The 288,358-nt window shown below is 46.1% G+C and overlaps 1 protein-coding gene and 1 non-coding gene across 6 annotated transcripts; one reads left to right on the plus strand and one right to left on the minus strand.

Annotated features, from left to right (window-relative positions):
- Positions 1–370: 370 nt before the first annotated feature.
- On the plus strand, positions 371–200,903 carry TRIM16 (tripartite motif containing 16). Of its 5 annotated transcripts, XM_073310759.1 has the most exons (7): positions 2,450–2,543; positions 4,908–4,980; positions 184,927–185,022; positions 188,454–188,687; positions 190,077–190,248; positions 197,237–197,332; positions 197,692–200,903. In XM_073310759.1, the coding sequence occupies exons 1-7, from the start codon at positions 2,527–2,529 to the stop codon at positions 198,327–198,329; spliced, it is 1,326 nt and encodes a 441-aa protein (XP_073166860.1). In that variant the 5' UTR covers positions 2,450–2,526; the 3' UTR covers positions 198,330–200,903. The 5 variants fall into 5 exon arrangements, 4 of the variants coding, with proteins under 4 accessions (XP_073166860.1, XP_073166861.1, XP_073166858.1 ...); XM_073310760.1 differs by lacking the exons at positions 2,450–2,543; positions 4,908–4,980 and adding an exon at positions 87,315–87,398; XM_073310757.1 differs by lacking the exons at positions 2,450–2,543; positions 4,908–4,980 and adding an exon at positions 182,447–183,022.
- TRNAS-AGA (transfer RNA serine (anticodon AGA)) lies at positions 126,979–127,060 on the minus strand. Its single transcript has one exon. It is a non-coding gene; the product is annotated as a tRNA-Ser (tRNA).
- Positions 200,904–288,358: the final 87,455 nt, after the last annotated feature.

The raw sequence follows: 288,358 nt of genomic DNA on the forward strand, positions 1-288,358 counted from the left end.
AAAATAATGTGGGAGTTCCTCTCCCTGCCCACGATGTACTTCTTGAGAACAAACGTGTTCCTAGAGCTGGGAACTTTTCTTGAGGACTTTTGTCAGTGATGCAGGTTGAACAAAGTAGTAAACAAAAGGCAGCGGCTGGCTCCAGATGCTGAGGTAGAAATCAAACTAAAGCCACAATGTTTGTCAAATAGAGAATGACAAAATCAGCAGAAAAGGCACTTTTGAGCTTCTAAGAGGGGAGATGGTAACAACAGAGCGCCAAAACAAACATAGAAAAAGCTGACAGCTGTGACTGCAAGCTGGGGGTGGGGGTGGGTGAGGTAGTAAGAGGTGGTGGAAATTTTCATCTCTAGCTCACTGGTCAGAAGCCAGCACAGGTTGGCAGCAACTGGAAGTTAACTCCATTGCCAGTCCACCAGCTGAGCATCTGGCCCATTGTGTTTTTCCAGGTAAGTCCTTATCTTACCAGATACAATGTGCTGAGTAGCGGCTGAGGTCTGTACTATGATAGATGGGGTGCTGGAGCAAAGGTGGCTCTGTAAACCCTCCTTTACCCTTTCTACAAGGAAAAAGTCTTTAAATCCCAGCTTCACTGGAAGATCTCAAGGTGGAGTGCCTATGGGGGACAACAACCCCCCAATCCCAAGAATTGGCTGGATATGGAATGGTGATGAAAATGAAACAGCCTTGTGAAAAAAGTTTTGCTTTTTCGCATCCACCTGTCTGCCAGGGACCCATCTGCCTTGATCGAACACCGAGCGGCATTCAGAAACCTTTGTCAAAGGGGCTGCAGAATGGTGGAAAATTAAATGAGGCTGCTCATAAATAGCTCCTCAGGCTCCTACATAGCTTTTTTTCCCTGTGCTGCCCAACATGGTAGTGTTTTGTGTGGGTGAGGCTGAGGCCGAAACACCCAGCACCTTCTGATCTGTGTGTCAGGCAGCAAAACGTGGAGGTAGGTACAGGTTGGGCAGAGTGTTCTCCTGCATTTTACTGGCAGGGCTGTGGAATTTGTCCCCAGGCTTGCTTGTTTTGTAATGTTGACAATGCCTCAGTAATTCTATTGAGACCAATCAGTGATTTTTAAAGAGAAGGCTCTTCTCAGCCACATTGGGTGTGGAACATGGCCCCCCACCCATGCTCATGGGATGCTGATCATGGGGTAATTTTAAGAACCACACCTATTCTTCAATTGGTTAAAAGAAATCTCTCCTGTTTTTGTTTTTTTTCCAGTGGGAGAGATACATGGCCTTTATCTATGTAATAATCTGGCAAACAGTCTTGGTATATGTGGGGATTTGCAAACCTGTAGAGGAGAGCACAACCATCATGATAAGAAAAGGAGGACTTGTGGCACCTTAGAGACTAACAAATTTATTTGAGCATAAGCTTTCGTGAGCTACAGCTCACTTCATTGGATGCATCCGATGAAGTGAGCTGTAGCTCACGAAAGCTTATGCTCAAATAAATTTGTTAGTCTCTAAGGTGCCACAAGTCCTCCTTTTCTTTTTGCGAATACAGACTAACACGGCTGCTACTCTGAAAACTATCATGATGTTATAGAGAGGCAGCTCCTATGACAGGCAGGCCCCTGCCCATTGATGTGCTTGAACTTGAAGATCAGAGATATGCACTCATTGTGGATGAGGTACTGGATGGCAAGCCAGTGTAGCATACTGAGTGATATGTTCTCTTTGAATAATGTAACCAAGCAGCAGGTTTGCTATGGGTTGAATTAGTGGGAGGCTCTTTGTGGTATTCCCTTCCTTCCCCCATTAAAATATGTTGCAGCAGATATTAAAGGGGATATATCTGCTGTGTATAAGTAAGGTCACACTCAGTTAAGAACATAAGAATGGCCATACTGGGTCAGACATTATCTAGCCCACTCCCAGTATCCTGTCTTCCAATAGTGGCCAATGCCAGGTGCCCCAGAGGGAATGAACAGAACAGGTAATCAAGTGACCCATCCCCTGTCGCCCATTCCCAGCAAACAGAGGCTAGGAACACCATCCCTGTCCATCCTGGCTAATAGCCATTGATGGATCTATCCTCCATGAATTTATCTAGTTCTTTTTTGAACCCTGTTATAGTCTTGGCCTTCACAACATCCTCTGGCAAGGAGTTCCACAAGTTGACTGTGTGTGAAGAAATCCTTTTGTTTGTTTTAAACCTGCTGCCTATTAATTTCATTTGGTGACCCCTAGTTCTTGTGTTATGAGGAGTAAATAACACTTCCTTAGTTACTTTCTCCACACCAGGCATGTGGAGTCAGGGAGGAGGCTGCCTGCAAGTGCTCAAAGGGGAGAAAGCGAGGAAAAGGAACAGCAGCCTGCACTCCCGTGCCAGCTGACTAAACGTTTTTTCCTGCTGTTGCCAAGCGCTGACTCAGGCGTTCTGCCGGTTACTAGCTCCTTCTAAAGAAACAAGAAAAACCTGCAATCAGCATCAGATTCAGAGGCCACGGAGCTGCAGTGGGGATGAGGCAAGGATCCTTCCCTGGCTGGCTGGCTGGCTGCCTCCTGCATGGCTCAAGGGAGCGGGTGAGAAATAAAATGAAGGTCTCAGGGCTGCTTTTTTATGCAGATGTTACAATCTGGTTGTGGAACACACGCTGTCTGCCCGGGCGTAATTACTGGGGCAGGCCAGGTGTTACAGCAAGACAGCCTATGTAATAACCTCCCCCAGCAAATGGGTGAATCAGTGCGTTAGGTTCTCCCTCTGATTTACAATACATCTCTGACCCAACGAGAGAATTTCCAGTATAACTAGTCATGCACGTGTTATAGCAAAACTACAGGGTCGGAGGAATACCTGAGTCTGAGTCACAGAGCATGTTGTGAGATGACTGGCCTAGGAATAAACACACTCCTGGGCCTTGTCTCTTACTGGGGATGGATCCAAGCCACAACATTGAGATCCAGTTCTACATTATAAAGCTCAGGGGTGCTGATCATTGCAAAGATCTCGGATTTTGGTTCTTCCTGTTATAAAAATAGGGGCCATTTGAGATTAGGAGCTTGGTTTGGATTTAGAAACACTCCTTGCACAAAGTTTCGGGGTGTTCAGATCAAGGGGTCAGTCACTTGGTCTACCTGGCCAATCTATCTGGCCACTCTCCCTGTGGTATCTGAGCATGGGGTTTTGGTTGAGGCTTTCTGCCAGGGCTCCTCTCAGACAACATCAAACTTCCCAGGTCTCCTCACAATGCGATACTAATAGGCTGCTCTGTTTTCCGTTGCAAATACCAATCTATCTTTTATACCAATGAATCGCAGGCTTGGTGCAATCTGTAACATGAGTCTGGAAAGTGTTGGATGCCTGAGCGATGGAAGGGGCGGGGAGAGGAGGGTGAGCAGCCTCTCAGAAACCTCTCATAGCTGCTGTATCTCAAGTAAGAGAAAGTGGCTCCCAAAATGATCTGCTTCAGGAAGGAAGGGATTTCTTAGCCTGGAGCCCAGGACAATGTCAGAACCAAGCAAAAGTCCTTAGATAAATCAGTGGGGCATCCCAGGCAATATTCCCAGTTGACTGGAGAGTGTCAGACAGATGATCTTCCCTTGGAGGAGGAGATGGGAGAAGAGGAGTGGACACACCTTGTGACAGTGAACACAAGAACGGCCATGCTGGGTCAGACCAATGGTCCATCTAGCCCAGTATCCTGTCTTCTGACAATTGCCAGTGACGGGTGCTTCAAAGGGACTGAACAGAACAGGGCAATTTCAAGTGATCCATCCCCTGTTCTTCAGTCCCAGCGTCTGGCAGTTGGAGGTTTAAGGAACAGTAAGTGAAGATTTGGCAAAATGTTCAGAATCCTGCACAAACAATAATCACAAACATCCAGCATGTAGAGCTTATTGCCTCAAATATAATTGGAATCAAGCTGGCCTAGCCTGTGCTGCTCTTTTGGATTCAATGGGAAACAGGCACGGGTTTCATATTTCCACATGTGTAGCACAGTACATTTTATTTTGCTGTAGCATCCTCAATATGCGGTGGTATAAAATCGGTGGAGGCAGGAGATAGCTGACAGGCAAAATGGAAGCGTGTTCCTGAGCCATCTTACAGCACCAGATGCAGCCCATCCTCCGTGTAATGATGAACAGGGCAGGCAGTGACCAGCCTGTCTCCTGTGAGCCTCCTTTGCACAAAAGGCCAAATCCCAGTCCCTCTGATGGCAATGGCAGCTTTGCAATGAAGGGAGAGGAAGAGGAGGCTTTCTTTTACCCTTTGCCTCGTCTATTTAGATTGTAAGCTGCTTGTGGGAGGGAATGTCTATGGCTTTCTGTACAATGCCTGGCACAAAGGGTCCCTGATCTCGACTGGTCCCTAGGCACTGCCCCAATAAACATGTTGCATAATAATAAGTTAAGAGAAAGGGAAGGTTTTAGTACAAGACCGAAAGAGGGAGAGGGACTGTGCAGCTCGGAGGAAAGGGGTGACTTGGCCACTTTGCCTCAGATGAAACCTTCCTTTTCTCTTTCGCTTATTGAACAGCAGGCAGAAGATCTCCAGCCAGATGTGGCAATGACCCCACCCAAGGGGAGAGACAGGAGAGCAGGCCAGGATTGTGGAGGGGTTGGAACAAGTGTGTGACAGTGGAGGCAGATATGAGGTCAAAGAGGAAGGGTGGCGAGAGTCCCTGCTGACATTGGGGATTGCTAAAGAGTTCAGAATAGCCACGGTCCCTGTCACAATAGGACTCACGCCTCCACACTAAACACAGCCAAAGAGCAAGGCTGGGAATAAGGGGAGTGTTGTTGGGCAGGTCATGTGCCCATCATTTCCCTGCGTGGTCATCTCTGTTGAGAATGGTCTATAATCGATGTGTGTTTGTGTGTGGAGGGGGAGGAGAGGGGCATGGTGAATGGTCACAGACTCACCAACCACTTTCTCTGGTTAATTAGGGAAGCATTGAATGAAATCAAAGTCCAGCTGGTTTGTACCCAGGCTCTATTTGCATGGAAAGGAAAAGAAAAGGTAAGATCAAGTTCCTCGCCCTGGAGTAGTGATTGAGAAGTGTTTTCCATTTGGGAATGGATTTAGAGCTCACTCGAGTCAGAGTCCGGCAGCTCTGGCACTCTGCACATGGGCACTGTGTAATCACTCCTCTGCCAGTGCCCCTCAGTCCATTCCTGCCCTTCCTTTGCTCAAAAGGCCAAATCCTGGTCCCACTGATGTCATTGGGATCTTTGCCACGAACTTGCATCCCTATAGCAGCCCCCACTGACAGCCCATATTATTCTTGTCCTGTCCTTTCCTTTAGCAGATGTTAATTACTGGTATATTGTGGTTTGAAACAGATGACAAATACTCAGATTAGATGCAAACAAACTTATTTTTTAATTATGGTCTAAGCTAACGATTTTCCTAGAAACTTGTCAAAGCTTTGCACGGAGGCTATCGGACAGACAACAGAAAGCCAGTGCTGTATTCTGTGTGTGCGTTGTCTGTTCTGCAGTCCACACAGGGAGACATAATTCTGGCACAAACAAGCCATAGAACCAGCATTAGGCACCTGTGCACTTGCCCTAGCACAGGGATGAATATAGGTGTGATTTCCAAGATCACATGGAAAGTGCAAAGTCCCCTATAGCAAGGATCTTGGGGCAGCTCTGCCTAGATGAGGGAATATTTTTCCTTTTGACTATGAAGTATTATTGGTTTTCCGTGGCATTTTTTCCCTCAGGACTCATCCTGAATCAGTCGATATGCAGTTCAGTTCTAATGTTGCTGAGTCTTAAGTTAAAAAATCCCAGCAAAAGAACAAGCCATCAGCCTATCTAATGAGAATTGTCCTGTCGAAGTCCAGTCCATGCGCACCTTTCCTGAAACTGTTCCCTCACCCCCCACCCCAGGTGGATGCTTCACTCTGTGACTCCCTTTCACCATGAAGGGCATCTTGAACCATTGTTGGTACTGTGCCATGTTTTGACTCTGCAAATAGGTGTGTCTTGTAGACTCTCCTCCTGTACATGTTGGGTGATAGATGACAGATATTGGAGTATTGGGTGGGAGAGCTGGAAAGGCAGAAAAGAATAACAGTAAGGAGAACAGTGAAGGAACCTGACACCACTGAGCTATTCAAACACATAGAGAGCCAAACTCAACCCCAATGTAAGTGGATGTGTATGCGGCTGCTGTGTTTGCCTGAAATACATACTCTGTGAGAAGGTGTTGATCCTACTGGGAAAAAGTTAAGTGGGTTCTGTTGATGCACCAAGGCAGATGTCTTATTTCCCCACCTGGATATAAGGGAGGTGGGCGTTTTTCTCCCGGGAGAGGATCTAGGGTGTGGGCTGAGCAGGCCTGACAGAGGAACCCTGGGAGTATCTAAACTTTTGGAGAAAGCTTGATCTTTATTTTATTTTGTTGTTTTGTTTGTTAAATCGAAAACCTAGTGAAAGGGAGAGTTGGGACACTACAGAGCAGATTAGAAAAGGTACCTACTTAGAGAGTGCATTTCTACAGAGGTCAGCTGAGTTTTCCCCCTCCTCTCATCGGGGCTGATGTTGGCTCTAGCTGCTGAATCTTAACATAAAGACATATTATGAGCAGGGAAGGGAAGCTGATGTTAAGCAATGCTTGTGTAATTAGCCCATTTTGGGGAAGTTACTGCAGAAGTAGTAGAAGTAAACTAAGGAGAAAAGCTGCTCTTTATATTGCACTTCAAAGAACAAAACAGTCATGAGATGAGTTTTCAAAATTAAGCCTTCACTTGCCTCACCTTCCACGCAGCTACAGTCTTTTGAGAGGTGAGGGCGTTGCATTTAGCAAAGCAGGACAAGCTGAGGTATCCATCTCTTAAAATATTGCAAAATCTGCAGAATGTGTGATTTGAGGCTGACAGGGCCGACAAAGAATTCAAACTGACACAACATTATTCGCTGAGTAGAGAGATATTTCCATGGAAGCCTGGGAACAAGGAAAGTAAAACCCTTGTCAGTTTGGGCCTCATGACCGCCCTATATGGGGTTGATATATATGTACACAATAGTACATGTCTACACATGTCTAGCTTTGCACATAGAAACTGATAGCGACTGGTGCGCGATACTGCCCCAGACTAGCAGCACTCATGCACACGGCAGAAAGATCTCACCCACTCTCTACTCTCTACTCTCAGTGGTGCTTCTTTGTACATACTTCTTTTCCTTACATAAGAGACAGTTTCCCTTGAAATGTCATGGCTCAGCCATGCCTCCTGGAAACACTAGAGAAAGCTCCTGGAATCCAGAGGGAGTGTTAAAAAACAACCCCCCTGACTCATTCCCTTGTGTAACTAAGGATGTAAACGCAGCATCAAGATAAATGGACACCATTGGTGTCAGCTCACTACATCCCTGCAGGGAGAACTCAGGTTGATCAGCTGTAAAGGGGGAGGCTGCCCCTAGGTGTGAGCTGAAGGAGCAGCAGCTCCAGCAGAAATAAATGATATGTATGTACAAGCAGGACTACCATATATTACCCCATAGAGAGGTAGCAACCTTTAAATTTTCAGGCCAATCTGTAACAAAGTCATCTGCTTATTCACAAAACAGGATCTGTACAGCCCTCAGGAGCGGCCCAGCACTGCCCCTGAGCCAGAGAGATCTGTGCCTCCTGTACCCATGGAAAATCTCTCTTAGAGTAAATTGTGCATATTGCAAACACTTGCTGTTATTTAGATGGATGTGAGATAGCTCACCCTGGACCTGAGTTCAGCTACTTAACTCTGTAAACTCAGTGTACACAAATGCTGCAGAAGAGTTAATGGAAAACAGAGAGGGGGAGGAAAATAAAGAAAGACCCTTCAAGGTCTGAGCTGCACAGAGTAATATTTGGGTTTGGTGACTCCCTGTATCGTAGTGATGGGAATGCAGAAAAGCTTTTAGAGTCCAGAATATACATGGAAGCTGACAAGACCATGGGCTAATATCAACAAACCTGTTGGAAGAGCAGATCCTGTCCACTCCCACAAAGCCACAGTGTTATTTTTCTTTCAACAAACGTATTGAGACAATAATAATGCTGTGTAGCTTGGCCGTCCAGGACAACCTGATTTATTATGAATCAGAAACAATTGCAGCTGCTGAAAAATATGAGCCTTGGACACAGAAGGTTTTTTTTTTATTTTTTTGAAATCCTCAATCTTCCTGCATGAACTAAAAAAAAAAAAAAAAAAAGACTCCTTTGCCTGGTCCCTGAGGAAGCTCTCCTTCACCCAGCTCACGATTCATGGGGGGCTACCAGGCACAGCTGGGCTTTCTGTTTGATTTTTAAATACTTTAATAATTGTTGGAGGAAGAAAAGAAGCAGGGAGGGAATGGAGAGAGGAGGCTACACAAACAGCTGGTTAACATTCATAACTGGAGAGGCAGAGGGTGGGGGAGAATTCCTCTGCCACAGGTACTGAGTAGGGCTCCTGTCAGTGGCCACTCTAGGCCCGCATGACAGCCCAGAACTGGAAGGTGCAAGGTGGCTCAGAACCTTTCCACCTGGTGTGTCTTCTGTACTGTGTCTTCTGGGGGTTCCCAGGCTCGATAACAGGATGCGCTGTTTCACTGGGAAGTTTAACTGGGAAGCATACTGTTTATATCAAGTCATTATCGCTGTTCCACTCTGTAAAAACTGGAGGTTTCTTCTACAGGTAAAGGGGCAGAAGGACTCCTTGACAGCACCGGGTTTTACTGTTATTAAATCAGAACTTTATGGGAATCTTTTATGTAGGGCTGTCGATTATTCACAGTTAACTCACGCGATTAACTCAAAAAAAGTAATCATGATTACAAAAATTAATTGTGATTAATCCCAGTTTTAATTGCACTGTTAAACAATAGAATACCAATTGAAATTTGTTAAATATTTTTGGATTTTTTTTTTACATTTCAAATATAAAGATTTCTATTGCAACATAGAATACAAAGTGCACAGTGCTCACTTTATATTATTGTTTTTGATTACAAATATTTGCACTGTAAAAATGATAAACAAAAGAAATAGTATTTTTCAATTCACCACATACAAGTACTGTTGTGTGATCTCTTTATCATGAAAGTGCAACTTACAAATGTAGATTTTTTTGTTACATAATTGCACTCAAAAACAAAACAATGTAAAACTTTAGAGCCAACAACATGCTATAACATGAAAATATATGGCAGAATGCGGGTAAAACAGAGCAGGAGACATATAATTCTCCCCCAAGGAGTTCAGTCACAAATTATTTAACACATTTTTTTTTTTAACGCGTGTCATCAGCATGGAAGCATGTCCTCTGAAATGTTGGCCAAAGCATGAAGGAGCATATGAATGTTTAGCATATCTGGCATGTAAATACCTTGCAATGCTGGGTACAAAAGTGCCATGCAAGTGCCTATTCTGACTTTCAGGTGACTTTGTAAATAAGAAGCATATCTCCCGTAAATGTCAATAAACTTGTTTTTCTGATTGGCTGAACAAGAAGTAGGACTGAGTGGACTTTTAGGCTCTAAAGTTTTACATTATTTTGTTTATGAACGCAGTTATTTTTGTACATAATTCTACATTTGTAAGTTTAACTTTCATGATGAAGAGATTGCACTACAGTACTTGTATTAGGTGAACTGAAAAATACGATTTCTTTTGTTTTTACAGTGTAAATATTTGTAATCAAAAATACATATAAAGTGAGCACTGTACACTTTGTATTCTGTGTTGTAATTGAAATCAATATATTTGAAAATGTAGAAAACATCAAAAAAATTTTAAATAAATGGTACTATATTATTATTTAACAGTGTGATTAATCGAGTTTAATTTTTTTAATCACGTGATTAATTGCAATTAATCTTTTTAATCGTTTGACAGCCCTGTTTTTATGATTCATTCTCCAGATGAAACATGAGTGTGTTGTATTTGCCTGTAATGATGGAGCTTTTCTAATTCCTGCTCTTTAGGCTGGATTCTTCCTCAAATGGTGCTGGGTTTTTTCTCCCCCTGAAGAACATGATCATGTGGGGTGATGTTTTTCCCCTTGCTTTCATTACATTTCTATTCCGTTAGAATGAAAAGGCTGCAATGAATCAGGCCAAATTAGCTACATTCAATTATTGCAACAGGGGCTATGCAAGGTCTATGGAATTGCTGTATTCAGTTCCTTTCCTCCTGGGTTTCACTGACATTTCAGATAGTAAATGAACAGTTCCTTCTCTCCACAGATGTTTTCTGTTGGTCATGGTTGGGAAGAGTCCTTAGACTCGAAATCCATGTGCTTTATTTGTGGTTTCCTTGGCTTGTCAGAATCAGAATAATGTACAGAATAAGTTCAGTATTGGCTGCTTTTGCAAAATAGGCAGTGGAACAGTGGGACTCAAAAAAAGAAAGGGAACAGATCCTCTCCAGTCCAGGAGCCTCTGGTGCTTAAGGCTATCTGGTGCACTGTCTTCATATTATCTTCCTGTCCTTGAAAAGGAACAATGAAAGAAAAAGTGACTAACAATGGCCACACCTCTGCGGGTTTTTAAAAATGTCTCCTGCCTGGAAGATACCAGGTTTTTTCCTTCCTGAGCCTGTGCCAAAGCTGCTAAAATACAGACCAGTTGGAACAACACAGTAGGTTCAAGCCACAGCGAGGTCACAGGAGGAATGAGTTGGATCCTGTTGTAACTGCTCCACTTGCTTTCATCATAAACCACTTTCTGTCAGCATTGGAAAACTGCAGGCGTTGGGCCATGTAATTAAGATGAAAACGAAAACGTTCACAGGTGCAAACAGCCCTTCTCCAGCCTGCAGAGGAGACAGAGGCACCCCTGGGCTTTATTTGGAGTTAAGAACTTGAACCTGAAATGGAACAGGCTGTTTTGCCAGAGCACTGTGGGTATTTTTACTTTGATTGCAAGTGTGGAATTTGCATGTCTTCCACTGCGGCTTTGTGTGTCACGTTCCCTTCTGAAATGGTAGACTGGAATATTAGATTAGTGATTGTCCCAAGCCTTGAAAGGGTTGGGAATCTGGATCTGATTATTCTGGCTCTGGCTCATCTCTGTGTGTACACACACACACACATGCATACACATACAGACGCATGCGAGCACACTCATACAATCAACAACAAGCGTCAGTTTTAAGTAAGGTACTTTTCTTTTCCAGTTTGCATTCTTTCAGGGGTAGGCATGTGTGACTTACTGTGATGGTTCTCTGAGCTCCCAGAACTGTGAGTCACCTTGTTACCCTCTGCCTCCAACATGAGGGAGTCTTGCTTGTGGTATCTGAGGGTTAGCTCCCAAACACCAGCAGTCTTTCAGCCACTCTCCTCCAGGCGGTACCAGCCCTGTGTGCCTTGCAGGTTAACAAAAGGTTCTCCACAGTACCTGATCCACTCGAATCATTCCCCTATGATATCCAGCCCCTGGCCCTGGTAATTACAGAAATCCCAGATCCTCTGCCCCCACTGGTGCAGTGTATCCTGGTTTAGCAGGTTTACCTTAAACCACTGCTCCTGTATAACACACCACACTGAGGTCCCTTCCAACTCTGATAGTCTATGAGCCTATGAGTCTAATGACACAAAAGAAGGCTTATTTAAGAAAGAACAGAGGTTTCACTAAAAACAAGAGAGAGTGATGGAAACAGATTATTACAGTGCAAAACAAAATCATAAAACGTGAACTAGGGCCTACATTTACTGATAGTCACCTTTCCTATCCACTAAAGTAGGTTCTCCTCCCCACCCCCCAAGTTCAATGTGTTGCAGATCTGGCTGGCTTCCCAGGAAACAGGATGGATCCAATCTTTCTTGCAAAACACCCTGCTCACAAGACGTCTTCTCAGTGAATGGATGCAGAGGATCTTTCTCTGCCCTCTCATACACTGAATCAGTCTTTTGTCTATTCCCAGGCAGGGCAATCCCTGGTCTGTTACACTGTTCCTTTTTACCTCCAAGGTGTTTTGGTTGTTCCCAGTTGTCTTTGATGGTTTTCTATGAATTGTTCTGTGATGGGGCAATGATAGACAATTGAGCTGGTATTACCTTGGTACTGATTGGAGCGTTGGGTGGGGAAGCATGGCAAAGCCCTCCTGAATGAATAGACCGTCATCAAGTAGTATTACTCCCTGGTGACTCCAGGGTCATAATCTTCAATATAGTTACATTATTCTTTAAGTATCACTTGTATACATGTCACGCCAGGATTATGAACAGCGACAAGTTGCAAGCTTTAGGTAGAGACCTTACACGTTGCTCTTTATGGACAAATGTCTTGTAAGCAATGTATTTGATATAGTGAGTTTGTCAGGTCTGAGATGAGAGATGTTTGCAAAGAACAGGGGACCTTTTGCCAAGGGGCCTTTGTGTCATACTTGCTCTTCTGAGCTCATTCTGTTGCACTCTATGTGATTCTAAGGCCTTTAAAGTTAAATTACAAGGTGTCTTACGAGGGCCCCATATGCTGGATACCAGTCAGGGGAGAGAGTGCTCAGTCTCTTTGGTGGATGGATCAGGAATCAGGCATCTTAGGGTTCAATTCTAAATACCTCCAGAGCTGGTTGGAGACTGGAATTCCCATTCCACAGGAAATCGTGAAATTAAAAAAACATCATTCTGAAATAGAAAAAACCCTCCAACATTCCTGTGACATGGGAATTCACAATTTTCACACAGAAAAATTTCTGAGGCTCCCTGAGCTTCCCAGGGCCTCAGTAGCCTGCCAGGTGGGGAGCCAGGCAGCTCATGGCACTTGAGAGCTGGGCTGTCAAGGAGCCAGGGAGGCAAGCTGGCAGAAAACCTGCCTTGTTTCCACTAGAATTTTGTCAAAATTGACACAGTCCTGTGAAACATTCTGATTTTGATGAACTGGCAGTTTCTGACAGAAAAAAATTCTGCCTGAAAATTTCTGATCAGCTCTACCTGATCTACCTCTATTACAGTTTAATAAAAAAGAATGTGATCTAAGTTCAGAGTCTGGTGTTAAAGAATCGTAGTCTAACCACGAACTGGGAGGTTTTGCTTTAGGGATGGGTGGGAGAAGAAAGTTATTAGACTGGGGATGACGAAAGTAAAAAGAAAACTGACGTATCTTCATGCCTGCAGAAGCCACGCAATTGCAGTATATTACAAGTGTAGTTTTCTGTCTTATAGTAACAGAGTCCCAGCTTCGCAGTATGACTCAACTTAACAGTGCTGTGATTGGCTGAACTATCTCTATCATCTAACACATGAAGAATCCTGGCCTGTGATTGGCTGATGTGTGTGTGTGTGTGTGTGTGTGTATGATGTGCAATTTTTAGGCCTAGAACAAAGTTAACCAGAAGCAGAAGTGAACCAAGGCAGACTCTCTGATTAAGAGCCATTTGGCTTTTTGTTTACAGGCGTGACATAGCTCATGGAATTTTAACCCCTCCTCTGAGGTGTGGCTCAACCCTACACCCTGAGGCTTCTACTTGCAGTGGGTTCTGCCCTTTCTGCAGGGTTGGGGTCTGAGTTCTTTTGGGGGATGCCTGGTGCCTCCACCCAAGGTGACTCCTCACTGTGCCCAAGACATACGGGGGTGCTGTCACTTGGGAAAATGAATAATGCTACTGCTGCTGGCAAGGAGTATATAGCCCTGTACACAAGAAACAATAAAGTACATCAGTAGAAACCCCAGGCAAGAAATTACACACTCAGAAATGACAAGGGCAGTACTTATTGGGAGTAGAATAGGATTTGGGGAAGGAAAGGGTTAGCATTAACTAAGAGGTACTAGCACCATTGACAAATCAACCAATTCTCTGCTTCGCACCACTCACAACTCTTTCCAACCCCCAGCTCCCTCCCTGGCACCTTCCCAGGCAGATGGTACCCCAAGGATGAGTCCAGAGATAAGTAGTGCAGAGCTGTGAATGCTGACTTTCTTGCACAAACAAACAAACAAACAAAAAGGGTCATCTTACAGTGTCACTTCTCTGGGTGGGGCAGGGTCCTCTCCTGGCTCCCTGGCCTGGAGTCTTGTGCAGGTCTTGGCTGGCTCTCAGTAGCCAATGCTGGGTCAGATCTCTGGTCTCTGCAGGGCTGGAACTGCCTGACCCATTCACTAGATCCCACAGCAGTGCAAAGACTCCCTTTGTGGAGAGGGGGATTTAATTAGCTTCTCCTTGAGCTGTGCTCAGATCCCAAGCCAAACTCAAAGCTCAAAACTGAAACTAAAATGAGTCTCTTTGCCTCCGAGTCAGGCTGTCCCCTCCCACTGAGGGGCTGAGCAGCACCAGCTCATCGTTGGCCTAGCAAACCGGCAGTCCACTTTACACCATGCAGAATCCTCCCTACTGGCTTCAGCAGGAGTTTCTAATCCATTCTGTCCTCACGTCTGACTCCAAACCTGCTGGGAAATGTTTTCAGGGGGCTCTGGTAGCCATTATTGTTAGAGGCTCAGTTCAGAGGTTTCATGAGTTGGCAAACTCCAAGTGGCGGTTATAGGAGCATAATTCAGTTCTGTGCCATCTCAATTTCTGACAGTGGAAGCTCCTCTCCAAAAACTCAAGCTTGTTGTAAAGCATCATGAAATGTTTGTGCCTTCAGGCTTCCATGTTGATTCTTGAACTGCCATGCTCCATCTTTAGAAGACTGAGACTGTGGAATGCTCCATACAGATCGGCTCTGTAGAGATCTTTGGATCGCAAGAAAAGCCCCTAGCACCCTATGGGCACTGCCAGGAATAAATAATAAATAATTATATCAGGCGCAGAGGGGTTAGCACAGTCCTAAGCACCACTTATATCCTACTTATGTCCTCAAAATAGGGTTTAACTGGAACTTAAGTTGGAATAGGCCTTGCCATTCATCTGATTATAAACCAGACAGTCCTCTTCTTGGGTGTTTTGTCCCCCATCCGGTACTGAGACAAAACTAGATATAGGGGCACTCTTTTGAAGAGTGCACCACTCCATCCTTGCTGGGGTGCGAAGTCACACTGGCAGGGGGCAGAGTTGCTCTTCAAAATGGCATCCTCTGTATGGTGTGACATCACATGCATGATGTGTGCAAGGTCATGCTGGTGGGGGTTGGGTCACTCCGGTAGGGTGGGCCCATGCCCTTCCTGGAAGTACCAGAATGTCTGGTATTCTGGGAATGTGTCAGTGGCCACCCTATGCAGGGCCGTCCTTACCCATACGCAAAGTACGCAGCTGCATAGGGCAACAGTAAATGTTTTTTCCTGTGCCCTGCACAGCTGCGTGCTGCTCCAGCCCCTGCCCCGCCTCTTCCCGTAGGGCCCCAGAATAGCTAGGGATGGCCCTGACCCTAGGCCTTGCCTTGGCTCTCTACACTGTGGTGAATTTCACCCATTGTGAGCCTCATATGGGGGTGAGGACTGCAAAGGTATCAAGGGAGCCACAGGTCAGAAGCCGCATGGTCTGAATGGCTTCAATGTACCCAAAGCAGTTTAACAGAGGAAAGAAGGACTAGGATAGCATAGAAATCCAGAGGATCTAGAAGTGTGGTAACAACAACAATAATAATAAAGTTGTTATTTGTATTGTACTACAGTAGTTCATGGACCAGGGCCCCATTGTGGTAGGTGCTGTACAAACACAGAACAAAAAGATGGTCCCTACCCCAAAGAACTTACAATCTAAGTAAAAATACATAAATAAGTGTGACATTACCTAGGGTACAATCTGGACTGCTGAACAGCTGTGCCCCTTCAGTTCTTCTGTCTGGGATGCCTTTTACACTGCTTTGCTTTGAGAGCAACCACTCCTGGTCCTGCTCACACAGCCTCTAGCATGCAAAATCACTCCCAGCTGAATTATAGGAATACTTCTAGCAAGCCACTCCTGAATTACACTGCAGAGTGACACCAGCCAACTTCCAGTCCCAGATTTATCCCCAGAAATGTGCGCTTTATACTGCCCAGCTCTCTCCTTCTGAACAATACAAGTTCATAGAAAGTCTGTCATTTCATCAAAGAAAAATGATATGCACAAACACTGTCATCTCACGTGGTGGTTCCAAAACATTTCAATCCAAACACCTACTGGTTTAGATACAATAATAAAACAAGTTTATTAACTAGAAAATATAGATTTTAAGGGACTGCAATTAATGAGGCATAAAAGTCAGAACTGGTTACAAAGAAAATAGAAAGATAAAACACAAGATAATACCTAACTTAACAAATTAAGTGAATTTAAAAGCAAAAAGGGTTTTCTCACCATAAGCTTACATCAGTCTGTCAGGATTGCTTCAGCCAGGACCTCCAGTTAAATGATGTTTCCTTTTTCTTTCAAGCGTTGTAGCTGCTGTGAGGAGAGATTAGAGGAGAGAGGTGATTTGGGAGCCTCTTTTTCTCACTCTTATACCCTTCTCCTCTCTTTGAGGATTATCTCCAGCTGGGGTTCAGGCAAGAGCCAGTCTGTTTATACGGAAATCCCCAGTTGTTCAATTGTCCATATGTAAAATTCTCTCTCACAACCTTTCCCCAAAGAATGGCTGCTTAACTAGGTGATAGTCCCTAATAGTCCATTTGATTATGCTGGTACCTGGGGTGGGTGTCAGTATGTCTTTTGTCTCTGAAGAACTGGTTTGGACCTGCTTTTCTAACTCTGGAACATGTTACAGCAATGTTATACAGTAGAGCCTTATAACTTTACATACAATGTTGCCACACATATTTTACCAGGACAATAATGTTCAGCAGATTGTGAGTTTTAAATGATCTCTCACAAGGCATACACAATTTATCATAGTCTTGTAAAAAGGGTGAACATAATGGTGCAGACTGTCACAATAAGTAAATAAATAAAACATGGAATTCATTAACCCAGTTTTATGGACTAAGTTCACCTTTGTTCAAGACCAGTACAAAGTGAATGCAAAGTGGCGGTAAAATGCTACCATTCTGATTGGGTGAATCAGTCCCCAAGTTTCTGAATGTTCTCAACCTGGTCAGTAAGTTCAAACATATTATTATTATTATTTTTATTTGGATTCCAGTAACACACAGAGGTCCCAACCAGGATCAGGGACCCAGTGTGCTGGGTACTACATGTCTTTAAGACCCCCTCAGCTAGATCTCTGGGAGCTTAAACACAAAACCAGACCATGTAGAGATGACAAGACTTTCCAGCTACTTCAGTCCATCCAGAGGACAAGTAAGACATGGATTAGGGTTATGAACTTGTCATTCTCTGCGAGAATGTTGCTTTTACAATTAAAACCCACACAACCCCCTGGGTCTGGCTGTAGCTTGTTTCAGAGTAGCAGCCTTGTTAGTCTGTATTCGCAAAAAGAAAAGGAGTACTTGTGGCACCTTAGAGACTAACAAATTTATTTGAGCATAAGCTTTCGTGAGCTACAGCTCACTTCATGCATCTGATAAAGCTCATGAAAGCTTATGCTCAAATAAATTTGTTAGTCTCTAAGGTGCCACAAGTCCTCCTTTTCTTCTTGCTGTAGCTTGTGTTACCCCAACAAGAAATCTGACATTTGACACAGAATGGGAAGTCAAAGAATGCAAGGAATTTGGTGACTCAACATAGGATTTATTATACCAGTTCTGCCGCTTAAGCCCATGTAATGTAAGATTGTTTTACTGCATGTGGTGCAGTTCTGTGGAGCTAATTTATAAGAAAACAATAATTATTCAAATGGGAATTTTTTCTGAACCTACATAAACTTGTTATCTGCTTGGCAGCGGGAGACGCTGTGGAGAAATGCACATTTACATTTTTTTGCATTGATGAGATTTACATTTTCAGGAGCAAGCCAAAGTGCATACGTACTATGATGCTTGCCATTGAATTTGACTGGGCACCAAATGTTAAGAGAAAATGAGGCTTTTGTGAAATGATGCCAGTATATTAGGTCACACTATTGGTCTAACACTAGTTAAGAATTCACTCAAATAGATGGGGTCTTCTGCTGAAATGTAATGATGTTTATTAAAACCTGGGGTTGCAAATTGGCACATGGGCTGAAAATTATTTGTCAAGACACCATGGGGACAGGACTGTGCAAGGGAAGGATGTCAGGCAAAGTGGATTTTCTGTACAGCAATGACTGCATTAGGATGGCCTGTGAGGTGTTTGCAAAACTCTCCAGCAAATATGACAGGACAGAGAGATCCTTGCACTGAGGCAAAGTCACATACACTGCAGAAACAATCACCAGCACTCGAGCGCATGTCTGTCTTGATCCTCAGTTCAAGAAATCCAACCAACAGAACAGAGCAGATGGCAGCAACACCAGTTTTGCCGGAAGGTGCAGCTCAGGATTCATCAACATTCCTGTAACTCAGTTTAAGCCATTGGCCAAGGTTTATGTGTTTCTGAGAATGTCCATCTGCTCTCCACAGGGACGGAGATGCCTGGTGTTGTCAACATGGTGATCATGAACAGGTGTCAGAGGGTTGTGACCACACTGTGCTCCCCATATTATTAAACGGAGGAATGTCCCAGCTAGATCCTGTCTAGGAGGGAAGGGGTCCTGAGGTGGTCCTTTTATGAAAAGGGTGGGTGGGGGGGGTCATTATTATGCTGGCAGACCAGGTGCCAGCTGTTACCAAGGCTTCAGGACTCTGCCAGGCACTGACAAATTCACTGCTGGAAAACAGTTTGTTTCACCTGTGTGTCAGAATGGTTAAGCTGGGTATTGATCTTATAATAATGTGTTTGACTTTATGAAATGCTTGTAAATTGCTGCGTGTATTAATCCCACTTATAATATCTTTGTCATATGCTGTCACTAAGTCCAGCTTGCCTGGGTGGCAAGATAGACAGGAATGCACAAGGGGAGTGTCTGTGACTGCATGGCGAGACTATTGTAATACTTTAGGAGTTCACATTTGTTACTGGGTTTGTGAAATCTAATTATAGAACATATAGGCAGTTTGGGGTCTCTGCCCTGCTTCAGGACAGTGTGCCCTGAGGTTGGCACTTACAGTTGTGAGCCACTCCAGACAGCATGACAGTCATAATATGGAAATGGTTAAGAATCCCTGCTCTTGCTCTGCTTGTTCATAGATAACCTTCACTCTCTGGCTTCTTGAATTCTTCGTTGCCTGGCCTCTGCCAGGACACATTTTATATCTCATCAACTGAGTGGGGAATTCTGAAACTGACATGCAGATCTTCAATTAAAAGAGAATTTTCTTATGCTCTGCATTCTGAAGACCTTGGAGAACAAGACTTTTTTGTGGTCTTGAAATTCTTCCAGATGCCTTACATATATTTATGTAGGAATTCCATATGACAAACATTTCTGCCAGACCGCTGAAGTCAGATTCACCTCTCCATTGACTTTGGGGGTATTACAGCAGGATGAATTTGGCTCATTTTGTTCAGCAACCCTCAGAGATAATGGCTTGGTAGAATTCTTAAATTTAGGCCAGAAGGCTGAGGGATTCAAATCAAACACCAGAATTTACACTCAAGCCCAATGCTGATAGATCAGTGAAGTTCCAGTAGTGGTGATGGTGGTGAGGTAGTTCAGAATGGGATGTTAAACTGATGATGGATATCCAATAGAAGTTAAAGATCCCATGTGGTACTTTTCAAAAAATAAAGGCATAAACCCAGTGGCCTGGTCAACATTTCTTTTTTAACTATTTTTATTGAGAGCTTTTATGCAAAGCTGGGCATGTGCCATTACTGAGTGATCAAAGTCAGACTGAGGGTCCTAGAGAATTTAATCTTTTATTTATCTACAGAACAGTTAGCATCATCTGCCCTGATACTTTGATACTCAGGGCATCCCCAAGTACTGTATGAAAGCTAGATTTAAACCCATATTCTATTATTGTATTCCAGGGCTTTTTTTTACATCTAATGTCAAATTGACTCTTTTATATTTTAAAAAGCTTGTTTTCCTTTAAATGAATTGTAATCCATACTGAAGACCTCTAGGTGTGATTGCAGGGGAGCAGTGTGACCTAATGGTTAGGGCACTTGACTGGCACTCAGGAAATACGTGTTTTAATCCCATGTCTGTCACTGACTAGTTGTATGATATTGGGCAAGTCACTTAAGCTTTCTTTTCCGCAGTTTTCCCATCTGTAAAATGTGGGTAAAGAGACTTTGTGATCTGCCCGTGAACAGTGTTAAACATTGTTATTTGTGTTAGTTTACTCCTCTGAAATCCTGTGTCTATGGTTGGAAGAAGTATCTGAGCTAATCCCTTGCCTATTCTGATCCCCTCCGGCCATCTGTACCAAGAACTTCCTTGTAAATGTCATTGTAAAGACAAAAAAATAACCTTTTCTCTTCCTTTTCTCCAAAAACAGTGAGGCTGCCTGCCTTCATGTCTTTTCAGACATATCTACAGTGGGGAGATTTCCCCCCTCTCCCCCAAACGTAACTGGTGTAACAACTGGTTCGGTTAAACCAATTTTAAAAGCAGTTGGAGACTTAGTGTAGACCAGGCTTGAGCAGGCTTGAACTATTTGTACTGCAACAGTTTCAGTTACAGCTCAGCAAAAATAGTTTGGGACACCCAAGCGTGGTCTATGTTATGACTCCAATCAGTTTTCAGACCATTTTAGCTGAACCAGTTTTAAAACCAGTTAGAACTTTGGGGGTGGGGGAGGAATTCCTCACATAAAGACAGACCTCGTGCGTCTGAATTTGGCCTCTTTTGACAGTGTCTCCACTGGTTCCACCACCACCTGGGAGGGAAGTCCGGTCCCCATGTCCATTCATTTGCTGGTCTATCAAGCTGAGCCTTCCACTCAGGTGGAACTTGCCCTTCCGAAGACAGTTTTAGGTTTATACCAAATGACGCCTAGGCAGAATACCTCCAGGCAGACAAACCCAAAGTGATCAGGATATTTCCATAAAAACATAAGAGTTCCAACTGTTTTTTTATCAGTGTCCCTATACCAGATACAGGAAGTCACAGAAAACTTTACTGAGCTGCAGTCAAGCTTCTGGCCAGTTCAGTGGCCATTGAGACCACTGACCTGTCTCATTTAAGGCCCATCCTACTAGCTTAACTGAGGAATATGTTAGATACTCCATGCTGCAGCCACTGGCTTTTTGATTTGGAGCTTGGATCAAGTGATGGAGAAGGCAGTTCTGAGTCCCGCCCTGTATCTGAAGGATTTAATATATTTCACTGCCAAAAGAAACAACATAAATCATCCTTATGAGCCCAAAACTGTCTAGCTGCCTTGGAGGAAAAGTGCAGAGTCAGGGTGGTGCATGAGGACACAAGGGTGAATACTGTTTTTAATTGGTGGTGTATAAAAATCCCTCTCAAGCTGTCTTAAATGCAGTACAAACTTGGGAGGTGGATGGCTCTCTCTGGTTGTATCTGTCACAGATGTGCCAACCCATTTCTCAGAAATGCAGAAGTCTAGGGACCAGTGCTGGGGTGCAGGCTGCATGTCCTTTCAGGGAGACCTGTGTGTGTCTTTATAAAATCCATTGCACTGGGTGATGTCATGGCATGATGAGACACCAGGTCATAAATTTCAGGAGGAGAAAAGACACCACTGTGAGTCAGATGATGGCAGTAAATTCAGATAACAGCTCATTAGTGAATCTTCCCAAGGAGTTTTTGATTTTTAAATGGGAGAATAGTTGTTGAAATTCAGCTGTTTTTCATCTGTTTTCCATTTGCATGAGCCGACATATCTGATTAGATAGCAGTGCCTCACCTCTCCTAGACATGGCTGAGGATTCTCCCAACCCCTTGGCTCTTTCTCTCTGTCTCGGGTGTCAATACATTCAGGGTTTGTCTGTGCTTTGTTTCGTGAGCTGACATTATTATCTTCAGATGCTCTGAATGGATGGCACCCAGAACTCCTTCATTATTGTCTACGTAGCGCAAAGGGTCCCATCTGGCTCCCTCCTCTGAGTTCATGTGGAGGGCCCCAGACAGTGCAAAACTGATGTGGCTTCACTCTGGGGTCTGGGGGTTGGCAGGATCCGGGTTGCTGTGCACACTCTTGTACTGGTGGAGGCCGCCTCTGCAGGGTTGGGGGCAATGAGAGTGGGGGCAGAGATCCTTCAGGCCTATTCCCTGCAGAACAAGGGAGCAGGAGCCCCATGAGTTGTCATGGCCTAGGACCATGGGGCTCTGCAGCCAGGGAGGAGGATTCCTTCTGCGTTCGATTCCAGGCTCTACCAAACGCTGCCTGCGCAATCTTCTTGGGGAAGTCACTGACTTGTTTTTTACCTCAGTTCCCCCTCTGTAAAATGGGGCTAATAACATTTCCCTACCTCACATGGTGTCATGAGGATACACACATTACAGATTTTGAGGTGCTACAGTAATGGAGGGAGTACCTAAGATATGTAGCCTGCCAGATGCTTAGCAAATATGTCATTGAGAAAACTCCCACTGACATCAATGGGCTTTGGATCAAGTCCTTACAGTGCAAACCTACACTGTTCTGGCTGGATCCTTTACATAGTGATATTAATGGAGGGATTCTCACATTCAGGGCATTCAGAAGGCAGATGTCTTCTTTCAGGAAACAGGGACAAACACTGTGTTCAGGGCAAGCAGACCTCTCTGGTCCTGTCTCTCTCATTCCTTCCCATTGATATATGCGTGGGCCACCAGATTCATGTGTCTCATCCTTCTTTTTCCCTCCTGCTACCGCAGCCAATTGGTCACCAGATGCTTAGAGCAGATTTAACCCATCAGCAGTGTTGGCTGGCCAGTGAATGGACAAGGCTCATGCTGAAACTAGGCTCTCATGGTCAGCAGCTCTACCAAGTGAACTGTACAAGCCTGTCTGATCAAGCCGATAGGAACTGTACAGCTAAGCTTGTCTCAGCCAAAGAACATTTTTGGGCACATCCTCCACATCCAGGAAAAGGGTGGGGAGGGGAGTTTCCATTACAAAACAGTTTCCTCAGGGTAGGCTCATTGTAGAGGACTAGATGACTCCAGGACTTGCTAACAGATTACATCACCTTTCACCATTAGCCTTCTGGCTTGAATCCAACCCTGACTGGTAGCCACCAGAAATCACCATCTGAGCAGCTGTTCAGTGGCCTGTGTGAAATGATTTGTAGTGGACGGATATCCCCGTTGCAGTTGGCATCCTTTATTGCCATCTCAGTGAAGAAAATTAGTTCCCTTCTCACTCCTACAGTTGGTCCCTCCAAGTCAGGAGTGAGACATATGGACGTGGTTGGATGGGGGAGGTTTGCACGGTTGTTGCCCATAGTGTGCTGTTTTGGGTTAACCCTAAAGACTTCACTTCTCCATCTGGTACATTTTGCAAGCACGAAATGAATGATCAACATTAAAAACAAAAAACAAAAGCTTCCAACATTTTGGCTACTTTGGTGTCTGATTGCGGATGGTGAACAATAAATGTGTTCCCTCCTTTGATGAATGTCTTCTGAGTAGGAGGTGTGGGGCTTTTTAGGCAGTGGATTGCTATGCATTTGCCTTGTCTAGCCATGACTAGACTGTCCCCCACAATCATGCTGTACAAGGCTAGTTGCAGATCATGTGACTTTTAGTAGACAAGTGTGGATGTCATGTGACTTTCACTTATTTTCTCAGGTTAGTTTCTGGGCACCAGGGGGGATTGTTTGCTATGGGGCAAGGGGAGCAGTTGCCCCTGACTTTTCATAGGTCTATATGCTCCATTATGTCTCCAACTCCCTCCTCAATCTTCCTACCCCACAACTCTGCAGGATGTAATATAATCACATATAATATTCTACATACTGACACCACTTTGCTCTCCCCAGAATTTTTCTGAAATGATGCCCAGATCCATTAAAGAACCTGTTGTCAGGAGTCAGGGCCTGCAGCAGAGCCAGTCTCCAGGCAACCTAATGAGCGTGGTTTCAGAGTAACAGCCATGTTAGTCTGTATTCGCAAAAAGAAAAGGAGTACTTGTGGCACCTTAGAGACTAACCAATGTATTTGAGCATGAGTTTTCGTGAGCTACAGCTCACTTCATCGGATGCATACTGTGGAAACTGCAGAAGACATATACACAGAGACCAGGAAACAATACCTCCTCCCACCCCACTCTCCTGCTGGTAATAGCTTATCTAAAGTGATCATCAAGTGGGGCCATTTCCAGCACAAATCCAGGTTTTCTCACCCTCCGCCCCCCCCCCCCACAAACTCACTCTCCTGCTGGTAATAGCCCATCCAAAGTGACCACTCTCTTCACAATGTGTATGATAATCAAGGTGGGCCATTTCCAGCACAAATCCAGGTTTTCTCACCCCCCCCCACCCCCCTCCAAAAACCACACACACACTCACTCTCCTGCTGGTAATAGCTCATCCAAAGTGACCACTCTCTCTGCAATGTGCATGATAATCAAGGTGGGCCATTTCCAGCACAAATACGTGCTGGAAATGGCCCACCTTGATGATCACTTTAGATGAGCTATTACCAGCAGGAGAGTGGGGTGGGAGGAGGTATTGTTTCCTGGTCTCTGTGTATATAATGTCTTCTGCAGTTTCCACAGTATGCATCCGATGAAGTGAGCTGTAGCTCACGAAAGCTCATGCTCAAATACATTGGTTAGTCTCTAAGGTGCCACAAGTCCTCCTTTTCTTAATGAGCGTGGCTGGCCTGTAGCAGGCTGCCAGATTGGCTACACATCTGATTGGTTGGAAGAGTCAGCAGATCAGCTCTTAAACCCAGCAGCAGTTCAGGAATCAGCCCAAAGCATTTACCTTCAACCGTGACAGCTCCTGCACCTGCTTAGTCCTTGCCTTTCCCACTTTGTCCCAGCCCCGCTCCTGCCTTGCCTTACTCATAGAATCATAGAAAATTAGGGTTGGAAGAGACCTCAGGAGGTCATCTAGTCCAACCCCCTGCTCACAGCAGGACCAACCCCAACTAAATCATCCCAGCCAGGGCTTTGTCAAGTCAAGCCTTCAAAACCTCTAAGGATGGAGATTCCACCACCTCCCGAGGTAACCCATTCCAGTGCTTCACCACCCTCATAGTGAAATAGTTTTTCCTAATATCTAACCTAGACCTCCCCCACTGCAACTTGAGACCACTGCTCCTTGTTCTGTCATCTGCCACCACTGAGAACAGCTGAGCTCCATCCTCTTTGGAATCCCCCTTCAGGTAATTGAAGGCTGCTATCAAATCCCCCCTCACTTTTTCTTCTGCAGACTAAATAAACCCAGTTCCCTCAGCCTCTCCTCGTAAGTCATGTGCCCCAGGTCCCCAATCATTTTCGTTGCCCTCCGCTGGACTCTCTCCAATTTGTCCACATCCTTTCTGTAGTGGGGACCCCAAAACTAGATGCAGTACTCCAGATGTGGCCTTACCAGTGCCGAATAGAGGGGAATAATCACTTCCCTTGATCTGGTGGCAATGCTTCTACTAATGCAGCCCAATATGCTGTTAGCTTTCTTAGCAGCAAGAGCACACTGTTGACTCATATCCAGCTTCTCGTGCACTGTAATCCCCAGGTCCTTTTCTGCAGAACTGCCGCTTAGCCAGTCGGTCCCCAGCCTGTAGCAGTGCATGAGATTCTTCCGTCCTAAGTGCAGGACTCTGCACTTTTCCTTGTTGAACCTCAAATTTCTTATGGCCCAATCCTCCAATTTGTCTAGGTCATGCTGGACCCTATCCCTGCTCTCCAGTGTATCTACCTCTCCCCGCCAACTTAGCTGGTTCTGACCCTGGGCTCTGATTCCTGACTTCTGACTTCAGATGTGAGTTTTGGTTCTGGCATCTGGTGTCTGATTCCGGTCTGACCCTCGATGCTGCCTCCTGGCTTCTGACTCCAGCTCTGATCCTGGCCTCTGACTCCTGACTAGGGTTGCCAGGCGTCTGGTTTTCCGGTCGAAAAAGGACCCTGGAGGCTCCGGTAGGCACAGCTGACCGGGTCGTTAAAAGTCCAGTTGGCGCCGCAGCAGGGCTAAGGCAGGTGCCTAGAAGTGGGACATGCCGGCCACTTCCAGGAGCCATCTAAGGTGAGCGTTGCCCAGAGCCCATACCCCAAACCCCCTTCTGCACCTCAACCCCCTGCCCAAGATTGGAACCCCCTCTCATACCCTTGCTCCCTCCCAGAGCCCACACATCTCACCCCCTCCTGCACCCACCCAGCTGCCCCAGCCCTGAGTCTCCTCCTGCACCCAAACACCCTCCCAGAGCCTGCACCCCATGCCCCCTCCCACTCCCAATCCCCTGTCCCAGACCTGAGCCCCCTCCCACACCCAAACTCTCTCTCAGAGCTTGCACCCCTCCCGCACTCTGAACCCCTCAGCCCTAGCCCCACAGCAGAGCTCGCATCCCAAGCCAGAGGCCTCACCCCCCCACCACATTCCTGCCCCAGCCCAGAGTCCCCCGCACACCCTGAATCCCTCATTTCTGGCCCCAGCCCAGCGCCCGCATCCCCAAACCAGAGCCCGTATCCCCTCCCACTCCCTATCCCCCTACCCCAGCCAAGAGCCCCCTCCCACACTCCGACCCCCTAATTTCTGGCCACACCCTGGAGCTCTCACCCCCTTCTGCACCCCAACCCCCTGCCCAGCCCGGTGAAAATGAGCGAGGGTGGGGGATAGTGAGCAACAAAGGGAGGGGGGATGGAGTGAGCGGGGGCGAAGCCTCAGAGAAGGGCCGTGGCAGGGGCAGGGCCTTGGGAAGGGGTGGGGCAGGAGGCGGGGCAGGGGTGTTCAGTTTTCTGCAATCGGAAAGTTGGCAACCCTACTTTTGACCCTGGCTGTGACCATTGCTTCTGGCACTTGGCCGCTGACTCTCCCTTTGACCATGGACCTAGCCTCTGACCCCAGCTCTGACTCTGGCTCTGGCTGTGACTCTTGGCTCTGACCCTGATTCCTTGCTCCAACCACTAGGCATTTATCACCCATGTCCTGGTCTTGTGACACTTGTCACCTACGTGAATCAGAGATCACAGTACAGGACACTACTCCTTGAAGAAGAGAGAGAGCAGGATGCAACCCTCCTATACCTCAAAGGCAAACATGGAAAATAACATGGGGAAAATATGTGCACTTTTCTCAAAAACAATCTTTCTTTGGGTCAGTTCAAGTTTTTGTCAAAAGTTCAGCTTAGATTTTATCCCACCTGGTTTATCCATCCTGATTAAATGCTAAACAAAATGGGTGAAATTAACCCTTGTGCAGAAGGATTTAATAATTTTATTAAGATGATGTTAAAATAAAAGAAACGGTACAGTGTTTAAGAATAGAAGTTTCTGGTTATCAGGGAATAAGGTACAGATTATCAAGGGGTGCAAAGTTCGGTTTAGGATCGGATGGCATAAGGAATACATAATCTGCAATATCCCCAATTGGGGGTAAAAGGTTAACGGGTCAAAGTACAGAAATTGAGATATGAGGATAAGTTGTCCATATAATGGCTATGTTCAGGTGTGGAATATAATGAACGGATACGATGATGAGGATGGATTTACCCTCATTTGGTGAGATTTAATGTTCAGTGAGTTTATGGTTCCAGTTCATATGGTCCAAAGGAAAAAGTCTCTCAGTCCCTTTCTCACAGTTGATGCATAGTGTTGTTCTGGCTCACACCTCCTGGTACTGTCGGTTGCCGGTGATGTGTTCGATGTAGATGTCCCTGGACCATCGGATGGCGTCCGAGACCATGAGGCACTGCATGAGCCATGCGTAGTGTCGACCAATCCCACAGGTCCACAGCACACGTTTGTTGCAGGGGTCCCAGGCACCCAGGGCTCCGATGATCAGGGCGTCCATCTGCACCTCATAGCCCTTCGCTCTCAGGGTGTCGGCCAGGGGGGCGTATTTTTCCAGCTTACAAGCGCAGGCTTCGCGGAAGGCTGGGGTCCTGTTCTCAAAGGAGACCGTGACATCAACGAGGATGATCTTTTTCTGGGCCTCATCGGTGACTACCACGTCAGGTCGCAACTTGCTCTCAGAACCTTTGTGCAGAAGGACAGTACAATGTATATGTGCCACTTAAATCCAATTTAAGCTCTGTGGATTTCAGTGGGTCTTGTGTGATGCAGAGGCCATGAGCCGGATGTTTGTACCGGGGTGGATTTCAGCCTGCATCAATAGATAAGAATGAGGAGTGAATCACTGGCGCCTTGTGCAGCTTGTATAGACTGCAGTGTGCTGTGTCAATGCAAAATCCATTTGAATCTACAGCAACAAGTTTGGATTTGAGAACGAGGATAATTTGTCTTGTTTTACCAAAGCTTTGTAAAAAGATAGATGTTACCAGATGGGATCTGCAGCTCTCAGGTTCATGTATCAGTTGCATAATTTCCTGTGTTATTCCACCACTGTAATGTTTTTTTTTCAAGTCATCTTCTTTGCATACTAGGTAAGGCTTATATAAGCATATGTTGGGGATATATATGAAAAAAAAGTATGTATTTTCCTTGGCACCTGATTCCTGGCACATGAATCAACACTCAGAGCCATCAACTGTAGCTGTGATACAGATGTGCAGTGCCTATATAATCTTTCATTCCCGTATCAAATAATTACATCAAGCCAATTTCTTTATCTCAAGCACCTTGTTGTGGGACAGAGATCGGAATGCATGAATTGCTGACTTCCCTTACAGCTTTTACAACAGATGTTTAAAAAAAAAATCAACAGGGTTCCTAAATGAAAAACAAACATGCAGAATGCTTTAGATAAGTAAGGAGAACCACTTGCACATAGTCAAAAATCGAAAGAGATACATTGGAGGAAAGCCAATAGCATATAGTCATACTGGGACTAAACAAAACCAGGTGAGCCTCCTGCTATTGTAGAATGTAAAATGTGATTTCCTTTGAGATGCATGTGGTATTTGCTTCATGATCATCTAGAGATTTTCAGTCTTGCTTTATGTATTTTTGTTGGCTTGGCAAAAAGTGACAGAACAATGTTGTCTCTGAGTGACTAAAGGGGACACTGCAGCAACAATGACATTCACAATCGGAGAGCAATAACTCTATCAGATTTGTGGGGATGATCTCTCTCTCTCCGAGGAGAACTTTGCCCTGTGGAAAGTGAAGGTTACAGTATTGTATCAAATTAAAAACAAACACAAAATGGGAGTGTCTCACTTGAGAAAATAATTTGATGGGGCCTAATGCTACAAATAATTATTCCATACAAAATAATCTGTATTATTCCCCAAATACCATTCAGGCATAGGGCCCTGTCCTCAACATGCCCCTGAAGCACTAAGGATGGGACCCAGCTCTGGCTGCTTTATATTTCTGAAGCTGTGAAAAGTAGTGGTAAAGCTGCTTTAAAAGGGCAGGCAAGGATTCTCCCTATCTCAAGGGAATCGTTGGGTGGCACAAAGCTGGTATAGATGGCTATAATGTCACCCACCCCTTTCTTGCACCAAGTGGCATGCCAGAGGCAGGAGGGAGCATTGCAGAGCATAGGATGCTCTTGCAGACATTCAGCTGCTCCAGTTGCTGGTTTCAAATGGTATAATTTAGAGCAGTCCTGGAGCTGCTCTAAGCTGTGCCAGTGTCCATTTCATCTCCTGGCTGGGCCAAGACTGGGGCATCAGAAACTTTGTGTATCTGAGGATGGAGCCTAAACTGTCTTTGCTCCCAGTAAATTATGCTCCCAGAGAAATCAGTGAGAAGATTTCCACTGATTTCAACTGGTCTGTTTGTCGGGTAAGGGCTAAGTGAGTAAATAACTAGAGTACAGGCAATGTGGGATGAGGCCCTTTATGGAGGTTTTAAGTACACTGAGAGCCATTTTAAGCAACTACTCAAGGGACTACTCTTAGCAAGATTCAAAAAGAGGTTGGACATTTATATGGATAAAAAGAATATCAAGAGGGATGGTAGTTAATGCTAGAAAATATTTGGAAGGGATATTAAATCTCCTGCTTTAGGGCTTCAGCCGGTCTCTAACTATTAGAGAATAGGATGAGACCCAATGTAGAATGCAGACTGCTACTGCGGCATTCTTACATCTTCCTTTGGAATGTCTGTTATTGGCCAGTGTGGAAAACAAGATACTGGACTCGATGGAGCTCAGGTCTAATCCAGTCTGGCATTTCCTGTGTTTCTATGGATGGACTCAAACTGGTTGAACAGAGATGCTCTACTAGTAAAGGTGGAACATAATTGTAACTCATATGTTGAGGATACTTCGGGGAGGTCTCTTAAGCCAGGAGGTTGGTAGTAAGCATGGTCTCTAGTCCCATGTCCATTGTAATTGAGAAGCTACTTTGGAACAGGCATATGTTGATAGCTCCCTTTCCTGATGCATGAAGCATTGCTTATGTTAGAAAGAGGTAAGTCACTAAAGTCTCTTTTCAACATCCATTGACTTAAAAAAGGGGGCGCTCTTGAGAAGAATGTAAAATCCTATGGAATCCTCCCAAATTACCATCATTTGTTTTCTTGCCATGGAGCAAGCAACAGCCACTAATAAATAATCTGATAGGGGAGTGCACCTGTCGCCTATAACAGTAGTAAAATGGGTTGGTGGAAAGGAGGACTCTGCCTGGCCTATAAAGGCGTTAGCACATGCAGGTGTCTATTTGAGCCACATAGCTCTGTAGCCATCTCATTCCCCAGCCGTGTTTGTAATCACACCAATAATAATGCATCCCAGGAGGCAAGGTGACTTGGGAACACTTGCCATTCTTGGGTAGATGGGTCATTCTTGGCCATTCTTGGGTCTTTTGTCCTTTGAGCTCGTGCCTCACTACACACTAAAGGCACATGAGCTAAAACTGGCCACATTCCCCTCTGTTATTACTTACACGTCAGCTTTTATGACTTGGTCAATTTGTGCCGTAAGGCACAGCCCCGCAGCATGCGAGGTGCGGAGGTGCAGAACTTTGTGCTGCCTCTGGCACGCTTTTATAGGGTACAGCAAGTGCTCCTGGTGCGTGGGGACAATACTCACAGTGGTGCAGAAGGGGACAAGTCCATGGCTCTGCCCTTAGCATGCCCCTGAAGCACTAAGGATGAGCAGGGATGAATGTTGTCATGCCATTCTCTCTGCTGGATGCACAGATTCTCTGTCTGTTATGACCGACGTCAATGCACGTAATGATAACCCTGACACTGCTGCATGCTGGACAGTTTCTTTTGCTTTGGGCTTACTATGAAAGAAATTGCCTTCTGTGCTAAGGACCAAATTCATCCCTGGCTGCAGAACAATGGAGTCCTTGATCCAGAGGTGCCAATGTGGGCCCATTGAAGAATGGCAGGATTGGTGAATCCTGCTAAGGGTTCCTCGCCTCCTGGTGGAAGATGCAGCTCTGCTCTGCTGGGGCTCCCAGTGCCACAGCATGTTGCTGAGGGTGAGGATAGGACAGGGGCATCAGCCAGTGAGGAGCAGGGCCAATGAAGCTGCATTATGTGTGTCAAACAAGCATCCCCCCATGGAGGGAAGATCACCAGCTACTGGGGCTAGTGGAGCACTGTAGCCCATTCTTTAGCTACCTTGTCTCTGTCCATTGGCATTTGGAGTCACAGCATCAGCCATTCTGGCTGCCTACTGGTCCCAGGATTAAGAGATTTGTAAAGATCCAACGTGTAGCTGTCAGGGCCTGGCTTCCCCCCGTCTCTTTTGAAGTGATTTAATTGTTTCTGGAACGTCGAGTCTGAACTCAGGCACCTGAGAGATTCTGCTGGAGCATCTGTAACAGAGAGAAGTTATTCACGCCACAGAAATTCTCCGGGACTGATTGTCGAGGGCAGGTTCACCAGTATGCAATTGTTGGTTGTGTTTGATAAGCAACTGCCTCTTTTTCCTCTCGTTTGGTAGACCACTTTATTCGGTTTCATGGATTTTATTTACATGACTCTTCTGGCAACCTGCTTCTTGCTGGATAGAAAAGCCAAAAAACAGTCTGCTTCTTCTACTGGGTTCACCATTGCTTCATAGATGTGACCTCATTTATTGCTCAATCGCTTTGTACATTTGTTAAGCTATTCCCCAGTTTCTCATATGGCTTTGTTGTTGTTAAGACATGTTAAGACTGACCTGTTTGTATATTTTGTCCAAAAGGATCATTTAGTGTTCTGTGCCTTCTGAAATGTGGCTCTGATTTTTTGTTTTGTTTTTAAGAAAAGGAATAAAGGCAGCTGCCCCTCCATGTCTGGAATAGTTTGGTGGCTCCTCTGCCATCTTTATTCTTTAAATTTGGGGGACAAAATTCATCTCAGATGAGAAGTAGAGCTACACCATTGGTGAATATAAGCCTTTGCGCAATAGTAGTGCAAAGATCCCCCAGAACAAAACAACACCTAAACTAAACAAACCCAACGAAAGCTGAACCAAGAGACACTGCTGGCAAAAGACCGTTGTGTCCTACCTTTATTACATCCCTCCCGAACCCCACCACCTCCACTATTTGTGCCCTATTGGCAGAGAAGTGATTGATTACATGGACAGGAAGAATAGACGCCTTTCCCAGTCCTAAACATGGTCCCTCCAGGACACGGTCAAGGCTCAGTGGTGGGGCCGTATAGGATCTGTCTTGCTACTGCTGATGTGTCTGTTCCAGGGCTAAATAGAAGACTTCAGTCTCTGGAGCTGGTAACTGGCTCCTTTATGAGCACTGATTCACACACATTTTAGTTTTGGAAAAAAGCCTTTTCAGCTGGTTATTTGATGGGAGACTGAGTTATGGGATGCTTGAATCCTGATTGGCTGAACTTGCATAGCTGTGAAACTTAACCAGGTGTAGCTTGGTATGAACATCTGGCTCACCTCAAGTTGTGGACACAAGAGCATCGGCACACTTGGTCTTTGCCATTGCAATCTCCTTTAATGCATCTTTCACAGGACATTTTGGATAAAATGTAAGGGGTTTCATTAACTACGTGCAATTCAAAATGAGAATATTTGAAAACAAACTTCCTGGAGCCCTCTATTTCCCTGTGCAAGTGCCTTGTCAATGGCAATCAGGGTTACTCAAGTCATTTGGCAACAAGACGCCAAGCCACTGAAGCCCAGTGTTTTCTTTGATCTTTCATATCAGGTGTAGACATAAATTGGTGAGGGCAACTGAACAAAGGCAAATTTTGTTCCACATACAGAACAAACAAGAGAGCACAAATGATTTTAGAAAAGTAAGCAATTTGCAAGGGTGAAAGGGAGGGGCAAAAGGCGGAAGGGGAGACTTTAATGATCTGATGGTGGAATGAGGAAGGGCCATATTTTTAAAGGTATGTAACAATGCAGAGAGGCACCTACTGGGATTTTCAAAATCATGTAGATGAGCAAAGCACCTAAATCTCACTGACTTCCAATGGGAGCTAAACACCTTACTCGCTTAGATGCTTTTGAAAATTCCACCCCAGCTGCCTAATTCACTTTTCAAAATGGGATTTTACATTAAGATTCCATTGATAAACAGTTTACGAAGGGGTAATAAATTATCAACAGATGTGATAAGCATGCCATTGACATCAGTAGAATGCGTTGTTGATGGTTAAAGACACTTGGATAGAAGGTGTTAGAGATGGTTATAAGCCATGGTTATACACAAATCACTGACCTGCCGGACTCTATTACAATCGATTAACCATTTATTTAAACATATAATAATCATTTATTAATCCTTAACCATTTAGAAGTGGGATCTTAACATAAAGTGTGATTAAAGAGTCACTATGCAAAAATGACACCTTAATCAATATCCACAATCAAACTTGTGGATATTCAGCGTCAGTCCTGCTGACTTCACTGGCTAAAATAAGTTTTAGTAAGTAGCTCAGAGCCAATACATCCCTAGGAGAGGGGGCTAGATTCCACTCCAGCTTGAGCATCATCAGTAGATATTTAAATAAGCAGATCACCCCAAATCTTGATTGCTGGTGATGTGTGAGCCAGAAGGAATGCTGCTTGGTTTTCAGATTCCAGGAGGAGTTTGCGGGGCAGGAGATTAGAATCACTCTCTTTTTACTTTTAAGATGAACAGCTTTGCTCTGGAGTAAGGGAGGGACCATAAATATGGATCCTTAAGGTGCCATTTCTACAAAGTCACTTTTCAGAGCAGAACAGTATGAAGTGTGAAATGCATCTCAGTGCCGAGGTCCAGCAGAAAGGCTTATCACAGGCAAACCTCTTCACCCCTCTCTGCCTCTGTTCCTCCCACTTTGTCTTGCCTATGTAGATAGTCCTTGCTGTGAACATCTTACAGTCTCTCACCATGTGTTTGTACAGCACCCAGCACAATGACGCCACATTCTCATTTAGGGCTTCTAGAAACTCCTGTAATGCTAATAATAGATTGTCGATAATTACACTGTTCCCTTTTAGAAGCCAATCAGACCACAGCTTAGTAGACTGAGTGTGATGAGAAAGATCCTGTTGTGGTAGAGGTGCGTGGGAAATGGTTTTCTTGTCCCACAAGAATTTTGGAATTTGTTCCCAGCCCGAACTGAGTTGAAAAGTCAAAATCTTGAAAAAGTTTCACAAACCAATCATCATAATGAAAGAAAACAAACAAACAAACAAACAAAAATAAATGGATTGGGTCAATCAAAACATTTTGTCTCAATAATTTTGAAAAGTTTTGTTTTGATTTTGACATCTGTTTTTTTAATCTTTCGTATGAATTAACTAACAATTTTAAACAAAAAGTCATTGTGAACAAACCCCCAAAACTGTTCTTTCTGAAAATGTCAAAACATCCCATTTCTGCAATTTCAAAACCTAAGAAAAATAATTTTTAGAATCAGGAGGTTTGTTGAAACCAAACCATCCCAGAAACAGTATCTATTTAGATTAACCCGCATTTTCTGATTTAAAACAAACAAACAAACAACTGTTGGAATAGTCCCACCTAACTCTATTTTTCAGTTCTGCTGAGATTGGTCCTGCTGGTAGTTCATTTGTCATGAATGGCTAAATCTCAAAGAAATAATTTATTCTGCTATATCAGGAAAGCCACTGGATATGCAGTTCTCACATAAGGTGAATTGGAGCCTATTATATAACCCACAGTATACCATCTAAGCGTAGGATTTTCTGGTTGTGCACGTATGCATTCTTTGTTAATAAAAGCAAATGTCTACGAAGGATGTGGCACTTTAAACATAACTGCTATAACCTGCAAAGAGTTGAGAGTGGAAATAATCTGTTGATGTTCAAGATGTTTTATACCCCCAACTCTGGGGTAAATAGCCAACTCATCCACTGAGACTATTCCAAAAAAGTCCCTTCTGAGTCACAAGAAAAGATCAACTTTTAATTCACAGAGACCAAAGCAAGACACAGCACTCACAACACATGTTGTTCAAATACCCAGATTCTTAAAGGCTTCCTCAGTTCACCTTACAGTCCTGCTGTCTCCATACCTTGAATCTTCCAGCTCTCCAATTCCTCCACTTCTTGGATCATGCAGGCATCAAGTCCCTGTATTTAGAGCTTCTCAGTCCAAACCTTGGATGCGTTACAGTCTCTAGGCATGACTGCTTGTCATGCTATAACCTGGCACAAAGGGCCCCATGGAACTGGTGGATCCAGCTGCTGTGGAAGTCCCCTGATGAAGTGGGAGCCTTTGCTTGATATAGAACTTGTGTAACATCTCTGTAGAATGTCCCCTGAATTGCAGCGTGGCCTAGAAAATGGGGCATGGAGCTCTGCGGTGCTGTGGCTCTCCCAGCTGCCACCATGTCCCCATTGGGGCCATAGGCAGTTGTACCTAAGTCATGAGGCACAACAGGAGAGCTGCAGAGGTGGCATAAAGTAACTTTTGCTCTCTCCTGCTCCCATCTTGTGCTGGCCATGTGTGAGATTTAGGCCCTCTGTATGAAACAGAAGGGGAAGGATACCCAGTCAGGGCTTCAGACAGTACACTGAACTGCGTTTTTGTAATCCTCTTCTCTGTTCATGCCATGCTTCTTTTACCCTCCAAAGACACAGAAAATTCCAATTTAATGTAGCGAGGTATAAAACTGTAAACCAAGTGTGACGGGGTGTCTACCCCACCCAGGCGGTGGAAGGGTTAATGTAGGCACGAGGCCAGTTAACCCACCTGGTTGCACCTGGATGGTGGGCCAGGCCTAATTAGAGATGAAGCCCAGCTAGGGAGGAGCTGTGTGATGCTGTAAAGAGAGGAAGTTGGTAGCAGAAGCTGGCTGCAGGGGGAGAGGTAAGAACTTTGCAGTTACTCTCTTGGTACTAAAGAAAGGAGAGAATTGTGGGGAACAGAATGGCTCCTGCCGGGCAAGGAGGATGCCAGGGCTGCAGGGGAAGAATACCCAGAACACACAAGAGTGGAGCAAGCTCTTGTGGCTGACCCTGACACAAGGGTAGGAACTGAACCTCTCAGGAGAAGCCCTGTGTAGTGTTGCTTGTTACAAAGCACCAGGAAGGGGCTGGGGAAAAGGCCCGAAGAAAGAATAACGGTAGGAAGGAGTCCAGGTAAGCAGGGGCAAGGTTACTGATGGAGCAGATGGTGGCTGTTCATCATAGGGTACTGGACTGGAAGGGGCTTTTGTGGATCTCAGTGGAACGTATAAAAACTGGGCTTAGTACCTTTGTGGATCCATGCCTCAGATGCCATGAAGATGAGGACCATATAAGTGCCCTGATTGATAACTGGATAAATAGAATATACTTTCTCTCTGATTAGATGCCCAGTACCCCTCTATCTTTATGATCATCTCCTTGTGCTGTCCTGCATGCTGTATATGAACTGAGATTACTGGGGCAGATTCTTAAGCTGGTCTAAATCGCCATAGTTCTTTTGACTTCAATAGAGCGTTTGCTGATTTATACAGTTGAGGATCTGGCCTGTTATTTATAGGGGAAAAACACGAATAAAATTGTAAGTGGAGAAAAGTGAGAAAACTAAGCATTTCTTAGGACTTTTGTCATTAAAAGAAATCATGTTGTTCTGATGTGATTAGTAGAATGGAAAAGTGAAAAGATGATAGACATCACCAGGTTTGAACCAACAGAAAAGCGGTTATGTTTTAGGGGAATCAAAATAAGCTCATTTCTTGCAATAATAAGATAAATTATGATAAAACACTCTGTCTCTGAGCCTGTGTATTTCACAGGCTGGCCTGGTAAGCACTTATCGGCAGGGAAGCAGCCAACACACGCCAAATGGCTGGGCTGAATGTTATTTTGGTTTGGCTAAAGCAAATTGCAGTTTCCCTTCTCCATGCAATTTTTAAAACACAGGTTATCATCTTAAGGAAATAGTATATGAAGTTGATGAATGGTTGTTAAAATAACTTATTTGCCAGAAATATTTATGGACTCTGCAATTTAGTTGCAAATTACAGGAAACCAAATCTGGATCCTGGTTTTGGGATCAAAACTAACTAACCTTCCTTTGCTATTCTTGATACTATAATGGGAGTTAGTGTCTGTCTGTCTGTCAATTTTGGGTCCCAACTTGAGTCATCTCAAAGGGAGATTTTCAGAAAATGCTGAGCACTCATTCTCTGAAAATTAGGGGCCATATCCTCAACTTGTGTAAATTGTTGTACACCAGTAAGTCAGTGAAGCTATGACGATTTACATCAGCTGAGGATTTGGCACCAGGCCCTCTTCAAGGTGTTTCAAGATGGGCAAGAATGGAGTCACTCAAAATCGCTAGTCACTTTTGCAAACCTTGGCTATAATGCTGGATGATGCTGAAGTAGGCATAGCGACAGGAAAAGAATGTTCCTTGTAAAAAGATAATCATGCTTTTTTGAGAACATGGAACAGTGAAGTTTGTTAAAGCAATCAGTAAGTGTCATAATGTTTATTTAACCGAGAGCAAGGACGATGGAAAAGCATTGCAGCTGGGGAGAAGCCCAAGAGTGCTAAGGAGTGGAAGGGAGTTTAGATTTAGTAGCTGTCTCCCCTTGAAAAGAAAAACAAGACATTATAGAGCTGGGGAGGACACAAAGTAGCAGTTGACTGCTGGCTTTTATAAAGGAGCAAGGTTAGGGTTGTATTATCTGAAGTTCAGCTCCAGGTTAACAGCTTGGAAGATGTGGTTGCAACCATAAAGGGAACAAAATTTAACTCTTTTCTCAACATACACTAATTTCGTTTGAAGGCAGATAATCTTTTTTGGCTGTGTTTTTACCAGCGGTGGATGCCTTATTGGAGCAGACGAGCAAGGTCTGAATTCTTTCAACAAATGAAAGGAGAGAATTTAACACCACACAGATAGTATGGGGCCAAATTCTGTTCTAGCTGGCATCTTGGGGAGTCCCACTGAAGTGATGTTATGGGGACAACTTGACTTCTTTGTGGGAGGCCAAGACAAGGAAGGAACAGAGCATTTTGTAATGATATGAAATCAGATATATGGACCTGACTCTGAGAGTGCAATCTGATTGGCTCCCAAGGGAAGTGATTAGAATTGGTCAGAAAATGTTCTTTTTCTGCAGAAAATTTTGCTGAAAATGATTTTTATTTGTTTTTGTTAAAATTTTCAGTGGAAAATTTCAACTGTGCTGAAAGACAGAAAACCCCCAAACCTCAAATATATGGCTAAACACAGGTCATTTTTGACCAGAACCAGAAAAACTTTTGGCTGAAAACAAATGGTTTTGGTTTCTGGATGAAAAAATGGAAATTTTTGAGGCAAGCAGACACTTTCTATGAAAATATTCATTTGATTGAAAATCCAATTTTCCATCGACAAAACTTCAGGCAGAATATTTCCAACGGGCCTTAGTTGGGATATTTAAAACTAGCTAGGCACTAGAAAAATGTGGAATAAAAAACAGGTCTGCATTGGCTGCAATCAGCTGTATGAGGTAATTGGTCTTTCCCTATTTCTGATTTCTGTATTTCTGCTTTATGAATGAATCTGAGCAAACCACTTAATGTTACAGAATCAGGAAAGCAGTTACTGCCTTGTCCGTTCACTCCTTCTCTGAAAATGTACAGACCCTCTTAAATCTTACCTGCAAAGCTACAGAAATCCTACTTCAATGGCCTAAAAGGAGGCAGTAGGTTTTCTATAAGAGACCTGCCACCAGTTTCAGAGCTGCTCTACTATCTGTTTCGCTGCCTTCTCGACTGGTATCTTTGCAACAGACTCCAGGCATCCCAGTCCCTCTGCAAATATTTCAAACCCCATAAAGCCTATTTCAGAGACCTAATTGCCCATAATTTACATGCCTCTCCTCACTTTGAAACACAAGAAGATTGATGATAACATCTCGAGTGACAGATGTGGTATCTGTTGCTAATTACAAGCTGACATTATGGTCAAGCAAAGCCATGGGGACCATAAAAAGCTTATTCAAGGTCTTCTACCATTTCAAACACAGGCTGGACACAATGCCATACATTTTCTGTCTTTCCAAGGTGTGCGCCTTCTGAATTATGCCAGCAGTTCATTCTTTAAGAGGAGATGATTAAAGAAACTGAAGAAGCTGCAACAGTGTGTTTTTGTTTATGGGGAAACTGTGAAAGTGTAGTAAAGAAGTTTCTGTACCTTTCACTGAATAATAATTTGCCCTTCTATAACACCTTTCACCCAAGAATCATAGAATCATAGAATATCAGGGTTGGAAGGGACCTCAGGAGGTCATCTAGTCCAACCCCCTGCTCAAAAGCAGGACCCATACCCAATTAAATCATCCATGAACACTTTCCAAACACTTATTGACTCAGAACACTCCTGTGAGACAGGTAAGAATGATTATAGCCATTGTACAGACTGGTAAACCAAGGCACAGAGAGTTTCAAGTGGCTTGCCCAAGGTCGCACAAGATCAGGGAATGGAACCCAGGAGTCAGTTTTCTTACTCTGACCACGAGGTAGGAATAGGGCTCAAAACCTGGAGGCTCTTATTTCTTGTTCTAGCCAGGAGACACAACTCCTACTACCATGCTCAGGTTGGGGAAAACAACAGCCTTTCCTCTTGTGTTTTTCAGGTGTTACTATCTCCTGTGCGATTGCTGCTCTCCATGCGGTACCTGGCCTGTTGCTACATACAGACCTTCTGTTTCCAATCCTGTCAACTTCTATGAGCACAGACCTTTTTGTAAAAATGCATTCCCCACAAGAAGTCATTGGGAGTTAGAAATAGAAACCTCCAGGAAACGACCCCAGAAGAATACCAAATAGGGTAACTTTCCTTCTACAAAACTCCAGTGAAGAAGGTCCCAAATGCATTGATCCTTCTTTAGGGTGAAATTCACCCCTTTGCAGAGGGCCTGCATGAGGCCTATGTACTTCCTACGGCCTGGTCTATGCACAGAACCGCACCAGTTTAACTAAAGAGATGACTTTAAACTGATTTAGTTTAACTGGTGCAACTTTGTGAGTGGATTGTAATGACAGTTTAAACCCATCTTATATTGGTTTAGGCCGGGGGTGGCCAACCTGTGGCTCTGGAGCCACACGTGGCTCTTCAGAAGTTAACACGCGGCTCCTTGTCTAGGCACCGACTCCGGGGCCGGAGCTACAGGCGCCAACGTTCCAAGGTGCCGGGGGGTGCTCACTGCTCAACCCCTGGCTCTGCCCCAGGCCCTGCCCCCACTCCACCCCTTCCCGCCCCCTCCCCTGAGCCTGCCGTGTCCTTGTTTCTCCCCCTCACAGCCTCCTGCACACCACAAAACAGCTGATCGGCAGGTGCGGGGAGGGAGGGGGAGGCGCTGATCGGCGGGGCTGCCGGTGGGTGGGAGGTCCTGGGAGCTGTGGTGGGCGAGCGGATAGGGGCTGCTGACGTAGTACTGTGGCTCTTTGGCAATGTACACTTGTAAATTCTGGCTCTTTCTCAGGCTCAGGTTGGCCACCCCTGGTTTAGGCTACATCTACACTTCAGCCTATGTCAGCAAAATGTGCGTCGCTCAGGGATGTGAATATTCCACTCCTCTGAGCGACATAAGTTACATCAACATAAGCGTTTGTGTGCACGGTGCTGTCGGCGGCTGAGTTCTCCTGCCAACATAGCTTATGCTGCTCCTGTCAGCCTCGAGCATCTTCGCCAGATATGCTGCAGTGGCACAATTTCACCAGTGCTGCACCACGCCTGCTGAAACACCCAGAGAGTGATCTAGGGTGGGAGCAGACCAGGGGTGGGAAGAGGTGTGACTAGTCAGGTCCTGTTGTCCGGCAACTCCCTGCTGCTGCAAGCCTGATACCAACTGTGTCAGTAACAGCACAAGTTAGGACAACTCTCAGAATTACCCTAGCCTGTGCCAAGGGCTGATCCAGCCACTGGGAGACTCTGAATAGAGCATGTTCCAGCAGCTTGCCTGCTGCCCTGTGTTGATCCTAGTATCAACACAGGAGCAAGCTCTGCTGGTAGATGGGTGGTAAATGGGTCATCGGCCCCATGCTGGCCCTCTGCACCCAGCTGAACCCAGCCTTGGGGTTGCCAGGTCTGCCCACTTGTTTGTCTATGGCCTCCATCTATCCCCGTCAGTCCCTACTGCCGTGTTCCCTTAGATAGAAGGGGGCCATGGTCTGCTCTCGGTTACACAGATGCTACTGTGCTGAGGTCAATTGTCAGACAAACAGACTGGCCAATGTGTGGATGACGAATTACGATTGGTGGGGTCACCTGCGTAACATCAAGAGCAGAACTGGGCACATGGCCTTTTCTAAAGCCACAGTGATGCAAACTGAATGAGAGAAGGGTGTAGATCAACTTTCTTTTCCCTCCACAGTTCCCCATGCCCAAGGAATGGACAGTTGCCACCCAGGTCTCCCAGTTACCACCCATCACTCACACTGGTGAGCCTCCCAATACATCCCAATTTAAGACTCCCATTGACTACTGTGGGCTTTGGATCTGGCCATAAGTGAGCTTCTTCTTTTGTCCTTTCAGGCAACAGAAATACTGTGGTCCCAAATTGCTCAGTGGATCTTACACCTCCAGTGTAAAAGTCTATTTCATTCCACAATCTTTGGGCTCCTTGGAATTCTGCAACCTCGGCAGGAAATTTGATCCCAAGCACATTTACATGGATGAAGGTGGCGTTATGTGGAGCTTCAAAGAGGCAGGCAGGTGGGCTTAGGAGATGTGATAGCTGATGAGGAAGCCATAGGCTAAGTCTGGTTTATGTAACAAATAAAATAAAATGTTTTCAACAAAAACTCATGAATTTTACACATACAAAATGGTGGGAAATCTCTGTATCTTATGCAAAGAGCTTTAATTCCATTTCTGCACCCTGCTATGTGCAAGGTTAATCAGACTGTTATACAAGGCTGCTGGCCCAAATTTTAATGCATTCATTGTGTTTCAGAGACTTGGAATGGCTAATTATGGATAACAAGCTCCTGGATTATAATAGTCATCCTAGCCCACAAGCATGCATTTGAGTTAGCATTGGGAAGAGGATAATTCTACAGAAATAGCTCATTATCTTTCAGTGGTTTGAGCAGTTTTGGCTGCAATTAAGACTACAGTAACCTATAAAGGGCATTCAGATCTTTTGCATCGACTCTTCAGATGCATGCTATACAAGTAGTCTTGGCAGAATTCAATTTTTTAAAATAATTTTGACAGCTAATATCAATGTTTATTTTTAGCAATTTTTTCAAATTTTATAGATTTTAAATTTTCACAGTTGCAGGAAATTATGGGGGGAGGAATCAGACAATTATTTAATTACAGTAGACATGAGATTCAAAAAGTTAGAGCTTTGCAAAGCATTAAAACACAAATTGCCAACATCACATGTCAAAATATCCAGAGCAAATATCCTTAAATCAGTACATCATACCAGTCTTTACTATTTGTTCGCTAGCCCATTTGTTACAAGCCTAATTTAAAAGTAAAAATCCCTGGATTTTTATTCTTAAATTCTCAAACAGCATTTTTCTCACTTTGCCTAACTATAAATTTTGATCATTATCAATGGAAAGATTTTTTGGTGGTTGATGTGTGTATGGTGAAATCAATGTTTACTGACACTTACCAATAATCTAATCATTCCAAGCCTAAATACAGGCTTGGGAGAAAGATATTGTGCTGGGAAAGTTGAAAGAAGCCATTGCAAAGCCCTGCAAATGTCCTGCTAGGCCTTGCCACTAATTTTCAAATGTAAGGGTTTGGAAAATTTGGGGGACCTTGGTAATTGTGGAGAACAGGCTTGCAGAAGGATTAACAGGACTTGAACACAGGTCAGGAGAGCCATCAGGTAACAGACACCACCATACCACAAGCTGTAACCCAGCTGCTTCCTATGATCTGCACACCGCAGCAGATGTACACTGAAGTCCCATCTGAGAGACCTGATTGGCTGCTGCCCTGAAGGTTCCCAGTTGACCACTTGATCCCATATAAGCCAACTGGACATAGCAGGAAGTGTTCAGGCAACAATGTGGATCCCCAGCGAACTGCCATGACTGATTCCGCTCCTGAGCTCACAGCATTGACTTTGGCTTTGACTTGGATTCTTCTGACTTTTACTCCATACCCAGAACCCTGACACAAATTCAGACCTTGAGCTGTTTGAATTTTGCCATAGCACACTGACTGCTAGTCAGGGAGCTGCGTGGGGAGGGGCTAATTCCACAGGTTCAAATCAGCATCCAAACCAGACAATGAAACTGTGATTGCCTTTCATGATAGGGAAGAGCATAATGCAAGTGGCTCTATCTCACAATGGCAGAACCACTCAGGAGGCCTTCTCCAGTTCTAACACAGGCAACCTTAGAAGCATTTAGGAGGAATGCTCTACAGCTCTGAACTTTGTTTGTTTTACATAATTAATTGCCAATAACTGTTTGAATGACCAGGAAAGGACTGACAGGTACCAAATAGGAATAAGTAGCCTGAGCCTGCTGCTTTGGATTTGGCTGCCATGATAATACTAGTTCAAAATGATCTTCTAGCACTCACATATGAGAAGGTGATGACGTGGGCCAGGGTCTACACTTAGAGACTTTTGACAGTATAGTAATGTTGGTTAGGAGTGTGACTTGTGGGGGTGGGGGTTGACATTTCTATATCAGCAAAAGTGCTAGTCTAGATGCAATAAAAGTGCTTTTGCCAGGATAGCTTATTTTGCTCCGTGAACCACGATAAACTGCATCTAAACTTGGAGGTACACCTGGTTTAAGTCTATCAAAGTCACTATATAATGATAGCATCACTAGAGCTGAACAAATAATTGATTGGCCTCCTCCCTGCTCCCTTCCTCCCTGCAGGTTTGCTGGCTGAACTGAAAAAAAAAATTGTTGTTTTTTTTTTCTTCCTGAAATGAAAACCAGAAAAAAATTCTTTCAGGTTGATCTGAAATGTCGATTTGAATCAGTGTTCTCTAAATGGGTCATTTAGATTTCCCCCCCCTCAAAACAAACTGTTTTGACATTTCCAAATTTTTTATGTTCTTTTTTTCCCCTAGCCAAATCCACTAATAATTTTGGTGCCTCCCAAAATGCATTTTTTTGGGGCAAAATTACTATTTGTTGAAAAAATATCACTCATCTCCCAGTGTCACTACATAGGGTAATAGATCCCACAAATGGAGGGGATAGAGAGTCAGTGAATTCCAACTGGAGAGTGTAGAAGACGGGAAGAGTGCTGTCTCCATGGCACAGACCTTCTCTATCTTCCTTTGACACCCCCGGAGTCTTTTCTGTGAGGTTTGAAACCTGCTCAGATGAAGGGAGAAGGCTGGGATGGTATCTTGGGGTGTGGGGTGGGATGGCTGCTGTCTGCAGCCTTATACCCCTGGAAACCTTCTGGACTCGAGTAGGTAAATTAAACCTGAACCTGTCTGCAATAACTTCCCTGCTTTCTGTGTACCCTCCTCCTGAGGGGAAAGGGATATTTCAAGTGAGTAAAGGAGATCCCCTGGCAGCAGTGACTGGAGGCACTGGGATAGCAGAGGAGGCCAAGAGGCAGGGTGGAAGCCCAAAGCCTTTGGGGATCCATTGGTTTTTGGGTGCAATGTCTAATACTCAGCCACTTCCAGGAGAGGAAGAAGGGGATCAAATCCTGAGAGGAGAATTTGCAGAGAATTCTGCAAGTTGAAACTCTCGACGTTTCCCCTCCTTTGTGGGACAGCAGACCTTGCAGATGTTGCTAGGACCTGTGGGTATTAAATGTTCTTTGCAAAATAAAGAGAGGAGACTGATGGTAGTGTGAAAGGACTCATCACAATTACTTAGCTTGAGAGCGTGCCAAGGCCTGTGTGTGTGGGGGAGTCTTGGGGCTGCTTCCTTGGCGCGTATTTTATTTCCAAAGAGAGTGGTTAATATACGTTAGATCTGGCTGAAAAGATGCCAAGTCAGGCCTTGCCTCTCTGTGCCACGGGCCAAGGAACTGGAGAAGAGCCAGAGGTGGAGTCACAGTGTTGTTTGCCTTTGTGTCCAGAGTTCTATCTTTATCCCAGTCTGGTTTGGATAAAAATGAAATCCAGACGGTCTAATTGGCAGTGATGGTTTCCCTCTGAATTTTTGTTTATTGCTTTAATTTGTGGTGCATCAAATGCTGCAAAACCCTAGGAGGTTTATGAGTAGAATGGTTTCATAAAGCAAGGCGGACACGAGCAGCCCACATCAGTACAGCTCACATCAGTACCTCTGTGCTAATGGGATAACTCAAGGGCAGCAGGGTTAAGGCCCTTGGTTTGTGCTCTATTAATGACTCACAAGATACCAACATTGGACTTCTATCAAGCAATATGGCTTTTGTCAGAAAATGCCCTTGCTTTCCCTGTGCAACTCCCAGCCAGTGAATGGGAGTCTGAGAGACACAAGGTACAGACAAGAGAAAGGCTGAGGGAGCAAATCCTCCTCTGTCAAGGCTGCTAAAAGCCTCAAGTGTTGGGGTATCTGTACTCCTGGGGGAACACAGAGGTCTTCTAGGGAGACTCAACTCATCTAGACCAGTGTTTCTCAACCTGGAGGTTGTGACTTCCAGGGAGGTCATGGAATGAGTTTAGGGGGGGTCACAAGTGAAGGGCCAGCATTAGGGAGTGGCAAGCAGGACAATTACCTGGGTTCTCATGCCACAGGGAGCCCCACAAAGGTAAATTACATGCTTCAGCCCCATGCGATAGGACTCAGGCTTCAACTCTACCTTCCAGGGCTCTGGCTTCAGTCTTGGCTTACAAGTGAAAATCAGGCTCAAGTATCACACTGAAATGTAAGCACAATATTAATATTCCAATCGATTTGTTTTATGATTATATGGTCAAAATGAGAAAGTAAGCAACTTTTCCAGGAATAGTGTGGTTGTGACACTTTTGTATCTTTGTGTCTGATTTTGTAAGCAAGTAGTTTTTAAGGGAGGTGAAACTTGGGGTACGCAAGACAAATCAGACTCCTGAAAGGGGTACAGTAGTCTGGAAAGATTGAGAACTACTGCCCCAGTGCAGCAGAAATGGCCCACACAGGGCACACTTCTGTGCAAATAGGGTATAGGCAGGGGAGGTGCAGGCCAGCGGTTGAGTGTGGATCCAGTGCTCCGTAGATCTGCTGGCCATTGCCTTCTAAGGGTATGTCTACACTGGTAGAGTTACAGCGCTGCTCAGAGAGCGCTGAAGGGAAACCGCTGTTGTGTGTTCACACTGTCAGCTGCCTGCACAATAGCGTGTTCACCCTTGCGGTGCTTGCAGCGGTATTCGGAGCAGTGCACTCTAAGAAGCTATCTCACGGAACGTTTTAATTTGTGGTGGCAAAAGACCTATCTGGCTTTAAGATTGAACTCGATAAGTTTATGGAGGAGATGGTATGATGGGATAACATGATTTTGGCAATTAATTGATCTTTAAATATTCATGGCAAATAGGCCCAATGGCCTGTGATGGGATGTTAGATGGGGTGGGATATGAGTTACTACAGAGAATTCTTTCCTGGATATCTGGCTGGTGAATCTTGCCCATATGCTCAGGGTTTAGCTGATCGCCATATTTGGGGTCAGGAAGGAATTTTCCTCCAGGGCAGATTGGAAGCCAGCCTTCCTCTGTAGCATGGGGCATGGGTCACTTGCTGGAGGATTCTCTGCTCCTTGAAGTCTTTAAACCACGATTTGAGGACTTCAATAGCTCAGACATAGGTGAGAGGTTTTTCGCAGGAGTGGGTGGGTGAGATTCTGTGGCCTGCATTGTGCAGGAGGTCGGACTAGATGATCATAATGGTCCCTTCTGACCTTAATATCTATGAATCTGTGGAACATCTCTTCCTCTTTTGCCACTAAGAGTTGTGGGAAGATGGAGGGGGTCGCTGGTCATCCTGGGTCCTGTCCCAATGCCCCGTGATGCAGTGCTTCGCATCTCAGTAATCCCTGTGCTTCTGTCTGCATTTGGTGCCACCTTTCAATGGTTTGTGTACTGTGCGGTCTGCCTCTTCGGGCTGCAGGAACGGATCCCGCACTGCTGACCAGTATGCTGCTCGCTCTAACTACACGTCACAAGTGGCAGTGGAGTTATTCCTTAAACTACAAAGGCAAGAGGAGTGCGACATTAATCTCACCGCACATAGTAGCTACGACATGAGATTGCTTGCGACATTCATGGAGGTGCTGATCACAGTGGAACACCGCTTTTGGGCTCGGAAAACAAGCACTGAGTGCTGGGATCAAATTGTCATGCATGTTTGGGATGATGAGCCGTGGCTGCAGAACTTTCAGATGAGGAAAGCCACATTCATGGGACTGTGTGATGAGCTCGCCCCAGCCCTGCGGCACAAGGACACGAGAATGAGAACTGTCCTGTCATTGGAGAAGCACGTGGCGATTGCACTGTGGAAGCTGGCTACTCCAGACTGCTGCTGGTTGGTCGCTAAACACTTCAGAGTGGAAAAATCAACCTTTGGACTCTTGTTGATGGAAGTGTGCAGGGCCATTAATCATCGAATCCTGCTCCAAAAGACTGTGACTCTGGGTAACGTGCATGAGATTGTGGATTGCTTTGCACAAATGGGTTTCCCTTACTGTGGAGGGGCGATAAATGGCACGCATATTCCAATTCTGGCACCAGATAACTTAGCCACTGAGTACATTAATTGGAAGGGGTATTTCTCAGTGGTTCTCCAGGTGCTTGTGGATCACCGTGGATGTTTCACAGACATTAACGGAGGCTGGTCCGGAAAGGTGCATGACGCATGCATCTTTCAGAACACTGGCCTATTCAGGAAGCTGCAAGCAGGGACTTTCTTCCTGGACCAGAAGATCACCGTAGGGGAAATGCCCATTGTGATCCTGGGAGACCCCGCCTAACCCTTAATGCTGTGGCTTATGAAGCCATACACAGGGCACCTTGACAGCAGCAAGGACCAGTTCAACAACAGGCTGAACAAGTGCAGAGTGACTGTTGAGTGTGCTTTTGGCTGTTTAAAGGCCATCTGGCGCTGCCTCTATGGGAAGCCGGACCTGGCTGATGACAATATTCCTATGCTTATAGCTGCGTGCTGTACACTTCATAATATTTGTGAAGGGAAGGGTGAAAGCTTCACTCAGGGCTAGAGTGCTGAGGCTCAGTGCCTGGAGGCTGAATTTGAAAAGCCAGAGACCAGGGCAATTAGAGAGGCGCAGTGCGGGGCCATAAGGATCAGGGATGCCTTGAGGCAGCAATTTGAAGCTGAAAGCCACTGATATTTGTTGCTATGCTCGGGAGTGCAGTGCTTGTAATGCTAGGAGGTGATTGTGATTGGTGCAGACGATGCACTGTGAAGGTGTAAGAAAATTGCCTGTTGCTTTGCAGGGCTCTGTTTGCTTTCAGTTAATGGAATAAAGATTGTTTTCAAACCAAAACAATTCTTTCATTAGAAAAGAACAACCAGAGGAGAGAGACAAATAAAAAAACACATCAGCACTGAGTGGGATGGGGGAAGGGAGGGTCCCAGGAGGAGGTGGGGTCCCGGGATGGTTAAAGATTTGCTTATGTCCAGGTATAATATCCAACCTTCTCCTTTAGCGTACAGTGCAGCAGGTAATGTACTTCTGCAGAGCTAAACTGCAGAGGGACGGGTGTTGAGTGCAGTGGGTACTGGGAGTCCGCAGGGCTGGACTGTGATGGGGCAGGAGTGGAATGCAGCGGGTACAGACTGGAGCCAGGAAGTTGATAAGAGTGTGTTGGCGGTGACGGAGGGGCGCATGGGAAAGAGTTTTGGGACAGTGGCTGCAGGGAGGGCAGGCGTGGAGCTGCTCGGTTTGCAGTGCTAATAGCACCTCGAGCGTGTCCGCTTGGCGCTCCATAACGTTTAAGAGCCGCGCCGCATTCTCCTTTCGGTCCCTCTTCTCGCTGTCCCACCACTCCTTCAATTCTTGGTTTTCGGTCGTGGAGTGCATCATGACATCATGCAGAAAGTCCTCTTTAGTTCTTCATGGCTGCTTTCTAATTCTACACAGCTGTTCAGCCAGCGATAACAAAGAGGGAGGCTGGGTTCCCAAGGTCAGATCTGTGAAGCCAAAATGCAACGTTTTACAGAAGCAGTACTGTTTGCAACTGTCAAGGTTCCTTCCCCACTCTGAACTCTAGGGTACAGATGTGGGGACCTGCATGAAAAACCACCTAAGCTTATTTTTACCAGCTTAGGTTAAAACTTCCCCAAGGTACAAACTATTTTACCTTTTGTCCCTGGACTTTATTGCTGCCACCACCAAGCGTCTAACAAATATAACCAGGAAAGAGCCCACTTGAAAACGTCTTTCCCCCCAAAATCCCCCCAAGCCCTATACCCCCTTTCCTGGGGAAGGCTTGATAAAAATCCTCACCAATTTGCATAGGTGAACATAGACCCAAACCCTTGGATCTTAAGAACAAGGAAAAAGCAATCAGGTTCTTAAAAGAAGAATTTTAATTGAAGAAAAAGGAAAAGAATCACCTCTGTAAAATCAGGACGGTAAATACCTTACAGGGTAATCAGATTCAAAACATAGAGAATCTCTCTAGGCAAAACCTTAAGTTACAAAAAGACACAAAAACAGGAATATGCATTCCATTCAGCACAGCTTATTTTATCAGCCATTTAAACAAAACAGAATCTAACGCATATCTAACTAGATTGCTTATTAACCCTTTACAGGAGTTCTGACCCTGCATTCCTGCTCTGGTCCCGGCAAAAGCCACACACAAACAGAGAGAACCCTTTGTTTCCCCCCCCCTCCAGCTTTGAAAGTATCTTGTCTCTCATTGGTCATTTTGTTCAGGTGCCAGCGAGGTTATCTTAGCTTCTTAATCCTTTACAGGTGAAAGGGTTTTTTCTCTGGCCAGGAGGGATTTAAAGGTGGTTAGCCTTCCCTTTATATTTATGAGAGCAACACAAAGACCACTGATTCAGTGATTTAAAACACTGCCACTATTCACATACCTGTCACTAACTGGCTGACCCCAGGCAAGCACACATGAGCCACAAGACCCCCAAAATGGTGAGTAGCCGCAGGGGCAGGGGAAATCAGTGTTCCAGGACTGTACTGTACACCTGGCATGTGGCTCTTGGGGACAGCGAGCACTGTAGGGGGCATTGCATTATAATCATTACTGTCTCCACATTTTCCCCAGGCTGTGTTTATTATGGAAGATATCTCACTGCTGAGGGTGAGCAGGGAATCAATGGAGGGTCTTCTCCAAGATTGCGGTTTCCGCCCTGGCCCTTATGTGGCTCGCCTGTGTGCAGCAATGGTCCTACCCAGTGATGGCAGATGGCGCGGGAAAGTTACCTTTAATGGGGCAAGAAACAAAGCAGCTCTGCCAAAGAACCTGCAGCAGTGGATTGCCTAGTATCTTCCTGAAAATTTCCTGGCGATCCCTGAGGCAGATTCCTGTGAAGTGAGGAAGTCAATCAACACCCTGTTCTGCCGCTCACACTAGACATGTGGAGGTATGTGCATCATACAGACACAAGCCTGCTTTCTGCAACCCTTCTTCCTCCAACAACTCACTTCAGCAATTCCCAAAATCAAAGCCACTTACCAGAGGCCTCCTCTCCTGTTTGCGCTTCGCCAAGCTCCTACAGCTGTGACTGGGTAGCCTTCTCCGGGGTAGAGAAGCGCTCCTGGCTGCATGCATCTCTGACCTCTGAGTTGTCCTCTGCCTCTGGGTCCCTCACCCCCACCACATCCTCATCCAAGATTTCCTCCTCCTGGCTTGGTCCACTGTTGACTGGCATGCGAGCCACCGAAGTATCCACAATGGCCTTTGCAGTGGAGGTGGGGTCTCCACCGAGTATCGCGTCCAGCTCTTTGTAGAACCGGCAGCTCATGGGCACAGGACCAGAGCGGCGGTTTGCCTCCCACGCCTTGCGGTAGGCATTCTGCAGCTCCTTCAATTTGACCCTGTGCTGCAGTGTGTCCTGGTCATGGCCTCTTCCTGTCATGCATCGTGAAATCTGTCCGTAGGTATCATAATTCCTACAGCTGGAGCGCAGCTGGGACTGGACAGCCTCCTCTCCCCAAATGCTGATGAGGTCCAGCCGCTCGGCACTGCTCCAAACGGGGGATCGCCCGGTGCGTGGAGCAGGCCTGGCCACCTGGAAAGATGTGCAGACACCACTGCACGCATCACCGAGCAAACAGGAAGGGGACTTTCAAAATTCCCAAGGAATTTACAGGGTGGGATGACGGTTGGTCACCTGAGGGCACGGCAGTAGAGTTCAAACCGATGACCAGAGAGGCGAGAACAGGCATTGTGGGACACCTCCCGGAGGCCAATCGCAGCGCTGTAATGGACCAGGGTGTCTTACCTGGCACCACGGCACTGTACCCCCAGCGCAGAAAGCTCTACGCCTCTCGTCGGGGTGGTGTTTTCACAACGCTGCAATGGCGCAGTTTCTGCTCACTAAGTGGCGTGGCAGCGTGTGCACCTTGGGAGTTACAGCCCAGAAAGCTGCTTTACTGTGCAGAAACTTGCCAGTGTAGACAAGGCCTGAGACGGAGAGTGCAAGAGCCCCAGGGGTTCCCTAAGGCTGTAGTAGCAATTGCTCAGTAGCCTGAAGGAAGGGCAGTGAATTCCTTCCCTCCAGTCCCTGAGTTTCTCAGGCATGTCCCAGGGGACAAGGTGTAGTTCTTACCCTCTAATTTATCTGGCTCCCTTGAATTAGCTGCATAGAAACATCGGGATGCATGTTCAGAGGCTGAGAAGCCTAGCAAGGCCTCAGGCTGCTACTCCCCATTCACAACCAGCACAGAATAGCATCTGTTAATGGAGCTGCTCCCCCAGTCATATCAAATGATACTATATATGCATGACTGAGCTCTTCACATTACGTCTCTGCAGGCTAGGGCTGTAAAGCCATGGTCTTTGGAATAATGGGACTACATTGTATGGTTCAGGGATAGACAGGCACCTTCCTGGATCAGATACCGTGGGTCAAACCAGTGCCAGGTACGGAGAACACCAACGCTCAGCTGTGTGCTGATGTTCAGTTCCAACGACCCACGTTCAGCATGTTGCATAGAGTCAGTGCTGCCACAGTGCAAGAAGATTTAACATCCTTTTCAAGAAGGCAACAAGAGAGGTGTTGAACTGTGAATGCTTTACTGAGGGCTTGCAGGAAGAGCTGGTTACCAGTTTGCATACATCTGCATTTGGTCCTCTGTTCCCCGAGGTAGCCACTTCAGTCTGGTAGGGAACTGGGAGTCAGAAGACTTATTACCAGCTCTGATACTGACTTACTGGTTGACCTTGAGTAGGACTCTTAACTTACCTAGACCTCAGTTTTCTCCATTAGTAAAACAGGGAAAATTACACCAACCTATTGGTTAAAGCACTTTGAGATCTTTGGATCAAAGGCGCCATGGGAGTGTGAAGCGTATTGTTCTAATCAAACTCTGGAGTGTATTATGTAGTTCATTGGGCTAGTGCAGAGGTGGGCAAACTGCGGCCCGTGGGACTGTCCTGCCCAGCCCTTGAGCCCCTGGCTGGGGAGGCTACTGCCGGCCCCTCCCCTGCTGTTCCCTGTCCCCTGCAGCCTCAGCTCACCATGCCGCCAGCCCTGGTGTGCTAGACTGCACGGCAGTGTGGCTGGCTCCGGCCAGGTGGCATGACTGCCAGTCCTGCTGCTCTGAGCGGCATGGTAAGGGGGCGGGGAGTGGGGGCGGGGGGTTGCATGAGGGGCAGAGGGTCTTGGGGGGCAGTCAGGAGACAGGGGGGTTTGGATGGGTTGGAGGTTCTGAGGGAGGCAGTCACGGGGTGGGAAGTGGGAGGGGGCAGATGGGGGCGGGGGCCAGGCTGTTTGAGGAGGCACAGGCTTCCCTACCTGGCCCTCCATACAGTTTTGGAACCCTGATGTGGCCCTTAGGCCAAAAAGTTTGCCCACCCCTGGGCTAGAGTTGCTGTTACAGGAGTTGGTCCAGGAGAGCTGCCTTCCAGCTCAGATGATTCTACAATTAGGGTGACTTTGGGGTTTTTTTCGTGGGTGGTGATGGTGGTTTAAAACATTTCCTTAACCTTGGTTTCAGCTTTCTCTGCTTTAACCCCACACAGCTCATTAGGGTGGGGATTTAACTCCTGGTATGCTGTGACCCCGAGTACTGTGAAAGTGTATTAAGTGCTGAGATATCAGACTGACCCTTGGTGCCTCTTCTTTCTTCTCCAGGAAGGCTGCGGTGTGTCTCATGGTAAAGGCAACAGAACGCAAATTCCTGCTGCAGTTAAAAAAAGACTATTGGACCGAATAACAAATGTATAGCAGCCTGTGCACACTTTCGTGCGGTGTTCAGCTGTAAATATGACCCAAGTTTATAACAACATTCTGCTCAAAAGCATGAAAGACCATCTACCTCCATTTACTTTTTTTTTTTAGCTGCTTAAGAAATATATACACACATGTCTAATATGTTTACATTAGCAGGAAGCAGGCAAATAGTTTTAGAGATAATGTTTCAGCCCATTGTGAGTTACATGCTCTGCAAAGATTGTTTCTTTTTACAACGCGGGAGGGCAGGAGAAGCTGAAAAAAAATCTCTCCAACCCCCTAGGAATGATCCACAGGAATTTCCATTATCCTCCCCTCCCCCAAAGAAACTTGAGATTGTTTGTAAAGGGAAAAGGAGATGAAACACTCCTGATCCTTTCCATATATTATGGGGATTAATTCTTTTAATCTTCTTGCAGTCATCACTCAATTATGGTAGGCTGAACCTATGTAGCTTATTTCCACCACTTGTGGGGAGAACTGTGGGGGGATGGGAGGCTGAAAGTCCAAGGAAGGAAGGGCTCAGTTTAGAGGAGAAAACTTTTTAAATTAATGAAAAATACTATTCCTGGTTTAGGGCCCAAATGAAAAGCTGGATCTGTACTGGCCTTTTCCCCCCCTAAAATTTCCCATCATCCATGGAATCAGTGCAGTTCCTTCATTGTCATCAGTGGGAGCAGGACTAGACTAGAACAGTCACTGTTGTTTTGATCACTGTGTCAGAGCAGGTCTAGATGACCTGGTATTTGAAATGTCAGCAGCCATCACTGCCTTGTCTACACTAGCCTCCTGCTCTTGCTATTCATTGGGGCTGCACAGTGAGAGCAACTAAAAAGGCTAGTATACACCAATTATTTCATACGGGCCAACAAACAGGAACCCAATGGTAATGACTTCCAGTTGCTGTCAACCTGGTCTGGAATTGAACTGGTGAGCAAATGGGATGCCATATTCCTCTTATTTTAATTTAATACAAACCTTTATTTGTTATCATAACACTTTGGTATTGAGCTCTGCAGGCTCAGTATTTATCTTATCCCTGTTCATCCGAGGCTGTGACCGATCACTCTAGAGAGTAAAGTCTCCAGGGCTATGGTGAGCTTCTTAGCAGGAATGAATATAGCTTCCTTTGCCAGTAAGGTAGCTATATTTAAACTATGTATCCATAATGCTTACGCACTGGGAGTGGCCATCTCATGCTTTAATGTGTACCCCTTTCCACTATTTCAAGTATAAAAAGTTACAAGGAGGAGGGAAAGAAATTGTTCTTCTTAACCTCTGCGGATAGGACAAGTAGCAGTGGACTTAAATTGCAGCAAGGGAGGTTTAGGTTGGACATTAGGAAAATCTTCCTAACTGTTAGGGTGGTTAAGCACTGGAATAAATTACCCTGGGAGGTTATGGAATCTCCATCCTTGGAAATTTTTAAGAGCAGTTTGGACAAACACTTGTCAGGGATGGTCTAGATAACATTTAGTCCTGCCACGAGTGCAGGGGACTGGACTAGATGACCTCTCGAGGTCCCTTCCAGTCCTATGATTCAAAACAACACAAAAAACAGCAATTATCTTGGCTCTCCAAAACCCACCTCTAACCAGCCATACATTAACAACTCACTCCCACCCCCTGATCCTGCCTTCATCCATTCCCACCTCAAATACTTGTGTACAAAGAAAAGTCTGGAAGGTGAACAAATCTGAGCAACAAGGAACCCTGGGGAAGTATATTGCAGAGGATGCCCTGCCAGACACTCCCTCCTCTCTATATTGAGACAATTCCTCAGATTGCTGCTGTGGTAGTATAGAGCGAGGAGAGAGGCTGTCTTGCAGGTGACGGGCGTACAAACCATTTAGAACTTTAAAGGTCAGAACCGACACCTGGAATCCACCCATAAGCCCATTTGCCACTATTACACCTCACAGAGCCCCATGAAAAGTTCAGCTTCTTAAACAGGCTGCTGCATTCTGGACACACTTCAGCTTCTGAATGGTCCCAAGGTGCAGCCCATTACATTACTCTAATGCATGGTAACTTCACAGACTACAGGAGCCAGGCTTGCACTGCCAGGAGACAGGGTTGTTAAATTCATGGTCTAGTTGGCAGGCTGAAGGGAGCCCCTTTAGGCCAAATTCTTCCCTTGGCCACACCTGAGCAACTCTAGTGAATTCATTAAGTCTTCAGCAGGGTTGGTCAGGACAGAATTATTCAGCTCTTTGTCCATAGCCAAGTGTTGGCACAGTAAAGCACTGGGAAGAAAGAATCCTTCAGTCCCACTGGTTCTGCTAGCTCATCTGTGTCCGTTAGACTCTGAAAATACAGGGAATAAAGGCAAACTGTTTAACTTCTAAGATGATTAGATGGGATACAAATAGCCTGGCGGGTGTGTATTCTTCACACTAGTGCATGTCTTACCCACTGCCATGGGAACCAGTAATGACCACTGTCTGTCTCCGTGGAAACTGCTTCTCATGATGTCATTCCCCCCCTGTTAGTGCAAGCAAAGCCGTGGAGGGCTGTTGCAGTGGTCAGAGTCCACAGTGAGGGTAAAATGAGAAGCTTAAGACTCCTGGTGTCAGAAGTAAATTAAACTAGATAAAGAATGAGGATATGATTGTGGTCTTCCCAGCCTGGGATCCTTCCTTGAATCAATGGGGACTCTCAAAGCCTCAGGACAGGTTTGAGGGGAATCTGAAATCTGACAGTCAGCTCCTTGATGGGCAAATAAAAGGCAAGGATGCATAAGGAAATAACAGATAAGCCCAGTCAAACTAGAACAGGGGATTGTTGGCCAAAAAGTGAAAAGAGCTCTGTCTAAGAAAAGGCATAGAAAAGCAAACAGAATGAACTCTGACCCTGCTGCAGCAAGAATGAGAGAGAGATCCAGTTCTGTTGCCTTACTTGGGTCTGTTAGGCTGGGAAAGCCAAAGAGTATGGTGGGTTTAAGAGCCAGGTTAATGCTGCAGTATGAGACTAAGATAGAACTGAATGATTCCTCAACTTGCACTTTCCTAGCTGTGCTCTACTTTGAAACCCCAATTCAGCAAAGCAATAAAGCATCAGCTAAAATCCATCTCTATTCAGCAAAACTTTTAAGCATGTTCTCAAGTCAATGGGACTTTAGCATGGCAATTAGATATGCTTAAGAGCCTTGCTGTATGGAGGGCCTGCTGAACTGGGCCCTGAGAGCTTCTCTTTCTCTCTCTCTTTCTTATTATCCTTAACTTTCTGAATGTTTCCTGTGGGTAATAACAGGTGAGGACTCCAAATTACTAAAAATAAACTGGATCTTTATTAAGAGAACTATTGACAGAGATGCTGCAGCTAGCATTTTAGCCATGTGCACACAAGCTGACTTCCTGACGCTTTCTCCAAACTCTTCCCTCCTGCAACCTGTGATCATCCTTCCAAGTTCCATGCAGATCACTACAGTTAAGGCTTCTAAAACAGGGACATGCATCTGAGGCCCTTTGGGACAGATCCTGTTTTTGCACGCATGACTCCTGTAGACTTCTCTGAAAGCAGCACATTTCTGTCTGGGAGCAGGATTTTTGCTTTCTGATTGTGAATGGAATAAAGGTCACTTGAGAGCCTGATTTGCTATTGAGTTCCTCCAATTTTACATCAGTCTATGTAAACTCTTTGAGATCAATCAAATTACACTGGGGTAAAACTGGAGGTACGCAGTGGTGAAGCTGGTCCTTTCTTAAATGAACAGCAGGGAAAGAAGCTGAAAAGTAACTGTTCACCTTCTTTCCCTGCTGTTTATTTTGTTTTTTGGTTCCACTTCTGATGATGCTACACTGCCTCTCTACCACTAATAATGTTTATGTATCCCAGAACTGACTTAGTCACGGGGTGTCATTTCATGAAGTTTCAATGGATGGTGCCTGTTTCCTCTCGGGACCCCTGTGAGGTAGGGCAGTGCTTTATCTCCATTTTGCAGGTGGGGCACAGAGAGGCTAAATGACTTGCCCAAGATCACACAGGCAAGTCTATGGTGGAATAAGGAATTGAACGTGGGTTGCCTACAGCCTTGCCCAACGCCGTAACCTCCAGGCCAACCTTCCTTGCACTAATAGTCATAATAAAGACAAAAAGGGACTGTGCACCCTCGATAGTCTTAACACTTAAAATGAGAACATAACAAAGGCTTGTCCAGTTATGATAATAAGTCATTGCTGGGTCCTAGTGGAAAGGGGGCCACAGCATAAAAGCCATGATCAGAACTGGCCTCCTTGTTGGCAGATGCAGCAGTGAAGCCAAGGAATTAATGGGATCTGGAGGCTGCACTCCCCTCTCACCCATGGGATGGTTGCAAAGCTATTTGGATTAGTCTGTCCATTGAAGCTATTTGTGTCAGGGATGGTTCAGAGAAAACAAGAACCCCTCCCCACTCTCCTCACCCAACATTGACCCAAAACTCAAATGTAACCCAAATAGAATATGTGGTGGGGTTCGAGAACGTTTGGTTAACTATTTTTTCATTTGGTTTTTGGTTTAGCTGCTGAGCTCTCTCACTCTTGGGTTCCAATGTGCCAAAAAGGCTTCTCTCCTGCTGTTTCTGGCACCGCTAGACACCAGGCACACTGCATGTGACTGTTCCCATGGGATTTCCAGCCTGTTTCTGCACATTTGGAGAGTCCAGCTAAACCTTGGTGGATTGACATACAACCTTTGAGTGATGATAAGAACCAAGCTCAAACACTGAATGTTTCCTGGGACATCTCTCACCAGTTTGTCTTACTGAAAGTCAGGGCTGCAGGGCATAATGGAGACACAGCAGAGCACTCTATACTGATCTCAGATCTTAACGTTCTTACATCCTGAGCTTTGTCACTTCCAAATATCAACCAGGTTTGGAAAACAGGGTTTTATCTGGACCAGATCTGTGCTGTTGTTTCAGGTGTAAAGACATCAGGCCTGATTCTGATCTCATTTTCTCTGATGCAAATGTAGAAGTCATTGGAGTTATACCAGTGTAAAACTGATTTAAGTGACATCAGAGTGAGTTCCTGTCAAGGTTCCTCCCCCACTCTGAACTCTAGGGTACAGATGTGGGGACCTGCATGAAAAACCTCCTAAGCTTATCTTTACCAGCTTAGGTCAAAACTTCCCCAAGGTACAAAATATTCCACCCTTTGTCCTTGGATTGGCCGCTACCACCACCAAACTAATACTGGTTACTGGGGAAGAGCTGTTTGGACATGTCTTTCCCCCCAAAATACTTCCTAAAACCTTGCACCCCACTTCCTGGACAAGGTTGGGTAAAAAGCCTCACCAATTTGCCTAGGTGACTACAGACCCAGACCCTTGGATCTTAAGAACAATGAACAATCCTCCCAACACTTGCACCCCCCCTTTCCTGGGAAATGTTGGATAAAAAGCCTCACCAATTTGCATAGGTGACCACAGACCCAAACCCTTGGATCTGAGAACAATGAAAAAGCATTCAGTTTTCTTACAAGAAGACTTTTAATAAAAATAGAAATAAAGAAATCCCCCCTGTAAAATCAGGATGGTAGATACCTTACAGGGTAATTAGATTCAAAACATAGAGAACCCCTCTAGGCAAAACCTTAAGTTACAAAAAAGATACACAGACAGAAATAGTTATTCTATTCAGCACAGTTCTTTTCTCAGCCATTTAAAGAAATCATAATCTAACACGTACCTAGCTAGATTACTTACTAAAAGTTCTAAGATTCCATTCCTGGTCTATCCCCGGCCAAGACAGAATATAGACAGACACGCAGACCCTTTGTTTCTCTCCCTCCTCCCAGCTTTTGAAAGTATCTTGTCTCCTCATTGGTCATTTTGGTCAGGTGCCAGCGAGGTTACCTTTAGCTTCTTAACCCTTTACAGGTGAGAGGAGCTTTCCCCTGGCCAGGAGGGATTTCAAAGGGGTTTACCCTTCCCTTTATATTTATGACAGTTCCTTACTGTGTAAAAGCAATTGCAGGGTTTGTGCAGAAATTATGGGCTCAATATCTCAATTTGCTACTGATGTGGGAGTGAACATGAGCAACAAAGGAAGTGTCCTGATTCAAGTTTTCCTTTAAACACTGACCTTCCAGAGAGGGGTTTGGAGCCAAGTAACTGACACTGGGTACAACAACTGTGAAAGTGTTCTCATTAGGGCTGGTTGTTTCTTGCAGTGAACTGTGTGTCACATTGAAAACTGATATGGTGAAAGAAAATAGTCCCCTTCCTCCCTGTGCCCTCCTCCTTCGGAAATCCATGAGGTAGTGTGTATTTACTTCGAAAGATATATGATCAAACACATGAAATACCAAAGGAGCAATTAAACAAACAAATGAATAATAAAATAAAAAATCCCATGATTCTCTTTTTCTGTTTTAGCTGAAAGCTCAGATGTAAACCAAATGGTTAAGGACAGCAACTCTCCCTGTGCCATATAATATGCAGTTCTAGGTTCCTGGAGGTACTCATAGCTGAGTTATAAGGTGCCACGTAACATTCTGGCTGGCATGTATGAAACCACAATGTGAAGCCAAGCCATAGCTCTTAGTGGCTGGAAGGTGAACAAGTCACCTAATCATTCAGTTGTTAGTCATTGACAATGTTATAATCCCACTGAAATCTGCAATAAGTGAACCTAAATATGTGGAGGTGCAGTTTGGATAAGCACCCAGAATCTCTGGTCCTTATGGAATTGGAGTCTGCAAAATCTGAAGCCTTGCAAGAAACAGGGCCTCAAAAGATTTCTGGAACTTTCTGCTTCTGCTCAGATCACAGTTAGAAAAGTGCAGAGGTCACCAAAATGAAAACTGCTGGGAGGAGAAAATGTGACCCAAACATCCTCCAGTCTCAGAAATAATTTAGTTTGAGTTTTGGGCAAAGGATTTTATGTACCGAGACCAATTTCTCCATCTGTAATTAAAATATATTCCAATGGTCCCAGGACAAGTCCTGTCCCTTATCAAAAAATAATTGCTACAATAATAGCTTATTGCAAACTGTAGTGTTTGGTGCTATTGAGCTAGGATTTTTCAAAGGTGTCAAAGGGAATTAGTTGTCCAACTCCTAGTGAAATTCACCCAATGCAGTATTATTTGTGTATATAAACAGTAATAATTGTTATTTGTACTCCCATTGATTGTATGGAGCTCTGATTATGGCTGGGTTTCCTTGTGGTAGGCACTGTACAAATATAGACAGTCTCTGCTCCAAAGAGCTTGTGCTTTAAACGGACAAAACAGAAGAAGGGTTGGGGAGAAGTGTGTGTGTATTCATACAGGTTTCTAGTTCTACTTCACAGCCAAATTTTCCTTTCACGCCTGTGGAACCTTATTGAAATCAATGGAGTTGCACAGCTTAAGTGAGAACACAATTTGGCCTTCAGTCATTATTCAGGCAAAACTGCTATTGGGTCAGCACTCAGTTACACTGAAGTCAATTAAGTTACTCTGGTTGACACCAGCATGACTGAGCAGAATCTGGCCCAGGGACTGCAACGGGAGTTCAGAGTGAGTAATGATTTGCCCTGCACTGCGTTTGCTTTTAAGACTTGTTTTTTTTAATACAGACCCTCATTCTTGTTCAATTCTTCCCCTTCCCCAGCCCCAGCCTTTTCTCCTTTCTCTGACGGTTTCTCTGTCAGTCTTTGCCTGAGGCGTCTCATATTCTGTTTTAGAAGAGGTGGACTTAGCTGGTCTAGGGCTGTGATGAATTAGCTTGTGTTTGTTCAGCACAAAGCACTATATAATTGCTTAGCATTATTATTATTGGCCGAATGTTTCTTGCTGCTTTCTAATGTTAACCTAACCCAGTGGTTACAAGACTAATCCAATGGTCTCTTTGTGGAAAGGTCTGCACACAGGACAGAAATACTGGTTTAAGGCCTTGGCTCCCCTCTGGTTTTGCAAAGTGCCATTTTTCACTTTTAAAGGATAGATTCCTTACCATGGAGAGGGCATTGATTTATTGCATTACAAGACGTGGGTGCTCACAGAGCAAGAATAGCTTTGTGGTTAAGCACTGGAGTGGGCATCAAAAGAGATCCCAGATTGTATTCCTGGCTCTGCCAATGCCTGACATCCTGTGTGACCTTGGGAAAGTCTCTTCCATCTCTTGTGTCTACATTTTGACTCTGGAAAATGGGGGTGAAAATTCCTACCTATTGCAGAGGGATATTGTGAGACTAAGATAATTACATGTTTAGCAATTGTGCTGAGATCCTCTGACGGGGGTTGCCGTATAAGAGCAACGCATGGATTGTTAGTATGAGATCCCTGCTGAAATAGGGAAAGTGTGCTCCAGTTTGTTCCTGACCTCAGTTTTGCAGAGATATCAGTGGTGGGGGGTAGGCATCTGCCTGGGTTGCTTTTCACCTGCACTGGGAAGGAGGAGAGAAGAGGGCAGATGGTTGAGTTTAAGTGTTCTCTTGATGCAGAGCAGTTGCCATCGATGGCTTAAGGGGACTTGGTTCCTGATCTTGCATTTCTTGAGCCCCCAAAACTTCCTGCAATTTCAAAGGGAGTCGGGACCCTTGTGGAGGAGGAGGAGGAAGCAATGATGTAGGATTATGCCAATAGACAGCAGAAGAAAAGCTCAAATACTTTATTGACCCATGGGCCAAATCCTGGTACCTGGGCAGAGCCCAAGTGAATGGACTATGACGTGATCCATGGTGAATGAGGGGTAGGAGTCTCCCTCTGTGATCACAGAGCCTTACACTAATCATGGCTAAAATGGAGCCTCTCCCCTTTCCTCACTTTGTTTTGCACCAATCCTGTGCACTGGGGTTAAGCCCTCCAAGCAGAGGTTTGGGAACCTCCATGCACTGGGAATACAAGAGCCACTGCAGTTGAATCTTCCTGCTGCAGCACTTTGGTCCGAGGATTCTGCCCTTACCATTGGTCTAGAGTAGAGATTAAAGTTCCCTTATATGAATTCTTTCATAGGTGTCATGTAGTATGCATTGTGTTTTCTCCCTGCCTTAAAACCAGAGGGAAAAGATGACTTTTTGGCTTTACAGCAATCTTCAAAGCTCTTATATATTACATTTAAAAAGCACATTAAACTTGGCTTCTGCAGCTCTCAAAACACAAACTATAAATCCACGCCTCAACGTGGAATCAATAATCTAGTCATGTCAGCTGGATTTTAAACATAGTTCTAAGCCTAATAAAGGAACAAGATTATAGTAAAAATGTGCTGCCCTCAGCAGGAAGCACCTGCCAGGCTGTGGGCTGCTTACGCCAGTATTTAGCAGCAGTAAATCTTTGCATATGGAGAGGCTCAAGCAATGAAAACTATTTGATTTCTTGCACTCACCATCTGAAATGGCACTTGATACAATTTTCCTACTGGCCTCTAACAGCTGCAGGAGTGAGTGCCTAAGTGTGAAGAACATCAGGAGTGAAAGATTTCTACTTGGGATAGGCCAAGGAAAATAAACCTCTAAGAATCAGAAAGGGAAGGCAAGCAAGAAAGTGGTGATTGTACTCGCCTTGTGGCTGCCCAAGGGGAACTGCCAGTTCTGTGTTAAGAAGTGACTCAGGAAGCCTGGTTGTTAAAACTGTGGCTTTTCCATGGAAACCCTGTTGCCATAGAGGGTCCACGCACAGTTTATTTATTTAAATCACTTGACAGCATTTTGAGTAATAAAGAGAAAAAAAAGGCCTAAGTTTTCTTTAACAGTTGCACAGATGAGGTTGGATAAATGCTCCTCCAGGTGATGTAGTGTGACATAATGAGTTTTGCCCAAATCAAAGAAATCAGCATTTAGATCTGTATGGGCCAACTTTGCAAAATAGCTCTGCTCCATTTAGACACCAAAATAAGGATGGCCAGCTTTTCAAAGTAGCTCAAATGTTGGATGCTAAACAATTTTGTGGATGAAAATCATATTTTGCTTCCACTGAGAAATGGGACAGGAGGTTTTTGGGTTTTTTTCATTTTGACCTTTTTACTGCAAAGAACTCTCATATTCCATTTTTGAAACTTGACTGTCCCCTATAGCATTGTATGAAGCTCTTGTCTTTAACCAGTAATTGCTGATACCTTCTTACCTCATGGCATTTGCAAGTCTAAAACAAACAGCACCCCCTCTCTAGGAGGTTCCTTAAGGGGTGGGTTTACATGTAGGATTTTATGTGTAAATTGCAATCCAGAGTCACGGTTTGTCAGAGTGAAAGAGAAATGATTCAGGAAATGCAAAAGTGTGATAGTGTCCGATACAAATGTGATTTATCTGGTGAGGAATAACATCTAGATTTGAAAGGTCAAATTCTGCCCTATCGGGCTAAATTCATTGTGGGGGTAACTCTTAGTGACAATGGAGTTAACTCTGGATTTACACCAGGAAGATGATTTTGATCCTTTGATTTCATTTGGGGTGTAAATCAGAGCAGATTTTAAAGCTAAACACATAGGACCAGATTCTTGCTGGGTGTGAATCAGCAGAGCTCCGCCCACTCAGTGAAGCTATACCAGTTTGCATTAGCTCAGGATCCAGCCGTATAAGCTGGTTTTAAACACCATTTATCCAGCACTAAGCAGTTTTGGAAAAGACGAAATAATTTTAAAAAACAATGTTTATGTAAAACCTACATAAACCAGAGATGTTTCTTTCTTAGGGTTCTGCAGGAGTAATTAATTGCCTGACCCTATTTCCACAGCTGTGTTGTCATCATTGCTGACGCACATATAAGGACATAAACACGAAGCCATGTTCATTTCAAACTCCATTAACAAACCAGAAAAAGACCAATGCTTGGCAAGTGGAACAGGGTGAAATCAGTACAGAAATATTTTACGTTCTAGCTTCTAAGAGCATGTCCCAAGCAAAGGTGAGCAAAATGAAAATATGAAAACTATTTTCTAATTCAAATCTGTATTAGTTGTGATTGTTTGTGGGGTTCACCCAGTTCTGTTATTCATGATCAAATCCACAGATAAATAAGCCCTTCAAAAAAACTAACACCCCCCCCCAAACCCCAAACAAACAGGTGAATCACTGTGAATGCTGAATTTTTGGATTTACTCCATCTGTTCATGGACTTTCTGTGAGCAAAAAAAAAAAAAGAAAAGAACTAAATTGGGGTATACTGCTTACTGCAAATTATTCACTCATTTCTAATATGGGAGGTTTCATAGAGATTTTTTTTAATGGCCATAAGGGATTATTAAATCATCTAGCCTGTCCATTTGTACAACACAGGCTGGAGAATTTCATTTAGAGGATGTCCCGTATTGAACCCAAAAACTTGTGTTTGACAAAAGCACCCCTTCCAGAAAGGCATCCAGTCTTGATTTAAAGAATCCACCTCTTTCCTTGTGAGTTTGTTCCAATGGTTGATTGTCCCCATTGTTCACATTTTGTGCCTAACTCTAATCTGAATTGGTCTGATTTTAACTTCCAGTCACTGGTTCTTGTTCTCACTTTCTCCACAAGATTAAAGAGCCTTTTAGTAGCTGGTATTTTTTCCCCCATTTAAGATACTTATCCACTGCGAGCAACTCACCTCTTGATCTCCTTTTTGATAAGATAAACAGGTGTGCTTTAGTGCAGGTTTCTGTATATTCTCACCACCATCTGGCAAGGAGCATCACTTTGTGACTAAGGATGCTGATAGACTATAACCCTCTGCAGTGAGAATGAAATATGCAAGGATGCTAGTGGGAGGGTGGCCAAGTTGATGGAGTGCAGGCGCCACCTTTTACCAGCACATAATGGACGTGCTCCATGCATCGCTTCAGTCCACATAATCGTAGTGGCAATTTTAACTACCGTGCCTATTTATCGTCATAACTGATTGATTAGCTGACAAACATAGCCAGCAGGAAGTGCAGAAGCAGGTCTATACACAACATATGGGGGAGGGATAGCTCAGTGGTTTGAGTTTTGGCCTGCTAAACCCCGAGTTGTGAGTTCAATCCTTCAGGGGGCCATTTAGGGATCTGGGGCAAAAATTGGGGACTGGTCCTGCTTTGAGCAGGGGGTTGGACTAGATGACCTCCTGAGGTCCCTTCCAACCCTGATATTCTATGATTCTATGAACTCTGCTAGGCCACGCCTAACTCTTTTAAATTTGTTTGAAAATTCTAGTGGAATGTGGTTCTGAGGTGTTTCTTCATCTTTCTCATGCAGGCTTGTCTACTTGGAAGTTTAGGGGAAGAGCCTTATCTGGTGCAGATTGTCCTAGGTCCACTGGCACTGTCCAGCTCAGGATCTGCAAAAAAGGTCTTTACTGTCCCTTGGGCAGCTCAACTGCTGGCAGCAGCAGCACAGGGACCGCTAGAAAAGACAAGACCCTGGCAGTTGCTAGGGTTTTTAAACGCTGTCATTAAGACTTGGTCTATACTAGAAAGCCAAGGTCTCTCTTTCAAAGAGCTTGGTGTCTATAGCTCATGACATCATGCTACTAGTGCCATAACCAAAAGGTTTATCATTATAAATCCTGGGTTTGGGTGTTTATTTTTCAGGCATTTAAAAATTCTGGGGCCTGAAGGTTAAGAAGTAGTGTAGTCAGGCTAAGTGGAATGTCTGAAGAGTGAATTGAGAAAGGTGTCACATTGATAGGCCTTAAGGCCACTGTTCACAGCAGATGCAGTTCATAGAATCATAGAATCATAGAATATCAGGGTTGGAAGGGACCCCAGAAGGTCATCTAGTCCAACCCCCTGCTCGAAGCAGGACCAATTCCCAGTTAAATCATCCCAGCCAGGGCTTTGTCAAGCCTGACCTTAAAAACCTCTAAGGAAGGAGATTCTACCACCTTCCTAGGTAACGCATTCCAGTGTTTCACCACCCTCTTAGTGAAAAAGTTTTTCCTAATATCCAATCTAAACCTCCCCCACTGCAACTTGAGACCATTACTCCTCGTTCTGTCATCTGCTACCATTGAGAACAATCTAGAGCCATCCTCTTTGGAACCCCCTTTCAGGTAGTTGAAAGCAGCTATCAAATCCCCCCTCATTCTTCTCTTCTGCAGGCTAAACAATCCCAGCTCCCTCAGCCTCTCCTCATAACTCATGTGTTCCAGTCCCCTAATAATTTTTGTTGCCCTTCGCTGGACTCTCTCCAATTTATCCACATCCTTCTTGAAGTGTGGGGCCCAAAACTGGACACAGTACTCCAGATGAGGCCTCACCAATGTCGAATAGAGGGGAACGATCACGTCCCTCGATCTGCTCGCTATGCCCCTACTTATACATCCCAAAATGCCATTGGCCTTCTTGGCAACAAGGGCACACTGCTGACTCATATCCAGCTTCTCGTCCACTGTCACCCCTAGGTCCTTTTCCGCAGAACTGCTGCCTAGCCATTCGGTCCCTAGTCTGTAGCTGTGCATTGGGTTCTTCCGTCCTAAGTGCAGGACCCTGCACTTATCCTTATTGAACCTCATCAGATTCCTTTTGGCCCAATCTTCCAATTGGTCTAGGTCCTTCTGTATCCTATCCCTCCCCTCCAGCGTATCTACCACTCCTCCCAGTTTAGTATCATCCGCAAATTTGCTGAGAGTGCAATCCACACCATCCTCCAGATCATTTATGAAGATATTGAATAAAACCGGCCCCAGGACCGACCCTTGGGGCACTCCACTTGATACCGGCTGCCAACTAGACATGGAGCCATTGATCACTACCCGTTGAGCCCGACAATCTAGCCAGCTTTCTACCCACCTTATAGTGCATTCATCCAGCCCATACTTCTTTAACTTGCTGACAAGAATACTATGGGAGACCGTGTCAAAAGCTTTGCTAAAGTCAAGAAACAATACATCCACTGCTTTCCCTTCATCCACAGAACCAGTAATCTCATCATAAAAGGCGATTAGATTAGTCAGGCATGACCTTCCCTTGGTGAATCCATGCTGGCTGGATGTTCAAGCATCTCCAGACTGCTGGGACCAGAACACTTCAATCCTGGCCTGCAGGAACCATTGCTAAGGTCCACAGAGTGGTCCAGGCTCTGTGCTCTTAAGAAGTAGTTCAAATTCTCCGCCAGGCTGCCAGTTATGATGTATGACTCCTATATACTAGGATCTGTGCTAAAACCACTAATTCATTTCAGGAAGGTCCCCAAGCATCTGTCAGATGGTGATAACTTTCAGTCACTCCCAATCCAGGTTTTGATTTGAACCAGTGACAATAGGGTCATAGCTCCATATTGTATTGCAAGTTCTCTGAGCCAGCCTAACTCTGGATGGATTTTTTTTCATGTTTAAATAGGGAAGTCAAATTTTCCATTTTTTGGTGACACAATTTTTTCTTGAGTCATATGCATATTAAAAAAACTTGTAAAGTAAATGGACTGGGATGCCATACTGAATATAAAGCTGAATTCCCGTGAAGGCCTGGGTTCTATGCAGTTAGGAGGCTGGTCTGCTGATCCCCTCTCTCTCATGGCACAATGTCAGTGATTATCTGTGGCTTTTAGAGCCACAGATATGGGGAAGGGGGAAGCATAAGGCAACATATTTTTATACAGAAGGAGTTCTTTAGATTCTTCTTGCATATAAACAAAGCTACACACAGCATCACTTGTTTGTTTCTTTGTTGACACCGAAGCTGGCAATGCCTAGGAAGAAGGAGAACAATACTGCAACAATAGGCCTTTGATTAATGATGCCATATTCTTTTTGTCCCGATTTCAAATATAAGGACAGTCTTGCCCAACAACCTGTAAGAAGCCCATGAGTCAAGGCATGGTAATCTCAAATGATTCCACAGGAAACAGACAGAGGGTTTGTTCCTATGCAACAGAGGTGTGGAGCATTGTGCATAAAGGCAAAAGTGCCAACGAGGACAGGGAGTGCGGAGGAGCTTGATCTTGAGTCAAGAGGGATGCTGAACAGCTGGAAACTTATTCCTACCTGCTAGTAGGATTAAAACGGGAGTGCCTAGCTAAGCACCTAATTGGCATGCTAAACTCATTTCTCCTGGGACCTGCCCATTCTCCATGCACACCCCACAGCTCTTTAACTCTGCACTTCTGAGAATAAGCTTGCAATGTACTAGCATTCAGTGCAGAGTATACCTGGTACTTTGTGTGCTTTGCCATTGCTGACAAAAGAGCTACAATACTGGATTTTAAATGCAGGTCCTGAAAACTCATAGCTGTCAATTTTTACAACACTTTCTAACTTGATAAAGACTCACCCTAATGAACCTTGTCTCTGGCAGTTGTACCAAAATCCAGTTGTCTCAACTAGACACAGTGCAGGGATGCTGTACTGTTATTGACCTAGAACTGGGCATTCAGGGCCTGATTCACTGCCCATTGAAGTCAACACAAAGATTCCCATTGACTTCAAAGGAGATTGCATAAATGAGAATGGAAGACCCCATCCAATCTGCTACGCCCTGATTGACTGATGGGATAGATGATTGTTGCCCTTTGTCACTGTTCCTCTGTTAATGGCTTATCCTGTCATCCAACAGCTGAAATATTTAATTATTCCTTTCATGACTGAGATATCAGTAAATATCAGCTGTACAGATTCAATCCATTTAGGTAGCCTGTCCTGATCTTTGTGGTATTTGGATCTTCTGTATCATATGTTTGTACAATCCAATCATTTTGTCACCCTTCCAACATTTGTCTATTTCTCTTATTCCCTCTCTGGTATCACTAACTATTAAATACCCAGTTCCCATGGTGTTCAGATACCATGGTGATGGGTGCCTAGTACAGAACTGAATACACTTGCTGAGTATTGCTACCTATTGACCTAGACCTTTAAGAAGAGGTGAAACTAAAAAGTGGGATTTTCTTCTCCCGCAAAGTACAAGGATTTGAGGCTATTGAGCAGGAAAACGTCCAAGCCTGTGTCAGGTTAATACACTTCTGCTTTGTTGCTTAATTAGCTACATGCAACATTCCAGTGTGTTTGGTTTTTCTTTTCTACAACTCCCTGCGCTATCCTTACATCATGTTCTATTCTGGCAAACTTGTCTTTAGGGGATAGACAGGCATAGTCATGCTTAGCCTCATGACCTCACCGAAACCAGACACCACCTGATTACTAAGCAGTGTTATGGTGCTCAGAGTCAAAAGCCACAAACCAGTTCTACAGTCTTTGCCATGGGGAGTTAATATCCTTCCCTCTCAACAAGGGAACTGACATTCAACTTTCCATCTAGTTTAAACCTATTAGGCCCCATTCTGCTCTCAGTATAACTTCATTGTAGTTACTCCAGGTTTATGCTGGTATATAGTAGGAGAATTTGGGTCACTATTTCTGGAAAGATACTTGATTGGCCTATTGCCCTTGTCAGTACTGGTGATGAATAAAGCTTCAAAGGTTCAGGCTGATATTTTCAAAGGATCATAAAGGTGTGATGTCCCCAACTCCCACTGAAGTTCATGGGCACCTAACTCCTTTTGGCTCCTTTGAAAGTCCCAGGATCCACCTTTTGCTTCCAGTTTACTGAGGCACTTGAAGGTTCGAAGGGTTATCCAGAGTTTATCCAAACTCATCAGAAGCTCTTACTATGAAAAGAGATCTGGAAATGTCACAAAATTAGATTCCTCTCATGTCAGATTTCCCCTACTCCTTTGGTTTGGCCACAGTGGAACTATGATGAGAACCGCTTCTCTTCTGGTTTTACTACTTCAGGTACTGGCCAAAACCAAAGAAATTCAGAGACATGCAAAAATGTTGAAATAAAACAAGGCCAGAAATGTTCACTTGACATTTTCAAACCTCAGAAAAGTGTTGGGTTGAGCCTGGTTCAACTTTGGACAGGTTACTTCATCTGATCTAGCCAAAACCAGATGCTTTTGTCCATACCAGGAACTGAACATTGATCGCAAAGCGTGAGTGGCATTAGCAATAGCATTGGTTTGCTGAGCTGCTGTCAGAATCGTCTGTTCCTCTCCACATGGGTGTAATGGGAAATTGCTTGAATTCTATCCAAATCATAAAACAAAGCCAAACATGGGGATTCATTTGGTATTTGTGCTTCCAATCTTCTATCAAAATGATGGTGTTTGGAACCTGAGCTCTGGATTATTTCACAGAGCACAAAAAGTATTTGCATTGGCTCATCAATGTGAGTTATACGCACACACCACACTACCTATTTCATATATTTTAATGCACTGGTTTGGATCTGCAAAAGCGGTGCACCGGGGCACCAGGCAACATTCGTTGTGCCCAAATAGGATGGATATTTGAGTTACCTCAGAGTTTTCCTCTTCATTTCCAAACGCCTCAGCTGTTTCTGTAACTGTGTGAGGAATGTGCATGCTGATAATTTGATCTAATTATCACCCTTTAGCCTATGGCTGTCACGTCAAGAGCTCTGCTTACTTGCCCCATTCCCCACATGCTTGGAGTGACTGCAAGACAAGTTGCAGTGGAAAGGTGAACACAAGAGAACTTTCTCTGGGACAATTAAGCTCTGGAATCTATGGCAGGCTGAAGACTAATTTGGGTTCTTTATCCCAACCTAACAATGTCAGAGGAAGCTTTGTTAACCCATCAGCTGTTAGCTTACATTGATAACTCTAAAATAATCATCCCTTCCTCCTCCCCAAGATATGATAAAGTCATTTGGAGTTAACCCTTTACAACTGAGAGGACACCATTTGCTGGAGATGGGGACAGAAGAGTCATTCTCTTTGTTGACTTGATGTTATTTTTAACAGTGCAATGCAATTTGATTCTCTTACCTATGGGAGGGCAGTGTTGGGGGTTATGTAACTATAACTGATTTCATTCAGTTTCTTCTCTGGCTACTGTAAATCTATTTGATTCCAGTTTGGAACGGTCAGGGGTTTGACCCAGGGCAAATACCGCAGGACTGGGTGATCCAGGGAAAGGAGTATCAGAATGGACCAGTCATCTGCTGGCATTGATGGGGACACAAAGGAAATGTAGCCATTAATACAGGATATCACATTTCCCTGCCTCCTACCATCCAAGGCTCTCACAGGATTTTACCAAACATTAATCAGTCGTGTGAGTTAGGTAAATATTGTTGTGTCTGTTTCAGAGATGGGGAAACTGAGGCAAAGATGGGTGAAGCATAAGGCTTGCTCAAGGCTACACAGTGAATGAATAGCAGGGCTGAGAATAGAACCCAGGAGTCCTCTGAGATGAAGGGCAAAAGACTATGGAACAGGAATCACCAGGAAGTGGGGGAAAAAAACCGAGGAGTACTTGTGGCACCTCAGAGACTAACAAATTTATTTGGGCGTAAGCATCCGATGAAGTGGGTTTTAGCCCATGAAAGCATGGAGTGAAAAATACAGTAGGAAGATATATATATACACAAAGAACATGAAAAAATGGGTGTTGCCTTACCAACTGTAATGAGACCAATCAATTAAGGTGGGCTATTAGCAGGAGAAAAAAAACAGGAAGTGGGAGAAAGCATCAGGGAATGGAAACCTAATTTTAAAAAGCATAACAGCATAATAATGGGTGTGCAATCTTTAGGAAGGCCAAGTACCTATTAAAGTCAATGGGAGTTTTGCTTGAGTAAAGGACTGCCAAATCTGTCCCAGTAAATGTTGATATTGTAGGTTTTGTGGGTTTTTAACCATGAGCCCTTTTAAAATAAAATCTCCTTTAAACCTCCCTCTAAAACCAAACCAAACCAAAACCAAAAAACACCCAAACCCACAATCCCCAGCCCCCTTTCGCTGCCTCATCTTTTCAGTTTCAGTGAATAGTTTCCAGGCTTCATTTCCCTTTCTTCCGAACTGCTGTATAGCATGAATCCTCCATCAGCAGCACATTGTTCTCACTGACGTTTATTACTTTGTGGGCTAAATGACTGTGTACTTTGATCTCATGTTGAATCCCTTCTTCAGAAAGGGGAGAAATCAACTTCTTTTGTTTGTTCCTCATTTTGGCAGAAAAGTCACAGTATGAGGGGGCGGAAATGGTAAGGAAAGGCTGAGAAAAGGAGGTGTGTGAGCACCCTGGTGGAGAGAGAGGCCAGCCAGCCCAGGTCTGCAAAGGACAGTACAACCAAAGTAAGGTGAAGTCTCAGGGAAAGAGCCAACTTATTTTTTTCCTGCCAAAAACTTAGATAAACATAGATTTTCTTCAAAATCTTCCAGTTTTTCAATCAAACCTCAACAGTTTGGGGTGAAATTTGCCATTTAGCAAATAGGTCAGTTTTTGTTGAAAAAAAATTTTGGACTAAAAATTTTCAGCCAGCTCTACTCAGGGCTTGATACAGATCAACAGAGCCCCCAAGAAAATCTCACTGACTTCTTGCCCGTGCTAAAAGGGGCTTGCAGAACTTACAGCTCTACAGATGTCACAGTTCATCCTCTTGTTGCTTTTCAAGGAGGGGTTTCACTTTTAAAATTCCTCTCCCTGAAGGATTCCATTGAACTGAAGCACAGCAGTGGCTCTTCTGTTGTCTGCCTACAAATCATCAGCTACTCTACCAATTGAGAGAATGGGAAGAGACCAAATCTTTTACTTCTTTCATCTGCTTTCTAAAGTCACACAATTTTCTCTCTCTCTCTCTCTCTCTCTCTCTTTCTCTCTCTCTCTCTCCAGTCGTCAGTGCAAGTCTAAAAACACTCAAACAAACCCAAAGACCATGCCAGCAGCCAAACCTCTTGAACAACCCTACAATAACAAACCACCGTGAACAGCACAGAAGCAACCCTACAATAACAAACCAGTGTGAAAATCCCACCGTTCAGGATCAGGTTGCCAGGACTTTTTTTTTTTTTTTTTTTTTAAAGTGCTCTAGGTGTTGCAGATATAGGTTCTGTTTGCAGATCTGATGATTTCTGGAAGAACTGAAGCTCGTTAAAAATCTAAAGCTTCTAGCCCATCTGGTTGGGAAGAGAACTATAACTGTGCGTAGCACAAATTGATTGTTGTCCTGTTTGCCCTACATCCAGGCAACTGGAACCATTGACTTTATTCACAGCGGGCCTGGCTTCTCAGAGTGAAGCTTCAACAAATGGAGAGAGGGAACCCAGAAGCAGGACCTTGGATTTAATGCCAAGATTCCAACACTCAGTAAAGTCAGCTACAGAGCTGACCATGGTTTGACTGTTTTCCCCATTCATCTCAGTTGGAAAAAAATATATCGCCCTAGTGCTGGAGATGGAAGAGGGACTTTCACACTTCAAAACCCACAAATCATGGCCAGGTGCCTGTTCCCTGAATGCACAATCTCTTACCCTTAACCTTGTGGCTTAACCTTGTTGTCTTGTAACTTTGTGGCACCTCAACTATTGACAGCACTTTGAATTTTTATACCATGGTGTACTTAGAAATAATTCTTTCTGCCTCTCTTAACTTACCCCTGGGTGGATAATCCCTTACTTTCCTCCAAGAGCCTGAATAACTGTCCTGATGAAGGAAGAAATCCATAAGCTGTTTTGATCTCATCTTGCAATAGCATCAGGATCACAGCCCCATAAGGCTAGGCACTGTACACATGTCAGAAGATACAGTCCCTGCCATGAACACCTAGGGTCCTGATTCAACAAAGCACTTAAACACATGCCTTCGTAAATCCCATTGAAGTGGGATTTACAAATAAACCTAACTTTAAGTAAGTGCTCTGCTGAACAGCAAGTAAGCAACTAACAGCTCTTGTAAAAAAAAATAGAAATGTATACCCACTTTCCTGTGGTTTAAGTTGCTCTGTTACTCCAGTGAAATCCCATTGCAGTCAATGGGATTGCATTGATGAAAGTGAAAATATTTTAGCTCTCTATATATAGGGTCCATGATCCCTTTATATATCTCTGAGCAGTTTTCTGGTTGCTATTTCTGTCTGGTGAGGGAATCAAAGTATAATGTAATCCCAAATCCTGCATTTAAGTTCATGAAACTCTAGTGGAAACCCTTTTTTGCATTTCATGGGTATCTCCTCAATTTATTTTCCTGTTTTGACTTTGATCTTATTCTTTTCCTGGATGAACTCTGCTCAATGGACTCTCAGTGCTGTATAGTTGGAGCAGATGGCGAAGGAAGTAACACTGATGTTATTCTTAACCTCTAATAATAAAAAAATAGCCATGGTGAAATGCTGCCCATGTCAGTAACACTTGTCCCAGCTTAGTTCACCCTAATTGCTGGGATAAGAAATTTACTAACAATAACAAAAATAAATAAAAATGTTTTTCTAGACTTTGAGAACTTTTTGCTTAAGAAAAGAATGTTCCATTTGTAACAGCAGGGTTGTATATTTTTAAAAGCCCAAAGATACACAAGTGTGGCAAGGAATCAGAGATGCTCTGCAATTCAATCCAAGTTCTTTTTTTGACCTCCATTGGATTTGTGGAGATATAATTTACAACATGACCCCCGGCCTCAAATGTTGCTTATATTTTTACAGATTTCAGAAATGACCTCGTTAGAGAGTTTAAGGTGATGGATATATGGAAAAAGAAATCCATCAACCTCAGCTTTTTTTTTTTTTTTTGCAACACAGAATTTATGCACAGAACCATAGAGAATGTAGAATTCTTTGGCTCACGGCTAGTTCAGAAAGCTACAGAAGGAATGAGGAATATGCTATGGACCTTGGAATATAAGTATTGACACTGGACCAATGTACAGCTAAGTTAGAACTATGCATAAAGGCCCCATTTCAGCAAAGCATTCAGCACATGCGTAGTGTAAGCACATGGTTATGTGTTTTCATAAATAAGGCTGAAAATTGCCATTATAATAATCTAATTCTATCTCCTGCATAACACAGGCCCTAGAACCTCGCTTAATAATTTATGCATTTTCTGCTTGAGCTATAGCATATATTTTACAATCATATCTAAACCCAGGAAGTTTTTGGAGAGTGTTGGGGACAACTTCCTGGTGCAAGTGCTGGAGGAACCAACTAAGGGCCGTGCTCCTCTTGATCTGCTGCTCACAAACAGGGAAGAAGTGGTAGGGGAAGTAGGAATGAGTGGCAACCTGGGCAGCCATGATCATGAGATGGTCAAGTTCAGGACCCTGACAAAAGGAAGAAAGGAGAGCAGCAGAATACGGACCATGGACTTCAGAAAAGCAGACTTTGACTTTCTCAGGGAACTAATGGGCAGGATCCCCTGGAAGGCTAATATGAAGGGGAAAGGAGTCCCGGAGAGTTGGCTGTATTTTAAAGAAGCCTTTTTGAGGGCACAGGAACAAACCATCCTGATGTGCAGAAAGAATAGCAAACATGGCAGGCGATCAGCTGGGTTTAACAGAAATCTTCGGTGAACTTAAACACAAAAAGGAAGCTTACAAGAAGTGAAAACTTGGACAGATGAGTAGGGAGGAGTATAAAGATATTGCTCAAGCATGCAGGGATGTAATCAGGAAGGCCAAAGCACAATTGGAGTTGCAGCTAGCAAGGGACGTGAAGGGTTTCTACAGGTATGTTCACAACAAGAAGGAGGTCAGGAAAAGTGTGGGTCCCTTACTGAACGGGGGATGCAACCTAGTGACAGATGATGCGGAAAAAGCTGAAGTACTCAGTGCTTTTCTGTCTTGGTCTTCACAGACAAGGTCAGCTCCCAGACTGCTGCACAGCATGTGGAGGAGGTGAGCAGCCCTCAGTGAAAGAACAGGTTAAGGACTATTTAGAAAATCTGTGTGATGGGTTTGGGCCCTTTGGGGTGACCATTGATGTGCTGGGATGCCACTGAGTCAGCCTATTCTATCAGCCTGGGTCCCCTTTACCTGGCCTTGCTGGGTTAGGCTCACAAGCCTCTTCCAGCCAAGCACACAGGCAGGGCCACACCCAGTTGCACAGAGACAGAGATCCACTCTGGAAAGATTCAGCCTTGGGGCTTGCCCCAACGCTCTGGTGCCCACTCCCTTTAAGGGGTACAAACCCAAATGTTTTATGAAATTTGCACCCTCCCTCAATGTGGAGAGAGATATGCACAACTTCTTGCCTCTCCCCCCACCCCCCAGTAAGAAATTACATAAACTGGGTTATATAATAAACAAGAAATAACTTTATTAACTACAAAAGGTGAATTTTAAGTGAATATAAGAGAAAACAGACAGAACAAAGCAGATTACTGACCAAAAAAAAAAAAAAAGCCGCAAGCTAAGCTCAATATACTTATGAAACAGGTTACAAAATCAAGCATCAGAGGGGTAGCCGTGTTAGTCTGGATCTGTAAAAGCAGCAAAGAGTCCTGTGGCACCTTATAGACTAACAGACATATTGGAGCATAAGCTTTCGTGGGTGAATACCCCACTTTGTCGGATGCAAAATGTAATTTCTTACCTTAAATGTTGTTTTAGGCAGGTTGCAAAATTTCTGTGGTTCAGAGTTCCAGTAATATTTCTTTTCAGACTGGACCCCTGGCTTTTCAGACTGGACCTCAGTCTGGACTCCCCCCTTGCCTTCCCTTCAGGTTGCTTTAGCAGTCTTTCTTCTTGGGCAGACAAGGCAATGGAGAGGAGGAGTCCCATTTGCCTTCCTCCTCACCCTTAAATAGGATTTACATAAGGCGGAAATCCCTTTGTTTCCCAAATTTGACTGTCCCACCCCTTCCCTTCCAGTGGAAAGTTACAAGAAGTTCCAGGTAATGTTTAGTATCAGTGACAAGACCACCCGAATCTGTAGTATCAGTGTCCATGAGTCAGTGGCAGTATGGAGAGTCTGCAGGAAGGCCAAGCCTTTTCACAGTGCATTGTCCTTGCTGATGGGCCATAAGCCCTGTTTGGCTTTTCCATTGTTGTACCTGAAGTGTTAGCAGTGGGAGTCACCCAAAGTAGCATAGTTGAAATACAGTTGCATAGTCAATATTCCTAACTTCTGATCTAGAAATGATACAGGCATACAAATTGGATAATCACATTCAGTAAATTATAATCTTTCCAATGATATCTTACAAGACCCATCTTGCCTAAAGTACATCTGTTATGTCAGATTCATATCACGAATATATTTTCAAAAAGAATATGGACTGAAATGTCAGAAGCTGGACATGCACAAGTCCATGGGCTGGATGCAATGCATCCAAGGGTGCTGAGGGGGTTGGCTGATGTGATTGCCGAACCATTGGCCATTATCTTTGAAAACTTGTGGCAATCGGGGAGGTGCTTGATGATTGGAAAAAGGCAAATATCGTGCCCATCTTTAAAAAAGGGAAGAAGGAGAATCCGGGGAATTATAGACCAGTCAGCCTCACCCCAATCTCCGGAAAAATCATGGAGCAGGTCCTCAAGGAATCCATATTGAAGAACTTGGAGGAGAGGAAGGTGATCAGGAACGGGCAACATGCATTCACCAAGGGCAAGTCATGCCTGACCAACCTGATTACCTTCTAGGATGAGATAACTGGCTCTGTAGATATGGGGAAAGTGGTGGATATGATATACCTTGACTTTAGCAAAGCTTTTGATATGGTCTCCCACAGTATTCTTGCCAGCTAGTTAAAAAGGTATGGATTGGATGAATGGACTATAAGGTGGATAGAAAGCCGGCTAGATCATCAGGCTCAACGGGTAGTGATCAACAGCTCGATGATCCAGTTGGCAGCTGGTATCAAGCGGAGTGCCCCAAGGGTCAGTCCTGGGGCTGGTTTTGTTCAACATCTTCATTAATTATCTGGATGATGGGATCAATTGCACCCTCAGTAAGTCTGCGGATGACTCTAAGCTGCAGGGAGAGGTAGATATGCTGAAGGGTAGGGATAGGGTCCAGAGTGACCTAGACAAATTGGAGGATTGGGCCAAAAGAAATCTGATGAGGTTCAACAAGGACAAATGCAGAGTCCTGCACTTAGGACGAAACAATCACGTGCACTGCTATAGGCTGTGGACCAATTGGCTAAGCAGCAGTTCTGCAGAAAAGGACCTGGGGATTACAGTGGATGGGATGCTGGATATGAGTCAACAGTGTGCCCTTGTTGCCAAGAAGGCTATTGGCATATTGGGCTCCATTAGTAGGAGCATTGCCAGCAGATTGAGGGATGTGATTATCCCCTCTATTCAGCATTGGTGAGGCCACATCAGGAGCATTGCGTCCAGTTTTGGGCCCCCCCACTACAGAAAGGATGTGGACAAATTGAAGAGAGTCCAGCGGAGGGCAATGAAAATGATTAGGGGGCTGGGGCACATGACTTATGAGGAGAGGCTGAGGAAACTGGGCTTATTTAGTCTGCAGAAGAGAAGAGTGAGGGGGGATTTGATAGCAGCCTTCAACTACCTGAAGGGGGGTTCCAAAGAGGATGGAGCTAGGCTGTTCTCAGTGGTGGCAGATGACAGAACAAGGAGCAACGATCTCAAGTTGCAGTGAGGGAGGTCCAGTTTGGATATTAGGAAACACTATTTCACTAGGAAGCACTGGAATGGGTTACTTCGGGAGGTGGTGGAATCTCCATCCTTAGAGGTTTTTAAGTCCCAGCTTGACAGAGCCCTGGCTGGGATGGTTTAGTTGGGGTTGGTCCTGCTTTGAGCAGGGGTTTGGGACTAGATGACCTCCTGAGGTCTCTTCCAACTCTAAGATTCTATGATATCCAGTTTCGCTGAATAAGGATGGGATTATTGACAGGAGTAGTGTTTTGCCACATCACGACCATGTCCCCTTAAAAAAATGATTACTGTTTTCTGTGAGGGGGGGAAAAGATCCTGCCCAGCTTTTGTTCCATAATTTGAATTATTCTGTGGTGCAGGGAAAATGCTGATTATCTCCTGACTTCTCCTTTCAGCTGCTTTCTGCTCTTCTGTGCACTGATAGTCTGCTCTAGGTAGCCAGGTTGAGAACAAACTCTCAGGAGTGCTGGTGAAGAGCACTGCTTGATTTCTCTGGGGGCTGTGTTATTCTAGTTTTTCACTAACACAATGAGATGATATTGACCAGTCAGTATATTACACTACTGTATGGAGCAAAAACACCAGGAGGTGTCCTAGCAGAAGAACTGTATCAAATATGTGGGGGGGGGGGAAGGATTTGCATCAGACATTCATGGTAATAAAAATCGTGAATTCACTTGGATGGTATTACGGCAAACATTTGTAGGAGACAAGTTTTGTTCCTTCACATCTTCTCAGGAAATAAATGTTGGGTCTACAGGTGACAATTGTGATCTAAATTAATAAATAAAATATCTCTGTGGACATTCCAGTCTGTAATTTTTCCTACCACCGCCTGCAAGAATATATACATTTTGAATCCTCCTGTTGAAAGGGTGAATTTTTCCCACCTCCAGAAGCCACTGCGAAGCATATGCACCACTTAAAACCCTATAATGCCTCAAATTAGGATTTGGCTGGGAATTTAAATGGTTCACAGGCCTTGTACTGATGCTCTATACAGTCAGGAGTTTAATCCAAGATGAGTAGAAGAATAAAATTGAGTTAATCTGTATTATGTTTTTATCCTGAGATTGTACACGTGCCTTTTAGAGTAAGACATCCAAAGCATCATGGGAAAGCATGCATTCCAAACAGAAGAACCTAAACTTTATAAACGGAAGCCAAGGTGCAAAACAATTTCCAAGTATGTTATCTCTACTGATTATCTCACTAATCTATGCCACCTGACTCACTGCCAGCATTTACTTCTGTCTCTTACTAAACAACCCCCTTTCCCCACACATTGGGAATAAAATGTGTTGATATAACTTGCAAACTGGGCCTTTAGAACAGCTCCTGAAACCTAGGCAGTAAATCGCCCTTGATCAATGCAGATGGCCTTTGACTGCTGTGGGATTAGTTTAAAATTTTTAAAAAGGCCACTTCATAAAGCAAGAAATTAACGGTTTTATGTCTGCCACGCAGTGCAGAGACAAAAGGTAGCTGTTTCCTATTCCTTTCTCTTACGCACTAGCCCTAATCTGTCTCAGAAACTAACATTAACCCATAATACAAATATCAGTTTGTGTAATTTGACCACACATTGAGGGATAAGATGGCCTTGTGGTTAAAGCATTGGACTAGGATTGCCCCAGACTCCCTTGTGACCATAGGCAAGTCACTTTGTCTCTCTGTGCCTCAGTTCCCCATCTATAAAATGAAGCTAATAATCTGTGACAGACTGTCTCTCATTACCTGTATGTACATTAGGGTATGTATCTAGCACATTAGAGTCCCAGTCTTGGCTGGAACCTCTAGGTGCCACTGTAATGCAAATAAGTCAAATTTTGAAACATTTGGGAAATTTTGAAACTTTTTTTGTTTTTAAAAATGCTGTATAAAAAGTATGATTTTTTTGGTGAACCCCCTATGTCTCTCCTACATAGGTGGTGGAAGAGGTAATGAAGCCCAGCTGGGAAGGAGCTGGGTGGTGTTACAAAGAGAGGAAGTGGGGAGCAGAAAGGAGTTGCAGTGAGAGAGAGGGAAGAACTCTGCAGCCACTCTCTGGGTTATAGAGATACCTATGTGGAGTAGGAAGGCCCCTGCAGGGCAATGAAGAAGTCCAGAGGGTGGTTAGGGAAGATACCTGGAAGACGCAGGCTTGGAACAAGCTCCTGTGACTGACCCTAACACAAAGGGAAGAACCAGATATTTGGGGAGGAGCTAGAGGAGGTGCTGATCCTTATAAAGAGCCCAGGAAGAGGCTGGGAGACAGGCCTGTGGTACTGGAAGGAGAGTAGGGAGGCAGCAGCAAGGGATCTAATGAAGAGGACCTTGGCTGCTCTTCATAGGGTCTCTGGCTTTGAACTGAGTGGAGAAGGACAGGCTGGGTTCCCCCACAGGATACCGGGAAAAGTGGTATGGAAATACTATTGCACAAGGGAGAGAAAAGGACTATTGAGTGTGGAGTCAGGCCTCTATGGAGAAAGCCCTGGGAGGCATTGCCCTGCACAAGAGCAGAAGGAAAACCCCACAGTGCTCAGGAAAGAGTGAAGAATCAGCAGAGGAGTGAGCCCATGTGGGAGCAAGGAGCTATGTTCATTTGAGTTTAGGTCACTGGACCCTTTCTTTACCCCACAAGGGGAAAGACTTTAAAGTGACCTGGCTGGAGGGCTGAGTCACAAGACGAGGCATACCACTTGCAGGACTGGAACAACTGTCAGCAGGGGGCACTAGAGACCAAAGCATTGTTAAGTCATACCTGACCACGAGGAAGCACCATGGTGGTGAGTCCAACCTCTATGCCCACTCCCCCAAATGTTGGAAAATGGAATACTTGTGAAAGTTTTGAAGGGGGAAAAAAGTTTTAAACAAAAAACTTCAGCCAGCTCTAGAAACTGTTAGGAGCAGAGAGACAGTCATTGGGCTAGTGGACAGACAGTGTTAGGTGAAGGCATGTGACTGGATGAGATCACTCTGAGACTGGCTGTCAGAGGAGGGGGTCCAAACCCAGGAGCTTAGCAGTGCATGTTTTGCAGCACACAACCATCAGGCACTTCCCCCTAGTATGATGGTTAGAACAGCATTTGGATCACAATTGCATATTCAAGTTTTCCCATTGTGCTTTACAAAGCTATTTTATTCCAAATAAGTTTTCATACTAGCCTCATCACTGTAGTAACTGTGTGCCTTTGCAGTAGTTCATGAAGTGACTAAAGGTATTATTCTTTCTTTCCTCCACTCTCGCGGAGATGTGTGTGTGTATGCACGCGCGTGCAGTGGAGTATTTTGCCTTGTGGGATTATTCTTATTTTGTTTTGGTTTTGAAAAGCACAAATTTATATCTATGAGTTAGATCCTGGCTTTGCAGTGACTGTGTAGGCAAACAGAATAGCCATAGTGCGCTCAGAAATAGCTCCCACACAGCTTGGCTCCTGAGACTAGCTTTATTGACAGAAGGAATGTTGGCCAGGATGCCCCATTCTTAAAACCAAAATGTAATGTTATGGCTTTTTGACTTGCCACCTGGACAGCAAAGAGATGGGCAGATAGAATCTAAATTTAACAACTCCTATTACTGTAGAACACACAACTCCTCTCTAGCAGTGCATTGGCTGTTAGCCCAAATGCTGGTGAAGCACACTAGCATTCATGACCTCTACCCCGAGAAGGGAGGTGCCTGAAACCAACAGAGTTCTACTAATGCATCAGGAATTCTGTGCAGCATCATGCCTTTGTTAGTCTGTGTGTGCTAGTCAGGTCTCAGGGGGAGGGTAAATGGGGAATGTGTAGAAAGAAAGGCATGTTGCTAAAATGAATAAGGGTCATGATCATACTGAATAGAACTAAAGTCTACAGCTAAAAACCAAACCTATATCGTGATTACATGTATAAAGCCAAAAGCTTGTCTTCCCCAGGCCCTTTTCTAGTTACAAGACCCACGGGTCTCCATACCCCAAGCCCAGTTATACAAAATCCTGCCTTTTCATACATTCTCCCAGCAGCATTTAGTACCCCTGCTGAATGCCATGGAGGAGTAAATGACTAACCCCAGAAAGGGAAAGCCTGGCAATTGTCCTTCCCCCATAATGACCATCTGCATCACTCTGCTTCCCCAGAGGTAGCAGCCTTTTGCAGAGAGTAGGTGCATTCAAATTTAAAGGTGCACTACACAGAGAGCAATCTCAGAACATTTGCAGCAAAAAGACATGATCCATCTCTAGTCCAAGTTATGGGCTCAATGCAGGAATCACAGGGTGAATTCTCTGGCCTGTGTTATGTAGGAAGTCAGACTAGATCATAATGGTCCCTTCTGGCCAATTTCTCACTATGAACCACAGCCACATATACTACAGGAAGCAGCTCTAAGTGCTAATGTTGCGGTATGAAAATTTTCATAAATCAAACCTGAGATCTGACTGTTTTAATCACACATCCAAAACTCGTGCTAGGTCTCTGAACCTTTCAGCAAAACTGAGGTGGTGGCAGAGTGCGGCGGAGGCTGATAGATAGTGTCAGGAGGAAAACAGGCAGAACTTGACAGTTTTGACTTCAAATCAAGGAAAATATGGTGGCTTTGGCTAAAGTGTGCTTTGTGGTTTTTGTGCATCAGAAGCTGTGTGTGTGTGTATGTGTGTGCGTGCGCACATGTGTGAACCAATATGGAATCAAACAAACATTTTTCTGCCACATTTCTCATTGCTCTGACTGGAAGATTGTAAGGTAGAGAAGAGGTCGTTTATCTCAGTGTTATGTCCCTTTGCTACTAAAGAGCTTGGAAAGAGACACACACACGTAGAGGAACTGGCTCATTCTTTCTGATCATACTGGCTTTCCTCGCCCAAACTCCCACACTACCAATGCTCTTTGCTAAAAGAAAGTGACTTGTTAGCTGTTGGTATCAAGGGTGGATAAGTCAGGATCTGTGTGGGCCCTGCTAGCATTGGAGTGTGTGAATGATGTTGTAATGAAATGGAAAAGTAGGGAATATGGGCGGTGTTGTGTGCAGGCACCAACTGTTGGCTCACAGGCCTTGTGTGGAACCCCGGAGAAGGCTTGTGACCATGTTCTGAGAGAAGTCATCCGGTGGCATATGCGAATGAAACAGATACCTGAAGATTTATATCAGACTCATCTAGGCACAGGCACTGACTTTCTCATTTCCCCGGGGGTGCTTGACCCCTTGCTCTGCCCCAGGCCCTGCCCCCATTCTACCCCTTCCCACAAGGCCCCACCTCTGCCCCGCCTCTTTCCTCCCTGTTCTGCCTCCTCCCCTGAGCCTGCCCCGCTCTCACTCCACCTCTTCCTGCCCCCACTCCTCTCCCTCCCCTCCCAGCACCTCCTGCCTGCCACTGAACAGCTGATCAACGGTGGGTGGGAGGTGCTGAGGGGGAGGGGGCAGAGCTGATCAGCGGGACCCTCTGGTAGGTGCTGAGCACCCACTATTTTTTTTCCCTGGGTGCTCCAGCCCTAGAGCACCGCTAGAGTCGGTGTCTGTGCATCCAGGACATGTTCAAGGGTTCTGTTACCACAGTTAGAAGGCTATGTGGGAAAAATGAACAGTATCTAGAAATAGCTGGAGTATGTCCCGGCTCTGGACTTAGCCCTTCTTGTTCATGCTGGTGCTCAATGAACTTCTAGGAAAACATGCAGAGGGTAGCACCCCTCAGGTCAATGTTCCCTCTAATTTTTGACAGGCCACGTGCGCAAAAAATTTCTTCTGTGCAAATTGTTGTGCTTCTGTGCAAATTTTTGTGCGTGCGGTGTTTTGCCATGGGCGTGGGGTTTAGGATCTGTGTGCGCATGCACACGTGCACAGCTTAAAGGGAACAGTGCTCAGGTGAATGCTTTTTGCAGATCGAGAGCTGGTGGTAGAAAGCAAAGAGAAAGTGGAACAAGTTTTAGAGCAATAGAGGCACGTACTTGAAAGAAATGGCATGAAAATCAGTAGATCTAGAACCGTATATTGTCTTTGTCTTCCTTCAAGGTACCATTGAATCTAATGAGATTTGTAAGTCTGGGAGGCCAGCCACTATCAAGGTATGGAAGTTCAAGTATCCAGGTTTGATAGTACAGGATAATGATGATCTCACTGATGAACTTATAAGCAGAAGAGGAAAGGCATGAACTAAATGGAGATAAGTGAGTGGAGCACTCCCATCATACTGAAAAGTAAGAGCTACAAGATGGCAATTAGGCCTGCCCTTTTGAATGGCTCCGAATGCTGGGCACTGAGAAAGAGACGAGAGAAGATTTCCACTACAGTGGAAATTAAAATGTTAAGATGCTTGAAGTTACAAAGATGGACCCTGTTCAGAATGAATGAATGAGGGTAAGTGTGAAGGTGGCACCAATTATAGAAAAGTGGAGGGGAATTCAGGCTTAGATGGTTTGGGCATGTGAAACGGAGATTGGAAGAATATGTAGGAAATAGGGTATTAACCTCCCCTTCAAAGTTTGAGAAGGGCTGGAAGAAGATGGATGGATGTCGTACAAAAGGAGTTGATTTGCTGTGGAGCTTCCGAAGAACTGCTTCAAGTCAGGCTAGAAGAATACAATTATTATAAAAATAAAGACATGAGCAAATGTGCACAAAAATATAAGTCAACTGGGATACAAGCTGGGGCTCAGGTCTGAGGAGGAACTCCTCTTTTGAGGACAGTGGCATGACTGAGTCATCCAAATTGCTGTTTTTTGTCTTTTGTTTTTTAATCCTGTTTAATTGTTTCCTGATTAGATACAGAAGTTGGATAAGGAGGCATCCTGCTCTCTGAACTTGTGTAGGGAGCCAGCTATGATCAGAGACTAGAATTCAAATTCTGTCCTCAGTCACACCAGTACCAATCTGTTGTAACCCCACTGATTCCAATGGAATTACACCAGATTAGCACCCGGGTGATTAAAGGCAGAATTAGGCCTGCTGACGCCAAGAAGGCTGACATCCTGGCATGATGAATCTTTCCAAGTCAAACATTCCTTGCGGGCCAGCAAACAAGTCTTTGATCAGTGCTGAGGAAGAGATCAGGCAGAAGGGAGGAGATTTCAACACTTTGGGTTAGACTCTTTGGATATGTCTACACTGCAATTAAAAAATCGCGGCTGGCCCGTGCCATCTGACTCGAATTTGCGGGCCTCAGGCTAAGGGGCTGTTTAATTTACAGTGTAGACACCCGGGCTTGGGCTGGAACCTGGATTTTAGGACCCTGTACATAAGGGCTGTCAGAGAAAATGAGACAGATCTCAGATAATTATCCAACACCTCAAGTGAAATTATTACAGACATAGGCAAGGGCTAATGGATTTATATTTCCAGGAAGAGATGTGTGTGTCTGAGAGCCTTCCGCAGCATGAACATCCTTTTTCAATTATGAGCTGATACTGAACACAGAACAACCCCTACATGGCAACACCCATGTAGGCTCCTGGAAACTCTGCGAGGTTCCCCTTTGCATTCACCTCTTTGGGATGTAGCCTCCATGGGCACACCCTGTGACCCAGAGTGGTGCAAAGCAGCCAGAGCGGACCCAAGACTTGGAATATTAGCATGAAAAATAAGATCAAGCTCCAGAATTTGAATGCAGGCCAAAATTGTGAATGCCCCGAAAGTGCTGGGTGTTTGTTTGGCTGGGCCCCTTTTCATGGTTAGTATAAGGGTGGAAAATATGTATACTAACAGATTGTGAGCAGCTGTTTTAATGAAGCATTCATGGTTTACGCAAACTTTAAATCACACCAAATGGGATACATATGTTTTATAACTAACCAATATGAAGAATCAGAAAGTACAGTATTCTGGATCCAGAAAGCTAATCTTCTTGCACGATTCAATTTAATAATGAGTTTATATGCTGGAAAGCAACAATGATGCAAACAACAGAGTGGGGCTTTCCAGAAAGTAATCACATTTTAAAACTGAAAAATTGGGAGAATTACCCTCCTGGATCTAAAATATCTTCCTTCCCAGTTCTGCTTATCACAATATAGCCTCCGTGTGTGTGTGTGTGTGTGTGTGATTAAAATGTGGAATTCTTAGCCTATAAAGGTTAGTTTGGAGACAATTTTGCTGTGGATCAGAATCCATTCACAATAGTTTCAGAACCTGAGGGTTTTAACACTCATTATATTCATTTCATTACTTTCATCCTAGGTGATTATAAATTATGGGCCTGACTCCCCATAATGGAATGTCAAACCAGGCCTTATATGCCAAACCCACAATGCTTCTCCCAGGCAGAACTCCCCACTGAGCGATTTCAGTGACAGTTTGCCCGAGTGAGAGCTGAGTAAGGGATCTGGCCTCCTGTCTCAGTGTAACTTGGTGCTTACATGTTGGCCCTACCTCTGAATTGAACTCCAAATGCCATTTTTAAAACATTCTCCCCTTCTCCACATCTGAAGAAAATTTTTTCATTCATAAAAATAGTGACAGGAGTAGAGGTAAAATGTCTGGGAACACAGAGAGAGCCATTTCTGCCAATTAAAGCCTGAGGCCCTGCCCAAAACTTGTTGAGAATTAAACTTTGCTTACTTATTCAAACAACATGTTGTGGGCCTGCTGATCTCGGACGGTTGTCATGGTGATTCTGCACTAGCTGATGTCATCCCTCTTTTGTAGAAGCAAGGGCTTTTCAGCTGACCAGCTCTGGGAAGAGCTGCTTAAAATGCTAAGGCATCCCGGGAAACTCACTAGGGCCTCTGCATCAGAGAATACATAAAAGATGTGAATGAGATGGCACCACTAAAGTTGCACAGGAATTGATGGGAACCGAGCATGGACATGCCTATATGGGGCAGACACCAAAGGTATTGTGGGTAAACAATGGTGGCACTGATAGGAGCAACAGAGATTGGAATCAGTGAAGAAACTAATTGAGGCTGTTGAATAGATGGAAAGAGAGAGGCAGTCAAAAATGTACAAAAGCATGGAAAAATTAACCAATAAGTTGTTTGCATTGGGCTTTAGGAATTTAAAACCATAAGGGAGCTGAGTGATAAATGTCTTCAGGATGTTGGGTGTCAGATCTAAGGGTCTATGGCTGGCATCTTTATGGCCAGTGTTTAAGCCATGCACCTTATTAGCAAAATGCCATTATTCATGCATTTCTATATTCAGGGCCAGATTCTGACACAGTTATTCACATTAGGTAGAACCTTATTCCTTGAATCAACTGAATTGCTCAACGAGTCAGATAGTACTCACCATGAGTCAGGGTATCTGAATCTGGCACCTCCTAATTCTTTCTTTGAAAAGTTAATATGAGGTGTGGTGTTTGGGGTTTTTTGGGGGGTGGGTGGTGGGGGAGCTTACACAACTGATGGAACTCACCGCTACAGGGTATCACTGATGCCAACAGTTTATAGCAGGGTTCAAAAACTGATACAGACTTTTATATGGATAATAAGAAAAACAAAGCTCTATGAGAGGATAAAAAGTACAGGAGATACAACTCCTATGCTTCAGGTTGTTGCTCCATAATTGGTGGATGAATACCTCATAATGTATGTTCTCTGAAGCAGCTGTTACTGGCTATGCTTTGGACAGGATAAAGGTCTAGATGGACCAAGGCGGTGACCTGGTCAGGCAATTCCTGTGTTTCTATGTAGATTGATTTATTTTACTTGCTCTGTGTGTGTGTGTGGCCGCTCTCCTTTCGCCCCCCACTTCGTTTCCAATTTATACTTTGGTTATCTTTTTCCCCAAAGAATAAGCAATTTTATTAAGGTTCCATTTATGAAGGGTTGATAAAAGATTAATATGTTATAGACATGAGCAAGGGTGTTATAGGTGGTTATAAACACTTCAATAGGAAGTGTTATAAGGTTATAAGCAACTTATCAGACTCCATAACAATAAGTAAGTTGATTAAACCACTTATTAAAAAAATCTATTAATTGTTTATTAACCCTTTAAAAACTATTTATAAATGGACCCTGAACATAAAGTGAGATTTATCCTGCTGAGGACGCAAGGGATTAGATTTATGTTCTCATTTACCCCACTGTAAATCTAGACCTCAAAGGAATTGCTCCAGATTTATACTAGCATAAATGAGAGGAGAATCTGCAATGTTTTTCCTTTCCATCAGAAATGGAGACCTATGTGTAAACTTGCTCCTTCAGGCTGGGAGGTAGGAGATTTTCTCTGGCTGGTACAGAAACTAACCCTGACCCCTAGAGGAAACCCAATCACTCATACAGTCTGACCTGTTCATGTGCGCATGCATCCACACATGCACGCTCTCCACTCTTAAGTTACAGAAACAATGTCTGCCAGCAGAAATCCAGTTCACTATTATTAAAACCTATGGCAGAGATGATTTTTCTCTTTTCCCTCCCCGGAGTCCCAAAATCCCAGACTTCAGACAATACCTTCAGGAATTGCTCCTTGGGTGTGTTCTTACATGATATTAGGATTCTTATGATCATGATGGGGTTGCACAAATGTAACTGCAAGCAGAAAATGGCCACAAAGGTCTGATGTTCACATACTCTTTACAATGAAAGTCTAATCTGCAGCCTGTTACATTATCATATCTCTCTGCTGCCTCTTGAAGGAGAAGCATCTTTTCAGCCGTTGGGTCAATAGTCATTGAGGAAAATTTATCACATTGGGTCAACCATTTAGGAAGGAACAATCAGTTGCACACATACAAAATGGGAAATGACTGCCTAGGAAGGAGTACTGAAGAAAGGGATCTCGGGGTTATAGTGGATCAAAAGCTAAATATGAGTCAACAGTGTAACGCTGTTGCAAAAAAAGCAAACATCATTCTGGGATGTATTGGCAGGAGTACTGTAAGTAAGACACGAGAAGTAATTCTTACGCTCTACTCTGTGCTGATTAGGCCTCAACTGGAGTATTGTGTCCAGTTCTGGGCACCACATTTCAGGAAAGATGTGGACAAACTGGAAAAAGTCCAGAGAAGAGCAACAAAAATGATTAAAGGTCTAGGAAACAGGACATATGAGGGAAGATTGAAAAAATTGGGTTTTTTTAGTCTGGAGAAGAGAAGACTGAGAGGGGACATGAGAACAGTTTTCAAGTACATAAAAGGTTGTTACAAGGAGGAGGGAGAAAAATTGTTGTTCTTAACCTCTGAGGATAGGACAAGAAGCAATGGACTTAAATTGCAGCAAGGGCGGTTTAGGTTGGACATTAGGAAAATCTTCCTAACTGTCAGAGTGGTTAAACACTGGAATAAATTGCCTAGGCAGGTTGTGGAATCTCCATTATTGGGGATTTTTAAGAGCAGGTTGGACAAACACCTGTCAGGGACGGTCTAGATTGGGGTGGGCAAACTTTTTGGGCCAAGGGCCACATCTGGGTGGGGAAATTGTAAGCAGGGCTGGTGCAGGGGATTGGGGTGTGGGAGGGGGTGCGGTGTGCAGGAACATGCTCAGAGCAAGGGATTGGGGCAGAGGAGGGGTGCGGGGTGTATGAGGGGGCTCAGGGAGGGGGTTGGGGTGCAGGAGGGGTGTGGAGTACAGGACAGTGCTCAGGGCAGGGGTGCAGGAGGGATGCGGACTGCGACAGAGGGCTCAGGGCAGGGAGTTGGGGTGCACGAGGGGTGTGAGGTGCAGGCAGGGGGCTTAGGGCAGGGAGTTGGGGGGCAGGTGGCAGGATGCAGCAGGGGGCTCAGGGCAGGGAGTTGAGGTGCAGTGTGCAGCAGGGGGCTTAGGGCAAGGAGTTGGGGGATGGGGGTGCAGGAGGGGTTCGGGCTCTGGCCTAGCACCGCTTACCTAAAGCGGCTCTGAGGTGGCAGTGGTGCGCACCAGGGCCAGGGCAGGCTCCCTGCCTGCCTGTCCTGGCCCCATGCCTTTATTTGCCAAGATGCCACCCTGGGGCAAGATGGGCCAAAAGAAAAAAATTAAATGATTGAGACAATGCTGCCCAGTGTGGACACTAGCATTAAAGGACTTCAGCTACCACTTGGGGCAGTAAGGGATGAGAATAAACAGATTAGAGCAGGGGTGGCCAACCTGTGGCTCCGGAGCCACATGTGGCTCTTCAGAAATTAACATGTGGCTCTTTGTGTAGCCACCAACTCCGGGGCTGGAGCTACAGGCGCCAACTTTCCAATGTGCCAGGGGGTGTTCACTGCTCCACCCCTGGCTCTGCCACAAGCCCTCCCCACACTCCAACTCTTCCTGCCCCCTCCCCAGAGCCTGCAGAGCCCTCGTTCCTTGCTCCTCCCCCTTCATCCCCAGAGCCTGCTACATGCCACGAAACAGCTGATCGGGAGGTGCTGGGCAGGAGGGGGACGCGCTGATCGGCAGGGCTGCCAGTGGGTGGGAGGTGCTGGGAGTGGGGGCGGGAGCTGGCAGGGGGGCTGCTGACGTAGTACTGTGGCTCTTTGGCAATGTACATTGGTAAATTCTGGCTCTTTCTCAGACTCTGGTTGGCCACCCCTGGATTAGAGAGACAATTTGGATTTAGAGGACCAGATCCTCAGCTGGTGTAAACCTGCACAGTTCCATTGCAATCATAGAGTCATAGAAGTGTACAGCTGGAAGGGACCTCAAAGACATCCAGTCCAGCCTCTGGTCCTGAGGCAGCACCAAGAGAACCTAGACCCTCCCTGATAGGTGTTTGTGTAACCTGTTCTTTAAAACCTCCAATGATGGGGATTCCACAACCTCACTTGGGAGCTATACAATCAATATGGAACTACCCTGGCTCTTACAACTGAAGGTCTGATGTGGGTTTTGTAAGTTAAGAACCCCACTCTGGAACTGAAATGTGTATGTGAGTTGAGTTACAGTTCCATCAAATCTGAACTGAGTCCCTGCAGATTATGCTGGTAAGACTCTCAGTTACAGTAGAAGCAGCAGCACCCCATACTCTGGGAGTATAAAAACAATCAGGTGTGTTTGTCCTGAATTTCTACTTTACATTGGGTTGCGTCCAAGAGGCTGACAGAATTATCTCTGCCACTATGACTCTCTCGCTTGTACCTCAAAATAGAACATTTGTGGTTGGTTGTTTTTGTTTGCATGCAGGATGCTCCTTGCACCTTTCCTTTGTTTGCGTTGATTTGTATTAATATCTTGCTCTTAATCCTAAAATAGCCTTAGTATTTGTATATCTTTGCAGAGCTAGAGGGTCTTATTTCAGGAATGCAATCGTGAATCCTAAAATGATATATATCATAACATAGAGCTGGAGCCCAGATGGCCTTTGCAGAAGTTCAGCATAACTATTGAGTGGCATAACATTGTTTGTTTTCTTTTCATTTCCCACCTTACCAAGATGCCTTAGAAAAATGCCCATGAGTCATTCCTGGGTCCTGCTTTGTGCTCATGGACCATGTGTGGTTGCAAAAGTAACAGTCCTGGAGTTCTATTTGCTTTGGAAAACTCAACAGACAATACAGCAAGTCATTGGAGTCAAGCTATTCTTGATCCTGCTTTCATCCTTGTTCTCAAGTCACTTACCCACTTATTTTCCTGCATGACACATCAAGAGGGACTCAACAAAAGGAATCCCCACAGCACATCATTACACAATGGCTTTTGGGCTGTGGCTTAGCCAGGGGTATGCTTAAATAAATTTGGTGCTCTGTCTCCAGAACAGGTATAAGATGGAAGCTATGCCCACACCATCTGTGCAAACCTTCTGAGGAAATCTAGGCTCAGTTTGGAGTGAACCTCTGGGACTCACTTTTGTGTAGAAACCAGGTTTAATGCTGAGCTGTTGATGGAATTTTCCAGTGAGTTTCGAGTTCCAGCCTAAACCAGCCAGAACTGAAGAAAAGATTAATCCAAGCCATTGTGAGCTCAACACCTTGATCCCAGCCATGTCTATCCTGTTGTGGCTTCTGTCAACAAAACTTCCCTTGCAATACTTGTTTGTATGGTGTAGGCACCTGTCCACTAGGAACTGGGCTGGGATCACCAAGTTTCAGTCCCTATTAACTTGGGCCTGGTGACCTAGAAGCACAAGGCTCTGTGTTATGTGCAGTCCCCTGAACAGTCTAGTTCCCAAGGTCTGTGTTGGCTTTTGTAGCTCAAACCCCAGGCCTAATTTGTATTACATCTGGCCTTTGGTTTGAAAAGCTCCTGCTTTTGGCTGCCTTTCATTTGCTACCTCTTCAGACAAAATATGGGAATTTTTTTGTCTGATAACTTTACACTCTGAAACTCCCAATAGGATTTTTCTTTCATTTGCCTAAAATATTCCAATTAGATACAATCAGTTCCTTGGCACAACACCACTTTCTTGAAACTGTAATCCCTCCATTTAGGCTAAATCCTCTCACTGGGTTACCTAATTGGTGCAACACCCCCTCTCCCCCTTGCCCTGCAGCTTGTGTCAAAGTGCCTTTTCTATACATTGTTCTGTAGTGTCCCTGGAACTTTGTTAAATTACTGAGCTATGTGGACTGTGTTCAAGGCCTCTGGGTCTCCCTTGAACTTGCAAAAGCATCTCCTGTTTCTGGGAGATCAAATATATGTTCTCCTGATCTACTGCCTTGTTAATTCGAGGCGCCTTCAACCTTGTGATAAATGTTTCTGATGTATGTTTCTATTTCTCAATTCTTGTTCTGCCCTCTGAATAATTTCAGTCTATGATGTAGGGCAGTCTTCCCCATTCCTCCTTTGTGCACACATGTACAGTACCACTGGGTATTTCTGTCATTCTCTGGATATGCAGGTTGCCGCTGAGTGTTCATGCTCTCTTAATGACTGTAGAGTTTTTTCTCCCCTTTAAACTCCTCCTTGATGGCCTAGAATGCAATGGTGTACCTACTTTGAGTTAAATTGCTTTGGTTTTTATTATTTTTGTAACCGTAGTGTAAATTTAGTGCTTGTGAAAGCAAAGGACTAGTAGCACTGCAGATAAAGGAGCAGGGCTGGAGGATACAGCCCCTGGTTTCTATTTCTGGCTCTGCCACTGACCAGTTGTGTTACTTTCAACAAGTCATGTCAACCCTCTGTTTCCCCTCACGTTTCTTTACAGAGCTATGTAGATTGTAAGATCTTTGGGGCAGGGAATGTCTCTTACCATGCGTTTCTACAGTGTCTAGCGCAATTGGGCCCTGATTTTGATGGTAGTCTGTATGCTTTCCACACACAACTCTGGCAATGCTCCTCATTCTAGCCTTGCAGCACATCCCTGCTATTCAATGCTTGTGCTCCAGAGCTCTAGCAAATTACCGCACTCTTTATCTATAGCAACCACTACTGTTTCAGTTCTGGACAGAGACTTTCCCTGTCTGGAGACTTTGTTTTGCAACATTATGAGGCATATGAGGAAACCGCCAGGACCCTCCATTTTAATTGCGATTTGTCATTAATTTAGTTTCCATAAAAGAATATCCTCTCAGTTTGACTTATGTTATGATGTTCTCTAGGATTTTGAGCTGATGGGCTCCTTCCTTCTGAGTTCCACAGGACTACTCACACAAGCAAAATTACTCACTGGCATGTTTGTTTGCAGGATTTTGTCCCAGATCAGTAATGACCCAAACTCGTCACCATCTGGGATCTGTTTGATAGCCTTTATAAAACAAATCTGGTGAGATTCAGTGCAATTGCCAGTACAGAAGTGTCCATATTCCCACAATTAGCATTAAGTGCCTTCTTGGCAGGCTATGCAGAAGACCCAAGGATTGAATTATCCATGGAAATTGGTGTTCAACCTCTCTCCTAAAAGTACTCTGGCTGGATCAAAGCAGTAGCACATGGGAAGAGCAGGACAGCAGTCTCATCCATGGGTAAACTGCCTCATTCCCCTGAGTTGTCAGGCCAGCCCCATATAAATTCAGTGTGTGTAAAAAAAAAAAAAAAAAAAGGGGGTGGGGTGGGGGGGAAGACGGACATAGCTGGTGTAAAGTGACGTAGCTCTCTTGAAGTATAAAATAAGACTCCATTGACTTCAATGGAGCTATGCTGTTTTACACCAGCTGAGAATCTGGCCCTATGTATTTTTAAAGTATATAGACTCTGATCCTGGAGGATATTTTCCACCAGATGAGCATTTAAAATATAGGCAGTTGTCAGTCTCTGACTACGCTCCATGACCGTGTCATTTTCTGTAGACTTTACATCCCCTAATTTATTCATATATATTTCTGTTATGAAGTTTCAATCTATTCCCTGGTACTAGAAGCAGCATTTCCTAGCTGGATAAAATGTCAATATGCCTTGCTTGCATGCTGGGTATTGTACATAGCTTTATCCCCAGACACCCTTAAATGTCTAAGCAAAATTTGAGGCATTGATGGCTGGGGCCTCTAGACACTACTGTAATACCAGTAAACACATATTTATTGTGAATATCACTATTGTTATCCCCATAGCACCTAGGAGATCTCATTATGTGGTCCATAAATAAAAACTGGTAAGCATATTGTACTGTTGTAGAGCAATACTTGCCATTTATTTGCATCTGTTGTCAAGGGGAGCAAAAATAAGAGTTCATGATTTTAACTTGTCTTACCCTAGGTACACAGTGGATCAGAATAAGGCCCCATCTAGTCCATCTATTTCTCACAGTGGCCAGATGCCTTAGAGGAAGGTGGAAGAAACCCCATCTGGCAACTGTGGAATATTCTTCCATTTGGGGAAGGTTCTTCCTAATCCCAGATACTTAGAGGCTGGTTTATGCCTTGAAGCCAGGAGGGTTTACAACCCTCATAAATTTGGATCCTATCGAATGTTACCCTAGATGTTCTTATTATCCATATAAATTCCTTTCTGAATCCTGATAAGCATTAGTCTCAACAAAATCATGTAGCAGTGAGTACCATTATATGCGGTGTAAAAATGCTCTGCCTGCTAATTACACGGAGCATGGGTTTCAGCAAGCAAGATTCTGCATAGATGTGAGTTGGCATTTAGAACTTTGTTTATGGAGATTAGGATCACAAGATAGGCTGCTATTACAGTAGCACATGGCACAGGGATTGTTTATACAAATATATCAGAGGCCCACTGACACAACATATGGATTTACAGATTGCAGGGCTTGTTGGCTACTTGGGAGGTCAGCTGTGACTCTGGTCACAATCCTCCATTGTAACAGGTAGCCCAGTGATACTGCAACATTATTGTTCCTGTGAGCTCTTTGGGGCAGGGACTGGCTTAATATGTTTGTACAGCACCTAGCCCAGTGGAGGCCTGGTCTTGGTTGGGGGTTAGGGTTAGTTAAGTGCCAACAGCCTTGGAGCAGAGGCCAGAGTGACAGGTTAAACTCGACTCACTGGTGACTAAGTAATTTGAAGATAAAAGACCTAAGTCATAAGCACAATTACTATTAATGTTTTTCCAGCTATGCCAAATTCTCAAAGCAGTCCATGCATCTCCTTCTGCATAGGGTGTGGCTTTAGCAGACCCCAATCCCTGCAGCACACTCGGCACCATACCCTGCCCTCGGTCTGGCTGCAAAGCGTCCACTGGTGCCAGTGGAAGTTGCAAGCATGGTTCAAGAGCAGCATGTGGTAACACAGCCCTCAGGGGGCCCAGCTCAAAAAAACCTCATTGAGAAATTGACTGAGGGAAAAACCTGGAAGTCGAGAGCTCCTACTTCTAACACTGGCTCTGCCACTGTGACCAAGGGCTGGCAGCTCGTGTCTTTAAATCACCACTTTGCTGGAGGGAAGGAGGGGTTGGGCTGCAGTGGGAATCCCAGAAGGTATTTGGGCGGGAACTCCTTCTTGAGGCTCCAGAGGAGAACAAGCAGCAGTGTCAGCTCTGGCACCCTAGCAGAGAGCTCAGCCTATGCTCCCCTCCCTTCTGCCTTGGGGGGAGGGGTGTGTGGCCCTGGCCCTGCCTTTGGAGACCTTAGCACTCCTGGAGAGTGTTTACCAAGAGCAGTGCCATATTATGTCTGGCCTCTGGGCAGGCGTGGCAGTGGGTAGGAAATCAATGACTTTGACCCTCTCACCATGCAACAGGGTAAAACATGTCTCATTTGCTGTTCGGGGTACTGATTCTCTTGGGGTGTCTACACTGCAATTAAACATCCATGGCTGGCCTGGGTCAGCGGACTCAGGCTCGCGGGACTTGGGCTGCAGGCCTATAAAATTGCGGTGTAGATTCTCAGGCTGAAGCCCAAGCTCTGGGACCCTGCAAGAGGGGAGGGTCCCAGAGCCTGGGCTCCTGCCCGAATGTCTACACCACAGTTTTACAGCCCTGCTGTCTGTCCAAGCCCCATGAGCCTGAGTCAGCTGACCCAGGCCAGCCGTGGGTGTTTCATTGCAGAGTAGACATACCCTCACAGACGGTTGTGGAAAGACAAACAGGGAAGCACAGGGATTATCATTAGCTTCATCTCCAGCTGCATCTAACTCCACAATGTTTTCCCACTGTTGCTGGCGGCAAGAGGCTAACAGGACAAAGGCAGTACACTAGAGAATGGGGCATCAAAAGACAGGCACAATAATAGAGGGGGAGTGGGAGTGATGAATGGAGATTTCCTACACATGTTTACAAAAGCAGACACTGATACCCGCCCTCCTGGGGGACTTCAGGGTCACTGACACCGAGGTATAGATAACAGAGGGCCTGTGATGCTAACCAAGCTCTGGGACAGAAGGAATTTCCACTAGGGGGACCTCAGAACAAGGGACTTGCAAACGCTTACAAAAGATATCCGCGCTTGCTAACTAGCAAAGTCTCCTAGACCCCAACAGCATCCCACCGCCCACGGCAGTGGGGAGCCTCTGGGAGTCTGATGGAGCTGGAGACAAGGCTAAAAGTGCCTGACTTCTCACTGCTGTCTGTAAGACGGACAGTGCTGTCTGTAAGACGGACAGTGCTGTAAGAAAGACGGACAGTGCTGTAAGACGGACAGTGCTGTAAGCGATGAATGAAAGAAACCGGAGGTTGTTACACTGGGACAATCCCTAAAAATGGCAGTGAGTGCAAAACAAGAAACAGGTGCTGTGATTCTGTATTTGCTTTTTGACTCCAAAATCAGCACCTATCCCATGAAACCCTTGAGTACCCAGGAGATGAGACTTCAATGGAACTCCTCATGGGACAGAGCACTGTGCTGGGTATTAAGCATTTTCAGGCTCTGGCTGTAAGACAGTGATTCTCAAACTTTTGTACTGGTGACCCCTTTCACTTAGCAAGCCTCTGAGTGCGACCCTCCTTATAAATTAAAAACTTTTTTTTATATACCTACCACCACTATATATGCTGGAGGCAAAGTGGGGTTTGTGGTGGAGGCTGACAGCTCACGACCCCCCATGTAATAACCTCGTGACCCCCTGAGGGGTCCTGACCCCCAGTTTGAGAACGTAAGACAATGCCAAGTAGAGTGCTCAATAAAAACAAGGGATAAATTATGGCCCCTCATAGGCACTTATATGCTGTCCAGTGACATAGGTGGGCTGTAAATGAGCTGCAAACAAGGCAGGATTTATGGGCAGGTGAGCCAGGCAACCATCTGAGGTGCTGGGCACCAGGCTGGGGGTGCTGTTTTCATTGTTAGGGACAAAAGGGAAAATAGAATGTTTGAAGTAACGTGTTTCAAGTATTTCATATGTAGATTCATTTTTCACTAACCTCCTAGAATGTTCTGGACCTTTATAGAATCTCGTGAAACCTTCCTGGCTTTCTGAGATCTACATTTTTCTCAAACCTCCTAGAATGTTGTCAGCCATGCCCTCGCGGGTATATAAGGGGCGGGGTGTCACCTGTTATTCAGTGAGATATAAGAACAAAGTGAAGTGAGAGCCCAGCTGCGATACTGTGAACCTTGTTTTATTGTGTAAATTGTGAAAGTGTACTTGTGTTTTAAGACTTGCAGAGTCTAAGGCAACTAATAAAGGAAATATTTAAGGAGACACCAGAGATATCTATCGAACACCTATCCATGCAACAATTTAAAAGAAATACTGTTACTTCTTTTGCCATGCTTGACACATAATGTTTGATGACTTTCTAAGACTGTGGAACATAGCTTTTGTTCTCCCTAATACTGTCTGTTTTCCCGCATAGAAAATAAGATGACCCTGAAGAAGCCTTCAGGAGCTCAGTATAGGAAGTGAAAAGCTCAATTGCAATCTAGTCTGCAGCAAGGGGCAATTTGATGGGAAACAAATGGATGGGGGGTGCCATTTAGTCTAGGGCCACCCCTGGCTGCAAAACCCTGAGGGAGAACGGCCCTTGTTTAGGAGCAATAGAGGGCCAACATAAGTAGCTCCATGCTGCCCTCTTGCAAGCCTGGGTATAGAGGACCAGGTGGAGGTGGAGCTACAGAAGGGAAGTAGCCATAGTGCTTGGTGCTATGGAGACTCTAGGCCACACCTCAGCCCCTAGGCAACCTAGTATAGACTGCTGTAAGTTGGAGAAGCCCTTCTGCCTTCCCTGCACTATGTCATTTAGGAGATGCAGTGCAGAATCTGGCCCATGGTCCCTTAAGCCTAGTGTCAATGTTGCGAATGATGCATACAACTAACAGCATTTAGGGCTTATCCTCTTCGTAAACCTTGATTGATTTTTTTCGCCACCACCCAGCCAGGTAGGTATTATTACTCCCATTCCACAAAGGAGAAACTGAGGCAGCAAATCCTGTCCACTGGGCTAAGCCTGTTTGTGCTGTGGCACTGGCATTGGTGCCCACATGCAGACTGAATGGAGCAAACAAATGGACCTGCAAGCACTTGGCTTCAGCTCTATGAGAAACCCAGCAAGAAAATGGTCAGGCTCCCTGCTAACTGTAAAGCGCCAAAAAGAGGAGGCAGAAAACTTTCAAGCTTTTATAATTTGTATGACAGCAGCATCCAGCGTCGCGCTAAGCAATGTAGGCCCGCATCCTCCAAGGTATTTAGGCACCAAACTCCTATTGATTTCAATAGAAATTAGGTGCCTAAATACCTTGGGGGACATGGTCTTGTACAAACACACAGTAAGAGGCAGTCCCTGTCCCAAAGAGATCACAGTCTAAAGAGACAAGGCAGACCAAGGAAGTGGCATTATCCCCATTTTATGGGGAGCTGAGGTCCAGAGAGATTAAGTGACTCATCCAAGGTCACATAGGGAGTCTGTGGCAGAGAGAGGAATTGAAACCAGGTCTCTAGAGGTACACTTACACAGCAGTTAAATACCTGTGGCTGGCCTGTGCCAGCTGACTTGGGCTTGCAGGCCTCTGGCTGTGGGGTTGTAATATTGCTGTGTAGACATTTGGGCTTGAGTTAGAGCCTGAGTTCTGGGACTCTGCAAGGGGGGAGGGTCCCAGAGCTCCGGCTGTAGCCTGAGCCCAAACATTTACACTGCAAGTTTTAAGCCCGACAAGCCCAATTCAGCTCACCCGGGCCAGCCATAGTTGTGCTGCAGGTCTTTTATTCCAGTATAGTTGTACCCCCAGTGCACTGTTCATTCCCCAGAAGCAGAAGTGATTTAGCATGGGCATTTGAAACAACCTTTCGCTGATTACCTTATCCCCGACCCTGAGGGATTAATTCATAGAAATAAGAGAGTAGATTGGGTTTCTCTATTATGGCTGCACAAAACTTTAGTTTACAAAATCCAAAGCCCAGATAGCTTAGCCTGATTTCAGCTCATGGTATGAACTTTAAACTCAGCCAAGGTGCTATGAAAGCATCGCTGGGCTTTGTCAACCCTTTTGGAGAACCTGGGTCCAGTTTATGGCTGAACCTTCTCTACTAACTGATGGCTTCGTGCAGAAACTAGAGGGGAGATCCTCACCTAGTATAAATTGTCATAGCTCCATTGAAATCAATGGAGCAGCAGCAGATCTGCCCTCAGTTTCTTGTGAGCAAAACTGGGCCCAAATCCAATCAGTGAAAGGCAAACAATAAACATTGATGGGGTGAAAACAAATAGCCATGCGAATTGGTTACATTTTTGGTAATATTTTAAAATCTTTCCCTTCCCTTTCTGTTATAGTGTAACTCCTTAGATAGTGCTTAGCTTGATCAGGGTCATGTTAGGTCTTTGGCTCCAGGATGCAGAAGGAAGATAATTTTTGGCTTAAAGCAATTGGTTACATGGCTGATTAACAGCTTTCTATAACTTGCAGTGCAAATGTATTTGCTTTGGCTGCTGTGCAATCTAAATACTTCTCTGTGAGCCTCAGCTCTGCAGCTCATTGTGGCTTTATCTCCATTTGTTTCAAAGGTATTTCAGGGTAAGGGCCAGCAGCTCCTGGGGCATAGTCTCATCTCTGTCTGTACTAATGGGGAGTGATATTCATCTGAGAACAGAGGGCTGGTTAAGCCCGTGGGTCCTGAGCCTGCGAAGACTTACACTCACACTTCACTAGCTATGTATAGGGACACTGGCTTCATTGGGAGTAGCAGCAAGTCCTAAGGCCAAATCTGGATCTGGTCTAAATAGGCCAGCTTCATTGAAGCCACCTGGCTAAATGCACTCCTGAGGAGTTCAGGGCTCCCAGCAGTGGTATAACTGCTGGGGAGGGGTAGGGGCCAGAATTGAAGCTCCATGAGGGAGGGGAAAGGAACTATAACAGGTGGCCAGAACTCCTGAGTATGCTTCTACTTCCCTCTTCTCCTGCAACCCTCCTTAAGGGTGGTGCTAGAAATGCCACTTGTCCTGCTCTTGAGACAAGCATATGGAGTCATATTACTTTTCCATATACCCATATTATGTCTATCCCTGTAGGATCTGTGGCCTAGATTCTCAAAAGTATTTAGGCACCCAACTCCCATTGAATCTGTCCCGAAATATCTGTGTCTGATACAAAGTACACATCCCTGCAGCAGTGGCAGGTGACTCCAGGCCCATGGAGTCCCACCTACTTACACCAGGTCTGAATTTGCCTCCAAGCATGTAAACGTACCCTGAAGAAATCCCAGCTGGCCCAAACTGTGCTGGAAGAGCTAAGCAGGCTTCTGACTATTTTTATTCCTTGAATTTCATGTATTTCTTCCTTTTACAAACCACATCTCTAGTGAATCCTTAATTTTTTATTCCTAGACCTGGATAAATATGGAGTCTGTTCCAGCGGCATGAAACTTTCAAAGCCACGGCCAGCCAGTCTGTGCCTTTTAGCCTGCCTTCGAGGGTAAGAAAGACCATATCTGTCGCACAGTGGTTGCTTCTGGGCCCAAGATCAGTCAGTTCCTTTCTGATTGCTGTTTAGGGTAAGAAAGTCCATCTCTGTTGAGCGGAGATCGCTGCTGGGCCTATTAGCAGTGTTCCAAGACAAACACAGGCACACCTCCCTCGCTTGCCCTTCTCCCCCCAGAATTCACAGCGCATGACTCAGAGCAAGGAAGCAGACAGTACAAAATGCCAAACTCCTTATTTCACTTTGTCAGCCTGGTAAAAACACTGTTATTTTGGGAGGAGGCCATGGTTTCTTAAAGAAAAGCTTTGAGAAAACAAACAGAAAAATCCCCCTCCCCAGCACCCTGACCTTGCTCCACTTCAGGACTGTTGCATCATCAAATACACAGGTGCAGTTAGAACCCTCCCACCTACAGCCCACAGAGTTTGGCTGAAGTTAGGTTTTACTCCTTCATCTTCGACTGGGTTAGAATTAGGAGCACTCCCCGGTTCAATGCCTGGCTTTTCACCACAAATAGGACTTCAGGCCAGATCCTCTACTGGTGTAAATTGATGCAGCTCCATTGACTTCACCAGAACTGACTCTTTTTGTTGTCTGTTCTTTCTCTGTACCAAAGGAAGTGACAAGATCTTGTCCACTAGATCTTGTCAGCATTTGTACATTTCCTGCCTTCCTTTATAAACATCAGGGGAAAGCAAAATACTTCAGTGCTGGATTGTTTCTAGGTTTTGTTCCCTATCTGTGTTGATATCCATTGTCTGTCTTGCTTCTCTCACAAAGCTAACACAGTGTGGTCAACTCTCAAGATTATATCACGAACCTTGCAATAGTTGATGGTTTTCTTAAAGCCTAGCTTCTAAAGGCATGTGATTAGTTGACAGGTTTCAGAGTAGCAGCCGTGTTTCTCTGTATTGGCAAAAAGAAAAGGAGTACTTGTGGCACTTTAGAGAGACTAACAAATTTATTTGAGCATACGCTTTTGTGAGTTTCTTTTTGTGATTAGTTGAGAATCTGAACTTAAAAAAAAGAAAAGAAAAGTGTTTCTTGCCCTCACGGCTGTGGAGGAAAGCTTGAAAATGTGACCCAAGGGCACCCTAAATACTCAAATACCAGAAGACAAATAAAAAGGACTGCAAATGTATTTTTTTTTAAATCTCATAATGTTGTGACAAATAATGCTTCAAATGCAAACAACTCCCACTCCAAGTCAATGAGACAGATTCTGATCTCATTTGCACCAAAATAAACCTGGAGTAACTCCATTGGAGTTAACAGGGGTAAGTGAGATCACAATATGGCTTGAATCCTGCCTGTTACATGATTATAAATATGGCATAGTACCACTCACTGGAGCATATAGCAGCAGGGCAGAGTTTGGCTTGATGTGTAATTTACAACGCTGTTTAAGCCACATCTGAAGTTGGCCAAGAGAATTTAATGGAAGCTTCACTACGTCCACCAGGAGTTGTACCTATGTATCTGAGGATACATCTTCACAGGAGCTGGAGATGTAGTTGATTGAGTGAGTGTGCTAAAACTAGAAGTGTAGCCACTGACGTGGCATAGCCTAGCCACTAAGACTACTCACCTGGAGTTTCAGATGGGATTGTACTCATGGAGGCTGTTACACTGCTGTTTTTAGTGTGCCAGCTGGATTGCAGCTAGTGTGGGAAATTATACCTCCCACTCCAGTGTAGACAGTATATTTCAGTCTTAAATTAGCACTACATCCATTTGTGTGAGCTGCCACTAAGCGCAGAACAGTTCCAGTGAGAAGCATCAGCTTTTCTTCGTAATTACCAAGGAATTTCAGGGATTGAAAGATTTACAATCCCATTCTGGAATTCAGGGTGGGCCTACCTTATTGGGGCAAGTGGTTCAATGGAGGGTTTACTCACATAGTAAGATGCTACTCTGTGTGAGTAAAGGCAGCAGAACTGAGCCATGTAGTGACAGCTTCTGTCCAGGAGCTCAGTTAACTGGCTTCTGTTTGATGCTTGCCTTAACCCCTTAACAAAATGATCTCCCACAATGGCAGAGAACTATCCAAAACTCCAAGTAGTGATCAGCTGTTGTGTGGAGAAAGAACTAGGTCAATCAAGTCACTGCCTTGTTCTGCAAGAAACAAGGATGGGGTACCAAGCTAGAGACTGGTTTCTGTATTCTGTGAAGTGTCAGGAAGCTATGAAGCCAGCTTCTGACCTGACTTGCAGCATTGTAAATCAGAAGTAACACCACTGAGTCAATGGAGCTAAACTACAGTAAAACTGGTTGACATGAACAGAGAATAAGGGGTCTGGCTTTATTTTAAATATGTTCCGGACCCACGCCCATCCTTATTAAATCATTGTGCTACAACCAGGTGTCTTATAAAAGAAAAATGAGTTGTGAGGGGGAGGGGAATAAGCAATTTCAGGCTGACTTTCTTGATGTAAAATGGCAAATGAACTGCCAACAACATCACCAATAAAGCAGGTCATTAAATCAAGTTTAATGGGGATCTGGATATAATTGTGGAGGAAGAAGAAATCTGGAGGTCCAGCTGTGAGCTAGATTTTTTTTCTTAGTTTCGAGATGAGGTAATATGGTCAAAAATGTAGTTATACAAAATGATCTTCATTATTTATTCTCTTCAAGAGCTTTTGTCTCACATTTCCTCACGTTAAAGATTTTTTTTTTATAGCAACAAAGCCAACCTTGCATAAGCCAACCAGCCATTTTCCTTTTGCTGAGTACCTCATCGTTACCAAGAGTAATGAAATGGATAGACCTGCAATACAACTGCAGGGCCCTTTGATCAATGACATTCCCACCGCTCCAGAGGAAGCTGTGATTGCAAATTGTCTCATACATTGGCATGCGCCCTTTATCAGGCAGTTTAGCTGAGAATGCATGAAACAGCCTAAAATGCAGCAGGGTTGATTCTGCAGTGCTTGGTTTTATCAGTAAACTAAGCTGCCAAGGATGGGAAAACACACAGGGCTACATTGTGCTTATTAGCTGCAGTCCCACATTGGGGGATGGAAACAGGGTGTGTTAGGGATGGACTGTACCTGAGAGATGCACAGACCCTACCTGACCATCCTGGCAAGCAGTCTGCACTATCTTTTAGGATTCTTCTTCCCCAGTGCAGCCAGCTTTCTCTGCAGGCCAGTGGAGAGAAGGGTTCGGACACAGTCCCTATTTTCTCCTCACCCTCTTTCAAGGTGGCGTGAGTCCCTGCAGTGCATGGAGGGAGCTGTCTGAGTCCTCTCCCAAGTGCAATGGCTGCAATAATTCCTGGCTAGCCATGGGATGTGGAGTGGGGGTGGAGAATGGCTCTTTGCATCCCAGCCCCCCAGGCAAGGAGGTAACAGACAGTCTGACCCATAGTGAGCAAATGTGTGTGGCAACTCTCGGCTATTTTCAGTCACTTTTCTGACCCCACCTGTGTTGGAAGATGGTGATATGAACAGCAGGTAGCTTTGTAGTTGTCTAGGCAGATAACAGCCAGGTCTTGCTGGGTGGACAGTACTGATCCGGACGAATTCTTCACCCACCATCACAGGCTGTGTGATTATGTACCTTCTAAATGTTGAATTTTGGGAGACTGGAATGTTTTCCACATGGAAGCATGTGAAAAATAACTTTGAATTGAAAGTAAGAGAGAGTTGGGAACCCAGGCTCACTTCAAGCTTTGGGCAAGTCCATTTGGGCTCAAGCCTTCAAAAGTGTCCACTAATTTTAAGCACCTATGTTTTTGGATGACATATAAGTCAAGTACACCTGTGCAAAACAGGTTAAAATGTTACCACATCACAGTGGCTGCATTTTATACCTACCTTGCACTCACTTTGTAGAGGAGTAAATGATGATCCAAGGGGCATGACAATGGAGAATCACCCCACTTGGGTCTGATCTTAAGTTTGCATGTTAGAAAATCAGGGACAGAAAACCAAAATGCATTCCTAGTTATTTTTTTTCTGCAAAAGAATTTGCTTTGTGATATCAGGGAACAAGCTAAAAAATTGCCAAATTAGCCCTTAAAATCTCTTATAGCAAATTTTAAACTTGAATAGCATGAAAGGAGAAATCTAAGTATAGACTTAAAAAAAAAAAAAAGAGAGAGCGGGAGAGAGAGAAATACTTGCCTGGAATTCTATTTTGTGAAAGACTCAGTGATATTTGGATTTGAGTAATGTGAATTAGAAGAGAAGTCAAATAAACAGAAGAGGTCTTTGAAATATTTTAGTGCAAGAGCTATTTCTTAACACACACAAATCACGCTGATTTCCTCTGAAATTTACCCCACACCGAGCCTCAAGTCCAGAGTTAGAAAAACCAGCAGAGTGCTCAAGTTTCTTAGCCGTTGGCTTGTCTGGCCTGGAATCACTGCTGGTTCTGGAGTCACATCAAAGACATAAGAACGGCCGTACTGGGTCAGACCAATGGTCCATCTAGCCCAGTATCCTGTCTTCTCACAGTGGCCAGTGCCAAGTGCCCCAGAGGGAATGAACAGAACAGGAAATCATCAAGTGATCCATCCCCTGTCGCCCATTCACAGCTTCTGGCAAACAAGCTAGGGACACCATCCCTGCCCATTCTGGCTAATCGTCATTGATGGACCTACGAATTTATCTAGTTCTTTTTTGAACTGTTATAGTCTTGGCCTTCACAACATCCTTGGCAAGGAGTTCCACAGGTTGACTGTGCGTTGTGTGAAGAAATACTTCCTTTTGTTTGTTTTAAACCTGCTGCCTATTAACTCAGCTCCCTCTTCCCAATACTTCTGATGTCCTTGCTGTCAGGAACAGCCTCCTCCCACCTGCTCCCTGCTTAAACTGACTGATATGTGCATTGGCTGATCTGATGGACCCCACAGTTGGGCCCATAAACTCAACCCCATCTCCCATCTTTGCTGGACCCTTGGTGGTGAAGTCTTCTCCATAAAAGGTCCCCAGCAGAGGAGGCTTCACCCTGCCCAGCAGCTTGCTGCTCCATTCACGGATCCTTTCCACTGGTACATTCACCAGCCAGTCTCCCTTCCCACTGCCTGCCTGCTGGGACATGGACTCCCCCACCATCTTCCTAGATTTTTAGGGTTGCATGAGTGGGTGATTTCCTTCACTATAATAAATGCCCTGCATGGCAGCTTGGAAAATGAAACAGAAATTATTTAGGAAACATTTGATTTTTTTTCTTTCTCTTTTAAACTGCCCCTAACAAGAACCTAGATGGATACAAGTTGACAGAAAGACCAATGCAGTGACTAAGAAGGAAATTTTCTTTTTTAAAGGATTTACTGTAAAACCCACCACCTGTTCAGACAAGGCCTTGATTGCAGTGGACAGAGGGGGAGGAATAAGTATCTGTGTTCTCCTCCATAAGCCACAATTCCCTAGCTCCTGGGATTATTTTTAGCAGTTTTGCACTCCCCTGTTTATTTTCTTTACACCAGTGCACATACTTCATTCCCTGTAACTTTCTTATTAACACAACAGCAGATGGAGAGCTCAGAGAAGGAAATTTCAGTGACTGAATGGCGCTTGCAGAAAGGAAAGTTTAGCCCTCAGTTCTAATAAAGTGCAATATATACAGCATATAAATCCCAGTTCCTATTGCGAATTGTCCTCTCTCCCAGATTCCACATCATGCTGCCTTTCACATGCCTTTCTGAATGTATTTGATGCTCTGGCAGGCTGTAGCTTCATCTGCTTTTCATTTCCTCGGATGCTCTCGGCATCAGATTCTTTTTTTTTTTTTTTTTTTTATGGTGAGCCTGTTGCAACACTCAGTCTCTGTGACTAGGGAGGTGTTTAGTCTGTTGCAGGTTTTTCCCCCCTGTAGCTAAAAGAGAAGGAGGGTGATAAAAATTGAGGTCATGGGAGTGTAAGTGGAAGGGACTTTACTGATGCAGAAAATCTGTCCAAACTGAAGGCATCTCATTAGATATGGGGAATCCTTCAAAGTAATCAAATCAACAGTGTAACACAAAATGTCCATGAACTTTCACATCCTTCTCATATCTTAGGTACTTATGTGGTCCCCATTACTGCAGTAGCTGAGCACCTCACAGTCTTTAATATATTTATCCTCAAAACACCTCTGTGAGATAGAGGAGAGCTATTATCCCCATTTTTCAGATGGAAAACTTGGGCCCAGAGAGGCTAAAGGGGAGATTCACATAGCTCTTTAGGTGCTAACTCCCATTGAAATCAATGGGAGTTAAGTGCCTAAATGACTTGTCTAAGGTCACAAAGGAAGCCTGTGCCAAGGCAGTGAACCCAGGTTTACTGAAGTCCTAGGTTAGTGCTTTAACCACCAGACAATCTTTCTTTCTTAGTTCCTACTTTCTGATGCTCTCTGTGACTGTTGATTTGTTCATTGGTTCTTTTCTTCATCTCTGTGTTTTCCAACATCAATAACTCATTTGCTCAGAAAGACGGGCTGTTTGATAGTTTATAATTTTGTTTCCCTCCATTGTGCGTTCTCCTTCTATACTGGCATTAAGTCTTGAACTAATGCATTTTCAGTCTGAGTCCCCGTATTCCTTACTCTTAGTGTCTGGTTCTCTGATCATTACAGCAAGGTCACTTGGGAAGCCTTAGTGGCCTGAGCATCAGTTTGAAATATTAGATTCCCTAGCGCCACAACAAACTGGACCAGCCCTTTCAGTCTTTAATGGAGCCTGATTCTGCTCTGATTTATCCTGGCACTTTATAAGGGCTTAATTCTGAATGCTGTAGCTCACAAAAGCTTATGCTCAAATAAATTTGTTAGTCTCTAAGGTGCCACAAGTCCTCCTTTTCTTTTTGCGAATACAGACTAACACGGCTGCTACTCTGAATACTGAAACTAATGTGAGTTTTGTCATTGGCATCAGTGGTTAGGATTGTGCTGTAAATCCATATTAACTCCACCGGAATCAGTGGGGTCACCCCAGATTTACACTGTAAGAATCTGGTCCATTGGTCTTTTTGGAGGAGATCTTAGAAACTGAGGCTCTGTCTTCTCTGAATGACATTAAAGACTCTGGTGCTTTTCATATGCTTTTGCCCCAGTGTCTTGGGCTGACATGTCCTCTCTCCTTCACTGTTGTGCCATGGTATCAACCGGTATGTCTATCGAATGGGACCTACAACTTCAGTGGTTATATGGTTCAAGTGCTTTGGGATTAAAGGTACTATATAAAGATCTGTATGTTAAAAATAATAATCATGATGCTACAAATGTCTGTGGCTTGCATCACTTTGTCCTGCTTCCAGAAGGGAACTATGCCACCTAGAACTTGCAGTGTCCTGGAAACGTAGTAGGAAGTTATATTAATAAATTCCACATACTGCTTTAATATTGTTGGGCCATGAAACAATTTTCAGTCTAACCAGTTTGCATTATGTTAAACAAACACGGAGGCTCCTAGTCCTAAGCGAGAGCAGCATGTATTAATCACATTGTTTATAATGTGCTTATTTGCTATTTTGGAGGCAAAGCGTGTTTGACATTCCCAGTGCTCACTTAGCAGTGAACTTTGCTTTACGCTGGACACATCTCTCTTTTTCTGCAAACCGCAGTTACGTTTTCCAGAGAAATGTTTACTGCTTGGGGGTCGCTGACATAATTTTAAACATCTGCCTGAGCTCAGGAAAGGGAACAATTTTAATTGTTTTCCTCGTGGCCTTTTAAAGCTCTGGTTACTCTTTTTACATTCTGAGCCATGTCACACTTTTACTTACTTCAAGCATCTTGAAATGCACAAAAAAGCAGTTATTTCAGACTCAGTGAATGTAAACAGTGCAGCCCTCACATGTTGTCACTTTGCTTTTACAAAAGACATTGGAAATTGATTTGAGTGCTCATGAAAAGCTGACAGCCCTCGAAATGGAAATCTTGTAGAAGTACGGTCAAGGCAGTGACAGAACAAACTTCGCACACAGCATCTCAACCACCCACCAAAATGCCTCATACCTGGGAGGTGAGTGGGGCTTTCTCTTTTGGAGGAGATTTCCCACTGTTTCACCAGCAACGGAACTACTGGTCAGTGGCTGGAGACCGAGTATAGTCGGAGCACTGGCAAACACTTGTCATCTATGCATGCTCTGAGCATATGCACATGGAACTTGAGGATTCAGGTTTCACGCTTGGCTCTGCAGGAGTGTGGTTCATTTGGTAGCTGTTGAAGGCTGATTTTATTTTCTTTTGTGACCCCAGGAATTGCCAACTACAACAGTGTTCTGAAAATTTTGATTAGCTTGAATAAACTAAAGGGCTTGTCTTTGAAATGCTTGCAAAGGGTCTAACTTGGCTTCATGTCCCTCTGTTTCTTTGCTAAAAGGAACTAGCTTACACCATGAAACCTGAAAGTGAGATAGATTTTGATGTTGTCTCATGAAAGAGGCTGTGGGATGGGGTGGATGCACCCTGCACTAAGCAGGAAGGGGTTAATGAGAGCCTGTGGCTCAATTAGCCCTGCCCTTCTCCAAATTACAAGCTTGAAGGGAGGGTTTAAAAAGGGAAAAACCCAGCTCACTCGGGGGCTGGCTGGGAGGAGAGGAGGTCTTCTTATGCCAGGTATATCCCAGGACTACCTGAAGGAATGCCTCACTGGAGCTGGAGGATGTCTAGATCCTGGAGCCTCCCTAGGGACAGGCAAGCTTGGCATGAGGCTCCTAAATATACTTTGTTCCCTGGGACTATGTGGGCTTTCCTTTTGGAATCTGTGGAGGAGTGTGCCCAGGAAGGGGCTGGTAAAAGGTCTAGAGACAGGCTGTGGTAGGAAGCAGTGGGGCAGCACTTAGCTGCTTATTACAGGGTTGCTGGGCTGGAACCCAGAGCAGAGGGAGGACCTGGGTTTCCCTCCAGGCCCCCTGACAAAGGTGATGTTTAGGCCGTGGAAATAAAGTCTGGAAAGGACTTAAGTCTGTAGTTTAGCTGAAGACCCCATGTGAAGCTTCTGGGTAATAGACATACAAGACATACGTATGGTCACCCTGGAATGGGGTGGCCATAGATGCCTGGCCAGAGGGCTCAGTCATGAGGAGAAGTAGATCACCCCTGAACTGGAGCGGCTGTTCGTGGGTGGTGCCAAAGGAGAAGCACCAGGCTATGCCACATCCAACCACGAGAGCGTGCACAGTGGTGAGTCTGCTCTTCAACAGGCTGATTTCAATGGCAGGGATAGTGATTTGTTTAAAAAAATTGCAGCTATTTGAAAACTAAACCTGATTCTGTATCTGTAACGCCATCAAGCAGATGAGGCAAGAGACGGGAATATTTTCATTGTCAACCTTTGAAACAACCTGGGCAGCTTTTCAAAAGTGAAAAGGAACTCCTGCTCTTGCATTCCTTACCGAAATGCCCCTTTAGCCCTCTTGGGGAATGTATGCAGGTTCTGAGCTCTAGGTCCACCTCTTCTAGAGAAGAGCCTGAATAAATCTCTCTGTGGGTAGGTCTACACTGCAATAAAAACCCCACAGCAATGAGTCTCAGAGCCCAGGTCAGCTGACTCATGTGTGGGCTACAGGGCTAAAAATCGCAGTGTCAATGCTCGGGCTAGAGCCCAGCCTCTGAAACACCATCATGGGGTAGGGTCTCCAATCCAGGGCTCTAGCTTGAGCCTGAACCTGAACCGCTACACTGCAATTTTGTAGCCCTGTGACCAAGTCTGCTGACCCAGGCTAGCCATGGCCTTGCCATGGATCTTTTATCGCAGATTAGATGTACCCTGTTTCACAATCCTTATTTAATGCGAGCCTCTACCACGCCCAAAGGGAAGGAGCAAAATCGCTACGCTCATTTTTCAAATGGTCTGATTGAGTAACATAGGGTCAATTTTTCAAAAGAGCTCAGGAGGGCTGAGCTTTCAAGTACTGAGAAACCACAATTCAAGCCAGACTTTCAAAAGAGCCTAGCTCCCATTTAGGCCCCTAAATAGGAGCCAGATTTGCAAAAGGGCTCAGAAGTGCATGTTGGGTGCTGGCCCGAGTTGTGGGTGCTGCTGACCTCTGTTTAAATTCTGGCCATAAAATCTAGAAAGTCACGTAGGAAGGTCACATACCTGGCTTAAGATCACATAGGAAGCTGGCAGCAGAGCTGTGAATATACCTCCATCTTGTCCGTAAGGCTTATAGTTTGTCATCATAAAAAAAAAAAAAGGAAAAGATGCATTTTAATCATAGCAAACATTCACGGGTTCAAAAATTTAATGTCTTTTAAAGAATGAGAAGCCATTGGACATAATGTATCATTACTGTAATCTTGTTTGTCCTCGGAAATCATGAGAAGTCAAATGAATACTCTTTTACAGCAAAAATTGTTTACAACCATTTCAAGTCTATACTCTACTTTGCCGGGTATATAGAGAGCCCAGTTAACAAAAAAAACCACATGGAGGCATGTTGATTAGGGTGCTGGGTTGGGTGAGGAAGGCTGTGGCTTTGTATGACTACAAGATTCTAAAAAAGATTGCCTCTTTCTATGGAGATCAGGAGCTGTCATAATTAACTACAACAAATTCTGGAAGGGATATTAAACCTTGTGCTTCAGAGCTTTAGCCAATCTCTGACGATTAGAAGCCAGGTTGATGCCTAAGTAGGGGCCAGATCCCTGCATAGGACTATTATGGTGCTCTGACACTTTTTTCTAAAGCATCTAGTGCTGACCACTGTCAGAGACAAGACACAGGGCTGGACAGACCTCGGGTCTGATGCAGTCTGGCAAGTCCTGTGTTGCTATGAAAAAAGCAGTAGAAGCCATGATTTCTGTCCCAGTGCTGACAAACTCAGAGTTACAGTGGCTATGCTGTGATGACTTTTCAGAAGTGCTCGGTGTTGGGCCAATTCTGCTCCCAGTGAAATCAGCTGGAATTTTACCTGACTCCAATGGGAGCCAGAGATAGGCCAAGCACTGGGTCCTTTTGAAAATCCTACCCCCTGAGAATCATCTGCTTCTGTTGATTATGTGGGCAGTGTAAGATTTTTTGGCATACTCAGCTATTTATTTCCTTGTTTTTTATGTGCTGGTGTTTTGTAAATGATGGGATTACTAAATGCACTGTTGTCCTAGGTAACCTTAGCTGGTTCTTGAAATGGAGACTTTGGTTTTTGGAGTTACGATCTAAGTACAGTTTTCTCCTGACATATTAGCAGAACACAGGAGCAACCTCTAATTTTCCTGTTTTGTCATGTCCACATTTATAACTATTTGTACTTTTACGGGTGCTCTGAATGTCTCTAGCATATTTTCACTGTTTCTATTTTTTCTGACTGTTAAATGCAAGTTATGAAACCTGGAAAAAATATCCAGCTATGCTGGCTGATTGCAACTAATAATTCCCTTTCTTGGTTGGAGCTGGAGAGGTGATGGAAAGATTGACAGTTCACACCTGTTTTTGTCATAAAAGATGCCTTTAACTTCAGACAGGCTCAGTAATACTTCTGCTGAAATCTTCAGTTGTTACAAATTCCCTTTCGCTTTGCTACGTGCAATCATTTATTTTATGGTGTAGACTACTTTGTATAGTCAGGACATCATCAAATCCAATATTTTACTTGGCAATGGCTCTCGGTCACAAGCTCAGCCGCTCAGAATTTCTCATCGCTAGTAATCAGCAAAACCCAGGCAGGCTCTTACCATCTGCTAATGGACTTATGTGGAGAAGAGGAGGATTAACAAAGAGGTGATCTCAGCCACTCATGCTTTGCATGATGCGTGCATGGTAATGTAACAATCATAATTTCAAGAGCTGCATGCTGATGATCAGAAATCCTAATCAGTAGTTACAGCTGTAGATTGCTAGCTCACGGTTCTATAGAAGCTTGATCCTGAAGACCATTAGCGACTTGAAATGAAAACCTATTCCTTATCTAAATTATTTTCCATCCAATGGGTGCGAATGAACACACACACACACACACACACACACACGTTTGTTATTTCAGGGGTTTAGGGGGAGGGAATGCTTGTGGGTGTTGGGCTGTGCACATTAGTTTGATACTATGAGGTTCCTCATTCCTTTATTAGGAAGTACTATAGTGTTGGTCTAGACACTACGGTCTAGATTCTCCAGCTAGCCAGAGGAGTGCTCATCAGGTCTGGAGAGGTGGATCCAGGAGGACCCTGACCAATGGGGCAGTTGCCCTGTGTAAAATAGAGCAGCCTGAAGGCTACACTGATCTTTGCTGGGTGCCAGTGATACCCAGGAACCATTCTGGCAGCTGAGCACTAGCTGGATGCAGGGATATCTTGCCCAGGCCTTCGTTTCATTGGCCATGCCCTCTGGTCACATGATGATGTAGGAGTTACCATCATGACTCAGTGCATCCTGGGAATTCCCCTATCCTGGGAGCATCCTGTGGTGGCTGGCCCCACTCACTTTAGGGAAGCTTTTCCTCCAGGAGCTGTGCAAAGCAGCCACAGAGCACTGGCAAATAGAGTGGGTCTTACAGAAGCTATACGGCAGTATCTAGTCAATTACTGTAGCAAACCTTTTCTCAGGGATCTGAAGGCTGGGCTGCTGACATTGAAGGGCTTAATATAAAGAAGGCCCACAGAGAGTTGGATGGACTTTGCAAAGAGTAGGGTGACCAGATGTCCCAATTTCATAGGGACTTTCCTGATTTGTGGGTCTTTTTCTTATATATGCTCCTATTACCCCCCACCCTCTGTCCTGATTTTTCACATTTGCTGTCTGGTCACCCTAGCAAAGAGCAATGTGGAATCTGTCACATTTTTGCCTTCCCAACTGTTTTGGTACCTGGTGACCCACTGTTCCATCCAAGAACTACTCCTCAAAGCCCCGCATTATGGTGACCCAGCTTCAGCTAGAAGTAGCCTAACTGTGACTCCCCTCCTCCCCGAGAATTTCTCCAAGTTGATGTCACTCTATCACATTCACACTTGGTCTCTATTTTTTTTTTTTGAAAGGGCAATAAGAATTGATGGAGAGATTGAACATAGGGGGATGATATATATGGAATGGGATGACTCATGAATTTATTAATGGGCTATGGAACCTTTGGCTACTAGGTCATTGGTTCCAATAAAGCCAAGATCAGTGTTTACTGAACATCATCTTTTGATGGACAGTCAACGGCCTAGGTGGAATGGGTTCGTTGTTTTAATAAGACTCCTAGTCAGCAGGTATCTACAGAAGGGAGAACCTCACTAATTTGGCCCCATTGAATCAATCATAGAATCATAGAATATCAGGGTTGGAAGGGTCCTCAGGAGGTCATCTAGTCCAACCCCCTGCTCAAAAGCAGGACCCATCGCCACTTAAATCATCCCAGCCAGGGCTTTGTCAAGCCTGACCTTAAAAACTTCTAAGGAAGGAGATTCCACCACCTCCCTAGGCAACGCATTCCAGTGTTTCACCACCCTCCTAGTGAAAAAGTTTTTCCTAATATCCAACCTAAACCTCCCCCACTGCAACTTGAGACCATTACTCCTTGTCCTGTCCTCTTCTACCACTGAGAATAGTCTAGAACCATCCTCTCTGGAACTACCTCTGAGGTAGTTGAAAGCAGCTATCAAATCCCCACTCATTCTTCTCTTCCGCAGACTAAACAATCCCAGTTCCCTCAGCCTCTCCTCATAACTCATGTGTTCCAGACCCCTAATCATTTTTGTTGCCCTTCGCTGGACTCTCTCCAATTTATCCACATCCTTCTTGTAGTGTGGGGCCCAAAACTGGACACAATACTCCAGATGAGGCCTCACCAATGTCGAATAGAGGGGGACGATCACGTCCCTCAATCTGCTCGCTATGCCCCTACTTATACATCCCAAAATGCCATTGGCCTTCTTGGCAACAAGGGCACACTGCTGACTCATATCCAGCTTCTCGTCCACTGTCACCCCTAGGTCCTTTTCCGCAGAACTGCTGCCTAGCCATTCGGTCCCTAGTCTGTAGCTGTGCATTGGGTTCTTCCGTCCTAAGTGCAGGACCCTGCACTTATCCTTATTGAACCTCATCAGATTCCTTTTGGCCCAATCCTCCAATTTGTCTAGGTCCCTCTGTATCCTATCCCTGCCCTCCAGCGTATCTACCACTCCTCCCAGGTTAGTATCATCTGCAAATTTGCTGAGAGTGCAATCCACACCATCCTCCAGATCATTTATGAAGATATTGAACAAAACTGGCCCCAGGACCGACCCCTGGGGCACTCCACTTGACACCGGCTGCCAACTAGACATGGAACCATTGATCACTACCCGTTGAGCCCGACAATCTAGCCAACTTTCTACCCACCTTATAGTGCATTCATCCGGCCCATACTTCTTTAACTTGCTGACAAGAATACTGTGGGAGACCGTGTCAAAAGCTTTGCTAAAGTCAAGATACAATACATCTACTGCTTTCCCTTCATCCACAGAACCAGTAATCTCATCATAGAAGGCAATTAGATTAGTCAGGCATGACCTTCCCTTGGTGAATCCATGCTGACTGTTCCTGATCACTTTCCTCTCATGTAAGTGCTTCAGGATTGATTCTTTGAGGACCTGCTCCATGATTTTTCCGGGGACTGAAGTGAGGCTCACTGGCCTGTAGTTCCCAGGATCCTCCTTCTTCCCTTTTTTAAAGATTGGCACTACATTAGCCTTTTTCCAGTCATCCGGGACTTCCCCCATTTGCCATGAGTTTTCAAAGATAATGGCCAATGGCTCTGCAATCACAGCCGCCAGTTCCTTTAGCACTCTCGGATGCAACTTGTCCGGCCCCATGGACTTGTGCACGTCCAGCTTTTCTAAATAGTCCCTAACCACCTCTTTCTCCACAGAGGGCTGGCCATCTATTCCCCATGTTGTGATGCCCAGCACAGCAGTCTGGGAGCTGACCTTGTTCGTGAAGACAGAGACAAGATTGCTGGGAGTCTGGGCAAAAAAGCCAGTGACCGAAGATGGTCCCCCTAATCTAAATTCCCCTATTGCCTCAACTGGTTGTCCCATCAGAGATCAAGCACAATGGGCCTGATTCTCTACTGCTTTGTACCTTGTGTCGTCATTTAGACCTGTCCAACATGCTACCAAATCAGAATGGAGGCCTTGCACTCATTTGGCACAGGTGTGAATGACAACACAAATACCAGGTAGCAGGGAATCCAGCTGATTGGTGAGGCAGCATGAGGAGGCTTGCATTGCCATGGTTCTTCTGTGAAGCTACACTGTGAACGTTGCAGGGGCATCAGTGTGGCACCTTTCAGAAGCACTTGGTTCCCTTAAAACCATGAAAACCCACATCCCTTCAGTAAAATGCTGCATTGTCGTGTTCTCCCAACAGCTCTCCTATTTATCAGGAACTCAGCCAATCAACCCGTCTCTGGACTATCAACTTCCTTTCACCATCTCTGCCTTTTTCAGCAGTTTTTAAAGGGCACCATCGCTGCTGCTTTTGCTGCACCGGGTTGATAATTGTGCTAACAGAACGAACACCAACATCAGGGTGATTATGCTGAAAGAAGCTGTGTCCAGCATTTTTCCATGGTGCCTTTAGTCCCCTGGCCAGTAGGGAGTCTTGCAAATTAAAAACACTGCACAGATGGGCTACCTCTGGGAAGTTGAGTGGGGTTAGCCTGCAGACCTAAGTTTTAAGAGGCTTGTGGCTTAGAGACTAAACCAACCAGATCAGCCCTAATTACCTTAGAATGATTCATTGCTGATCACCGTTTTTTCTGGGGAAAAGCAAAGACCTATAACAGAGCTGCTGTAGCAGGAAGACTGGACTGTGTCTCATCTCTAGAGAGTACTATGGGGTATTTTGGCAGAACGCAATGGAAAAAACATGGACTATGACTGTCTTTGCAGCTCTTGGCCATGTAGATAACTTAGTTTGTTTCCAGCCCTGCCAGACCCCTTTGCCTTAATTAGCACAAACAGCCCAGAGAAAAGAAAAGAAATGTCTCCCTCTGGCTTCTCCCTGTTCCATAGTCCACACAGATCTGAGCATCCAGCAGATTCTGGCATTCGTGAACTAGAAGGAGATGGTGCAAATTACAACTCCTGTCATCTCTGGCTTGACGTTTCAGAGCTCTGGAGTCAGCTTTGAATTATCCCTGCAGGATTGACTTTTTGTTTTATATGTTAAGTGGCTTGGCTCACAACTGTCTGATTTTTCCAAATGGCATAAATCTATAGACATTTGCCTTTGGCTCAGAAAGTTCCCCAATTGGAAGTCAAGACAAATGAGTTTCCCAGAGCCAAGGTCAGCATCTGGAGTCAAATAATGAGATAAAGGCCCGCCCCCGCCCTCCCAGAACCCCCCCAATCAAACAAAAAACCACTTTAGTTATTTTTCACATGCCTTGAAATTGCTGTTATCCATCCTGTGCCCCAAACCACATTCCAGCCCGGTCCTGTGAACCTAGGCACAGGAAGAGCTGGCACCATTCTCCACTAAGTCTGCCATTGCCACTGAAGATGAAAACCTCCTGTAGAGCTATACATGTAACACCCTGGAAGGATTCCCCTACCTTCCCTTCCAGCTTCCTGAGCTAGGCTTTGGACCAACCTAAGCTGTTAGCCCTTGGATAAACCAGTGTCCTGAGAGCAGGCTGGGAGTCCTCCGTCAGTGCTATCCAGACCTCCAGTCAGGATGGATGTAGTTGTAAAGAACTAGCAAGCATTATCCTCTATTCCCAGCAACCAGGGGTGCACCTAGTGATGGGGCATGCTGGGTGAGGGGTTAGGGTGAAAGGGGGCTTGACCAGAACACTTTGGGCTCTGCCTATTATTCTGGGCCATGGCCAGCAACCTGGGCTGTTCCAAGGGATAAAATAAAAAGGGTAGGGAGGTGGGATGGGGTGAACACAGCTTTTCCACATCTGCTATAGTCCGAGTTAGAACTGCCCCTCCCAACTGGTGCAGTGAGAGCTCCTTCTCCTGTTCAATCTGTTTAACCATCAGGTTGATCTCATTTACATGGGGTGCCATGTTGATCCCTCAGAGCAGCTCAGAGCTGCAACCCTTCCTCTTGTGAGGTGAAACATGGAGTTGAGCCCCCTGTACCTCATTCTGTGTGTGGAGGTTCCTTGGGTTGGGTGTGGGGAGAGGGAAAGTTCCCCTATTTCTGGCTGGGTAGCTGGCTAGTTGCCAATTAGCATGGAAAACAAACCTGCCTCCCTCCCAGAATAGGATCCTCCTGGGGCCTGCCAGCTTATCACACCAATAGAACTCAAAACCCAGTAGGAAACACTTGACTGACATTCTGCTGCCAAAAATATTAAAGGTTAAAATAATCCCTGGCAGGACAGCTCTCCCCTGCTGCTCCCAGGTGGAGGATACAGTGACTCCAGCTCTGCCTTTGTTTCCTGTGCCTCTTTTAAATTAGTGAGTGAATTTAGCGCACAAGAAAGTGAGGGCCAAATAGCCCTGGCTAGAGCCAGACATGATGTGGAGGGTGGTGTGCAAACTTCCTTCTCAATGCACCTCTGTCAGCACACTCTAGTCTGATTAGAATTCATTATAACAATTTATTTGTATTATCATAGCACCTAGAAGCCCCAGTCATGGCCCAGGACCCCATTGTGTTAGGCGCTGTACAAACACAGAACCATAAGATGGTCCCCGCCCTGAAGAGTTTCCAATCTAAATAATAGTTTTGACTTGAAACATTTCCTAGTAGTCCTAGTCTTGGGCCTTTCTTGAACTGAAATTGCCAGGTGTTTGGGGCTATAGTGGGATACAGCTGAGCTCAAATTTGGGTGAAACAGATGGTTCGTCTGTGACATTCTAGGTGGGGGAGTAATTCACACAAAGGCCAGGAAGTTGCAGATTGAGGTAAACAGGGTGAGGTAAAATATCCAGCAAATAATATACTGCAAACCACAGAAAAGTAGAGAAGGGAGCAGGGAGAATTGCCTTTCGATTGTAGCCACATTTTTGAGTTCTGGGCTGACGCACCTTTTCTTTTTCACTTTGCGTAAGTCAATATTGAAGCTGTCTTTTGTAATCTTTAATTTGATTAATGTATTTCTCCCTCCAACTGCCTGGGTGCTGAGTTACATTTCATGGATAAACAAGGGGCCCCATTCTGCTCTCATTTACTCTGTCTAAAAGTCAGTCAGCGAAGTTACCACCATGTAAAATCAGCGTGTGTGTGAACGAGAGAAAGTGATTAGGATGCTAGTTTGGGAGACCCCTGCTCTACCACAGACTCTGTGACTTTGGGCCAAGTTACGTAGTTTCACTCAGCCTCAGTAAAATACGGATAATAGTTTCCACCTCACAGGGTTCTGGGGAGTGCTCAGATAACGGTAACTGGGAGCCATATAAGTACCTTAGCAAGACCGAGTAACAAGCCCAATTTTTTGGACACTGCCATGTCTTCAGCTGGTGTACACAGGTATAGTTCCATTGAAATCCACGGATTGATACTGCTCTTTTACACCAGCTGGAGACCTGACCCCACAGTGTTTGTTTTGCATTTTGATGTTTATATGCTCAGTTATGTAGCATATTAATATAGTGCTAGATACGCAGCTTAAACCTCTGGGGTCTTCTCACCAAGAAGTCTTGCGCATCATGTTTCAATTTAACACATAATAAAACTTTTCCTCTTCAAAGCACTGTGTAAGCACTGGCTGATAAATCCTCAAAGTAACTCCCTGAGAAGCAGGCAAGACTGATTATCCACATTCTACTTTACCTCTTTCACTGGGTTCCCAGTAAGGCCAAACTTCTCAAGAGTGGTCTCTAATTCTGTGTGCCTCTGTTTTTGAGTCTTATTTTTCTGGCGGGCTGAGCACCTGCCACTTGAGTTGAAGTCAGTAAGATCTGGCACCTTTGAATATCAGGCCCCAAATATGTTGAGCTGGGCGCCCAAAACCCGAGGCCACCAGAATCACAGGCCACAGCTGAATATTTTGGCCTGACTATTCGTATCTGCTGAGGAGAGGCCCAAGAATGGGAGAACAAGTCTGGATTAAGACAGATGGATTGGCAGAACAGTAAGGGGCAAGCTGGTAGATCAGTGCTCAGGTGGGTCAACCACGTCCAGCTTAGTTTCAGTCAGCAATGTCAATTACCCATGCCCAAGAGTACCCAGCTCTCCTCAGGTAAATTTTAAGACACACTTACTGAGGAATGTTGACTAAAAATTGCACCAGACAACCTGAGCAGCCTCCTTTGGATCCAATGTCAAACTTCCAAACATCAGATTGTTTTCCTTAATGCATAGTGCCCTACTGAAAACTAGCCTGAGAGGCAGGGAGCCTGGTATCCTTGGCACCTTGTACGGTCACTTATGCCAATGCCACTGAGTGCAAGATGCTTCCCTTCTGATCAGGGGGCCTTTCACTCTCTCTTCGTGCTGGTATAAATGTTGACAGAAGGTACAGGGCAATGGAGGATCAGGCCCAGGAAGTTTACAGCATCTTGAATAGCTTGAATCATCAACTAGGGTTGCCAATTTTGGTTGGACATACTCCTGGAGGTTTCATCACATTATATAATCTTTAATTAAAGATTAATCTTTAATTCCTGGAGACTCCAGGACAATTCTGGAGGGTTGGCACCCCTGTCATCAACACATACTTTGAACCCATGGATCATCCCCTACCTGCATATCCCTGGAGAATTTGCTTGTTTTGTGCAGCTAATTTAATAGAGTCATGCACTAATGACTCTGCTAAATACTTCGCCAAAGAGAAGCTCTATCGTTCTTTTTCTTAAAGGCGTATGACAAACAGATTTGCTTAAGAGGGTGGGATATATACATCTTTTCTAAATATTAAGTTAGGAGCTCACAAGGTTTGCTTACTTCAGTCTAACTAAGGTGTGCTTATTTACAGACAACGTGACTCCACAAGGAGCAGGTTATTGGAGTCAATGTGTTTCAGATCTCAAACACAGAGTATTTTGCAAACTGTGGAGAGCACTACCTTACTTTTACCCTCTCAAGAAATCCTACAAAACTCAGGTTTAATCTCTTGGCAAAATTTGGCTACCTTTTGATTTCTTTTAGGGTTTACACACATTTTGTACTATAAGTAGTAAAAAAGGAGAGAGCTATAAATTCACAATCGTCCATAGCTTCAATAAATCTGAAATTCACCCCATCCAGAGGTCTATCCAACACTTAGTTCCCACTTAAACTGTCCTTTGGAGACTTAAGTGGTGCATAACGCTTATGTTGGCTTTCAGCGCAGGGATACATTTTACTCGAGGTGCATTGAGTTGTGCATGGGACTCATAACTGGAATAGCATGCAGCACAGCATGCAAACCAACAAAGTAGTGTTGAAGCCTGGGGCTATTGTAACAGAAGTCACTTCAGGTCAGGATTCATTGACAAAGTAGGAGCCTAGTTCTCGGCAGAGGGTATTATGGATTAGGAATGAGACACATTGGCAGAGGTCTGCTGGGCCCAAGAATAGACTCTCAGGTGACAAGTGATGTGAATTGGCAAAGCTATAGGTCAGGAGTGTAAAGTTGGAATAGCAGGGATGCTTTGGGTCATGGCTGAGGAGCATTGGCACCACCAGGATCTCAAGTTTGCACTCTGCCTTGTTCTAGTCAGTGCTATCTGCCCAATACATTCACAGAGGCACCAAGTTCATGCAAGTCAAATTAGCATGAAAGAATAATTCTCTACAAATAGTCTAGCATGCACTCAGTATTGGATCTGAAATAACTGTTGCTCTTTTAACTGAGTTCAGGTATTCTCCATCATGTAAAGGACTGTGACTGTGTGCACTCATCTCTCGTGAGCACCTCCTGTCGGGTGTGTGTGAACCTGCACTCTCTATTTCTCTGCTCGCAGTGTCCACTGTTGGCAGTTACCCTCGTCAGGTGGTTCTTCAGTGGCTCAGCCCTCTGGCCAAGTCACACAGAGTCTCATCACATGAAGGAACCACCTCTGGGGTAACAAAAGTCCAACAGAACCTATCACTGTGCCCTTGTTGGCATCTTTAGCCCTGTCTTTGGCCTCAGTTCTCACACCCTTCTGGGCTAGCTTGAAGTCTATGTCTGTCCGGGTATAGAGGACCGCCCCCAGTGCTTTCTCCCTGGAGACTAAATCCTGCTCTTAATTTGGGCTTCAAAACAAGCTTCATTCCCTTCTCAGAGCTTAGGCCACCCTGCTACTCCTCTGGGTCCCAACTCAGGGACCCTACAAAAAGCAGTGAATACTGCTGCAGCTTCTCCTGCTATTCCCTGCGCCTCTTCCCACATAGCCCCTTCCTCTTCACCCCGACCTCAGGGCTGAATTTCTTCCTCATGCAATGCCAATGTCACCAGAACCCATCTTTTGGTTCTCCCTTGGGCTCCAGCAAGGAGCATCTTCCTTGTTCCTCTGGTTCCTGCCAGCAACTGACTAGCTCAGACCCTGCAGCTCTTCTTATCTGAGCCTGCTGAACTCTGATTGGCTGCTTCCCTGCAGCCTTTATAGGCAGGCCTGGAGGACCTACCTTAACTGCTTTTCTGGGGCGGAGTGTGGTAGAACCGTGAGGCCTCTAGCAGGGTGTCTCAGAGGGCCTGGTACACCCCACCACAAGGGCATAGCAAAGTTGGAGGGCCTTCTGAATCATACTACATGCCTCTTATCTGTCCATTAAAGGATGGATCCTAAGCTTAGATGCATAGTGCCCAGCACTGCTTATCTCAAAACACCTGAGGTCCACTAACAGGACTCTAGGACTTGGCCCCTGCTAACGTGCCATGTCAGATTCTTTCAGGGCACCTGTGGTTAGATTCTACCTCTAAAAGCCATTACACTCACCTCCTGTTGGTTTTTGTCTGTAGTGTCCTCTCTTGGTTTTCTGTCCAACGTAAGATCCTGAATATTACCTAGTCTCTAGAGTCACAATGCAACCTGAGAACCATAATCAGAAATACTAGCAAGAAGGTAGAAAGAATTATACTTTTTTTTCAGGAAATCTGTCTTCTCTGCCATGGTAAATACTCAGAGACACTTGTTTCATGCAAAAGAGGCCAAAGCAGCACATATGTGGTCCATAGGCTGAAAGGGTATGAGAAGTCAGTCCTTCCTAGAAATTGAGCTGGCAGAGGGGTTCACTTTTTGGGTGAAATCCTGGCCCCCCTGAAGTCAATGGCAAAATTTCCATTGACTTAAATAGGGCCAAGATGGACCCTAAATCAATATCTCTACCATGGATCATAGAATCATAGAATATCAGGGTTGGAAGGGACCCCAGAAGGTCATCTAGTCCAACCCCCTGGATCATCACCCTCTACTTTCCACAGGGCACAAATACTCTTTTCCAGGCTTTAGGGCCAGTCCAATGGTGGGGTTGTTTATGGTAGTCCAACTGAAGTCGATTGCAAAAGTCCCATTGACTTTAGAGGGTTCAAAATTTGGCCCTAACATGTTCTATGTCTTTTGGGCAAGATCAAGCCTAGAATAAATCTAACGTCTGATTAATCATTTTCTTTGGGCAGTATTTTCTACCCTTGCAGGAGGATGTATTTGACAATCTAATAGGCTCTTCTGCCTCTGACTACTATGATACTATGCATTGTTGTATGTAGTGTTATTGTAGCCATTTTGGCCTCAGGATATTAGGAAGACAAGGAGGGTGAGGTAATATCTTTTATTGGACCAACTTGTGTTGGTGAGAGAAACAAGCTTTCAAGGTACACAGAGGTACATATCCCAGACCTGAGGAAGAGCTCTGTATAAACTTGAAATCTTGTCTCTGTCACCAACAGAAGAGATTACTTAACTCACCTTGTCTCTCTACTATGATATCCATCTAAGCCTGGCAGCAAAGCTCAGAAAGGTGCTCTAAACTGTCATGCCAGGAGTGGCACTGCTATGTAAAAATAGCTGTATGCAGAAATGTTATTTTATTGCAGCGGTTGCTATAGTTTCTCTTCTGGCAGGGATTCCCTTCCAATAAGCTCTGGTTTTTGAGGGGGTGTTAGAAGTCAGCTGTTTCAATTCACATCAGGCTGAACCTTGGCATGAAGACATGCATATGTAAAACTCATCCCCCTTCATGTCCTCAGAACATTCTTGATGCACATGCTGCTGTTGCACAAGAGTTATGGGCTCAGATACAAAGTTCGTCTTAAATCACAATTTGAGTTTCCAGTACAATGGGACATTATTACAATGCAGAGGCAGCCAAAGGAAAAGCCAAGCGCAGTAACGATTCAGCCACCCAGGTACAATAAAATGAGCTCCAGTACGAACGCAAAGCTTGTATCTCATATTGTTCTTTATTTATTTCATACTGTGCTTTATTCTTTCCAAGGACTGGACAGAAAATGAGAAACATCTTGTGGGCTCATCTACCACAGTGCAACTTACATTTGCTCTGAGCAGCAAGTGCTGAATGAACTGGAATGCAAAGTTAGCAATTTAACAGGTTCTTACCCTGAGACACTCCTCCTTGACGTACAGTTTGGATGGCTGGTGTTATAACATTGCATAGAGGTTGCACAACAAATTGAAAAGGAGCTTGACATGGGAAATTCACCCTTGTACAGCGAGCCAGCCCCAAGTGTTATGCCTCACTTTCATCCCACTTAAGCCACCAGGGTTGCAGTGGTGCATAGGCCTTGTGTCTGCACAGGGGTGAATATCCCCTGTGGGGCTTACACATCAGTAGAGCTGGCTGAGAAACTGAAAAAGAAAATTCCCCAAAATGTCGGCACTTCTTGAAGTTATTTTCATGCTCCAGATTTTGAAAATGAATATTTTGTTATTTGTTTGAATGTTTTCACAAAAACTCCTATAGGCATTTAATTTTTTTTTGGCTTTTTGGGGTTTTCCTTCCCCCTTTTGTTTTTTCCTTTTTCCATTCTACCACTGAAAAGGGGTGTGTGTGAAAACGAGAGGACAAACCCATTAGTTGTAGAGTTTTGTTTTGTTTTTTAGAAAACCCCCCGGGTTTGACGGTCTTAGATTGGTATAAAAGATAATTGTCCTTTTTGGGGAAAAGAGAAGCAAGTTGAAATGGGTGGGAGCTATCATTGCTGTTAAAGTCTAATCCTGTTTCATCCCAAGTGGTGGTTGGGATTTGGCTGGAGCCGGTTAAGGTGGCAATGCTCTGTCTGATGAGGACATATCTCAGGATCATGGTGACAAAGGCTCTGGGCCCTAGGAGATGAGTGAAGTTTGCTCCAGTAGCCAATTTTTCTCCCAAAGTTTCTTTCTTGAAGGACCCCAAAAGGCAGAATAGCCCATCCCATTATTAGTTTGTCCACCAATTTTGACACACCAATTTTGATTAATTGATTCTGGTCCTCTGCTCCTTTTTGTTTATTGGGCATGATTTTAACACAGTCCTTGAGTTACATCAATAGGCCTTTTTGTTTGGACTAATTTAGTCCTTTTGTCTCACTTGTGCACCTTTTCCTATTAACGTATTATTGGTTAATGAACTTACATTTACTCTTTACAGTTGAGCTCACAATTAGGGTAAACTTGGAGGCCTAATTATTACAACTCCTTTCCTACATGCAGCCTGCAGTGTTCCTGAAGCTCCTTCTGTCCTCAGTATAAAAACAGCCTGTGCAGGCTTTCTGGCATCCCTGTGGAAAGTTGTCAGTGATGTATGAGATGAAAAATCCCCTCTCAGGGGACATGGAATCTGTAGACAGTTCTTTGAAATCCCCAGCTAAGATAGTCTCAGAGCAGCTCATCATGCCAAAGCCTCAGATAAGGGAAAGGACAGGGATCTATTTAAAAAATAAGTGTTTTTCCCTCCCTCAGTCCTACCTTTCTTGTACCCTCTCTGTTCCTCCCCCATAGGAGCCTTTGTTGGGGTGCACCCAGCCAGGAACTTTTCAACTTTCCCTGTACATGCATTCCCATTCAGATCGTCACAGTGCTAAGTACTGGCCCTTTTAAATAACACTGTTTTAGGCTGGACAAGAGGGGAGCTGAGATGTCTTCTTTCATGTTGTTTTATTATCTCAGCCTCACACCCGTTTGCCTCTCGTCCATTTGCTTCCTCCTGTCTGATACCTAGATTGTGAACTCTCTGGAGTGGGGGCCCCTCTTTATTACTTGACCATACCTAGCTCCGTGGGGTTCTGATCTTTGACTGGAGCTCCTAGGGGCGACTGTTACAGACATAGCATAGAATACCAGGGTTGGAAGGGACCTCAGGAGGTCATCTAGTCCAACCCCCTGCTCAAAGCAGGACCAATCCCCAATTTTTGCCCCAGATCCCAAATGGCCCCCTCAAGGATTGAACTCACAACCCTGGGTTTAGCAGGCCAATGCTCAAACCACTGTGCTATCCCTCCCCCCAAGGTGAGTGGCAGAGGCTTCGGGAGCTGAGAGTTTGCCTCGGACCTCAGGGACACAGCGTGAGGCACCATCCCAGGCATTTCTATGCAAGGAGCAGAACTGGGTTTACTTGGGGTGGGGAGTGTATTGAGAGCATCTCAGGGGTCTGTAGAGATGTATTGCCCTGGTTAGCAAGTATGGCCTTGCTGTGAGTAGGATTTGAACCTGTGCAGGAAAACCCTATTGGATTTCTCGTCCAACACCTTAACCACTCGGCCATCACAGCTGTGAGCCCCATCAAAATTTGTGCTATATTTTTCAAGTAATTTTGCTGCCTTAAACAAGGGCCAGAGTGAAATAGTGTTCTGTCCTTATATTAAAAAAAGTTACCAATCAGAATCCAAACAGCAGTCAAGCACCATGTTTCAGAACAGCAAAGCAGTTAGTTCTTTACGTTACATTGTAAATACACTTCTACTGGAGACTCGGTTACAGCAGTCATTCCTGACACAGGTAAAGCATGGCTTAATTTTGTCATGTAGACAGGACCTTAACCATGTCCCTGAACCACAATAGATCCTTTGATTCTCCAAGGCTTTAGGATGGGTCAGGGACATAGTCAAGATCCCATGTACGCTACAAAGATGGTGCCACATTTGGCCCGTGTCTGGGGACAACCATGTTGTAAAGGGGTCACAAACATGCTTTTATTTGTAGTTTTAAGTAGGGCTTGAGTGTATTAATGCTTGGCTCCCTGCAACAACTACACAGCGGTTGTCTCCTACCCAGCTGCATTTCTACCCGAACCATGTATTCCTGCTAGAGCTTGTCAGCTGATACCAGTCACTGGCCAACTCGTGCCATGATTCAGTTGTACAGAAGGAGACAACTCAAGAACCCTGAGGCTCTGTTCCTGCCCACTTGCTGTTCCCGTAGAAGGTTTGATGCCCCTAATGAAGCACCAAAGCCAAGCTGGGTCCACACTTGTACTGCTGCCATTTCAGGACATCATCCAGGGGGGAGCCATCACAGTCTGAGCCTGAGAATAACCATGCGGCTTATGCCTCCAGTGTTTGAGTTGTTTGGAAAGGATGAGTGGACAAGATAGTTATTGTGAGAAATCTGGAATTGCTTGGGGGGATAATAACCTGCTGCTTGCTCCTTCAGGATCCAAGGTAGTGAGTGGGGAGACTAGGTGGCTCTCTTCCTCCTAGGCCATTGTTTGTTTATGAAAAATGGATTACCAGCTCCGATTCCTGCCACTGACTCCACTCCTTCTGGGTTTCTCTGCTTTGCGGTCACATTTTGCAGACATCTGGATTCAATAACCCAGTTGATACAGCCCATAAAATTAGAAGAAACTGAACACTCCAGAAGGCAGAGGTCAGTGAGTGATTCATCCCCATGTAATGTGTTGGGGCTGAAGTGCTCTGTGATTAGCTAACAGACTGCGTGGGGTTCTGGAGGGTGTTGTGGTGCTGAGGAGCCGCTAGCCCGGCCCATGTCTCTGAGCTCAGTGAGGAGAAATGGGAAAGGAGGGGGAGGCCATCATTTCTTTAAGAGTTTCCCTGACCTTGGAGAGTAGCAATGGGGACCAGCATAGTTATAATTATAACTCTCGGCACTTCTATAATATTCTTTATCCAAAGATCTCTATATAAGCTTGCTGGAGGAATGAAGGTCCAGTGGTTAAGTTGCTAGCCTGGGACACAGGAAACCTGGGTTTGCTTCCTCTGCCATAGTCTACTTGTGTGACCTTGGGCAAATCACTTAGGGTGGGATCCACAAAGGGACTTAGCTGTTGCAACATTGAGTGTCCTAGCACCTAGAAAACCACAGGGACAACCGCACAATCCACAAAGCTGAGTTAGGCCCCTAAGTGCCCTATACAATGGACAGGGGGGAGAGAGGCGCTTAAGAATGTGATCCACCCAAGCCAGCATGCGAGGCGAGGAGCCACCTCAGCTAGCCAATGGGATATGCTAATGGCAGGTGTGTGTGCTAACCCCGGCCCCTATCTCAGAGACAGGCACCAAAGTCCAGGCTGCAGAGAGGCAGCCATCTGTACTTAGCGATCCATGAACGGGAACCTGGAGCAAGGCAGCTTAGGCACCTAAGCCACTTCTGGAGGGAATGAGTTTGGCACCAACCACACTCCACACATAAGAGCAGCAGGAGGAGGTGGTGGTGCTGCTGCCACCTACCTTGTAACTTTTAGCTTAGTGGTTAGAGCCTTTGCCTGGGATGTGGGAGACTCAGGTTCAGTTCCCCCGCCCATTTCTGCCAGAGTGGGAGAAAGGATTTGAACAGGGTTCTCTCACCTCTCAGGAGAGAGCTCTCACCACAGAGTATGGGATAGTCTGATGTGGGGCTCCCTCACCCTCTCCTATGAAGCTGTCCCACTGTGGATAAATAATGGAAGAGTGATTGGAGCAGGGGGACTGGAGCCTGGGTCTCCCATGTTGGTGCCCTAACCGCTGGACTGCGGAGTCATTCTCACTTGCTCTCTGGCATGGCAAGTGAGTTTAGGTGCCTATAGGGTTTGTTGGCAGTTTTGTGGATCATAGTGCCTAAGACTCCTTGTGGATCTGGGCCTTAGTTTCTCTGTGCCTCAGTTGCCCACCTCCAAAATGGGGATAATAGCACTGCTCAGATAATGTTAATGGTGGCCTGCCACAGGGTAGCTGGTCTCTGTGGATTGACTGAACCCAGTGCCCCTGGACTGGAGCAGGTGAGCCCAGTTCAGCTAATTCAAGAGGGCTGGGCAACATCTGGGCCTATAAAGGGCTGCTGGAAGGAGGAAAGACTGAGAGAGGCTGAGCCCTGGGGAGAAAGCCACAGTGGAGTGGAGCTAACTCCTGTGGTGGGTCCCTGGAACAAGGGGCTCTGTGGCTGCTGCTCCAGGAGGGGAACAGAGCTGATGGAGGCTGCCAGGGGCTGTGGGGTTGTCAACTTTCTAATCGCACAAAACCAAATACCCTAGTCCCACCTCTTCCCTGAGGCCCTGCCCCCCCATTCACGACATTCCCCCTCCCTCAGTGGCTCACTCTCCCCCACCGTCACTCACCATGACTGGGCTGGGGCAGGGGGTTGGGGTGCGGGAGCGGCTGAGGGCTCCACATAGGGGTGCGGGCTCTGGGGTGGGGCTGGGGATGAGGGGTTTGGGGTATAGGAGGTGGCTCCAGGCTGGGGGGGTGGGGCTGAGGGATTCGGAGTGCAAGAATGATTTGGAGTAATTTAGTTGGGGTTGGTTTTCCTTTGAGCAGGGGTTTGGGCTAGATGACCTCCTGAGGTCTCTTCCAACCCTAATCTTCTATGATTCTATAAGGGGGCTGTGGGTTGAGGCAGGAGGTTGGGGTCTGGGAGGGCGTATGGGTTCTGGGCTGGGGGTGTGGGGTCTGGGCTGGGGCTAGGGATGAGGGGTTTGGAGCGCAGGAGGGGGCTTCAAATCCCTTGGCGCCACACCCCCAGCCTGAACTGTGGGAGGGGCTGCGGGTTGAGGCAGGGAGTTGGGGTGCAGGAGGCAGTACAGGCTCTGGGCTGGGGGTGTGGGCTCGGGGGTGGGGCCAGGGATGAGGGGTTCAAGGTGTGGGAGGGGGCTCTAGGCTGGGGCAAAGGGTTGGGGTGCAGGACTGGGTATGGGCTCTGGGCTGGGGGTGCAGGCTCTGGGCTGGGGCGGGGGATGAGGGGTTTGGAATGCAGGAGGAGGCTCCGAGTTTGGGGGGGGGGGGGCTCGGGGTTGCGGCACGGGCTTACCTTGGGTGGCTCCTGGTCTGTGAAACTCGGGGGGGGGGGCGGGGGGTGTAAACCTGAACAAGCAGAAATTAAACAAAATTCACCCAAGCCTTTGTTCTTGGAAGCTACCAAGCTTCGCATGGCTTTACCTGATGAAGTTAAACCCAGCTGCAATACTGCTAATGACAAGTGTTCAAAAAGCATCAGTCACCCTTCCCCTCCCCCCAATCCTGGATATTTGGCTTAAAAAATCATGAGATTTAAAACATGGTTCTTTTTAATTACCTTCTGTTTATTGAGCCTTTAGGGTACTCTCTTGGGTCCCATTTTCAAGCTTTTTCTCTGCAACCAAGAGGGCTGATGGGAGTTGTAGTCTCCCGTGTTGCAGATCTGTCACAATTTTGCAACTGTCTGCAGTATGTTTGGGGGAACATATTGTATGAGGTTTACATATCACTGTGGACTTGTATGTATTATTGTGTTTTACCGATGTGGGAGGGTAACCACAGCTCTGTCAGGAGTTAAAACAGTGGGGAGTGATTATGTCAATCACTCGCATTGTAAACACCTCCGGAGAAGTACCATTCTCTGGGGAAGTTTGCATATTCTGGTTCAAACTGGATTTCCAGTGACTATGGAGACCAAGAAAGGGCTTTTGGTATTAGAAGGCTGCATTTAAACTGACTCAGGACCTTTTTTCGGATCCAGCAAATGGACAGGAGCCGCTGTCCAAGGGCCCCAACCCTTGCAGAAGTGCTGGAAAGTCTTTCACCTGGTAGGGCCCCATCAAACTGATGGGTGACTTCTAGTAAGTTTTAGCATGCATATAGGAATGTCTATTGATTTTTTTTAACATGTTTTCTCTGTAAAGCTTTCACCTTAGGAATAAATGTGCTTGCTTAAAAAAAGCTGGTAGCTTGTAGCTGCTGGCCTATGCTGTTGGTAGCCCTCTGAGAGAAAGCAAAGAGCAGGTGCTGGGAATATCACAGTGTAAGGCAGTGTACAGCCTCTGTGGATGAGGGGAAAGCAGTGGACATGTTGTTCCTTGACTTTAGCAAAGCTTTTGACACAGTCTCCCGCAGTATTCTTGCCAGCAAGTTAAAGAAGTATGGGCTGGATGAATGGACTATAAGGTGGATAGAAAGCTAGCTAGATTGTTGGGCTCAATGGGTAGTGATCAATGGCTCCATGTCTAGTTGGCAGCCGGTATCAAGTGGAGTGCCCCAAGGGTCGGTCCTGGGGCTGGTTTTGTTCAGTATCTTCATAAATGATCTGGAGGATGGTGTGGATTGCACCCTCAGCAAATTTGCAGATGACACTAAACTGGGAGGAGAGGTAGATACACTGGAGGGTAGGGATAGGATACAGAGGGACCTAGACAAATTGGAGGATTGGGCCAAAAGAAATCTGATGAGGTTCAACAAGGACAAGTGCAGAGTCCTTGCACCCATGCACCGTTACAGACTAGGGACCGAATGGCTCGGCAGCAGTTTTGCGGAAAAGGACCTAGGGGTGACAGTGGACGAGAAGCTGGATATGAGTCAGCAGTGTGCCCTTGTTGCCAAGAAGGCCAATGGCATTTTGGGATGTATAAGTAGGGGCATAGCGAGCAGATTGAGGGACGTGATCGTCCCCCTCTATTTGACATTGGTGAGGCCTCATCTGGAGTACTGTGTCCAGTTTTGGGCCCCACACTACAAGAAGGATGTGGATAAATTGGAGAGAGTCCAGCGAAGGGCAACAAAAATGATTAGGGGTCTGGAACACATGAGTTATGAGGAGAGGCTGAGGGAACTGGGATTGTTTAGTCTGCGGAAGAGAAGAATGAGTGGGGATTTGATAGCTGCTTTCAACTACCTCAGAGGTAGTTCCAGAGAGGATGGTTCTAGACTATTCTCAGTGGTAGAAGAGGACAGGACAAGGAGTAATGGTCTCAAGTTGCAGTGGGGGAGGTTTAGGTTGGATATTAGGAAAAACTTTTTCACTAGGAGGGTGGTGAAACACTGGAATGCGTTGCCTAGGGAGGTGGTGGAATCTCCTTCCTTAGAAGTTTTTAAGGTCAGGCTTGACAAAGCCCTGGCTGGGATGATTTAGTTGGGGATTGGTCCTGCTTTGAGCAGGGGGTTGGACTAGATGACCTCCTGAAGTCCCTTCCAACCCTGATATTCTATGATTCTATGAAAGCCCCCAGTTAAGTGTGAGAGAGATGTGCATCTCCACCGAAGCCTTAAGTAGGTGTCCTCAAGGGCCCATGGAGGGGGAGTACGGTGCAGTTACTCTGAAACTGTGACAACAAAAGGAGGGCAAACTAAATTGATGCCCGTGGCCCACTGTGAAGGACCAGGGCAGGACCCCCCGTTCCAGCATAGCCAAAGGTGAACTCAAACACAGCACTGTGATCATGGCAAATCCCAAAGGGACACAGCCTCCTTGCAGATTGAGTGCCACCCAGATAAATCTCTAGGTCTGGAAGGTGTTATAAGTGCAAACAAATATAAAAGGAGAGCTGGCTGAGAGTTGTGAGCAATGGGAATATGATTGTTTGTACATGTATAACTCTTTGAGGCCCCAGTTGAGATCGGGTTTCACCCTGTGAGATGTTATCCATTCACATTGGAGGAGACTGCTTCTGTCCCAAAGAGTGTATAGCCTAAATGGACAGTGGGGAGGAGGAAGGAAGTATTATTCCCATTTTGTAGATGGGAACTGACGCACGCAGAGAGACAGGGCACGTCTACACAGCACTCAGCAGGTGCGATTGCAGCGTGGGTAGACGTACTAACTAACTCGCTAACAATAGCTGCCTACAGCAGCACAGGCTAGCCACTCGGTGACCGTCCTGCTTAAGGCCCTCAGTGGCTTGTCTTGGCTACACTGCTATTTTAAAGTGAGCGAACTTGAGCAGGCCTACCTGAGCTGTACCGAGTGCAGTGTCGTCAGACCCTCAGTGGCTTGCCCCAGGTCATGCAGAAAGTCCGTGTCTGAGCCAGGAATTGAACCCAACCCTCCTGAGTCCCAGTGCAGTCAGTGCCTTAACCCCAGAGCAAAGGCTACTCCACCCACTTGTTTGTTGGGCATGTCTGGAGGGCAGTACCAGTTATGATGCCCTGGAATGCCTTAGTTTTCTGCACCAAATGCCTGCCCTGGTCACTGACGCTAATTAAATCGGCTATGTACAGGACAGTTCAGCCCACCTACCCAGCTGTATGGGTTTTACCGCAAGACAGTCACCTGAGCAGAAATTCATTACGAAGCCCCTGGGAGCTGAGCTGATGCAGAAGCATAGGCATCTAATGCAACAGACTAGAAATAATGACCCTTTGAACTGGGTCTTTCTGCCTGAATGAATTTGGCCTCTCAGTGGACGAGTCCTTGCCCCATCCTTTCATCTTTCATCACATTATCAAATGGAAATAATTGACCTGGGCCAGAGATCGCTGGGGTGAGTGAAAGGGGACTGACCAAGGTGCTTTAAGTCAGTGGCTCTCAACCTTTCCAGACTACTGTATCCCTTTCAGGAATCTGATTTGTCTTGCGTATCCCCAAGTTTCACCTCACTTAAAAATTACTTGCTTAAAAATCAGACATAAAAATACAAAAAGTGTCCCACCATGCTATTTCTGACAAATTGCTTAAGTTCTCATTTTTACCATATAATTATAAAATAAATCAGCTAAAATATAAATTTTGTACTTACATTTCAGTGTATAGTATATTGAGCAGTATAAACAAGTCATTGTCTGTATGAAATTTTAGTTTGTACTGACTTCACTAGTGCTTTTTATGTACCCTGTTGTAAAATTAGGCAACTATCTAGATGAGTTGATGTACCCCCTGGAAGACTGCTGTGTACCCCCAGGGATACATGTACCCCTGGTTGAGAACCACTGCTCCAAGTTGCTTCCTGCTCATTGTGTTCAACATGGCTCTCCACTCTGTGCCTGGCAAACCCCTCCCTCTTCCCAGTGCCTCCAGCACAGTGAATCTACAGCCACTGATGCCGCCAGCTGACTAGTGCAATGAAAAGGGGCGTTTAGCTTCTGTGTGGCTGGCCTGCAGTGAAGGCACTCATGTTGCAAACATGCAGCTGCCTTGCTTTAGCTTTCAGTGCCCTGTCTGGCTTCCTGTTACATTTAGAATAGCAGGTATTGGGTAGGAAAGGGAGGCCATCAAAGTTAGGTCTGATGAAATGTACGGCTGCTGGTAAAGCCGTTAGCAAGGGAAAACAGGCTTAAAAGTATGACATTGCAGCTTAGGCATGGGTTTCCCCTTGCAGTTTATCACTGAGTCATTCCTCTGGGTCATTGTCATGAGAAGGTTACTGGAAAGGAGTGAGATTTGAAAGGTGTTCTGGTCCACTTGATTCCTGGAAGGAGTCCTGGATCCTTCTGCCAAGAATGTCAGCGCCCCACCCCCACACCTGCAAGTTTCTCCATGGTCACTGGCAGCACCATACAGCCCCTGATGAATGCAGCTTTTGGGGTGGGTGATGGGGAGAGAGAGAACCTGGACTCTGAGCTAGGCAAGGCCCCAGCCCTCTGAGGTGTCTGAAGGCAAACACCAGACAATTGGGGTGCATACGTTTAAAAGCAAAGGGTTGGCTGGGCAGCCTCGAAGCTCTGTGCCCTGACCAAATAGGAGAGCCATGCTTGGAATCTCAGACCTTGCTTTGAGTTCTCTGAGCTGCTACGGGTTGGGAATTCTGCAGCGGTGGCAATTTCTGTTCCTCACGCTCAGTGATGATGCCTCTTACCTGTTGGGAACGGGGAATCAATGCAACCCTTCCAGCAGAGGGACAGTCCTGGTGACGGTGATCGTTAGAGGTGGGCAAAAAATATCCGGTGACTAGTAAGCTTGCCAGAAATGCATTTCTCAGGACTCCAAAACTGTTTGTGAATTCGGGTTGAAGTCAGTGAATAGTTTCAGCCAAAAATTTTTTTTGTTTTGGAAATGTCAAAATGTTTCATTTGACCCAAATGAAATGTTTTCACTTTTTCATTTTGATGAGAAAATATGAAAAGTAAAATCAATTTTTTTGGTTTAGCCACCAAACTGAAAAATTAACAATTCATTCAGCTCTAATGATGATATTTTTAATCTTTACTTCATAAAGCCTCTTCCATGTTTATTTCCCCACCAAGCATGCTACATGCAATATCAAACAACTGAATTCTTTGCTGATGCAGTAATGTTTTTCTGTTGCCCCGTGTCTGAGATAAGGATCCCTACAGCCAGGCCAGACTTCCTGGGTGAGTTGTTTTATGGATAATAGTATGTGGTTCCCTAGTGAATGTAGCTATTTATAGCTCTGACAACAAGGAGTGAGGGAACGCTGCTGTTAGAAACAGGCATCTAGTCGTGCTCAGCAAGCCCTAATAAATCAGAAACCTTTCCTCCCCTCAAATCTCTAGCCTAGGTGAAGTTGTTAATCTCATGGCCTGTGACACACTCTTTCACACCCACCCGGCCAAATCCCTTGCTTTGCTGCCAGGCAGTTTGCTGACAGCTTGCAGTGTTTACACTGGAACACCTGAGAGCTGTAAACAGCACTGGCTCCAGTTCTCCCACAGGAATCTAGCCTCCTTGGCTGTGTCCACACTGAGCTTGTTGTGAAAATCTTCCCCCACCATTGCACCAGTGCAGCTAGGCCGGGGCTGCATGTGACATCTAGCTAGCAGGCTGGTGGGTGTACTATGCTAGCACTCCCTGTGTTGCTGGAATTAGTGAGATGGCCCTTGTGCTACAACAATGGTGGGAGACTTTCACGAAACACGAAGTGTAGACAGGGCCCTAGAGAGTTGGAACCAATGGAAAGAGAGTCTTTTGCAGTGAGTGTTGCAAAGAGGACCCTCCCAATTGTAATTTGATGGAAGGTGCTGGGGGGATGGTTCTATAATCTGAAAATCTGATCATGATTCTTAGCGCTGGTGCATGCTGTTGGGCTGAGCACTCTTGAACCAGTAATCTTCTACATGCAGAACACTGCTTGTGCAGACAGGTGCTGCCTTGCAAGGAACCCCTCAGTCTGGGCCTGGAGGTGCCCCATTGTGCTGGGGGCTGCACAAATAAGAGTGAGAGGCAGGCCTTGCCCCATCGTTTTTATGATCTAAATACACAAGATGGACAAAGAGTGAGAGCGGAAACAGAAGATCACACAGTAGGTGAGTGAGGATGGAATGGAACCCAGCTCTGAGTCCCAGTTCTCTGCGAAATCCACTGACTCGTGCTGCCTCTGAGCAGCTTGGTTTCCTAATTCAGCCCTCGGCCGGCTAAGAAGGGTTGTCTACTCCTGGTGATGGTTTTTGTGATGTGGGACCCTCCTCCCCTGGGAACAGCGCTCAGGCCAGGATATCTAGCTGCCAGCAGATGGGAACAGCTTTTGGTTATTACTGACCAGGGCTGGATTGAAACTGCTGCCTGCCATTTGTTTGTGAGGATGAAATGTTGGCTTTCCATAAAGCTGATAAAAACAACTTGCCTGGAATGTTTCCCCTACTGCATCACCACCCTGTAACACCATTCAAATCCTGAGGACATACCAGTGGGTCCTGTTCAGTGCATATATAGAGGGATGTTAGTCTCTCTGTAGTTTGCTTCTCTTTGTAAAATGGATTTTGATCCCCTCCAACGTTGCCAAAAGCAAACTGACAAGTGTGATCAAAGCCAAGGCTAGATATTTTCTGGAAGGTTTGGTGTGAACTGGACTGGGCATTTAGGAGGCTTGTGAGGCCCAGTCATTGAGCTGGGTTTCATTTCTGCGATACCTTTTGTTTGGCTCATCAAGTCTCCAAAGTAACTTCACTTTGCAACTCCAAACTCTTAATATGTTAGATTTGATGAGTTCTTGTGCTTGTAACTAGTTTAGAGAGGCTTGTTTTGTTATTAATACCATTATACATATTCAAAGTCTGCATCGGGGCCATGAATGACCTGTGATGCATGCACGTGGGCAATGAGTGCATGCATCCGCCATGCCAACTTAAATATGGCTGCATACAGAGGCGTTTTAGGAGCTCCAAAGGGAGAAGAAACAGCCTGGGGAGCTCCTAAGAAGTACATGGTTCTGATATAGTGGTTGGGGGGTCTCTACTAAAATACCTCCTACTCTTATTCTTCTCTCCTGGCCTATAGCAATGAGCACTAGAAACCAGGAAGGTCTGGAGTTCTGTTTGCTCCTTTTTTACTGCCCTGCAAATGGTATTTAGTTAGGCCTCTTAATAGGCCTCTTGAGGTGATCAGATATCCTGATCCTCATTTCACTGGTGAGAAAACTGATGCACAGGAATGTTAAGTGACTTGCCCAGGGCTCCATATTGAGTTAGGCCCAAATCCTCAAAGATATTTTGGTGCCTAACTCCCATTCATTTCAATGGAAGTTAGGAGCCTAAATACCTTTGAGGATCTGGGCCTAAATGTCTAAATCAGCACTGCAACCCAGGTCTCCTGCCTGCTAGCCATGTGCTTCATGCACTAAACCAAAGTGCTCCCCAAGCAAGTCACTCAGACCCAAACTGTAAAATGTGGCTGCTGATTTTGGGTACATACTCTGAGATAACTTGGGCCTGCCTTTTTGGAGCCGCTGCATACCTGCAGCTCCCACTGACTACTGCTGGTGTCAGGGGTGTTTAGCGCTGATGAAGAACCAGGCCCAAAGGGTCTCATGCTGGGCACCCCAAATCAATGGCTGACAATGAAAATGTTGGCCTTCTGTTCTTTTGACTCAGTTTCCCCATCTGTAGAGTCTGGCAAGTTGCAAATACTTTAGAGGATGAACAATAGCAGCAGGAGTAAAAGCAACCATGCTGAGTGAGGCACAGAAAGGAGACACACCCACTAAAGTAGGGGGAGGGAAAGTAAATCAGATGGAAAACAAAACCCTTTCAGTTTCCATAATTAATAGTGTTAAAAGTAAAACACAACAACAGACAAACACCCACAAAGCTCACAGAGGGGCAAGAGTTCAATTTGGCCATTCTCTCAGTTCCCCATATGCTGGGTTTTATCCGCCCTGATCTCAATGGAGGGGCAAAGATCTGTGTTTTTAATACCCATTTGTCCTGTAGGGAACTGGGGCAGATAAGCTGACCCACCTTTCTGCAAAGGGACACAGTGCTGCTCTTGCACAAGAGAAGATGGCCACTCAAACAGACCGTTCTGTGGCAAACGTAGTAAATCAGAGGAGCCTTTTGTGTCTTGGGTCGTGGAGGAAGTCAGCCCTGGGGGGAAGGAGAAATTAATTAGACTGAATAAATCACATAGCAGGGCTTGCTGGTAACTAGCTCAAACAGAGAGCAGCAGCTGTGTGATGCTATACTCCACAGAACTCCAACAAGATGCCTTCCTCTGGTTCCCAGTGGAAAGGTTAGAGGTGATGTTGCCCTGAAACGCTATTTGGAAGATAGTGCTGGTGCGCTCTGACTTAGTACTGATGACCCTTTAAACAGAGTGCAGGGGTGGGATGGCCTTTGCATTCAGGGGGTTTGAATTATTTCTTTGCCCAGTCAGGGCCAGGGGACTCCCAACAGGTGCCAGTCTACCGAGGGGAGACTAACCAGACTGGTACGGAACGGACCAAGGGAGGACTAAAGGGAAACTGAGGCTGCAAAGATTAGCAATATCTTAAAGGAACATGAGCAGTGTAGTTTTAAGGATGGCTCCCTGAGGGTTTAGCTACAGCATCATGTGCCAGGCAAATGTCACTTAACCTTGGTCTCAGTCCTGAGCTTTCAGGAAGTGCTCAGCGTCTGGAAGGATCAGGCCCTTGGTTCTCAAATATTTTGTTTGCATCTGTATTCATCCCCATGCGACCCCCATTCACTACCAGTGTGATTAGTGCTATGGGGGAGGCTGGCCTCTGACACCTGAGCGGGAGCCATGCGTGGCCCTTTAATAGCTGCAAGGGGAGAGAGACGCATCAATGTGCTTTTGAGAGTCCTCCCCATTGTGTGCAAAGGCCAGTGCTTTCTGCACAGGCTGAGTCACTAGGACATCATGCCTGTGGGCCAGCTCCCCGACAGAGACACATGGGAGATGTGGTTTTGTGCCCTGGGTCTGATCCAAGAGCTCTGGCCCAATTCTAGCTTCTGAGCTCCTAGGGTGTGGTGCAGAGAAGAGGCTGTCAGCTTCTGAATCACACTTTGGCTTTGTGCAGCTGAACCACAATGCACCCCAGAGCTGTGCAGCTGGCATTTGCAGCAGAATTAAAAATATATATATTCACTATCTCTCCTCCCCCCCCCCCCCGCCCCCCGAGCTCTGAAAGCAAAGGGGAGATCATGAGTTTCACACAGGATCCAGTTTCAAGCAAATGTTTTCTGCAGAGCTAACTTAAAATACTGCCTCTTACTGTGTCCACTCAAATGAGTGTTCTAGAAGTCAGGGCTATTGTAACACACCAGAAAATCACTGACATTGGAGCGCAGGAGGCATCCATCTGTCTATCAAGTAATCAGAGTCTACAGCATAGGTGATGGACCTCACTGTGCGGGGGGTACTACCGCACTCCCTGGCTTGAAGTGGTTTCCATCATAGACAGGGTTTACAGTTTGGTTCAATGGCTCTCAGTATCCCCACTATAAACATTGTTCCAGCACCCTGGGTCTACAGAGAGTCCATGGAAGCCCAGTGGTTACAGCAAGAGCCTGGGGATCTTGTCAGGACTCTTGAAGAGCTGAGTGAACTTTTTTTCAACCAAAACTTTTTTTGGTGAAAAATGCAGATTCAGCAACACCAAAATGACTTTTCCTTTCGAAAATTCCTTCACATTTTTTTTTAATTTTGTTAATAATGCTCAAAATCTAAATAAAACCTTTTGTTTGACCCAAAACAAATTCCTTCTAACTTTTCAGTTCACCAAAATTTTTGAAAAATGTTTGATTCAACCTAAAGGAATTTTTTTTTTAATTTAATTTTTTGGAACTGCTGGCAAACTGAAACATCTGTTGTTTGTACAGCTCTGCTCTTGGATTCTTTTCCCAACTGTTCTACAAACTCCCTGTGACGTTGTGCAAATTGCTTAAACCTGTCAGAATGTTGCACCCTGGCCCAAAGAACTTACAATCTAAAAGTTGTTTTCTGCTTTTCAGAGGCCCGTGTTCTTTGAGGGGTCCCAGTGCAGCATCCACAAACAACCACTTGAACTGCTTGGGAATTTTTTTCCCTCTGGGAAAAAATTGAGTTTTTTTTAAAAAATTGTTCGTCAACATTTTTCTTTGAAATTTTTTTCAAACACAAAACCACCAAATCTCAAATGTTTGATTTGAAAACCAAAACTATTCTGGTTGAAATTTGGGTAGAGACCGACTTACTATGTTTGTAAGTGCCTGGCACAGTGGGGTCCAATCTGGTCGTGGCCTTTAGAAGCGACTGCAATACAAATATTAATAACCATTTTTGCTAATGAAGGAGCTAGTCTGGACTTGAACTGATGGGATGGAGGAGGGAGATTCTACAGGCCCACTGGCAAGCCTCCCAGCCAGCCAGCAGCCAGCCCTCCCATGCTGTTATAAGATTAGAACCTTTTGGCTGCGGCCTTCACTAGTTTTGTTGCTCTCAAGTTGCGAATATGTTGAGAATGTGGTGAGCAGCGAAAGTTCCAGGGAACATTCTTTCTCTGAACTGTTCCATTTGTGTCTAGGGACATGGAGGTTTCATCTTGCATATTAAATCCCAAAGCAGAGCGTATAAGAGGGCGATGCACCACAGCCGTTTTCAGAGCTCTACATATTTCAGGCCTTGTTGGAGCTTTTTAAACGTTCAATGTCTGAATGGACGCAAACCCGTAAATCATGGGGTATTGTTTCTGTTTCCTGTTTGGATGAGTGTTCACCCTAGTTCGAGGCCATGTCTACATCAGAGTTTTCTGCACTGGTGTAACTACAGCGGTGTAGCTGAACCAGTGCAAGGCAAACTACGCTGTTGTGAAAAGTGGCGTGCACACGGTGCACTTGTTGAGTTCAGCTTGATTTCAAACTGGGGTGAGTTGCACCCAGGGCAAGTCACTTTTTACCCACTTGCAGTGTGCCTAACACCAAAGTCTGAACTTTGCACAAGTGCAGCTATGTCACTGTAGTCCTGCTGGTGCAGACAAGGCCTAGGAGTCAGGCTTCTGGTGTGAATGCTCATGCTAGTGCTGTGTGTATTTGTTACTGTACTTTTGTTTTCATGAGAGCTTTACGGTCCAGTATAATGAGGGTCCCTGACATTGCAAAGCTCGGGGACAGAGTAAAGTCCCTTGGTCAGTTGGAAAGTCTCATGGCCTAGCCATTTTTATCCTCTGATTCATGGTAATTATCCAAGTAAGAACATCAGGTGAGAATTTGTCACAGCAAATCATCCATGGCAGAGAAGCCCTCAGTTCAGGAGAGATGTTTGATGCTGCAGAAGTTGTCACTGTAGCCTCAGATGTGCCAGGTCTGAATCTCTTTCCTTCTGGGCTAAATTATGTCTGCGCCATTTTGGGCCTTCTCCCAATGAGACTGGTGCGGATAGACGTGGTAGAGACCACCTTTGGGAAGTCTGCATTACTACAAAGCCCTGTTCCACTGGCAATCCATGCACTCCAGTGGTACCAGGGAGATTGGGGGGCAGGCAGGGGTGAGCTGGGGGATCTGTGACTAGCTGGATCCATTGGCCATTCTCCCCAGCAGGGGAGAACACACTGGCCATGGGAGATGCAGCAGCTCTGCAACTGGTCTACAGCGAGAGGACTGCTCCCCCGGTGATCCCCAACACACAGGCCAGTCAAGCTGCAGACTGGTTCCAGGATTTAACCTTTTGAGTCTCATCAGTCCTGGATTGGCAGGAGGATTGAGAAATGGACCACAGGATAACCTGATAAAACTAGTTCAGAGTCTACCACCTATGATTCAGTGCCCTAAGGACGGAGACCTGAGGCCCAGGGGCACAATCCCTGTTGTCTCTAAGCCATGCCCAGGCTCTTGGATTGTCAGATGATACATAGGCAGCCAGAGAAACAGGATTATATCATATTAACTCCTGAAAGTTCTGATCCATTGTGTGGGAGACCAGAGGAGAGTCAGATTGTACCGAGACAATCTCTGCTTGATTAAGTACTTGGGCTGTTCTTTCATCCCCACCTACTGGCTGGTCTGGGGAAATGTCCTACAGTTAGCTTTGCAAACAGGCATCTTGGGAACAGCTCAGTAACATGAGCTCAAATACAGTCCTTCCTGAATTTAGGAGATGGAATCCAGTCTGTGTCTTGCAGTGGCGGTGGAAAATGCTGATAGACTAGGTAGGGGGAGGTTTCCAGACTCTTACAAATCCCCCTGCGCAGGGGTGCTGGAACAATTTGTGTAGCAGGGGTGCTGAGAGCCATTGAACCAAACTGTAAACCCTGCATATGATGGAAACCACTTCAAGCCAACACCCCTAGTTCCAGCACCTATGCCCTTGCTGTCTGTATGTTAAAGGAAGGGGGGGGAAATCACTGTGCTCAATGAGCATTGAGCTGATTTGGCAATCTCACTTTGACGTCAGGTCTTTATCAACGTGTTGAATCCAGTCCAGTGCTGCTTACTGGTACATCACAGAAGGGAGAACAGGCAGCCTAATGCTGCTGCTGTAGTTAGGACTGCTGGGTTTTCTTCCTGGCTCTCTCTGTGGGGCCTGGGGCAGATCACAAGCTATCTGTGCTCTCAATGTATTCCTGTGTAGAACAGGTGCTATGGAGCTCTGCCTGCCTCAGAGGTGCTGTGAGGCTTAATTGCTGGTAAAGCAGGTTGTACTGGATTCTCCTGCATGTGTCATCACTGGCACCTGTTCAGAGTGGGTGTAAAATGCTAGCCAATCAGAATGGTTGTATTTTACACCTAGCTTTTCCACTGACGTAAATGACACCACAGGTTGCCGGGGCTGTGGAGAATCAGGCACTATGGGCTGGTCTAATGCACAGGTTTTGTATGACTGCAGTGAAACTGGCTTAGCAACTGATGAAGGGCATGTCTTCACTAGCAATGGCAGTGCTGTAGTCGCGGCACCAGCCCTGGGAGAGAGCTCTCCCAGCTCTCTAAAAAACCCACCTCCACGAGGGGAGTAGCTCCCAGCGCTGGTGCGCTGTCTACGCTGTCACTTTACAGTGCTGAAATTTGCTGCGCTCGGGGGTGTTTTTTCACACCCCTCAGTGAGAAAGTTGCAGTGCTGTAAAGTGTCTGTGTAGATAAGCCCTCAATTAAAGCAATACATCCCCCTTAATGTGGATGCAGTGCAGTTATTACTGGAATAAAGGTGCTTATAGCTTATTCCTAGAACTAGGAAGTAAGTAGAGATAATGGTACAAAAATTGCATGTAGACTAGACCATGGAGCTCTGTGGCTAAAGGTTAGAATCATAGTATCTCAGGGCTGGAAGGACAAAAATTGCATGTAGACTAGACCATGGAGCTCTGTGGCTAAAGGTTAGAATCATAGTATCTCAGGGCTGGAAGGGACCTCAGGAGGTCATCTAGTCCAACCCCCTGCTCAAAGCAGGACCAATCCTCAATTTTTGCCCCAGATCCCTAAATGGCCCCCTCAAGGATTGAACTTGCAACCTTGGGTTTAGCAGGCCAATGCTCAAACCACTGAGCTGGTTCTCTCACATACCTACAGGGTAAGGGTTGTTCCTGCCGGGTGCCTGAACTGGCTCAGACTGTTCCAGGAAGTGGGTTGTACACAAGGGAAGGGTGTCTATCCTAGGGCTGACAGCCATGCCAGAGCTTAATGAACAGGAGGCTGCAGAGGAATGTGACTTGTAAATTCTTAGGTGAGTCACAAACTTCAGGTATTTACGTTCCTGACTGAAAGGGGACCTGACTGACTGAAAAACCTACATACCCTGTCCTCTGGAAGGTCTCAGGTCCCTAGCTGTGGCTCTGGGAGCAGTTCAGACCAACCCGTCTCCATTTTTAAAGCATCCACTTTTGCAATTTGTTTTTTCACTCTTTTCTTTTTTTTTTCTCTCTCCTCACCATTTGAACGTAGAAAGCCAAAACCAACAAATGCCCTGCACCAGAGAGGAGAATTTTTGGAAGTAAAATAAGCCCCCCAAATGGAAGCTTGAATCTGTTTTGTAGGCAGCATTAGAGCCCGTTGCTTGATTACCCTGCAGTGTTTGTTGTAGTAAACAAATTGTCCCGTGATTCAAATGGGTAATTGCCTCTGTCATAGCTGGGTGACGCCTACCCACTCATCTCCTGCTGAAGAGGCAGGTGTTTTGTTTTCAGTGCTGCAGTTTCCAAGTTGTTCCTCTTAATACTCTCAAGCAGCTAGTTCCAGGGTCCCAGTTTTCACCCAGTGTGCTGTGCTCTTTAAAAATCTGGCCCTCACTGTCACAGTCAGAGCTGCAGGACTGAAATCACCTGAAAATCTGGCCCATAATTAGATCCTAAATGGAGGCTGAACTCTTTGAAAATTTGGCCTTGATGGTTCAGCCATTTGGCCAGATTCTCTACCGCTCCATTGCGCTGCTCAGTTGATGTAAGGAGGCTTTAATCTGGCTGAAAATGCTCAATAGAATTCCCATGGCCCAGGGGAACTCACTTCTGGGGAACACTGTGCCACTGGTGGGTCTCTGTGTCTGCCCCCATCTTGACATCCTGGCATAGGGGGCATGTTGAGGACAGGAGGAGGCAATGTCTAGAGCCAGAGGGTGTCTGCTCTTCCAGTCATCCTCTGGTCCAGGTTCAAGGACCCTGCAACAGCAGCACAGTTTAGAGCAGCCAGGCAACAGCTTTTCAGCCGCTGGGACCAGGACGGGCTCTCAGAATTGGCCCCTTGATGCCTTGCCGCTCTTCTGCACCGAGCAGGAGAGAATTTTCCGCATTGTGCAGCTATATTAGCTTCCCTGTGAAGGAAAGTACTGGAGAAAAAACAACATGAGGGAAGAACCACGGGGGAATGAGAGTCAATGTTCCTTGGCTTTCTTCTTTCTTGATTAGCTGTGTGAAACTGGGCAAGTCTGGTAGGCCTAAATTTTCAAGTGTCCACTGACTCCGAACATCCAATTTGAGACATTGTGGGTCTGATTTTCAGAACATCTGCAACATCCATTGAGTTCAACTGTAGGTGGGGGAGCTCAGTCCATGCTCAAGTCCGGCCCAACTTTGGCTGGCCAAAAATGTTCCACCAAAAATCTTTTTAGCTGGAAATTTGGTTTTCGACTAAACAAACTTTTTCATGAAAAGTGTTTGCTTTCTGCAGCAAGCTTGGACTTTTGGATGACAAGCTGAACATCTGAAAAATGAAAAGTGTCAATTTGGAAATGCCATCCCAATGCCCCTGGAGAGCTGAAGGAGGCTTGAGGCATGCAAACATTCTGCTCTATGGGCAAGGTTCCTCATCTGGACTGCATCTCCCCTGGCACACTGTGGACAAGGGCTCGCGTGATGCACCACAGCAGTTCAGCGAGAGGAGAACAGAGTTACCCTGGTTTACTCCAGCTAAGGCTCTGGCCCAGAGACAAGCACTGAAGAACAAGGTCAGGTTCTCCTCTTGCTTCAACCACTGTAATTTACCGATTTCAATGGGATTCTGCCTGACTTACACCAGGGTCACTGAGAGGAGAGTATGTCCCACGAAGGAAGAGATTTCAACCCCTCACAAACTGAACTATGTGATCATTGTCATTGTGATTTGTTTTAATACTAAGACATTGTATATTTATCTACCCAAAAATATGCTACTGTTTCTGGCACAAAACTCCTGTACATTAAAATAATCCCAGCTGCTTCAGTCATTTCTACTTCAGACCAAATACTAATATTGCCCTTGGCTGTTGCCGAGGAAAATCACTAATGTGATTGGAACTAGGGCTAACACGCTCTTTGGTGAGTTAGTCGCTTGCTGCATTAGCATCATATGGCTGAGCAGCTGGAGCCAGAGATGTCCCTGGGGTCTCTACTATATAGCCTTAATCTTATGGTTCCTTTAGTCCAGCCTGGCATTCACATCCTTTCACAGACACAGCTCTGAAAAGAGACAAGAGATCTCTGCGGTTTTATAGAACCGAACCCTGTATAGGTCTTCCCCGCCATGACTCTCCTGATGTGCAAGGCCGAGTGCCACGGTGTCCAAGAGTTAGCATACATGTGTGTCCACACACTGCATATCCACACACACTCTCACTAGCTTAGTTACTGGAATCATCACAACAAGCTGAGAGCAACCATGATTAATTGCACGGTATTATTTCATCACCCTTCTACTATTTCCCCTCCCATTGGTTTCATCCCATCTGTGTGTCTGCCATTGCGCGAGGTGTCTTGTCTAAAGCCTGGCCTGTAAATTCTGTGTCTGTGTGGTTTTGTGCTTGAGTAACTAGCAACAACGAAAACAATAGCCGTATAAAACCCCTATACTAATTCTTAAGTTACCTTGCGCCTGACTTTTCAGCCACCCGTCAGCTCCTCCAGGCCTGGGCTGTCCAGGGGCCAGGCTGGTCCCAAGGTTAATAAGAATAGCTAATGAGCTGATCCAGCAGCTGCAGGTGCTGGGGGTCCCTGGCCGTGCCCACTTGTGTCTAGTTATGCCCCCTCTGCTAATGATCAAGAGAGGATTGTATAGAAGCTGCTGTTGTGGCCCAATGGCACTGGAGGATTCCTCTTCACAGGGGAAATCCCCCCCAGAGGAGTGAAGCTGGGTTCACAGCAGCTTTATGCTTTTTTGGATTGCTTAGTAATCTAAGTCTCAGGTTTGAAATGTTTGGACGCTTGGGAACCATAGGTTCAAATTACAGTGGGGTTGACAGATAAACTGAGTTTCATGCAGCTCTATGCAGGACATGTAGATGAATGCTTAGAAACCAAGATTTCCTCCGCTACACGTGTGTGGACATTCAATATCCTACAGCATTTTTGCCCCACTGCACTTGGTGAAAATTTCCCCTTTCCTTTTTCCCATGGCCTTGCAGTGTGCTGTGTGCCAGGTGTCTGCCTGGCTGCCACTTTCCACCTGAGAAATGGCTGCATTTCTGTGGTGCTGAATGTAGATATAAAACACAGGATCTTGCAGGATGGTAGGTGGTAGATGTCTGTCTGTCTGTCTGTCTGTCTTTGTCACAGTGAAATAATCATCTGAACAGAGATGTTTCAGAATAGCAGCCGGGTTAATCTCTATCCGCAAAAAGAAAAGGAGTACTTGTGGCACCTTAGAGACTAACCAATTTATTTGAGCGTAAGCTTTCGTGAAGTGAGCTGTAGCTCACGAAAGCTTATGCTCAAATAAATTAGTTAGTCTCTAAGGTGCCACAAGTACTCCTTTTCTTTGAATAGAGATGGAATCAGGGACTGGGTGGGAGGAGGACTCTGCAGTTGGGAGGGATTTAAAATAAATATAAGGTGGAGAGAAGAAGGATTTTTGCATGGCTGGCTTCTGCTCCTTATTCCCACTAAGATGCGCCATTGTAATGGGCAAGATGAAGGATTAACAGCTTGCATAGGTCAAATATGACCCTGAGGAGCAATCTAGTTACTTTCTAGCCTGGGCGGTAACTCGGATTCCCAACTGCTGCTTTACTTAGCAGTCTTGTCATTCCTTTCTTGAGGGGGAGTGAAGATGTCCTGGTACTCGTGACAGTCACTCCCTCGAGGCCTGATCCTGCTTCTGTTCAATAACAGCAAAACTCCCATTGACCTCAGTTGGAGCAGCGTTGGCTCCTTGGAGCACTTCATGTATGCATGATGCACATGATATGTAACTGACCAGAACCACTAATAGGGATAGACAAATCATTTCACAGCATATATTCCCGCCCTCCCCTCCCCCCGCTTCCCCGATACCAATTTCTCTTCCTGCTGAAACTTCTTTCATTCCTAGAGCCAAACTCAAGCCTAAACGTGAAGGCTCTGATTTGTATAGGTATGGATCTTGGTCTCCAATATTGGGTGTATTTGTACTTCTGGGTAGGACCACAGAACTGGTGATGATGTGAGAGAGGCTATTCCCAAGTGAAAGTGAACCTGTGCCTGTGAGGTTTCCAGAAGTATGCAGCCCCAGGAGGTCAGATAATAAGGTTTAACGTTTATATAGCATTTCTCATCAGACAGGAAATGAGTCACAGAGTGATTAAATGACATGGCCAAGGTCACACATAGTGCCAGTGACAGGGCCAGAATCTGGGTCTGATTCCTAGGCTCATATCCCAGTCATTGCACCACACCTTCTCTTGGACAGGTGGAATAAGAACCTCAGCAGATAGTGAGGAAAAACGTCTCCATAATTGGTTATTTCTTTGAGAAAGCAGTCCGTGATATGCTACTTTTCAGATTCAGGAGTCCTTTATTGAAGGATCCTGGGTAGCAGTGTGCCAGACGAAGGTGTTTCAGTAACAGAAAGGAACTTTAATTAAACACTGCTTAGACCATTCATCCTGCTCTCCAAACTCGCTAAGTGGCAGACTTTCCTGAACTAGAACTTTAATTCTCTCTCTCCCCCAGCCTCCCACCCTGTCTTCATATATGGAGAGCTCATCTGCTGAGGTGAATGGCATCCCATCACCAAAATGCCATTGTTCCCTTATTTCATTAGACTGAAATATAACCTCAGTAAACCGTTTGATTGCACAGCTTTAAAACACTGCCCCCTCTAACCGCTAATCCCATTTCGGTTTCTAAATTTTTGATCTTTAAGAAAAAAAAGGAAAACCCTTCTAAAACCATAGCCAGACCAGGGATGATATAGTCCTTGGGCATTTTGGCAGTGAGAGTATTCACTGGGAAATCTTTGCAGATTCACTAATTATCCTTAAAGGATTACATGCAGTTGCAGATGGGTTACTAATTGGTTGCTTCAGTGCCAGGTATTTACTATCACTGGGAAAGTTAATCAGAAAGTAAGTTGTGTGGGTACCCATACAGCATTCCTCAAACCTCAGGCGGGCAGCTGAGCTTAGGTTTTGTTCCACCAGATGGTTGTTGTTTGCTAAAGAATACTGTACTCTAAAGCGCAAACTCCAGCAAAATAGAGGTACAGGAAGAAACATAGTAGGCACTGGGACCCCGACTGAGTAAGCACATACTCAGGCCCCTCTCTGTTCAGCAGAGCCTTTTAAGAACGTGTTTGAAGTTAAGTGCTTTGCTAAATATGGATGGATTGCTGAATTGCACCTGGATTCTGATCCCCTTACAGTTTGCATCACTATTCATCTCAAAGACACTTGCTATGGTGCTTGTGGTGGAATTTGTGGAGTTATGGGGCAGATCATCGGCTGGGGTAAATTAGTGGAGCACCATTCACGTCAGTGCCTCAGTTTACACCATTTGCGAATCTGTCCTGGGAGAATAAAACCATTGCTGCCAGTGACTCCTATGCAACGTTGATCAGCTAATCTGGCCAAATGGCTTTAGTCTAAATGTCTAAACATGTCTTGACTCTTCTTGTAGCCTCACTGTGAGATGTTCTATCCTAGAAACCCACCTCAGTTAATAAATATTGTACCATAATAACCCCCACTACCATACCATCACATCTCTAGACTGTCGACCCTTGGGTCAACTTTGTGGAATTCTGCAGCATTTATTTTTGTAAGAGTAGGGTCCACATGTAGGCAAAAATGTCTTTGACTTCAACGAGTTCAAAGCAATGTTTCCTCATTTTCAAGGCAACTTCTGGAAAGCATAACCCATTAAGAAGTTTACCATGGTACCAAATACCAGTGAGCTCAGCTTAACTGAGCATTGCAGAGAGCATGAAGATAAATATATTGATTATTCTAGATACCTGGAAACTTCAATATGGAGCTCTTACCTTCACACCAGCGAAGCGAGAAAGTGGAATGAAGGAAAACAAGGAGCAGTGCAACACTTTGCTGTGAAGTGTGTCTGAGCAGAAAGCGAGTGGACAGTCCAGATCTTAGCTCTTTTTGACTAAGTAACAGCACTCATGAAGAAGGCCACTCATCCATAATCTACTCTACTAGGGTGGAAACATGATCATCCTTCAAAGACAAGATCTAAACTTTATATGTAATTGTAACAGGGGGTCAGATTTGCATGAAGACTAGCTTCTTGTCTAGCACCCATCATGTCTTAGTGCCTCACAAAATGATGTGTACTGTCCACATAATGATAGAGTTCACTCTTTTTCTCCACTCTACTCTCCAGGGACTGGAATTTTTGTTGTCATTATTGTGGAAAGGGCAAGTCAAGAAAGTGGGTTTGCATTTTGCTCTGCTGGTGCTGAGGTCCATGCTCAGCCTAGGAACACCGGCAATGCCAGACTAGATCTGATAAGTCCATCTAGTCCAGTATCTTCTCTCCCACAGTGATCAGTATCTGCTGCTTCAGAGGAAGTTGCCAGAAATCCTTCAGTAAAGAGTAAGTAAGTCCTTCAGCCCCATTTACTGAAGGATCCTTCAGTAAATCCTTCACCCCCATTGCTTTGAGGAATCTGATTTCTTCTAGCAGCAAGTTCTGTATTCATGAGCCAGTTGCTGAGAAAATTCTGTCCTCCATGCATGAGTCCAGCTTTTCTGGCTGACCGTTCCAGTGGAATATAGCTGCTGTGGAAGGTCAGCTTCAAAGACCTTCATGGAACTGGCTTGAACCGACCTCCTCACCTTGCATGAGCATGAAGACTGAAATCTTCAGTGTCCCGATACCATACCAGGTCTCAGGTTGCAGGTTCTTGATCCTCCCTGTGTTTTTTGTCCTTGTCCCATGTTATCAGACAGCACATTGCATTACCACTGCCTTGGCATTTTGGTTCTTGGTGACCTTCCAGAGTTTAGCTCACCTCACTCAACTGAAGGATCTTTTTACTGACAGATCTTAATATTCTGTTCCTCCAGAGTTGGTTTGTTGTATTTTTGGCAGAGTGGGGTTATCCCCCATTACTCAGCTGCTGGATAATTCCAGGGCTCTTATCCTTCAGGGGCCTGTTTCTTTGAGTTCCAAGATTATGTAGTGTGTGGCAAGCTACTAAACTGGCATGGATTTCCCACTGTCCATCTGCAGAGCATCTCCTTGTGTAGCATCTACTTGGAAACCTCTTTCTAATGCTGGCAAATGTTATTTCAGTAACAGAGTGTGGAGATTTATGGGCTTTGTCAGATTATATTTCAAGCAGGTGTTGAGAGGTTAATAAAAGGTGTCATTTAATATAGCCTTAAAGGATATTTACTATCATTCATGTGCCAACAGAAATAAATATAATCAGAGCCATCTGCAGATCTGCCGTGCTGGAATTATGCATGCAACAGAATCTAGTGACTGACTCACTAGCTAAGCAACCTTGTATAGGAGTCAATGGCTGTAATAGCCTTAAATTCTGCCATAGGTAGGGTCAATTTAGTATGTGAATTTTGGTCCTGTGCGTGTGTTCATATGGTTAACATGCCAGTACCCTGCATTCTGTAATGCAGTTGACACACATCGCTGAGGTACCTACCTATCTTGCATGTGAGACAGCCATCAAAATGAAGCTGAGTTATACGAGATACATGGGTCCAGTGAGAAGACACATCACGACAGGCATTCTGAAGTGATCTATTGGTTACCGTTAATTTGGTTACTATTATTCATTTTTTATACATCAAGAGGGATTTTCACATGCGCTCAGGATTGGCCTACTCTACCCCCACTCCACTATGACCATTCACTTCATTGGGGACAGAGTTAGGCCAATGCTGAGCACTTTTAAAAGTCCCACTCATGTTCTTTATTTGTCAGAGTAGACACTCTGCTGGGAGGTACTGTCCTAGTGGATCGTTATGTCCAGCATCTCCTTGGCCAATTAGGGACCCCGTCAGGTGGAGCTCTGAAAGCAGGACAAGGGTGTGTCTGAATGCTGGTAGTGGTGGTCTTACCCCTCCGACCTGAGTGATCACCCCAAGTGAAATCCAGGGTGTTACAGGTTGTTCCAGTTAGGAGGAAAACTTGATGATAGTCAGGTATGTTCTGTAGTGCAATCTTGTGTGTTTACAAAGAATGTACGTGCAGTCCTGTTTCCCTGCATACAGGAGGAACCAAAGAACAGGAGAAAGTTTCTTGGCTTACATCCCCATGCCTCTTCAGCCAGTACCAGATGCAGAAGCCCCGTCTCTGGCTTCTCCCAGGATCACACACCATGCTTGTCTAGGTTGTCTGTCTCAGGGTATGTCTACATGGCAATGAAAAACCCCACGGCACTGAGTCTCAGAACCAGGGTCAGCTGATTCAGGCTTGGGCTGTGGGGCTAAAAATAGCAATGTAAATGCTTGGGCTGAAGCCTGGGCTCTAGGATCCTCCCTGCTTGCAGGGTCCCAGAGATCAGGCTCTAGCCTGAATGTCTACACTACAATTTTATAGCCCCACAGCTTGTGCCCCACAAGTCCAAGTCAGCTGAGCAGGGCCAGCCATGGCCATGCCCCAGGACTTGTATCACAGTGTAAACATGCCATCTGTGTTCTGGCTTCTGCTTCTCTTACACAGTCCCTCCTGCCAGTAATTCACTACCCAGCAAACTCTTTCCCTAGACAGCTCGCATTTCTGGGCAGCCTTGGGTTTGTCTTTGTTTTGGGCAGGGACATGTGCCTGTGTTTTGGGTGTGGAGACTATTATTTCAGTCACTTCTTTACATTCGTCCTGACTGAAAGGTGGAATTTACATCCAACTTTAAAGAACAAGCTTTAACCCAAGCCCCAACTTAATTTGTTATTTGCACTGGGACCGTGCCCCCAAAGCATGGGAGAATTCTGGATGTTAACTGCCCAGTGAGGAGATCGTGGTTCATAATAAACTGTTTCTGTCTCTGCCTAGACCTCTTCCTAGCCCACACAGGGGATTATCTGCCAATTTTACAAAATGGCCTATCTGTTCAGTTATCCATGATCCCTGGCGATAGAAGAAGTTTAATCGGTGTTTCCTGACTTCTTTTCGCATTAATTATCATCAGGGATGTATTTTCTATGATTCTCTTAGGACTATAGTCATGGGAAAGGGAAACAATAGCTCGGTATTTCTCTGTGGCTTGCAGACAAGGGGGATGGCACATGTCGTAGGTGTGTGGCATCACTTTGCCTCAGGGCTATGTGACTTTAAGGACTGTGCAAAGGACTGTTGCATGGATACACAGCAGATCGGTCATGCAGTTCTAACATGGTTCTGTTTTTAGCAAATAACATCAGTGGGGGCATTGCTCATTCACATTCTTATATTCTGCTCCTCAGGATGACTCCTCCCTTTTAGCATGGCCAGTGGAATCAGGAAAACCAGCTGTCCACACCTCGTGATTACTTTCCGTGCTTCTTTTATCCACAAGGTGATGGGGCTAATGTATTCCTTAGAGTTACACTGAAAATTAAAACTTGTACTTTGGACCAATTGCTTCCAAAAATGAATTCCGCTCCAGACAGGATACTTGGGTTCAAACGTCAGTTGCAGCCTATGATTACTGAGGACAAAGTGATGGGCTGGGAGTGCTGTAGAAATGGAGCGCCCAGCCCTTGGCACCTTGCTGCACACCTGGACAATGAAGGAGGAGTGCAGGTATTACAGAGGGTTGCCTTTTCATCCAGTCCTCCAATAGCAAGAGGCAGGATATCTAGCACGGAAGTGTAACCATGTGGGGGCCCTAGGTCTCAGTAGGAAGCATGAGCCAGCGGTCAGGGTGCTAGCCTCAGATCCAGAAAATGTAGGGTCAGTTCCTTACTCTGTCACAGACTACCTGTGGGACCTTGGGCAAAGTCGCTTAGACACTCTGTGCCTCAGTTTCCCTGTTGCACAATGGGAATAATAGCCCTTCCTTGCCTCACAGGAGTGGTGTGAGGATAAATACACTAAAGGCTGTGAGATGCTGTGGTAATGGGGGCATATATGGGGGAAATGGGGTTAAGGCATGGGCAGAGTGGGAGAGGGGGAAGGCCTTAGGCCTGGTCTACACTAGAGTTAGGTAGATTGTAAGCTGCCTTGCGTCGACCTAACTATGGGAGTATCCACGCTTACATTTCTCTCCCGCCAGTGTAACTGCCCTACTACACAGATTTAGCTCCTCCATCCCATAATGGAATTAAAGTTGTTGCATCGAGGGCAAGAGTCTTAATGATTTTCATTGTCCCTTAACCTCGTGTCGGAAGCGGTATGGACCTTCTGTGTTTCCTGTTAATGTGCTGTTTTGCTGGCAGCCTGACAAGCTGGAGCTGCAGCAGAGCCAGGGGGGTTCCTGCATGTGCTCCTTTTAGATGGAATTTAAATCCATCATACAGGGGCAGATTAGCTCATCCCCTGCTCAGTCCCTGCAGACATGATGAAACCCAGCAGCAGATATCCCAGAGCAGGTGATACTCGGGTTAAAGGTATTTCTGACCAGAAATAAAGGAGTAAGACCAGACCCTTCCTCTGAGGGTGAGGAGACTTCCCAGGATGTAGCACTGCCATGGTTCTGCATAATGGGAATGCTGCACCGGTGGGGGGTGTGTGAATGTATGTGGTGTGAAACTCTCTTGGGGGCAGAGCACAGCTTGGTGTGGAGGGAGAAGGAATGGTCTGTGTGTGGGGGGGGGGGGTGGGGGGGGTTGAGGCATGGGCAGAGTGGGAGAGGGGGAAGGCTCAGAGAATCAGCTGCTCCATGTATCTTTCTGCTGTAGCCTGCAGGAGGGCTGGCTGCATAAGGCTCATGGAGGTTGTCCCAGTCATTGGGCTGAAGTAGCCTCCCTAGCTCTCTGTGCTCAAGATGGATTCCTTATCTCCTGGGCATCTGCCCAGTCCTGCTGCTCAGGCTTGTGTCCTGCTCTGGATCTGAGACAAGGATCAGGAAGTTTAATAATCAGCCCGAGAGGTGATGGCGGTGGATATCCCAAATGTGGATGACTGCTTCCCAGTTTTCTTCTCTGCAAATTAAATGTGACATTCAGCAACATGCTACCGATACCAAATTTAAACTGTACAGGCAATGCAGCATGAGTGCTACTCAGCACTGGGTGCCTAGCACTAGCAGGGGTTCTGCATGTGCAAACACCGTGGGCAAAATGGGAAAATGAGACACTGTGGAGAGCAGCAAAGCAAGATGAGGAGGAATCTTCAGAGCAGCAGCAGAACAATCCTCCAGGGGACCTTGTTCCCTCAGCTGCCGCCAGTTTGGAACCTGATGCTGCTACCTGCCCAAACTTCGGCAGAGAGTCACTTCCATGGCTCTCATCAGCCTAATATTTACATGATAACCATGTTTGTTTGATCAGTGGACCTTTCTCAGAGGAGTGTTTTTATTACCTCCGTGTGACATGCTGCTGTATCGCTTGATTTCACTCTCACAACCTCTACGTGCCCTGCAGCGAGGACAAACAATTCTGCACTTTTCTTCCATGGAACATCAGGGAAATGTTGACATGGAAATTAACTCTTAGCATGGAGATTAGTGTGGAAATATGTTTCTGTGATTGTTACAGCACCGATCTGCCAGCGTGGGGAGAATAAACTGAGGCTCCCTAAGGACTTGGACAAGTGGAGGTTATGCCCTAATTATTCTTCCTAGAGATGGGCAAGCTCCAAGAGACTTGGAATTTATCAGAATTAATCCAAACCATAAGAGGCAGCATGGTCCAAGGAAGAGGATAAGTCCTTAGACTGTAGACTCCTTGGAGAGGGCATTGCTTTGACTGCTACTGCTAATATACAAGGCTGGCTTCCCCATAACTCTTCCAGCAATATGTTTTTCAGTCCTTGGTATTGTGGAGTGATAGGAGATGTTTGCTGATTTTGCAGAAGGAATCAATGATCTACAAGGGTCCCTACATATTCCAGTACAATTGTGTTGCCATGGATTTAAATAGACCTTTGAAAGCATGGCTGGTGAAAGGTTTACTGGCTCTTCAGGTTCTGCTGTGCCAGCAGTATTTTGCCTTTTGAACACTTTCCTTCCCTCAGGGGAGTCACTAGCCATTCCACGCCTGCCCTCTCCCTTCATTTCACCTGCTGGGAAGGATGTTTAAGGGGCATAGAACTGGCTGGAAAAGGGTTTTCTCTCCTCTGCTCTCCACCTGTGAAAAATTGACAAAAACAAAAAAAAATGTGATTCTTTTAAAGATTTGGGATTTAAATGAAAAACTAGCTGAACATTTTGACTTTTGGTTGCTAGCCCTCCCCTTCCCCTTTTTATTTTAGCTTTTTTTTCCAATGTAAAGCAGAAAAAAAATAAACAAAACTGGAAACTTTTCTTGAATATTACCATTTGATCAAAAAGCTTTTTATGGCCAAAATAAAGAGAATTCCCTGCTACTGTCCTGGCCCAGATACCTGGTTGGCTTCACCTTGTGCCTCCCTCCCTGCCCGCCTGGTAATGTTATTGTCCCTATCCTCCGAGGGTACGTCCCAGAGCTTGAACACTAGTGTTCTAGCATGTGGGTTACACCATCTTGACTCTTAGCCCACTTGAGACTCACAGTCCAACCGTTTCTGCAGTTCAGTCAAGCAAGTTACCTACAATGTGCCACGCAAGAGCCAACGTGCTATGAGATAAACCGGCATTTATTCTTGCTATTGAAATACAAGTACGTCCACCAAGCAGAAATACTACCATGTTCTAATGAAAACCAAGGCATTGTCCTTAGAGCTGGTCAGTGACTGGAAAATCAACACACGAATAGTGGCCTGAGCCTTTCAAAGGAGTTCTGCTACCTTTCCCCCTCCCGCTCCCTTCCCCTAAATACATAAAACATGCTCCCAGAACTCTCACTCTCACCAGGCTGGTAGCAGGTGAGCAGCGCTGAGGGGCTGGCGAATACAAACACCTTGGGAGCAACTGTGGGTTACAAATGTGTAGCACAGGGCATGTTTACAGTATTTGCCATTCTGGGCTCTTCAGTAGCTGTAATAAAGCGACTCTGTTAATCTTTAACCCCCGGCACAGTGGGGTGGTGAGAATAGATCATGTAAAGGGTATTTTTACAAAGCCTTCCAACTGAACACCAGGCCCATTTAGTAGGGTTTCAATAAACGGTCTTTAAAAACCCTTAAAAACCTCTCTCCGTCTCTGCAATAATAATCCACAGCTGCCCTCCTCATACAGCAGCTGGGAGTGACAGGTTACCCTGTAAACCAGCTGAGGTTTGGCTCAGATAAGAGCCCAGAGGCTCAGATTAGGCATGGGTCCGTGTGAACACCAGATTCTGTATCTCTTTCCACCCCCTCATCCCCCATCTGACATGGGGGGCTTTGAATCCAGCAAAACCAAGTCCCCTCCCTGTAAAACCAGGTCTCAAATGTGTATGTCCTGGGACTGGCTAGCCCCTCCTGCTGCTCACCCTGCTGCAGCTATGCTCTATTTTTAGTGCGCTGACTTGATCATTGCCAGTGTGGGAATGTTTGCTCGAGCTGGAATTGACACCTCCAGTGCAAAGTGCAGATAGCCTTAGTCTGGCAGGCTAATACCATGAAAACAGCCTTTCCTGGCTCCTTTAGCAGTTCTAGATTAAGTACTTATGGGACTCCCATTCCTGTAGTAGCTGAGCACCTCACACTTTAATGTATTTATCCTCACAACACCCTTTGTGAGGTAGGGCAGTGCTGTTATCTGCATTGTACAGGTGGGGAACTGAGGCAAAGAGAGCAAGTGTCTTGCCTGGGGTCACACAGGTAGTCTGTGGCAGAACAAGGAAATCAGCCAGGGCCCTTCTAGGTCTCAAGGTAATGTCTCCCCCTAGCCACTGTGAAATGGATTAATGGATTTTGTCTAAAGACTTCAGCACTACGTTTTGGTTTCAGTTCTTGTTTAGGGTGGAGACTGAGTTTAATCCCACTGAGATGACCAGTTCGGTACCTGAGCTGCTTGACTGCAGACCATGATGAGAACCAGGAGATAGGTGTGTTTACTTTACTGTTAATGCCCCATCTTTTTTTTTTTTAAATTTAATTTCATTTTATTGCATTCAAGATAAACAAAATGAGGACACGTTCCCATGGGAATCAGAAACTAGCCATTGCTAATGTCACTTTATGACCGACAGAACAGCACAGCCAGCTAGTGAATCCCTTCTTGGCACTCTTCTGCTAGAAGGAGGTCGCATAGTGGTAAAGGCCATGGTGTTGTCTTGCTGTGCCCTGCAGAGAAAGGCTGAGTCTGCACCAGTGGGGCTGGCCTCATGTTGGGGTGTGTTGAGGAGGAAGCAGAGGGGGTCCCCACTTTTTTGAGCATGTGGGGTGACAGCTGTAGACAAGCTCTGCACCTTTGTGGGTTCACTCCTAAGTGGATGACATGATGAGGTGTGGGCATGACCAGAAAGCTGGACTCGAGCATAGGAGCACAAGATGTGGGGAGAAAACACTAGGGTGGTATGCCAGAGTGCCAAGGCTGAGCATTGAAGCACTTAAGGTGCATGCCAGTGCACCAAAGAAAAAGTGCACCCCTGCACTGAGGCAAGGGCCTCACAGTCTGAGCACCCACAGAGCCATTTAACAGAGTGAGGACACAGAAAGGAGAAGTGGGGAAGAGATGCTAGGGCTAAAGTAATGGGAGATCTGGACTTTTGCCCCCCTGCAGCCAAGAAGGAGCCTACTAGAACATTGAGAGGGTGGAATTTGTACCTGGTAGACAGGTAGGGTGCGGCATGCACAAGCCTCCACAGTAAGGAGCCTAACATGCACTCTACTCCACACTACATCTGCCCTCAGGAGTTAAAATCTTAGCACTCAGGGAGTTTCCCTGTTGTGGGCTTGGAAGCTAAGAACCAAGAGAGAGAATCCTGCCAGACGAGGTCGTTAGAGAAAATCTTTTCCGTGGTTTAGTGTGTGCGGAGCCAAAAATTAGTACTTGGATTGAGGCTCTTCAAAGGCGCTTCTTGAACCATTCTGCTCAGCAGCTGTGCTGGTCACGTGCCCTGCAGAGCTCCCATCTCTAATTAGCATGAGCTGGGTCCTTGTGGCTAAGACTGAAGATGCCTGGTGTAAATGATATGCTGCCCAGCAGGGTGGGATCTCGGTCTGAGTGTATTAGGGAGGGACCTGAGCTGGTCTTTAGATGTCAGGCAGAGCAGTAGAGTTAAGTGAGTTCAAGGAGACTGGCTGGGATTCAGAGGTGGTGATGGTGGGGTAACTACTGTGTTTTCCTTTTCAAAAGGTGAGTGGGTGGGGCAGGTACTAGGAGACAGTTCATCCCCTCTAGGTCTCAGCTCCACGGGTTGGCTGCGGCTGGCAGCAAGTGGGGGTTGTTACCATGTTCCGTGACACAGTTAGAGGAACCGGTGGTCTCAGTCCCCCTTTAATTAATAGGGCGATGTGAGGGCAGGAGGGACGCCTGCCCTTACTGTCCCTGTTCTGAGGGATAAACAGGGGCTCCAGATCCATCACGCTGGCACCAACACAAAAATCACGGTGAAGGGCCTGGCTACACTTGCAGATGTAGAGCGCTTTGAGTTAAACCAGCCTTTGTAGAGCGCAGTAGGGAAAGCGCTGCAGTCTGTCCACACTGACAGCTTCAAGTGCACTGGCGTGGCCACATTTGCGGCACTTGCAGCAGCATTGGGAGCGGTGCATTATGGGCAGCTATCCCAGCATGCAAGTGGCTGCAACGTGCTTTTCAAATGGGGTGGGATGGGGTGGAGTGTGACAGGGAGAGTGCTGTGTGTATGTGCAGGGAGAGAGAGTGGGTTTTCGGGGGGCTGAGAGCATGTCAGCATGCTGTCTTGTAAATTCAGACAGCAGCAGACCCCCCTCGCCCACCCCACCTCTCTCTCTCACACACAGCATTCCACACTAAGGGTTGCTTTGTCTCGGAGCAGATAAGCAGCCGAATGTCAGAATCGGAGCTTTCAAAGGGCATTTCCGCATTCCTACAGCCGATTCCAAACAATGACGAGAGTGGCCACTTGACTTTAGGGGATTATGGGACGTTTCCGGAGGCTGATCAGAGCACAGTAAAGCAACACCTCATTCGCACTGGCGCCATGGCGCTCCAGCGAGGGCGCAGCAAACGTTATTCCACTCGCCGAGGTGGAGTACCAGCAGCGCTGTAGCTGCGGAGTCAGAGCGCTCTACGTGCCTTGCCAGTGTGGACGGGTAGTGAGCTAGTGCGCCCGGGCCTCATTTATTGCGCTGTGACTCGCAAGTGTAGCCAAGCCCTGAGCCGTAGAGCTGGGAGCTGAGCTATTTGGGACGCCCTCAATGAGTCCCTAGGAATGGCTTGGTATAGTCAGTGCCACTCCCCTCACAGCTTCCCTCACACCCAATTGCAGCAGTTCAACCACTTGTCACGTAGTTATTGCAAAATCCAAATGAGTGTAAACACCAGCTCCCCTCCCCCTGTGTTCCTTCTACAGGTGTTTGGGGAAGACACTGCCCCACACATTCTAGCAAGTCCATGCCTCAGGGATATACACAGGGCAGCCCCAACCTGTTCAGTGTGAAATACAATCTCCTTTCATCTGGGGATAACTTGCTCTCCCACCTCTTGGCCTGAGGCCTGGGTGGGGCTGCAGGAGGTTAATAGACTGTTACTGCTGACAGTAATGAAGAGATGACAGAGATGTCTGGAATCATCGTTCTCCTGGGTGGTGACAGACCTGGTTTGGGGGCGGGCAGGGTGGGGGAATAGAAACAGGTTTCCAAATCAAAGCACAGACACAATCTGTTGGGAGAAGAAACATGGGGCTGTTCTCACTGTCCTACTCCAGTTTATCTTCATATGCCCTGTACTAGTGAATTACATCTTATCTGCTTTGCTGCCATTGAGGCTGTCTGATACAGCTCCTTCTGCTGCCATTGGTGGGGTAGTTTGGAACAGCATGTCCACAGTGGAACTGGTGGGTGCAGCTCAGTGTTCCTTCTAGGTAATATTATTAGTAATAAACAGTATTGGAGACATATGGAGCTTTCCAGTACTACAGGGACCCATGTCACAGGTCACCTGGCATCCCAGCTAGGTGCTGCAGTGCTCAGCCTTGGCATTCAGGACTCTCTGGCACACAGTCCTGGCATTTCCTCCAGCCCTTTCTCAGTGCTTCTCTGCTTGCATCGAGCTTTCTGGGGTTTTGGCACCCAGGTTTGGCTCTTGGCTGCGGCTCAGAATCCAGTTCTTCAGCACACCTAGCCCCATCACCTGCTTGAACCAGCGGCTCTCTCCTCTACCCACAGGAGAGAGCTGGCAGCAGGGCATTCCTCTCACCCCCTCCCCCAAGTCTGCCATAGCGTGGCTGTTTGAATGTGCTGGACTGCTTTTCCTGGGGCATGCTGGGTGGTGGCTGAGAGGAAAGCTGAGGTGACTGCTCGAGTGTGGGGTGCCCAGGGAGGCAGGCTGCCAGATGGGAAAGATGGTGAAATTGGGTAGGGCTTTGAGGAGCAATACCAAGGACAGGCATGCTGCCCAAAGCAGAAGAGGGGGCATAGAATAGGCCTGGTTTCAGCAGTGGGGGAGGGGCATAACAGGATCCATGTGGAGAAGGACTTGGGCAGAGCTCAGGAAGTACCAGCTAAGTTCCAATCTTCCATTCTTGCCCCCATAGGATTTCAGTAGCACACAGCAGCCCAAACAGAAGGTTAGAGACCATCTAAGGGAGTGTCCTCTTGCAGGTCCTTTTCACGCAGTGAGCTCCATTGGCCATCCTCCTCTCAAGGATCCCAGCATCCTCGATAGATATTCTACACTCCTTCCTTAAACTTCACATTGATCTAGCTGCAGATGGTCTGCTCTCAAGTCTGCTGGACGGGGCCTCAGGCCCATCACCTACAAGATGAGGCCTCTACTGCCACAGCACTCTGAAGGAACAACAAACTAGGGATCCTGAATCCAGAGTCGTCCCCCCACCCCCACCCGCAACCCGAGTAGGGTTGCCAACTTTGGTTGGCTGAATGCCTGGAGATTTCATCACATGACATAATCTTTAATTAAAGATTAATCTTTAATTCCTGCAGGGTTGGCAACCATACCCCAGAGACCATCAGGTTAGATCCCCTCCTGACAGGCCATTTAAAATGGGGAGGCTCTCATAGTTCCAGTGCTCACTCAGCACTTGGACTGGGAGCGTGCCAATGTCGCAATGCAGGCCTCTGGCTTGTATATCTTGCCTTACAGAGAGGGCTTGGTCCAAGGAACAATGCTGGGGGCCTTTGTAGGTGAAGCTGAGCGTGACAGGGCTGCTTGCTTTCCTAAGCATTGATGTACCGGCTGGTCTGAGTCATTATATCCTGGCCCTAAATCCCAGGAGGTACTTCTGTTTCACACCCTGAATCCCCTGCTGTTTGCTTGCTGTTACCTTGGCCGTCAGCAATGCTGCTCATGATTCCCTGTGTCTCCCTGGCTCACAGCCGGTCTGTGTAGCTGGCCTAAGACATGCTGTGTTGTTCCCATTGAGCCTAAAGGGGAACATAAATGTTTTTGCCTCAGTATGTCTCAATTAAAATATATAGAGATAGGGTGAGTGAAGTAATCTGTTTTAGTGGACCAGCTTCTGGTGGTGAGAGAGACAAGCTTTTGAGCTACACAGAGCTCTTCTTCAGGTCTCAAAAGCTAGTCTCTTTCACCAACAGAAGTGGGTCCAGCTAAAGATATTACCTCACCCACCTTGTCTCTCTTATAGCATGGGACCAACACAGCTGCAACAATACTGAAATCAATTGAAACATGGAATTTTCCTTTCGATAGCTCCTTTCTCCCAGGGAGAGGGATGGTGCCCTCTAACCTAACCTGGCAGTGATTTACCATTGGATGCAGGGATGTAAGCTGGTCTCAGTCTCCAGAATAACAGAAAAGGGTTGTTTGCCATGGAGGCCACACCTGAACATCTCAGAGGCTTTCCTTCCTCTCTTCCCCTCCCAGGGCCCCTCAGCAGCTGCAGCAGCCAGCACACAGGGCCTGTAAATTGCTGGCGAGGTGAATACCTTCTTTGACACCAAGAACTAGACCGAAACTATGTCAACTGAGGGAGAGCTGGGGCAGCTTTTCCTGCTTATCCTGTTTTGAGGCTTTGAACTGCATCCTGGAGGGTCAGTGTGGAGGAGACACCTTGGATTGGATAGAAAGGGAGCCTGAAATCCAAGAGCCTGGGAAAGAAGAAACCCCTTGCCTGGGAGAAGTATCGGTTATGATGCACTTCAGAAACCATCACTCTCAAGGGGATTAGTCAGGAGGGAAGAGGAGTTTTTGGCCACTCATTCCAGAGTGAGGGTGATTTGGAGTGCGAGGGAAGAGGCTGGGGGGCAGAGATGAGGAGATGTTCTGGTGACCCATCTCTGAAATGGTGGCTGGTACCTCGTAGTGTGCACAAGTGTTTGTTAGGCCTCTGACTGAAAGGAACATCTGCCACAGTGACAGATCTTTACTTTCTCCAGCGCCAGAGATCTCAAAACATTCATCAGAGTGTGCAAACTGACACACAGGGCCCAGAGCAGCCACCTTTGGATTTTGAAACACAGCTGCTGTTTAACAGTGATACTATGCCCAATGGGCCAGATCCTCCACTGGTGCAAATTGGTGTAACTTTATTGATTTCAATGGAGCTATCTCAGTTACACCAGCAGAGGATCTCGCCCTACAGAGATCTGATTTGAAACTGCAGTTTTAGGGAGGCAGAATTGGAATTTTCCCAGGACATCATGATGCCCACTCCTGCTGTGGTAGAAAGGGGCCTTCAGAGAGCAGGAGGGCCTTGGCTGTACATCTGAAAGGTGGAGGTGCGGGCCAGGTAACACCTTGACACAGGAGCACACCCCTTTGAAGTCTTAGGCCTGCTCTGTGCTCAGTGTCTGTATCACTATAACTATGTGGGTTAGGAGTGTAATTTTTTTACCAATATTAGTTATACTGTAACAGCCCTTAATGTGGGCACAATTATACCGGTATAAAAGTGCTTTATGCTGGGAGAGTTTATGCCTTTTCCTGTACATGAATCCTGCTATCAGCACCTTTCTGTGGTATCGCTGTGCCCCCAGGAGGGGGGCTGTACTGCTTTAGCTCTATTGGTATAGTTAAAACAGCACAACTTTTGTGTACACACAAGGCATCTGCAATGCTACAAAGAGAAACTTTGCTTTGTGTTTCCTCCAGGCGGTTTCCTGCTGCCCTCTGCTGTCTAATGTGCTTGGTGCAACTGCAAATTGATCAGCATCAGAAACTGCCAGGTCAAACTTGCCCAAAAGTTTTTCCTTTCTGCCCCTTTCTTTTCCTTTTAGTGGCATCTAGTGATCGCTGGCACCCAACACATCACTCCGAGCTGTTAAAGAAGACACTAAGGGTGTGTCTACATTACAGCTGGGGGCAAGCCTCCCAGCCTGGGTAGACAGACTTGCAGTAGCAGGGCTCAAGCTAGCCCTCTGGTAGCTGGGTGGATGCTGTGGCTCTGGCAGAGGTTCGGGCTAGTCACCCGAACTCAGACCCAGGGGGTTGGGTGGGCTTGAGAGCCCAAGCTGCCACAGCCAGACAGCTATTTTTATTAGTGCACGAGCTGGAGCCTTGCTAATGTGAGGCTGTCTACCTGGCCTGGAGGATTGCTCCCAGCTGCTGTGCAGACATACCCCAGGGCTTATCTACACGGGGATCCTCAGGAAAGTTAATGCAAGTTAACTCTTAAAGTAGATCAGTTAAATAGCATTAATCCTCTGTGTGAATGCTCTAGTCAGAATTCAAGTGGCCTTAATTTGATTTCGCTTAATTCACTCTGGCTGGCCCTAGTAGGCTCTTATCCTTTCATGTGATGTAGTCACTAGAAGGGACAATGACTCACGGCCTCCTAATGCAGGTCTCATAGGTAGGGGGTTAGCTGTATTTTCACACGTGGAAAAGCACGTTTTGAAGCATTTGTTCAGAAACCTGAAAATGCTATAGACATTGCATCTCCCTGCTCTGCTGGCTGCATCTGAGCCCTTTTCACTTCCAGCACCATGGCAGGTGACACTAGATGCTTCAATTTTGTTAGCTCCCCATGTAGGTGACACTTGTAAGATCAGGTCAGCATGAGGATGGCAGCATTGCCAAGGCAGTGGGAGAACGGGGCCAGATTTGGGGTCTCGTAAGACCTTCAGTGGAGACAGGACAAGCTCCACCCAAGGAGAAGTGCCTCTTTGAGCAATGAAACCAGCGTAGGTAGTACAGGGCATTGTAATGGGAGGGGCTCCATCATCAGTTCCCAGTCTGATGAAGATTAATGAAGATCAAAAGCTCACTCCACCCATTGCCTTGTTTCAAATACAGTGCAGCCTCCTCAGACCCCTGTGGGAGCTGAGAAAGGAACAGACTGGTTTATATTGGCAGTGGGATGTAATTTTTGGGCAGGGTGGGGTGGCCACTTTGAAGACAAACATGTCCTAAGAGCATGGTGGAGAAGTGTGTGTGTGTGTTAATGTGAGAGGTTAATGCCAGGGCTGTGGAAACATTGCAGGGCTTGGTTGGCAGTGGGTATTGTGAATTAATTGCAGTGCAGTTGGCTTCCAATGGATCAGAAGTGACCTAATTTTTGCAAACCAGTTTCACAAACGTCTCTCCTCTCTCAACTGTAGCAAGCTCTGGCCTCCTTCCTGAAGGGATGTGAGATAAAGGAGAGCACATGAGGCCTAGGAGAGCGGCTGGCTGGAGGGAGCGCTGTTTGAAGATGTGGCTGTGTGACCTGGTTTGGGCACATACTAAATCTCAAACCTCAGCTTAATCTGATGCAAATATTGTGCCCAGTGCTGGCTGCAACCCCCTAGCTCCGCCAGTGGTGAGTTAAAACATGAGCCTTTCAAAGGAATGCCTTGTAAAGGAGTTGACCTGGGAAAAGGTCGTGCGATCTTGGCTCCATGAGGATCTCAAAACTCAAGTTACAGAACATTCCGACACAGACTGGGCCAGAGCCTCAGCTGGTGCTAATGGGCATAGTGCCATTGCTTTCACGGGAGCTGTGCTGATTTACAGCAGCTGAGGATCTGGCTGATGAGAAGCAGTGGGGCCTATTGGCTAAAGCAGAGAGGGGTTCCCTTCCTGACAGCTACCGATTGCTACGTGTCACTTTTCCTGTTTCCCCATCCGTAAAACCATCTCCCCTCATGTAAAGCACATGGAGATCACTGGATAAACAGAGCCCTAGAAGTGGGTCTACCATCATCCAGCACGGGGCTGAGTGCTTGAGTTTAGTTCAGTTTTCCATACACCCTCCAAAGATCTCCACTCCTCTGGGGCTGTGCCGTCACAGAGATGACACCTGGAGGCTATCAGGCATGGACGTACAACATACGCATGCATGGCACTATGTTAGTGTACAGTGGGAGGAGTGGAAAACTACAATGGCATCCTCCCTGTGACTGTCACTTACCACAGGTAACACTATCCCCGATAATGTCACGGCTAACCTGGTGGCTGAACTTTGTGACTTTGTCCTTACCCATAACTATTTTAGATTTGGGGACAATGTATACCTTCAGATCAGCGGCACTGCTATGGGTACGCGCATGGCCCCACAGTATGCCAACATTTTTATGGCTGATTTAGAACAACGCTTCCTCAGCTCTCGTCCCCTAACGCCCCTACTCTACTTGCGCTATATTGATGACATCTTCATCATCTGGACCCATGGAAAAGAAGCCCTTGAGGAATTCCACCATGATTTCAACAATTTCCATCCCACCATCAACCTCAGCCTGGTCCAGTCCACACAAGAGATCCACTTCCTGGACACTACAGTGCTAATAAACAATGGTCACATAAACACCACCCTATACCGGAAACCTACTGACCGCTATTCCTACCTACATGCCTCCAGCTTTCACCCTGACCACACCACACGATCCATCGTCTACAGCCAAGCTCTGCGATACAACCGCATTTGCTCCAACCCCTCAGACAGAGACAAACACCTACAAGATCTCTATCAAGCATTCTTACAACTACAATACCCACCTGCGGAAGTGAAGAAACAGATTGATAGAGCTAGAAGAGTTCCCAGAAGTCACCTACTACAGGACAGGCCTAACAAAGAAAATAACAGAACGCCACTAGCCGTCACCTTCAGCCCCCAACTAAAACCCCTCCAACGCATTATTAAGGATCTACAACCTATCCTGAAGGATGACCCAACACTCTCTCAAATCTTGGGAGACAGGCCAGTCCTTGCCTACAGACAGCCCCCCAACCTGAAGCAAATACTCACCAACAACCACATACCACACAACAGAACCACTAACCCAGGAACCTATCCTTGCAACAAAGCCCGTTGCCAACTGTGCCCACATATCTATTCAGGGGACACCATCACAGGGCCTAATAACATCAGCCACACTATCAGAGGCTCGTTCACCTGCACATCCACCAATGTGATATATGCCATCATGTGCCAGCAATGCCCCTCTGCCATGTACATTGGTCAAACTGGACAGTCTCTACGTAAAAGAATAAATGGACACAAATCAGATGTCAAGAATTATAACATTCATAAACCAGTCGGAGAACACTTCAATCTCTCTGGTCACGCAATTACAGACATGAAGGTCGCTATCTTAAAACAAAAAAACTTCAAATCCAGACTCCAGCGAGAAACTGCTGAATTGGAATTCATTTGCAAATTGGATACTATTAATTTAGGCTTAAATAGAGACTGGGAGTGGCTAAGTCATTAAGCAAGGTAGCCTATTTCCCCTTGTTTTTTCCTACCCCCCCCCCCCCCCAGACGTTCTGGTTAAACTTGGATTTATGCTGGAAATGGCCCACCTTGATTATCATACACATTATAAGGAGAGTGGTCAGTTTGGATGAGCTGTTGCCAGCAGGAGAGTGAGTTTGTGTGTGTGTGTGTTTTTTTGGGGGGGGGGGGGGCGAGAAAACCTGGATTTGTGCTGGAAATGGCCTACCTTGATTATCATGCACATTCTAGGGAGAGTGGTCACTTTAGATAAGCTATTACCAGCAGGACAGTGGGGTGGGAGGAGGTATTGTTTCATGGTCTCTGTGTATATAATGTCTTCTGCAGTTTCCACAGTATGCATCCGATGAAGTGAGCTGTAGCTCACGAAAGCTTATGCTCAAATAAATTGGTTAGTCTCTAAGGTGCCACAAGTACTCCTTTTCTTTTTGTGAATACAGACTAACACGGCTGTTACTCTGAAACTTACCACAGGTAGGAGACAGGAAACTTCCACCTCCAAACTTTGTATGGCAGGCAATACAGTACTACATAATGCCAAATGTGTTGCTATGCTGACACCTAGTGGTGTGAAGGAAGAGGAATAAATGTATCCTCACAAGGCTGCAAGAATGAAGGATTTTCATAATTATAAAAAGAAAAGGAGTACATGTGGCACCTTAGAGACGAACAAATTTATTTGAGCATAAGCTTTCGTGAGCTACAGCTCACTTCATCGGATGCATTCAGTGGAAAATACAGTGGGGAGATCTATATACACAGAGAACATGAAACAATGCGGTGTTGTCATACACACTGTAACGAGAGTGATCACTTAAGGTGAGCTAATACCAGCAGGAGGGGGGGGAGGGGGAGAAAACCTTTTGTAGTGATAATCAAGGTGGGCCATTTCCAACAGTTGACAAGAACGTCTGAGGAACGGGGCGGGGGGGGGGGGGAATAAACATAAGGAAATAGTTTTACTTTGTGTAATGACCCATCCACTCCCAGTCTCTATTCAAGCCTAAGTTAATTGTAACCAGTTTGCAAATTAATTCCAATTCAGCAGTCTCTCATTGGATATATGCCATTATGTGCCAGCAATGCCCCTCTGCCATGTACATTGGTCAAACTGGACAGTCTCTACGTAAAAGAATAAATGCGAATAGAGACTAACACGGCTGCTACTCTGAAACTTTTCATAATTATGTTGACCAACTCCTTCTGAACCTGTTCTTTTGCTCTGGCACCTGAACCAGAAGATATGAAAACTACATAGGGGAAAAAGTAAACCAATATGGTGTTTTAAAAAGAGAGTTGCATGTGAGTGCTGGGCTGTATTCACTGGTTGAAGGGAAGAAGCATGATCTAATAGTTAGAGCTGGTAACTGGGATTCCAAGCTTCTATTCCTGGATCTGCCACTGACTTGTATACTCTCAAGCAAGTCACTTGCCTTCTGTACCTCAACTTACCCATCAGTAAAAAGGGGGTAGCTATACTCATTTACCTCGCAGGGGAGTTACAAGGGTTCATTAGAACAGGAGTACTTGTGGCACCTTAGAGACTAACAAATTTATTAAAGCATAAGCTTTCGTGGGCTACAGCCCACTTCATCGGATGCATAAAATAGAACATATAGTAAGAATATATATATATATATATATATATATATATACACACACATACAGATAAGTTGGAAGTTGCCATACAAACTGTGAGATGCTAATTAGTTAAGATGAGCTATTATCAGCAGGAGAAAAAAACTTTTGTAGTGATAATCAAGATGGCCCATTTAGACAGGGTTAATTAATCCAGGTTTGTAAAGTACTCTCTGTGGGCTATTTGGGAGCCTGAGTTTCCAGTGGAAATAATAGGAAGTTGCGGACAGTTGCAAGGCTTAGGGATGAGTGTGGAGCATGCTGCAATGCTCATTCCAGTTTTCACACCGCACCTGCTGTTAGGTAAGAACTGTAAATGAAATCCCAAGTGGCAGCTAAATCAGAATTAAAATCCCCTTGAAAGCTATCTATAAAGAGGGGTAGGACACTTAGGAGGGCCTGGGTGCTGGGCATGTCCTCCCCCTTCCCAAATGGATGCATGGACTGGGCAACATGGTGTGGAGGAGCTGACAGAGGATATGGCTTTCTCATTTGCAAACAAGGGCTAACATATTCTGAAATGAAGCACAAGCAGGAGGTCTGTGTACAGATTTCCCACTTGTGTTCTACAGATCCCATCCCTCTCCCATCACCTTCCCCTCCTGGACACTGCACCTGCCTAACGGTGAGTTGTGAAACTGAATGGGCAGGTGCCCTGGAATCTTCTGTTGATTGTCTGGAGAAACTCAGGCTGCATATTCTAGAAGCACTCTTTAGCTCTTTGCCATACTCCCAATAAAGTTAATAGCAAAACTCCCATGGGGTCCCTCCAGTTAAGGTCACTGACCTAGTTCAGATTGTTGGATAGACGAGAATCAGGGGGACTAGATGTTAAGAGAGTACATATGTAATGAGAATTTTAGAAAGAGTCATTTCACAGAGAGGAGAGTAGACAGAATGAACTCCCAGATTAGATGGTGGAGTCAAGTACAGGATGAGCCAAACCTGGATGACCTTCTGCTATGTACTAAATGAATGGGGTATTAGTCCATTTTGTGCTTGGGGAATATCAGACCATGTGTAAAGGAAGTTTTCATTGATCGTACCCTTTACACCATTTGGTCTGCTTTGCATGGGAAAGTTTTCCTTTTCCCTAACACAAGATATTTGTAGATGTAGAGCATGGAGTTGGCAGAGTTTCCATCCAAACATTTCAGGTATGAAGCTTGTGTAGCCTGCCTGTGGACCTTCACCACTATCCATCTTAGTGACAAATGCCATCTGCATATGGCTAGTGTTCATGTATCTTTTTATGGTGTTCTTATCACACTTCTGGCTGGGTCATCAAGAGGCTGAACTCACGATCTCTGGAGCTAAAACATGAACCTTCCCTACCTGAGCCGAAGAACAGAGCTGGTCAGAAATTTTCCAGTGGAACAGTTTTCTTTAGGAAAATGCTGATTGGATGAAATTGCAACATTTCACAGGAACATACTAATTTCATCAATATTTTCAATGAAAAATTATTGAAACATTTCATTTTGATACAGTCGAAGCACTTTGGTTTGACATTGTATATTATATTTATTATATTATAAGTATGTCATATAAAAGTCAAAGTGCTAAAATCAAAACAAAGTGCTTGAAACAGAACATTTTGCTAAAGTCATTCAGCTATTTCTGAAATTCGCTTGGTTTGGAAATCGCATTCAGCAGGAAATGTTGATTTTTTTTTTTTGTTCCAGTTTGGTGCAAATAGAAATTTCAAAATGTCAAGATTTCCTGTGGAAGTGAAATTCTGCATGTCGCCCAGCTCTACTAAAGAATCAGGTCCCTTAGCTTAAAGGCAGGAACAGACATGTTAACTATCCCCATGGTCCAGGCACTGGAGCTGGACAAGGACACACTTGTCCAGTGTGTTATACTGATATTATTGATTCCTTCTTGCATTCTACCTGTAGATATTGGCTGATAGCAATTGCCGGGCCTAGTGAGCCAGAACAAATAATATTGTGAGAGCAGCCAGCAGCCCTTTATGGGGCAGCAGGGATAGTGCAAAGAAGAAAGAGCATGCTGGTTTCTTTAGGAGGGATTCAGAACTTCTGTCATTGTGCTTGATCCAGGAACAAATAATCACAGAAATGTTTCTTCTTGTCTTTATCAAATGGCTTGTGGGCATCTGTAGCACATGGGCCAGAGACTCTCCACTGGTGAAGCCAATGCAGCTCCAGCAATTTATACTGGTAGAAAGGATCTGTCTCTATGTTTCTACAACAGGTGAGGAGAGTGAGATCATACCTGAGCTTCTGCAAACATTCCCACTCTGTTTGTACTTAGCTTCTGCTCTATCCTGGGTAAAGGTCATGGAATATACAGGCAAACCCTCCAGCGGGAGCCTCTGGGGAACCACACTAAGACAGAACTGCCTGTGTTATTCAGGGCTACATTTTTCCTAATTAAGCAACCATGTATCTGGCAGGCACTAAAGCTAACACAGCTGGCAAGAAATTGGAATTCCTTCCAGCACAAGCCTTAGCCAAATATCTCTATCATCTGCCTTGATGGATGAGAGTGGGTGGGGACTGCGCAATCCCCTGGGAATGGTTCAGATCTGAAGGTAGAAATCCTAGCTGCCCCCTCTTCAACTCCCAGTGCTGAACTGAATGCATGAGCTGGAATAGCAGTGGAGTAGGCTAGTCACTGGGGGTTTGGGGTGATGCTCTGGAGGTCTCTGGAAGTGAAAAATGAGTCATTCACCTATTGGCAACTGACCTCAGCTTTTTCCAGCATTATATTTTCCCTTTGGTTGCTCATACTTGCTCTTCTGATTGCGGTTCTCATGGACTGTAATAATCATAATCATGGTTTTGAAACACTCAGACCCAGAGGATTCTGAGTGCCATACAATAAGTAATCTGAAACGTAGGCAGTTAGGAAAAAACGATGCCTCTTTGTCTCCTGTGTACTGCATCCTTCAAATTACTGTGTGCAGAGTTCAGCAGCCATCTTGTTCTCAGTGCTTCTGGTGCTTTGTTTCAGAGGAGACACACACCCCACATGCTTTCATGGAGACTTTGCTTTTGTGCTTTCACATTGTTTCCCTCAATCTAGAAGAGACTTCATGGCAGATGTGGGTACGTGCCTTCCTCTTTCTGTAGGGAGTGAGGACATAGACCGTGCATTGTATTTTCTTGCTGTGGCACTGGTCCCTGAAACCAAATCCTCGCTCTTGTGAATGTTGCTTGTAGAATCTTTGAGGGCTCTTCCTTCCATTGCTCTGCAGCCAGCTGCAGAATTGCAAAGAATTGGTGAGGTAATTTACAGGACCTTTGGCTACACGGAAGAGGGAGTGAGCTGCCTTCCTGTCTCTGATTCTAGCCTCAGGATGGTGGCTCTGAGACCTCTGAAAGGGGCCAGCAGAGCCAAGGAGTCCAGTGCCACTGTTGCCACACAGGTCCATGGGCATGAGTTGCTTATATAGCCATTCAACTCAATGCAGCAGGGACCTAATAATGGTCCCATTTCTGCTCAATGACTTAGGGTGCGTCTGCACAGCAGACAAAGACCCGTGGCAGCTAATCTCAGAGCCTGGGTCAACTGACATGGGCTCGTGCTGCAGGGCTAAAAATAGTAGTGTAGTCATTTGGGTCTGGCTGGAGCCTGGGCTCTGAAACCGGGCGAGGGGAAGGATCTTGGAGCCAAGTGCCTATACTGCTATTTCTAACCCTGCAGGGTGAGTCCTGTGAGCCATCAGTTGACCCGGGCTCTGAGACTCGCTGCCATGGGGATTTTTCCTGTGTGGACATACCCAGAGCTTTTTCAAGAGAGCTGAGCCCATTCCTGGGCCCAAGCTACCTCTAGCAATGGCCTGTCTCTCGGTGGAGTCCCACAGCTTCTCCCAGCATTTCACCGGGTCCCTCCCCTGAGGCAAGAGCCTGGGCTTTGAGTCTGAGCAACACTCAGCAGAAGAGAGTCCATGTTAGAGCCGGCAGCTCCTAGGGTGAAAAGGAGGCAGGGTCACTCTCCCCACAGCCTGGAGCTTCTGCTTATGCAAAGGGGGTTTGTGTTTCACTCCCTCCTGGGCCAAATGGAAGAAGAAGGGGAGCTCTTCCTCTCCCTCAGCTGGGAGCCCCCCGTAGTACCTCTTCAGTGAACATCTGTAAAGAAAAGAGTCACTGATGCCAAGAAAAGTCACAGCCTTGCCCCAGCATCACAGTGTATGATGAGCTGCACAACTGTATCCTGAACCCACAATTTTCAGAGTAGCAGCCGTGTGAGTCTGTATTTGCAAAAAGAAAAGGAGGACTTGTGGCACCTTAGAGACTAATGGCTTTCCTCACCTCTGCTCCCATCCATAATCCCCCCCCCACTGAATTAGGTGCAACAGACAGAAGGGCCGGGGGAAATCCATAGCTGTGCCCATATAGGGGTAGGTGGGAGGTCCCCATTAAGGGCACAGCTATGCCTGGTTTTCATACTCTCCTAAGGCCCCTCTGTTTCTAATCTAACCTATCCCTTGAGGAGTTCAGCCATCGGTAGGTAATGCATATTTGGACACACTTTGGCAGGACCGGGCCCCAGCCCCATGGCACATTTCTCAGGAGTAGAAGTGTTGTTAACCCCAGTATCTCAGCCAGATTCCAGCTCAGGTAGCTACATTCTTCCTTCCTGGAATGCCCAGGGAAGTTTCCATAGGATTCAATATTCCTGGGATTCCATAGGATTCCCTTCCTGTCTTAGGGTATGTCTATACTATGGAATAAGGTCGAATTTATAGAAGTCGTTTTTTTAGAAATCGGTTTTATATATTCAAGTGTGTGTGTCCCCACAGAAAATGCTCTAAGTGCATTAAGTGCATTAACTCGGCAGAGTGCTTCCACAGTACCGAGGCTAGAATCGACTTCCGGAGCATTGCACTGTGGATAGCTATCCCACAGTTCCCGCAGTCTCCGCTGCCCATTGGAATTCTGGGTTGAGATCCCAATGCCTGATGGGGCTAAAACATTGTTGCGGGTGGTTCTGGGTACATATCGTCAGGCCCCCATTCCCTCCTTCCCTCCCTCCGTGAAAGCAAGGGCAGACAATCGTTTCGCGCCTTTTTTCCTGAGTTACCTGTGCAGATGCCATACCACGGCAAGCATGGAGCCCGCTCAGGTAACCGTCACTGTATGTCTCCTAGGTGCTGGCAGACGTGGTACTGCATTGCTACACAGCAGCAGCAACCCATTGCCTTGTGGCAGCAGACGGTACAGTACGACTGGTAGCCGTCCTCGTCATTTCCGAGGTGCCCCTGGCCACGTCGGCTGGGAGCGCCTGGGCAGACATGGGCGCAGGGACTAAATTTGGAGTGACTTGACCAGGTCATTCTCTTTAGTCCTGCAGTCAGTCCTATTGAACCGTCTTATAGTGAGCAGGCAGGCAATACGGATTGCTAGCAGTCGTACTGTACCATCTTCTGCCGGGCAGGCAAGAGATGACGATGGCTAGCAGTCGTATTGTACCATCTTCTGCCAGGCAGGCAAGAGATGAGGATGGCTAGCAGTCGTACTGTACCATCTTCTGCCGAGCAGCCATGAGATGTGGATGGCATGCAGTCCTTCTGCACCGTCTGCTGCCAGCCAAAGATGTAAAAGATAGATGGAGTGGATCAAAACAAGAAATAGACCAGATTTGTTTTGTACTCATTTGCCTCCTCCCCCGTCTCGGGACTCATTCCTCTAGGTCACACTGCAGTCACTCACAGAGAAGGTGCAGCGAGGTAAATCTAGCCATGTGTCAATCAGAGGCCAGGCTAACCTCCTTGTTCCAATAAGAACAATAACTTAGGTGCACCATTTCTTATTGGAACCCTCCGTGAAGTCCTGCCTGAAATACTCCTTGATGTAAAGCCACCCCCTTTGTTGATTTTAGATCCCTGAAGCCAACCCTGTAAGCCGTGTCATCAGTCGCCCCTCCCTCCGTCAGAGCAACAGCAGACAATCGTTCCGCGCCTTTTTTCTGTGCGGACGCCATACCAAGGCAAGCATGGAGGCCGCTCAGCTCACTTTGGCAATTAGGAGCACATTAAACACCACACGCATTATCCAGCAGTATATACAGCACCAGAACCTGGCAAAGCGATACCGGGCGAGGAGGCGACGTCAGCGCGGTCACGTGAGTGATCAGGACATGGACACAGATTTCTCTGAAAGCATGGGCCCTGACAATGCATGCATCATGGTGCTAATGGGGCAGGTTCATGCTGTGGAATGCCGATTCTGGGCTCAGGAAACAAGCACAGACTGGTGGGACCGCATAGTGTTGCAGGTCTGGGACGATTCCCAGTGGCTGCGAAACTTTCGCATGCGTAAGGGCACTTTCATGGAACTTTGTGACTTGCTTTCCCCTGCCCTGAAGTGCATGAATACCAAGATGAGAGCAGCCCTCACAGTCGAGAAGCGAGTGGCGATAGCCCTGTGGAAGCTTGCAACGCCAGACAGCTACCGGTCAGTTGGGAATCAATTTGGAGTGGGCAAATCTACTGTTGGGGCTGCTGTGATGCAAGTAGCCCACTCAATCAAAGATCTGCTGATATCAAGGGTAGTGACCCTGGGAAATGTGCAGGTCATAGTGGATGGCTTTGCTGCAATGGGATTCCCTAACTGTGGTGGGGCCATAGACAGAACCCATATCCCTATCTTGGCACCGGAGCACCAAGCCGCCGAGTACATAAACCGCAAGGGGTACTTTTCAATAGTGCTGCAAGCTCTGGTGGATCACAAGGGACGTTTCACCAACATCAACGTGGGATGGCCGGGAAAGGTACATGATGCTCGCATCTTCAGGAACTCTGGTCTGTTTCAAAAGCTGCAGGAAGGGACTTTATTCCCAGACCAGAAAATAACTGTTGGGGATGTTGAAATGCCTATATGTATCCTTGGGGACCCAGCCTACCCCTTAATGCCATGGCTCATGAAGCCGTACACAGGCAGCCTGGACAGTAGTCAGGAGCTGTTCAACTACAGGCTGAGCAAGTGCAGAATGGTGGTAGAATGTGCATTTGGACGTTTAAAGGTGCGCTGGTGCAGTTTACTGACTTGCTTAGACCTCAGCGAAACCAATATTCCCACTGTTATTACTGCTTGCTGTGTGCTCCACAATATCTGTGAGAGTAAGGGGGAGACGTTTATGGCGGGGTGGGAGGTTGAGGCAAATCGCCTGGCTGCTGGTTACGCGCAGCCAGACACCAGGGCGGTTAGAAGAGCACAGGAGGGTGCAGTACGCATCAGAGAAGCTTTGAAAACCAGTTTCATGACTGGCCAGGCTACGGTGTGAAAGTTCTGTTTGTTTCTCCTTGATGAAACCCCCCGCCCCTTGGTTCACTCTACTTCCCTGTAAGCTAACCACCCTCCCCTCCTCCCTTCGATCACCGCTTGCAGAGGCAATAAAGTCATTGTTGCTTCACATTCATGCATTCTTTATTCATTCATCACACAAATAGGGGGATGACTACCAAGGTAGCCCAGGAGGGGTGGTGGAGGAGGGAAGGAAAATGCCACACAGCACTTTAAAAGTTTACAACTTTAAAATTTATTGAATGCCAGCCTTCTTTTTTTTGGGCAATCCTCTGTGGCGGAGTGGCTGGTTGGCCGGTGGCCCCCCCACCGCGTTCTTGGGTGTCTGGGTGTGGAGGCTATGGAACTTGGGAGGAGGGCAGTTGGTTACACAGGGGCTGTAGTGGCAGTCTGTGTTCCAGCTGCCTTTGCTGCAGTTCAACCATACACTGGAGCATAGTGGTTTGGTCCTGCAGCAGCCTCAGCATTGAATCCTGCCTCCTCTCATCACGCTGCCGCCACATTTGAGCTTCAGCCCTCTCTTCAGCCCTCCACTTACTCTCTTCAGCCCGCCACCTCTCCTCCGGTCATTTTGTGCTTTCCTGCACTCTGACTTTATTTGCCTCCACGCATTCGTCTGTGCTCTGTCAGTGTGGGAGGACAGCATGAGCTCGGAGAACATTTCATCTCGAGTGCGTTTTTTTTTCTTTCTAATCTTCACTAGCCTCTGGGAAGGAGAAGATCCTGTGATCATTGAAACACATGCAGCTGGTGGAAAAAAAAAAAGGGACAGCGGTATTTAAAAAGACACATTTTATAAAACAGTGGCTACACTCTTTCAGGGTAAACCTTGCTGTTAACATTACATACATAGCACATGTGCTTTCGTTACAAGGTCACATTTTGCCCCCCCCACCGCGTGGCTACCCCCTCAACCCTCCCCCCTCCCTGTGGCTAACAGCGGGGAACATTTCTGTTTAGCCACAGGCAAACAGCCCAGCAGGAATGGGCTCCTCTGAGTGTCCCCTGAAGAAAAGCACTCTATTTCAACCAAGTGACCATGAATGATATCTCACTCTCCTGAGGATAACAAAGAGAGACAAAGAACGGATGTTGTTTGAACGCCAGCAAACATACACTGCAATGCTTTGTTGTACAATGATTCCCGAGTATGTGTTACTGGCCTGGAGTGGTAAAGTGTCCTACCATGAAGGACGCAATAAGGCTGCCCTCCCCAGAAACCTTTTGCAAAGGCTTTGGGAGTATATCCAGGAGAGCTGCGAATGCCAGGGGAAAGTAATCCTTTCACATGCTTGCTTTTAAACCATGTATAGTATTTTAAAAGGTACACTCACCAGAGGTCCCTTCTCTGCCTGCTGGGTCCAGGAGGCAGCCTTGGGTGGGTTCGGGGGGTACTGGCTCCAGGTCCAGGGTGAGAAACAGTTCCTGGCTGTCGGGAAAACTGGTTTCTCCGCTTGCTTGCTGTGAGCTATCTACAACCTCATCATCATCATTGTCTTCTTCGTCCCCAAAACCTGCTTCCATATTGCCTCCATCTCCATTGAAGGAGTCAAACAAGACGGCTGGGGTAGTGGTGGCTGAACCCCCTAAAATGGCATGCAGCTCATCATAGAAGCGGCATGTTTGGGGCTCTGACCCGGAGCGGCCGTTCGCCTCTCTGGTTTTCTGGTAGGCTTGCCTCAGCTCCTTCAGTTTCACGCGGCACTGCTTCAGGTCCCTATTATGGCCTCTGTCCTTCATGCCCTGGGAGATTTTGACAAAGGTTTTGGCATTTCGAAAACTGGAACGGAGTTCTGATAGCACGGATTCCTCTCCCCATACAGCGATCAGATCCCGTACCTCCTGTTCGGTCCATGCTGGAGCTCTTTTGCGATTCTGGGACTCCAGCATGGTCACCTCTGCTGATGAGCTCTGCATGGTCACCTGCAGCTTGCCATGCTGGCCAAACAGGAAATGAGATTCAAAAGTTCGCGGTTCTTTTCCTGTCTACCTGGCCAGTGCATCTGAGTTGAGAGTGCTGTCCAGAGCGGTCAAAATGGAGCACTCTGGGATAGCTCCCGGAGGCCAATACTGTCGAATTGTGTCCACAGTACCCCAAATTCGAGCTGGCAAGGCCGATTTAAGCGCTAATCCACTTGTCAGGGGTGGAGTAAGGAAATCGATTTTAAGAGCCCTTTAAGTCGAAATAAAGGGCTTCATCGTGTGGACGGGTGCAGGTTTACATCGATTTAATGCTGCTAAATTCGACCTAAAGTCCTAGTGTAGACCAGGGCTTGGCCTGCAGCTGTTAAACAGCTGCTGTGCTTCAGCCAAGAGCATAGGTGCTGACTCTGTGGGTGCTCCGGGGTTGGAGCACCCACGGGGAAAATTTAGTGGGTGCTCTGCACCCACTGGCAGCCAAGCTCCCTGCCCCCCTGCCCCACCTCATCTCCGCCTCCTCCCCTGAGTGCGCCGAGTCCCCACTCCTCCGCCTACCTCCCAGTGCTTGCCGCCGCCAAACAGCTGTAGCAAGCTGGGGTGTGGGGGGAAGGAGCAGGAATCATAGAATCATAGAATCATAGAATATCAGGGTTGGAAGGGACCTCAGGAGGTCATCTAGTCCAACCCCCTGCTCAAAAGCAGGACCAATCCCCAATTAAATCATCCCAGCCAGGGCTTTGTCAAGCCTGACCTTAAAAGCTTCTAAGGAAGGAGATTCCACCACCTCCCTAGGCAACGCATTCCAGTGTTTCACCACCCTCCTAGTGAAAAAGTTTTTCCTAATAGCCAACCTAAACCTCCCCCACTGCAACTTGAGACCATTACTCCTTGTCCTGTCCTCTTCTACCACTGAGAATAGTCTAGAACCGTCCTCTCTGGAACCACCTCTCAGGTAGTTGAAAGCAGCTATCAAATCCCCCCTCATACTTCTCTTCTGCAGACTAAACAATCCCAGTTCGCTCAGCCTCTCCTCATAAGTCATGTGTTCCAGACCCCTAATCATTTTTGTTGCCCTTCGCTGGACTCTCTCCAATTTATCCACATCCTTCTTGTAGTGTGGGGCCCAAAACTGGACACAGTACTCCAGATGAGGCCTCACCAATGTCGAATAGAGGGGGACGATCACGTCCCTCGATCTGCTTGCTATGCCCCTACTTATACATCCCAAAATGCCATTGGCCTTCTTGGCCAGGAACATGGCGTGCTCAGGGGAGGAGGCAGGGAAGAGGCGGGGCCAGGGCGGGGATATGGGGAAAGGGTTGGAATGGGGGCAGGAGGGGAGGGAGTTGGGGCAGGGACTTTGGGGAAGGGGTTGGAATGTCGGCGCCTATGCCCAAGAGGTGGCTCCATGTTGGTGATGGATGAATGATCCCTGTGTATAAGTTTAATATAAAATATTTACAAGCCACTACGAGAGGCATCATATTATATCTTAGCACTATTTACAAATTGGCAGTTGCCAGATGCACAATGGCCCTCCTGGCCCTGTGCTGCCAGCATGCCCCTTCCCCTTGGGAGTGGGCTCATGCTGTGCCACACAGCCCCCTGCCCAACACTGGAACACCCCCCCCCGATTCCCTATGGCCAAAGCCCCCCTGGACCCGCTATGCCGAGCACCTTCCCAGACCCTGCCACAAATGCACAGTACCCTGCACAGCACAACTGCCCAGCACCCCACACAGAACCCCCGCTACTTAGTGCCCCAACACACGGAGATCTTCCCCGCCCTCTCACAGCCCAGCACCCACTCCCCAAGGCCCTCCAGAGACCCCCTCCCCCATGCCCTGCCTCCCAGACGCACTCACCAGCCCTGCTGGGAGGCTACTGTGTTTGCCAGGCTGAGCTGACAATGCAGCCAGGGCTCCGTCAGGACCTACTTGCCTGGAAAGGCCCAGCCAAGCCCCCTCTCCCTCCACTGCCCTCCCCCCAGCTGGGCAAGACTGGCCAGGCTTCTGCATCAGTCCCAGGCGGCTCAGCTCCGGGGAGACAGGTGGGGCCCCACAGGTGGTGGGAAGCAGAGACTGCCTGGAGCCAGAGGTGCTCTGGGGTCCGGCCAGGAGGCAGAGAGGAGCTGGCGGGTGGGGCAAGGGGGTGGAGAGGAGCCCTTGGCCGGCCAGCGGGCAGACCAAGAGGAGCAAATGGTGGGGGGGAACCAGCGGGCTGGCAGGGTCTTGGGGCACAGTGCAAGCAGAGCATGGGCCTGGCTCCATGGTGCCACTGGTGCCATTGTAAACCCGGCACTGGTGAGGTGCTGCGGCCTGCAATATGCAGGTCAAACGAGATGATCATGATGGTCTCTTCTGACCTTAAAGTCTACGAGTCTTTTACAATAGCAAAGGGTAACCTCCCCAAACCCCTAAATCATTTTGCCTCAGATATAGAGGCATGATGCAAACCATCCTGGAGTCACCAAAGATGCCTATCACCATCTTCTTCCTCGATGCCAAAAAAGGGATGGCACCTGAGTGGAAGTTCTCTTATTTCACAACTCCACCATCCACTGGAAGAACCAGTTTCACTTTTTTCAGCCTTGCTTTTCTGAACAGAGGAAGGGGAACGCAGGAGAAACGCTGCATTTAGAGCAGCAAATTCCTTCAGTGCTCACATGATAAAACTGGGAACTTAAACTGTATCGGCTGTGTTTCCCGTGAGCAAAGGAGGGGCTAAAAGCCAAAATGAAGAACATGAGCTAATATTTTGTGCAGAAAGTTTCCAAAGGGCATGTGGATTTAAATAATCTCTGCCCCATAACTCAGCCTCTCAGAGAGAACTAGCTCAGTGGTTGTTGCAAGATGAAAAGCGTGCCTACCTACAAGTATTAAATATAACTAATGGGCCAAGTCCTGGCAGTCTCATTCAGATTGTAGTCAGTCCTGGCTCAGTCACAATTCCATTTGAATAAAAAACTCATCAGGGCATCAAGATTTAGACCGTTCAACAGGTGTGCCGTGGAAGAACATGAGGGTTTGGCTCACTATTAATAGTACATTTCGTCAGGATACAGGGAGGGCTGGTTGAAAATTTTTCATCAAAACTTTTTTTCATTAGGAATCTGGGTATGTGACAAAAATGAAAAATTCTGCAGAAAGGGTCTCCTTTCCTTGACAATTTTTGATTTTTTGTTGGAAACCCCAAAACCAATTTTTTGTTTATTTTCAGTAGTTTTCAGCTGAATTTTTCTTGGTTCCTGATGAAAATTTGAAATTTTTCATTTGGGAGGAAAAAAACAACTTTCCAGCCAACTGTAGCTGGAAGTACAGAGGACAGCAAATCCGGGTGGAAGGTTGTAGATTTGAGACAGAGGGACAGTGACAAGATTGACAGCTTTTAAGGAGCAGCATTTATCTACAGCTCACACAACCTGTCATTCACAGAACAAACTCACTCGCGGTTTGCTTCTTGGCTCTGGTTGCACTCCTACTTCCTGAAAGGGGCTGGAAAGAGTTAACAGCTGCAGGCAGTTGGGTGAGTTCAGGTGTGTCACTTTCTTTCATTCCCCCTTTGCTGTGCAGTTACAGTGTGCATGCCTTGGAAGGCAGAGGAACTCAGAAATGGCTGACTGTGGCCCCACTGCTCCAGACAGGCTGACCCAGGAATTGGTACTAGGTGACCCTGTCCCTAAGGCAAAAGGGCACCAGGTCTGTGAGGGCAATGGCTTCCCAGGTGAGAAAACTGAGGGTGAAGAGTTGAGTGGCCATGAAAGCCCAGAAGCCACTAGCCCAGGACCTGACCTGCAGGGCAGTTTGATTGTACATGGCTCTGAGATGGCAACGGGCCAGCCTGGCCTTCTGGAGCAGGGGAACAGTCTGGAGGATGGGCAAGAGATCCGGTGTGACTTCTGCATGGCCCAGAAGGTCCTGGCAGTGAAGTCCTGCTTGACCTGCATGGTGAATTACTGCGAGGACCACCTCCGGCCTCACCTGGAGAACAGCAAGCTGCGGAGCCACAAGCTGATGGACCCCGCGAAGGACATTGATCTGCAGACCTGTGAGACTCACAAAGGCCACTTGGGGTGGTTCTGCCAGACCGACCTGGTGTGTGTCTGTGAGGAGTGCCTGGCCGAAGAGCACAAGGGGCACAACTTGCTCACCTGTGAGGCAGCCAGGAAGGACAATGAGGTGTGTCACTGCCTGGTATTTATTGGTGTTCATTGGGGAAGAGTGATCCAGGATGCAGAGGGGCATAGAGGCAGAGTGGGGCCCAGGGCCTTCTCACTCAGAACTGTTATACACTCGTCTTACTCTTACACTAGGATTTGGCATGAGTGGGTTTGCTCCTGATTGAAGCTGTGATAAGGGAGAGGAGCCCTAGGTCTTGTCTGATTTGTAGCCTGTGTAGGGCTCTTGGTTTCATTAATGAGTTACTTGTACTTTATATCAAAGAGGGATTTGTTGTCCCTGGCTGTGGGCCAAATCCTCAAGTCTTTACTCAGGTTCTACCCTGTCAAAACCACCACTCACATTGGTGTAAAGCAGGAGTAACCTCATTAATACCAATGGGCCTGATTCCCCAGGGCCTGAGACCGTGTGTCACTACTTCCCCCTGTGCCAAGAGGATATGAATCACTACTGTTCTGATTCTGAGCTCAGAATTGGGCTCAACAGAATCACAAAGGAGTAAAACCCAGTGAGGGGGTGAGTCGAGCCCACTGTCTTTGTAAGGACTGAGTAAAGGCTCCAGGATTTGACCCTAGAGAGCACCACTGTGTAGTGTGTAGCAGTGAAAGACCTGGTTTGGGAAGTATATAGGTGCATTTCTTCTTCCTATACTGAGCGAGATACAAATCTGTGCCCTTTGCAGCTTGCGTTTACCTTCCCTTCCACTCCCAGCTGGGGGCGGAAACGGGCTCCATTCCAGGAGCAGGTTTCTGTTGCCAGTACCTGCTCGAGAAGTTTGTTTAAAAATGCTGTTGATTTATCTGTGAATGGACTAAAGATTTCCTGGTTTAAAATGAGCCAACAGCGTCTCTCAATGCTGTATGCTTTATAATGGGAATTCCAGTTGTGCCTATAGCCTGTCCCCTCCCCGCCCCCCAACAACCCGGCTTTGGCATGATATGTGAGAATCAAACGGGCCATTTCATGTTAATACTCTGGTCTTTTTGTCATGGGTAAAATTTTCTAAAGCACCTATGGGATTCAGGAGCCCAAGTCCAATTTGCAAAAGTGACTTAGGGCCCAATTTTAAAAGGTATCTAGGGGCCTAAAGATGCAGATAGCTGTTTGGGGGGATTTCAGTGGGAGTTTGGTGCCTGGGTGCTTTTGAAAATTCCACTAAACCTACCTGCCCCTTTAGGTTTCTGAATATCTTTCAAAACCTGACCATGAGTCACTTTTGAAACTGGGACCTCTGGCTCCAAGTCACATAGGCGCCCTATGGAGTTAATGGAGTGAAAACCAGTATAAATGAGAGCAGACTCAGACCCTAGAAGTGAGAGGGAAACTTTTTTCAGAACCTTGAAAATTTTTACTTCAAATTTGGGTCTAGAAATGTTCCAAGATTTGGGTGGGCTGGAGGGATTGGTTTTACGTTTGTTAACCATTCCATCTGTTCCTAGTCTTTGTATGAAAGATCAAGGCAAAACCCAGACCCTTTCCTCTTGTATTTTCCCCACTCATTGATCTGGATTCTGACATATCCCTTCCACTGCTCTGGATGACTGACCTTCTTAGGGCTTATTTACTCCAGCCATGTGTAACCAAGGATGTTTTATTTGCTGTTTCTGTTGCTGTCATAGGCTTTCCCAGCTGCTAAAGGTAGCAGGAGCTGCAGAGACAGAATTTTCTAATTTATTGTGTTGCTGGAAAAAATGACACACTCCCCAGATCAGACAGAAGCTAATAAAAATGTCCAGAGTGTTGTGAGTCTGTGGATTGCTTTTGTCTGTGGGAAGTGGAGCGGGTTCCAGCTGGCTGCTTTGGGTACCAAAAATCAGCTATAGAGTTTCATAAAACCCTCTCTCTGCTATCCTGTTTGGTCACTGAGAGAGTGGATTGTTAACACCTGCTTCATCCATTCACAGAGAGAACTTCTGCAGACTCAAGCAGAGTACGACTGGAAACTGAAGTCCACTGAAAACGCAATTGTCAAGCTGCAGAATAATACACAGTCTATAGTGGTAAGGACAGAACTTGGGTTATTTCTCCTCCTCAGATTAAACTGAACCCATAATAATGGAATGAAAATGGTTGTATGATATTTAACGGTAGCCTGGATAATGGTCTTACAATCCTTTATGTGTGAAGTGTATGAAGCCTCCATGTTTCTGTCATCTGCAGACATCTCCATGCCTGTTCCATGCCGCTGGCATGCTCTCCCCTCTCTGGTCACAAGCCGCTACTCACATTCCATTAAAAACCCTGAGAAGCAAGACAATAACATGCCAATGGGGCAGGTTGGATGGAAGGGTGGGTGGGACACTAACCCGAGACTCAATTCCCTGCTCTGCCACAGTCTTCCTGTGTGACCTTGGGCAAACCACTTAGTCTCCCTCTGGCTCCATTTCCCACCTGTACAATAGGGAGAATAGCACTGCCCTGCCTCTTGGGTGTTGTGAAGAGTAATATGTTAAAAATTGTGAGGTGCTCAGACATGATGGTAATGGGGACCAGATAAATACCTCAGAAAGAGAGATTTACACCACTGAGAATCGAGCCCACTAACTATTACATAAAAAACAGCTTGACACCAAAGATTGAACTGGGAGCTCAGAGAGCTGCAGCAGCTCAACTAAAGCTTCCTACATGGGGCTGTAACTAACTCTTTTCCTCTGCAGATTGCTCACAGAACGGGACCTGTAGCAAACATTCACTTAGGGGTTACACTGAGATACTGAATCCCAAATTCTTTGGACAATCTCAGATAACATCTCAACTTCACAGCTCAAACTCCCCTCCAGTGCAGTATTACCCTGAAAAGTGACTATAAAAAGACAGTGGGGTCCTAGCCTGGGTAGAATCACAACGTCCAGAGGCCACGTGACAATTAAAATGCACGACTGTCAAAAGCTGAAAAACTCCACCAAATTTCAGGCTTGTTTTGAATTGCGGGGGAGATTTTTGGGCTGCTTTGCCTTTAATCCAAGTGGCTTTGTTCATCTCGTGTGGGAACACTTGCAAATGCCAAAAGATTTAGTATTCCAGGGCAGGGTCAGCTTTGTGCCGGCTTCTGTTGTGGAGAATCCACCCAGAACTGTTGTTTGATGATATCATCCAGCTGCCTATGTGAAGCATCTTTGGTGAGTCACATCTCCACAGGGCTTCCAAAGAGCAGTGTCACGTTTCAACAGTTTGAAAAGCGGACTAATCATATTAATTGTTACCCTCTTGAAATTGTCCTGTGTTGTGGCCATAATACTCACGTAAACCCGCAGACTTCACTCCATGGTACAGCCTCCGCAGCTGCTTCCTCGGATAGCACTGTTTTGATGTTACTTTTCTGCATGGCAATTCATGGTAATTCCAGAACCAACCCTCAGGACATGGCTAATGAGAGATGAAGCCCTTCATTTCTAGGTGGCTGCTTCAAATCTAGGGGAAAGTCGTTACCTCCTGATAGCCTCTGTGAGATAATTTGCTGGTCTGAGTCCAGTTTCTATTTCTGGATGAATTCTCAGATCAACAGCCACTGGCTCTGACTCACCTCTTTGTAGGCAGTCTGAGCAGAAATGGGAGTTAGGGGCTTAAATGCCTTTGAGGAGCCGGTCCTCAACTCTGATAATCTGGGAGAATGAGGGTTTTTGTTTGTTTTACAAGGAAGTATGGAGAGGATCCAAGTCAGCCTGGTTGTAGCCATCCTGCTGGAGAGATCCTGTAACCTCTCCATGAGGCCACATGGTACTTTCCCCCCAGGGACTGTTGAGTAGAAATCAGGGTGGAATTTTACCCTGTGATTCATTGAAGTTATGCCTTATTTCCATTTCCAGCAGCAGGGCTCCAGCCCCAGTGCAGGTGGGGCTGCATCCTCTGTGCCATACAATACCTGTCCTACTTCAATAATGAGAAGAGATCCTGTTTGTTTTCTCATTGTGTTCATAGGCCCCAACTTCTACTCGACCCCCCTCTGCTCCCAGCCCCGCCCTCATTCCAACCCCTACCCCAAAGCCCGCACCCCAACTCCACCCCCTCCCTGCCCCTATTCCGACCCCTTCCCCAAATCCCAGCCCCGCTTCTTCCCTGCCTCCTCCCCTGAGCGCGCCACGTTCCTGCTCCTCCCCCGTTCCTCCCACCACCAAACAGTACCCACGGAGCACCCTCAGAGTCGGTGCCTATGACTGTGTTACCTTCTCAATTATCCATTGGAAGTGCCTCCATGTCCGTTTCTGTGTGTGCTGTGCTTTGTCGCATGGGAAGCTCATTGTGGGAACAGAGGTGTTACTCCTGTGGATTTTCTCCCCTCTCTGTTGGTACTTTGAGAGCTCCCCTCTCCCCCCAAACTGCCCAATTCTCCACAGTAAGTCTCAGTGCTTTGCAACTTGGCCACCAGCCTTATAAATAGGCTTGGCAGAATTTTACTTTCATTTTTATAATTTCAGCTGACTGTGTTCATATTTATTTTTAAGCATTTTTATTTTTTATTCATTTAAATGTTCACAGTTGTGGGAAGTTATGGGGGTGTCCGTCAATGGGGAGGGTCAAACAATAATTGTTTCATGACAGTGGACGTTGAGATTCAAAAAATGAAAGCTTGATAACCATTACAACACAAATTGTCAGCATCACATCTCAAAATAGCCAAAGTCAATATCCTCAAATCAAACTCTGCCACGTGCTCAGGCAGAATGTTTCTTCCTGTGCCTGTCTGTGAATTTTGATTACGGTTGATGGAAATATTTTTTTGCTGGTTTGCGTGCGTACAGCGAAATCAATCTTTACTGACACCTACCAATAAAAATCGAATCCTTCCATGCCGACTTATAAATAAATGATGGGGATTAACTGGGATATCAGTACTGTGCATTCAGAAGGCTTGCTGTTGGGTTGTTGGTGTCAAATCCCTCCATAGCCAGGTGCTGAGATAGCTGGTCTTCTTATGTATGGGCAATGCATAACTGGTTCAGGCCTATGGTTCACTGTGATCTAACCCCATAACACAATGAAAGGGAAGACACAGCGCTACATGGGCATGCTTTCCTTCATCCTTCCAATTCTCTGTTCTGAAAAGAAATGCCATCCCCTTCCTGGGTCAACTCGCCACCTCCTACAACTTTGATTAACTTAACCTTTCTGTCACAGAAAGGTATTTCCCTGGCTATGATCCTTAATCAGTCAAAACCTAAGAGCCCTAAACTGCTCTCAGGTTGTGTGTATGTATGTGTGTTGGGGCATAGGGGAAGAGACCAGGATCTGCTGGAAACAGGCCATGGGTTCCAGTTCCTTGGTTTGGATTTACTGATTAGCTGTTGCTGTCACTGCCTTTGTATTGTGGAGGCATCTCCACAGTGATTAGAAAATGCTGTTTGCACATCCTGATGCATTTGCCAGGAAGGTGCAATGGCGACACGGCGAGGCTGGTTGGAAAAGGCAACAGCGGTGGCTTTTGTCCCTGTAGAGTTCTATTTCCGAAGTGAAAAACCTGGTGTCCGGTCAGTTTGGGGAGCTCTTGGAAGCTGTCAAGATGGCCCACTCGGATGTACTGGCATTTCTAGAGGAGAAGGAGCACGTAGCGGTGAATCAAGCCAACGGGATAAAGATCCATCTGGAGCACAAGCATGCTGCCATGGAAGAGAATAAACTCAGGCTGGAGAAGATGGCCCTCCACACCAGTGACATCCTGTTCCTTAAGGTAGCATGAAGGACAAGGCCTTTCCACAGGGGTGAAAGTAACTTAAAGGACTTACTGGTACTCTGGAGTCCTAAGCAGGGGGGCGTGGCCTCAACCAGAAGAGGTGGGGCCTTTAAATACCCAGGCCCTTTAAATCAAGATTTAAAAGCCCGGGGGCTCCCAGCTGCAGTTGGAGCCCTGGGGCCTTTAAATCACCCCGGGACCTACCAGCTGCAGAGGCAGCTGGGAGCCCCAGCGCTCAGGGGTGATTTAAAGGGCTCCAGCCACCGCTACCGCAGCAGAGCTCCCGGCCCTTTAATTCACCGCCGGAGCCCTGCTGCCACTACCCTGGGGCTCCGGCAGCAGGGCTCGGGCGGCTTTTTAAGGGGCTTGGGTCTCCTGTCACTGCGGGGAGCCTGAGGGCCTTTAAAGCACCAGCCTGGGGAAGTCGGTCCAGTCCGGCACGGCATACTGGCTCTTGCTGGTACGCCGTACTGGACCGTACCGGCTTACTTTCACCTCTGCCTTTCCATTATAAAGACCTGGGGGATGGTGTGTCTGTAGATAAGTGTCTGGTTTGTGGCGTTCAGGTCAAGTGTGCAGTACAATCAGACTGCATTGCGCTATTTTATAATTGAAAAATGGTGCTAGGCCTTCTAAGAACATTAGAACCGGCCTGCATCTCCTGTAACCTGAAATGAAGATTCTGACTCCAAATTCAGAACTGATTGACCCTCCCTGAGTTGTGGAGTGTAAGACTGAGATTGTCAAAGTGCCTCTCAGCCCTAAAGTGCTCTGAAATCTAGGAGGAGAGAGAGGGTGAGATTTTTTCACCTTTGTTTTTAAAGAAGGAAAATGTTTCAGATCTCTAAAGGCCACATTGTTTGAGCCTAAACTGTGCAAAGCTCTGGATGAAGATGATAGAACTTTGCCCTACACCTTTATCTCTAGAAGTTGCTAAGACTTCTCTTCATTCTCCCTGGAACTGACTGAGATGCACTATTAGCCTACAGCCAACAACACTGTAATTTCATTATAAATGCTGGGTGTGTTGTTTCCTTCATTATTTTATGACCCTGGTCTTCTTTTTCTAATGCCCTCAGAGTACAGGGAAGCTTGTAGTGAGGTCCAGAGATTGCTGTTCCTTGGCTTTAGCTTTACAATCATAAAGTTTATCTGGTGAACTTCATATTCAGCCTGATCTTAAGGATCTCCCATAATATAGGTTCCTGAATCAGATGAGTTTAAGTTCTTCAGGGCTTCAATGGAATGGAAAGGGTCAGAATCTGCTCCCACTAAAGTCAATTTGGATTTTGCTAGTAACTTCATGGTGAGATGGATCTGGTACAAAATCAGCCAAACATATGAGGAAATGAGCCTAAACAGAACTGTTTTTTTTTTTTTTGGCAGGAATATTGTGAGCTCAAGAAGAACACAGGGGATGATGTGCTTCCCAGTGTTTATATTGGACTCAAAGATAAACTGTCAGGGATCAGAAGGGTCATCTCAGAGTCAACAGAACTCTTGCTACAGCTTGTACAAACCACCTATAAGGAAAAGCTCCAGGAGTTTGCAAAGGAAGGTGAGTCTCATCCTCTGCCTTGCAGCTGTTTAAGTGTACGTTTGCAGAGCTCTCTCTCTCTCTCTTTCTCTCTCTCTCTCTCTCTGTGAACACTTTAGTGCTGTCACCAGATGGCAAAAGTGAGGTCCTGATAAAATGCCTGCTGCCCAAAACCCACTACCTGAAGCACATACGGGGAGGTGTCTAGTCTAAGGAGGTGGGTGGTGGTGGTCGGGGACTCTCTCCTCAGGGGGACTGAGTCATCTATCTGCCGCCCCGACCGGGAAAACCGAGAAGTCTGCTGCTTGTCAGGAGCTAGGATTCACGATGTGACGGAGAGACTGCCGAGACTCATCAAGCCCTCGGATCGCTACCCCTTCCTGCTTCTCCACGTGGGCACCAATGATACTGCCAGGAATGACCTTGAGCGGATCACTGTGGACTACGTGGCTCTGGGAAGAAGGATAAAGGAGTTTGAGGCGCAAGTGGTCTTCTCGTCCATCCTCCCCGTGGAAGGAAAAGGCCTGGGTAAAGACCGTCGAATCGTGGAAGTCAACGAATGGCTACGCAGGTAGTGTCAGAGAGAAGGCTTTGGATTCTTTGACCATGGGATGGTGTTCCAAGAAGGAGGAGTGCTAGGCAGAGACGGACTCCACCTAACGAAGAGAGGGAAGAGCATCTTTGCCAGCAGGCTGGCTAACCTAGTGAGGAGGGCTTTAAACTAGGTTCACCGGGGGAAGGAGACCAAAGCCCTCAGGTAAGTGGGGAAGTGGGATACCGGGAGGAAGCAGGAGCGCACGAGAGGGCAGGGCTCCTGCCTCATACTGAGAAAGAGGGACGATCAGCAAGTTATCTCAAGTGCCTATACACAAATGCAAGAAGCCTGGGAAACAAGTAGGGAGAACTGGAAGTCCTGGCACAGTCAAGGAATTATGATGTGATTGGAATAACAGAGACTTGGTGGGATAACTCACATGACTGGAGTACTGTCATGGATGGTTATAAACTGTTCAGGAAGGACAGGCAGGGCAGAAAAGGTGGGGGAGTAGCACTGTATGTAAGAATCATAGAATCATAGAATATCAGGGTTGGAAGGGACCCCAGAAGGTCATCTAGTCCAACCCCCTGCTCAAAGCAGGACCAATTCCCAGTTAAATCATCCCAGCCAGGGCTTTGTCAAGCCTGACCTTAAAAACCTCTAAGGAAGGAGATTCTACCACCTCCCTAGGTAACGCATTCCAGTGTTTCACCACCCTCTTAGTGAAAAAGTTTTTCCTAATATCCAATCTAAACCTTCCCCACTGCAACTTGAGGGAGCAGTATGACTGCTCAGAGCTCAAGTATGAAACTGCAGAAAAACCTGAGTGTCTCAGGATTAAGTTTAGAAGTCTGAGCAACAAGGGTGATTTCGTGGTGGGAGTCTGCTATAGACCACCGGACCAGGGGGATGAAGTGGATGAGGCTTTCTTCCGGCAACTCACGGAAGTTACTAGATCGCAGGCCCTGGTTCTCATGGGAGACTTCAATCACCCTGATATCTGCTGGGAGAGCAATACAGCGGTGCACAGACAATCCAAGAGGTTTTTGGAAAGGGTAGGGGACAATTTCCTGGTGCAAGTGCTGGAGGAACCAACTAGGGGCAGAGCTCTTCTTGACCTGCTGCTCACAAACCGGGAAGAATTAGTAGGGAAGCTAAAGTGGATGGAAACCTGGGAGGCAGTGACCATGAGATGGTTGAGTTCAGGATCCTGACACAGGGAAGAAAGGAGAGCAGCAGAATACGGACCCTGGACTTCAGAAAAGCAGACTTTGACTCCCTCAGGGAACTGATGGGCAGGATCCCCTGAGAGAATAACATGAGGGGGAAAGGAGTCCAGGACAGCTGGCTGTATTTTAAAGAATCTTTATTGAGGTTACAGGGACAAACCATCCTGATGTGTAAAAAGAATAGTAAATATGGCAGGCGACCAGCTTGGCTTAACAGTGAAATCCTTGCTGATCTTGAACACACAAAAAAAAAGCTTACAAGAAGTGGAAGATTGGACAAATGACCAGGGAAGAGTATAAAAATATTGCTCGGGGATGCAGGAGTGAAATCAGGAAGGCCAAATCACACCTGGAGTTGCAGCTAGCAAGAGATGTTACGAGTAACAAGAAGGGTTTCTTCAGATATGTTAGCAACAAGAAGAAAGTCAAGGAAAGTGTGGGCCCCTTACTGAATGATGGAGGCAACCTCGTGACAGAGGATGTGGAAAAAGCTAATGTACTCAATGCTTTTTTGCCTCTGTCTTCACGAACAAGGTCAGCTCCCAGACTACTGCACTGGGCAGCACATCATGGGGAGGAGGTGACAAGCCCTCTGTGGAGAAAGAAGTGGTTCGGGACTATTTAGAAAAGCTGGACGAGCAAAAGTCCATGAGGCCGGATGCACTGCATCCAAGAGTGCTAAAGGAGTTGGCGGATATGATTGCAGAGCCATTGGCCATTATCTTTGAAAACTCATGGCGATCCGGGGAAGTCCCAGACGACTGGAAAAAGGCTAATGTAGTGCCCATCTTTAAAAAAGGGAAGAAGGAGGATCCTGGGAACTACAGATCAGTCAGCCTCACCTCAGTCTCTGGAAAAATCATGGAGCAGGTCCTCAAGGAATCAATTCTGAAGCACTTAGAGGAGAGGAAAGTGATCAGGAACAGTCAGCATGGATTCACCAAGGGAAGGTCATGCCTGACTAATCTAATTGCCTTCTATGACGAGATAACTGGCTCTGTGGATGAGGGGAAAGCGGTGGACGTGTTGTTCCTTGACTTTAGCAAACTTTTGACACGGTCTCCCACAGTATTCTTGCCAGCAAGTTAAAGAAGTATGGGCTGGATGAATGGTCTATAAGGTGGATAGAAAGTTGGCTAGATTGTCGGGCTTAATGGGTAGTGATCAATGGCTCCATGTCTAGTTGGTAGCCGGTATCAAGTGGAGTGCCCCAAGGGTCGGTCCTCGGGCTGGTTTTGTTCAACATCTTCATAAATGATCTGGAGGATGGTGTGGATTACACCCTCAGCAAGTTTGCAGATGACACTAAACTGGGAGGAGAGGTAGATACGCTGGAGGGTAGGGATAGGATACAGAGGGACCTAGACAAATTAGAGGATTGGGCCAAAAGAAATCTGATGAGGTTCAACAAGGACAAGTGCAGAGCTCTGCACTTAGGACGGAAGAACCCCATGCACCGCTACAGTCTAGGGACCGAATGGCTTGGCAGCAGTTCTGCAGAAAAGGACTTAGGGGTTACAGTGGATGAGAAGCTGGATATGAGTCAACAGTGTGCCCTTGTTGCCAAGAAGGCCAATGGCATTTTGGGATGTATACGTAGGGGCATTGCCAGCAGATCGAGGGACATAATCATTCCCCTCTATTCAACATTGGTGAGGCCTCATCTGGAGTACTGTGTCCAGTTTTGGGCCCCACACTACAAGAAGGATGTGGAAAAATTGGAAAGAGTCCAGCGGAGGGCAACAAAAATGATTAGGGGACTGGAACACATGACTTATGAGGAGAGGCTGAGGGAACTGGGATTGTTTAGTCTGGGGAAGAGAAGAATGAGGGGGGATTTGATAGCTGCTTTCAACTACCTGAAAGGGGGTTCCAAAGAGGATGGCTTTAGACTGTTCTCAGTGGTAGCTGATGACAGAACAAGGAGTAATGGTCTCAAGTTGCAGTGGGGGAGGTTTAGGTTGGCTATTAGGAAAAACTTTTTCACTAGGAGGGTGGTGAAACACTAGAATGCATTACCTAGGGAGGTGGTGGAATCTCCTTCCTTAGAAGCTTTTAAGGTCAGGCTTGACAAAGCCCTGGCTGGGATGATTTAGTTGGGGATTGGTCCTGCTTTGAGCAGGGGGTTGGACTAGATGACCTCCTGAGGTCCCTTCCAACCCTGATATTCCATGATTCTGTGATGCTTCTCTGTGCCATGCGTGGACTGTCCTCCTAAGCTGGTCCTGGGCTCTGAAGGGCCAAATGTCTTTGGACCATCTTTGGCAGACTCTTCTATTTTGAATACACCATACAGTGCATTTGAGTAGCTCTCGGTGTTGTACTTCAGTCCCATTTTATACTAATCCCTCATCCCCTGTTACTGTCTGATGCTCTGTACAGATTCTCTGCAATATTTAATCTCTACCTTCATACTGTTCCATTAGACTCTCTGCAAAATAAGGAAGCTCTGTTCTAATCCTTGCTTGTGGGTGTATGTTCCTGTCCTGGCATCCTGGTTGTGTTTTCTTGAACTCTTGCTTTGTCTCCAAGCCATGATGTTCAGCTACTCCTGCTCCAGGGGGTTTTGGATTCTCCCTCTGGTTAAGGTGTACAGCACACCCATCAGCATTTTTTACACAGACTCACCAAGGCAGTCTCTGTTCTGTCTGCACTCAGAGCCTTGCCCTATTTCACCAGTGCTTTGCAAGGAACTGTGCTCTGCTACTGTCAGAAATGCCATCTGCTGTGCTTCCACCTTGAACCTGCCCTGTGGTAGTGTCGTCTTATCCTCTTTCAATAAAGTAAGGCCTTGTAAAATAAAAAAAAAAAAAAATGCAGGCTTCCCGGGCCCCCAGAAACAGACAATCCCAAGGTCACAGTGGCAGAGTCAGGAATAGAAACCCACCAGACAATCCTTCCTGTGTGCAATGAGATCATCATGCTGGATTTGCAACATCACACACTGATTCCTATGGTAACAGATTGGGATGTAGAGATTGCGATTTTACTGGATGTCCAAGCATGTGGGAAAAGTGGGATGATTAAGGGGTGTGTGTGTTGGGGGTGATGTTTCTATTTAAGCACAATACTGTGATTAGAAAAGAGAGCAAGCAGAATGTAGAAACATTCCAGGTATTGCCCCCTCCCCTCACTATTTAACTTTGTCCCACTCTTTCTTTCAAATGATCAATCCACCTCAATCAGCAGTTAATGATTTACTGTGTGAAAAGGCCTGGATATTACCTAGGTTGCTATCCAAATGCCTTTTTAGTCCACAATAGAAATCTGATAAGCAATATGAGTCTGACACAATCCAGCTGAATTCCTCGCCCTCCCATGCATTAACATTATCAGCTGAGTCAGTTCCACTTGTTTATATGTAGTCACTCCTGGTTTCCCCAGTAAAGCAAAGGCTATTTGCTGTTAGGTGCTAGTGCGATCTCTGCCTGCTTAGAGCATGTATGGAGGTCACAGCATCAATCCTGCCTTGCTGGCAGTCTTGACACAAAGTCAGGTATGAGCTGGAGGTGACAACAAGGAAACCAGGCTCTTTCCTGATGAGAATCAACTCAGCCACCTCAGGACTGAAGTTATTTCCTTGAGAAGGAAAGAGGAGGGAGCTGTGGAATCCATGGTGATTTAGCTGGTTTTAACTCCACACAAGTTGTAGCATTTACAGCAAATCTGTTTTTTTTCTGGAATAAATGAGTACTGCAATTTAATAATAATACTTTGTCCTTCTCTACTGCTCTCCATCCAGGGATCTCCAAATGCTCTATAAACATTGCCCACAATTATCCTCCATGATCTAAAAAAGAAAAGGAGTACTTGTGGCACCTTAGAGACTAACCAATTTATTTGAGCATAAGCTTTCGTGAGCTACAGCTCACTTCATCGGATGCATACTGTGGAAACTGCAGAAGACATTATATACACAGAGACCAAGCTGTAGCTCACGAAAGCTGATGCTCAAATAAATTGGTTAGTCTCTAAGGTGCCACAAGTCCTCCTTTTCTTTTTGCGAATACAGACTAACACGGCTGCTACTCTGAAACCTCCATGATCTATCTATCTCTGGCAGTGCAAATCAGCCAGAAAGCCAGCTTAACTAGTCACATGGAGATTCCTTTCATACTAGTAATAGCATAGAGCTGGTGACACACCCATCCTAGCCCATGCATAGAAATTTACCTCTGTCATCTCAAGCTATTGCTTCTCCCATTGCCCCGTGATTTCAGTCCTGCCCTTTAGTAGGTACAATGTGATAGCTGTTGCTGATTTCTTATAGTCTCGCCTTTCCTGTTTTCTGTCTTGCTGTTTATTGACTCTCCCTGAATGAAGGACTTTACTTTTATTGGCACTGACCTGCAGCCCTGACTGCTCTCATCTCCACCGGTTGCTTTGCAGTTTGATTCTGTTCTTCTCTGGGTTTGTTCTCCCTCCCATTTCTGCACGCTTGAGTACGATTGGGTTTATGCCAGAGAAACACCTGGCAAGGAAGGACAGGAAACAGCTGCCTAGGGTACAGAGTGGGTCTTGTGTTTTGAGTTTAGCTGATCAGAGAAGCATCACAAAGCCCTAAAAATGACCGGGACTGTGCCACGCCAGCCAAGAGTGCCCTTCCTAGGGTGGTGTGCAGCAGGAACTGTGAGGCTGTTGCACTGTTGCACAAATACAATCAAGCACCAGGCATTGACCATTGCACTGAATAAGTCTCAGCTTCACCTCACCCCTACTCCCTGACACTTGAATGCAAGAGGCAAGGCAGGCACCAAGACTAGGCACGTCTGAGGAGATGTGGGGTTAAGCGCAGCCCTTTTCGTGGGTTTGAGGCACTAAGATACCCAATCCGCTCTTCAGCCCTTCTACTGCTTTTAGGCTGGAGTAACTTACCAGACGTATTCCCTAGCCATAGTTGAGACCGATGTAGCTCTGCAAGCCACCTAGGAGGGCTCCACAGGTGACATTTTGTGCTTGACTTCTCTACACCATGTTTCCCTTCACTGCTTACACAAAGTCCCAGGAGGCCAGGATTCAGTGGGCCTCATCCTGATTCTCATCCACGCCAGCTTCACACTGACATTATTATTGATTGTCATTTGTGTTACAGCAGTGCAGTGGGTTTCAACCCGTGGCCCGCGGACCCCTGGGTGGGTTGCAGAGTGTGTCTAAGGGATCCGTGAAAGTTTGTTGTTACCACAGAACAGCAGTTTTCAACCTGTGGTCTGTGGGACTACTAACTGTCTTTTTGTTGTTGAAGAGGACTGTGGGATCAAAACGATGGTGTCTGCACTTGTACCATCCAGGCACCGCATATCAGCTCCAGATCCAGAGACTAGGAGTGACTTTCTCAAGTGTAAGTATTGGAATTAATGACTCTAAAGCAGATGAGGCTCATGGGGGAGAGGGGAATGGGAGTTTGGAAGAGGTTTCTAGAGAGCGACCTGGTTATGTAGTTTATCTTGGATTATCTGTATCTCAGTTGTCTTAATTGTTATCGGCTGAAACATGAGCATGGCCACAGCTTCTTTCAATCCCGGTGACAATTGCCTGGGCTATACAAAGGTATTCAGTTGCTCAGTGATGCTCAGCTAATGGACTATGTATAGTAGTGGAGTAGGATCCATAGCTCATATCTTGGGCTAAACAACATGGAGAGTGTTCACTGGAGAGGCCACGTTAGCCATTTCAGTAACAATTTTCTTTTCTATTTAGACACTTGCCCGTTAATGTTTGACCCAGACACAGCCCACAGATATCTCAGGCTCTTGGAGGACAACCACAAAGTGACTAACACCACGCCTTGGGAACACTCCTACCCAGATCACCCTGAAAGATTTGAGCACTGGCGTCAGGTGCTGTCAGACAACAGCTTGTACATGGGTCGCTACTACTTTGAGGCTGAAATAAGCGGAGCCGGCGTTTACATTGGTATGACATACAAAAGCATTGACCGGAAGGGGTCAGAAAGCAACAGCTGCATCTCGGGGAATAACTTCTCCTGGAGCATCCAGTGGCATGGCAAGGGGTTCTCTGTGTGGCACAGTGATGTGGAGACACCACTGAAAACAGACACGTTCAACAGGATAGGGGTCTATCTGGACTACCCCAAGGGCACTTTGTCCTTCTATGGTGTCACCTTGGACACCATGACTCTGTTACACAAGTTTGAGTGTGAATTTGCTGAGCCGCTCTACCCTGCTTTCTGGCTTTCGAAGAAAGAAAACTCCATCAGAATAATCAAAGCAGAGGATACTGATGAGAAGACTCCTTCCTCTTCTGCTTCCTCAGAGGAAGCTGCTCCTTCCAACACACATTCAGCGTCTGAGGTGGAAGCATTGGCCAGTATTTAGGTTGTGGATCAATATTAGTATTGTGGCAGCAGGGGCAGCAAGGAGATACATGCTACTGAGGTTTTAATAAGAGGGTCCATTGTTGGATCATATTAAAGAAGTTCTTTATTAAAATCACAAATTAGTTTGATTCCCTATAGTTTAAATTCCAGGGTATTACTAATTAAGAGGTCTCTTGGTTTTTGGTACTGTTTCTCTCCCTCTATGTGTGAAATTTGCAAGCTGCTAATTGCGTTAGTACATTCTAAGACAGAGTCTGTTCTCAAAGCAATTCACACAGAGAGACTCAAAGCAATACTCTGTAACAACAGAAACAGCACCCAGAGGCTCCCTGCCCTTTTGTTGTATTAACAATTGTGATTAAAATAGAGATAGAGGATGTATGTGGATGGATGCTTGGTGTGGATAATAACTGAATGATCAGGGAGGTGCCAGCCTAAGAATCCAGTGTCCATCGGCTGAAGAAGGCGTCAAGTGGAAATAACCAGAGGACCCCCGGAGGGCAGACTGGAATCCACCCAACAGCCTCAGGAATGGGAGAACCAAAGAACAAGATAACATTTAGCAGCATGGAGCCATCAGGAATGTGCCATCTGCTGACTGATTCAGCAACAGCATGATGAAGCAATTCCCATAGACCTGGCATAGGAAGAAATTCCTATAAAAATAGACTCTAGAAAGTGAGAACTTTGGGGGTCTGATTCTGCAAACCAACTTCCAGGAGCATCAGATGAGCATCTGACAAGGCCCTGCTCCCTCCTCATGTCCAGGGCACCTGGCCAGTGGCTTGGCATAAGCAACTTCAAGGCTGGTAACTATGATAACAACCTTGCAGAACCTGTGTGTGTGTATGAATGAATGTGTGAATAAATATGAAATTGAATGGAATGTTATAGCTATAATTAACTGCTTACTAGGATCCTTTCTGTATTCACAATAAATGTGGCATTTTACCTTTTCCCCTTTAATTAAATCCTGCTGTTTTTTATTTTATTGGTATAACACCATAAACGAAGCTGGTTCTCAGCTTCCTATGGCTTGAAGATGGAAAAGTCCTTTTAGGTCATGTAGTCCAACTCTCAGGGGTCAGTACAGATTATTCCCTACTTTATATTCTTGAATGCTTTGTTCAGTAGGATTTTACCTTATTTCAGCATAATGGGTATTCTACCAGTTCCCTTGGGAAACTTTTCCAGCTTCAAGGGACCTGATTCTGTGCTCATTTACAGCAGCATAAATCAGGTGTAACTCTATGGAAGTTAACCTTGGGCCAAATCTGCAGTTAGTGTAGCTCTGCCTAGCTCTGTTGAACTCAATGGAGCTATGGTGATTTATACCAGCTGGAGATCTGGAGTGGAGTTACACTGGTGTACAACCTGTGTGAGAGGAAGATCAGGCACTAATAGGTCAAGATCTCACTATATGGAAAATATTCCTAATGTTTAGTTTACATTTCTTCTGCTCAGTTTCATTCGTTACACCTGGTCTCATTGGAGGCAGAATAGGTCAGTGGACAGGCAGGCTGGTCCGGTGGCTAGGGTGCTGTCATTGGTGTGGGGGGACCAGTGTTCACTTGCCTATACCAGCACAGTCACCTTGCGTGATGCTGGGCAAGTTGCTCAGTCTCTCTGTGTCTCAGTTCCCCGCCTATACAATGTGGATAGATAGCCTTGCCCTACCTCTCAGGGGTCTTGTGAGGATAAATGTTGGATCATATTAAAGAAGTTCTGTATTAAAATCACAAATGAGTTTGATTCCCCATAGTTTAAATTCCAGGGTATTACTAATTAAGAGGTCTCTTGGTTTTTGGTGCTGTTTCTCTCCCTCTATGTGTGAAACTTGCAAGCTGCTAATTGTGTTAGTACATTCTAAGACAGAGTCTGTTCTCAAAGCAATTCTTTGTAACAACAACTACTCACACAGAGAGAGACTCAAAGCAATACTCTGTAACAACAGAAACAGCACCCAGAGACTCCCTGCCCTTTTGTTGTATTCATCTTGCTTTGTTAACAATTGTGATTAAAACAGAGATCGAGGATGTGTGTGGATAATAACTGAATGATCAGGGAGGTGCCAGCCTAAGAATCCAGTGTCCATCGGCTGAAGAAGGCGTCAAGTGGAAATAACCAGAGGACCCCCGGAGGGCAGATTGGAATCCACCCAACAGCCTCAAGAATGGGAGAACCAAAGAACAAGATAACATCTGGCAGCAGGGAGCCATCAGGAATGTGCCATCTGCTGATTGATTCAGCAACAGCATGATGAAGCAATTCCCATAGACTGGCATAGGAAGACATTCCTATAAAAATGGACTCTAGAAAGTGAGAAGTTTGGGGTCTGATTCTGCAAACCAACTTCCAGGAGCATCAGACGAGCATCTGACAAGGCCCTGCTCCCTCATGTCCAGGCCACCTGGCCAGTGGCTTGGCATGAGCAACTCTGAGGCTGGTAACTATGATAATAACCTTGCAGAACCTGTGTGTGTATGAATAAATATGTGAATAAATATCAAATTGAATGGAATGTTATAGCTATAACTAATTGCTTACTATGATTCTTTCTGTATTCACAATAAATGTGGCATTTTGCCTTTTTCCCTTTAATAAGATCCTGCTGGTTTTTATTTTATTGGTATAACATAAACACACAAAAGATGGTGAGATGCTCAGAGACTACAGCAATGAGTGCTTAAGCACCCTAGGTAGAACACTGGACTGGCAGGGCGGAGTTCTGTTCCTGAGTTGTTGATGGGTGACTTTGGGCACCTTCATCTTTGTGCCTCAGTTAATTGATCTGTAAAATGGGGATAAAGATGCTTGCCTACCATTGTAAAAGGGGGGCAGTGCTACATTGCTATATAACTAAATATTATTATTCTTTTCCTCTCTGTCCCTCAAGTCTTCCCTACTTAATCTAGCCTTCTATTGAAACCACCATTCTCTTTTTACGCTTCAGCCCATCACCTCAGGCCTGCCCCAGAACATGTGTGCTGCCTTCCTATTTCATACTGCATCTAATCCAAGCTCTGTCTTTGCCTTCATGCCTTTAAATAATCCTATTCCTGTCTAAAACTCTGAATTTCGACTCCCCTTCCACCTCCTCTACTCCCTATCCTGTCTTCTCCTTGCTCCTTTTCTCTCTGTCCCACTGCCAGTTTTGTACCTTCAGTCATGCTCTCTTCTACATTTGGAACAAATCTCCACATCCTGTCCCCCAAATACCTCCTTCCAACAATACTTAAAACCCTCCTTAAACCCTCTTCTTCCTGAAACATGCCTACCTTGTTGTCCTCATTAAAAATCTCTCCGCCTGAACTGTTGTCCTGTGTCTTTGTTCTATTGGTGAGGGGAAGCACCCTGGGGAAGGCATTGTATCTTACTCTACATTTGCAGGGTGCCATGCAAATGTATGGTGTGTTATACACAATAATTCCAGAACTCCCTTAGAATGTCACTACTTCAATAAGGCTGTACCAGTATACAGGCCAACATCATAAGGTGTTTTGCTCCATGAACCTGGTACTTTATGAAGCACTGTGTGAGGGAAGGTGTACTCCACACGGTAACAAAAGGATTAACAGGAGCCTGAGTCCAATTATGTGGCATCAGAATGGGTGGTAGGCCTAATTGGTGAGCAATCCCAGCTGACAGGGAGCTGGGTCTTCATAAAGGAAGGAGCTCAGGGTAGTGGGAAAGAAACTAGGGAGGAGACTCATCAGAGGGGTAGCTGGGTGTTTAGCCCAAGAGAGGAAAGGCAGAAAGAGGCTTGGGGCTAGAATTAGAGAGCTCTGAGTTAGGAGGAAGCCTGGGTATCTGGTGGCAGGTTGTTCTGAGCCAGAAGGAAGCTGGAGTGCAAAGGGCTTGCAGGGGATGAGGGAAGAATTCACCAGCCACTCTCTTGGCCCTAGAGAGGGGAGAGTGCTGTGGGGAACAGGGAGGCTTGCAGGGCAAGGAGGAAGCTCAAGGAGGGAAGATACCTAGAAGACAGAGGAGTGGGCCAAGCTCCTGCGGTTGACCCTGACACAAGGGCAAGAACCAGGCCTCTAGGAGGAAGCCCTGGGAGGTTGTTGCTTGTTACAGAGAGCCCAGGAAGGGACTGGTGAAAAAGGCCTAAAGAAAAACTAATGGTAGGAAGGAGTCCTGAGAGACAGCAGCAAGTGTCTGATGGAGCAGACCTTGGCTGCTTGTCCTAGGTTCCCTGGACTGGAACCCAGCATGGGGCTGGATTCTCCGACCAGCTAGTGGGAGGGTGGGGTGATTCCCCTCTGATGTAGGGGGATAAGGACAGGTCAGACTCTGGAGAGAGGTGTGTTCAAACCACTGGGCCCAGAGTCAGGAGCCGGAGACGTGACAAGGAATTGTTTGTTGGACTCTGTTAGCCCAGAAGAGGTGAGACTAACCGTGACCATGCTGCAGTGCTGAGTTATGAGAAGAGGCAGACCATTGATGGGGACACTACAGAGCTGCTCTCCCATGCCTGGCTGCGAGGGGCAGCCCCAGCGGTGAGTCCACTGTTGCACACACCCTGATATAGACAAAGCCATTTTACAAGACACACCCTTCCTCCACTAATGCTAGTGAACCCAAGGCACAGTGCCCCCCCGCCCCACCGTGTTACCATCTGAGTTGGCCTTCCGGCAGCAAGCTGTAAAACTGCCTTTGATCCTCCTTCCTGTCCTGCCCCTATTCCAGACAGAGGGGTAGGGGCAGAGGTCAGGTTGATACAGGGACATTGGGGTGTAACTGTAAATTAGGGGAAATGTGGGGTTTCCTCATTCTGCCAACTACAAACCTTCAAAAATCATGGGTCTGGCTTAAAAAAATCATGTTTTTAAAATAATGAATGTTGGGTTCTTTTCTTTTACCTCCTGGTTCCTGAATGCTCAGGGCACACTTGCTTCACATTTTCAAGCTTTGCTCTGCTAACTGCAGGGCTAGATGCTTCTTTATTTGTATATGAAAGCTGAGGCTTTCATGCAAATCATGCTTCCAGTGATGGGGGCTTTAAGAGAAACACTAAAAATCACAGGAGTCACAATGAAATCATGTGAGTTGGCAACACTGGCTTCTGCATGTGGAGCCTGTGACATGCCCCAGCCAGGACCATGGCAAAGAGGAAGCCACCTTGATTTCTCTAGGGGACCTTGCGCTCAGCACAAAGTAACTCGCCCACGTAGCATAGGGACATGAGTGGTAAAAACCACTACCTATCTCTGGTGGGGTGAGCACCCATAATCCCACAGTCCCCTGCCAATGAAGCACTGACTGCACAGTCTGAGGAACAAACGGTCTGCATATAAAAACCAAGGAAGGAGCTCTGGAAATACAGAGACAGATAGAGGTTGGTTCATGGGATAAACACCACTGAACAGAGAAAGAGTTTCAAAGATGACTCACATCCTGGGTGTGAGATTTATTTCTTAATCCCCTCTGTTGAGGGCCTGGAATCCATAACCTTCCTCTCCTAGGCTGCCAGCCTGAATCTAGTGACTACTTGGTGATCTATGGGGGGAGATGAGTGTCTGGGTCTCTATACTATCCCTATGGGCAAGTGTCCATTTCACAAAGCCAACACTAAATCCTAGTTGACAGGCCAGGGCTGAATGAAACTGGAGTCCTGAACTACCTGCTCTCACAGCGCAAGCAGTGGTCCTTGTAGCTGTGGGCAGAGAGAGAGGCAGTGCAGATGAGACGTGTACTAAATGTTCTCTGCTGCACCTGTTCTTTAGATAGAGGTCTCGGGACCCCCAGACCTAGGGGATCAATCCAGTGCTTGGATTCTTGGTGCAGAAAGGCTGCCCCCCACCTCTCAAACTCCCGTACCAACTGCAGCTCAGCAGAAGCAAGGCTTGGGACTGATGGGGTGATGATGGTGCAAAGGTGGGGAGAATCCTGAAGCAGCACAAAGAAGTGAATTTGATGTGCAGCGGGAATTGGAGAGGTTAAAAAGCAGAGGGGAGAGGGTTTGGGGTGAGTGGAGTGGGTGGGAGGAAACTGGGAGCAGGGGAAATAAAAGAGAAAATGAAATTGGAACAGAGTGAAAATGTGGGGAAGGAAATAGAAGAGAATTTCAAAGGGAAAAGGATCCAAGTGATAAAATCATGGCCCGGTGTATATATAGATCATGGAATGCAGTATAAATAAATGATAAAAGCAAGCTGATAGAAAAGCCTGGCGAGGGAAAAGGAAATCCTACCCCATGCCCCAGGGAAATGACGAGCAGGAGCAGGGAATACAAAGGAGATCCTGACTAATAGGGAAAGAGGGGAGAGTGGAAAAGAGGAATTAGAAGGAAGGTGGTGCCACAAGATGGCACTCTTCTCCCACAACAAAGCTACCATTGCTGCTGTGGGAGCAAGTAAGTTACTGTGTGGATTAAAAATAGATAAATAATCCACCTGAAAGCCTGTCACTGTGGCAGGAATTTGTGTGGAGGGTCAGTGTGTTTGCCTGTGGGGGACAAGGTTCCTATCTGGGTCACATTTCCACATGAAAAGCAGGCCTCTTGCGAGTTATGGGGTAGCACAGCACAGCAGGGAAAAAAGGCAGTAAACTTTGATATCACTGGGGATTCCTGCTCATTAGAGGAACGGGGCCTAGAGAGGAAGTGAATACTGTAGGAGCAGCCGCAGAGCTGTGTGGAAGCTCAGGGCTAGTGTGTCAGGAGGCGGGGCGTGTCCCGAGTGAGGCGCTTCAGCAGAGCTGTGCGGGGGCCCCAGAATGGGACTAGCAGGGGTGCTGCAGGTCAGGACGGAGGAGCACTGGTGGAGCGGCAGAGGGAAGCCCAGAAAAGGAATAGTTTTATTTGTACACTGTTCCCATTGAACAAAAAACGTTAATGTCCCACCAGGAGGTTGCTGCACAATCAGACCAGTGATGGTAATGCTGTACATTTGCAATACTGAAGGGCTTGATGCTGCCACGCAGTCCTGGGAGTCCCTGCAAGACCCCCTGGGGCCAAATGCATCCCTGGAGTCAGTGGAGTCATGCCAAGGCTGAATGTGGCTGATATTGACTGCTGTGAGGGCTACCTCAGCAGGAAGCTTAGGTGCTGTCTCCAGTAATGGAATAAGACAATCAGCTCAAAGTGCCACATGAAAACCAAACTGTTTATCATTTGCTTTGTGCCTCCCTCTCTCTTCAAAGCGTCTAGTTCTTGCTGGCATTTTCTCTGTTGCTGTCAGATTTTTCATTAGCAAAAGAGCTTCATTTTAGCAAAAATAGATTGGGGGTGGGGAGAAATCACGGCACTTCTAATGAGCCCCCCACCTCATCATGCAGCTCCACAGCAAAGCAACAGCTGGGTTGTTCTGCTGTGACTTTACTTCACTCCCTGCCCAGGGAATGCAGAGGCATTTGAGTACTAGGGGTGTGAAAGGTGGAGAGGAAAGAAGGAGGAAGGACGAACAAAGAGAATAAAAGGAGGAGGCAGGGGCAAGAAAAGCAGGAAGAAATGAAGGCTAGATTCTTCTCTTTTGTGTTGGTTGCACAGGGGCTGTCATTGCTGTCAGAGAGAACTGAGGGCATATTCATTAAATGAAACTGTCTCCAGGGCATATTCAGCACCACCTCAGTGACCAGGCAATTTTGCTGCCATGCAGAGGGTCAGAGGCTGAATACCAACTCTCTGGGGTAGCAGGTATGTGGAGTTAACATGCTTCCTCCTTGAGCAATCGAGCATTTTTTGTCACACCCCAGCAGTCCTCTCTGGCTGAACTAGCAGAGTTAGTGGGCACAGAAGGGATCAGCTCTACAGGATCTGGGAGAGTGGACTGGGAATTGCATAGAAACCTTCCTCCCACAGCAACAGAAAAAGGTCTTGAAATGCTCCTGGGAAGGGAAAACCCTTCACAGAAATATCGAGAGAACAGCCTACTAATGTGACTTGATAAAGGCAGCAAGGCTGGGAGCTAGAAGGGAGTGCTTCAAAGTCAGTAATGAAGATAAGCAGGTCTCAGATTTCTGGGGATAACCCAGTTGCCTCTCTTGATGTGGGGGAACATAGTCTATGCATTGCCCAATTTGTCGGGGGATATCATGAAGGCCACTCCTGGAGACCTGATACCAGACTAGATAGACCAATATAAATCTTCATGCTTCAGGTCATAAGCAAACCATTAACTCCCTGGGGTCAGGAAGAAAATTCCCCTGGGCTCGGGTTATTTCATCACTGCCTTAGGCAGGGTTCTTACATCTTCCTCCGAAGAAGCAGGTAGCGGGTACCGTTGGAGACAGAATACTGAACTAGATGGGCCATTGATCCAGTTGGGCAATTCCTACGCAGCTGTCTGACCCAGTGAGGGGAAATCCTACAGTATCTTCGCAGGGCTATTCCACAGCAGGGCTTCCCACAGGGCAACAGAGTCCCTCACTGCATATCTGACAATGGCTGAACACAAAGGCCAGCTGAGCATGAAGGCCATCAGCTGGGGGAGAACAGGCACACTGAGACACTGGGAATGTCCCCTGGCTGCCTTCTAATGCCCCCAGAGGCCTTCTGAGCAGCTGCCAGTTCTCTGAGCCCCAAGCCCTCAGTACCATGATACAATCACTTTAAAGTGTGCTACGACAGGATGCTCCTTTCCCAGCAGGTTTCTTCCTATCTTCTCCCTGCCCTCATATTCAGCCTCTTTAGAACCAAGGGGGGTGCTACCAGAAACCTCCCAGGGGACAAAGACATCAGCTCCTAATTGTACAGCAAGCCTGGCACCTCCCCTCCCTCTGTGGCTAATTGAACCTGTTCTCCTGACAGGCTGCCTGACTGAGGCACACTGGCCCTCCCACCTAGCAGGAGGCCCTATGCTAATTAGCAGCCGGGCTGACAGCTTTCTCCAGTTCAGTGATATCTTTCAACCTGCCACCTGTCACCCAGCCTCCCCCCACTTCCCTTTGCCTTAAGGAATTATTACTGAGCGCAGCTTTCAGAGCATAGATATAAGAAGCCATATGGGGCAGGTGTGTGTGGGGAGGACCCCTGCAAAGATGGCTTTTTCCAGGAGCAGCTGTGTGATAATTTGGCCTTGTCTTTTGTAAAGGGAGCCTGGCAAAGGCCCTCATTTCTGTGGCCAACACCATTTGCTAATGGTTGGGAAGGGCAGCGAGAGTCCCTCCCCCGCCTGCTTTTCAGAATGGATGGACCCGATCCATAGCTGGAGTAAATCTTTGGAGCCCCATTGACATCAGTGCTGACAGATTTACCACACCTAAGGATGTGGCCTGAGAAGCAGAGCAGGAATACCTAGCTGTTATCTAATGCTTTTCATCCCTTGATCTCAAAGGATGTCAGTATCATCCCCATTTTACAGATGGGGAAATAGAGGCACAGAAAGGGGAAGTGACTTGCCCAATGACATCCAGCAGGCAAGGGGCAGAGCCGAAAATAGAACTCAGGGCTCCTGAGTCCCAGTCCAGTGCCTTATCCTCTAGGTCACACTACCTAAAAGAAGGAAGAGTTCTGCTCCTCTTTGGACTGAAAACATCCAGCCTGAGAGCTGACCTGCTAAGTCACCTCACTGAGTAAGATGAGTGTCAAAACCTAAGGTGGAAAGGCAAGGAAAAGAATAGAAAGCTAGCTGGCTGGGGGAGGGAGGTAGTTGAACACAGACTCCAAGGAATTGCCATGGAGAAAAGACCCTGACTTCAGATCCTTTTTACAACAGGGCAGGTAGAAAAACCAGCATTTAATTTTTATGCAAATTTTTGAACCCTCCCCACCAAAAGCCTTATTTTTTTTTATTTGTCAGAATGTTTCATGCTTTAAAAAAGAGAGAGAGAGAAATGGACGGAAACACAAAATGTTTTGTTTCATTTTGAAGTTAATTTTCTTTTCTTTTTTTTAGAAAAAGGCATAATGAGATCCAGAGGCTGGAAGCGAGATAAATTCAGAGTAGAAATAAGATGCATGTTTTTAACACTGAGGTTAATTAACAATTGGAACAATTTATAAGTGACATGGTAGATTCTCCAACTCTTGAAATCTGTCTCTGTAAAAAAAAAGATGCTCTAGCTCAGGTAAGGTCGCTTGGCCTGTGTGATGAAGGAAGTTGGCCTGGGTGATTGTTGTCAAGCTGTCCTGCAGTGGCTCAAAAGCATGAGTAGCAACCCCAGGGCAGACTGTTAAGAAGCAGGGCACAGACCGGAATTGGCCGCATGTTCTATATTTAGATTTCACCCACCAAGTAACAAGGGTGAATTCAGCAAGCATTATAACAGCTTTACCATGGAGTCACAGACAGTCCCCTTGGTTACTCCCATCTATCTTGGCACCCAGGCAAGCCGGCCTTTGTGATAGATGGTCCCTTACACCACAAATCACAATATTTGGCTTACTCCCAGTCCCAAAGGACCAGTCACTTACCTCAGTCAATTGCTCCTTAGATCTCACTCCAAAGACAATGCTTGTAGCCAATCCTATAATAAACTAACTAAATATGTTTCAACTTGGAAAAGGATATAAGAGAGTTAGTTACAACGTTAAAGCAGATAAACATACCCACACCAATGAGTTAGTCTTAAGTTTCAAAAGGTAATAGAAACTTCTATAGTAAGCAAGCTCTATATGTCCTTTAGGGCTATCCCAGGCTAAGCCCTGGGGATCGCTGGTTTAGTAATTCTTGCCCCCCTCAGAGTCCAAGCAGCATAAAAGATACAGATTCTCCTTCTGCTTCAAGTTGCAAGTTCAGCTCTTGGGAGGAATTCAGTTGCACATCGCCTCTTCGGGGTGGGGGGCACAATCTACAAACCCGTTCATCTTCTGAAGTTCCACGGTGGTTCATCTGGTGTTGCTGTGATTTATAGTTACAGAAGCAAACACTTAAATATTACCTTATAACACGGGATACAGGTATTATAAGTGAGATTAATGGAGGCAGCAACTTACAAGCATTTCATGAAGTCTAAACACAAAACACATTTTTCTAACTCTAATGCCTGTTCTAAGAATATTAACACACAGGTGAGTCAGACTGGTTCCAGCTCTGTATTTGTCAGTGTTCAGTTGACACCTAGGGGTTTTGGCGAGAGCTGGCACCTGGTTTGTCAGCATCACAATCATAATTGTCCCTTCTGACCTTAAAATCTATGAATCCTCAGAATTTGATTGACTGACTGATATTTCTGTGGTGTTCATCACAATAGTATCTCAGAACTATTCACTCCTAGCATAGCTATTGCAAAGGGCCTGTAAATTCCATCCAGGGATTGACCCCAGCACAGGATTCCCAGTTCAGGGGGCAGTCCAGCATAGGAGAGGGCATGGTCAAAGCATTTCATTACCCCAGCTGTTCCTCGAGTGCCATAAAACCTACAGGAGCCACGGAAGGGCAGAACCAGCACTGGGGATTGAACTGGTCTCCCATAACTTTAGAATTAGGAAGTTGCAAACTGCCTCCTCCCTGGCCCTGGATGAACATCATTAGTTTTAACCCTGTTTGGGCTCAGCCTCTCCATCAGAGAAACAGAATTTCAGTTAGTTGATGATGGAATGAAGGTTCCACTCAGACGCTGAGAAGAATGTGTGATAACTGAGGTGGAGCAAACCCTTCCCTACTACTTCAATGAAAAGTGCTATTGCAGCGAGAGGCCCAAGTGCAGTTAGGCCAGAACTTGGGTTCAAACCTAGACCTGAATCTAGGATTTATGGGCTCGGTCGTGTCCCCACTTTATCCCAGGGTGCAGTCCCACTGTGTTCAATGGAGCTGTGTTTCTATAATGGAATCTTGACTCTGAACATCTCTGACTCTGTGAAGTCAAATCACACCCTAGACTGGAGCTGAATGTCTTGGCTGGGGGCTTATCTCTAATTTCTGCTCAGCTGCCTGTGCACAGAAATCTCTTTATTCCCAGAATGCAAGGGCAGTGTATCCCTGCTATGTGTTCACAAAAAAACATTCTGGGTATCGCCATGCAAATGAGCCTATCAATGTGGCAGATTGTAATTGTTTAAAGTTAAATTATAAAACAAACCACCTCAGTTTCACTGCACATCCCCTGCAAATACCACACTACTGAACTGAGAGGGGAAGCATTTTCAGCTAAACTCCTAAGGCCTGGAGAGAATACCAGGGAATTCAGCTTGTGCAGTGATTTCAGCCACCTAAACAAGTTTTGGAGGTAATATAAGACTATTTGGACCTTGCATTTTTAATTAAGTCTTTTAATTATCCCAGTGTATTTTATTAGCTTTTATGAAGACAGCTGCTTTTTAATGCTGTATAAGCCAAATCTCTGCTCTGAAGCACAACTTGGCCAAATCAGGATTTTGGTCCCCAACAGCCTTCATCAGTGGTTCACTCGGTAATTTAATTTAAACTGTAATTTACCATCCCAGCTTGATTGAAACACGCTCGGCTGGAGTGTTTGTGCTATTATATGATGGACTGGGGCAATGTTCCAGTTACAGGATGATGAGCTTGTTGCTGAAGGTAGGGACAAACACCAGGCAGTCCTTGACAGGCCAGCAATGTCCCCCCTCCCTGCTCCTCCTCTTCCCCCTTTTTTCTTTTATTGATTTGTATTTGTTCACTAGCGTTGGGTCTAACCCACACTCCTGGGTGTAGAGTCCCTTGAACCTTGGGTGAATCCAAACCCACATACAAATCCAAAGGTCACAGCTGCTGCATCTCTCTGTAGTGGGAATTATAGCCCTCTCCAGTGCTGGAATTACTGGGTGGAATGTTATGCGCTCTATTAGGCAGGAGGTCCAAGCAGATTCTGTGCTGTACAGGTTCTTGTACCATCCTCGTTACTATAATATCTGAACGATGTGGTGACAATGGTCCCAGTCAGCTTTAGAATCTGGGTCTTGTGTTTCTATGCTCCGTTAACCACAGTACCTGATCACTTCACACGCTTTAGTGTATTTATCCACACCACACCCCAGTGAGGTAGGGCATGGGAAACCCAGGCTCCAAGACCCAGATCCACAAAGGTATTTAGGAAATCAATGGAAGTTAGGAACCTAAGTCCCTTTGTGGATCTGGGCCAGAGACTTTGGGCATGTCTATTACGCAATTAAAAGCCTGTGGCTGACCCATGCCAGTTGACTTAGGCTTGCAGGGCTCAGGCTAAGGGACTGTTCAATTGCCCGAGCTGCAGACTGAGCTCTGGGACCCTCCCACCTCACAGGGTCCTATTCACTACTAAATGCAAGGTGGAACAGATTGTTTAGCATCAGTAGGTTCTGAAGGTCTTGTGCAGATTTCTTTTGAGGAAGAGGGCTGAGAGGTCAGATGTGGAATGATCGCTTTGTGAAAAGTGTTCACCCACAGGTGACAGGGTGTTTTGGCCTTTGATCATATTTCTGTGCAAGTTCATTTGAGAGTGTAGTGATTGTCTGGTTTCACCCCCATAGTTGTTGTTGGGGCATTTAGTGACTGGATAAGGTACACCCCATGTAGTGATAGGTGTGTGTAGGACCTGTGGATCTTGAAAGGTGTGGTGTGGGGGGTGTTGATCATTGTAGTATTGGAGATATGTCTGCATGTTGTGCATCTGTTGTTCTGGCAGGGTCTGGTGCCTCTTTGAGTTGGTGTGTCCTGGTTCGGGGGGCACTTGCTTCTGATGATGAGCTGGGTGAGGTTGGGGGGTTGTTTGAAGGCCGGAAGACGGGGGTCAGGAAAGATTTCTTTCAGGATGTGGTCCCCTTTGAGAATGGGTTGTAATTATTTGATGCCCCATGTGGGTTCCAGTGTGGGGTGACAGGTGACAACTAGGGCTGTGTGGTTAGAGGGGTCCTCCCCCCCACCCTTATTGAAGCAGGCTCTCTTGTGGTTTTGAGGTCACACAGGTAGGCTGTGGTGGAGTGTTAAGTTGAAATGAGATCTCCTAAGTCTCAGACTAGTTCACTAACTACCGGCCTGTCCTTTCAAACAGGCTAAGCTGAACCCCTGGATCTGCACACCGCCGAATGCCTTTGAGGGGGTCATAATTCCACTCTAGGGCTAGAATCAAACTTGGCTGCTTTAGACCTGTGATGGGTTGTGCCCCACATCAGCCCTGAGAGGTTTAACAAGGACCTGGGAGGCCAGTTATGTCACCTGGCATCACCTGAGATAAGGCGGGCCAAGGTTAATTGAGAATTAAGTCCAGCTGGGGGTGGGTTGGGACAGCTCTATAAAACCAGGAAGCTGCAAGCAGAAAGGAGCTGTGGGGGAAGGAGTCTGCTGTTATTTCCTGGGAAGATTATCAAAGGCATGGAATACAAGCTATATGAGCAAAGACTGAAGGAACCAGGTATGTTTAGTTAGGAAAAGAGGAGATTGAGGGAGGACATCATAGCAGTCTTCAAATACTTGAAAGGCTGCCATAAAAAAAATGGAGAAAAGTTGTTCTCTCTTGCCACAGAGGGCAGGACAAGAGGAAAGGGGCTCAAATTAGAGCAAAACTGATGTAGATTAAATCTCAGGAAAAACTTCCTACGTGAAAGAACAGTAGGACAATGGAACAGATTGCCTCGGGGGGTTGTGGAAACTCCTTCTGTGACGTTCCCCTCTGTTATCTGGACTGGTGATCTATGCCACTCCAATCCTTGACTCTGGGAGCCAGCCTTACCCTGCTCTGCTGTGAGAACCCCCACTCCTGGGCTGTTCATGCACAGCCTCTAGCATGTAAGCTGCTCTTTGTGCAACCAAATGACACTAGCCAATATCTCTGGTCCCAGACACAACCCTAGGAATCTCCGTCTTGCAGTGTTCAGTTATGCCCGCTAAACTGCAAGCTTATATGAGTTTGTCAATTTTCCAAAGAAATGGATATGCACCAGGCTTGTTATCCCAAGGGGAGTCTCTGGCATGCTTCAAACCAGACACATTGCATCAGGTAAAATAAACACACAGATTTATTAACTACCAAGATAGATTTGACGTGATATTCAGTGATAGGCAAAAAGTCAGAGTGCTTATCAAAATAAAATATAAGCATGCAGTCTAAACTGTCAACCCTTTTAGACTGGGCAACATCTAGATTAAGCAGTTTTTCTCACCCCACTAGATAGTGCAGTCTTTAATATACAGTTTGTTCCTTAAACCTGGGCCAATCTCCTCTGTTGGAGTCTTGTCGTCTTTTCACTGTCTTAGTTACTTGCAGCGAAGGTGAGGGCAGGAGAAGGGCCTGGTATGTGTCCACTCTGTCTGTTTTATACCCTAAGTCCATGTGCTTGGGGAGCACAAGTCCAGACATGTCTGGGGGGCATTGCTGAGTCTCTCCAAGCAAGGTTGAGCAATTCCTCTGGTGTGACCTCATGCAGGTGAGTCATTGCATCGTAGCTCCCTTGCTGGACAATGGCTGTTGATGGGTTGTTTGACACCCCGTGTAGGTGTTGGTTACTTTCCTTGCTATTGCCTCTGGGGAGCTAATATCTGGCTGATTCTCCAATTTACAGCATGTTTTAGTTACTACCATACAACACAATTCTCGTAACTTCATATGCAGTACGCTCCCCCAAGATATAGAATGTCACACCTTCACTGGAGGGTTACAAAAGGAGGCTGCATAGCCATCTATCTCAGATAGTTTAGACCCAACAAATCCTGCATCTTGGCAGGGCGTTAGACTAGATGATCCTTGTGGTCCCTTCTAACCCTACAATTCTATGAAAACTAAACACCACCCCTGGTGCCTCCAAGAGGCATTACTTCCCCATTCGCAAGCACTGAGCCTGTGTATAACAACGTAAAACTTTTATTAAAAGGGAGAGGAAACTCTGCATTAATTTGGGAAAACACGGCAGCAACAATTCAAAAGTATGCAAACCACAAGTAAGTACCTGCCCCACAGCATCTTGGGCAGTAGTTCTTTGCCTCAGTGTCCCTCCTTTCGGTGTGAAATCTGATGGACAAATGTCCCTTTAACACATCGCTCCCTTTTTCCTGTGCTACATCCCCCTCCCTGTTGGCTGTCCGAGGCCAGCAAAGTCCCATAATTCAGGGATGTGTTCATATGGGCTCACTTCCCACCCCCGTTAAGCAAAGCTTCTGAAGCTGCTGCTCACGGCTATCACAGTTGTCTCTGCCTATGCTAGCCACTCGCTGACACCTCTGCCTCTAGCTGCAATGCTGCGTTCTGAGGCTCCACAACTTAGCCCAGTTCTTAATGGTTATAGCTCTTAGTGGTTTCACTGGGTAGCATGGAACCTCACTGCTACTGCATCCTCTGGGTTTTCTTTCACCTTAACGCTGTCCTCACACCAGGTCTAAGGTTCAGCCCCCTGGACCTGCTCATCACTGATTTCAGCTCTAGTGATCACTGAGTAGAAACAAGGACTCTCAACTAAGTCCAATTGGTTCTTTGAACACTGGAGGGGGAGGCTGAAATGGTACACAGGATGCTTTAAACAGATGTTCATAGGTGTGGATGCTATCTCCACCCCCTCTGACTTTCACTTGGATTTGGCATTACTACTCCTGCTTAGTGAGGTTATATTTAGGCCTTCCCCCCAATTAGGGCATATCAAGTACAGTTCTGCTGCCCATTAGTCATTAACCTTGTGTTTCAGAGTGAATTTAAAGTGAATTTAGCCTCAAACAATCAAAATAGGGTTACTGGCTAAGTAGATAGAGGGAAGCAGTAGATGTGACATCTTGATTTTTAGCAAGGCTTTTGGCAGTCCTGCATGACACTCTCATAAGCAAACTAGGGAAACGTGGTCTAGATGAAATTGCTATAAGGTGGGTTGGAAGATTGTACTCAAAGAGTTCTTAATGGTTTGTTGTCAAACTGGGATGATGAATGTAGTGCGATTACACGGGGTCAGTCCTGGCTCCAGTACTGTTCAATATTTTCATTAATGATTTGGATAAGGGACACAATATGCTTATGAAATTTGTGGATGACACTAAGGTGCGAGGGGTTGCAAGCACGTCGGAGGACGGGATTAGAATTCAAAACAACCTTCATTGGAGAATTGGTCTGAAATCAGCAAGATGAAATTCAATAAAGGCAAGTGCTAAGTACTTCACTTCGGAAGGAAAAATCAAACACACAGCTACAAAATGGAGAATAGCTGGCTAGGCGGTAGTACTGCTGAAAAGGATTTGGGGGTTATAGTGGATCGCAATTGGAATGTGTCAATAATGTGATGCAGTTGTGAAAAAGGCTATTATTAATCTTGCATGTAGTAACAGGAGTGTTGCATGTAACACATGGGAGATAATTGTCCTGGTCTACTCAGCACTGGTGCGGCCTCAGCTGGAGTACTGCATCCCGTTCTGGGCACCATGCTGCAGGAAAGATGTGGACAAACTGGAGAGAGTCCAGAGGAGAGTAACGCAAATGATAAAAGGTTTAGAAAACCTGCCTTATGGGGAAGATAAAAACACCTGGGCTTGGTTAGTCTTGAGAAAAGAAGATTGAGGTGGGACCTGATAACAATCTTCAGGTATGTTAAGGGCTGTTATAAAGAGGACAGTGATCAATCGTTCTCCATGTCTAATGAAGGTAAGACAAAAAGTAATGGGCTTAATCTGCAGCAAGGAAGATTTCTGTTAGATGTTAGGAAAAACTTTCTAACTCGAAGGGTAGTTAAGCTCTCAAATAGGCTTCCATGGTTTCTATGATTCTACAAAGATTGATCCCTTTGGCAAAGCAGATCTATCTGCAGATTACTTAGGCAAAGTAGGGGTGTCTATGCAAATACAGTCTGCTCCTGAGGTCTTTTCCCCCAGTTCATCAGTGGATGGCAGGGGAGAGCTTATTCAGACCCTGGTTCACAGTGAAATGAATTGAATGCCTTCAGTGGGATTAAAGAGACAAGGTGGGTGAGGTACTATCTGTTGGACCAACTTGTGCTGGTGGGAGAGACAAGGGGCATTACTCCAGGTTTATGCTGCGGTGGGTGGCCGCACCATTTTTCTCCAGGTGACATGCTGATTTCAGACAGAAGGGTTCAAGTGCTCTGCTGCTCACCCAGAGTGCACTGAAAACCAGTGAGCATGAAGCCTGTTTCTTGCACTTCCTAGAGGGAGGAGTTTTACCTAGCTCTGAAATAGCCATCTGCACCCACAAGTGCTGGGAAATGGAGTTTTCCTATGCATGGGCCCACCACAAGCAGGTTACAAGGTACTTCATCCTACAACAAATGGCAAGGTATGTGGGGAGCACGGGACCATTCCTTTTCATGTGAAGACAGAGCAGAGGGGACTCCTTTGGCCAGTGAATATCGCATTAAGCTCTTTTGCTTTTATGCCTTTGTAACCCTTCTGCCCGTCAGAGTTGGCAGCAACAAGGGCCGGGTTCAATATCTAGGGGTTCCATTCCAATAACACAATGCAAACCGGCTCGAGCCCCCACCCAGTGACCTGGGACAAATATATACCACCCCCGCTGGGCGCCTCCAAGAGGCAATACTTCCCCTCTCGCAAGCACATAGTCTGAGTGTAGCAAAAGTCTTTTAATAACAGAGAGAAACAATGTGGCATTATGTTGGGGAAACACCACCAACAGGATTCATAACACAGCCCATGAGCAAAAACAACCCCACCCCAGGCAAATTGGGGCATGCCCTTTTCCCTTTGGTTCTTGAGTCCAGCAACCCCAAATCACCCAAAGTCCCAAAAGTCCAATGCCCCAAAAGTCTCTGTCCCTGGTCAGGGCAGCCCCAGAGTTCGAAAGTTTATCGGCGGAGCTTTACCTCCCAACCTGGGTGGAAATGGGACGGGGGTAAGAGGCACCTTACGTGATCTGAAGCTGACCGCCCCATAGCTCCATAGCGGCGCTCCGTCAGCCGCCCCACGAACTCCTTCGCTCAGCTGCGCTCCGCTCCGTCAGCCGCCCCACGAACTCCTTCGCTCAGCTGCCCCACGAACTCAGCTCCACGGCCCACAAGCAGCTCCTGCCATCCACACACTGCTCCGCGTCGAACTGCTTCACCAGCCGTCCCGCAAACTGCTCCACAATATATCTTCAGGCTCCCCCACTACTTAACACAACACTCAGTGATTTCAGCTCTTAGGTGAATTCAGCTTATAGTAGGGGAGCCCCAGTGCTGGTGCACTGTCAGCCCAAAGTGAGCTCAGCAGCCTATAACTAGACTTCTAATGAAATCAAAATTAGCTCTGATATTCCACAGTGGAGAGAGGAAGAAGTGCAATCAGCATGTAAGGCCCTCACCAAGGGGCCCATGCCACCAAGTACTACTACTTGTCCCCAGCCTCTCTCCATTCACACAGTTTTGGAACCCATGACCCTTGCCTAGCGAGTGCTACTTAGTTGATGGTGAATCCCTCCATCATAACAAAAGGCCACGTACAGTTCCAAGCACAGTTCCCATAATCAGGGTAATAACAATTTATTCTTCCTGCCCCAATAACAGAGACACTGGGGATCCCACAGCAGCCAAAGTGACCATTTGGGCAGCTATGGTCTCATTCTAGGCGTGGTGGGTGTGCCTATGCAAATGAGATCGGCCCCTGAAGTTCTTTTCCACAACTTGCCACACCTCACCACCAGATGTCAGGGTGGAGCTCATCCTGACACTGCTTACATCCTCCCCCCAGCCGAGACTTTGTCGTCCCGACAAATCACACTCCCTTTATACCAACTCATTGGTTTCCTCCAAAGGGCCTCAGGAAGCCCACTTTAGCTTCCACAAGCCTGTGTGCTAAATGTATTGGCTCCTCACTAGTCACCCCAGGTGCATCATAAGTTAACCGTTTCACTGGTCTTATCACCCTGTCTCGTCTATTGAGAATCTCTGTTGCCGAGGTAGGGGGAACATCCTCTTGAGTGACGGATGGAGAGGCTTCCCTGGAGGGTCCCTCGGCTACTGGCGTAGGCCCCTGCACTCCTAGTTCTAACGCTGGAGGGTCCAAGGTGCCCAGGACATCCTCTACCTGTCTGTCCCCATTGTCCAATAACCTGTGTGTGTCATCACACGGGGGTCTCATCAGCGGCACAGGGGTGTCAGAAATGGGCCTAAATAGTTCCGCCATTGGGTTTAGGGCGGAAGAGGGAAAACTCTCGTTTGGTTCAGCTGATCGAGACTGAAATCTTGTCTCCATCCCAGGATACACCAGGGTTGTGTCTTCCTCCTCAGACTCACTCTCAGATGTGCAGAATAGGGGTAAGTTAGCTGCAGGGGGCCCACTGTCTGTGTTGGATGGCGGCTTTGGTCTAGCACCTCTGTTCTGCCCGGCGGCCCTGCTGTGGCCCATCTCACAAGGGGTGCTTACCAATTCCCCCACAGGGAGCAAAAGGTTTCTATGCACCGTCTTTATTTGCCCTGGACCGTCTTCAGGTTTGATCTTGTAGACCGGCAGATCTCCCAGCTTTTCCATCACCAGGTAAGGTATTGCCTTCCATCTGTCAGCTATCTTGTGTTTGCCAGCAATACCCAAATTTCGCAGCAGGACTCTGTCCCCCGGCTGGAGCTCCTGCGAACGCACTCTAGCATCATATCGATGTTTGTTGCAGTCTGCGTTCTTCCGAGCCGCAGCGGTAGCTAAGCGATAAGCATCCCGCAGCTTTTCTCTTAGTCGGGATACATACTGCTGATGAGTTTCATAGCTATCTCCATCCTCTGATACACCAAAGCACAAGTCTATGGGTTATCTTGGTTCTCGCCCAAACATCAAGAGATATGGGGTGACTCCCGTAGCATCGTTCTTTGTGGCATTGTAGGCATGCACCAGAAATGCGACATGCTGGCTCCAGGTTGCCTTCTGCTCTGGTCGCAAAGTTCCCAACATATCTAATAGGGTTCGATTGAACCTCTCGGGCTGAGGATCACCTTGGGGGTGATAAGGCGTTGTCCTAGACTTTTTAATTCCTGCTATCTTCAGCACCTCCTTCAGAAGGTGACTCTCAAAATCCCGCCCCTGATCAGAGTGTATCCGAGCCGGGAATCCATAGACTGAGAAATATTTGTCCCACAATACTCGAGCAACGGTGGTGGCCCTCTGATCACGTGTGGGATATGCTTGTGCATACCGTGTAAAATGGTCAGTCACTACTAGAATGTTTCCAACATTCCTCTTGTCTACCTCTACAGACAAGAAATCAATGCATACCAACTCCAAAGGTTTGTTGCTGGTGATGTTCTTGAGATATGCAGCCCTCGTGGGCAGAGTTTTCCTTTGAACACATCGAGCGCAAGTCTCACATTTCCTGCGAACATCTTCCGCCATTCGGGGCCAATAGAACCTACTACGAATAAGTTCCAGGGTCCTCTCCATCCCTAAATGCCCAAAGTCATCATGCAGGGCCCTCATGGCCAGGGCTCTGTACTTTTTTTGGCAGTACTAGTTGTGCTCGTTGTTTTTGTAAAGGGTCAGTGGTCATTCGGTGTAGCACTCCCTGAATCAGTTTTAGTTTGGTCCATTCTCTCAATAGTAGTTTACCCTCCAGGTTAGGTGGGACAACCGCAGCTGGGCTTCGCCCCTCCCTTTTGGCAAGTAGTGTATCACGAATGTCAATATCTTGCCGCTGGGCTTCTTGCCAGTCAGCCGCATTGAGCATGGGCAAAGGAGATTGGTCTAATGCAATATAGTTCACCGAAGCAGAAGGCATGCATTCAGGGGGCAGGCCCAAAGCTTCTGCAACACATCCCTGAAAGTCTTCACGGGCCTCTGGCTCTCGGCGACTCACACTGCAAATAGCTCTCACTCCATCTGTGGGTATCACAGCAACTTCTGGAGCCTGCGGACGCCTGGACAATGCATCTGCATCTACATTGCTTCTCCCTGATCGGTACTGAATGCTGAACTCATAGCTAGCCAAGGCGGCCACCCATCTCTGCCCTGTAGCATCCAGCTTAGCACTTGTTAACACATAAGTCAGTGGATTGTTGTCTGTCCACACCTGGAACTGAGCACCATACAAGTAGTCTCGAAATTTCTCAGTGATGGCCCATTTCAAGGCCAAAAACTCCAGCTTGTGGGTGGGATAGCAAGTTTCACTATCAGACAATCCTCGGCTGGCAAAGGCTACCGGTTTACATTTGCCTTCCACTTCCTGGTACAGGACTGCTCCCAGACCCTCCAAACTGGCATCAGTATGCAGGATAAATGGTTTGCTTGGGTCAGCAAAAACTAGGACTGGAGCATGAGTTAGGCAAGTAATGATTTCTCGAAAAGCCCTTTCACATCTCTCATCCCACCGTGGCCCAAATGGTGCAAAGGGGCCATTGTGTCTCTGCACAGGAGGCTTTGGGGACCTCCCCTTATTCTTGGACTTAGATTTGTTCTTGCTGGACTGATGTCCCCTGGTAAGATCATTCAGAGGCTTTACAATCGTAGCATAGTTTTTCACAAATCTGCGGTAGTAGCCACTAAATCCAAGGAAGGTCTTGAGTTCTCTGTAGTTACTTGGACGTGGCCATGTAGTGAGTGCTTCTATTTTATCAGGATCGGTACTCACACCTTCTTGGGACACAATGTGACCCACATACTTCACTGAGGTTCTGCAGAACTGGCATTTGTCAATTGAAAGCTTCAGACCATAATCCTCCAACCTATCAAGCACTTTAAGAAGTCTTTCTTCATGCTCCTCTAAGGTTCTTCCAAACACAATCAGGTCATCCAAATAAACTAACACTTGCAGTAAATTCATGTCTCCCACAACTTTCTCCATGAGACGTTGAAAGGTGGCAGGTGCTCCAGAAATCCCTTGGGGCATGCGTTCGAACTGATAAAACCCTAATGGGCAGATGAAGGCTGTCTTCTCCTTATCTTCTTCTCCCAGAGGGATCTGGTAGTATCCACTTCGAAGATCCAACACAGAGAACCACTGGCTTCCCAGCAAACAGTCTAAGGCGTCTTGCACTCGAGGCATAGTGTACTGGTCGACCACAGTACGGCTGTTTAGGGTGCGGTAGTCAATACACATCCGGATTTTCCCATTCTTTTTGCGGACTACCACAATGGGTGAGGCGTATGGGCTGCGGGACTCTGTAATGATGCCATTCGCAGCCAGCTCCTGAAGATGATGTCGCACATCTTCCATCTCAGAGAGAGCAATCTTCCTAGATCTCTCCCTGAAAGGTCGAGAGTCATGTAGTCTGATATTGTGCTCTACTCCTTTTGCACATCCCACATCCCACTCATGCAGTGAGAACACCTTGGATCTTTCACAAAGTTTCTTCCTCAGGCGATCTTTCCAGTCCTCGGACACTGGTGAATCTCCAAAGTCAAACTTTGCTGGGTCTATTGCCGAAACTGGAGTTTCATACTGGGGTTTTACAATCGACTCAGGCTCAAAGAGGTCTGCTATCTTTTGTCCTTGCTTCACAAAAATATCACGACTCGTTTCATTAGCAATCAGTATAGTCACCCTTTCCTGGGCTTCAGCAGGTAGGGTTATGACTCCACTGGGGACCAGCACTCCTTCAGGGAGCTCTCCTCCCATCGGCTGCTCTATCATTGCTAACGTCCCTTTACTGCCTTTCAGACAGGTACTCATGACAAGCACTTCTTGCTCCGTCCTTGCAGGCACTACTAAGGGGGTTGTGCCCGCGTACTTCAGTGCCCCAAGCGGTAGCTCAGATGTGTCCCTTTTAGCGCTCTCAATTTTCCTATAGGCTTCAGCACAAAGCGTATGGATCATCAGGGTATTCAGGTACTGGTCCCCAGCCCGCCTTCTGCAGTAATCCGCGAGTACCTTGAAGAGACTGGAGTTGGTCCCTATCAGCACAGACACATCAGAAGTCCCTTTAGGGTCAGGGCATATTAAGGCAGCTGTGTCTACCTCTTCTCTTACCCCAGCAACCTCCTCTGGGAATTCCAGGTGCACTATGACATACCCTTGATAGGGATATTCATCCATGCTGAGGCCACATAGGCCAAGGCCAGTCAGTGGCTGTATAGGCAGGTGCCTAAGCATCTGTTGGTAGAATGACTGAAATATAATAGTCACTTGAGATCCAGTGTCAAGCACTGCTTTACACTCCACCCCTTCGATCCTCACCATGACCTCTGCTCGAGGCCCTATCAGTCCTGCAGGGATCCCAGCTGGACAGTCTTTTCTAGGGGAATCTTCAAATCCTGCAGACCTGGGGGGTCCCCGTCCCCAGACCCTCTGGCAGCTACCGGATCTCTCCCAACTGATCCTCAGCTTTCCATACACTAAGGAGGGGTTTTCTTCATTACGGCACTTGGCAGCACTGTGTCCATCCTGACCACATCGGTAGCAGAAGAATTGACCTTTCCCCCTTCGCCTGGGGGGGATGGTGGCTCTAAGTGCGGGCTTCTCAATCGCCACAGTTTGAGGCTTCTTATTCCTAGAAGTCTTAACTCGGTCAACGGTACTTTGCAGCTCAGCTATCCGTTCCGTCAGGACCTGCATTTGTTGGGCAAGTTCCTCTCTGGTGCTCACCATCAGTACACTGGCCATTTGCAGTGGTGTTGTGCTGGCTGGCTCCGATGTTTGGGCTTCCCAAAACTCACTGGCAGCCTGCCTTTCTTCCTCCTCTCTGACCTCTTTTATCAGCTGGGAGTAACTTGGGGGATGTTCCCGTCGTTCTCTTAGCCGGAGATGAAGTAGAATCGGGTTCTGATACTGAGTTCCTCTTACAATTTGAGCCAGTCTGGTCTGATCCATCTGCTCAGCAGTCACTGCTCCCCTCATGACAGCTCTCTGAAGCAGTCTCTCCAGTCTCTGTATGTAGGCTGAAGCCTTCTCGCCCTTTTGTTGTCGGGAATTAAGGAACTTACAGTAGCTGTCTTCAGGGCCCTCTATGCTCCCAAAGTTGTGTTCAAGGGCCTCTAGGCAGTCCTTCACACTGACCCCAGGGTCAATGAGCTTCAGGGTGCGAATCACATCTAATGCTGGGCCGCCAAGGCTCTCTATAAGGCATCTTCGCTTTTCTGCATCTGGTACGGCCCACTCTTGCAGCATTTCAGTGGTATGCTCTAACCAGGGTTCAAACTCCTCCTCCCCAGCAAATAATCTTAACTTACGACAAGAGTCTGACTCAGCATGGGGCAGCACAACCTTTTCCAATATTTGCCCCAGAGCTTTTGTCCAATCATCAGCCGAGGCTGCAGCCTCCGAGCTAGAAGCTGCTGAGCCAGGGCCCAACAAACCTGACATATTAGCCATTATACAAACAGTAATTTCCTCAAAATATAAGCACAAACAAAAAAAAATATAAATTGTTTCCCAACGTAGTGGATCACTCAACAGGTGCTTGCGAGGGGTACTGACCCAGGCATCCCGGACGAGCCCCCAAAAATGTAACCCTTCTGCCCGTCAGAGTTGGCAGCAACAAGGGCCGGGTTCAATATCTAGGGGTTCCATTCCAATAACACAATGCAAACCGGCTCGAGCCCCCACCCAGTGACCTGGGACAAATATATACCACTCCTGCTGGGCGCCTCCAAGAGGCAATACTTCCCCTCTCGCAAGCACATAGTCTGAGTGTAGCAAAAGTCTTTTAATAACAGAGAGAAACAATGTGGCATTATGTTGGGGAAACACCACCAACCGGATTCATAACACAACCCATGAGCAAAAACAACCCCAACCCAGGCAAATTGGGGCATGCCCTTTTCCCTTTGGTTCTTGAGTCCAGCAATCCCAAAAGTCCAATGCCCCAAAAGTCTCTGTCCCTGGTCAGGGCAGCCCCAGAGTTCGAAAGTTTATCGGCGGAGCTTTACCTCCCAACCTGGGTGGAAATGGGACGGGGGTAAGAGGCACCTTACGTGATCTGAAGCTGACCGCCCCATAGCTCCATAGCGGCGCTCCGCCAGCCGCCCCACGAACTCCTTCGCTCAGCTGCCCCACGAACTCAGCTCCACGGCCCACAAGCAGCTCCTGCCATCCACACACTGCTCCGCGTCGAACTGCTTCACCAGCCGTCCCGCAAACTGCTCCACAATATATCTTCAGGCTCCCCCACTACTTAACACAACACTCAGTGATTTCAGCTCTTAGGTGAATTCAGCTTATAGTAGGGGAGCCCCAGTGCTGGTGCACTGTCAGCCCAAAGTGAGCTCAGCAGCCTATAACTAGACTTCTAATGAAATCAAAATTAGCTCTGATATTCCACAGTGGAGAGAGGAGGAAGTGCAATCAGCATGTAAGGCCCTCACCAAGGGGCCCATGCCACCAAGTACTACTACTTGTCCCCAGCCTCTCTCCATTCACACAGTTTTGGAACCCATGACCCTTGCCTAGCGAGTGCTACTTAGTTGATGGTGAATCCCTCCATCATAACAAAAGGCCACGTACAGTTCCAAGCACAGTTCCCATAATCAGGGTAATAACAATTTATTCTTCCTGCCCCAATAACAGAGACACTGGGGATCCCACAGCAGCCAAAGTGACCATTTGGGCAGCTATGGTCTCATTCTAGGCGTGGTGGGTGTGCCTATGCAAATGAGATCGGCCCCTGAAGTTCTTTTCCACAACTTGCCACACCTCACCACCAGATGTCAGGGTGGAGCTCATCCTGACACTGCTTACACCTTCATCCTCGAGTCCAGTTTTCTCTCCCTTAACACAGACACAGTCCGATGATCTCATTTCAGCCCCTAAGGCTGTCGGCCTCATCAGGAAAGCACAATACATGATTTGGCTTGATTTCATTCCACCTGCCTAGGCCAGGCCTCATGCTAACCCAGAGACTCAATCGTCCCTGGGGATGCTGATCCTTCTGGGTCAGGGCTGAGGGGCACTGGTGTACTGAGTGCTCAGCCAGGCCCGCTCTTGACCTGGCAGGTGATAAATGGGGGGGCCGTGGGTTCTTGTCGCTGCTGGTCTGTCCACCTGATGCTGTGTGATTGTGAGAGGGAGGAAGTGATTGAAGGGAAAAATGAGAAAACGAATGAACCTGAAAACACATCTGAGGAGAAGATCGAAGCGGGGCTGGAAGGGAGCAGGACAGTCATCACTTCATAAACAGCAGACCGCGCGAGCCTCTTGCATCACAGGTTGAGATTTTAGAGTAGAACAAGCAATGGAGACATGCGCCTACCAAAACCCCCTGAAGGGCCAAGGCAGCCAGACGAGACAGAGTGACTTTCACAAGAGGGTTTTCAGAAGGTTACAAAACCTAAAGGGCAGATTCTTACCTGGCACCATGACACCCGCTGACTTCAGTGGAACTAGGCAGTGTTACGCTTGTGGAGGAGCTGGCTTAAAATCCATCTCCTCCCTTCCCCCAGTGTTAAAGTAAAAGTCCCTTCAGAATTACCTGGTGGTCAGTGTGCTATTCTCAAGATAGGTTTTCTTCTTCTCTTTACAGTCAAGACGGCATTGAGGGATCCAGAGATACTGGCTAACCAGTCCCTTTTAAAATCACAAGCCAAGTGGTGTTCTTACAATAGTGAAAATCTGTGTAACAGTGCTGGCTTTGTTGGAGTTGCTCCTGGCTTATGCCAGGGAGAACTAGAGGAGAATCAGGCCACATGGTATAATGAGGCTTAAACATTGCTTAAAAAGCTGTCTGTGGCCCTGATCCTCTCCTGCACTGAGATCTGCTTGGTTACAGCTCTTTCATTCTTTGCTCAGCCCCACTGCAATTTAGAGCAGCTCAGGGCTGCTTTAACTAGGGTGACCAGATATCCTGATTTTTATAGGGACGTCCCAATATTTGGAGCTTTGTCTTTGTCGCCAATTACCTGCCCATCCCCGTCCCGATTTTTCGCACTTGCTATCTGGTCACCCTACCTTTAACCTGTGCCAGCTGGAAATTACCCTATCTCTGGGTCCTCCTCCTTGCACCCAGTGTGCCCCCTGCAATGCAGGGAAGGGAGTGTAGGAGCCAGCTGTGCCTGCTCAGGACTGCCAGCTTTCAGTTTCCTTTGACTAGGTGCTAACACCATTTTTTTGATGTGCCAATGGGGCACCAAACCATGTCTGTGCACTGTTTGACTAGGATGCCTTCCTACTTGATCTCTGTAGATTAGGATGCCCTGAGTGCATTGCATGCCCCCTGTGCGCACTCTATCCCACTGAAGCACTATGGGAAAACTGTCCAAATTTTCCCAGAATGCACTGCTGCAATCATGGTTAGGCAATGCAATAGGTGCAGACAAACAGATACAGTTGACAAAGGATTGTGTTGTACAGAAAAAAGAATGCTGTGTTTGCTGCAGCTGGCCAGGCTAGCATTTGCTGCAGTTTCACAAGGGAAATGAAAATGACAGGATCTATCCTAATGATTCAAGGCATAAGATGATTACCAGTAGCAGTCAGGAAGGAATCTCCTCCAGGCTAATATAGAATAATGTACCTAGGTGCCTTGGCAGGGGGGTTATATCTTACTTTGCATCTTATAGAGATGGCCAAAGTTGCAATCCCAGACCAGATGGAACATTGATTCATTTTAAGGAGGGATTTGTGGCTTGTCAGTGTTGAGAAGAAGAATGGTCTTGTAGCCACAGCCCTTAGGAGAGGTGGGATCAATTCCTGGCTCTGTCACCGGTTTCTCATGTAACCTTGGGGAAATCACTTCAACCCTTTCCGGCTCAGTTCCCCATTTGTAAAATGGGGATGGCCCTTCCTTTCTTTGTTCAGACTGTAAACTCTTTGGGACAAGCACTATTTCATACAATGTGTATGCGCACACACCGAACACGATGGGGCTTTGATCTCCCTTGGGGCCTGTAGATACAGCTAATTAATAATAATCTTATAGACAGATAGCCAGAGGTGTGGAGCAGTGTGTGGCAGTGATTTTTTTTTTTTTTTTTGGGCCATCTGGATTAGATGATGGGGTACAACTTTGTCTCTGTTTTACAGAACTAGGGAGGTATCACAGAAGCCACACTGATTCATCTAAGGAAATGATTGTGCTGTATTCTGCAAACACTGCTGTTAGTGTCTGATAGAAACAGAAGGGTGAAAACACATGCCACCCCATATGTGGGCATCTTAAAAGCAGCCAGTGTTGTGCTTGAGAGGGAAACATGCTTTGAATAGTGCACTGCAGCAGATAAATAGTAACCAAGATTTACCCTGCCATCCAGGTTTCTAGTGAGCAATGCAAGACAGGCAGACTGAGCACTTACTATATGCCAGGCTGAAAAATGGAGATGAGAAGGAACAACATTAGATATACAGCTTGGGTGGGGTGGAGGAGGTGGAAACTGGTGACTTAATTCCTGCACAGCATCAGCAGTTTAGGGCAGACAGCTCTGCCTCTGCATCTCAGAGCCCCTTATGTCCACATGCCTGTTGGGTTTAAGGCCCCAAGGAACCATAGAATCATAGAATATCAGGGTTGGAAGGGACCCCAGAAGGTCATCTAGTCCAACCCCCTGCTCAAAGCAGGACCAATTCCCAGTTAAATCATCCCAGCCAGGGCTTTGTCAAGCCTGACCTTAAAAACCTCCAAGGAAGGAGATTCTACCACCTCCCTAGGTAACGCATTCCAGTGTTTCACCACCCTCTTAGTGAAAAAGTTTTTCCTAATATCCAATCTAAACCTCCCCCACTGCAACTTGAGACCATTACTCCTCGTTCTGTCATCTGCTACCATTGAGAACAGTCTAGAGCCATCCTCTTTGGAACCCCCTTTCAGGTAGTTGAAAGCAGCTATCAAATCCCCCCTCATTCTTCTCTTCTGCAGGCTAAACAATCCCAGCTCCCTCAGCCTCTCCTCATAACTCATGTGTTCCAGTCCCCTAATCATTTTTGTTGCCCTTCGCTGGACTCTCTCCAATTTATCCACATCCTTCTTGAAGTGTGGGGCCCAAAACTGGACACAGTACTCCAGATGAGGCCTCACCAATGTCGAATAGAGGGGAACGATCACGTCCCTCGATCTGCTCGCTATGCCCCTACTTATACATCCCAAAATGCCATTGGCCTTCTTGGCAACAAGGGCACACTGCTGACTCATATCCAGCTTCTCGTCCACTGTCACCCCTAGGTCCTTTTCCGCAGAACTGCTGCCTAGCCATTCGGTCCCTAGTCTGTAGCTGTGCATTGGGTTCTTCCGTCCTAAGTGCAGGACCCTGCACTTATCCTTATTGAACCTCATCAGATTCCTTTTGGCCCAATCTTCCAATTGGTCTAGGTCCTTCTGTATCCTATCCCTCCCCTCCAGCGTATCTACCACTCCTCCCAGTTTAGTATCATCCGCAAATTTGCTGAGAGTGCAATCCACACCATCCTCCAGATCATTTATGAAGATATTGAATAAAACCGGCCCCAGGACCGACCCTTGGGGCACTCCACTTGATACCGGCTGCCAACTAGACATGGAGCCATTGATCACTACCCGTTGAGCCCGACAATCTAGCCAGCTTTCTACCCACCTTATGGTGCATTCATCCAGCCCATACTTCCTTAACTTGCTGACAAGAATATTATGGGAGACGGTGTCAAAAGCTTTGCTAAAGTCAAGAAACAATACATCCACTGCTTTCCCTTCATCCACAGAACCAGTAATCTCATCATAAAAGGCGATTAGATTAGTCAGGCATGACCTTCCTTTGGTGAATCCATGCTGGCTGTTCCTGATCACTTTCCTCTCATGCAAGTGCTTCAGGATTGATTCTTTGAGGACCTGCTCCATGATTTTTCCAGGGACTGAGGTGAGGCTGACTGGCCTGTAGTTCCCAGGATCTTCCTTCTTCCCTTTTTTTTAAAGATTGGCACTACATTAGCCTTTTTCCAGTCATCCGGGACTTCCCCGGTTCGCCACGAGTTTTCAAAGATAATGGCCAGTGGCTCTGCAATCACAGCCGCCAATTCCTTCAGCACTCTCGGATGCAACTCGTCCGGCCCCATGGACTTGTGCACGTCCAGCTTTTCTAAATAGTCCCTAACCACCTCTATCTCCACAGAGGGCTGGCCATCTCTTCCGCATTTTGTGATGCCCAGCGCAGCAGTCTGGGAGCTGACCTTGTTAGTGAAAACAGAGGCAAAAAAGCATTGAGTACATTAGCTTTTTCCACATCTTCTGTCACTAGGTTGCCTCCCTCATTCAGTAAGGGGCCCACACATTCCTTGGCTTTCTTCTTGTTGCCAACATACCTGAAGAAACCCTTCTTGTTACTCTTGACATCTCTGGCTAGCTGCAGCTCCAGGTGCGATTTGGCCCTCCTGATATCATTCCTACATGCCCGAGCAATATTTTTATACTCTTCCCTGGTCATATGTCCAACCTTCCACTTCTTGTAAGCTTCTTTTTTATGTTTAAGATCCGCTAGGATTTCACCATTAAGCCAAGCTGGTCGCCTGCCATATTTACTATTCTTTCGACTCATCGGGATGGTTTGTCCCTGTAACCTCAACAGGGATTCCTTGAAATACAGCCAGCTCTCCTGGACTCCTTTCCCCTTCAAGTTAGTCCCCCAGGGGATCCTGGCCATCCGTTCCCTGAGGGAGTCGAAGTCTGCTTTCCTGAAGTCCAGGGTCCGTATCCTGCTGCTTACCTTTCTTCCCTGCGTCAGGATCCTGAACTCAACCAACTCATGGCCATGATGATCTTGACCAAAGCTGTGACAATCCTTGAAGAAACAGGACTGTGTTAAGCACTGTACAGAATGGACAGAAGAATGTCAGTTCAGTCAGGGTGGCACTGGGGCTTCGTGGGCCTCAGGAGCTGATTCTTAGTGCAGTGGGCTGGGACTCAGAAGATGGGGGTTCTATTCCTAGCTCTGCCACTAGCTTATTGAGTGACCTTGGGCAAGTCACTGCCCTACTCTGTGCCTCAGTTCCCCATCTGTAAAACAGGGGTTTTAATTATCCTGACCTCCTTTGTAAAGTGCTTTGAGATGTACCGATGAAAAATGGTATACATGAATGAGGTATTAATATTTGCAGCAAAAAATGCCCAAATTCTTTTTCCAGTTCCCCTTGAAATACATTTATATAATGAGGAGAGAGACGCTGAAAACCACCCGCTAGGTCTGATCCAGGGTCACCGGGGTTCTCCCGTTGACTGCAATACAGGCTGTCAGTAGACAGAAGAAGCCCACAACTTTCCTGGGGTCCTATGGGTGTTATGGGCTACAGCAGAATTTCCCAGTGGCTGTGCTGTCCCAGAACGATAGCCCAACAAACCCAGCACAGGGCAACAATCATTGGGGGGGGAGGGTAGGAGGTGGGGAAAAGGGGAGGCTGGACCTCTTTATGTGCTCCACAGCCTGAGAGGAAGAAGTCAGTGCAGAGCGCCATGGCTCACTGCATTTCCAGGCTTGCTATCATGAACTGACCTTCACTGAATATGGACCCTATTGTTCCCCACAGGCTCATGTGCAGAGGAGACCCCCCAGTACACTAATCTCCCTCTGCCTGGGTGTAAGTGGGGAACAGCTACCTCCCCAAAACATGTCTCATCCTCCCAATGACCCTACAGAGAGTACTCCTGAAAATTCAGACTGTGGGCAGCTGCAGAGGTCCCTCTGTGCAGGGAAACCACCCTTAAGGGACGGTTCCTTCCCAGGCATGGCGGCAAGTCCCAGGCAGCACACCTGCTATGGTGCTGCACTGGGCTGGGAGCACAGCTGGTGCAGAGCATGAGCCCTTTAAGCAATCCTCCCCTGGGAAGGGGAGTAAATTTTATTATTCAGATGAGGAATTGGAGGTAGAGAGAGGTTACTGCTATAGACAGAGTCGGCACCCACACTAGGATTAGAACTCATCAGTTGCTGTTGCTACAGCTTGTGCTTGGACCACTAGACCACACTGCTCTGCCAAGCTCAATAATACAGGGAGTAATGTATGGTACAAATTGCTGTCAGGGGATGTGGCACTGGGAGGTGGGGGAAGTCTGTGCCTTTAAGGGATGAGCTTCCCAGATCTCAGGTGGGGCTATGAAGGTCTTGCTATTATGCACAGTCATTTGGAATCAGACACAGAATAAAGCAGCTCTCTTGCAAGCGCTGACTGATCCCTAAACACCACAGGAGACCTAACCAGGCTTCAGTTACAGAGTTTTAGGGAACTAGAGGTCAGGTAGTTGGGTACTGTACTGCATGTGTTAAGGCTGGCCACAGAAAGAAATAGCCACTTAAGATTTTTCAGAGCCAAGTTCAGCTAAGCGCACACAGCAGTACAAATATCAGACACAGAAACTATAGTTAGCTTTAGAGCTAATTTAAAAAACAAAAACCAAAAAAGTTGTCAAAAAGGTCAACATTTTGAATGTTTTCACATGGCACTGATCCATTTCACAATTTCTCACCAACTTTATTTTGGATTTTTTTTTCCAGTGGAAAATGTTATTGAAGTAGCAAATCAATATTTTTGGAGAAGTATGTCAATAACTCTTTCCATAATATCTTCAACAAAAATGTAAACAACAAATTTTTAAAAGCACCAAATTTTTCATGGAAAAATGAACCGTTTTGACAAAATCCACAATATTTTGGGGGAAAAATTCTTTTACCTTTTTTTGACACACACAAAACAAACCCCCAAAAAAGCTTTATATTCAAGCAATTTTGACCTGTTCTCATCTGGACACTAAAGTTAGGTGAAGAAAAAGCACCAGAAGGATATGAACTCTTAAACTGCAGTAATCCTGTGTCCAGGCAGAAGAAGTCTTTGGCCAGGAAGAAAGTCACAGAATAAAATCCCTTCTGAAGAGAACGAATGTGTCTCTGAGATTTCTGCAGTGCATCAGCAGCTCTTTAAAGTGATACTAGATGTTCTTGTTCGGTTACATATGGAAGAGGCAGAGCCTTTAATTTGTAGGAAACTCAATCTAACCATGCCAAGATTTTGGTTTAAAACTTGAGCATCAATTTGCCACTCTGCTGTGAATAGCACAACATGGCTATTTGCTGTCAGCACAGCTGCAGCCAAACTGATGTCACCAGACCAGAGTTCACTTAGTGATGATTAATTACTAGTTAAAGGACACATGTTGCAAACCCAGGGGCTACAGATCCCTCCTCCCCAATGCCCCCAGTCTCCAAAGGTTAAAGAAACTGTGTAACTTGAAATTGGGCTGGGCATTTAGTCATGTCAGCCATCCCCACTTGACTGCTACTGGTGTTCAGTCTCATTCCCCAGTTGGAAGTTACATGGAATGGCCAGTTTGTGGAAAAGTGAGGCAATCAGGCTCTGCCCTGTCTCATCGCAACAGTGAGCAGCCTCTAGAGGAAGTCACAGGACTTCAGCCCATGGCTGTTCTGGTTAGCAAACACATGGGACTTAGATTGATTGCTGCCCATGGAAGGGAAAGTCATGTCCCTTTGGCTTCTGCTCGTTTTTGTTTTGATTTACCTTGCAAGCTATAGTGGGAGATTCCCAGAACAGGTGCTGTAGTCCATGTCCGTATCTGGGGCTCTTGGCTGGAGCTGATGGCTTTTAACACTGAGGACTTAGTGCAAATCAAATGGAATTTTCCTCTTAGCAGAAAAGTGTTTACATTATTTGCCTGTTTAAATAGAAGGGAAAACCTGTAATTTCCCCGCTTCTCACCTCCTCTCCACTGCTACATAAAATGTGATTGCAGAAAACTTTTATTCAGATGTTTATCAGCCTTTGGGATGGAAAACTCACCATTTACATATAAAAATATATTGCTTTTAATTACACACAGCCAGCTTCAGTTTTACTCATCAGCTGGCTCCGCTGCCCTGCCAAGTCATATAGTCGTGAGGTGGCTGGAATATTTTTTGTGGAATGACACACTGGATAAGGAAAAAAATCTGCACATAGCTTAAGAGGCTTTTGTTTTGCTATGTTGGAGGTAACGAGAGTGGATGAGGAAGAAGAGCTAAAGAAGGAGTGGGGGGTAGTGGTGGTGGTAACAGACCTAGGGTGGATTCGTAACAACATTACAGATCACATGTCATCAACTGCAAACAAGGATCTTGGGGGGAGTCAGGAACTGTTGCGTAAGCCAAGGTGACCCAGAATATAAATAGGCCTCAATCAACCAGTGCTGCTGTTCTTAGTTGCCCTGACCACGCAGGCGAACAGACTTTATTATTCATGGAAGGTGGATTGTTTTAATACAAGGCTACGTAACACTAGAGCTGGTTGGGAATTTTTTGAAAAACATTTTTTCATTGGAAAATGCAGATTCATCTAAACCAACACTTTTTTTGGGATTTGAAAAAAGTTGGAAATAAGTGTCATAAACCATTTCATCTTGATTGACATTTTCAAAACAAAATTCTGGTTTTCTGCTTTGAAATGACTTTTCTTTTGAAGCATAAGCTAACTGTAGTAAAATATTTTTTTTAAATTAAAATGATTGTAATCAAAATTATTGAAATGAAACATTTCAATTGGCCTGAACTGGGTTTTTTCCCCCTGTATTTTGGTTCATGAAAAATCTTTGAGATTGGGACAGGAACGCTTTTGAAATCTTGAAAATTGTCATGGTATATGAGAACTGTTTTCGGCTCAGCTCTACATAACACAAACCTGTAGGTCAAGGGCTTCTGCAGCCTTGTGTGGTGCTATAATACACAACGAGATGGTACTTAGGGATAGATGCTGATATCACAAATTGGAAGATATCCCGGGCTGTTAGTAATAGAAATTTTGGGACAAAGCAAGAATATGTGACTGTGATGGAGTTACGCCATCAGTGAAGGTACACTGGACTGAAGTGGGCCCTGGGCAGGGGCTCTGGAACAATTTGTATAGTAGGGGTGCTGAAGGCCATTGAACCAAACTGTAAGGCATGTATATAATGGAATCCCCTTCAGCCCCGGGGTGCGGCCACACCCCTGCCTCCAGCACCTATGGTCCTGGGTTGTTGCAGAAGATGCTCCTGAGCCTAGAACTCTATGCGCTTGATACAGGAAGTCTTGATTATGAATGAGATGCATTTTTAACACCATTTTTAAGCTAAAGTGAGCCTGGCCAGCGACAGCTGATCTTCCAGAGAGGTTTGGAGCTTCAGCTCCGATCAGCAGTTTTTATGGCCTGTCACTTTAGGAGCCAGCTCCTGCTGTCATTGAAGTTAATGACAAAAGCCCTCTTGATCGCAATGGAAGCTGGGCTTGGACCATCAGAGAGAGGGGTCCTGGAGTTTTGAAGTGGGGGGGGGGGCGGGTAATGATGCAACCTCTCTCCCAGTATTCTTCTGATCTGGCAAGTAGCTCTTGCACTTGAAAAAAGAAGAAAAAGTTTTTTTTTTTTTTTTTTTTTTCTAACCAAGAGCATTAAAACTTGGATCTAGGCCAATGGCTGAATTCAAAACACCTCGAATTCTGAGTTGTTGGGCTCTGGACCTCTCTCTAGCTAATGCATGCTCTCCATTAACAGTGCAATGGTCGAACAGCACCCGATTAGTTGTCACAGCACCCCTGTGGGTCAGGGAAGGGTTGTTATCCATCTTTTAAGATGGGAGTGGTTTAGTGACCTACACAAACTCACCTACAGCCCCAGTAGCAGAGGCAGGATTAGAACTCAGGAGTGCCTTGCTCTGTGCTCGGCCCACTAGGTGACACTGCTGCTGTTCAGTACAGCAGGATATTAGAGGGCTGCCTGGTGTGCAAATGATTGGTGACTGATTAAAAACTATATGAGTAGGGCCCTATCAAATTCACAGTCCATTTTGGTCAATTTCATGGTCATAGGATTTTAAAAATCATAAATTTCACAATTTCAGATATTTAAATCTGAATGTTCATGGTGTAACCAGGGGGGATCCTGACCCAAAAGGAGGCTGTAGAGGGCATCGCAAGACTATTGTAGGGGAGTCACAGTATTACCACCATTAGTTCTTCACTGCTGCTGGCGGTGGCACTGCTTTCAGACCAGGGCTCCCAACCATCAGCTGCGGAGCTACCTGCAGCTGGGGGAGGTTCCCAGAGATGGGTCTGACTCGGCCCTAGGAACAGCCCCTGCAGGGGAAGAGGAAGTCCTGTCCCTCCCTAGCTCAGCTGGGACGAGCATCTGGAGACCAGCTCACGGTAAGAGCTCCCAGCCCTGCCCCTTCCCGCCACTAGCCAGATTTCACAGGGGAGATTGGATTTCATGGTCTGTGACATGATTTTGATTGCCATGAATTTGGTATATGAGATTTTTATATGAGATTTATGATATTTTTTTTAAAAAAGGTTCAGCTAGCGGCCCTGCTGTAAGCTTTAAAGGGGCAAGTAATCTATATGAGAGAGAACATGGAATCCTGCCCAAGGCCTGTTTTAGGTCATTTAATCTGACCCCCTTCCTTCGACATTTCCCTACATCCTTCCCACTAATGCTCATCTCCTCTTCAAATACCTGCACCGATAAGACCATACCTGCTCCAGTGCCTAATCTCCCTTATTGCTAAAATACTTGTTCTTAATGTCTTGTCTGTAATTTTCTATTCATAGCTTCAGGCCACAGTGCTCCTTGTTTTACCACTTACAGATCATTTGAATCATCCCAATTCCTCCTTTGATGGGATTTCCTTTAAGGTATTTATAGTGATCAGGCAGCCCACTTAATCTTCTCTTTTTCCAGGCAGTATAAATTAAGCCCTTCTCCTGTGCCTGCCATGCCCTACGAGCTTGGTGTCTTTTGAGTGGCTTGCTTTTTTGTGGTGATTTGCTGATTTTTGTGATCCTTATAGGAGGGAAAATGAAATGCCATGCTCTGCTCCCAAGGCAATTAAATCAGGCCTATGCAAAGCAGAATTGTTACAAGAACTGCTTGAAGATAACAGACCCACATGTGCATGGAGGTTTGGGGATTCATTTCATGCCCCCAGAGTCAGGACAGGTTCACTGCAAGGTCCATAGGCTGTTCAGTGATCTTGGGCTGGGTTTGATGTGGTGGGAGATCACACATCCATCTGACTCCCCCAGTGTGGACTTGAACTAGGAGGGAATTTAGCTTTGAGCTTTTGGGTTTGTCTAAACCAGTGGTTCTCAACCTGCAGCCTGTGAGCCACTTGCAGCTCAATCAGCACACAGCTGCAGCCCATGTGACCTCCTCAGGGCCATATAGATAGTGTGCGTGTGTGTGTGTGTATATATATATATATATGTGTGTGTGTATATATTGTGTGGATGCGGCGCACATAACACACAGAGAGCTGCATATGTGTCCCACAATGGTAAATAGGTTGAGAACCACTGAGCTAAACCCAAAAGCTAGCTGGTGTGAACCCACCTGAGCTGAAACCTATTAAATTCTTACAAACAGAAACCTCAAAGTCTGGCACAGAACTAATGATGATAGCACCTAGAAGCCCCAAATGAGGTCAGAGTCCCATTGCTTTAGGGACTGTAAATTAAGAGAGTCCCTGTTCCAAAAGTCTTGCACCCTAGACATTGTCACCCTTTTATTTGTACCCATTTACAGGTAACACCTAGCTCTTCAACAGAAGATCTCAACACACTTTACAACAGAGCTAAGTAATTAGTATAATCTCCATTTAATGGGTGGGGAAACTGAGGCACAAGTATAGTGACTTGCTCAAGGTCACCCAAGAGGCTAAGGACAGAGGAGGGAATAGAACTGAGGTTTCCTGAAGTCCCAGTGCAGGGGTCTGTCCACCAGGCCACATTGCTTCTTGGCCTCAGGTGGGGAACTCTAACATAGTGAGAGGAAGTTGTGACAGGTTGGGTCACAGAAACCCCCCTGGGACTGCCACCTGATGTGCTGAGAATACCTCTGAGCCTGTTTTTCCTGCCAGCTTGGGATTTCAGTACCCTGTCTTGTTGAGCCAAACATGCTAGCCTGCTGCAAACACAGACCTACGTCTGAACCACGTCCCCCAAAAGCTGCAGACTTAACTGAAAACAGCTTAAGAAGTGTTCCTGTCTCTAGCACCCAGACACTCAGCTCCCAGTGGGATCTAAACCCCAAATAAATCCGTTTTACTCTGTATAAAGCTTATACCGGGTAAACTCATAAATTGTCTGCCCTCTATAACACTGATAGAGAGAGATGCACAGCTGTTTGCTCCCCCAGATATTAGTTACTAACTCTGGGTTCAATGAGAAGCAAAAGTGTTTTTATTAAGTATAAAAAGTAGGATTTAAGTGGTTCCAAGTAATAACAGACAGAACAAAGTAAGTTATTAATCAAAATGAAACAAAAACATGCAAGTCTAAGCTAATACATTAATGACAGGTTTCAGCGTAGCAGCCGTGTTAGTCTGTATTCGCAAAAAGAAAAGGAGTACTTGTGGTACCTTAGAGACTAACCAATTTATCTGAGCATAAGCTTTCGTGAGCTACAGCTCACTTCATCGGATGCATTAAGAAACTGATTACAGATTAATCTCACGCTCAGAGATGTTCCAATAAGCTTCTTTCACAGACTAGACTCCTTTCTAGTCTGGGCCCAATCCTTTCCCCTGGAACAGTCCTTGTTCCAGCTCAGGTGGTAGCTAGGAGATTTCTCACGACTGCAGCCACTTTTTGTTCCACCCCCTTATATAACTTTGGCACAAAGCGGGAATCTTTTGTCTCTCTGGGTCCCCACCCCTCCTTCTAAATGGAAAAGCACCAGGTTTAAGATGGATTCCAATACCAGGTGACATGGTCACATGTCCTGTGAGACCTCAAACCTTCATTCTTCCTGGCCTGACTCACAGGAAGGCTTGCAAGGTAATAGAGCCATTTACAACCAATTGTCCTAGTTGATGGGAGCCATCAAGATTCCAAGGCACCATTAAAGGCCCGCAGTTTGCATAATTACAGTAGGACCTCAGTTATATTTCATATTTCTAGTTTCAGATACAAGAATGATACATTTATATAAATTGGATGACTACACTCAGTAGATTATAAGCTTTGTAATGATACCTTACAAGAGACCTTTTGCATGAAGCATATTCCAGTTACTTTATATTCACACTTATTAGCATATTTTCATAGCATATGCTATTCATATAGCATATTATATATATATACGTAGCATATTCTATTATCATATATTGTTATATATTCTATTCTATATATTATATTCATATAGCATATTTATATATACATAGCATATTATATTAATACTTATTAGCATATTTTCACAGAGACTACAATTCCCAGCATGCACTGCTCCACTTTTAGGAGGGAGCATGGCCCCTTGTAGCACATGAAACTACATTTCTTGGTAATATTGCATTTGCTTGTGTCATCAACAGAAAACGACTTTAACAAATACCCTGACCTCCTACTCATTACCAGTAGACTGTACCTCATGACCTCTTTTGAAACTATAAGGTATAAGGCAAATGGGGATAGAAATCAGACCCTCCTGGCCCTAAAAACACAGGCCCTTACTCTTGATCAAAAGGTAAATCATTAGCTAGTAGTCCTTCACATAGAGCTGAGCAGTTTCTAGTCAATCCAGCAAAGTGCAGTGGTTGCATATACACCCATCTACCCCAGCATATTACAGTAGTATCCATATTTGTACCCAAGGTGTGCATGTGGTTAGATGTTTACCAAGAGAGATTCCTGTGATGTGTAATTTACCATGCTACTGTAATACTTAACACACTGAAAGCTTATGCTCTGATACATCTGTTAGTTTATAAGGTGCCACAGGACTCTTTACCGCTTTTGCATCTTCAAAGTGCTTTACAAATAATGAATATTTAGGGTCTGACTTTTAGGTTGACCTTATCTGAACCTCCCTTTATACATCTGAAAAGTTCTGGATGCAGTTTTTTGCTTGCAATTATTTTCACCCACAGTTCAGGCCATTTAGATGCCCACGTACCTAACTTGAGGATTCAATTGAGGGATTCTATATGGGGATATACGGATATAATTATACTGGTATCCCATATGGACACTCTTATTCCAGAATAAAAATGTCAACCCTGGGGAGTTATACTGGTATAACTTCAGAGGTATAACTACACCCACTTTTTAACCTAGCAGAGAAAGGCATAACAAGAACCAGTGGCGGGAGGCGGAAATCAAACACATTCAAATTAGAAATAAAACACACATTTGTAACTGGGAGGATGATTAAACATTGGAACAAACTACCAAGGGAAGTGGTGGAGTCTTCATCTTTTGAAATCAGAAATCAAGACTGGATGCCTTTTGTGGAAGGTATTCTTTAGTCAGACACAAGTTATTGGGCCCAGTGCAGGGTAAGTGAGTAGAATTCTGCAGCCTGTGGTAGTCACACCAGATGATCTAATCAGCCCTTCATGTCTATCACCTAAACTCCATCTTTCCCTGGCCTACAAAAAGCAAGCCTCCCTGTCTGGGTCCACAGACTTATGTTAGCAAGGCTTGTGCTAGCATGCTAAAAATAGCTGTGTGGGTGTTGCTTTGATGTTGTGGCTCAGGCTGGAGACTAGGCTCTCAAGCAGACAGTATTCAACCCTCATACCTGACTTTTCCCTGTTTATTTCTTGTTCATTTAGGCCTCGGTACTGCACCATTTAATCCAATGGTAGGTTTGGCCATTGACTTCAATGACAGCAGGATCAGGTCATTAAAGAGCTACTGAGGAGTCTCCAAAGGTGTTCATAAGAATGTTGGAAATAGGGCTAGTGGAAAATTTTCTGTCAAAACACTTTTCCAGTGGAAAATTGGGCTTCCAGTTCAATGAAAGGGCTAACAGGAAATGTCTGCTTCCCTCAGAAATTTTCTGTTTTTCTTCAGAAAACCAAATCCCCCTCAGATTTTGGGGTTTTCGACAAAAAAGTCAAAAATTTCCAGTGGAAATGAAAAATGGTGTGTTTTTATAGGAAGTTATCATAAAGAACCACACTCGTTCTCACTTTCTGACCAGCTTTAGTTACAAACTCCCCATTCAAGCTAGGCCGCTGAAGACTGCCCCTATAGTCAGCTTCTGCACTAGATGTCTGAGGCTTTACCTCCTGCAATGCCAACTGCAAAGATGTCTTATTCTTTTGGTCTGCTTGTGACTGACATATCTAAAGAGGCTGTCTGAAGCAAATGGGAAATAGCAGAGGGTAGGACTTCAAGCATACCTAATCGCTTAGCAGTTTTGTGAAGTTATTATTTTTTAAGATCTAGGCAGAAAGCAGGGCAGGGTTAATGCAGCGTTCTGTGGACGAGGCCTGCATCCAGATAGGATTGTAATCCACATGCGGCACAACATTATTGGGGGAGGGGAAGCCCCTCTATAACATTTGTGTTTAATCAGTAACTTTGAAAACATGGCATCATCATACTGCCTGACGGGAGGAAAACTGGACTGAGAGGGAGGAAAACTGACGGGAGGAAAACTGCAGCTAAGAGAATGCAGTCTGCACATGGCCACGTCTCAAGAAAGTGATGAAGCTGCAGGCTCAGTACCTGTAAATGAGTGACTTCTAGCCCAGAGAAGCTTAGTATGCCCCTTACTTGGCCTAGTTAGAACGACCACTTCAATACCGGGAGGGGTCTTATTTGACTTTTGGTTGTGGCTATGTGAGCAAGTCATAATCTGATGTCCATCTATGGGATCTATCAATCTACCGTGGGTACTTAGGGATGGTGGATTCCCCTCACAGGGGCCTGATCCAAAGCCCACTGAAGTTAAGTGGAACCAGCTGCCTACCATGCTTGCAGAGGCTGTTTAAGTGCATAGATCCAGAAGTCCTCTGCTGCCCTCCGGACAATTCACTGCTATCTCTGGAGATGCAGTGTAAAAGTCACGAGGAGTGTGGCAAGCTTGCTGTGTATGTGACCGCCCCACCTAATGCAGCCATTGATAGAGTTAAACACCCCGACTCCAAACTCCACCATGGAGCCTCTTGTTTCTAAAAAGGCTTATGATTCTGATTCTCTACAGGACTCTCAGTTCAAATAACATGAGCCTATGGGGTCGGGTGAGGGCTATAATTTCCATAAGGGGCTTTTGTTTCCCTTTTCCCAGTTTTATAGGGTGTTTCTGTTTCTGTATTTCCAAACCTCTGGCTGCTTCCGATTCTAGTTTCCTGGTTCCACAGCGAGGCTTGGCGCTTTGGTTTTCATTCTCCTGCGTCTATGGGGTGCATCTTGTTTCTTTTGAGGCAAATCTTTGCCAAATATGGCGTGTGGTCACCAGAACGGTTACGTGTCCCCATAATGTAGAATGAATATTAGTTAGACTAAACTTCATCTCCTCCTCCCGGGCAACGTCCCCGTTCACAAAAATTGGGCTGTCTACAGTTCTGCATCCAAGTTGTAAGCTTTTTTCACTTCCTGTTTAAGAGAGAAAGGAAGGCACAGGAATAAACCACTGAAGGAGGGGGGAGGTTTTCTCAGAATAATCCATGCTTGAAAATTATAGGGAAGGTAAGTGTGTGGGTTTGAATATCAGGAGCCCTTCAGAGATCAGATCATAGCTCGCTTGTGGCTCCTGAAGCTGAGCCTCAGAGACAAGTTGCCTGGTTCTGCCAGTAGATGTCTCTCTTACTCTCATCTAGATTTTCATCAGTAGGCAAAGCTGATGTCTGCCCCATCATTGATGATAATAGCAGAGAGTGGGCAGCCCTGCCCTGTGATGGAGGTGTATGTGCGCAGGGCGGGAGCACAGAAAGCAGGGCCACTTCTTTCTGGTTCATAGCACCCAACACCTCATGTCACCCAGCAATCTGTAATTAATGAGCTGGGTTCATAGTAGCATCATTGTTTGGCATGTGTGGGATATTTAAAGAGCTGCCCTCCCTTCTGCAGTTACCTCATTGACAAGAAAGCAAGTGACACTCAGAGCGAAATGAGGCTTCAGTCAAAACTTGGGGCATTTGACTGAGCAGTAAATAATGATCCAGTGACCTAGACCTGCAAATATTTACATTCCCTTGGCTTTGCTGATAGCAGGGGCTTGTTTTACCACCTCTCACCTAATCAGCAGAAGGCTGCAAGTAATCCAGTGAAAGACTCTTTGGCTTTTTTTTCACTTCATTTGTAATGCGTGCCTCTCTGCTGACATGTCTTTGTGGCAGTGGTACAGGGCAGCAATAACACATGGCAAGGTGTGTGATTATACCAGGTGGACCAGTAGGATTCAAAAGCATCAGGAGCTAGGAGGCCAAAGTCCAGGTCCCTACAACCACCCAAGAAGAGGGTTATTTTATTCCTCTCGTATGTCTATTGTAGAACATACTAGAGTGCTGCTGGACATGTAAAATTCAGAGTGGATTGTGCACACTTCAAAGTTATTGTTTACATGATTAGTGCTTAAAGGTCCCAGTCAAAATCAGGGCCCCATTGTGCTAGAGACTGTGCAAACACATAGTAAAAGACAGTGCCATAGCCAAAGAGTTTCCAACTTAAATAGGCAGGATAGGATGAAGGTGGAACAGGCTCAGAGAGGTGAAGTGACATGCCCAAGGTCACAGAGGAGGTCATTGCAGAGTCAGGACTAAAGCCCTGGTCTCTTGACTTAAGAGCTGATCAAATATTTTGAATAAATCATATTTTAAGACAGAAAAATTAAATTTTCACAAATTGTTTTGGTCAATTTCTTTTTAATGAAAATTTTCAATTTGATTTTCGAAGTTTCCTTTTGGTGGAGGAAAAAATCTACTTTTTTTTTTTAAAAATTTTGTCCACTTTGATCCTGTAACAAAAGACTGTATCATAATGTACACACACAGTGGGGCAGAATTGAGGTTGCAGAAGCAATCCTAATTCTGGCATTTCCTAACTTTGCAACCTTAACATTCTTATAACATAGTTTTTTGTGTGTAACTCTCTCTCCCTCTCTCAGGTCAACTGTTCTATACTATATCCCAACAGCAGAGTGAGTAGTAAAAGATGTTGTGAAGAGAAGAGGATGTTGTGAAGGCCAAGACTAGAACAGGGTTTAAAAAAAAAAAAACTAGATAAGTTCATGGAGGATAGGTCCAACAATGGCTGTTAGCCAGGATGGGCAGGGATGGTGTCCCCAGCCTCTGTTTGCCAGAAGCTGAAAATAGGAAACGGGATGGATCACTCAATATTTGCCTGTTCTGTTCATTCCCTCTGGGGCACCTGGCACTGGCCACTGTGGGAAGACAGGACACTGGGCTAGATGGCCCTTTGGTCTGACCTGTTCTTATGGCCGTTCTTATGGTAAGCCCATTTGTATGGTTCATCAGAGACTGATCAGCTGTAGTGTGGGATCTGTTGAAACTCCACATGTAGGACGTTGTCTGTCTGTGGCTCCTTGTCGATAGACTAGAACTCTAGCTGCCTCTCCTCCCATATGTCTTTCAAAGAAAAAAGATGTCTGCATGACTGGTGCTGGCTGTACATATCCCACAAACAGACTGATCCTTGTTCATCTCTAAAGCTCGCCATCCCTTGGATTCCGTGCTTCAGAGGGTGTTGAACACTGGGGCTGCTTGCTGTCTGCAGTGGAATTCAGTTGTCTAGCTGCCATTTTTTGAACTGCTCAAGTTGTTAAAATCCCTTGGTCTCTGCTAGCAAAGCACAGTTTCTGTTCCCTGCCTGCCAGCATCTTAGCCAAATACATCCTGGGCTGTAGGACATTTGGCCTTGTTGCAGGACAATTACCTGCTACAAAATGCAAAGGGGTTCCCTGGAGCCCATCAGACTATGATTTTAGGTGCTCTAAGAAGTAGCATGAGCAATTTTCTGGATGTTTAAGTATCACCTTAATAAATTACTGCTTGGGGCAGTTTTTCCTGAGGGTCACATGGCTGGGGCTTAGAAAGCATCACTGTCCTGGTGACAGGGAGTAGGTGACAACTCTGCTTTTTGTTACCCTTTCACATACTCCTTCCATGCTTGAACAGCTTGTGCCACCTAATGGACAGTTTGCCCATGTGCCGTCCTGTACCAGCCTTGTTACTAACACTGTGTGGTGGCAGGGAGAGGACAACTAAGAGTGTGTCTACACTGCAATTAGACACCCACTGACTTGGCTTTGTGGGAGCGCTCTCCTGCTGACAAACAGCCCCTATACTGTGCGCCTCTTAGTGGCACGGCTGTAGTGGCCCAGCTGTGTTGCTAAAATCCTCGTAGTGTAGCCATAGCCTAAATATGCTCATTCCTCCTCCAACAACCATGAAGCTCCTGTCATCTTAATCCATCTGTATGTCACTTCTCCTCCACCAACAGTGCCTGAGGAAAAACAAGGGGCACAGTCAGTGTCTATGCACAAATGCTCACACATACGCAGGCATATATTAACATGCACACACCCACCCACATGTGTACACTCACACACTACTCTTTTTTCCCCCTTTTCTTAATGCCTGGACTCTATGTATTTTATTTTAGCCTCTTCTCTATATCCCCTCTCTCAAAGTCTCTCACATGAAACAAATATTTTTCACAGCTAATTGGATCTGAGCTCAGGGACATAATACACAAGGAGGGAACTTGGAGACAAACAGATGGGCAATTTTCACCTATTTGCAGCAAATCGTCTGTGGTGCTTTTCTTCTGATTTGTCTCCTGACATCTGTGTGACCTTCTGCTCCCTCCCACGGCGCCCCCTACTGGGATATGAAGTGCCCCTGAGGATCATGTGGACAACACTCAGTGTGAGACTATAGGGATGCAATGAGCTGTGTGTCAAATCTGACCTCCAGCTGCCCCTTCATTGATGATGTTCTTGTTACAACCCCAGTTGTCCTTATGCTCACGGAAAGGCAAAGAACCATTTTCTTTCCAATGGGTAAACTAATAAAAATAAAATTCATTTTAACTGTGACACGAACAGCACAATGACCTGGTCTGAAACAAGGATCATGGTCCACCTGGCACTGGACATGGCTGATGTTATGGCAGGTGCTGAAGATTTCCCCCCAATCTTTAACTAGACTCTGAGCCCTGACCTTTCAGGGACCCTGTGATGGGGCATATACCCCACACTGGCACAAAAGGGTTAACTGGAGCTCAGTTAAGGCACCTGGATGCACCTGGAGGGTAGGCCAGGCCCAACTGAAGATGAATCCCAGCTGGGGGAGGAGCTGGGTGGTGAGTATAAAGGGAGGAAGCCCAGAGGGGAAGGGGCTACAAATAGAAGAAGTCTGTAGACCCTCTCTGGTTGTTGGAGAGGAAAGGCCTAGAGAGAGGCAGGCATATTGTAAGCCCAGCCCGGGCCCGGGGGAAGGCCCTGAAGGAAGGCCAACATAGGGAGAAGTGCACGGAGACAGTGAGGCGCCTGAGGAGAAGATCTGAGATGCTCACTATAGGGTTGCTGGACTGGAGCTCAAGGGAGTGGGAGGGCTCTGGGTTCCTCCACTGGAAAATGTGGAGAGGAAACCCCTGAAACAAGGAGAAGAAGGACTATTGAGTTTAGAGCCAGGTCTCCCGTGAGAATGCCCTGAGAGCTGTTGCTCTGTATGACAGCAGGAGGATAATCCTGCAGAGCACAGGTAGGGGGGGTGAGTTTGAGTTTAGTTTATTGGACTCTCTGTTACTCTGGGAGGGGTGGGACTAAATGTGACCTGGCTGCAGGACTGAGCTATGAGACAAAGCAGACCGCTGCAGGGCCAGGTCAGCTGTCAGGGGGCCCTAGACAAGGAGAGCCTGCGATGCCATGCGCAGCCACAAAGCACGCACCAGCTGGTGTCTTCTTTTACAAGTCCGCTGACATGATTGGGAAGGTTCCCATTGCTTTGGATCCGATTGCTGGGGAGCAGCTGTCCTGGACTGGGGCGGGAGTGCACTCTGAAGTGTCACCTGTAAAAGTTTGGTTTGCTTTTTTTAAACGGGAGTTTGATCCTGGCAAAAGTGCCGGATGGAGAGCTCCAGAGAGCGACCTCTGCTGAGCCACAGGAAGCAACATTTGTGAACACATCACACTATGATTCACCTGGCCTAGAAGTACCATCTCCTGCAGCAAGAGGGCGAGTTTCCTTGCCCTCTGTACTGATGATGATGCCAGTTGGCGGCTATAGGAGAGGGCGTGAGGGTGGTGATGTCCCTTGGTAACTGGGCTGAAACCAACAACTCCTCTGAAGAGCCATCAGATGGTAACAATGGGCATGATCCTGCAGGGTGCTGAGCACCTTCATCTCCCCTTGCCTTTAGATGGTCCCTTCAGGGCAGGGTCAAGAATGCTACAATGCCCTCCCACCCCAGTGTAAAGTCGTGACCCTGCAATGAACTCTGTATAGATGCCCCACATGGAGTCTCATTGACTTCAGTGAGGTTGTTGGAGTCCTCCCATTGTGGAACTGGGGTCCAAGGCCCAAGTAATTGACTTCAGTGGATGCTGGACTAGGTTTGCACAGTGTGTGCTCATATTTACCCCTTCACTGGCTAAGCAGGCTTTTCTTCTGCAGGGGTGGGGGAAATGGGGGAGTTGATCTGGCACTTTTATGAGCACAAATTAATATTTAAATTAAAATAAAAGTCAGGAATGCAAGGCTGGCTCTGCAAAGTGCCCATGGCATTCAGAACAACTCTGCTGGAAAAGGGTGTCATTACTGTACTTCCTGTAACTCCCAGCATGCAATACAGCAACTCCCCCTTTGAGTTACATTATTACACTGGTGGTGATAAGAACGTCATGTCCAATTTGCCAGCGTTCTGCTAAACTGTCATGTACATGATTTATATGTAGGAAGGAATAAAGAAGGGGGCACAATTACAACCCTGACCCTCCATAAATTAAAAAAGAAAAGTTGTTTGTGCTGGCGGAGATTGAGTTACCAGAACAATGTGCTGTATTTAGAAGTGTTGACCAATGGGAAAGTGAGCAGCATGGATTTAAAGGGGCAGGTCAGATCTTAAAGATGCAGTCGCAGGAGCTGAAATAATGGATCGTGGAGAGAGAAATGCAGGGTAATGTACTGCACAGTTATAAACCAGCCGCACCTCTACCTCACTGGAGCTGGTAGCAAATGTCCATTTGCATAACAAAAAAATTAAATCTTTTTCTTACTAAATTGCTAAGCAAAATTTGATGGGGGGGGGAGGAGTTTTTTGTAGCGAAAACTGTCATGTCCTGACCAACTCTCTAAACACGCAGGCCCAGCTGAATTAGCAATGCCCTGATTTCTTTAGCTTGGGGAGGGAAAGGGCTTACTATAATGTGGAGAGAAGGAGAAATAATAACTCAGAGGGCCAGAATATGTGACTGACCTGGCTCATGCACGTGATGTGGTAGAGAATTGGGCCACCCCAGGGGGAATTCTAGAGGGGATTATTATGGGAAGTGCTAGCCACTCTCCCTGTGCGCTGGAACATGCATGTTGCATTGTCCCTTAGGAAGCCAGACCATTGGAGTGAGAGCTAGAAACCCCTGAGTTCTAATCCTGGCTCTGACTCTCTCTCTGGAGCCAGTCACATGGAGCAAAGTTTGATGGCACTGAACGGCCTTCCACAGGAACTGGAGATGCTCTGCATTTCTGGAAAGAAACAGTCAACATATAGGTGCTGTTATATAGATGCAGGTGCCTCACACTAGGCATCCCAGTTTGGAAATGTCGGCCTTCCTCTTCATCCTCGCTGGCTCAGAGGCCAGTAGATGGGTATAGCTGAACTTAAGGCTCTGCAACCCATTTATTTTCTGCATCTGGTCGATGCTGGGAGTGGCAGGAAGTGCCGCTCTCCACTCCGCTCAGTGCTCCCCAGCAGCCGTGGCTCTACCAATTTTGCTGCCCCAAGCAGTCGCCGCCGAATTGCCGCTGCCGCCCAAAAGCCGGCGCGGTGGGAAGAGCGGCGGAGCTGCCGCCACGGGACACGGACTGCTGCCCCGTTCTGAATGCCGCCCCAAGCACCTGCTTGGAAAGCTGGAGCCGGCCCTGCTCCCCAGCAACCTCTCCTCCACCAAAATGACATGACCTGAAGGTTATCGTGCTTAACTGGGGCTGCAGCAGCACCAGGGCAATTCCAGGGGCTTCCCGTTGTTCAAAAGTCCTCTCCTCGCTCAACTCTAGGCTTCAGTTTCCAGTCAGTTTCGCGCTGCGTTCCTGCTGTACTTGAACCATTTGCCTCCCCATCCAGATTTTAGGCAAGGCTTCTGCCTCTCCAATAAAAAACTAAGTTCCATTTCCCAGTATGTTCATATGCAGCACCCCACTGTGCACTGTATGTGATTAGCAATGAAAGCAGATGTAACCATCCCAGTAAATTGCTTTATTAGGGTTTGTGCTCTTTAGGCCAACGAGGTTCCATGCTTGGAATGTTTGCTCATGCAGCAGCTACAAGTGATAGTGTGCAAAACCAGGCACATTTATGCTCATCTTTATTGATGGTCTTTCCCCCACTTCCTGTGAGAGTGTGTAGTCACCCTTTCCCTACCATATTTGCCACTGGGGTGGAAGATGTGCTGCTTTACTAATAGCTCCCACTGTACACAACAGAGAGACACTAGGAGCGCTCTGCTAGATGCCTGCTTAGCCCATGGGGCTAACAGGGAGATGGAGGTCCTTGTGTTGCTCAGAAGAAACCCTTGCATCTGAGTAATTGCATTGGCAAATCCCCAAAGATGTCTTGGTCAGTCCTCATGTAGCACTGCCTATGTGCCTCGCTTCCTCATCCCTACCAAAAAAAAAAAAAAAAAGGCAGGGTCGCTGTATTGCTGGGCCTTGGTTAGGAGCGGGGTGTGTAGTGGGAGGAATGGGGCATTCTTGTAGTGGTCTAATAAGGCCATGCAGGACCTCCTTGGGGGTAGGGGGGAAGGAATATTTCTGGAATAAATGGAATGCTGGTGTGATGGGTTCTCCCTCGGGGTGCCACCTGGAACTGGGGTACCACTGAGCCCCCCATGACCCACCAGCCTGGGCTCCCTCTCACACTGTACTGCTGTGAGAAGCTGCAAAGCTCTCCCTAGTCTGCACTTTCACCAGCATTCACACAGGTAGGGACACACGCAGCTGCAGTTGTATGTAGGCAGGCTCTCTGACCAGCCCCTGCGTGGAAGGACTTCGTCCAGCTCCTCAGACAAGCACCCCCTCTGGAGTGTAAACCAAAATTATACCATCTTGCGCAGCACAGGGAACTGTACAGCATAAGCTCATAAAATTCACCCTCTTCCTCAATGTAGAGAGGAATATGCAACAGTCAATATGCATAACTTTGGAAACAAAAATTATACATGCATACAAATAGGATAATCATATTCAGCAAACTGTAACCTTTCCAATGACATCTCACATGCCTTATTTTGCATGAGATACATCATAACTATGATATAATATTATACTAATCTCACTATGAAGAATATGGGGTGCAGTGTCCCAGCTGGATTTTGCCCATGTAGTGTCCTGTGATCCTCTATGTGAAGACTTTGGCTAGATTTCTCTGCATTTAACACAGAAATTGAGTGCTAAATTAATCATTGGTGTAAATGGAGGCCGTTCACCTGAAATCTGCCTAGTAACAGCTGCTTACTATGGCAATGAATTGGGCCTTGGTGCACTGGTTGGCACTGGACATAGCAACGTATATATTTACTTGACTGCAGATGTCGTTAGTCTCAAGAACTGGGAAGATCCCAGCCTGAGGTAGCTAACTTGGCAACAGGGCTGGCATGAAATAAGCCAGTGGTTCACTCCTCCCTGGCCAATGGCCTATCTTTTCATTCCCTTACGCTCGTTGCTGCATTGCCTGTTAGTACTGGTTGGTTTTGTGGGTCCCAGTAAGGGCTCCATGGCACACAGGTGGTCAATGGACCATGACTAAGAAACACTGTGTTGAACATTTTGTAAATTGCCATCAAAACTCACATTGTCCAGTCTTTGAAGAAAGCTGCAATTAATTTACCCTATTGACCTACATGCTTCTTTCACTCCATTGATGCTTGGGCAGCTTAATTTAGAAGCTGACTGCTGACAAGGAAGTGCATGGCTTAGAAACTCAGGAAGGCTGTATGGGCAAGGGTGAACCCTGGAGGAGCTACAAGCCTAAATGTGGACAATCAAAGGGCCCTCTGGATGAATGCTAGCAGTCTCAGGAGACTAGTGGCAGGAAAGGAACACGCAAGGATGCACAGAAAAATAGCAGGTACTGGGAGGATACATGGAGCAGGGAGACTCAAAGCTGGAGATGATTTAGCTTTGCCTACATTGAGCTTGGGAATGTGACAAGACACTGCTGCTCTTTCCTTCATGAATTGGCCTGTTGGAGCTTGTCCCTCCAGTGTGATTGGTTTTTCCTCCACAAAACATAGTGTCTGATTTTCTGTTGATGAGGCAGGTATATTTTATGCTCTTAGAGATGTTTGATGACACTAACCCATGCATCTCCAGTAATGCTCCTCAAACGTGACCTGGAGGGCTCTTAGCTGTTGCAGGCTTGGGCCTCACAAAGATGCACTAATGTTCCTCAATCCTAACCTGCAGTGCTTCTCACTTTTCCATGCTTGGGTCCTCACACCATTCTGACAATGCACCTCAGTTCTCACGGCTGGCTGTGAAGCAACCGTACAGGAGGCTCCTGTCCCCTAATATGGTATGTTCAGAGCATGCAGCTCGTGTGTAGCCAGGGTGATGCAGACAGGCAATTCTAGCAGGACAGCAGCAATAGGTGACTGAGAGCAATCAGGTAAATAAAAGTCCATAATGACCCTAATGATCCCCCCTTTACCATGTTGACTTGGGCACATGTTCTGATTGCGGGTGGCTGAGGTCACAGAGACCTTATGTTCAGATGCCCAGTGCTCCTCTGTCTTAACAACCCAAAATCAGAGTTGGTGGAACCAGAATTCTTCTGCTTCTAATCCAGATCTGTTTGGCTCCAACAGCTTTAGTCCAACCAAAAAGCAAGGCAGCATCAGGCCCATCAGAATCCTCATTGAAAATAAAATGCATCTTTTTTCCTCAATTTGCAAGTCTGGTTTTATGTCTTTTAATAGTGAGTAAATTAGGCTGGGAGGCAGGACTTGTTGGATCAGTGATAGATGATGTGCCCAGAGACCCTTTACAGGCCATTGTGGGGTACTTTATTTGATGCCATTTTGAAGCAGCCAAGTGATTTCTTATTTATGTTCAGTATTTATTTTTTATTGATTCCCTCCCACATTCCCCCAACAACATGAATTTACAAAAGAACAAACAAAGCCAGTGCCAGGTGAATGGGAGACGGGATAGCTCAAGGGAGCGTGATTTAGGACTAGCATTTCACCCCCCAGGTCACTGGTGCACATCTAGTAGTGGCTGCAAGTCATTACTGGCAGGTGGCTGTTTGGTGACCTGTGTGAAATGAGTTGGTGTTCCAGGTCCAGTCCCTACCAGACAAGTATCCACATTGCATAAACCATCAACCCGCTGGGAGCCTCAGCAGAGAGGCCAAGAATTGGATGAACATCTCTGGAGAATGAGGAGTTCAAACACGGTCACAAGTGAAAATAAATGTGGCAGTTTCAAAGCTGGTCCCCATTAGTCCATGTCACCAAAGGGCCTGTAATTGCAGGAGCAAAGGGTGCTGGGAATCAGCAGAGCGGTATGGGAGAAGCTTGACTGACAAGTCTCTGCCGTATACGTGGTTTAAGACAATGCTCACAGCCTTGTGTTTTCATGGGCAATGGGAGGTGTTGCACATTTAAAAAAATGTTGAAATAGGTCTAAAAACCCTCTGATTTCTCAAAAGAAAAAGGTTCCCAAACTAGTCAGACCTGACCACGGGGGGCAGGAAATTGTTCTAAGCCTAAAATTGGCTTCTCATTCTGCCCCCATGAAAATCAATGACACTTGTGCTCCCGAATCCTGCAGGTGCTTTGAAAATCTCCCTAAAACAAAAAACACCCAATGACAGGGCTCCTTCCTACTGCCACTGGCTCCCAAACTGCAGGGAATGTGTTTGTCAAGGAGACATAGGGCTCTGAATCCGCAGGCAGGTTCCAGGGGAGATTTGCCATTGCCCGAAGCGGTGCTGGCAGCTGAGTGCCACTCACAGCTGTATTTCTTTGTGACCGTCTATGAAGGGCAGATCAGTTTGGGTCAAATGAGCACTGACCCAAACCCCACTCCTGCCAGTACCACCTGGGACAGATCCTCCCACCCATCCCTTTGGATGGATACTTGGCTGTTTGTTGCTCCCGCTCATCCTCGGCCTGTCTCCCCCATCCGACAAATCCAAGCCCATCCTATGAGGCTGCCTGCAGCTATCAGCTGTGTGGCATGCTGCAGCCTGTGTGCCCCTGTAACAGCTGCCACCTTTGGCTGGCACACCAGGAACTAAACCAGGGACCGCCAGAGCTTAAATACATAAATAAATTTAAAAAAGCACAAACTGCTACAGCTGGAGCGGCCAAGCCCGGCTCTCTCCCTGAGGCTGTAACAGACTCATACCCTCCGTACATCAGGCACAGGGCCACTAGTTGGTGTATGAGACCTCTGCATCATTACGGTTGCAGGGCCCCAGAGAAAGGCCTGGGGACCAGGGCTTCTGCTCCAGTGTGATACTCTTTGGATTGGCTGCCACAGCCGATCTGTTTGTGACTAGTAAGCTCCTAAATCCCTTTGTGTGGGCATGGTTTTGTCTCCTGAGATTGTGTTTTTCAATGGAACAGCAAGCTTGAAATGAAAGCATGGCAGACACAAGAGGCAGTTTTCAGGGATTGTGTGGAAGTGAGTGTGTATCCATGTGACACGCGCCAACAGGGCTCTTGCTGCTGACGCCTCGCCAGATGCCACCCCCAGTGCCACCTTTTTAGATAATTAATGGGAGGGCACACAAAGAATTGTGGCAATTAACCTCCATTTCATTGACTAATCAGCTGGCAGGGGCTCCAAACACAGCTCCTTTTGAGTCAGGCGAATGAAGTGGGAGAAGAAAGCGGGCACTTGAGAATGCTATAAGTGCCCCCACTCTACCCTCCCCCTACTAGGGACACACTTGTATTGGAGGGCTTGGGCTTTTTAATTTTTCTAAACCACTTTGAAGTTGAAAACCAAATTGTGTTTCTTCTCTTCTCCCCCCCTCCCCCCCGGAGCCCACCTAGTTTTAATTGGTTCCATCTGATGTTCAGAGGTTTCTGAGGAACAAATGCAAAAAAAATGAAAAACAGGAACAAGTGCTTTTTTTAAAAAAAGCAGTCGCGAAGCACAAGGAGCTCTTTCATCAGCGTGCTGGGCTGATGATAAGGAGTGTAGAGGGAATGAAGTGGTCTGCTTGCAGACATCCGTGCCCAGTCTAAGTGAGGATTTCCCCTACCTGCTTTGCTGCCGAAAACATCCTCAGTACAAGATTATTCCAGCTGGAAACTCCTGTACATTGAATTTTAGAGTCACCCCCTTTCTCCGCCCTTTGTGTCAGGTGACAATGGTCAAGAATCACAAAAAGGTTGCTTTCTTCTAATGCTGAGCAAGGAGATTTTTTACTACGTTGAGAACAGCCAGTGTTCGCCCTACAAACTACTCTGTCTCTCCCTGCTTCACTGTGCAGCTTCTTCCCAGCTCCCTTCAGTCTAGCTTTTTGTTAAATTTAAAGAAACATTACACATATCCTCACACTAATCACACACATTTCGCCTCCTGCATATACGATGCATAGGAAGAGCCAATGCTTAACAACATCACCAACAAAAACTTGCAAAACGTGGGTTGCCTACATTCAGATAAGGACCTAATCCAAAGGAAATCACGGTCTATCTACAGACGTTGGACAGGAAAGAGGTTACATTCTGCTAGCAAACGATTCACTGCAGCTTATCTGCCCACCTTCAATTATAAAACTCCTGGCATCCATGGCTTGGCAAACTTAAATTTTATGCCCTACACCCTCAGATTTCCCTGCTGCCCTCCCCACCCCAATTAAATTGCAACTGGGCCCTTCAGAGAATATAATTCTCCAAAACTGGTGCCTATTTTCATAGATTGCATGAGTCAATTAAAGACAGGGAATAGATGGCTTCAGGGCTTGGTCCAAAGCCCACTGGAGTTGATGGGACTGTTTCCATCTTTGGAGCAGGTTTTAATAACATAAAATAAACATTAGTGCTTTTGAAGAGGGAGCAAGGCTGTCCCAGTGGTTAGGGCACTAGGATCCAAGAGACCTGGATTCAGTTCCCTGCTCTGACACAGGCTTCTTGTGCGTTCTTGGGCAAATCACTTCATCTCTCTGTGCCCTAGCTCCCTATGGGGATAACAGCATTAACCTACTACATAGGGGTATTGCAAGGATAAATGAATTAAAGATTGTGAGATGCTCAGATACGAGGGTAACAGGGGCCAGATAAATACCTTAGATGACCATCCCATCAATGCCATGGGAAGCTGAGTTTCTTCATAAAAAGCAGGGTGTGCGTGGTATGTTTTGTCTTAATCTGGCACAGAGATCTCATGTGACCTTCCTTCTTTTGCCTGTTAAAGCTTCATTTCTCCTTTGAATGCAGCCTTCAGAACTGGGAGCCACAGAAAAGTTGAATTCCTACAAAGGGTTACACTTCAGCTCTGCTTTCATTGTCTCTCCAGGCAAGCATTGCCAGTAATCTCAATGGCATTTGCTCTCTCAAATCAGGGAACAGTGAGTTACCGCAGAGCCTTTCCTCAGAGCCATGTTCTCTCATCTTCACTATGCATTTGCTCTCTTCTGCCGTAGCTGTCATGGTGTTGCATCCTGGCTTGGCTACAGCCATCACAATACGGATTAGGCGAATGTTCTAATTTCTACCTCACCTTCCTATCCCTTTTGTTCTTGAACAAATTGCTGTGCTGTGCTCTTGGTGGGAGACATGGAGTCTGTTTTCATGGAGGCCAACACTTCAAATCATCATAACACAATATTTAGGCAGATTCTTTTTTCTGATGTCCTTGGAATAGTTTAAAATAAGCATATAAGTAGAGATTTTGTGCATAGGTGTATGCAGGTATATACATAATCCTGGACCCTAACCTAAGACATGGAACCATATTTTGCAGATACCCGCATTTTGATATGATAGTCTATATTCATAGATTCTTAGGCCTGAAGGAACCATTATGGTCATCTGGTCATCTCCCGTATAACACAAACCAGAGAATGTCCCCAGAATAATTCCTAGAGCAGATCTTTTAGAAAAATATCCAGTCTTGATTTAAAATTGTCAGTGATGGAGAGTCCACCACAACCCTTGGTAAAATTGTTCCAGTGGTTAATTACTCTCCCTGTTAAAAATGTACACCTTATTTCCAGTCTGAATTTGTTTAGCTTCAACTTCCAGCCATTGGATTGTATTAGACCTTTCTCTGCTAGATTGAAGAGCCCATTTTTAAATGTATGTTCCCATGTACGTATTTATATAACAACTTTACATAATGGTTGACACCGAGAAGGACATCTCCAAGTACTCCCCAAATCTGCGTAAATTCAGACATAGATCTAAACTTTGCAGCTGAGGTCACCTCTGTTAGGGAAGACAGCCCCTCGAAGACAGGGATACCAAAACTGGGGTCTGAGATCCAAATGCAGAGTCCCTAAAATGCAGCCCACTGGTGCATGCTCTCCCTGTAAGTGAAGAATGAGGATATAATTGTCAAAATCACATTTTTATTTATTGTTCATAAACTCCAACAACAAGCAATTTCTATTCAAGGAAGAAGCAAATACAAGTAAAGAGGATGGTTACATGCCTTTTCTTTATTAGGGAATTATTTATGTAAATTATATGCAAGTTGTACATTTCCCTCAGGCTCCTGGGAAGTTGCCATTGCAGCCCTGATGCCGCAAAGTCTGGGCCTAGGCCTGCTCTGAGATCAGTGTTTCTATTTTAGCGGCTCTTGCACATGAGCTGGTCTCATTCTAACACATAAACAATTGGACAAAATGGAGTCCCATGGAGCTTCACCCATTTATGTAAGCTGCACATTTGTTCTTTTAATGTCTGGGCTTCCAGGACTCTCCAGTCTTTTAAAGGGTCTTCCCATCATGTTCATTCATTTAGCTGGGTGAAAGAGTTTGCTTTCAGTTCTCAACAGTAGCTCACGAAATAAATGCATACCAAGAGGAAGAAGCTCAGTGAATGCTAGAAATCGGGAAGCGCAGAGCCCCACTCAATTAGGACACATCTCCCAAAATGATTTCCTTCTCCAAAGAATACTTCTGATATCAACTATGATTATGCAGAGTCACATTAGCGAAGCTTTGCAGCTGTGTCTCCAGCTGTTCTTCCCTGGCCGGTGTCCTTGCTGCGCATGATAAAAATTCAAGGGATTGTAAAGCACCAAGCAGATTTGATTATTTGGTCCAGGCTGCATCTGTAGACCACAGACCTGAGGTGAGACCTTTAAGGGAGTAGGTGTTTGTGGGTATGTTTCAGAGGTGTGGAAGGAAGATGTATGAATGGGTTAACTGGGCTGCTGGGCTTAGCACACAGCTTGCCTGAGTTCCTGTCTCTGCTTATTTTCAGTGTAATAGTCCATGGAGCGGTAACTTTCCTCACTGAGATCTGACTAAGAGGTATCCGTGGAAAAGCCTTTACAGTCCCCACAGGGAAGAGGGATGGTACTGCCACTTCTGTTTTAAAAAACCTCAAATAAAGATGTTTTACTGAAACTGGATCAGAGACACACCACAAACTTCTTTCAAACTGCCCTTTGTGACAGACTGGCAACATCCTGTAATATACTGAACAAATGTTAGGGAAGTAAGGTAAACTTTACTGATTTAAGTTAAACCCTGTTGAATTAGGGTTAATACCTTTGGGGGTACATTGTATTAAAATGTGTACTGTGGAATTGTATGTTATCTTTTCTAGTGGACAGGGGATGTTAATGAACTTCCTCCATTATTAGCCTTTGAAGCTCCCTGGAATGATACACAAACATTAGTTCAAACTGGAGTCTCCAGATACCAGCAGACAAAGAAAATACTTTTGCATAAAAGTCTGGGGTTGAACCTGCCTGAGGGCCTTCTTCCTGGTGCAGCGAAGGGACAGGTCTCCTGTCCCATGGAGGGTCCCAGAACTTGGCCTACTGGGGCCTCATCAGACTTGGGGCTTGTTCTGAGCTGAAGTTTTGATGAACTTGTAACCATAAGGACGCCCCAAGGGTAGGGTATTAAAAGACTGCTCCTGCCAGAGCCCATGGGAGAATTGGGATGAACTCTGGTAAGTTTATTAGCATGCATGTAGGTTCTTTTATTGTTTTTAATGTTTTCTCTGTGATGCTTGGGAATAAAGTTGGCTTGCTTAGAAAGAGTTGTATGGTAACTTCTGTCTGTAGCAATTACACTGTAATCTGACTCTGAAGAAGCAGCAAGCAGGTGTCCTAGGGCAATCTGGATATGCTGGGCATGACACAATGAAGGAAAGACTGCTGTCCAGCCTGGGAATACCCTAGTCAGAAGGAAGAGAGACGTGTTTGAAAGGCATCTGGGCAGCTGGAAACTGAGTGTGGGTCTTTTGGCTGAGTGTGTGGGTCCTCCCTGGAGTGAGGGGAAATACAGGTGCAGTTGCCCTGAACTATGACACCCTTACCCAGTGATGCATTAACCATGGATAAAACAGGCCAAGGCCATGAAAAGAGTAAACCAGAGACTGCACCTGTCATTTACAAAGGAAGAGAAACATCCCTTTCAGACGGGGGGAAATTGATGCCCTATGCTGAAGTGATCTGTCAGGAGCCACACAATATATTGGGGACAGAGCTGGGAATAGACCCAAGGACTCCTGATGCTCTATCAAGTGCCCTCTCTCTTGGAAAACACTACTGCTGAGAGCCATGCTTTATGAACTCCAGACTATTGCAATACATTCTACATGGAGTTACACTTGAAGACCTACACAGAAGCTTCAGCTGGGGCAGGTTTCAGCTACCCTGCCTGTTAGGTGGTTTAGCCACTGGAGTTATGCTTGGACAGTGCCTAGAAAAGTTGGACAGGAATGTAATGTAAATAATATGATAAGTATGATGCATTAATCTCAGGGAACAAATTATACCAGTTCTTTAGTGAATGCACACGTTTCCTTTTCACTTCCCGGTGTGACTCAAGATGTTGACTTTGATCTATGAAGTCCTGGATGGTTTAGGACCAGGCTGTCTGAGAACTTGGAGTCAAGGTCAGCTGGGGTATAGAATCATAGAATATCAGGGTTGGAAGGGACCTCAGGAGGTCATCTAGTCCAACCCCTTGCTCAAAGCAGGACCAATCCCCAACTAAATCATCCCAGCCAGGGCTTTGTGTGAGATTTTTCTTACAAGTTTTTCCATTGGCTGGTGTGGGTTGTCATGGGGACATTTCAATTGGCCCAGGCAATCAAATGGTTAATCTATCGCTGCCTATGTCAGGGTCAATAATACGATCTCCTAGCATGCCAGAGAAGTAGCTGCTTCTCTCCTTTGTTGTTGGTATTTTTTTTATCACCCCAGCACTTTGATGTCATGAAGAAGTTATTGTTTCTTGCCATTCTCACTCTGAGCTCTTCTCTTGGATCCAGGAGTGGGCAGCAGTGCCATGGTGAAACGAGGCACAACACGTGCTTGGATCTCTGTGTTTCATCAGAATGCTGCTTCCCCCCCCTCTTTGCTTCTTTCCTTTTTTTAAATTACTAGGTCAGTTAAGCGAGCAAGTCAAACTAATCCCTGGTACAACTCCGATGGAATCACCGTGCCACAGGTAGGGCCCAACTGAGTGGCTTAGGAACCTAAGTCCTATGGTCAAAAGAGACGTAGGCTTTCAGGACCCTGGATTCCCTTGGAAGTCCATGGGACTTAAGCTCCTAAGCCAAGCAGGTGCTTTTAAAAATGTTACCCTCTGCCTTCGGAGGAGTTAGACCAGGGGGGACTGGAGCCCAGTGCATTTTCCTCCTGCTTTTCCCATTCCCAAATTATTGTTATTATTACCAATATGTATTGCAGTTAGCATCTAGAGGCCTCACTGAGGGTAGGGTCCTATTGTGTTAGGTGCTCTACAGACACATCATAAAAGACTATTCCTCCCCTAAGAGTCTATCGTCTAAACAGAGAAGGGGATGTAGAGGTGAAATTACCTACCCAGTGTCACACAACTGATCAGTGGCAGAGGGAAGAATAGAACCCAGGTCTTAAGTGTCTGCATAGCGCTGCTATTAAGTTGCAGCTACCAACCCTTCCATATGTTAATCCCCTATAGCTGCCCATTTCCCTCCCTTGAGACATCTGGTTGGTTTCCAAGTCTCATCTTGTTCCATTTGCTTGTTTTCATTGCTACATACCATCTTTCTGCAACCAGAAGCTGCAGCTCCTTCTGCTTAGAATGGAGCAAGCTCTGTGATTTTCATTAGACATTCCCTTCATATATCAGAGCTTTGGTCACCTGTGCAGACTCTTGTCTTCATCTGAGAAAGTATTTCCTTGTAAACAAGGCCATTCAGTGCTTTGTAAAATCGTAGGTCTCACTCAACCAAAGAGGGAGTGGAGACGTGGCTAGAGCACAGTGAGCGGTATCAGCTCTCCTTGGTTCTGTTCCCAGTTCTGCTAGTGACTTGCTGTCTCAGGTACGTCACTTACCTTTTTGTGCTTCAATTCCCCCCATCTCTAGAATGAGGGTAATACGGCCCCTATCTAACAGGTGTATTGCAAAGAGCTTTGCAGTCCTCATATGAAAAGCACAAACGGCCATTACTCCGCTGCCCTGGGGAACAAGGGACAGCAAGAGCTTCCCTGCTTAGATTGTGTCTCTGGTTGTGTTGGCCAGAGCAGAGACTACCTCCTGCTATCAGCAAGTTTGTAGGGAGGGCATGGAGTGGGAGGAGCCCTGGCTTTAGCAGGGAGCACAGCAGGGCTTGGGATACAGGCACATCTCAGTCTGCACCCTGGGCAGTGCAGCTCCATGCTGTCCTTGCTCAGGGCAGATTGCAAAGATACAAACTAGCTGTACAAGGGCTAAGTATTTTTATTTATGCAGCTTGTGCCTGGAGCAAGGCACCTTTGATTCTTGTCTCAGTGGCATGAACCTTATTGTGCCCCACGATGGGATAGAAGCTGATTGATTGATATCCATGGGTCTGGCCATAATGCGGAAGCTGAGTCTAGTTGGGGATACTATTGCTCAGAAATACTTTGTTCCATTTGTGGCCACTGAGGAAGTCTCCAAGCTCCAGGTCAGTGCATGAGGAAAACGAAGCCACCGCCCAAAGCAGTGTAAAGGCAAAGGTGAAGAAGAGCCTAATTTTCTGCTGCTGTGGAAGACAGACTTCAACGGAGTTATGCCAGCTGAGAATTGAGCCTCAGGTGTGGCGGGATCATCATTTTGCAGAGTGCCCCCCAGTGAGAGAATCTCCTGGATGTAGAGAGTGGATAACACCACCACAGGGAAGAGCAGCATTTCCGAAGAGAACAGTGAAACATATTGTTGATGGGTTTTGAATGGCTGAGCTCAACGGAGGCCTTTGTGTAGATTGGACAGGGCCTGCCTGCTTTTGGATGCTAACAAAGTTTACCAGCAGCGTGATTTCTCTCTCGAATTCTCTTTATGTCTTTCTGGCTGGCTGAACTATCCACATGTTCCCAGCTCCTGCAACTATTTTAGCAGATTAGTCTTGAAGTACCGGTAAGGGCAAAATGCTAATCAGCTGAAAGGTGCTATGCTCCAAATGCAACCAAAAAAGGTACAAGTTTGCTTTAACTGCTTCACTCCTGCCGGTGCATGCAACAAATGGAGACCTGCCCACCGTGACCTGTCATCCCACTGACGTCTGTGGAAATACTAACACAGATGTATAATGTGGGGGAAGGTGGACAAAAGGCCCAGGAGCAAAGGGGTAAATACAGTGGCCGGGGTGCAGAGAGGATATGGATAATTCTGTGCACTTCTATAGTGCGTTCTGTCCACGGAACTCCAAGGGCTTGCCTTCACCAGTGAATTACCATGTCTTATAGCCATTAACTTGAACCCATCCCCACACAAAACCCCCTTACTCATGTGTGGTGGTAGTAAGGCGAGTTGGCCAGCATGAAGGGGGATAGCAGCTACCTTGTCAGCAGCTAACAGGACCATTCTGCGGTGTGGATGCAGGCTAGTGCCAAGACACAACAATTGAGGGCTGTTAGTCTGCATCGCAAGGGAAGTGACTTGAGTGTGGATCACTTGAGTTGATTCTGCAGTGAAGATGTACCTGAACAGCTTCACAAACAATGAATAAACCCAGAGTCACAACTCCCCTAGGAGATAGGAGTTATTATATTCATTTTAAAAAGAAAAGGAGTACTTGTGGCACCTTAGAGACTAACCAATTGATTTGAGCATAAGCTTTCGTGAGCTACAGCTCGCTTCATTGGTAAGCTTATGCTCAAATCAATTGGTTAGTTTCTAAGGTGCCACAAGTACTCCTTTTCTTTTTGCGAATACAGACTAACACGGCTGTTACTCTGAAACCTATATTCATTTTACCATACTGCAAAACTGAGGCAGAGAGAGAGAGAGATTAAGAGCTGAACCAAGGAGTCAAGGCTGCTACTCACTGCTCTAACCATTTGACCACGCTACTGATTGGGTGCACACTGGATTAGATTTCTGTGATGGGGTGTATACACTATCCTGCCTGTGAAAGAGCTAACTGGAGTGTGAGAGGTCAATTAACTCACCTGGTTGCACCTGGAGGATGAGCCATGCCCAGTTAAGGAGTAGACCCAGCTGGGTGGTTGCTATAAAGAGAAGTGTTTGGGAGCAGAAGGGGGCTGCTGAGAGAGAGGGAAGAACTTTGCAGTCCCTGTCTTGGCAAAGGGGAACTGAGAGGCTTGAAACATCAGGGAAGAAGTCCAGAGGGAGAGTTGGCCCTGGCGTCCTCTCCTGAGGAGAGGAATCTGGCAGAAGGCCAGGAGAGACGAGGAGCAGCCAGCGAGGTGGAGTAAGCACAGATGCTAATCCCTGATAAAAGGGCAGCATCTAAACTTCCAGGGGGAGAGCCCTGAGAGGCATTCAGTGGAGGAACAAAGCTGGATGAAAGGTCAGGCCTGAGGAGGGCAGAAGTTGGATTCAATTTGTACTGTGAATCAGGGATTTTGATGGGATCCCAGGGACAGCCCTGCGAGTCCTGGCCCTGAGAGAAGGGTGAACTTTAAGAGGCTGTGGGAGAAGCCTGCTGACCAGTCACGGTTGGAAGTAGTTCGGGGAGGCAGCAGCAAGGAGTCTGGTGGAGCAGCCCTTGGCTGGTGGTTTTAGGATCCCTGGAGCACATTGTAGTGGGTGGGCTGGGTTCCCCTACCAGCCACTGGGGAGGGTGGTGTGAGGCCCCTGAGAAGGGGATAAAGGTGACTGAAAATCCTGAGAGAAGGGTATGAAGACCATGGGACCCAGAGTTACAAAAGGACACTGGACTTTGGTTGTGTGGGACTTTGTTACTCTGCAGTTGCCCAACCTCTGCAGCTGGTGTGGGGACCCCGCAGCTGAGCTCCCCATTTTGTCAGAGATATTTTTAGTAAAAGTCAGGGACAGGTCCTGGCTTCTGTGAATTTTTCATTATTGCCTGTGACCTGTTTGTGACTTTTACTAAAACTATCAGTGATAAATTGTTAGCCTTAACTATGAGCTTCTGGCCACCATGCTTTGCTGTTGGGGTAATTCTTTAAGGGATACTTGGCTAAAATCTCTTATACCAGTGCAAAGCAGGAGTCTCTTCACCGATGTCAATAGAGTTACACCAGCTTAAGTGTTAGGAGAACCAAGCTCGTTGTATCTTTGAAACCATATTCCCTGTGCAGACAATTGGTTTGGTCAGGGAAATCAGGCTCATGTTTCCCAATGTCTTGAGAACCATCTAGCTGCTTTCTGTTCCACGTGGATGGCCTCGTGTACCCATTGGCTTTGGGGGTCAACTTCACACGCTGACTCAATCGGTGTGTTTGCTGTGTCCTTCTATCTACACTACACATTTTCCTCTCTTTCCCAATGGACTCCAGTTAGCTCTCTCTCTGTCCCAGTCTCTGGTTGTGTCCTGGCATGTTGGGCCCCATAACTATAGACCTGTTGCTACATTGCATTTGAGACAGTTTAGCTGTTTGGAGTGTATTCATGCTGGGCCTAATCCTGCCAGGTGTTGAGTGCACCTATGAAGAGCCATGGAGCCTCAGTTCTCATGAACTTCAGTGATGCTCAGCACCTCACAGGATCATGCCCATTGTGATTTCTGTAACTATTAAAAGAATAAATGTGTGTGATACTAGGCAATCCGCAGAGCTTCTACTCTTGCTCTGCCTGTGATCTGTCCCAGCCTGAGACACTGATTAAGTGAGCTGGATCTAGGCATGTGGCCTCAATGGGCTTTTCTTTGACCTTTTGTTCCTGCTGGTATTTGTCTTGGTCCCTTTTTCTTCTAAGCTCCCCAGCCTGTCCCTTCTTCCATCACCCCTTGCCCAGCAGTCTTCCTCTCTCACCTCTCCGTTCAGTAAACACACTTGCTAAGATGTGTGATCGCAAACTGCTCAGTGGGATTTTGGGGGGTGTTTTCATTAGAGCGGATAGAAATTTTTCACGTGGGACAGTGTTTTTGAAAATGCTGATTCTGCCAAATCAAAACGTTTCAGGGGAACATATCGATTGTTTAAATTTTCTATGAGAAATCATTGTAGTGTTTTAGTTTTGACTTTGTTGTTCTGAATGTACTGAAAAAATATGACATAACAAAAATTGAAATGATAAAGTCAAATTGAGACATTTCAATGGGGTCAAAATGAAATATTTTGGGATATTTGCAAAAAATTCTGAGATTTTGACTTTCCAAATTGGAATGAAACCAACATTTAAAATCTTGGATTTACCATGAGACAGACCTTCAATTTTTTGACCAGACTTAGTTTTGATAGAGTTCAGGCCAAACAGCTCACTTCGCTGATGGTAGCAGGAATCTGGTGCCTTCGCACACAATTCATAGAATCATAGAAGATTAGGATTGGAAGAGAACTCAGTAGGTCATCTAGTCCAACCCCCTGCTCAAAGCAGGATCAGCCCAGCCAGGGCTTTGTCAAGCCGGGCCTTAAAAACCTCTAAGGATGGAGATTCCACCACCTCCTGATGTAACCCATTCCAGTGCTTTACCACCCTCCTAGTGAAATAGTGCTTCCTAATATCCAACCTAGACCTCCTCCACTGCAACTTGAGACCATGGCTCCTTGTTCTGTCATCTGCCACCACTGAGAACAGCCTAGTTCCATCCTCTTTGGAACCCTCCTTCAGGTAGTTGAAGGCTGCTATCAAATCCCCCCTCACTCTTCTCTTCTGAAGACTAAATAAGCTCAGTTCCCTCAGCCTCTCCTCATAAGTCATGTGGCCCAGCCCCCTAACCATTTTTGTTGCCCTCGGCTGGACTCTCTCCAATTTGTCCACATCCTTTCTGTAGTGGGGGCCCAAAACTGGACGCAGTACTCCAGATGTGGCCTCACGAATGCCGAATAGAGGGGAATTGTCACATCTACCTGAAGTTTGCAAAAACAGATTCAGAATCCTTTTTTAAAATAAGTTAATTTGAAGACACACCATCATCTTGAAATCTAGTCAATTAAATGACAAAATGAGTTTAAAGTTATTTCAGGTCATATGTCTGCCCCTGAGTCCGCACTGCCAAGTCTTATGCTTTTACAATCACATTTTCCTGTTTTAAAAAACGTTTTTCTCTTCCTGTTTGTCCTGTGGAACATGCATACAAGCTGACTAGCTAGTCAGGGAAACCACGACTTGATTATTCCTAAAGCACTCTCAAACGCCCAAAAGAAACACTAAAAATAAAGAAGAAAAATCTTTTTCAATCTCATTTCTTTAAGCGATAATACTCTTTAAGTGTTGCCTTTAACAATAGTGGGCAACCATTTTTAGACACAGATGAGATTTCTGAGGTGGATGATGCCCCTTTAATGCTGAAGAAGGCTTTTCAGACTCTGATGCTTTGGCTTTCATGGCATGGAAGGTTTCTATCAAATTTTTGCATCTATGATTTAAAAACCAACCCGCCCTTGTGAAATCTGTTATGTATCCTGGAACAAACTGATCAATACATCTATGATACAGCAACATATGTGAGACTGTAAACCACAGCAGTAGTGCAATGCTATGAAAAGAGCAGCCTGCACAGCATTCTCTCTTTGTGGCCCAATCCAGCAAAGCCCTGAAGAAGGTGCTTAACGTTAAGCCTATGAGCCTGCTCATTGATTTCAGTGGGAGTATTGATTTGCTTAAAGCTAAGCAAGTGCTTACGTGCTTTGCTGGGTCGGGGCTTGTAATATTCCCCGAGATCTAAAGCTACTGCATTCCATGCTCCAGCTCCACTGGAGTCCGGTCTAAACCCTATAGTAGAATATGTACTTTGCTATATCATGCATATCGCTGGGCTCCCATCAACAGCCTTATGGAAAGCGTTGTAACTACACAGCTGAGCAGAGAGATGCTGAATAAGCGGCATGATAAGGTTCAACTTAGTCTTACATTTTGCTTTTCCAGGTCACATGTCTGTATCAAACCTCCACACTGCCTGGAAATTAAGGCACTAAGGAAGGGGATGTGAGGGACTGAAATGGTCTTCTCAAAGGGCGATGCCTTGTGCTGCCTCGACACAACTCCATGTTTTCCTGTTTCTAGAAGTGATTATAAAAACTTTTCTCACATATTTTTGTAAGTTGGGTTGGGAGATCCGAAAGCCTTTTTTTCTTTTTTCTTTTCATGAAGAGAAATTGACCAGAGGGAGCAGAAGGTAACCAGTTAGCTTTGCAGCTCAGCTGGTAGACCATCTGGAAGTTAATCAAGGGGCCTGGGTTCAATCCTCTGATAAGTCATCAATTTCTTTCTCACCAAAAACATCTGGTTTTGGATGCTGAGTTATGAGCTAATATTAAATACAAAAGTTTATAGCATCACATATATAATATTGTTGATTAGAAGCATCAAGTAAAGTAATTGACCAGAGGGGACTTGGTGTGAGCAGCTGGTAGAACATCTGGAGGAGAGCCAAGGGGCCTGGGTTTAATTCCCAGGTCATCTATTTTTCTCACCAAAAACATCTGGATTTGGATGCTGCAAAGCTATGGACTATTGTCTTTTGCAAACATTTCTGGGATCACACATTTTCATATTGATCTACATGGAAATATGCGATCCCAGGAATGTTTCTGTCCAGTGTTTACACACAGAGAATCCCTGAAGAACAACCATAAAGAGAAACCCAGACAGAGAGGATGAAATCCTGGCCCCATGAAAGTCAGTGAAGAAACTCTCATTGACTTCTGTGGAGCCAGGATTTCATGCAGAGTATAGAGTAAAAGCTCTGCCCGAACACTTTGAGTATCTTGAAATGTGCATCTAACATCTTATGATGACCCAGGAATGTTCCTACGTTTGAGACACAAACCCATGACAGCAAAGACACTCCTTGCTAATGAATCCACACCCATCTCATTTGGAGACTCTACTAGGCACGGGAGAAGGGCCTAGCATACTTGAAATCAGACTCAATTATCCTATGTGTTGTGACCACAAGGTGTCAGCAGAGATTCACATTTACATCAGAAAAAGCTATGTGGCCTGTGGCAGCTGCTCTGCTCCTCCACAGAGAGGGCAGCCATCATCCAAATGGATTGCAGATGACTACGCTCCTCCGTTTAATATGGGCACGGTGGGAGAGGGGTAGTTATCAGTGTGGGGCTTTATTCTCAATGGCTTTCACAGGAGATGCATTTTCCAGCCTTCCGGAAAATACCTTTGTAGATGCTATAATGCTTGATAAATGGGAAGGGAGCAAACTTTTAGTGCACAGCTCTGTGTACTGTGCAGATTGAGTTTCACTGATTCCCTCACCTCCGTGGGCCTTCCCCCTTCCTGTTACAGGCAGGGTGACCACCTGCATCTCAAAGAAAGAAAGGGCAAATCCATGAAAAATGAGGGAGCAAGCTGATTTCTAACAACACTTGACCCGTGCTACCAAATCCCGCCTTTGTTCTGCAGCACGCGATCCTGTGCAGTGTTACTGTAAAGCCCGGGGCCAGATCCTCAGCAGGTATAAATTGATTTTGCTCTGTGGACTTGAATAGAATGGCACCAATTTACATCAGCGTAGGATCTGGCCCTCCACTTTTTCCGATCCAGTGCATGTTAATAGTTCCTTACTGGGTATGAACCACAAGCTACCAAACACTGCACAAAGGACAACCCTTAAAAGGCAGGATAAGTGGTACCACACTCAGAACCCAGAAGACCCCCTGTTTGGACACTCAGCTCTCTGCCTTTGCAGTTGCTATCTTATGGACCTAGGAGATCTGTACATGGTTCCCTTTGAAACCTGTTAGTGCCTCTGATCATTGATCCAGCAGAAGAGTCACTACTGACCAGCCCATTCTTTCCAGTGATTGAGGGTCTTTGTCCAGCTCATTCCCTTACTGTGGGCCAGATCATCAGCTGGTGTAAGTCAGTTTAGCTATATGCCCTGTACGTTTAGGGATGCTAAACTAAGGATACACCAAAGGCTCCCATTGAAGTGAGTTGAAGTTTTGCCTTTGATTACAATGGGAAGAGGATCAATTAACCCAGGTTGCCTTTTTTTTTTTTTTCCCAATTTGTTCACAAAAATCTAAGTTCTGGCTACAAAAAATTAAATAAATAAGCAAAGTGAAAAATAAAATATTAGCCCCAACTCAGGTTGCCAGCTGAGATGATTATCTCATTAGGAGGCCACATCTTTTACCATGAAGCAAAATAGAAAATTTCAGAGTAATGTTACATTTCATAGGCATGTATTTTAATAGCCAGTATCAACCAAGCAATGCATTGCACAGTGCTAGAAACCAATCAGTACAACCTTGCAGAAAGAAACAGAATTCCCACTCACTTGATCACTTCTTGGAATGCTAATCTGAAAAATTCCAAGACCCAAAGGATAATTTATTGGACTATAGGAATTCCCAGTCTGGATCAGACCAGATGTCCATATAGGCTTGCATCCTGTCTGTGACAATGACCTGAACCAGCTGGAGTATTCTTTTCCCTTGACTTACCATTCTTCGTAATTATCTCACTTTGCCCACCCAGAGGCTGTATGATCTCTGTGTTATTATGTTTAGCAATTCCCCACCATGGTCAGGGACTCTGCTGCCCTGCATATGCCATGGCCAGCCATGAACTCTATGGGAGGACTTGAGTAAAGTTATGCATATGATTTTAAATGCTTGCAGGACCTAAAGTTAAGATTTTCAGAAGCAATTAGTGATCTTGGGCACCTCTGTTTTGGGATGCCTCCTTTTACATCTCTTAAAAGGGATTATTGATCAGAAAGTGCTCAGCACAACCCTCTGAAAATCAGGTCCCCTTAAGATGTCAGGTTAGGCATCCAAAAATTGAGAAACACAAAATTACTAGCCACTTGGAAAATCTTGGCATAGTATTTTGGGGAAGGGGCTTGTTACGTTATGTCTATAAATTCCTTAGTACATGCTATGTAAATTTTGATATACATACCCCCTCTTCCCCCGAAAATCCACTCAGACTGGTTTACTAGCAAGACAGTCCTCCAGAGGCCTAGAAGGGTCAGGAGAAAATATTGACCAATCAGGACCCCGCAGGCCTGTTAAGAAGGCTTGCGCGCTTCTTCTTAGGGCAGTGTGGGATGAGAGTGGGACGGAGGCGGTGTGCCTCAGTGATAGCCCAGAACCCCAGGGCCATGATTTGAGGACTTCAGTAACTCAGCCAGAGGTTAGGGGTCTATTTCAGGAGTGGGTGAGGTTCTGTGGCCTGCAATGTGCAGGAGGTCAGACTAGATAATCGCAATGGTCCCTTCTGATCTTAAAGTCTATGAGTCTGAGGCCCTCAAGCACTGCAGGTAGGCATTTGCCTTGGAGGTTTTGTTTATGTATTTAAAGGAACTGGCTGCCAAAGTTTGAGTTTGTTATAGTCACTGAGCTGAGTATCGACTGACGTCAAGCTTACCTACAACTGATGCACTGAGGCAGGGAGCACCTACAGTACCACGCTTGGCCCCACAGCGGGCCCTATGGAGCGGCCCCACCCCCCAGAGTCCATATATATGCATTATGAAGCAGGCTTGAATTACATGATCACATACATTTCCACAGGAACCTGCCTCATTTAGTGCATAGGATGGTGTCTTTGCCTTTTATTTATAGCAGTATTTATTCAATTTTTTGCATCCTTGGACTGTAAAACTATATTTATATATGTTACATATTTATGTATTTTTAAAAGCCCTTGGATGCAAAAAATTGAATGAGTTAGAACAGATTCAATACCTGTCAACTTATGATGCAAAAGCACCACCTAATTCATCCTTGCAAAATTCTACTCACTCATTTGTCTAGAGTGTGTATATTGTTTTGACAGGTAAGTGAAAATATATTTCTTTTCACTGTCATCAAGGTAAAGGGCAGATGAATTAATGTGTATCTAGGCAGGTCAATTTTCATGATAATGTTGCAAGGCTCAGCTGAGTTTGTGGTATGGACTGGGAGTGAGAATGTGAATCTAAGATAGGGGCATTCTTGCCCTGACTGTATGGATTTAGCACGCAAGTCTGCCATCTTTAAAACAGGCAAGTCTTCTGTCGTCCTCAAAAATTGGGAGTCCCAATGAGAACTGCATGAGGTTGGATGAAGGCATTCTTTGTTTCAGTGGTTAATATAAAAATTAGAGATGGGACTGAACTGCAAAACTTGGTTCTAGAGCTCCGAGAACCCAAAGTTTGAGTGGGCTTGGTGCAATGAGCACCATCATGGTTGTAAAGGGGAACTGAACCGCGAAGATGTAGAGTTGAAAGCATAAGTCACTACAGAGCTTGAGCTAAGGGAGAAAGTCTTGTGGCAGGCACTTGTAAGAGACTCGTATCCTCTGTGGATTGGGGTGGGGGAGAGACCAGTAATATGCAATGCCCCATGGGTTCCATTTGGATCCAAAGCCAGCTTCGGCTGATAATGCAACACCTGTTACGTTCCACCAATGGTGAAACTTGGCTTGACTCCCGTCTGCCCTTCTCCTTAAGGCAGCTTTAATTAAAAAGTAAATACTCTGAGCTATCTAACGTCTCTGGAAAATAGAAGGGCCTTTGGTTCAGAGTTGGCTTTCCCATTAATGCCCAACAGGCGTGTTATAAAGTATGTATAAGTGCTGTTATTTTGCACTTTCACACGTAGTTGACAGATTTATGTAGGAAATTAAACTGACATAGTCTGCTGGAGAGATTTTGAAGGCGGCTGCAAGATGAATGCCGAAAAAATAAAACAACAACAAGTGAGGGGTATATGCGAGCTGCTGAGGAAGGGTTCGGAGAGGACTGGAAGATGTGCTGGCTTGTAGATTGAATAGGCTGCCTATTAAGAGCATGGATCTTCTTTACGGAGGAGCGGAGCTTTGTAATGTTGGCGGTTATTGGGGATTGCAGGAATCACCAGAAACGTGGAGTTGGAAGGAGGGAGGGTAGAAAGGCACAACAGGGATATTAAAGGAGGATCGGGGAAAGGGCTAGAGCAAAGGAGGTGGTAAGGATTGGAAAGGAATAGTGAAAAGAGTGGGAGGAGTAGAAAGGAGGGAGGGGTGCTTGAGTGTTTATGTGTAAAGGATGGGCATAAGAGTAAAGGGGATAGTGCATGAATATACGTGGAGAAAGCAACGCTTCATGGTGAGGCTGTTCTCTCTCCTCTTTAGCAATTTAGCAAAGTAATTCAGCACATGAAGGGAAAGCAGTGGATGTATTGTTTCTTGACTTTAGCAAAGCTTTTGACACGGTCTCCCATAGTATTCTTGTCAGCAAGTTAAGGAAGTATGGGCTGGATGAATGCACCATAAGGTGGGTAGAAAGCTGGCTAAATTGTCGGGCTCAACGGGTAGTGATCAATGGCTCCATGTCTAGTTGGCAGCCGGTATCAAGTGGAGTGCCCCAGGGGTCGGTCCTGGGGCCGGTTTTATTCAATATCTTCATAAATGATCTGGAGGATGGTGTGGATTGCACTCTCAGCAAATTTGCGGATGATACTAAACTGGGAGGAGTGGTAGATACGCTGGAGGGGAGGGATAGGATACAGAAGGACCTAGACCAATTGGAAGATTGGGCCAAAAGGAATCTGATGAGGTTCAATAAGGATAAGTGCAGGGTCCTGCACTTAGGACGGAAGAACCCAATGCACAGCTACAGACTAGGGACCGAATGGCTAGGCAGCGGTTCTGCAGAAAAGGACCTAGGGGTGACAGTGGACGAGAAGCTGGATATGAGTCAGCAGTGTGCCCTTGTTGCCAAGAAGGCCAATGGCATTTTGGGATGTATAAGTAGGGGCATAGCGAGCAGATCGAGGGACGTGATCGTTCCCCTCTATTCGACATTGGTGAGGCCTCATCTGGAGTACTGTGTCCAGTTTTGGGCCCCACACTTCAAGAAGGATGTGGATAAATTGGAGAGAGTCCAGCGAAGGGCAACAAAAATGATTAGGGGACTGGAACACATGAGTTATGAGGAGAGGCTGAGGGAGCTGGGATTGTTTAGCCTGCAGAAGAGAAGAATGAGGGGGGATTTGATAGCTGCTTTCAACTACCTGAAAGGGGGTTCCAAAGAGGATGGCTCTAGACTGTTCTCAATGGTAGCAGATGACAGAACGAGGAGTAATGGTCTCAAGTTGCAGTGGGGGAGGTTTAGATTGGATATTAGGAAAAACTTTTTCACTAAGAGGGTGGTGAAACACTGGAATGCGTTACCTAGGGAGGTGGTAGAATCTCCTTCCTTAGAGGTTTTTAAGGTCAGGCTTGACAAAGCCCTGGCTGGGATGATTTAACTGGGAATTGGTCCTGCTTTGAGCAGGGGGTTGGACTAGATGACCTTCTGGGGTCCCTTCCAACCCTGATATTCTATGATTCTATGATTCTATGATTCTATGCTTAAAACTAAGCATATGCTTAAATGCTTTGTTAAATAAAGGTCCTGGGTAGTGCTTGCTGTGTCAGATTTCTGTGGATTAGCTGCTGTGGCTCTGCAGCCATAGAAAATATGTGGAAACCCACCAATGTCATGTGGAGGTGGCCCCAAACCAGAAACTCGGACCCAAATCCTCCTGGGTTGAGCTGGTTGAAATTTTTCAAATGAAAAGGGTTTTTTATGTTGGAAAAAGGCCTTTAAAAATGTCACCAATTTTACGTTTTTACATGTAAAATGTACCTTTTAAAATAATGCTTCACAATTTAAAAAATAAAAATAAAATAAACAGTATCAAAATGGTTATTGAAATTTCACAGTTTTGGGAAAACAGGGTTGAGTCCTTTCAAAATTTGCAATAATTTTCTCTTTGATAAAATTCTAAAAATATTTAAAATTGATTTTTTAAAAAATGGTCCATTTCAAAAACTTTAATGAAAACAATTTTGAAACCCCCCCACCGCCTCACCTGAAAAAAATGATTTTCGTTTTTTGACCAGCTCTTCTCCCTGATTTAAAAAAGTTCTGAATTTGATCTAGGGCTCTTTGCAGGTTGTGCCCGTTTCTATCACTTATTGCTATGTTGTCAGGCCTGGTCCTTGTCCCACATTGTAACTGCCTTTAAAACTCCACTGGCTTCAATAGTTACTCCTGATTTATCCTGATGTAAGTGGTAGGAGAAGCAGGCTCATAGGCTTGGAAGGGTTAGATTTTTATTGGTAAAAGTTGGCAAACATTGATTTCACCATATATGCACAAACCCACGAAAATATTTCCATCGATAATAATTGAAATTTATAAATAGACAACATAAGAAAAATGATGCTTGAGAACTTACTAGAATTGATTTAAGGATATTTACTTTGTGTAATTTGACAAGTGATGTTAACGACTTGTGGTGTTATGCTTATAAAGCTGTAATTTTTGAATCTCAGTGTCTACGGTCATTAAATAATTATTCTCTGACCCCACATTGATTGATTCCCCTCTTCCCCCCCCCTAATTTCCTGCACTGGGAAAATTTAAATTGATAATTTAAAAAAAGTTTAAAAAGAAACGTAGATATTATCTGATGAAATTATATATATAAAAAAATAAGAATTTTTCCAAGCCTACCTATAGAATACATGGTATTTCCTGAAACACAGAACTGATCCATAGGATATACTGTACATTTTATTTTTAACAAGGATCATATGAAAACGTGTTTTCTTCCTTGCTGGGATACCCTGTTTGACCATCTGTTTTATGTTTGCTTTACTCCTGCTGACGAGGAGAGGAACATTTTGAAAGGAGGGGGGGGAAAAAAACCAATTTTAGCGGGCAGTGTCTTGAGTCCAGACTCTCTTGTAAATTGAGCCCAATCAGTAACAAGCCAGGGGACCTGGAAGCACTTCCTGTTAACCCTGCTTGGCCTCTATTAGCAGAAGCAACATGGCATCCAAAGTGGGGAGGACTGCAGCAGCAACAGAGCTGCCGCGACAGAACATCTGTTGATAGCATGGTCTGTGTCATAACGACTAGCACTTTAATAACATAATGAAAGCCACATTCCTATAATTGTATAATATATGGGCTCAGCATTGTAACATCACTTGTCTAAATGTGATACAAATTGGTTGCAGAAGCTTAGCTGCTTTGGCAACAGCTTATTCAAGGATTATTATTTTCATATATATGTTTCAGTTGACTTCAGCCTCATTTGATGCCAGCAGGTATTATATTTACCGTGTCATGTACTCAGAATTAACCCTTTAAAGCGCTGCTAGTCCGCGCAGTAAGTGGTACTCTGGCGGTTGGTGTATAATTAATAAGGCTGAATGGTAATATGGACCACAACTTAACATGATCCACATCTGGATGGATAATAAGGATATCCACAGTTAAATTAGATAGGATAAAGCTCTGTCACCTTCTTCTGAAGTGTCTAGTGTTAGCCAAGAAAGAACAAAAGCTAAGTCTCACTGAGAAAGCACAGTGTGTGTGTCTTCTCTTGTAACAGACTGCGGCAACTCTGTGGCAGATTCCTAGCTGCTGTCAGTGGATCTGCCCCTGCTGTGCACTAGGAATTTAAAGGCGCAGTACATGAAAACCCAAAAGGCAGCAACCTCATCTTTCCCCAGAGCCCAGACAACATCAGCCATGATAAGAAAAGCCTCTTTAAAGTTAACATGCGACAGAAGGACTATTGCTTCTGTCCCCTCCATACAATTCAGGTGAATATCTCAAGTCCTTATATGGCCCATGACCATGGTGTCTGTGTGGTTCACAATGACCCTGTGAACTAGCAAAGTGCTAGCCTCCCCATTTTACAGATGAGCCCCAGAGAAGCATGGCAGACCAGGGAATCGACCCCATGCCGCTCATGTCTCTGACCACTGAATAATCCTTCCTCTCAAAAAAACCCAATCAACCAATTAGCCTTGCAAGAAAACCAAACAAAAATTATGCCCGTTTCCTTTTCAAAGTGATTTATAAATGAGCTAATTCATCATAGAACAAAAATGGAACAGAAAATGGTTCAGTACAATGGCAAATACTTGGGGCTTTGGAGCTGTGAGGTAGAATCTGTTTGAAGCTGGTTCTTCCACTAGTAAATTTTTCCATTGGGTGGCAGGTTTGGCTTTTAAACTGATTTTGCCTCCTCTGAATGCCCTAAAAGAAGCTTTTTTTGTTGTAGGGGCCCAACATAACTGGAGCTGGGCGCATCCATTGGCACTGCGAGTGCTCCCAGTATAACATGAGTCAGTTTGGCAGTGGGACTTTCCTGCTGTGGCAAGCTTGTAAAGAAGGGGAACTTTCTGTTCAAACAAGAATCAATTTCCTTTGCTTCTAATTCTGGGTATTGCTTTCCAGATCCGTGCTTACGGGATAATTGGGGATTTTCCCACCTGAAGCTAGAGCAGGTTGAAAACCAGGGAACTTTTTTTTTTTTTGGTCTCACGTAGCTTTAGTTCAGTCTTTTCACGGCGTTGTTGCGAGTGGTTGCTCACCTGCTCTCCGAATCTCACTTTGCTCTGAGATGTGATGAAATGGCTGTTTTTACACTGGGCTTCGAAGCCACCTCTTGGGTTGGGCCCATATTGGAACTGTGCTGAATTTGGGGTGGAACTGTTCCATTTTCCACTTGGCAATAAAATGAGAAAAAGCTTGATGCTGCAGATTGTGCTGCCAATCTTTTGCCCGTCGCTGCTGCTAATGATACTTAGGGAATGTTTTTCCTCCATAGATCTCAAAACACTTTACAAGGACTGGCGAGCCTCACTGTCTCCATCTTACAGACCGGGAACTGAGGCACAGAGCGTGTAAGTTATCTGTCTAAGATCACAAGGTCGAACAGTAAGTCACGATGTGTCCTAATTCCCAGCCAGAGCCCTGTCCATTAGGCCACATGGCTCAGATCTTACCTGTTCCTCCTGCTCGAGAGCCTACTGGTGAAGTGAGAGGGCATGATTCTGCTCTCACTTATGCCAGTGTAACTCAGAGGTAAATCCATTGAAGTCACTTGCGCTGTGCTGGTGTGAAGCAGGCCTAAGTGAGAGATGAATCAGGTCCTCAGAGGCCAAACTCAGTCATCACAGTCTGTTGTCCTGAGCATGCTTGGTGTATTGCAAAGTCAGCCCTGAAGGCCTAATCATGTGCGGTGTTAGGCCTGGTCTACACTGCGGGGGGTGAGCGAGCTAAGTCAGTCTAAGTTACGCAACTTCAGCTACGAAAATAGCGTAGCTAAAGTCGACATACTTAGAGCTACTAACTGCGGTGTCTTCCCTGCAGTAGGTCAACTGCTGATGCTCCCCCGTCGACTCTGCCTACGCTGCTCATTCTGGTGGAGTACCAGAGTCGACGTGAGAGTGCTCAGCGGTCGATTTATCGTGTCTTTGCTAGACGCGATAAATTGACTCTCCACTGGATTGATCGCTCCGGAGGTAAGTGTAGACATGCCCTTAGAGGCCTACTGTGAGATGAGGAATGCTGGTTTCATTCAGATGACATGTAAACATCCCTAAATGATCTGGTCTAAATTATCTGACTCTTCAGGGAGGGTGAGACGGTGTGGTCTAGTGGATAGCGCACTGGGCCTTGGGAGACCTGTGATCTACTTGTGGTTCAGCCACTGGCCTTGTGGGTGACCTTGGGCAAGTCATTTCCCCTCTCGGTGGCTCAATTTCCTCCTCTGTGCAATGGGGATAATGATACTGACTGACTTTGTAAAACTGCAGTTGAAAAGTGCTATGTAAGAGCTAGGTATTACTGAGTCTCCATGTTGATTTTGGGGTCTTCTGCTTCTGGGCCTAGCCATCAGTATCATTGCTTGTCCTAACTGGTAAAATAAAGATGGTCATCCTGCCATTTCAGAGCCTTAAAACAAAGTCTGGGTTCCGACTGCCTTCTAGCAGTAGGTGAGGGAGCAAGCTTTGCCTTCCTTACTGTAGATAAAGGAGAAGCGGGGCGGGGAGCATGAGAGGGGGTAGTGAGGGGAAATCCCTTGTTTCAACCCAAATATGACTGATGATCAGGGTAAGTATCAAAGAAACTTAAACCAAAATAAAAGGATGCCCAAAGTACATGATTTTTGTTTGTTAAAATTCAGAGTTTTCCCTTGCAGGAACACCTCCCTTTTGAAGGTTTTGTGCCCTTAAGTGCTTAAGTGTGTCATTTCCAGGGAAGACTGGGATGTCTGAATGGGAGTAGCAAAGAGCGATGCGTAAAGGTGCTGCTCAGAACCAGCTTACAGCAGCGGGTAGAAAGCACCTTGTAACTGACTCACATAGGGGAGGTTACACAATGACTTTGCGTGTGCACACATTTGTGTGTGTGTATGCGTGCAAGCATGCATGTGCCTGTACACACATGCACTCGATTATGGGTTTGCTCAGTAGGTATGTGTGCATGGGTGTGTGGGACATGCCTGTGCCTGTGAATGTGTAGGTATGTGTATGCATATCTGCCTGCGTGTGTTCGTAGATACATGTGTGCATGCCTTTATGTATACAGACATGTGTGTGCATGTGGTGGGGAGGGGGAGGATGTGTGTATTGTTGCTTCCCAAATTAGATGCAAGAGTTGAGATGCGATTCCCGCCCTTCGCAGTGAAAGCCTTGGGTGGACAGGAACCAGGAATAGTCCAACTGCAGAGCTTTTGGAAGTCAGCTGCCTGGCTGGCTTGCAAACTTTTGGATCCGCTGCCTGTCTCATGTGGGATACTCCACTGAAGTCTGGAGAGAAGACACTGCAAGCCAGACTCCGTTCACACTGGAATCCTTCCAACACACCAAGTGGGTGGCATTTGTCGGGCGCCCGAGATGATGGCAGTATTTGCCAAGAGGCAGCGGCCTGTTTGCTGAGGGGGCTAAGTGACACTAGACACCCTTGAAACGCAGGCAAGTTGGTTGAGTCTGCCAGCTGGGCAGCAGATGCTTCTGTTGCACTGCAGGCATCCCCAATTAGCCAAGCCTCCCATCCGCTGAGCAGCCTGGCTGCATGCTCACCCCACACATCAGTGCAGCTGAGACCCAAGCTAGGAGCCCACAGCCTGTGGGAGGCAGCTGTACTGGCTGAGCCAGGAGGAGCTGTGCTGAGTCACTATCAGCTGGAAGTCCCACTTGGCATGTCTTGCAGCTAACGGACCCTTAGCTGCATCGGCCCGGCCAATTTCAAATATAAATAGATTCTCCTCTTTGTAATCGTGTCAGTTAACAGGGTAGCCCCGCCAGTGCTGCACAGCGTCTCCAGCAAGAGCGCCTGCCTGATCTCCCTGAGGTCCCAGTGTGGGATTTGCTGACATTCAAAGACACACAAGATACCTGCTGGGGCCTGTGCAGATTCACACCTGCTCCCCATCAAGGGCACAGCAGACCAGGGATAATATCCTTTTATCCTGAGTGAATGTAAAGGAGCTTAGGCTAGATGGGGACTGCTTTTAGAGATTCCTCTGGGTGCACTACCTGCCGACAGCTGGGTCCATGTCTGCTGCAGGATCAGTGCCAGGTGGAGGGGTGTGTGTTAGACGAGACGGATTGTCCCCTTCCCTTCTGAACTGACAGCATGTTGCTAGGTCTGTCGGGGGCGGGTGGCATAGGTGGCAGATCCTCCCTCCCCCATTGTTTCTCTCTCTGAGGTTTTGGTACAGATGGCAATTACAGGTCAATCAAGCAACAGGCCCACCAACCAGTTGAACAGTTGCTCAGCTGGTCCACAGCAAGAGGACTGTCATTAGCACAGTCTCATTATTACAGCTCAGCAGCCCATGTGCAATGAGGTTGGTGGTCTGTTCTTAGACTATGTTAATCACCCTAGTATCTGAGCACCTTTCGGTCGCACATTAAGCGACATGACTAACACCTGTCATATGGTGTTTGTTCTCTCATCTTCTCCCTGGGGGAAAACTAGGCCCAGTGGTGTCTTTAGTTATGGTAGGGTTTACTTTATTTTATAAAATATACACGTTGCTATGTGTGTATGTTAAAGGAGGCAAGGGAAAAGAAAAGTCCCTGGCACTTGGAGTGGAAGGTGCTGGTAATTGGGATGGTCCTTAGCTCCTGGGGGAATTCACTCCACAGTGTCAGCAATCAGGCCTGCAGCAGAGCCACTCTCCAGGCAACCTAACAAGTGCAGCTGGTTCTCAGAGGGCTGCCTGGTTGGCCACAGAGCCTGACTGGTTGGAAGAGTCAGCAGACTGGCTCTTAAGATGAGCAGCAGCAGCAGTTTGACAGCTGCTTGTATTGTTCACCCATGGTAGCTATAGCTTTTGCCTTGCCCCCCCGCCTTATCCCTGCCTTGTTCCATGTCAAGTAAGCTGGTCCTGAATCTCGGCTCCGATCCCTGACTTGGCACTAACCCTTGGCTCTGGCACCTGGCCTCTGCCCCCGGGTTCCAATTCCTGGCTACCGACTCCTGTTCCAGCCACTACACCTGACTCCTGCTCCAGCTACTAGGTACGACCCCCCCCAACGCATCCCGGTCACTGGCACGCACATTCAGACAAATCCCTGAGAAAGTTCTGCCTGCTGCACAGATGAGCTCTGCCCTTACTGGCAGATGCCCACATCACTGGAAGTGCCCACACAATGGATGCTAATTGGCAACTCAGCCGACTGGACTCTTCTCTGGCCTTTACGGGTGGTCCCTCTGGGTTCCTTCTGAAGCATGTTGGTGGTGTTCCTGTGCTGCCATTTCCTATGCTGTCCTGTGGCTATGCAGAGGATTTGGGTCTCCAAATTCACAAACCTTTCGTTCACATTAACCCACTCTGCCCTCAAAATGCACCCGTGTGGATCTGCTCTGGCACCATCTAGCTAACACCCAGGATAACTCATGTCACTACAACTTTCTAGCATCAGTTCAGTGAGACAGAAATTCGTCCTCTCACTGGATCCTGCCAAGTGCTGAGAACTCTGCTGTGAGGTGTGGAACATCTCAGCTCCCATGGGCTTCAGGAGGAGTCGAGGGCTCTCAGCACAGTCCAAGGGGTGCTGAGCACTTTGTAGGATCAGGCCCATTATTTGTTCTGATCATTAGAAGAGAGACAGGGTGCCATCCTTCCCTAACCATGCCAGTTCAAAACGAAGGTCCTCTGCCTTGCCCAGGGTAATACATGTAGATTTCTGCTGGATTTCCCAGCATTCTCTGGGTAATTTTTCAACTGTCCTTCTTGAAACATAGGGGCATCATGCATGAATTTGTCAGAGCATGGGGTATCCTACATAACTGGGGAGGCCAGTTCATCCTTCAGTATAAGACCGCATCATAGTAGGAGTGATGCAGTATAGGTCCTCTCACCTGCACCACCTACAAGGTGGGCCTTTTATAAGAGGTGTCCTGCATGGCATGTACCGTTTTATAAGTGCTCAATGTCCACAGCATGGGGATGGCTGCTTGCATATGATCCTGTTACAGTGAATGCAAATTACTTGCTTTCCTCTACATACAGTACTCTACTGTATGTGGCTGGGGGAAGGGTGGGGGGCACCAAGTTGGAGATTTTTGGTGCTCCCTAGATCGTGTGTAAGAGGTACTGTGGTCTAGAGGATAAGGCACAGGACTCTGGAGGCATAGGCTCTATTCCCAGCTCTTCCGCTGACCTGCTATGTGTTCATTTCCTCTTGCTGAGTCTCTCCTTCTCGCCTGCCCTTTGTCTATTTTGAATGGAAGCCTTTTGGGGCAGGGAGGGCCTCTTTCGTTGTTTATGCAACATTGTGCACAACCATTTTCGTGTTACTGCAATGCAAATCATCATTACTATTTGGCTGCCCAGTGTTCATCCAAATTTATGGGAGCTACGCGCCCAAAAGTTTTGAGCTGCTTTGAAAAAATTAGCCCCAAAATTTGGCAAGTTTCCCCCCCCCCCCAAGGCTGGTGAAAGTGTTCGTATTCCAGTCCATGAACAAAAAGGAAGGATGGGTTTCGCAAACGTTTGAGAAGAAAGAGACAACGTGGGTTTAAATTCGAATGTGGGGATTTGGCTGCAGAGTGCCAGAGTGAATACAATCCAATTAGTTTCATTAAGGTTACACCTCATTCTGTTAATTAACTTCTTGTTCTTGTCCTTGGCGAAGTAGTAATTATTTTTTAATCAGCCCAACACTGTGTATTGAGGAGCAAGCCAACCTTAGCCTCATCTTGCAGAGAGGTGTCATAAGAATTAACTTAATTAGCTTGTCACTGTCTGTGTAAAATATAGCTCTATTTGGCAAAAAGACCCTTCTTTGCTGTTCCAAGGTTAATTAAAAAACACAGTGCAGGAGAGGGTCAAGCTTTCCTGGGGTGAGGCATATCCTGGGATCCGGCCAGTGCCACGATTAGCATTGTGTGTGGACTCGGAGGCAGAGAACATGTGTACTAATGGCATAATGCAACAGTTCTGAGGGGCTCCGTGTCTCAGGACTTGGGGCCTGACAAAACACTGCAGTTGGACTGCATGGATTGTGCATGTGAGCCACTTCGTGTAGGTCAGCCGTGCTGGCTGTTGGTGTGCAGAGTTCTCGTCACGTAATGTGGATGGATTAAATGGCTAACGCAAAGTTAGCATCAGACTGAATAGGGAAGCAAAGGCCTCCCCTTCTTACAGCCATGCTGGAGGCGCTCACAGTGGAGAGCCAGGACATAAAGTTAAAGGGGCAGTGCAAGATCGGTAGGGCTGATGTTTAACCAGCTTACTGCTGTTTTTGCCAATACTGTGGAACAGAGAGAGAGTGCCCCAGGAGCATAAGGGATGCGGACAACATGTGAGGCCCCTGGGACTGGAGTTAAAAGGAGCCTGATTTAACTTGAGGACTAATAATAATATTTGCAGGTATGCCAAAGGGTAATCGAATCTATGCTTTGGAGAGTGAGCTTTTTGGCAAGGGTTCTGGGAAGAATTTTCCTCCAAGCATAGCACCATATGACAGGCAAGAAGTGTCTAGCAGCTCCATCTTCAAAAAGATATATTGGAATCGGAAAAGGTACCGAGACGGGTAATGAAAATGATTAGGGGGATGGAACAGCTTCCATATGAGGACAGAATAAAACTGGGAATGTCCAACTTAGACAAGAGATGACGAAGGGGGTCTATAAAGTTGTGAATGGTGTGGAGAAAGTGAATAGGAAAGTGTTGTTTGCCCCTTCACATAACACACGAGTGCATTACCATGTCCTGTAGACAAACCCTCTGTCTTCACTCCACATTAGGCTGGGGGGAGTAGAGTCAGAAGTGGTACTGGCTAGGGCTGCGTCTGTCCCTCTTCATTCTGGTCAGTGTCAGGGACTGGTGTGCCCATCTGAGAGGCACAGCTGGTGGGTTTCCCCTGCAGCCATGCCAGCTCTTTTGCTGATTTTTCACCACAGTGGAGGAGAGTTTTCCCCTCGGGGCCTGGCTCTGAGCTCACTGTGGGAATAACAAGCAGCAGATCCCACTGGGGAACCATGCACATGATGTGGCAAAAATCCTGTGGGATGGGTGAGATAAGTGCTGAGTAGAAGCATGTGCAAGCTGATCCTATAACTCACAAGGCTGGGTCTATTGGGGCATGTCTTAGTCCTCTGCCTGCTTCCAAAGTTATGTCTACACTGCAGTAAAACACCTGCGGCTGGCCTGTGTCAGCTGGCTAGGGCTGGGGCTGTGGGGCTACACTGCGATTGTATAAACCTGCAGCCTGAGCCAGCTAACATGGTCCAGTCGGGGGTGATTTATTGCAGTGTAGACATGGAAGCAGGAGAGGACTAAGAAAGGGCCCAATCCTGGTCCCATTTAGATCAAAGTGGCAAAGCTTCTACTGATAGCAACAGGAACAGGATTGGTCCCTGTCTTAGCGAATCCCCAGCTCGATTTGATTTGGGGTTTTTGCTTTTTGCTTGCCCATTAGACACAGGAACTGCTATAAAACATAAACATTCCAGTGCTACATAGGGCTCAACCTAACAGCAGCAGAGGCAGTGACAGCAAATAGAACCAGGAAAGGAAACAAATAGCTCCTGGTCCCCTCTTGTTCTGGGGCTGAGTTATCTGACAGAATTCCTGGAACATGGGACCCAGGGGGAAATCTTCTTTCCCAGAGTGCCTGATGCACACAAACGGCGTTGCCAACTCTTGCAATTTTATTATGACTCTTGAGATATTTGGCATTTTTCTTAAAGTCCCACCTCCTGGAGTCATGTGATTATGTGGGAATTCCAGCTCTCTTTTAAAAAATAATAATAAAAGTTTCTAGCCCTCCTGATTACGGGGAAAAGCTTGAACATAAGAACAGTAACGCTCAAAAGCCAGAAGGCAACTGCAAAGAACCCAGCATTTATTATTTTGAAGCCAATCTCATAACTTTTGGGGGGGGCCTGACTCAGGATTTTTGAAAGCTTGGGGGGCGGCTTTACTGGAGAGCTTTGCAAAACATACATCCAGCTTCGAGAGAGCTTGAAATCATCCGAACCCAAGGGTAGGAGCTCAGCTGAGCCTGAGTGTTTCTGGGTTCCCACTGATGACAGCAGGAGTTGGGGGGTACTTAGTCCCCAGAGGGGATGGGCAGGGATGGATTAACTTTTTGTGGGCCCGGCGCCAAACATATTTGTGGGCCCCATGGGGCAAGGTGCAGGGGGGCGGGATGGTCAGTCTCCAGAGTGAAGGGTGGGCTGGGGGCAATGAGGCACAGTGCAGTGGGAGCAGCCCCGCTCTGTGCAGCCCAGCAGGAGGGCACTGTTTACGAACCTGCAGACGCACACTGGCCTGCCCAGCCCTGTGCTGCCAGCATGCCCCTTCCCCTTGAGGGCAGGCCCACACCACACCGCTCCCCTGAACAGTGCCCCATCCTTATGCCCAGCGCCCCCTCGCCCAGAGACCTCCACCACAGATCTCTATGCCCCAGCCCCACCCCTCCCAGAGACCTCCCCCGCTGGCCTCCCACCACAACTGCACAGCACCCTTCATACCTCACTGCTCACCCAGCACCTTCCGCCCATAGACCTCCCCACTGCCCACCACCTTCCTCCCAGTCCCACCATTACAGCTGCACAGCACCCCATATTCCAGAGGGGATTCTGCAACAAAAAATTAAAAATTCTGTGCACAATATTTTAAAATTATGCAAATTTTATTTGTCAATAAATAAATGTGGAGGCTCTAACATGGCAGTGGGGAGCACAGGCCACTGGTTGCATGGAGGTGGGAGATTACCCTGCAGCCTCCCGCCAACCCACCCCGGGACAGGGACTCGGCAGTGAGGCTGCACCTGACACAGTGCAAGGGCCAGGCCTGCCCCAGAAACACCCTGGGGTGCTGCCCCCCCCCCCCCCCGTGCCAGGCACACCAAGTGTGGGTGAGCAGGCTCAGCCCGGCAGCAGGACCCAAGTGCAGAGGGACTTAGTGTGGGGGGATCCAGGTGGGGATAAGAGAGTTCTCTGCGGGGCAGTCTGGGTGTGGGTGGCTCAGTGGGAGATCTGGATGCACAGAAGCTCATTGGCGGGTTCCAGGTGCAGGGGCAATGGGACTCTGCAGAGGATCCGGGTGAAGTGTTTGGGGTTCATTTGGGTGGGGGTCCAGGTGGTTGGGGCTCAGTGAGGAGGGTGTCTGGGGGGGCTCATCAGGGTGATACAGATGCAGGGGAGGTGGGGCTTGTCAGGATGAGGCATGGGCCTCATCCTGACAAGGCCTTGGTGGGCCTGCTTAACAGGGGAGTGGGGGCTGGAGCAGAGCAGGGGTGGGGGCAGCTTTCCTGGCCGGCTCAGCCAGCCAGGGGATCGGACTGGCCAGGGCCCCTTCTGACTCTGGGCCCAGTGCCATGGTGCCAGTAAACCTGGTACTGGTGCTGGGCTCGTGTGGGTACAGCAACACAAGTCGTGTATGTTTGTAGCAGAGGGTAGGCATACCCCCTCTAGCTTTATCTAGCTAGAAGGAGTAGTAATAGCAGTGTAGAGGTGACGGTACAGGCTAGCAATCTGAATACATACCCAGGATTCCCAGCAAGCTTGTATGGGGCATGTCAAGGTTCCTTCCCCACTCTGAACTCTAGGGTACAGATGTGGGGACCTGCATGAAAAACCCCCTAAGCTTATTTTTACCAGCTTAGGTTAAAACTTCCCCAAGGTACAAACTATTTTACCTTTTGTCCCTGGACTTGATTACTGCCACCACCAAGCGTGTAACAAATATAACCAGGAAAGGGCCCACTTGGAAACGTCTTACCCCCCAAAATCCCCCCAAGCCCTACACCCCCTTTCCTGGGGAAGGCGTGATAAAAATCCTCACCAATTTGCATAGGTGAACACAGACCCAAACCCTTGGATCTTAAGAACAAGGAAAAAGCAATCAGGTTCTTAAAAGAAGAATTTTAATTGAAGAAAAAGTAAAAGAATCACCTCTGTAAAATCAGGATGGTAAATACCTTACAGGGTAATCAGATTCAAAACATAGAGAATCCCTCTAGGCAAAACCTTAAGTTACAAAAAGACACAAAAACAGGAATATACATTCCATAAAGCACAACTTATTTTATCAGCCATTTAAACAAAACAGAATCTAACGCATGTCTAACTAGATCGCTTATTAACCCTTTAGAGGAGTTCTGACCTGCATTCCTGCTCTGGTCCCAGCAAAAGCCACACACAGACAGAGAGAACCCTTTGTTTTCCCCCGCTCCAGCTTTGAAAGTATCTTGTCTCCTCATTGGTCATTTTGGTCAGGTGCCAGCGAGGTTATCTTTAGCTTCTTAACCCTTTACAGGTGAAAGGGTTTTTCCTCTGGCCAGGAGGGATTTAAAGGCGGTTAGCCTTCCCTTTATATTTATGACAGGGCCGGTGGTCCCTTCTGGAGAGAATCTGGCCCACTGATGATGAGGGTTGCCAATTTTGATTGGACGTGTTCCTGGAGGATTCATTACCTGATGTAATCTTTAATTAGAGATTGATCTTTAATTTCCTTGAGACTCCAGGACAATCCCAAAGAGTTGGCAACTCTATGATGATCACAGCCCCTTGTGGAGAAATCCCTCCCTATTATACACACAGGGAAACTGATTGTAAGACAGGCCTGAACCAGCCACTCGTTGTTGGGATTGTGGTATAAGTCAACTCAGCCAGTTGGCATAGAGACTACTTAACTGTCTGGGTAACTTTTTACCAACAGGGTAAAACAAATAAATAAAATAGAGAACATCTGCTCTGAGTAGCTCTGAGCTATTCTTGTACTCACTTAAGTAAATGCTGGAGGTGGAAGGAGGGACCAGTGGTTAAAGCATAGGCCTTGGCACCATAAGGTGTGGGTTCTATTCCAAGATCTGCAGTTGCCTCACTGGGCAAGTCATTTCACCTTGCTGTTGCCTCAGTTTCCCCATTTCACTGGCTGGCAGTGGGACTTTTGCTACCTCACAAAAAATATGGGGTTTCTGTGGTAGGATCTCTCATAGTGCGCTGCTGGAAGCTTCTAAAATGAATGGGCCATTTGCCGGTCTCGCTGACATCAGCGGAGTTACTTGTGGTTCACACCAGCGTAAATGAGACCAGAATTTGACCCAATTTAGCATCCTGATTTAATCACTAGGCTCTTATGTATGATCAGAGGGGAGAGAAGCCAAAAGATATCTCTAGGAATTCTCGAGAGGGCACGGAAAGTTTCCGTGGGACTTTGAAAATAGTGGTTCATTTCACTGATTTTTTTTTTCAAACACCAAAAAAATGCTCACCTTTTATAACAGTGGAGACTGGAGTAAAATAATAATCCAATATCCTAAATGAGAGAGGATGCAAGGTAAATTTTGGGAAACGTATGGTCTGTTTGTGTAGGATTGTGAGGAAAAAAAGAAATAGAGTGACCAGGGAGAGAGCTGAAAACACTAAAAGAGAAGTGGTGGGTTAGCTGTTTATGTGTGTCTGTAATGGCCCCCGAATGCTCACAAACTTGCCCTCATTATTCTGAAGTTCCTCTGAACTGGTTTTCATAGCAGGCAAGCAGTGTCAGAGACACAATCCATTCCTTTTCTGTTGGCAGAGCCCCTGCTTTGCAGTGTCTGCCAATCTCAGCCTTCTATCACTCTGCTAACGGCCATCCACAAACCCTTTTCCTTCCGTGCCTTCAAGAGCGCAGCAGAGCTCCAGCCAAACAGGTGCAAAGCTCCACATCCAACCTGTTTCCTCTAACGTTTTCTCCTGACCCGGTGCAGACTCTGTACAAGAGCAGAGGGACTCTCTATTTGTCCTGCAGCAGCTCAGACATTTCTTAGCCCTCAGCCGGGGCAAATCGCCAGCGCTCTGGTCTGGCTTGGAAACGGCCTGTGCGTTTGTCTTTTTTGGGGGTGGGGGAAGGAATCTAATGAGGAGAAGACTGCAGAAGGTTGTAGATGGAAGATGGGGCTTGGAGGGAGGAGGTCTGCACAGGTGGAAGTGTGTCCCTAGCATCATGTGCTTGTAGCACAGTCACAGTTATGGCCTCTGGTCCACCTGGTCTATCCCTGGACCTGATCTATTCATTTTGCCATGCTCAGAACTGTGTGTTCAGCAGCAGCTGTTGCCATTGCAGCTGGGCGAATTCTCAGGCCCTGTGGAAGAAGGAGAAGGACTATCAGAATTACCATTGCAGATCAGACCAGAGGACCATCTAGTTTGGTATCCGGTTTCCAACAGTCAGTTCTAGACGCTTCAGGGGAAGGTAGAAGAAACCTCACAATGGACACATATGGAATAATCTGCCCATGTCAAAAGGCTGGCATCCAGGAGGGTTTAATTTCAGTATGAGATGGGCACCTAGGCTGAGATCTTCAAAGATCTTCCACTGTGGAAGTTAGGAGCCTAAATATTTTTGAAGATCTGGGCTCTAACTCCCCTAGATGCCTTGGAAAATCCCAACCCAGATCCATTTGTTTAATTTGTTCGGCTCATCGGTTGGTTCTTGTTTACTGTGGCTCTGCTTAAAATGCAGCAATGGCTAGAAAAGTGGCTTTAAAAACAGCATTATTTTATCCAACATCTCCATGCCTTGTGTGTCTTCAAAACCTGCCTGTTATCTTGCTGACAAAGCTACCTTTCAACCCTGCCATCCCCGCAGAACCAATGCAGCTATGGGAGGCGTAGCTGGGTTCTCTCATGTCTTATGCCTCATCCACCAAATTGCCAGCTAACTCCGTGACACATTAGTGGTGAGACATAAGAGACAGCAGGAGTGCAGCTGGATTGGTACGTCCCTGGTGGATTTTGCTGCGCTGGCTGTTAATGATGTAGGGTAATATTCACAGTGTGCAGAGGGGTCAGCACAATGCCTGTCCATCAAACTTTAGCTCTGTTTGGACCAATTTAAAACTGATAACAGAAAATACTTTTTACACAATGAATAATTTGCTTGTGGAACTCATTGACACAAAATATCATGGAGTCCGAGAGCTTAACAGGATCCAAAATATTAGACCATTGTGTGGCTAGGAGCATCCACATTTACCTTTGAAAGGATATTAAATATTTAAGTCCTCATTCTTCAGTCCAGGTGGGATTTGGAAGAAACTTCCCCAATTGTCCATTTTGGGGAATCTCGCACGGTTCTCTGCAATAGAGCTGGGTGGAAAATGGAGGCTTTTTTGTGGAAAATTTTGATGCATATTAAAAAAATTAGTTTTCATTGACATTTTCTTTGAAAAGTTTTGACTTTTCACACAAAAAAAAGAAAACAAATTTATATTTGTATTAAAACTGAATGTTTTTGACTGAAAACTTTTCAGTTTGGGGACTTTTGTTTTTCCCAATGAAAAGTCAAAATCTCCTGTGGAAAGCAGACACCTTTTGCAAAAAATTTCTTTTAATCAAAAACCCAATTTTCTGTCACAAAAACAGTTTTCACAGAACATTTATGACAGGTCCTATTAGAAAGCACCTGGCTGCTGTCTGAGACAGGATACCAAATTAGATGGACTACGGCTCTGATATGGGATGGCATATGTTATGTTAACTATTTGCGGCTCAACAACCTGTCAGAGATGGCCAGCTGTTTGTGATTGCTGTGTTCCTAATTGTGCTGATATGGTTCTTCAGAAGAAAGACAAGGGGAAAAAGGAAAACCAACAAGCGCAGCAGCCTCCTTCAGCAAATAAAGATATTAACTTGGGCTTTAATAAAACCGTAGTGTTAACTAATCTACTGTGAAGAGCCTCAACT

Source organism: Lepidochelys kempii, chromosome 14, assembly GCF_965140265.1.
Source record: "Lepidochelys kempii isolate rLepKem1 chromosome 14, rLepKem1.hap2, whole genome shotgun sequence".
NCBI lineage: Eukaryota > Metazoa > Chordata > Testudines > Cheloniidae > Lepidochelys > Lepidochelys kempii.

Excerpts from the sequence above, each read along its gene's own strand:
- TRIM16 (XM_073310757.1), top strand. The coding sequence starts at position 182,456 with ATGGCTGACTGTGGCCCCACTGCTCCAGACAGGCTGACCCAGGAATTG. Across the intron at positions 183,023-184,926 it reads CAGCCAGGAAGGACAATGAG|AGAGAACTTCTGCAGACTCA; the intron begins GTGTGTCACTGC and ends ATCCATTCACAG. Across the intron at positions 197,333-197,691 it reads TAGGAGTGACTTTCTCAAGT|ACACTTGCCCGTTAATGTTT; the intron begins GTAAGTATTGGA and ends TTTTCTATTTAG.